General features: G+C 36.5%; 1 protein-coding gene across 1 annotated transcript; it reads right to left on the bottom strand.

The window, feature by feature from the left end:
- Positions 1 to 109,537: 109,537 nt before the first annotated feature.
- PLA2G4A (phospholipase A2 group IVA) lies at positions 109,538 to 258,802 on the bottom strand. Its single transcript, XM_004424914.3, has 18 exons — positions 258,719 to 258,802; positions 231,157 to 231,259; positions 218,152 to 218,233; positions 191,912 to 192,060; positions 190,865 to 190,978; positions 179,730 to 179,767; positions 175,609 to 175,750; positions 162,078 to 162,214; positions 154,858 to 155,080; positions 153,731 to 153,845; positions 147,471 to 147,608; positions 147,292 to 147,384; positions 143,666 to 143,737; positions 138,865 to 139,107; positions 129,803 to 129,987; positions 120,727 to 120,922; positions 119,115 to 119,272; positions 109,538 to 111,605 (listed from the first exon to the last, which is right to left on the bottom strand). Exons 2-18 carry the CDS (start codon positions 231,187 to 231,189, stop codon positions 111,474 to 111,476), a joined length of 2,250 nt encoding a protein of 749 aa, XP_004424971.1. The 5' UTR covers positions 231,190 to 231,259; positions 258,719 to 258,802; the 3' UTR covers positions 109,538 to 111,473.
- Between the last annotated feature and the right edge of the window lie 29,556 nt (positions 258,803 to 288,358).

The raw sequence follows: 288,358 nt of genomic DNA, 5'->3' as shown, positions 1-288,358 counted from the left end.
GTGTCATACTCATATGTCTAACCACCACATCTAACACTGTGCTTAGTGGTTATTAATATGCTCAAAAGAGATTTATTGGACTAAAGAGATATTCCGGACATAAAGTAACCCTATAATAGTAATACACAGAAGCCAGTTAAAAGGTGAAACTGAGTTCATGGAAGCTCCCAGATGGAGTTGAGTTCATTGATCTAATAACGACCAGGTCTGAATTCTTCCCTAATAGATTCAACAGTAGGGAAGTGGGATGGGAATGGAGGTGGGCTAAGGAGAGAGTTTTAGCATTGCTAAATCACAGTGCTGGAAAGAATATTTTTTCCCTTGTAAAAGTTTTGCTTTATCTATTTCCCTTTAGTCATTTTGGGGGGACGGGGAATTGAGAATTCTTATTTGAAGATCAATTTTTTTTCTGGATTACCCACCATAGGCTTGAGCATGATGTCCTAGAACAAAATATCCCCTGGAGAGATCTGAGCAAGGAGACAGAAGCAAGTCATATTCAAAGCAGCTTCAAAAGTTAGCCTGCCTCCAAGGCTTTTCCCAGAAGTAAGACCCAAAAGCTAAAAAGGGATGATCTAGGTTAAACCACTAACTCCCTAAACGTAGCTGCGCATCCTACATGCTCATTATTAAAATGTGGAATATATTGACATTATCTGGGGGTGAGGTGGGATGGGACTATAAAAGCACGCTATCAATGCTAATTACATTTTGCTTTTCACCTCGTTAGCAAAGAAAAGCTCAAGTTTAAGGTCCTTGAAAGAAAGGCAGTTCAACTAGGCACTCTTTATTTTAGTAGCCTCTGATTTTTCAGTTTTACTAGCAAAGAATCAATTTGTTGAGGATAAAATGTCAAAACCAAAAACACTTCAGTTGTTCAAGCTGGAGCAGGCCGGCAGCTGATTTAGCCATCATCTGAAAAGCAGCAACCTCCTGGCAGCGGAATTCAGATCGTTTAATGAGAAAGTCCTGGCTTGTCCTGGAAATCAGTGGTGACTGAGATGACTGTTGTGACTTCAGCTAAATAGAAACTCGGTGTAGAAGGGAGGGTAGAGGAGGCCTGGTGGACACTGTGAATTTAGAGTCACAAATAAATTGACAACAATGGTTTGACCTTCTTATTCCTTGGCCAGTGCAGAGGATCTATGTAAGAAGTCAAAGCTCGGTGACTTAGGAACGGATACAGATCTTAAATTTGAGATCTCCATGGGTAGGGTGGAAACAGCGGACTGGGGTGAAGCACAATAACAGAGTAATAGAATATGGATTTGGCAAGTTGGCTTCACTAAGCCCTATACCAATTTTTAAACTTTCCTATATAAATCCATGCAAATAGTTTCAACTATATCTATGTCTGTATATTAGTAGTTAAGAGTGCCAGGCCCTTTACTAAGGGTTGAATATGGATTATCTCATTTAATTCTCACAACTCTATGGTGTGGGGACTGCCCTGTTGTGCAGATAGGACACAGAGCTGTTAAGTAATTTTTCCCTTTTTACCTTGGATACATTTTTTTGGAGTAAACAAATTTGATAAATAAAATTTATTTGGAGTAAATAAGTTAGACGTGAAAGTCAACACTTAGCTGCTTCCACAGGAAAAATGGGAAAGATACAGACCTTGTAAGAATTTCTGTGGAACATGTGAAATGAATATTAGGACAAATACATTTTATTAGTGCTCTGAGCACCTTCAAAGAGGCAATAACATAAATTGGTCACAACCACCAAAGAGTTTGAAATTTACTCTGCCAGTGTCTTTCAAATATGTTGAGGAAACGCAGACCTGAAAATGATGCCATTTGTCTCAGAACATAATGAAACAGTGATGTAGACAAGGACAATATTGAAGGTAGGAAAAAATTTTACTCTTGGAAAATATACTTGAATTCTGCATGTACATCTGAACCTCTCAGTAGGACTGAGAGTAGATAAATGTTATGGGCTGAATGTTTGTGTCCCCTCAAAAATTCATTATGTTGAAGCTCTAACTGCCCCGGCTGGCTGCATTTAGAGAGGAGGCCTCTGGGAAATAATTATGATTAAATGAGGTCATAAAGTGGGTCGGACAGGATTAGTGTCCTTATGAAAAGAGACACCAGAAAACTCAAAGGAAAGACCATATAGAGACGAAACAGCCATCTACAAGCCAGGAAGAGCACTCTCACCAGAAACCGAACCCTGCTGGAACCTTGATCTTGGACTTTCCAGCATCAAGAATTGTGAGAAAATAAATTTCTGTTGTTTAAGTCACCCAGTTTCTGTTATTTTTTAAATGACAGCCCAAGCAGGCTAACACAATATCATATTTGGAGAAATCATATTTTCAAGTTTTTACTTTAAATTTTTGTCTGTTTGTCAGTTCTATTGTCCTCTGCTAGCAGCAGACAAATGGTACCAAGCCTCAAAGATTTAAGAAAAATCAAAGACCAAATAAACAATACTCTGTATTCATTCATTTTTCTATAATTTTGGAAAAGAACATCATGTTTTATTTTCAGTCAATAAGCATGTTCATCTCCTGGAATACCACTGTCTCCTAGGCGATGGCCAGGAGCCACTGGACAGATGAGAAATGTCCTAAGCTCTGTTAGTTTGAGAATACCTTTTTCTAGGAAAGTTTTTGTGTTTTTAAATTTGTTGTTTATTTTGAAAATCATTTTATAACTAATAAATATTTATCGGAAATTACTAGGAAATAAAGGTACCCATAGTGCCACTATCCAGACGTGCTGTTAACACTCTGGAATAATTACAGTCAACAGACAGATATGTATCCTCTTTATTCTTTGACTCTTCTTTCTTTTTTTTTTTTAAAGATTTTATTTATTTATTTTTTTCCCCCCAAAGCCACAATAGATAGTTGTATGTCATAGCTGCACATCCTTCTAGTTGCTGTATGTGGGACGCGGCCTCAGCATGGCCGGAGAAGCGGTGCGTCGGTGCGCGCCCGGGATCTGAACCCGGACTGCCAGCAGCAGAGTGCACATACTTAACCACTAAGCCACGGGGCCGGCCGGAATGACTCTTCTTTCTAAAGGAGATACTTCAGAGTATGGAATTGGAGAATCCAAATGCATGCGGGGCTCTGTCACAAGTTCTTCGTGAACTCAAGGAAAGACTGTTCTTCTTGGTCTCATTACAGAAATGATAGTAATCTAGACTTTTTATATGAATATATTTTTACATGATATTAGAGCCTGAGCTCTCTCGAAGAGGGAATAACATGAATGTTAGTGTTATAATCAGTGCCAGGCAGCCCCTAGTGTAGGTGGAACAGTATGAGTTGCGTGGAACCCAACTTCTTTGTAGGTGGAAAAAAAAAAAAAAGAGTTCAACAGGAATACTGAAAATCTTCCAGAGCTAAACTCCTAACCTACAAGTCAATAAATTAGTCAATACGTATTTAGCACCAACTGTGTCATCATAACAACCATAATCTTACTTGGTACTATTTATGGGAGTGGGAGAAAAAGAAAAACAGAGAATCTGGTTTACTGTCTGACCCACTGTTTCTTATATTTACTCCTAGAATAAATATCTTAGGAGTTGAAGATCAGCTCTAATTCTCCCCATTCCTCAGAGTCTTGGAACCATACACACAAAGAAAATAAAGTGTGAGTTGGAAGGAACCTGCTCTTCCAAATAAATGCAAATCTAGGAGTCTAGGGCTAATGCTACCACATATGGCAAGTTCAAGGGCATAATTTTTCAGGTTTACTCATGGGCATTACTAAATAATAAAACCTAGTTGTTTCTCTATAAGGCTATTTTTTTGGGTATTTTTAAAAGGCTGATAACAAAGAAGTATACTCTATGAGAGATAAACTATTGCAACACTGCCTGCAAGCTCCTTTTCCCCAGGTATCGCAGGCCACAAAGAACAGGCTACGTTGGTTTCAAACTCTATACACAACTATAAAAGAGCCAGCTTCTGACTAGTGTTTCATCGTGGATTCTCTCACTGGGTTCTGTACTTTTGGGTGAGTTACTTAATATCTCTGAGTCTCTGTTTCCTTGTTGTACAATTGGAATAATAATGTCTTTCTCGTTGCTGTAAGAATGAGATGAAAGAACATTTACAGGTGGATCAGTCAGTGTCCATTCAGGAAAACAGAGACCACTCTAGAGATTCCAAACACAGAGGGCTTTAATGCAGGGAGTTGGTTACAATGATGTAAGAAGACTTATAAGAGTAAAAGGGAGAGAGATCGACTGTACCGTGCTAGGAAAGTTGCTGCCGCCACCTCTCTGGCTCAACAGGAACCCAGAAGTCCGCATTCCCATTGAGGAGCCCACACACATCTGACTGATGTTGCCAAACGCACTGCCATTTTTGCTGTTAGAACTGCTCTGCCACCACTTAGTGAGAACCCAGGCACTACTGAGGAGCTGGTTCTCCCACTGTTGCTGCTGCCCGAGATGCCTCCAAGAGTTGGGGGTGAGGGGTTGGGGAACGGCTTCCTCCTTCCTCCCAATCTCCTACCAAGACATCATGCAAAATCATCCATAAAACTCGTCTCAGTTTTTCTTCTTCTACCAATTGACCAGAGGAAGCAAGTCAGGAGCTGTTTCTCAAAGGGACAGCACTTGTTTGCAGAAGAGGCCATGGCTTTGCTCCAAACTACCCAAAAGGTGCTAGATGTGGGTTGCAGGATGATAGCAATAAAGCAGAAGTAGGAGTTATGGAAGTCTGAGCCACTGGTCAGGCAACTTACTTGTGTTTTCAGAATCTCATCAAGTCTGATCTCATACACCTTGTTTCCACTTAATGACAGAATACTGCTGCCCATACCCCTGTTTAGGGCTTAGTGGATCAGATAATACTCAGTTTATAATGGGCAGTTCAGGTATTTGATGATCAAACATTGGTTTTTACCAGGGCCCAAAAGCAAACCAGGAACTGTTTCTGGAGAGTCAGTGGTTGTTTTTAGAAAAGGGCATAGCTTTCCCCCAAAACTCTCAGGATCTGCCCTAGAAGTCCCTATTGGAGCATGTCAGAAACACCATAGATCACTCTCATCTGTGATAGACACTTGGACAACCATAGAATCTGATGGTCGTAAAATCCAAGTGGCAAAGCCCTGAGCTCCGCTATTTTGATAGCCTTGCAAGCTACTCAGTAAGTATTCAAAGCAGCACACCGAAATGTGATGTTATTTATCTCAACAATGCAAAGAGGAACACACAGCATTGTATCTCTTTCATAGTGGGGAGTAGTGCAAGGTGCAGCAACTTGTCTTTTTATTTCGAAAGAGATGCTCCGGAAGATTAGACTCGTTAAACTCCACCAACATTCCAGACCCTTGAATTTTTGTGAGGCTTATCTCCCACCTTCTTACACACATATGATTTTCAAAGGCAGTGATTCTCAAACTTTAGTGCTCATTAGAACTACCCTCAGGGCTTGTTAAAGCACAGATTGATCCACTCTCATTTCTGATTCAGTAGGTTTTGGGTGGGGCTGAGGTTGGAGAATTTTGCACATGTTCCCAAGTGATATTGATGCTGCTGGTCCAGGGACCACACTTTGTGAATCACTGATCTAAGACATTGAGAGTAGTTGCTATTTCCTGATCACCAGGATCGGTCAGCTTGCTATGATCTGTGTAATGGATCATCATGATGTTTCATAGAATGTTGATATAATCAAGGTCCTTGCAGATTAAATTATGATCAAGAGAACACGAGAATAAACAAAGCCCTGAGTGAAGGTGTACTTCTGTCTTTGCCAGATAAGAGCAAAATGTTCCTTATTAGTTGTAGAAAAGAAAAAATGGTGCCAAATCAATAACTCTATACTGTGTTCCAAAGGCTATATTGATTTGCTCCACATCTTGGATTTATAATTCATAATTGACATTTATAATTGGAATTATTTACCACCTGATTACATTTACAAAACCGCACATTCTCCAAGATTCATCTGCCTTTTGCACAAAAGGCAATATTAATTAGGTTGGTGACAAGAATCAACTTCTACATTTTTAAAATTTTTGATAGTATCATTAATCTCTGTGGTTCCCCTCATGGATGAGCTATTGCTTTTAGTTTATATTTTGGTAGGGATGGGAAGTTTCAAGGGCTTCCACTTGGTCCTAGCTACAATAACATCCCTCAATCCACAATCCACAAATGCATAGTGGAGAGTCTACCTATTGTTAAAAATGTCATTTCAAGTATACATTTGAGAACTGGGAAAATCACAATAGCATGGGTCCAGGGACCTATTGGACCCACTGCGAGATGTAATCAGACCAAAACTTCATACACTTTTAGTTGGACTACAATGGTATTTGACATCATCAGAAATTAGCAATTCAGAGCCATTTATAATATAGCATAATATTATAAATACATATTGAATATGATCAATAATAGAGGATTTATAATCCTCTAAAGGTCTGAGTATTTCCCTTTCCTCCGTACACAGTCATCCTGGTAGATGGATTCAGATCCTTTCAGGGAAGGATTTGAAGAGGATTTACAGTATTTACATATTACAGTGTCCCAGGGACCTTCTTCAAGGATACTCAACTTGCCCTTCATTTAAGTGGGCCTGGGTCTTTGAACTGCCTCATGTCTGGAAACTGGGTGATAGAACATGGCTTTCTTTTGTGCAGACTCAAACCAGTCTTCTCTCCCTAGTCCTAGAGTTTTACCAATTATAAGGTAGGCTGCCAATATATTTTGTACTTAAGGACTTTGTGAAAAATTAGCTATTGCCAAGAATCTCTACAAGTTGAAACTGACATTGTAGCCCCACGTGCAAATATACCTAGCAATTAAGCACTGCTACATGGCCTCTGCTTGGACATTTGGGATCCCATCATCCCCACTGAACAAGAAGGTCTATTATATTCAGTCCCCTTTGGGCTACCCACTGAAAGCCATTCCCACACATATCCTCTAGGTTTTTTTCCAGTATAAGCTGGCAAAATGTTATCATTCTTTTAATGTTAATCCCTTGGAACGTTCTGGGATTTACTTCTAACTATGGGTCTAGAGGCAAAGATAGATGTTGAGATCTACTCTATCTCCCCATAGATCATGACGAGAAAGAGTAGCTGAGTCCTGTAAGGTAATTGCTGGCTTTTCAAGAAAGGGAAAGATAGAATCTTCAGACAGGGGAGGAGGAGCTGCTTCTGAAAGCAAAAGACACTCAGGCGGTTTTAGGGGTTCAAGTTTCTTAGATTCATCTGAGCACTCCCAAATGTTCCCATTCCCATTCCAGTTCTCAAGGTCCCATTCCTTATCAACCAATATCTCAACTTTTATGTAAGACACCTGGTGAAGTAGTGAATTTTAATTACATTGCAATTCGATAGCCCACAGAAACAAATTCTGGGTCTGATTCTCAGATGCATTAGTTCCAAGTTTACACACTACAGACGATAAGGAATTATTTCTGAGCCATCAGTAAAGATCTCTGGTTCTCTGACTAATGATGGAGCTGAGAGTTTAAAACACCAAGCCTTTTATTTTCTTTCTATAAGTCTCAAGTGAAGTTAGAAGCAGTCAACAAACCTTAAAATCCTTGCAATCATCACTTCTAAACCAGTCACAGAAGACAATTGATCTTCTGAAGTCCTTCCTTTAAGAGACAATTTATCCCAGGCCACTATAAGCCATAGATTCTAGGTATTTCATTATCCTTTGTCATTTGAGGTTATTTCATGTTCAAGCACAATCTAGTCAATAACAAATCCCAGATTCCATCTTTGAGCGTTTGTTTTCTAGGATCATTATTCATACTATGTGTTATATCCAGACTAGTCAAAAACTAGAACTCACTTTAGATTTGCCAAACAGAAAAAGATTTAGTGAAGGAAGTTATAAAGGTATTTGAGAGGATGCAAGAGCAAAAAGGAGAAAGTGGTTACTTAAAGATCAGGATGTTACTATTGCTTCTAAACCATACTGTAGTGTGAACTTCATAGGTACTGACATACGGCTGCTGCAGTTAAAACTGCACAACTACAGCTGAATAAGAATCCAAGAGCCTACTCTACCGCTGAAAAGTACACTTTCAAGGCTACTACATCTGTTGCCTGAACACCACCAGAAGCAGGAAAAAAAAGCCAACATTTTCCCTTCTTCCCATCTTCCAGTTTTCCGTTAATGCCTCTCATTGCAGGACCCAACTAGAAGTTAGCTTGCAAAGTAGTCTTGGAAATAGAATTATGCAGTTTGCAGGCTTCTACATCATCCCCTATACCCATCCATGGGCAAGACAGTTGGAAATGGAGCTGTTCAACCAGAGAGAAATAGAACAGGAGTTCTATTCATATATGTTAGCTCATTTCCTTCCTCTAATTGTATTCATGATGGATATGCTCTAAAGGCCTATATTCAACTTTCTGATAGTCCTTTTTGCCTGGAGCAAGGCAGAACAGAAGTTAAGAGAAGAATAGAGTTGAGCAAGTTGTCTGAAAGTATGAGATTCTTCGGTATTTTTCAGGTAATGAAATTTCTATTTAAATGTATATCTATAAATAGCCAGGATACCTTTATCAATAGCATCAGTGCAATGCCTTAGATAACCACTTTGGTGATGATGAGTATTTCTTGGCTATCCATTGAAGCATTTTCTTCTATTACGTGGTGTTTTGTGACAGAGAAATGAAGCAAAATGGGTGCTATAGATTAACTTTCATAAAGCATAAGCCTCTGTTTCAAGCTCTGGCCACTGAGGATTTCAGTCAGGCGTCCCATATCCTAATTGAGTTGGCTAACCACAAGATCTGAGAAAATTCATGTCACTTTTTTTGGTGCCCCAAAATGAATAATACCTTGATCAATCATATTATATAAATTCTTCCTTTCTTTATAGATATAAAAATCTGATTTCTGTGCTGTGATTCATAGGGTAAATAATTTTTAAGGTTTAACTGGAAATCATTCGTCTCTGACTCAGAGTTGCCAGAATTTACAATCAGTTAGACACTAGAGACATGAAAATATGTCTGGTACACTATATTAAAAGCATGTTCTGTTCTGATCAGATGAGATCAAATGGGCCCAAAATCTTCACTAAGACATCATATGGAGTTTAATTTATCAAAATTCCATGTAGAATTTGAAAAGCAAAGGTTTTTTATTAAAAAAAATCCAACATTCAAAGTTAAAATATCCTCGTTCAAAAGCTCTGTTTCTTCCTGTCTCCCATTCTATGTGTCAAACTTTTTATAAAATCCCTCTTACTTCAATCACAAATATATATTAAGTGCCTACTGTATATCTGGTGCAGATCTAGATAGTTGAACTATATCATTAAACAAAACCAACACAGCTCCCTGAACTCTGCCCTTGTGAAATTTATATTTTAATAGAAAGAGAGAAAACAAAAATGCATGATAAGGAAATTTTATGGTATATTCAAAGGTTGCAAGTAATGGAGGAGAGAGAAAAAATAAAGCAAGGAAAGAGAAATTAGGAGTATTAAATTTTAAAGTTTACAGTTTTAGCTAGGGTAAGTCAAAGAAGTCTCAAGAGAAATTTAAACATATTTTAACCAGATGAAAATGAAAATACAACTTATAAAAATTTGTGGAATGCAGTGAAAGCAGTGCTTAGAGGGAAACTGATAACGTTGGATACATGCATTAGGAAAGAAGAAAGACCTAAAATCAAAAATCTAAGTTTCCATCTTAGGCAACCAAAGAAAGAAGAACAATTTAGTCTTAAAGCAGCAGAAGAAAAGAAATAATAAGTATAAGAACAGAAATCAATGAAATTAAAACAAGAAAACAACAGAGAAAAATCAATAAAACCAAAAGCTGGTTCTGTGAAAAAAAATCAATAAAAATGATAAACATGTAGGCAGCTTAACCAAGAGAAAAAGAGAGAAGACACAAATTTCCAATATCAGAAATTAAAGAGGAGTCATCATTACTGATTCCATGGACATTAAAACGATAACATGTACTTTAAATATATACAATTACATTTGTCAATTATTTCTCGATAAAGTTTTTTTAAAAAGGAATGCTATGAATAACTCTATGCCTACAAATCTGATAACTTAGAAGAAATGGACCAATTCCTTGAAAGACACAAATTACCAAAATTCACATAAGGAGAAATAGACCATCTGAATAAAGAAATGAATCAATAATTAATAACCTTCCAAAAAAAGAAACATCAAGCCCAGATGGTTTCACTGATAAATTCTACCAAATATTTAAGGATGAAATGATAAAAATTCTCCATAATCTCTTTCAGAAAATAAAAGCAAAGATAATTTCCCTAACACGATTTATGAGGCTAGCGTTATCCTAATATCAAAGTGAACCGTTAGTAATTTAATTTGCGTCTCCTCGAAGGATATTTTTAATTTGAAAACAGAGATTAGAGCTCTACTACTGTGACTATCACTCTCTATGGTACCTGGATGCCTTTGAACTCCCTTAATCATGTCACAGAGGTGACCCTGGGCAAAAGGCTGATCTTTGAGCTAAAGTCAGGAAAATATGAAGAATCTTAAGTAATACAGGACAAGGCTGATGAAATTAGTTTCTTGAGTTTTCATTTATTAAAAAGGGTTGAAAATCCTTGGTGCATTCTTGATAACATTAGAGGTATCAAGCCTGCATTTTGGCAAAGCCAAAACCTAACATTAGCCTGAATAAACTGGCCTTTCTCTGAGCTGCCTCCCCTTCGCATCCCCACCTCTCATCCTTGACCTCCATATCCTGGGAGCTTCCTGTGTGTGGTCTGGCCTGCTCTCTCTCCTCTAGTCCTCCGTCCCTGGTTTCCACTCCATTCTCTTAGCCCTGGTTCTTCTCTTTCTCTCTACCTCTGCTGCCACCCACTGTCCTGGCACACAGAACATCATCCAGATGTGTTGTCTTCCCATATCAAACATTCAGATATCTGGATACCATACAATAGACTGAATTTTTAATTTTCCCTCTGAGAGTTGGCCTGTGATTCAGACAGAGTCTTTGTATTGTCTGGTTCAGCTCTGGGAATTGTCAAATTATCTATAAAGAGGACTAAAACAGACATGAGGGTGAGAGAATCCAGTGGGCTTAAAGAGATCACCCTAAACTTGACCTTTGCAGTCAGTTTTACTGAGATAAGAAACATGTGCAAAATCTATATCTCCATACTAAAACATTTTTTGTTTGGAAACCCAACCTTTGTGGGGGTGAGGTCAGGGAACAGTTGGGGAATTTTTTCTCCTTTGTAATATGCTAAGCACTTCTATCCCAGAGAGGGGTAGGAGGATAAACTACTTCTTTAAAAGCCGTTAAGCATATCACCGGAAAAAGCAGAAACTTGGACTGAATGAGACAAGGCAATAGAAATCCATATTCTTTGATGACCTGGAAAAATATTGATTCTGAATATAGACAATGGATCACGTCATTTCCATTTGACTTTTCCAAAGATGCTGCTACCATATTTGGGAATTGGAAATGAGACTTTAGAAAAATCTGATCTGGAAATTACAAATAAGAAATCATTCACAAATTGAAAACAAATAATCCTAAGAAGTGTATGCAAGCCTTATAAACATTGAGTTAATTCAATTCCTTGATATTTATTCAATTTCACAATAATACAATGACCGAAAATTTTTATCTCTATTCTCCCTTCAAAAATCAATTAACCCATAACTCTACAAACAACAAACCCACAAAACACTAAAACAATTCTTTATATGAGACTTACAGGAGTTTTTGGTTTCACTGGAGCTGGCTGTGGATTGCAGGAATTATAGCCATTTGCAGTCTCCAGAAGGTTTTTAATTTTATGCTTTAGGCTTTCGGCCCTTTTACACGTAAAATAAGTATGTCAAGTTCAAAGATCAAATATGGCCCTTCTGTTGTATCCAATCTCCATTCTTTGTGTAATTTCAATTTTCAAACATGTTTGTAAAACACAGAAAAGAGAATGACTGACTTCACAATGGATTAGTTATCTTGCAAGTAGCTTAAAAGATTCTGTGCTACATCTGTTCTATTGGAGTGACTTATTTTGGAAATATTATCTCAGACCTTTTAAATTCTGTATAAGCAAAACTGCTCATGTAAAATATTTATGATACCAGCACTCAGAATTTTTTCCAACCAGAGCTTCTAGGGAAGACGTTCTAATTTAATTTGAGGGCAATTACTAGGTGATTCTATTCTTAATGTTACAAAAAATGACCACAAGCTAAATCCAAAACGCTTGACATTTGAGTTTAAGGTGAGGATAGCTGACATGCACTGTTTCAAGTATGATTCACTGTGAATAACAATCACCGTGCGCAGAATTTGGAGGCAACTGCAAAGTCCCTAAACTATATAGATCAATTTTTTTGTTTTTTAAAAAGTTTTGTTTTTTTTTTCATTGTGGTAAAAAACACACAACATAAATTTGCTCTTGTAACAATTTTTAAGTGTACATTATAGTATGAACTATATTCACATTGTTGTACAGTAGAGCTCTACAACTTTTTCATCTTGCATGACTGAAACCTATACCAGTGAACAACAACTTCCCAATTCCCCCTCCTTCCCAGTCCCTGGCAACCTTCATTCTGCTTTCTGTTTCTATGAGTTTGATTACTTTAGATACCTCATGTAAGCAGACATAGGTCTCTGTTTGTAATTTCCTACTATGTCATGGCAATCAACATTTAATAAGTCCTCATTATGGTATAGTTTTATCAACCAGTTGTAGTGGGTATGACGGACTGGTTTCCTCAACTTTATTTCTTGCTAGTTGTATCTTCTTGAACTATAGACAGTGAAAAACTAAAAGTAAGATTTCCCACACTCACAGATGAGTTCTGGGTGTGATTTTGGTTCTGCTACTTAGATCCATTCATGTAAGATTTGGAAGCAGAAGTGAGACAGAGGCCATATTCCTGGTGCTTTTGGAGGTTGCTTCTGGCAAGCAAAGAGATGGAGACGTCGTTTTGTCTGCAATGGCATGTCAATGTCCAGTCATTTTCTCTCTGAGTGTTGAAAGGCAGCCGTGGTAGTGCTGGTGGCAACCGGAATCCGTGTTTCAGCATTCCTGATCCTGGAGTGCAGCTACAGCAGATTGCTCTGGATCTCACCAGTTCTGGTACGCCCCCCCACCCCCATCCCCCAGCTTCCTGATTGTGGCAGAGGACAACTGCTTCACCGGCAGGTCAGTCTTTTCATAGCGACCCAGCCTAGGGTACATTCCTTCAATCTTGGCCATAATTTTTCAGGCATCTAATTCTCTGTAGCAAACCACTTTTCACTTAAGATTTCCAAAGTGTTCCTCCTTCCTTCAGCTGCCTCTTGGCTGATTCACCAGTTGAAAGGATAATTTTGTGTTTTAACTAGATCCAGCTTCAGTGCCCCTCCCTCTGCCTTCAGTTTATCAGATGCCTTTGGCTTTAATCAACGCCAAGCAGAGATGGAAATTCATGATCGGTCATTTTAATGCTAGTCTCTCCAGTTGCTTTCATTACATTGCTGCAGCAAAACGATAAACTAGCATTTCAGTATTGATTAATTGTAATTTTGAGATACTATACTAATACTGGTGTTTCGTTTTAAAAGTGTTCAGAATTCATTTTTAAAACCAATGAAACTGAAAATGTAATAGATTTTAAATAGAAAAATATCTTAAGTAAAAATGTAAATATATATATATATTTAAAAAATTCTAATTCTGATTTAACTATTAGAGGATTAAATTAATTCAAAAAAGTAATATCAAAAAATAGCAGGCTAAATACTAATATAAGACAAAGATATAAGAAACCGTGAAAATTTTAAAATGAAACATTATTTCAGCTATTTTTAAAAATGCAACCTTAAAAGACAAAGTACACCCATGCGTGCATTGTCGGCTATTTTGTGCAACATGTTTTAAGCTTCAATTAAAAATTCTGATTCTTTGTCTAAAATTAGAATGTTGAAGAGATAGTATTATGCCAATCAAAACATTTTCTTCTAACTCTTTCATCTCCAAATAATCCTATCTCTTGTTTTATGGTGTTAAAGAAATCTTTTTGAAGACATACTTAAAAGGAAGGGATCAGAGACTGAAATCTTTATCTTGAGAGTAAGATGTTCTTGTTTAAAGAAAGCATCTCTAGTTCATCTTCCTCTTCCTTAGTTTCATTGTGCACAGACAGAGATTCTGATTTAGAATTACCAGTATTAATTTTGATACTATCATATTTCCTCCATTTGAAAAGTCTTCTAACTAAAATAAAATTTCTTCTTTCAAGCAAACCTTTGCAGTACGCTAATATGCCTGCTTACTTAAACTCAAGGCTAGGATGTGTTTAAACCTGTGGACTGCATGTTATTTTTATCTTTGCACGTATGTTTCATAAATAAGTCATTTAATTTAATCTCAAAATGTAAATTACTAAGATTTCAGATTTTTTAAAATGACAGTTCACACCCACAAAAATGCAGTTCTCCAAACACATCTTACACAAGGACTTCAGTCCTCCTTGCTCCCACACGCATTTCTTTGTTCTACCTCCTTGCAGCCCTCAATCCCATCCTTTACCTTCTCGACTCTCAAGGGATTGCACTCTCCTTCCGTATTGTAAAATTAGAATCATTCTGAGAAAAGCCCTTTTCTGATCATTTCTATCACTTCAAGCACTTTTATCTTCACACATGTTTCTTTTCTTTCCTTCCTTCCTTGTCCCAGGGGAAAAGATGCTTTTGCTTCTCACCTGTTTCTAATTTTTCCCTTTCTGCCTCCTGGGAACCTCATTCCATTAATTCTCCATCCCCCTTTCCAATTTTCCATCATCTCTAACTTCCTTCTCTCTATTTCCAGATTTATCAGTCCTCTTTATATTTTTAAAATTACCCTTGACCCTGTTATTCTTATCCATCTCTTTTTTTTCTTCCATAGTAATACAGTGTGGGGGTCTCAATTAGATATCCTGGTGCCTGTCTTTCTTGGTTTGCAACCCAGCTGCACCACCTATTAACCGTGTGACCTCCAACAAGTTACTTAATCTCTGAGTTTAACATGCTGATGATCATCTTGTTATTATTAACTTATTATTATTATTACTTTAAAAATGATTAACCATATGTTCCCCTTTCTTTTCTTCTGTGGCCTCACTTCCTTACAGAAGGTTTGAAATTTAAAGTCACAACATAGATATGCAAAAATGTGACATTATTTTCTTGTAAGTGAATTTAACTTGCTCATGAGCCACATTTCTATTCCATAATAGGTAACACTGAAATTAGCCCTGGAATTAGCCCTGGGAGGAAAACGAGAAGCAACTAATTTTAAAGGTTGCCTCTGGTGTGTCAAAGCTCAATTTAAGCCTCCTCCATTTCATGTGTCTAATTACATCTAAGGGAACAGAAGGAGGCTCCAGGCAGCCCTACTGATAGTGTTCTTGGTCAAGAAGAATGTGTAGCAGGTTTAGCCTTAGAATCAGAGACAGAAATCTTTATCCTTCTGCTCAATTTCGATTTCATTGACAAAGGCAATGAGCTGCAGCCTGTGAGAGGATGTTTTTGACCACAGCATTATATCTGAGAAAATAATTTCCCTGTGCAACTGCTGTGTGTATCTTTCTGAAGGACGGACGAGAAGAAGAGTACTGTGAACAGTATTTCATTTATTCTGTGTTTTTTTAGCTGAATGACTATTCTGTAATATTCTCCATCACATGTTATTTTAACCTTCACCTATAAAAAATATACACATATTTACTAAAACAAAATACTTAGATTTTTTGATAAATGTAATAACCTTAGGGCATTGGGGTGTAAGGAAAACTTAGCGTCAAATGCATTCTACACAGTAGCTGTTAAATTGACCCACACGAAAAAAGCAACAAAACATAATCTTGCAGAGTTAATCCCTGACCTCTTGGCCTTTTAATTACAATGGAGTGTGAAAGGATTAAAGATTGTATTCCTCCCCAGACCTGGCTTTTTCTAATGCATCAAATTTTGTCTCTCTTGGGATACTGGAGCAATGTCTACAATAATCTGAATTGCGGGAGGAAAGACAACTTAAATCAGAGAGACCATCCTGATTAGAGGAGACTTCTCACAAAGTCCATCAAGTCTAAATTAGATTGAGGTTGTATAATGAAGGGGGGGAGGTAATTAGGCAGATTGTGGGTAGAAGATTATTTCTACTCTAAGGAAAAATGTGCTGTGGGATTTTCTTTCTTCTAAAAGTCAGCCAAAACTCAGCTCTCCTACTTCTTCACTTTTTCCTATTTCTATAGACAACAGTATTTACAAATACCAATTACATAATTATTTAATTATTTGCATGGCCAACTTCCCTGAACAAAATAATAGTAGCAGGTGCTTAGCCAGAATGCAGCTTATGCAAGAGTCAAGACATCTGGTCCTCTGGGTCACTGTGACACTGAGCTCAGAAGTGGGGACAGATGCATACCATGACACCAAGGCAAATTGATGGTCAGCCACTAAACCACAACTGACAAAAAACATCATTTTAGAGTTGAGTCGTGATTACTGCGTTTTCCTGTAGGCATTTGAAAAGAAACAAATGTGAAGTAATCTATTCTCAACAGAATTATGGGAAATAAGTGAACAACTCATATGCTAAAAAAAACCAAATTGCTCCCTTTATTATTAGAAAAAAATATGTGCATTGCACTAAATATTTCTGCTTATTTCTCTGATGAATATTCTCTAATGAAATAGAATATTCTAATGAAATAGTAGGGGCTGGCCCCGTTGCCTAGTGGTTAGGTTCAGTGCACTCTGCTTCAGGGGCCTGGGTTCAGTTCCCAGGCGCGAACCGACACGACTTGTCAGTGACCCACATACAAAATAGAGGAAGATTGTTACAGATGTTAGATCAGGGAGAATTTTCCTCAAGCAAAAAAAAGAGGAAGATTGGCAACAGATGTTAGCTCAGGGCAAATCTTCTTCAGCAAAAAAAAAAATAGACAGTAGTATCTTAATATATGACGCAAATTCTCAAACTATACATTAATTAAGCCCATTTGTTTATTCATAGAAATGCTAACACATTTTCCAATACAAAGAGAAATTAGTAGATCAAGACGATCCCTTCAGGTCTGGCTAACGTAAGATATCAGAAAGCATAGGCTACTTATTTTTTTAAGTATAACGTACACACAGGAAAATGCACAAAATCTTAAGTATACAGCTCAAAGAATTTTTACAGAAGGGAACACACCCATCCAACTCACACTCAGATCAAGATATGGAATATTACCAGCATCTCAGGAATCGTCTTTGTGCCACATCCCAGGAACTACTACTTCAAAGGCAACTGCTCACCTTGGATTCTATCTATCACCGTGGATTAGTTTTCACAGTTTTTGAGGTTTAAATACTGGAATCATACAAAGTGCACATACATGTGCTCTTATGTGTCAACTTGTTTCACTCAGTAGTTGGTGACATTCATCCATGGTATCACAGTAGTTTTCACTGTTATATAGCTCTCTTGTGGAAATATATCCAAATTTATTTATCCACCCCATTGATGGACATTTGAGTTACTTGAGGCTATTATGAACAATGTTGCTCTAAACACTCCAGCACATGTCTTCTGGTGTACATATCTATCTATCTATATATATGTATATAAGCATTTATCTTGGGAATAAACCTAGGAGTGGGACTGCTGAGTCATAGGCTATGTGGACTGTCCAACAGTTTTTCAAAGTGTTGCAAACTTCAACTTGCCCCACCAGCAGTCTATAAAAGTTCCAGTTGTTCTACATCGTCACCAACTCTTGGTATTGTCAGATTTTTAATTTTTGCCATTCTGGTAGATGTATAGTAGTAACTCATCATGTTTTCACTTATATTTCCCTGATGACTAAAAAAATTTTTTAATGCTTATTGGTCATTTAGATATACTCCTTTGGGAAGTTCTGGTCCACGAATTTTCCCATGTATTAACTAGATTGTCCCTTCTTTCTCTCATTGATTTGTTAGACTTAATTAAGTAATCTGGATGAGTCATCTATTATATATAATTTATTGCAAATATCTTCTTCCAATCTGTGGATTGTCTTGCATTTTCTTCATGGCAATTTTTAATAAAGAGGAATTCTTAGTTTTAATGAAATCAAATTTATTTCTTTTCTTTCGTAGTTATTACTGTTTGCTTTCTGCTTATCAACTCTTTGCTTAACAAATCTTTGCCTACCATGAGATCATAAAGATATTCCCTGACCTCTATTATCTTCTAGAAGCCTTATTGTCTTTGTTACTTTCTATTTCACTTGAATTTGATTTTTGTGACTGGCATGAGGTAGGGATCAATGTTCTTTTGTTCCCACATGGTTATCCAGTTGATCTAGCACAATTTATACATGAGACCATCTGTTGCAGTAATATTTTGTCTTTAATCAGGTGACCAAATACGTGCAGATCTGTTTCTGAATTACTCATTCTGTCTCATTGACCTGTTTGTCTATCCCTGTGCCAGTACCATACTCTCGATTATCATAACTTTTGATAAGACTTGATATCTAGTAGTCTAAGTCCTCCGAATTTGTTCATTAAGGTTACTTTATCTATTCTCAGTTTTTTGCTTTTTGATATAAATTTTAGAATCAGTTTAATATTTCCTCTAAAAAAAACTACTGGAATTTTAAGCGGGATTGCATCGAATCTATAGATAATATAAAGACAAGTGATATCATTTTATCCAAGAACACAACATATTATTCCTTGTATTTGGATCTTTAATTTCTCTCAGTAATGTTTCAAGCCTTCTGTGTCCTTGTATGTCTTTCATTAGATTTATTCATATGTCTTTGATATTTAAATCTTTCATTTTAAAATTACATTTATAATTTAAAAAATTTTAAACTTCATCTTATATAGTTCATTACTAATGTATAGAAATACTACTGATTTTTGCATATTGATTTTTATTTCACTGATCTTTCTAAATTCATTATTAATTCTGATAATTTATCTATAGATTCTTTTGGATTGTCTACATACATAATCATGACAACTGAAAATGGCAATATTTTTATGTCTCCTTTGACTTTAACTTTGATTTCCTTTTCTTACTTTATTCAGTTGGCTAGGACTTCTATTAAAATGTTGAATAGGAGTTGTGGTAACAAATATCATTGTCTTGTCTCTGATTTCACAGGAAAACCTTTCAATATTTTATCATTAAATGTGAAGTTGCTATAGGTGTTTTGTAGATATCATTTTTCTTATTGAGGAAGATATTTTCTATTCTTAATTTTCTGAGAATTTTATTTACAATTAATGAGAAACAAGTGTTATTAAATGTTTTTATATATGTATTGAGAAGACTATATGGTTTCATTTATTTACTTTCTTAATGTATTGAATACATTTGTGAAATAAACCACCTGTATAATGATGTATTATCTTTGTAATATATCAACATATTATTTGCTAATATTTGATTCAGTATTTTTTCATCTTTGTTCATGAGATTGCCTTGTAATTTCATTTTCTTATAATTTTCTTGTCAGATAGTGTTATCAGGTTATGCTAGCCTTATAAACAATCTAGGAATTGTTTCCTCTTTCTTTTTTCTATTCTCGGGAATAATTTGTACAGGGTAAATGTTATTTCTGTCTTAAATGTTTGGTATAATTTACCAATAAAGCTTTCTGGGCTGAAAATTTTCTTCGTGGGAAGTTTTAAATTATGGACTCAATTTCTTTAAGAAACATAAAATTCTTCTTACGTTGACTTTTGTATGTTATGTTTTGCAAAGAATTTGTTCATTTTATCTAAATTGTCAAATTTATTGGAAAGATGTTCAAAATATCATTTACTTTTAAAATTTCTGTTGGATCCATAGTTACTTCCCCTTTTTTCATTTCTGATGTTAGTAATTTATGCTTTCTCTCTTTTATTTCTGAACAATTTTTCTAGGATTTATAATTTCAATCCTTTGAACTTTGTTGAAACTTGCTTTAAGTACACTTGAATAATGATATATATTCTACAGTTTTAGATACAATTTTCCATATATGTCACTTCAGATAAGTTTTAAAATTTAGTTTAAATCTTAAATCTCCTATATTCATCTGATCTATTTTTTTTTTTTTTGGTCTATCTATTTGTTACTGAAAGAAGTGTGTAAAATCTCCAACTCTAATAGTGAATTTGTATATTTCTATTTTATTTTTTTAGCTCTGTGTCATAAATATATATATGAAGGGAGACAGAGAGAGGAGGGAGTGAGAGGCAATTAGCAATATTTTCTGGATCCAAATACAAGTTTGTTCTATCTTCCTGATGAATTGACACTTTATCATTATCAAATGTTTTTCTTTGTCCTGAGTAATACTTACTTCCCCTCAGTATCTGCTTCATCTACATTTAGTATGACTAAACCAAAACCATTTTTGCTAATATTTGTGAGGTATCTATTTTCCACCTGTTTTTCTTTCAACATTTCTGTGTCCTTATTTTAAATTGTGTCTCTCATAAGCTGTTAAGAGTTGGGTTTTATCTTTTAATCCAGGCTGAAGAGCTTTGCAGTTTAATTGCATTATTTAGTCAATTTACCTTCAATGTTACAAGTGCTATCTTTGAATCTAAATTTCACATTTTACTATCTGCTTTCTACTTGACCAACTTGTTTTATTTTATTTGTTGTGGGGTTTTTTTTTTTTATTGTTCTTTATTGTTTTATTTCCTTTTTTTTACATTTCTGACATCTTTTAGATTAATGAAGCATTTCTTTCATTTTTTAATTGTTATTAACTTGGTAATGATATACGTTTATATTATTCTTTAGTATTTACCTTAGAGATTACAACAGGCATCCTTTACTTGTTAAAGTCTATCTTAAATTTGTACTTTCACTACTTTCTTAACTCCATTTTCCCCTCTCTGAAATTGGTGTTATAGTTTTCATATATTTAAATTCTACATATATTTGAAACCCCATAAGACCATTTTTAATTATCTTAAAAAGTCAATATTCGTATAGATTTACCCATATATTTACATTTCCTGTTGTTCTCCATGCCTTCCTGCACTGCCATGAATCCATCTAGGATCATCTTCCTTGTGATGAAAAACTCCTTTTAGTATTTCTTTTAGGATATGTCTGCCGATGACACATTCTCTCAGGGTTATTTTTTGTTGCTGTTTGTTTCACTTTCATTTTTGAAAAATGTATTTATAGGTCAGCAATCATTTTTTTAAGACTTTAAAAATGATTTCTGTTGTCTTCAAGCTTTGATAATTTCTGCTAAGAAGACTTCCTTCAGTCATTATATTCCTTTGATAATGTATCTTTGTTTTCTTCAAATTGGATGCTTTTAAGAATTTCTTTTCTTTTCTTTTTTTGAGTAGCTGTACTCTGAAGTGCCTAGGTGTGCTTTTCTTCGATTTTGTTCCCTATGGAATTTGTAAAGTTTCTTTAATTTGTCTTGACATTCATAATCAGGTTTAGAATATTCTTAACCATTATCTTTTCAAATTTGTTTATATCTTATTCTTTCCTCTTTTGTGGGACTCTGTTATGTTAGACCTTTTTACCGTATCTCATTAGTCCTTAGTTTTTCCTGGACGTTTCAATATGGATATTTTCTGTGAACCTATTCTCTAGTTCACATATCATTTCTTCTACTATGTCTAACTATTAAATCCATCTACTAAATTTTAAATTTTGGTTATTATAATTTTAAGTTCTAAAATTTTTATTTGATTCTTTTTTATATTTTCCAGCTCTCTGACTATAGTTTCAATATTTCCCCCATCTTTATGGACATGTTGATTACCATTGTTACAATGACTCTCTGGTAATTCCAATATCCAGAGCACTTATGAGTCTATTTCTAGACTAATTCCATTTGTTTTTCATTCATTTGCTCCTATTTTCTGACATGCCTATTAATGTTGGGATGGTGACATTTTATGTAAAACTGTTACATTATGTTACCTCCTACAGAGAGGATTTAATTTTTTCCAACAATCAGATAGATCATGGGGAGATGATTTTGATACAATCAGGGATTGAGGTGATTCAAAGTGGTGCTTCAGATTCTGTGAGTGCTGTTCTATTTACAGATTTCCCCTTATATTCAAGGTGCAGCCCTTCAGACATCTCAACTGAACACCTGGGATGTTTACTAGGCTCCTCTTTCTTGGGTAGCCCTGAAATTAAGTTGCCTCCTCAGCACTATAAGACTTAAAAAAAAAAAAAAAAAATAGCAATAACAACAAAATTCTGCTTAGATTTTTAGCCCCTTAGCAATACTTTTGCTTGCTTCTTGACTTCTCTCCCCGCATGCACAGTTTAAGAATTGGTAAATTGTCTGAAGGGAGATTTTGTGCAGAATGTTGAGCTGACTTTTCTACCATTCCCTTTCTTCAAGTATTGGTTGCCATGATAGCCCTGAACCCCAACGATTATCTTCCCAGCCCAACTAGTTTGCCACAACCTCTAGGACATCACTTCCTGCTCAGCCTCTATATTCCTTAATATGAATTGGCAAATAATCTGATGAGAGAAAGCAGTAGGTCTGTAGGGCTTACTTCAATGTATTTTCCTTCTCTCCAAAATCTTGACTACACAAGTTCTCTGTGTTTACTTTTTCTATAATACACTTAAACAGCTGGGGTTTTGTATATAATTTTGTTTTCCTTTTTTCGAATTTTATGTAAGTTTTATAGCTATTCATGCTGGGAGGTTTGATCTGATCCAACCTACTTTCCATAGCCAAAACCTATAATTAATTCAATATGTTCTCTCTTCCAAAATACCTTTAATATCAATAAATAGATACTTATTAAGAAATAAATCCATATTTACTTTTTTTAAAATGTATTTTATTACTATACATGAAAACCCCAATATTAAAATCAAGTAACCTACATAGTTGGTTTTTTATTAGATCACAAGACAGAGATAAAATATCAATGGATCTGGAATCAGAGTAGCTAATTTTGATATAAATGTAATTAATAATTTTCTATTTGTTTATAGTATTAACTGTGATAAATAGAAAAATATGATTTCTTGGAATGAAAATACAGCTTGGTTGAATATTTGCCAATCTGGAAATAATAAAAAAAAAATAATTGATAGGTCAGAAAATCTCTGCCTTAAATTTTCTATAACTTTCTTGGGGTGACAGGCACTGTTACAAAAGAAAAAAAATAAATAAAGTTTTATATTCCTTGTAATTTCCTTGGAGAAGAAAAAAACATTTGCATGTGAAAGAATCACAAGCAAGTCTTAAAAGCAAGATAAAATGCAGTAGAAATTAACATACTGCAAATGGAATACAGGCACAATTAAGAAGATTGAGTAATAATTAACATCTTTATAGATTACAAAGCGCTTTCACCTGTACTATCTCATCTGATCCTGGCAACAACCCTCAGAGCGAGGCATTATCTTCAATGCTATTATTGGTGAGGAAACTATCATTGACAGAGTCAACAAGTAGTAATGCCCAGGCTCAGACACAGGTGTTCTCATACATTCACCCTATCGCCCAATATTTAACAAACTTACCAATGGTGGGCATTAGCTGTGACAGGAGGCATGATGCAAAGAATAAATCTGAAGTGAGCATTGCTCTCCTGGAGCTTATGAATCATGAGAGGGGCATAAAATAAATCAAACGATCACAATACACAGTGATAAAGTCTATCATGGGGGCAGTGTGGGGTCATATGAAAAATGAGGAGGGCCAAAATCAGGTCTGGAAGATAGATGATCAGGAAAGTCCTTCTAGAGAAAGAAACCTCTAAGATGAATGAAATAAAATCTAGAGGTGGGAAGGTACAGCCTGTTTGAGGGGCTGAAAGGAGATCATCATGGCTGGAATATAGAATGTAGGGGCCCAGTGGCCATGGATGAGGCTGGACTTTTCTAAGTCTGTATTGTTACTCCATACTATAGAGTTAATAAAAGAATAGTACCAGTTATTGTAATTGTTTAAGAGATTTATAGGAATGCTAGTAAGTGTATTAGATTGTATTAATAGATTGTAGCTCTCAAAGCAGATTTACTTAATTTCTAATTATAAGCTTATTGATAAAAATTCTGAAAGGACTGTTTTACTCAGATATTTTGGATGCCCTGCAGAGATTAGCAGAGACCTAGTGGGTTCTTGATACATGTTTGTGATGAGGAAGTATCAGAGATTTTAAACGAGCGCCAGAAGTAGGAGATGGAACATGTGACATCCCCTGGGAGGGCAAGGTGAAGCTCAGAATTAGAACCATAGGCCAGGTTGAAGCATGTAGCATGTTTCTAGAGCACTGGCCCAATCAGTCAACAGGAAGTTAACCAAGCAAGCATCAGAACTCAAATTCCAGGAAGCAAGACTGAAGTTGAAAAAAATTAAGAACAGACTAGTACACTTGGACCACACAGGAAGGCAGATGTTGAAACAAGGAAGGCTCTCAGACTCTCTGCCTCTTTATGGTGAAGCTGTACAATCCCCAAAACACCTGGACAAATCCCTTTGCGAGATTGCTTAGGATTCAAAGAGGAATCTGTCCTTTTTCAATCAAGGGCTTGCACTTGGCGTGTAGATCCCGTCTCTAAGCCATAAAATGTACAAAGGCTTTTTAGCCATTTTTAGTCACGTTGCCAGCCCAGAGAACTCTTCAGGGAAAATGTGTTCCTGGGAGCAGAAATGGTTCCTTCATTGGGCACCTGCGGGACTGCATAATGCTGGATTAGTTGGGCCACGTTATTCTTAATCTCATCAAAATTGAAAACATGATGAAGTAAACAAGCAGTGCCTTGTGGAAGGAGGATAAAGTGTTCCTAAGGTAGAGAAAGGAGAGCATCAGCCATGCCCATGCTGTAAATCTTGTTCATTTACTTTACCTCATCATCTATTATCCCTTTCTATTGCTGAATAGTGGTCTTTATGATGCTCCAGCTACCTTCCAGGAAATCTGTACCAAACCTCTTCTATCATCATCCTTCCAGCTTCCCAGCATGGCTGCAAACATCACTATCAATATTCATTTCATTCCGTTCAGAAGGCTTACTATAAATGTTACTTCTGGAATATACTGTGAACTAATATATTTCTTAGGTTTAGAAAATATAACCTATTTGAACAAACGCAATTTTGGATCTATAATTTCAGATCTTGAAGGTTATTTTAATAAGTCAAGATAATAAATGTCCTCCAAAATTTTGGTTCAGCCTCACACCCATGACTTGATAAATCTCTCTCATAGTCATGCAATATACGTTCACATCTTCAAAGGAATCAGGATAGTTCTAAAAAGAATAATAAGGCAATGTAACTGCTGAGATATAGAAGGTTTGGCGTCACCTTTTAATTCCCTCTGTATTGGCTTTCACATTGGGGAGATTGTAACTGAGTGGTAACTAAACAAACCACCATTCAAATTGCTTGATATCATGAATCCAAATTGGTAAAAACTGGTGAGTGGACTTCTCTATAACAACTAATTCATTGACTTAATTGTTTCATTTTCAAACCTTGTTAAAACTCTTTTGGCACCTATGTAAAGATATTGAGTGCATATCCATTGGCGGATTACTATTCCCAGGCACAATAAGTGTGACATGAAGGGCATTGACAGGAAACTTGAGTTAAATTCTCCAAGAGTGCCGACATAGTTAGTTCCTTAGGTGTCTCCTATCAGATTACTCTGTTGTAGAAGCATGGAGTCAGACGGGATCAGATCTAAACTCTGGCCCTGCCATTTACTAGCCAGTTACTTCATCTATGAAATAATAGTGATATCGATAACTACCCTCCAGTACTGAGTGGATTAAATGAGATATTTGTGAATGTTTCAACCAAGTGTTTGGTACAAAATAGAGAGACAATACATACTATTTTTTCTGTCAATGTCTGGAATCTACATCCTACTCTCTTCTCCTAATGCTTTCTCCACCTCCCTTGCCTTAAATAAAATAAGATTTCCCCAAGCCATCACTCAAATGCTTATGCCTCCTTGTTTCCATAGGGTTGGTAAGAAAAGGCTATTTTCCCACCTGCTTACTAGCTCTTCCAGACCTTATTCTTCTACCCTCCTTTGAAGACCTTTCTTTCCATAACTTGATCTTCTCTCTTTGCATTGATTTATTTCCTTCACCTATGGTCATATTCAAACATTTCTTATCTTAAAAAAATAACTAAAGAAATAAAAAGCATTTCCCTTGACTCTACGTCCCTAATTACTATAACAATCTCCTTTTTGACTTGAAAGACAAGTATATTCCTTCTTCCAGATCCTGTGCTAAGAGCTGTAAATAAAATAAATGCCAGCATTCTTGCCCTGAGTTTGTTCGTGGTACTGGAAATAATATATCTCTATTATCATATTTAGTACATTATATTGTGGTTCTGTTTCCTCACTTGTAAACAGGAGATGATAAAGTTTTATCTATTGCTCATGCAAATCTGATGTGGCTCTGACAGCCTTCCATGGATGCCATGGCCAAGGAAAATAAAGCTTAAGGGTCCTATGGGATGTTTTAAAGGACCTGGTCTGCCACTAGCTTACATTGCTTATGCCCGTATCCAATTGGCCAGAAATAAGACACGTCTTATTAAACATTCACCAAATGTTTATTAAATGATTGACTGACTCATTGACTGAATGAATGAATGAATGAATGAGAATAATTGAATACTTGATTGTCGGAAGTCAACTGCTGATGGCTAGGACTAGAATCCAATATCACAAATACTTCTATTGGGAGGCGGTTCTCCATGTGTCTCTCACATTTCTACACATCTTGCAAGTGAGTCACTGGCTGCCCTTTGTTCTAGACTATTATTTCAAGGATGTTTATCTAGCAAACAGCCTTGGAAGGTAGAGATAATGTCTCTCTCCAGAGCTAAGAGAAGTTTTGCTCACAGCCTTGTATGAGAGATAATGCTCTGAAGCAAAGGGCAGGCATGACTACTCTTCAGTATAATAAAAGAAATGTCTAACTCAAAAGCAAAGGGAAAGCATGCTTACTGCCCTTTATAAAAGATTCAGGTGCCCAAAGCTCAGAATTCCTTTCCTATAATGCAACCCACTGTATGTGTAGGTGTCATTTGGCTCTCTTCGCATCACCCTATGGGAACAGGTCCTCAGGGAATCAGCACAAAGATGCAGATACTCTGGCTATTGCTATTGCTATGAGTAATAGACTGACCTTCATCTCTGACCCAGGAGTCTCACGTCTTCAGCCAGCCTCCATGGAACTGTGTCAGGCTAACTTGTTAGCTTGTAAGTAGAGTAAAATCTCAGACCTTTCATAAGCTTTTGACAACTCTTTCTACTAGAAATTTGCGTTGCTTTGTTTTATAGTCACTTTGCTTTGAGCTTGCTTTGTTTTGCATGACCTTTGTACATAAAGCTAAAAATCCAGCTCCAAAAAAAGTTTTGCATATCTCTGCTTTTTTGATCCTTGTTTTGCAGATAAATGTAAAAGCAGTTTCCTGTATTTATTTACAAAATTATCCATTTTGTTATTGATGTAAAAAAATTGTCATGCTGCTGACAACTATGTATTTTTGAGGTTTAGTAAAAGCTGTTGATGTCATTACTTCCCCTTGCTAAAGTTACAAAGGTTCCTGTTCACAAAAGGCATTAGCAGACATTGCGATTAGAATGATCTAACATACAAGAGGGTCTGTTCATGCAGGGCATGTTCCAAGCAGTTTGGAATGTTCCAGAATGTCTTTCCGCCTCCCCTTTGTTCCGGTGAACAAAATCTTTGCTACAGTGCAGGTGTGTTCCTGAGATGGTCGTCCTTGAAGAGAACAAGCACTGTGCCAGAAGCCAGTGGAAGCATTTTTCCAATTTCCCCTAGGAAAAGTCGAATGGAATGGGAAATCGTTTGTAAAGCCAGATGAAAGCAATGCATTAATACATGGATTTGTACCATTCCTTGTTCTCTTAGACACCCACTAGTTTGTCTTTTGCTACGAATTGCCCACTAGAGCAGAAGAGTTAAAAGAGAATAAATACATATTTCTAAAGGATCAAATGAGTTTTCCTTTGGCTGACAATGATGAATCCTCTGTCTCTAAGGAGTTCTTCAACACTGATTCTCTCAGAATCTTATAGACTGAAGACTTTCTCTGTGGTCTTAATAAGAATGGAAAGATTCAAGCTGCTACCTGAGAGAGTGGAAGAGGGATAGTGTTTCCTTCTGTAAACCACTGGCGAGCAAGACGAAAAGCACAGTGATTTATGCTACAGTTATTTGTTTATAATAGAGAAACAATTTCCCTTTGCTTAATGGAAGATTTTTAATGGATTCATCTATTTGTTAATTTCCAGCAATGGCAATGTCGTTTTCCTAAAAGAAATTGAATTTAAACAGCCATAAAACCTAGGATTTGGTGGGTTCTAGAAAACTTTTTTCTCTTTTCATTTCAAATAAGAATTACACATCTATAATATCCAAAAAGAGCCTCATAAGGAAAGAGTTAGTTTAATTTTCCACAGATTAGATTTCTTATATGGTATAAGAAATCGTGTTTTTATCAACATCTTTTGATGCTTCAAGGCACCACAAAATGAAAAAGAAGTTTATAATATACAAATAATAAAGACAAACTATAGTGCTTTATTTCTGAATTTACTCTTTTAAAACTAACTCAAGACTAACATATCTGCAGTACACATAAGCATATCGATCTTCAACAACAGAAACCCTTCACAAGCTCTACTACCGTCTCCTTCATGTGCTTGCTGTGCGGTTAGGACCAGGCTGCCAGCAAGCCTGCCTAGGTCCTTACTTAGTGCGGGAAGACAATCATATTTCATGTACTCAAGGATGCTACCTAGTAAATAGTTGTAAAATGGTGTTAAGATGTCTCAGCAAAATGCTTCCACTGGCTTCTGGCACAGTGCTTGTCCTCTTCAGGGACAACCATCTCAGGAAAATACCTGTGCTGTAGCAAAGATTTTGTTCACTGGAACAAAGGGGAAACAGAAAGACATTCGGAAACATTACAAACTGCTTTGAACATGTCCTGTATTAACAGACTGTCTTGTATGTTAGATCATTCTAGTTGCAATGTCTGCTGGTGCCTCTTGTGAACAGGAATCTCATATAAAATTGAAGTGAGATCCACGAACTATCCTTTCCACTTTCCTGCTTGCACAAATGCGGTCTTTGAGAGCTGACTGGAAACAGGGTGTTAGTAGGTGGTGGGAGGTGGGAAGAGGGGAATGAGGTTTTCTCAGACATTCTTCTAAGGCCCAAAAGATATACCCAACGGTTCACAGGTTGTTTTTGTTCTTTATGGATACTACCTATATAACTAATATATATTTATTGGAGAATGACTAGAACATATAGAAAAGTAAAAATATCTGGCACCCTCCCTCCCACAATCATTTGATTGTCCCACCAGCACAGATAGTCACTGTTATCTGTTGGCATCATAAGAGTGTCATAGTCAGTTTGGGCTGCTACAATAGAATACCATAGACTGGGTGACTTATAAACAGCAGAAATTTATTTCTCAGTTCTGGAGGCTGGAAGTCTGAGATCAGGATGCCAGCATAGTTGGATTCTAGTGAGGGCTCTCTTCTAGGTTGCAGATGGCCATTTTCTCATTGTATCCTCACAGGGCAGAAGAAGCAACAGAGCTCTTTGGAGTCTCTTTTATAAGGGCACCAATCTCATTCATGAAGTCTCCACCCTTATAACCTAATCACCCAAAGGCCTCACCTCCAAATACCATCACATTGGGGATTAGGCTTCAGTAATGAATTTTGGAGGGACACATGCAGTCCACGTCAGAGTAATCAAATCATTAAGTGGTTACAGAGTGGCTACAACTGTATACTCTAGAAAATTCCAGCCCTACCTGCAAACACATCTCCCTACTTATACACTCCTCTGATTTTCTTTCCCCCTTTCTTTCCTCAATCCCTCCCCCAATGCCAGGGAAATTTTGTTCTGCTGACTGTGTAGGGAGAGTCATTCTCACTGTCATTCTTGCTATAGCGGCAGTGGCTCAGAAGTCTGCCCTTCATCATAGAGCCAACCTGGAGATGGGAGAACCAGGCTTTTCCTACGTAGTTAAGTGAATGGACATTCCCCTGTCATTTTTACAAGCTCAAGGTTTCCCTCTGTCCAGAGATTTGGTAGAACAGAAGCCTCCCTGATACGGGTGACTGAAATTTAAGAATCTGCTCTCAGCCACCAATTCCCTCCTGTTACCTATGGACAGACAGGTACATACCAAGTGATATACCAACCACTGTGTCCCACAGTTAGTTTGGCTCAAAGCAGATGGTAGTGCCAGACAGAAGAGATGAATAGGTTAAACTAACGTCCTCTGGCTTTTGGGTTCTAGTCAAGTGAAGCTTGTCTTCCCATCATGATTCTCATCCTATGCCAGGTACACGGGCCTGATTCTAAAATATCTGCTTTGTGAGACCCATTTTTGCTACCCTTCAACACACCCTCATTTCTCACCCCCTACTCCTTCAGGGGATATTTTTTTCAGTTTGAATAACTGAACCAGGAATTTCGCTCTAGCATGCAAAGGCAGGAAATCAATTTGGTTTAGGATAAGCTGAACTACAGTCAGCACCACCCTACACTGCTATGGTGTGGCTCTGCATTTTCCATCAAAGCACGCATGACAATGGATTTGCCTGTCTAATAAATGCTTCCTGGCCATGCAGCCCAACTTTCAGCATCATTGATCTCTGATCAAAGACATGCACCCCTTTCCTCTTTGCTTCTGTCTCTTTGGTTTCCTCTTCAGTCCCCAGAATAACTTCCCTGGTGAAGGGGACTTGTCCTGATTTTTCCTTACAAACCAGCAGTAGCAAAGGTAACACCTTGCCCTGCTCCATCTCATCATAAGCTTTTCCTTGGAGCAGTTCCCATTACATTGGCAAAGTTATTATGCCAGGAAGGCAGCAGCCTATGCCAGGCCGTCATAGCCCTGGACTGAGCCATCTGTCACTTTGGTGCCAGAGTCACTGCAGGGGCAGCATGCTGTTCTCTCCTACTAGCATTTGAAAACAAGGTGGTTACACTCTATGCTTGGGTATTATTCTAAAAAAATGCATTCCAACCTAAAAATTCTACCTATAGAACATGGTCTTGTATTTAGAAAATGTGTGATCTGTTTTTGTTGATGTCTCTAACAGTTCATGCATCACCAACACGTCTACCTACTACCACAATAGGTCTTAATTAGGCACATTTGTACATCACTACCCTGAAGACACCCATCAAAACCAGTGGAATACTCAGAGATTTTATATAGGACTCCAAAGTGTAGCTTTTTCACATGAATATTGAAAGAGATTTAGAAACAGACAAGGCCAGATTCAGATATCAGCTCTGCAATTTATTAGTTCTTCAACCTTGAGCAAGTTTAGGATTCAGTTTCCACATCTGTAAAACAGGGATAATGATAACCATGGCTAACAAGCAGTAAGTCCTACTGTGTCCCAAGCACTATGCTAAGTGTTTTATACCCATTGTGTCATTTAATCCTCACAACAAGCCTGTCAGTTACATAGTTGTAATACCCAGTTCACAAAGGAGGATACCGAGGCTCAGAGAGGTTAAGTGTCCTCACAGAGCTGATGTGAGGATTAAATGCGTGAACCATGTAAGTGCTTCACGCACAGTTTGGCAACAGTTATTGCTGCTGTTGTTGTTGTCATCATCATTACTGATCCCCTTCTCAAAACTGTCCATTTAATGCTTTAGTCCAATTGTAGACTCATGTCTTGGAACACCCCTTGCTTCTTATCGCATTCTTTTTCTTCCTCTCTCACAGCCACCACCCTACAATTTTTTCATTTCGGTTTCTCTATGAAACTTCTATAAACTCGTTGGAAGTGAGATGATCAATGTCTGTGAAACAGAAAATGTAACTTGTATTCTTCAGCCTCACATTCTTAAAACAAAAGGCATTTTCTCTCTGAACATATGGTAAATACTTAAACATTTAAGCTGATGTGTTTTACGTTTCTTGATTTATGGATCTACCAGACAAGCCTTCACTTAGACAAAGTCGACAGTCCTTTGAGTTTTATTATTTATTTTTCTGATTATCCAGATTATACAAAATTCAAACATTACAGAAGTAATTAACTTTTAAAAGGAACCTCCTCCCCACCAAAACTCCTTCCAGAGAAGACTACTGTTAATAGAATATAACATATCATATCTCTCCATCTTTTTTCTCCATATATGCTAACCTACTATTGCTATTATTTATTTATACACAAACTTACAGGTATAAATGTAATTTACACATTATACACAAACCTTATTCTTTTTAATGACTGTTTAGTGTTCTATTACACGAATATATCTAAAAATACATGTAATTCTCATGATTTGCCTCTTAGGAAGCCAAGCATCTCTGAAGAGCGAGCGCACACACACACACACACACATACACACACACTTTCACAGATGGAATATCCCCCATAAGTCTGTTACAGCTGCTAAGAAACTATATCATTTTTTCTTTGTTATTAAAATGCCTTATTTCTGGATGTGTTCTATTCAAATGCAAGTACCCTGAGACAATAACTCATTAAGTGACTAACAGAGCTTGGTGCCTGGATAAATTGAGGAAAAAGGGTCAGAAAAGGAAAATAGAAAGAGCAGAAGAGAAACTTTTGCCGTGCTAGTTATTTTCTGAGTGGATGTTTTCACTGGCATTATATTATCTCTTTCATGTCACCATCTCTAAAACATGAGATGGCACTTTCTACAATCATCTTAGTGCATCACCCAGCAGTTGATGCCACCTCCATGCTGCTTTGAGGAAATTTTTCTTAGGTGTCACAGTGAGCTAGTAATCCTGGTGAATATGTACCATCTTTTGTAAATGAAAAAATTCTACCTATACACCTAAAACACAGTCTGTGTTCAGAGTTCAGAGAGAAGCTATAAAAGGTACTCAAGAAATAAATCCAGTGCCTTGACCTCCAGAGCACCATTCTCTATGCAAATGAGCTGCTTTGCCAGAGCCCTTTAAAAGAAGCCCAGCTCTATTATCTACACCCCTTGTCTTATCAAGACGAGAAAATGGTGACAATATCTCCATTGCAGAAGATAAAAGGACAGACCAAAGCCAGGGTGCTCAAAATTTTCCAGACTTAAGAATCACCTAGGAAGCTTTTAAAATTGGATTTCTAGATCCCATCTCTTAAAGATTAGAGTAGAGCCCAGGAATCTGCATTTAATATGTTGCTCAGGGAGAAGGTCAAATACCGTATGATTTCCTTCATTAAGCAGTAGATAATAACAACAATAAACAAACACATAGAGACAGAGATTGGATTGGTGGTTACCAGAGGGGAAGGTGGGAGGGAGGAGGGTGAAAGGGATAATTCTGCACATGTGTGTGGTGATGGGTTGTAATTAGTATTTTGGTGAACATGATGTAATCTATGCAGAAATAGAAGTATAATGACGTACACCTGAAATTTTTACAATGTTATTAAAAAAATAAATAAATAAATAAAGATCTCATTGGCTTAAAAAAAAAAAAAAATATGTTGCTCAGAAGAGAGTGAGGTAGGTAATTTGTGGACCACACTTTGAGAATCACTAAAGGGTCTGTGCTCAAAAGGAAATAATATTAATACCCTTTATTAAAACTTATGTGTTGATTTCTGATTCTGCCATGATGGAGTAGCTAGAATTAAACTTATACCCCTCATGTAAACACTTGGAAAACCAGAGAAAATATGTTAAACAAAAACTTTTTTTTTCATACGATGGACAGTGCAGGACAAGCATTGTAGGACTAATGTATCTGAGGAAAAAAAAATACGAACAAGATGAACCCTATGATCACCCCAGCTTTATTCCTGGAAGCTCTTTCTGATTATCAGTATAAGGAGAGGGATCCCATACAGAAAGTAATTGTCTCAGTGAGTTGAAGAGATTGAATTACTGAATTTGCTGAGCAGGATACCAGAGAGGAAGGCATTATCAGACAAAATGCTTCCAAAATCTGCACAGAATTCCCCTTGAGTCTGTTGCTAGAGACCAAGTCATGGATGAGTAGGATAAAGTTCAAGATGGAGGGACAAAGAATGACTAAGGAGCAGCAAGCTAGGCAATTCCCAGAGCTCATATAGGGCTGGGAGAAGTTTGAGTTCTGTAATAAGTGGAGAGCTCTCAGTGAGCATGAGGCATTCAGTAGAGTTTCAAGAAGAGTTATGTCTTGGTAGTAGGACTAAACTAACCCTAGAGTAAAGCTACTTTAAACTTGTCCAAGCAAAGCTTGAAAGTGTCAGGTTGATCCCAAATTAACCACCTGAATAGCAAAATCCAACACACTTTGAAGGAAGACAATAAATTTCAGCTCTCAACAATGTAACATTTACAGTGTCCAATATCCAATAAAAGAATTACTAGAGGGAGCTGGCCCAGTGGCATAGTGGTTAAGTTCACACACTCTACTTTGGCAGCCTGGGGTTCGTGGGTTTGGATCCCAGGTGCAGACCTACACACTGCTCATCAAGCCATGCAATGGCAGCATCCCACATACAAAATAGAGGAGGATTGGCACAGATGTTAGCTCAGGGACAATCTTCTTCATCAAAAAAAAAAAAAAATTACCAGACATGCTAAGAAATAGGAAAAGTATGACCCAGACCCAGGAGAAAAATCAGTCAAAAGAAGCAGATCCAGAAATGACAGAAATGATAGAAATAGCAGATAAAGATATCAAATTAGCTTTTATAAATACACTTAACTATTTAAAGAAGACATAGGGCTGGCCCCATGGCTTAGCGGTTAAGTGTGCACTGCTGGTGGCCTGGGTTGGGATCCCGGCCACGCACCGACGCACCGCTTCTCCGGCCATGCTGAGGCGGTGTCCCACATACAGCAACTAGAAGGTTGTGCAGCTATGACATACAACTATCTACTGGTGCTTTGGGAGAAAAAAATAAATAAATAAATTTTAAAGAAGACATGAACATAATACAGAGAGATATGAAAGATATAAAAATAAACCAATTGAAAATTCCAGGGATTAAAAAATACAACAAATGAGTTGAAAACTTAATTAGACAGGGAAAACAGCACATTAGAGACTACAGAAAAAAACGTTGGTGAACCTGAAGATACAGCAATAGAAAATACCCAAAATGAAGCACAAAGGAAAAAAGACAATCAGAACAGAGACTCAGAGACCCATGATATAATATTAACCAGTCACAAATATATGCAATTGCAGTCCTAGAAAAGGGAAGGGATAAAAATCACTTGCAAAACTTATTCTAAAATTTATGTGCACATTCAAAGGACCTAGAATAGACAAAACAACTTTGAAAAAGAATAAAAGGCTTAACTTACCTATTTCAACACTTATTGTAAAGCTGCGTGAATCAGGACAGTATGATATTAGTATAAGTATACATATAAAGATTAACGAAACAGAATAGAGTCCAGGAACTGACTTACACTTATATTGTCCATTGGTTTTTAACAAAGGTGCCAAGGTAATTCAATAAGGAATGAGAAGTAACTAGTAGAATGCAAGATTGAGCAGAATGGGGAAGGCTATCAGACCATAATACAGCTCTGACAGCCTCTCCCAGCCCAGCACAGAAATCCAAAGTAAAGACTTCTCATTAGTGGAGTCCTAGTTGAGTGGAAATAGCTAGTTCATCTTGCTAAGTCATTGGCTAGAGTTCACCTTAAGAAGAGCACGACCTTGGCTACCACTGCCTTGCTCAATCATTGGCCAATAAATAGTGGTGGAACAAGACACCCCTTTGGGGAAAAAAAATGAACCTCGATCCTTACCTCAAATCATACATAAAAATTAAACCAAAATGGATCATAGTCCTAAAGGTATAAGCTATAACTAAAAAATTTCTAGAAGAAAATCTTTAGAACTTTGGAGAAAGGAAATACTTTTTAGATCACGGATATTGCAAACCATAATGGAAAACAAGTATAATTAGACTTCACCAAAATTAAAAACTTTTGCTTTCTGAGTGACACTGTTAAGACAATAAAAATATTGGATAACTTGTAAAAGACTTGTATCCAATTATATAAAAAATTATATAACTCAGTGATTATAAAACAATCAATTTAAAAATGGGCAAATGATTTGAACAGACACTTCAATAAAGAGATATATGTCCAATAAAGCACATAAATAGCTGATTAATATCATTACTCATTAGGGAAATTCACATTAAAACCACAAAAAATACCACTACACTCCTATTAGAACGGCTAAAAATAAAAAGACTGACAATATGATGAATCGGCGAGCTTTGGAACCACTTTGGAAAACAGATGTCAGTTTCCTTTCAAGTTAAACATGCACTTACTAAGATCCAGAAATTCCACTCCTACGTATTTAACCAAGAGAAATGAAACATATGTCCACTCAAAACTTGCACACAGATGTTCACAGCAGCTTTTGAAATAATATCCAAAAATTTTAAAAAACCCCAATCAATAGGTAAGTGGATAAACATTAGTAGTGTGTTAATATAGTGGAATACTACTTAGCAATCAAAAGGAATGAACTGATACTACAAAAATATAGATAACTCTCAAAATCATATTATGCTGTGAAAAGACATCAGATAAAAAGGAACCTATTTATTAATCCATTTGTATGAAATTCTGCAAAAGAAGAAAACCAGCCTATAATTATAGCAAGCGTATCAAAGTTTGCCTGGGGTCAGGTGCAAGAGAATGACTCAAAGGCGCATGAGGGAACTTTCTGGGGTAAAGAAAGTGCTGTGTATCTTGATTGGGATGGTGGTTATATGAGCGGTTATATATTTGTCAAAATTTATATAATGCTATATAATTATACTTCAATAAAATTTTTTAATGTTCTGTGTTTAATATGTTTATGTGTTTAAAGGTTATGTTATTTTCTCATTGTCCTGGGCTCACCCTGTCTTTGTTGTCCATAACTAGACAAATCAGGGCTGCTTTAGAACCTTTTTTTCAAAGATAAACACAGATTTTTTTGGTATAACTTGAAGCGTTTATTGACAATGACTTTTCTCCTAATTCTGTAGACCTCTTCACGGTTTCTATATACTTCTCCACAGTCAAATTCACACACAGCACTTATCTCTCCAACTGATCACCTAATGACCAGTAGCTCTTGTGCTTAGAATGTGTTCTTAGGACGGGCCTTCTCTCCCCAGGTCAGTCATAGGCACGAATATACTTCTTATCCTCGCCAATTAGGCAACATATCGTGTTTATCAGATGTGCGCATTTCTCTGTTTGATAGAGAAGTTGAGCATGTTTTCTCCTAGGCTTTCTGAATATTTCCCCTTTACGTATCAGTCCTTGTGCAACTTCAATTGAGATTGCCTTAAATTTATCAATTTATTCAGGAAGAATTGTCAGCTTTTCAGCTTTAATGTTAGGCTTCCCATCTGGGAATATATGTCTTTCTTCTTAAGCTTTCTTTCATATGACTCAGGAATTTTTCATAAGCTTTATTAAGTATTTTCTTAAATATTTCCAAGTAGTTTACATTTCTTATTACTATTGTACTTGGGGTTTTTTTCTATCATACTTTTGAGTTTTTTGTTGATATGGAGGAAACTATTGTTTTTATTCAGGTATATGTACCTTGAAATTATGGATTTTTTTGCATATCCTAGTTTTCAGTCATATTATCTGCAAATAATAATGATTTTCTTTTCCTCCTCCAATTTTTACAGCTCTTATTGATTTTATTTGCTTATAACATTAGCTAGAGTTTCCAAAATAACATTAAATAAAAGTGGTAATAACATTGTCTTATCTCTGACTATAGCAATCACTGCCTACACTGTTTACTATTAAGTAAATGTTGGCTATGAGTTTGGAGTATATTTTCCTTACCAAAGCAACTTAATGGCTTACAAAGCCATTTTATGAGGAATTAATATTTTAGAAATACTGTCAGCACCAAGACAGATAACATCACCCCCATGCTTAAATTGTTTCAGTGCCTTCCCATTATACTGACAAGAAAATCCCAAATTCCTTACCACAGTCTGTAAGACCTGAAGTGTTCTAATCCCTGACAAGCCCTCCAAACTCATCTCTCCCTCTGACTCTGACTCATTAACTCTAGTCTTATTGTCTTCTTTCCGTTCATATAACATGCCAAGTTTGTTCTGACCTCAGGGCCTTTGCACCTATTATTCTCTCTTCCTAAAGCAAATTACCTCCAGGTTATTTCATACCTGAATGTTTCTTTTCATTTAGTTCTTGTCTTAAATATCCTCTCCTTAGAAACATCAAATATAAAGAAACTATCCAAACTCTGGTCACTCTCTAACATATTATCTAGTTTTATTTACTTAAAGTCACTTGACACAATCTGATATTATCTTATTTACTTGCATTTTTTCTGTCCTAACCACCTCCCAACTCATCCCAGCTAGAATATAAGCTCCATGAGAATAGTCTAGTACAGGGTTTGTCAAACATTTTTTAGAGAAGGCCAGATAGTAAATTTTGTAGGTAATATAGGCCACATGGTCTCTGTTGCAACTAGTTAACTCTGCCCTTGCAGCATGAAAGAAACCATGGACAATACATAATGAATGGTCATGGCTGTGCTCCAATAAAAACTTATTTAAAAAACAGGTGGTGGCATAGATTTATCCCACACACTATAGTTTGCCAACTCCTGTATTGTCAGTCTTGCTCTATGCTTCATCTCTAATGCCTAGAAAAGTACCTGGCCCTTAGCAGATAATCAATAATATTTATGGGGAGCCTGAATGCTTATCAGAAATTTATATTTTTGTATAGTTACTTAGTCTTGCAGAGTCTGATGTGTTTAACATTTTTAATTTTAATTAATTCTCTCTTAAAAATATATAATTTTAACATTTTTTCTACTTGTAAATTCTTCTTTTATGCTGAAAAAAATGCATTTTATATTTAATTTCAAAGTTTTTTTAAAAAGTGATGCTCTGTGCTAAGAAACTTTGATGAAAGCATTATTTTAAAAGTGTTTAAGTAGTGTTTAGCTGTACAGAATTGTGCAAAACCACTGATAGAGTATTTTCAAATGAAGAAAATAATAATTGTTATTATTATCAACTGTAATAATTACAGCTTAAAATAGTTTATTGTGCTCTTTGTGTTACACCTCGTACTAAGCAATTAAACGAGTCTATCATTTTATTATAATTTGTTAAAAGCTCCTAAGAAATTAAAATCAAACTTGATGAATGTATCCCAGTGTGGATTTTATATTTTTAAAGTAGGGTATTATCTTTCAAGTATAACTGTTATAAATGTAGTTGAAATGCTCTCTACCCTCATAATTCTTGAATAACAGAAAAAGAAAAGATAAATCAATATGAAAGTTAGCTGTCCTATTGCTACTATTTTGTAAACATTAAGTATACTGAAATCAGCTACGTGACCATTCAACTTAAGACAGATAGCCACTGAGTCTGCAGTTTGTGGATGATCCAGGTCCGGTATCCCCTTCTTCCCTCCCTCCCTCCACTCCTTCCTTTTCTGCCTCCTCCCACACTCTTTCCTTCTTTCTGTCTCTGTCTGTGTCGCTGTCTCTGTCTCTGTCTCTGTCTCTCTTTCCTCCCCATCCCTTCCTCTTATTTGGTTGCTGGAATTGATCAGAAAATATAAAACATGTGAAGATAATACTAGACATCTGTCAATATGTTGATAGTCCTGATAGCTGATAGACAAAGGACCTAATAAGGCCTTAAATGAGATGTTATTTGTGTGTATTCTCATTATCTAATGCGCATTTCCATTACCTAAGCTGACTCTTTCCATTTATAGTGAAAGAGTAATTATGAGTTGGTATCTATTGTCAAAAGGCAAGAAAAGTATGTAGTAGTGTACCAAAATGAGTTTGAAAAACTTAGAATATTGTGTTTAAAAAACATTTTTTTACATTTTAATCCTGAAATTTATCAAGAGAAAAAAAATACTGTTAGTAAGCAAAGCTAACCTGGGTAATCTTCATAATGTGACAAAGAAACAATGGGTATGAGTCAGATTAGGTGGACTAGTTACTAATGAAATTGTGTAAAACTATTTTTAAAGTAACTAACTTAAAAACATATAATATCTTTTATATATAATATTCATATGTTTATTTTGCAAAATTTTATCTCCAAAATAATTCTTGTACACTTATGTATGACCAGCAATCCTACTCCTAGGTATTTACCCAAGAAAAATAAAAACTTGCTTTTATACAAAAACCCACATATGAATGTTTAGGGTGGCTTTATCGTAATCACCAAAAATGAGAAACAATTAAAATGTCTTTTAACTGGTGAATGATGAATGGACAAACAAACTGAGTTATATCCACAAAATAGAATGCTACTTAGCAATTAAAAACAAATTGTTAGAGGCTCCAAGTCAAGATGGCGGCGTAAGCAGACTCTGAACTCAGCTCCTCCCACGGACACAGCCAATTTACAACTACTCGTGGAAAAATTACCCCTGAGACAGAACTGAAAACTGCATAAGAGGAACTCCGGCAACAACGGACAATCCTAACTGGGGTAGAAGAGGCAGAGACTCCCTTCTGGAGAGGATAAATGCCGCCTTCACAAGCCACAGCGCCTCATGGCCTCCGGGAGCAGCTCACAGGTACGCAGCCTCCCTGGATGCATGGGGCCCTGAGCCGGGAGTGCCCCCGCTGTGGGCATTTTGTGGACCCAGCACGATCGAGACGAGTGGCAGATTATCTGACTTTGCCTGCTACTAAAACATTGGGGAATACCCCCAGAAAAGCTGGTGCACACAGAAATTAAAACCGGCTCTTAAAGGGCCCACGTGCAAACTCACCCATTTCAGAAAGCAACCTAAAATCACCAGAAAGAGAGGTACACAGTGTTGGGGAAAAGAGACTCACCTGATAGGCCCTGAGTGCATCTCGGTGAGGGGTGAGACTTCTCCAGGGACTGGGACATTGGCGGCGGCCATTGTTGTGGCCTGGTGTGGGCGTGCTGACACAGAAGCCATTGGAGTTCTCCCTGGGGCATGCTAGCCCAGGGTCTGCCGCACCCACTAGAGCACCGATTTAATCCAGCTCAGCCAGGGCAGGCAGCCCACCCTAGAGACTGGCCCCACCCAACAACAAGCCCTCAGGCAACTTGTGGGCCTGCATAGATTGGTGACTGGATTCTCTGCAGCCTGGCAACTGAGCTGACTTCAGTGGGGCATGGCATGCACAAGGAGCTGGTGGAGAGTGTGGGGCAGTGGTGGAGTGTGTGGGGCTCCCACCGTGGAGAGACTGGGTCCACTTCAGGAGGCCAGGGGCGCACACAGGGCAGGACTGTGTTGACCATGTGTGTGGACCTGTGGGCGGCAGGGCTTCTCAGCTGCAGAAGACTTGTCCTTCTCAAAGACCCACATAGGAGATTTGCCCCATCTTCCAAAGCCTGAAACAATTGGGTGCTCCCGTGCCTGAGGCCAGCCCCTCCCAGCTGCAATCCTCAGAGAGCTGACAAGAGACCTAAAGCCTGGAGGCTTATAGCAATTGTAAGGCCCTGAGCCTAACAACCTGCCCCGCTGGGGGCCTACTCACTTAAAAGAAATACTGCAACACAAATGTGGTATTAGAACTTGCAATCAACTGTGCTGGGGCTCCCCACACCTGATAAAGAGACTGAAGGGCCCACAACAACTACAAGCAGCTGAGCATTACAACAGCTGGCCAGGAGCATAACTCGGCCTCCCTGGGCACCTACAGGGAGAGCAAACAGGCCACAATAGAAGAACACACGTAGCCCACATAGGGGTCACCCCTGGAACATTGAGAACTGAGGGAAGCACACTGCAGGCCTCCTAAGCCATCACTTACATAAGGTCACCTATCCAAGAGCAGGAGATGTAGCTGACCTACCTAATACGTAGACACAAGCACAGGGAAAGAGGCAAAATGAGGAGGCAAAGGAATACATTCCAAGTAAGGGAACAGGACAAAACCCCAGAAAAGGAACTAAATGAAACAGAAATGAGCAACCTACCCAACAGAGAGTTCAAACTAAGAGTGTTAAGGATGCTCACTGATCTGGGGAGAAGAATAGATGAACTCAGTGAGAATGTCAACAAAGAAATGGAAGATATAAAAAAGAACCAATCAGAAATGAAGAATACAATACTGGAAATGAAAAATTCATTAGAGGGACTCAAAAGCAGAGTAGAGGATACAGAAGAATGGATCTGTGAGCTGGACGAAAGACTAGAAGAAATTACCCAAGCTGAACAGGTAAAAGAGAAAAGAATTTAAAAAAGTGAGGACAGTCTAAGGGACCTCTGGGACAACATCAAGCGCACTAACATCCGTGTTATAGGTGTCCTGGAAGGAGAAGAGCGAGACAAAGGGGCAGAGAATCTATTTCAAGAAATAATAGATGAAAAATTCCCTAACCTAAGGAAGGAAACAGACATCCAGGTACAAGAAGCACAGAGAGCCCCAAACAAGATAAACCCAAAGAGGTCAACACCAAGACACATCATAATCAAAATGTCCAGAATTAAAGATAAAGAGAGAATCCTAAAAGCCACAAGAGAAAGTGAAGTTACGTACAAAGGAAACCCCATAAGGCTATCAGCTGACTTCTCAGCGGAAAACTTACAGGCTAGAAGAGAGTGGCACGATATATTTAAAGTGCTAAAAGGAAAATCTTACAGCCAAGAATACTCTAGCCGGCAAGGTTATCATTCAAACTAGAAGGAGAGATCAAAAATTTCCCAGACAAGCAAAAATTAAAGGAGTTTGTCACCAAGAAACCAGTGCTACAAGAAATGTTAAAGGGACTGATTTAAGGGGAAAAGAGAAGACCACAAATAGGAAAAATTATCTATTTCCATGATTAGAACATAATGGATACAAATGCACAAAAAAGAGGTAGATATGATATCAAAAACATAAAAGGAGGGAGGAGGGGAGTTAAAGAGTACAGCTTTCAGACAGAGGTCAAACTAAAGAGACCATCAATTCTGTATAGAGGAAGAAAGGAACAGAGAAGGACTACTAAAAACTGAGAAAAAAAAAGTTTAAAAATGGCAGTAAGTACATACTTATCAATAGCTACTTTAAATGTCAATGGACTAAATGCTCCAATTAAAAGGCATAGGGTGGCTGATTGGACAAAAATACAAGACCCATATATATGCTGCATACAAGAGACACACTTCAGACCTAAAGACACTCACAAACTGAAAGTGAAGGGATGGAAAAAGATACTCCATGCAAATGGCAATGAAAAGAAAGCTGGGGTAGCAGTACTCATATCAGACAAAATAGACTTTAAAACAAAAACTGTAAAAAGAGACAAAGAAGGGCATTACATAATGATCAAGGGAACAATCCAACAAGAGGATATAACACTTGTAAATATCTACGCACCCAATGTAGGTGCACCTAAATATATAAAACAATTATTAACAGACATAAAAACAGAAGTAGAGAGTAACACAATAATAGTAGGGGACTTTAACACTCCACTTACACCAACGGATAGATCATCCAAACAGAAGATCAATAAGGAAACATTGGCCTTAAATGACACACTAGAATAGATGGACCTAGTAGTTATATACAGAGCATTTCATCCAAAAACCGAAGAATACAGGTTCTTTTCAAATGCACATGGAACACTCTCCAGGATTGATCACATATTAGGCCACAAAACAAGTCTCCATAAATTTAAGAAGATTGAAATAATACCAAGCATCTTTTCTGACCACAACGGTATGAAACTAGAAATCAACTATAGGAGTAAAATCAGAAAAGCCACAAATATGTGGAGGTTAAACAAAATGCTACTGAACAACGATTGGATCAATGAAGAAATCAAAGAAGAAATAAAAAAATACCTGGAGACAAAGGAAAATGAAAATACGACATGCCAGAATCTATGCGACACAGCAAAAGCCGTTCTAAGATGGAAGTTTATAGGAATACAGGCCTATCTCAACAAACAAGAAAAATCTCAAATAAACAATCTAACAGTGCACCTAAAGGAACTAGAAAAAGAAGAACAAACAAAGCCCAAAATCAGTAGAAGAAGGGAAATAAAAATCAGAGCAGAAATAAATGAAATAGAGACTAAAAAAATAATAGAAAAAATTAATAAAACCAAGAGCTGGTTCTTTGAAAAGATCAACAAAATTGACAAACCTTTAGCTAGACTCACCAAGAAAAAAAGAGAGAAGGCACAAATAAGTAAAATCAGAAATGAAAGAGGAGAAATTACAACAGACACCTCAGAAATACAAAAGATTATAAGAGAATACTACGAAAAGCTATATGCCAACCAATTCGACAATCTGGAAGAAATGGATAAATTCTTAGAATCATACAACCTTCCAAAACTGGATCAAGAAGAAATAGAGAATTTGAATAGACCAATCACCAGTAAGGAGATCGAAACAGTAATCACAAACCTCCCCAAAAATAAAAGTCCAGGACCAGACCGCTTCCCTGGTGAATTCTACCAAACATTCAAAGAAGACTTAATACCTATCCTTCTCAAACTCTTCCAAAAAATTGAGGAGAGGGAGAAGCTCCCTAACTCATTCTATGAAGCTGACATTATCCTGATACCAAAACCAGACAAGGACAACACAAAAAAAGAAAATTACAGGCCAATATCACTGATGAACATCAATGCAAAAATCCTCAACAAAATACTAGCAAACTGCATACAACAATACATTAAAAAGATTATACACTGTGATCAAGTGGGATTTATTCCAGGTATGCAGGGATGGTTCAACATTCGCAAATCAATCAACTCAATACACTACATTAATAAAATGAAGAATAAAAATCATATGATCATCTCCATAGATGCCAAGAAAGCATTTAAGATAGAGCATCCATTTATGATAAAAACTCTGAATAAAATGGGTATAGAAGGAAAGTACCTCAACATAATAAAGGCCATATAAAACAAACCCACAGCTAATATCATCCTCAATGGTGAAAACCTGAAAGCTATCCCTCTAAGAACAGGAACCAGACAAGGATGCCCACTCTCACCACTCCTATTTAACATAGTATTGGAAGTCCTAGCCAGAGCAATCAGGCAAGAAAAAGAAATAAAAGGGATCCAAATTGGAAAGGAAGAAGTGAAATTCTCCCTATTTGCAGATGACATGATTTTATACATAGAAAACCCTAAAGAATCCACCAAAAAACTTTTAGAAGTAATAAATGAAAATGGTAAAGTTTCAGGATACAAAATCAACATACAAAAATCACTTGCATTTCTATACACTATCAACGAAGTAGCAGAAAGAGAAATTAAGAATACCATCCCATTTACAATTGCAACAAAAAGAATAAAATACCTAGGAATAAACTTAACCAAAGAAGTGAAAAATCTGTACAATGAAAACTATAAAACATTGCTGAAAGAAATTGAAGAAGACACAAAGAAATGGAAAGATATTCTATGCTCTTGGATTGGAAGAATTAACATAGCTAAGATGTCCATACTTCCTAAAGCAATCTATAGATTCAATGCAATCCCTATCAAAGTTCCAACAACATTTTTCACAGAAATAGAACAAAGAATCCTAAAATTTATATGGAACTACGAAAGACCCCAAATAGCTAAAGGAATCCTGAGAAAAAAGAACAAAGCTGGAGGTATCACACTCCCTGATTTCAAAATATACTACAAAGCTATAGTAACCAAAACAGCATGGTACTGGCACAAAAACAGACACACAGATCAATGGAATAGAATCGAAAGCCCAGAAATAAACCCACACATCTATGGACAGCTAATCTTTGACAAAGTAGCCAAGAACATACAATGGAGAAAAGAAAGTCTCTTCAACAAACGGTGTTGGGAAAACTGGACAGCCACATGCAAAAAAATGAAAGTAGACCCTTACCTTACACCATACACAAAAATTAACTCAAAATGGATTAAAGACTTGAATGTAAGACCTGAAACTATGAAACTTCTAGAAGAAAACATAGGCAGTACACACTTCCCCATCGGTCTTAGCAACATATTTTCAAGCACGATGTCTGACCGGGCAAGAGAAACAGTAGAAAAAATAAACAAATGCGACTACATCAAACTAAAAAGCTTCTGCACAGCAAAGGAAACCATCAACAAAACGAAAAGACAACCTAACAATTGGGAGAAGATATTTGCAAACCATACATCTGATAAGGGGTTAATCTCCAAAATATATAATGAACTCATGCATCTCAACAACAAAAAAACTAAAAGCCCAATTAAAATATGGGCAAAAGACCTGAACAGACATTTCTCCAAAGAAGATATACAGATGGCCAACAGACACATGAAAAGATGCTCAAAATCATTAACTATCAGGGAAATGCAAATCAAAACTACAATGAGATATCACCTCATGCCCATCAGAATGGCTATAATTAACAAGACAGGAAACAACATGTGTTGGAGAGGATGTGGAGAGAAGGGAACTCTCATACACTGCTGGTGGGAGTGCAAACTGGTGCAGCCACTATGGAAAACAGTATGGAGGGTCCTCAAAAAATCAAGGATAGAACTACCATATGATCCAGCTATTCCACTGCTGGGTATTGATCCAAAGAACATGAAAACACCAATGCGTAAAGATACACGCACCCCTGTGTTCATTGCAGCATTATTCACAACAGCCAAGACTTGGAAGCGACCTAAGTGCCCATCAAGCGATGAATGGATAAAGAAGATGTGGTATATATACAGAATGGAATGCTACTCAGCCATAAGAAACGATGAAATCCAGCCATTTGTGACAACATGGATGGACATTGAGGGTATTATGCAAAGTGAAATAAGTCAGAGGCAGAATGTCAAATAGCATATGATTTCCCTCATTAAGTAGTAGATAGTAACAACAACAAACAAACACAGAGAGACGGAGATTGGATTGGTGGTTACCAGAGGGGAAGGGGGGAGGGAGGAAGGTAAAAGGGATAATTCTGCACATGTGTGTGGTGATGGGTTGTAATTAGTATTTTGGTGGTGAACATGATGTAATCTATGCAGAAATAGAAGTATAATGATGTACACCTGAAATTTATACAACGTTATAAACCAATGTTACCGCAATAAACAAAAAATTAAAAAAATAAATAAAGTGATTGTATCATTAAAAAAAAAAAACAAATTGTTAATACACCCAGCAACGTAGATGAATCACAAATGTGTTATGCTAAGTGAAAAAAGCTAGATTCAAAAGGCTACATACTGTATGGTTCCATTTACATGACAAAAATATAAGGACATACATTGAATGCAATTCCAACCAAAACCTAGCAAATTATTTTGTAGATATCAACAAACTTATTCTAAAGTTTATATGGAGAGGCAAAAAATTCAGAATAGCCAACACAGTATTGAAGGAGAAGAACAAAGTTTTAGGACTGACATTATCTGACTTCAAGACTTACCACAAAGCTACAGTAATCAAGACAGTGTGGTATTGGTGAAAGAATAGACAAACAGATCAATGGACTACACACATATAGTCAACTGATCTTTGACAAAGGAGCAAAGGCAATGCCATAGAGCAAAGACTCTCTTCAACAACTGGTTCTGGAACAAGAGGACTGCCACATGCTAAAAAACAAATCTAGTCACAGAACTTACACTCTTCACAATAATTAACTCAAAATGAATCACAGATGTAAATGTAAAACTATAAAACTCCTAGAAGATAACATAGGAGAAAATCTAGTTGACCTTGGGTATGACAATGACGTTTTAGATAAAACACCAAAGACACAATCCATGAAAGAAATAATTTATAAGCTGAAATTCATTAAAATTAAAAACTTCTGCTCTGCAAAAGACAGTGTCAAGAGAATGAGAAGACAAGCCACAACTAAGAGAAAAATATTTGCAAAAGATACATCTCGTAAAGGACTGCTATCCAAAAAACATACAAAGATTTCCTAAAACTCAGCAATAAGAAAACTAACAGTCCAATTTAAAAAAGGGCCAAAGACCTTAACAGACACCTCACCAAAGAAGATATACAGGTGGGAAATAAGCATATGAAAAGATGCTCCACATCATGTCATCAAGCAAATGCAAATCGAAACAAGAATGAAATACCACTACACACTTAGAATAGCCAAAATCTGGAACACTGACAACACCAAAAGCTGGTAAGGATGTGGAGCAACAGAAACTCTCATTCATCGCTGGTGGGAATGCAAAATGGTATAGCCGCTTTGGAAGACAGTTTGGCAGTTTTTCACAAAACAAAACATATTCTTACCATTCAATCCAGCAATTGCGCTCCATGGTATTTAGCCAAAGGAGTTGAAAGCTTATGTTCACACAAAAAAAGACTGCATGTGGATGTTCATAGCAGCTTTATTCACAATTGCCAAAACTTGGAAGCAACCAAGATGTCCTTCAGTAGTTGAATGGATAAATAAACTGTGGTACATCCATCCAGTCAGTGGAATATTATTTAGTGCTAAAAAGAAACGAGCTATCAAGCCGTGACAACACAGGAGAAACTTAAATGCATATTACTAGGTGAAAGAAGCCAATCTGAAAAGGCTACCTATTGTATAATTCCAACTATACGACATACTGGGAAAGGCCAAACTATGAAGACAGTACAAAAATCAAGGGTGGCCAGGAGGTTCGGGATCAGTGGGAGGGATGAATAGGCTCAGCATAGAAGATTTTTAGGGCAGTGAAAATACTCTATATAATACCATAATGATGGATACATGTCATTATACATTTGTCCAAACCCATAGAATGTACCACACCAAGAATAAATCATAATGTAAACTATGGACTTTGGGCACTGATGATGTGTCGGTGTAGGTTCATCAATTGTAACAAATATATCACTTTGGTGGGGAATGTTAACAATGAGGGAGGGGAAGCTATGCAGGGGGTATATGAGAAATTTCTGTACCTTCCCCTCAATTTTGCTGTTAACCTAAAACTGCTCTATAAAAATAAAGTCTTGATAAAAATGTATATATATGGATACACACACACACATATTTACACGTACGTGACAGATCAGTGATTGTCATGGGTGAAGAGTGGGGAAAGGATGATTACAAAGAAACAGCAGGAAATCTGGGGGTGAATGGTATTGTTCCACATCTGGACTGTGGTGATTAAATGCCCGTATGCTTTTATGCGACTCATAGAACTATCACCGAAAAAGAGTGAATTTTACTGTGTGTAAATTATACCTCAATAAAGCCGACAAAAAATGGGAGTAATTAAGGTAATAAAAGTAAGACTGTTTTTTTCATATATTATTTATAACTTTGAAAAATATGTTTTGGTTCTAAAACATGAACATCAGGAGTTTTCATTTGCTTAATCTCTGGTTTTAACTAATTCCTGCAATTTCTAGACTGTTTAGTAACCAGTATCAAATATATTACTGATGTTGACTAGCATAAACCTCAGAATATGGTCTATCTAGCTGGGTTCTGAGAACTGAAGTGAAAAATGATTTCAACTGTCAATGACAATAAACAAGTGTTGTTGCTTTGAGTCTTCAACCAAAGATGGATGTTGATTCTTCCCTCGTGTATTGGCATAGCCCTGCCCTGGGCTGTGTGAGTTCTCAGTACTTCTGGACCCACAAACAACTGACAGCAATTCCCTGCTGTAAAAAGCTCCCCAAAGACAGAGTTTAGTGGAAAGGAAAACAGAGAAAACCACTTCCAGCAGTGCTGGTTGCTGGTGCTTTTCCAATGCCAAGCATTTTTTGAATCAATAATTCCAACCACAATTGAATATCTTGGCAAAAAGAATATATATTATTATTATCACAGCCACTTGATATAGTCACTTTGATTTACAGTTTTATCTTCCAATCTCAGTTGCTAAAAAGATCACAATAGTTAAATCAGCGAATATTACAGGATTCATCTTTCAAGTCATAGAGACTCAATATAAGACCAATTTCAGGCTGACTTACAATTTCACACTATTAAATGACTTTGGTGTCTAAACTTTGTGAAGCCGTGGTACCTCCATAATATTTATTTAGAGTCTTCTTTTTATTACTACTGGATAGTCCTATTTCTGTTGCCCTGAGAAAAGACAAAATGCTTTGACATCGTATGTGGTATGTTTTAATTAAAACATAATTTTAATAATTTAAAAAATAATTAATTAAGCACATATTGGCTGTGTTGTAAATTTCTTCCAACACCACTAGGGAAAAGAATTTCTGAATAAAATAATTTGTGTCTTCAGAAAAATACACAAAGCTATAATTTTGAGATCATGTTTTTAATTCAGTAGATATGTTTATCCTCATTAGCACATTTAGATTGTAACGTATAACCAGGTTTGAGTTGTTTTCTTTTGAGGAACACTAAAGACAACTGTGTCTTTAATAAAGGACACCAAAGCCAACCTCATGAATGAGTTGAACTAAATATCACTTAAATAGTGAGCAATGCTTACAGATTCATGGGGCGTGTGACAGCAGGAAAATGTCACCTGGCTTATAGTAAGCACCCGGAGGACAAACAGGCATTACCAATTCATCAGGCAAGAACTAGGGCAGTAGCCACTGATATTAACAGTAGCACAGGCATGGCTTAGACTAAAAATACACACAATGCTGCTTCACATGGGTACCTAAACAGACGTCTAAAAACGTAAAATATTGACCGTACTTCATGTTCAACATGAGGCTTCACTGTAAGTAGTTTACTTGAGATCCTTTTAGCTCTCAGTTCTGCACCATATTGTTCATGGCTTTGCATGTTGATTTGCAGTGGCTCCTAGAAACCCAGAGTTTTGCTATCCTAAACCACTCTTAGAGACTGTAAGATGTTGAAAGAAAGTTGCAAAGAAACGCATATGTTTATACTCTTAGTCCTATTATGTTCCCAGTCTCATACTGTGTGAGATTATCATTTAGGTCAATTTTTGTTCCCCGTTTCAATTTACACAATGAAAGTTTCCTTATGATGACAATAAAGAAATGAAAACAAATAGAAAACTTCTATATTTTATGGGCATTTCGTATGTCTCATATTTTATAAATAGTGAGTAAAAAAATTCTACAGGAGACAGGATGTGTGTTACAATGTAAAAAAGTTACAATGATAAAAATAACTAGAAATAACCATTGGATTGAAGGAAAAGGCAGCCAAGATTTTTAAAATACATTTTAATAACATATTGGTTAATAAATATCTATATTTTAGAATATAGTGATTGAGACTTATTTTCTTCCAGCCTCTTCATAAACGTAGCTGATGGTGGTGTATCTTTTACCAAACAAAAAGAAAGCTAGCAAAGATCATGATGGGGTTGTCTTGGAGGGCAATAAAGCATTTACTCGATGATCTGTGTAAGAATTGGCATGATTTACATCTGGCAAAATTAAAATGAAACAGCTTTTCCAAACTCTATCTAAGGTCAGGTTTTCAGGATTCAAATTCTGTTGTATACTGGGACTTCCAGCAATGCCTAACAGTTTATTCAAAACATAACACAGAAGGCATGAAGGACTGGAAGCCTGTCCACTAGGAAAAAATTGGAATAGGAGCCATGCCCACATCATGGTGGGTGAGCCATATTTTCATATGGTCTTGGCAACCTCCAACACAATTTGAGCCAAGAATGACCCCCTACGAGTCCATTTGGAAGCAGCAACATTTCCCTTCCAGCAGAGGACAGAAATGGGGAACCTGAAACGGGGGCTAAAAGGGAAACATATCCTTGTGAATTTGGCTTAGAACAAAGCTCCAACTTAGGTCTTGGAGGCAGGAGCACCGGCAATAAAATAGAAATATTGCATAGGCCTGGGAATTTGGGTAGTAGAAAGGGAGAGTGACAGTTACCCGTGAGGTGGAGAATAACAAAAGGTGGATGGTGACCTCTGAGTCAGCCTCTCTGTGGCAGTTACTTAACTGGTAAGATTCAGTAGAAACCATTTATTCTGCACCAAAACTCATTTTTGATTCTATTTGGTAAATAACAAAGGGCATTATGGTACAATAAAAAGAGCATGGACTTTGTAGGCAGAAAACTTGGGTTCAAATTCTGGGTCTTCTACCTACTAATTATGACAAAAACTGCTAGCTATTCACCAAAATCCTCTCTCCTCTTTTTTCTGGACACCCAGCTATGTTGCATTTCCCAGCTTCTCTTACAGTTGGTTATATCACATATGACTGAGTTCTAGCTAATAGAATGACAACAGAAGTGATGTTGATGTGATTTTGACAAAACATAGTTGCTTAAGAGTTGTCTCAGAGGGCAATTAGGCATTTGCCACGTGGTCTATTGTAGGTCATGCGCTGTGCACATAGATAAAAATGGAATACCGCTCACAGCTCTCCTGAACTCCATGTTCTTGTTCAAGAACAAACTGAGTACATGCTTCTAGTCCCCCTTCCCACCAATAATCACCAGAAAGAAGACATTTTTTAAAAATGTATAAACCCATAACACTCAGGAAAAAACAGGAGGGATTTTACCCATTTTTAATTCACTGAAGGCACTTCTTGTTTGATGTATGGGATAGAATTAAAGAAGCCTAGAATTTCAAACCCTCATACCAGATAACGACTGCTAGGGAAGGGCCAGGTTCAAGAGCTTTCTGGTGATTAATTTGGGTACTTTAGTAGAAATAGCTAAGCATTTCGACTCTCCATCATCATGTCCACTCACGGGCAAAAGAGAGAGCCACAGAGGTGTCTTCCCCAAGTGGAAACCAAGAATATAGATAGACGGTCCAGAGAGGCAAGATAGTCTCCTAACTGTCTGGCAACATCCAAGTTTGAAGGATCTCATAGCCCAATGTTTCAAGTTTCTCATGAGTCCACAGCAGTCAAAAGCCATTGACACAACTATAAGAAAACAGCCTAAACAAATTATTGTATTTTTTAAAATGCAATGCAAATATATGTAAATGCATTTTAATGAATTTTAAATAAAACAAGCTCATAGATACAGAAAACAAGAGATAGGGATGAGAGAAATGTGTGAAAGGGGTTAAAAGGGAAAAAGAAAAAAGATCTTGTTCTTCTGTCAAGTCTTTTTGAGGCTCTAATACTTAGTTTCTTCATATGTAAGATGGAAATATTAATAACAACATTAGTAATAATAATGAGAGTTCCTATTTATTGAGTATTTACTATGAGCCAGACACCGTGCTAGGTACTTCACATGAAAAACAAAAAGGAAAGAGAAAACCAACGTATAAACGAATTTCTTTAGCACTGACATCAATCAAAAGTGTTCAAAAATTTATTTTCAACAATGTCTACATTTAATGCTTCCTGATGTAAGTCAATATTTTGTGCATCAGCACAACCTAATCATATACAGTTTTATTGGGACTATATTTTGTTGTACAAAGAGTACAAAGAATGACTGGGTCTAGAAATTTCAGTGCAATCTGGCCCAAAGGTATACAACCTGCATGCTAAAATTTCGGAGTTATTTCAGGGTCCAGTCAAATTCAAAGTTAACAAACAAAACTCTTTCCATAATATCATAATTCAGAAAAAAATCTAAAGGATGTAAAAAAATTATTACAAACCAAGTCAACAAGTTATATTTTAGGAAAACTAAAAATGAACTTCATTAACTGATAAAAGGTATCCAAAAAATACCAAAAGTAAACATCACACTTAATGTTTGATGACAATCAGAAATAAGGCAGAAATTTTTTCTTTCTACCACTTCTTAACGAAAACACCATAATAGAGTGTTTTGCCAGAGGAATAAGACAATAAATGAAAAGTATTTTTAAAACTCTCTAAAATAGAAATTAACTGAAAATATGGAAAACTTTTCGTAAGGAAAAAATAAAATTATCCACAATATCAGAAATGAGGGGCTGGCCCCGTGGTCTAGTGGTTAAGTTCAGCACGCTCCACTTCAGCAGCCCAGGTTCAGTTCCCAGGCACAGACTTACACCACTCATCAGCTGCCATGCTATGGTGGCAGCTCACATACAAAATAGAAGATTGGCACAGATGTTAACTCAGGGTGAATCTTCCTCAAGCAATAAGAGGAAGATTGGCATCAGATGTTAGGGCAAATCTTCCTCAGGGGGTAAAAAAAGAAATGATTATCTGAATAAACGAAGAAATGTATTATAATTTGCGAAAAATTAGTCTTAAACTTATTAGAATCCAAATGCAAATTCCAACAGGATTTTTGAAGAAATTTGACTGGCTGATTCCAAATTTCATGTAGGAGGCCTTAACACTAAGGATATAAAAGACATTTTTGAAAAAGAACAACAAAGTATATTATCAAAATGTATCTAAACGTATTAACAACATACAGAAATTAAAACTGGTTAGTATCAAAATAAGAATTGGATAGCATATCAATAAATCAAAACAAAGAATCCAGAAACACACCAATGTATATATGGAAATTTTATAAAAAATAAAATTGGTGTTTCAGACCACGAAGGAACTCATACGTTATTCAATAAACAGGGTTGGAGCAATTGAGTATTAACTTAAAAAAAATAAAGTTAAGATCCTACAACACAGAAATCACAAAAACAAGTTCCAAATTAATTAAAGATATAAATCTAAAGAAATTTTTAAGATAATTATGAAAAATATATCTATGAGCCTGGAATAAGGGAGATCATCTTAAATGAGATATAAAAAGCAAAATATTAAAGAATTAATAAATTTGACTACATCAAAACTAAAGCCTTATCTATGCTAAAAGATGTCGTAAATTTTTAAGCCAAACAACAGAAAAAGAGAAATATATTTGAAATTTATATAACAAGCAAAAAGTTGCTATCCAGTATATAAAAATAACTCTTACAAATTAATGTTTTAAAGGCTCACAAAAATGGGCAAAGAATGTAAATGGTCAATTCCAAAAGAGCCAGTACACATGAGAAGACATGCAGCCTCACTGATTAGGAAGGAAATGGAAATTAGTATAAGAATGGGATACCATTTTTTAAAACAATCTGATTAGGGAAAAAAAGAATGTTATACTATTAAAAGCTGCTGAGCCTAAAGGGAAAAAAAACTCTCAAAAATTGCTTGTAGTAAATTGTTGCAGCCACTTTGGAAAGCAATTTTGTGGCATTTGTTAGATTTTTGGATGTAAATGTCCCATGTCTCCTCTCCTCCAGTCCTAGAGATCTCTAGAAAATCCCTCCTACAAGTGTGCAAAGAGGCATGTGTAAGGTACTGCAGCATCAGTTAAAATTGCTTATTCGAAAAAAAGGAAATAAGCATACAAATCAAGAGAAGAATGGTAATTATACCAACATATTATATCTGTTCTATGAACTTCTAGTATATTGTAGAAAAAAGTTATTTGAACATAAAAATGTACAATATATCATCATTTAAACCTTTAAAAATCAATACTATGTACCATTTTTACGTAGAGATATTTATTTTATGCAAATATGTAGACAGACCTTTTAGCATACACAGTGCTCATTGATAATAATAGTTACCTGCAGGGAAGGGCCTGGAGATTAAATGTGATGGTGAAGTAAGACTTGGTTTTATCATAATATTTGCATATTTTACAATGAGAATGCATTCATATATTCATTATTAATTGTGTAATAAAATCAAACAAAAATATTTTGGTATGTCTAGACTCAGCTGGAATGGGTTTCAGGAGGTATCTACATCCAGCAGCTTAGATAGTGTGGCGAACAGAGTAATGGTCCCTCCAAAAATGTTTGTGTCCTAATCCTTGGAACATGTGAATATGTTACCTTACAATGAAAAGGGGACTTTGCAGATGTGTTAATTTAAGAATCTTGAGATGTGAAAATTGCCCTGGATTATTTGGGTGGACACAATGTAGTTGTAAGGGTCCTTATAAGAGGTAGGCAGAAGGGTCAGTTAAAAGGCAACATGACAATGGAAGTAGAGAGAAAGATTGGAAGACGCTACACCAGCTGCTGACTTTGAAGATGGAGGAAAGGGCTCCAAGCCAAGGAATGTAGGCAACCTTGAGAAATCAGGAAAAGCAAAGAAACCAGATTCTCCCCTAGCATCTCCAGGAGGCATGCAGCCCCGCTGATATGTTTTGAACTTTTGATATTCATAATTATAGTACGATGAATCTGTGTTTGCTTTAAGCCTCTAGGTTTGTGGTAATTTGTTACAACAGCAGTAGAAAATAATACAACTATGCATAACAATAATTTATGTCAGTTAACAAACAAGCAGACATCAAAAAATAAAAAAGAGGGTACCTTAATTATCAAATAGCTTCTACTCTACCTCATACAAAAAGGTGTTAATTTCAGGAGACATTTAATAAAAGTTTCTGTATACAGAGATAGAATATCAAAATACAGAGTAAAAGAGGGAATCTAAATTATTAACACCAGCAACGATTTTCATTAAAAATGCTACATATCACTTTTTTATTCCTGTCAGGGAAATTTCCAGTTATGTTAACTTGCTTCTGGTTAAGTTGTCGCGATAGTTTTATAGTACTATTTATGAATAAGTGCTCCTCAGTCCCAATAAGTATGTATCTTACTTGCCAGCTTGTTCTTCTTTTTATCAGATATTGGTCTTACCTGAGATATGGAGCAAACATTTCACAACTCTTTCACAGAGCAGTATTTCGTGTTCTAGATGGGTTGTGGACTGACGGGGCTACAGAGTGCATCTATATGGCAGGGGAAAAATTACCCTTTTGCAGGTCACTCTCAGCTGCTTTATCTTCTTAAATAACAACAGAAGTTAAGTATACTTTTTAAAAGGACTGTTTTTTAGAGTAGTTTAGGGTTCACAGAAAAACTGAGTGGAAGGTACAGAGATATCCCATATATTTCCTATCCCCACACACGCAGAGCCTCCCTCATTATCCACATCCCCCACCAGAGTGGTACATTTGTTACAATTGTTGAACCTACACTGCCCCATCATTGTCACCCAAAGTCCATAGTTTACATTAGGGTTCACTCTTATTGTTGTACATTCTATGGGTTTAGAGAAATGTGTGATGTGTATCCGCCATTATGCTATCATATATATAGTATTTTTACTGCCCTAAAAATCTTTTACAGCCAGCCCTGGTGGTCTAGCGGTTAAGATTTGGGGTCTTACCATCACAGTCCAGGTTTGTTTCCCGTCAGATAACCATACCACCTGTCTGTCAGTTGTCATATTGCTGTGGCTGCATGTTGCTGTGATGTTGAAAGCTATGTCACCGGCATTTAAAATACTAGGTCACCCTGTGGTGGACAGGTTTCAGCAGAGCTTCCAGACTAAGACAGACTAGGAAGAAGGACTTGGCCACCCACTTCCAAAAAAATTAGCCATGAGAGGGCCAGCCCGGTGGCGTAATGGTTGGGTTTGCTTGCTGCTCTTCGGGGGCCCAGGGTTCACCAGTTTGGATCCCAGGCACAGACCTATGCACCGCTCATCAAGCCACGCTGTGGCGGTGTCCCACATACAAAATAGAGAAAGATAGACAAAGATATTAGCTCAGGGCTAATCTTCCTTAGCAAAAAGAGGAAGATTGGCAACAGATGTTAGCTCAGGGCTGAGTTTCCTCACACACAAAAAATAAATTAGCCATGAAAAAACCCTATGAATAGCAGCAGAGCATTGTCTGGTATAGCACTGGAAGGCAAGAGGATGGTGCTAAAAGATCGGGCAGGGTTCTGCTCTGCTCTACACGGGGTAGCTAGGATACAGAATCCACTGGACAGCACTAATAACAACAAAAAATCTTCTGTGCTCTGCTTTATCCATTCCTCTTTCCCCTCTAGCCCCTGGCAACCACTGCTCTTCTTATTGTTTCCATAGTTTTGCCAAATATAGTTTTTAAAAAAAGATTAATGAGGAGTACCTTTAAAATCTTGTTTTATTTCAGCTTCTGTTAAAAATCAGACTGATCAAACAAATTCACCAGTTGCATTTTTCCACTGACAGTATTTTTCCCTATTGTTCTCTCCTAATTTATTTTCCTTCATCAAAAAGCACTTAAAATACCAACAACCTACTCCAGAACAAGTTCACGTATGAAAGCTCCTGATTGGCTATTAATGTATGGGGTTTATAGCTTGCCTGTTTTTTTTTTTTTTTTTAAGCACTATCTCCAAGTCCAAGAGTTGCAAAAAGACTACATTTTATAGAATACTTTGGAAAGTCTGGAGTGAGGGATGCTATTTTTGTGAGAGGAGAGGGATGAGGATAGAAGATGTTTAAGATAAACTTTTCCATTGATGGGATTAGTCTATTATCATGAAATTGAAATATAATATAAATTGTCCTCTTTTCCGCTTCTACTATTAATGTCATCGTTCCAATTTACAGTGTCTTAAGGTTCATGAGAAAACTGCTCTGCTAACAGTTTCTCAAGCAGAAATTGCAGCGAGCACAGAGAGAGGGGGGAGTTCATAAAACCAATACAACACAGAGTAGTGGTCTGTATTAAGCCAAACCTTGAGGGAGGAAAATTATTTTTAAAAAGTTTAAACAGACCATATTCTTTTCTATTTTCAAGGCAATTCAATTTAATCATTTTGTTGAAGCTCTCTCTCTTGAAGTTTTGTTCTCTCTCAATTGTCACAGCACAGGTAGAAATGGACAGTGCATAGATCAGGAAGACAGAATTTAGAGTCAAGAGTATTGGATTTTGAATTGCATCTCTGCCAGGTCCTAGCTGACGACCTTGGACAGGTTTCATACCATTCTTTGAAACTTTATTTCTCCATCTGTTAAATGGAGTGAAAATACCTCGTTCATTTGGCTGTCATCAGTATTACATGAGACATAAGCCTCTTCGCATTATGTCAGGCAAATTCTAAGGACTAACTAGCTGACAGTTATTACTATGTGATTTGTATTTTACAAATCACTATGACAATCAGGAGAATTTGTGACTAATAAAATCCACTCACTCATTTTAAGCCAATTTCTTCTTGCTTAAATCTCTGCAGTCCTAGACTGAATACACACCATGACACCTACTTTATTATGCTAATTAGGCAAGAAGTAATTTAATCCATAAGGCTAGTCAGGTCCATTTATTGATAGAGAATTTACTAAAACAAACAGCTATTTTGAATTCAATGGCAAATCTGAAGAAGCTATCCTTTGTACATCACATTTCTCCAGTAATGGAACACCCAAACCGAATTTCTACCAAGACTACAGATTGAAAAGCTAACATTAAATTCTGTTACTTAAGCTACCTGCTATTCACTGAGGCATCTCTCCTCAATGGATGGAATGAACCTAAGGGGCAGTATGGTAGAAGGCTCCAAGCTAAAGTCTGTGAAGCCTGCGAAGAATTAGCCTTTTTTATCATTCATTCATTTAATCAATAACTATACTTTGAGCATCAACTAGTCAGGCATAGATCCAGGAGCTGGGAATAGAGCAGAGAATGAAACGAAGTTCATTCCCTGAAAAACACTAGAGACAAGCTAAAAACAAATAAGAAAATAAGTATATAGGTCATATTCTAATATGTACTATTGTCAGAAATAAGGCAAGATGGGGGTTGATAAGGAGTGCCAGCTTGGTAGTGGGGGTGGAGGAGTCAGAGAAGCCCTTTCTGAAGAGATGATAATTGAGCAGAGATCTGAAGGAGTGTGCCTTGCAGGTGTCTAGGGACAGAGTATTTCTAGCTAGGAACCTTGAACCAACCACAAACATTACGTTTAGTGGCTTAATGATAGTCACTCAACTTCAACTAAAAATCTTCCAGAAAAAGTAAAACAACATTCTGAATTTATATAATTCATGACTTTAAAAAATATTTTCAACTTTACAATTCAATGCCAGAACAAAATCACCAAAAATGGAATCTTAGAATGTGTATAATTTTCTAGTACTTTACAGTAAAACCAATCTGCACTGGAGAGTGCTAAGAATCAGCTGCAGAGCAATGCCCAGTGACCTGTTTTATTGTGGACTGAAGGAGGTGATTCAAACTGCAACATAAGAAAATGCTTTACCACGGTGTATGGATAAATGGCCAACTACAGTGGGGACAGGACATTTGGTGGCAGCCGTCGGGAATGGCATTGTTCCTCCAGAGAAAAATCTTCAGGCCAAACTAAAGGCAAAAATCTTAAATAGTCTCAGCAGCTTTAGACAGGAGCCACAATCATTTGTCAAAAATGGACCTAACACACATTCAATGAGAAAAGGCACAGCTGCATGAGGAGCAGCATCTTCTAAAGAGACAATAATACACCACTGCCCTTTCAAAATGCCCAAACCAATACACGTCTATTCCTTTTCATATGTCTTGATCATGCACATGATAGGCATTCAATTTCGATGCTATAAGATTCTGCATGATATAAAACATTATGTTTAAGGTAGAAGGAATAATTTAGCTTTAATCACCATGCAGTTTTATAATGATGAGTCTTGTTTTGAATCATAAAAACCCTGTTTTAATGTTCTCTGCCATCATCTGGCTTGTGAAGACCTCTGTGTCAGTTTAGCCTCAGGCTTAGATCTCATATTTTTATGGGTTGTATTTTCAAAGAAATGCTGATGGCTGCTAACCTATCTGACATATGCTCGTCAGGTAACTACACCTCAAGCAACCTGCCAATGCAAAAGTTAATGATGTGACTGTGAAACTTGCACGTCCGTACTAGAGAATTTTTGATTTTCTGATTCTGTATTTTTTTTCCAGGACTAATAAAATGTTTCACCTCTTTGTCCTCAGTTTCTCCCTATTCAGTCCCATAGAATCACGGGCTTCTTGAGAAGGTTGTCTGGGCTAATTCAAAATAGTTTAGCAATATCAGTTGTTTCATGTTTGCCGTGGATTACAAGTTGTTGAATGTGGTGCCCTGTTGCTTAAGGCGGGAGTTATGAGGCAGTTTATACATGACAAGTCAAACAGTAAATTTTAAAAGTAGCACCCACGATGAGCCAGGCCCCGTGCTACGTAAAGGACAAAGAGAGAGAAAAAAATAGCTCCTCATCTTAGGTTGAATATATTGATTTAAATGGTTTAATAGATTCTAGCTTGTTGGCCACATTCTAAATGTAAGTTTAGAATATCGTATTTTTAAAAACTAGGCCATAATACAGATTAGAATACAATAAGGATGCCAAATTGAAGATGAAGGAAAATATCAATAGAATAAGGACCCTAGCTAACGTATTGTGAAAATGTAAGACAATTACCAATTTTAGATTGAATTACTCTATCAAATTTCACAGCCATAGTACATTAAATGATGAGGAACAGTTATCACTAAGATAATCTTTAATCAGATCTAATTTACTACAGACCTAAACATTGTGTGTGAAATTACTGAGTTCCCACAAATTCTTCTAGCATTGCAAAGCCCTGAGATGGAAGGGGAAATGGTGGAAAGATGGGGCATAGGACATTGCATCAACTATGAACAATCTGAAGGACCTGAGAGAACCAAATAAATCAGTGTTCTGCAAATACTAAGATTTCCCTTCAAACTTAGAAAACCTGAGCTTCTGAAATAAACAGGATAGGGCATGTTTAAGTGATCAATTACAGAACACCACAGATTGTTAAAGTCGAGATATTATTGCACCTGGGGGATTAATTGACCATTAAGACATGCCTGGTCAATCCATACCAAAATGGATTTTCTTTCATTCGTTGAAGATCTTAGTATTATAAAACTCTTTAAATAAAATCTAGTGTGGGTAAGTCCTACAGGATGGGATCATATCATAATTAAATGTGGGATTTGAGAAAACATACTTCTAAACTAGCATTTATTTTCTGGCAAAGGAGGAGAAGTGAATTTTAAAAATACAAACAAATACACACACCACACCATTGTTTATTTTTCTTTATTCAATCCGTTAACTTGAATTATATTTTTTAATTTCAAAAACGCTAGTCCATATTTAAAGGGACTTCATAACCCAAGAAGATTAGGGTCATACCAAATGAGTAGCACTGAGGGCTCTGTTTAGAGTGTCTCATTTAATCCTCACAATTAACCTATAAGACATTACCATACCAGTCCTGTCAGATGAGTTGTTCAGTGAATACATGCTTGATTTCAACAGCATGATTACTAATGAGTGTGACAAGGCATGTTAGACTGAGCAGATGGCCTCTTGTATCCAGCAAGGAGCCCCTACTAGATCGTGATGTAGCTCTTATTTTTACAGTTCACCACTTGGAAAGGATGGCATGTTTCAGCAGTTAACTATTTTCTTGGCTTCCTATGGAAACGTATAATTTAAGCACTAATGTTCAAAACATTAAATTTAGACCAGGGAAAATCCAGCAATGTGAACAACAGAACAGAACAGTAAGTTCGATGCAGGCAGGGGTTCACTGATGTCTTCCAAATGTTCAGGACAGTGCCTGGCACATATAGAGTAGGGGTGTAGCAAATATTTGTTTAATAAATGAATAAATGGCAACATGGGTTCAAATGCATTGTTTGAATGTAAAGTTTTATATAATATGCACATGTGTTTGGGGCAAGGGTCCATACTTTTCATAAGATTTTCAAAAGAGCCTGTGAAATGAGTTATGATCCACTGCTGGAAGGACTGAGGGATTGCTACGTTGAGAAGCAAATGGGACTAGACGGCCTCTAACTACTTTCCGACTCTAACATTTGACCTCAAAATACTTATATCTTTTACAATGTCAGTATGTTTACACCGCAAAGTGCATCAACTATTAAAGCCTGACTTCTAATCATGAGATTGAAGTTTCTCTTCTTATAAAGGACTTGTAAATTATACTGAACCAGAGGGGAGCCAGGAGGAATTCCAGAAACCCATCATAGAGGGGACTTCCAGCTCTGCTAATATAGCAAGCCCTGCCCTTTTGTCTTTTTCCTATCAAGGTCAGGCCACCAGAATAGCCTCAGCAGCAATCCATGTGTTTTGAATTTCCAGGAGTGGGAGTAGATTTAATGTGTGGCAACCACATTTTGTAGACTATTGTTTTATGTGACTGATTATGTTATTACGTATACTTTCTAAACAACTAGTTAATGCCTACAGTCTATAAATATTTTTCTGACTTGTGTTTATGTAAAAAGTCTCATATTGAAATAAAAACAAAGTCAAATATAGTTATATATTTAACAAATCCTCTTTATTTAAAAGAAGGATGGGTTTGTGGTGATCATAAATTCTAAACCCAAAATTTGGGACACAAGGCCTGAAAAACAATAATTTTGATTTGTGGATTTATTATGCTAAAAGCTATACAAAATTCTAAAAATGAAACTACATTAAATTACACCTTTAGTTTTTTTGGTGTATGATATAGTTAACAGGTAAAGAGGAGAAATGACAGATCTTTTTTTATATATACGTATATATACATATATCTTCAAATTATCTTGTGTGTCTGATTCTGATTCCAATCTTCTATAAAGGCTAAGAAAAGAAGCAGTAGCAGGAAGTCAGGAAATGGAGATTTCTCTGAAGTTTGGATTGAAGAAAGCCAGAACAATGAGCAGGACAGGAGGGAGGTCTGGGACATGAGGGATGGTTTGGTAGATGAGCGGGATTTTTCTGAATCCTCTGGTTCTAAGTTCAGTTCTTCCCTCATAACTTGCCCTGATCTCTGTTATATCCTGGTTGATTCCCTTCCCTCCTTCTTCATCTTCCCCACATTTCTCTTAAGGAAATTCTTCTAGCCTAGTGCAAAAGTCTCTATTCACAGTGCAAGCTCGGTATATGCAGCACATGCTCGGTACTAAACAAATTTGATACCATTTTAATCCTATCATGCAGTCTTAGGCTAAAGTTATTATGAAGCTTGCATTATTCTCACAGTCTTGTCCTTGAATTTGGAGCTGCATAAAAGAAAATCAGGTGAGACTATTACGTCTCTGTGAGTGCCTCAATATCTCAGCCAAGGAAATGAAAGTTTTCTGATTCTTCTCTACTGTTCTCCAGCGTGAAGTCTGGGTTTCATATTTATTGACACTTTTATAATTGCCCTTCGAGCTGGTTGACAGATTTCAACAGTGATGTTTAACAATTAGAAGTAAATCACTCTCCTACCAACACTGTGCTGTTGACGGTTCCCGCTCCTCACTTTCTTAGCTCTGTTATTTATCACCTCCTAATACAAAGAACTAAAAGTGGATTAATATAATGTTGGACTATGAACTATATTAGAAAAAAATGTAGCTTACTCAATATCATTGGAAAAATAGAGCAAAACACTAAAGATAAGAAATTGCTTTTCTAAAATAGTAAGGTTTAAATCAGATGCTTCTGAATCTATATGCTGTGTTTGGGAATCCTGGCGGATGTGAATCAATGTTTATCAATGAAGGCTTTTCTATGGCAATAGATCCTGTCATTTTTAAGGAAGCATGAATATAGAAAGGTTAAATTTCACTTTTCTTTTTGTAATATCCAGGTTCTTCCAATTTCATATGTTCTGCATGTATATACTAAAGGTATATGTGTGTATCATTCTTAACTGCATATGTATATCTAGTGTATATATAAATTTTACACATAGGATTTTAGGATATTTGTTATTTTAGAACACTTACAGAAATGTGAGTGTTTAAAACTATATTGAAACTATCAAAATGTTACTTAAATATTTGAACCAAAAGAAGTGGTCTTTGAGAAGAGCAAAATGCTGAGTATCTCAATTGCACATTATTTTGTGTGAATATTCATGAATTTCAGTCCTTCCCTATGATCAGAATATCCTGTTGATAAATGTATTCATATGGAAGATAAAAAACCCTAAGTGCACTTATATACTTATTAAAATGGGCAATTATTTTAAATTAAAATAGTGAAGTAAGATGTTTGATAAAAGCATAGGCCATGGGCTCTGTATATTCTGCCAGAAGGAAGCAGAGTGCTGAGGAAAGTACCTGATTTGAAAATTCATCCAAAATGGTCTAAATGTTAAAAAGAAGGAGGAATGTGAGAGACTTGAATGTCATGAAAGAAATTTAAAATTAACTAGTGCTATTACACGTTTTAACTATACGGTTTCAGTAAAAAAATTCAATCAGTTATGTATTTTGTCTACCCAATGCCAGAGAAGATATACATGAAAGCTCTTTGAAAAATGTGTGTGTGCATCTAAACAGAACTTTTCTGATTGTAAAAATTTTTAGACCTTGGAACAGTTTACCAAGATAAAAACAGTGGAATTTCCTTCCCTGGATACTATTTAAAGCAAAATAAGGAGCTATCTGGACTCCTTCCCGAACAGAGAATATGATTCTGTACAACTTTTGAGGTTCTTTTTCATTTTGCCACTGTATAAAATTTTCTAAGGCTACAGGATTAATATTGGCCTTCTTTTTTTTTTTTTTAATTTATTTATTTATTTTAATTTTTTGTTTATTGCAGTAACATTGGTTTATAACATTGTAAAAATTTCAATATTGGCCTTCTGCAAGCTCTCTTGACTTTGGACTTTTATTTCCTTTTCCTCTAGTAAGGCAGAATCCAATCTAGGTAGTAAATGATGGCTTCAGGACTTTAGTACTTCAAGATTTTCTCCTATTTCTTTACTGTCTATTATAAAACATGTAGCAATGCCTCACAGAAGGAGGCTGTGAGCTTTACATGGTATTTCTGAAACAAATTAATCTTGCACGCTGTCTTTGGTATTCCCTTGATTATTGCCCACATCTTGAATCATGCTTCCTTAGAGCATAACTTCACAGTGGATACATAACCCTTGTAAATTCAGTATGACTGTGATGGACAACCATGTAACTCAAATGTTCATGTGTTCCCTGACCATGATGTGGTGAAGTGTAGCCATTGTGCCCTCTATGGAGACATGAGCTGTGGATGTGGTCTCACTAGGTTAATCAACACAAGGCAAGTTTCACACATTAATCATCATTTAAATTTGGGTGAGAAAAATTTAGAGAATAATGAACTACATGTCTGTGTGTGTAGTCAGTTCTCTTAAGCCACAATGACCATATAATTTACTGTCTAAATTAGGACCCTTTTGAGAGTAAAAGAGAGGATGGGAGTGTGATTAATAACAACCCTGGGACCACACAGCTATAGACAGGGACTATCCCAGGAAAACTAGGAAATATGGCTGTTCTCCTTTAAACCCAAACCTTGGTACAGTGGCAGACAGGAAAGGCTGCTGGTGGAGGCATGATGTTAGAGATGTTTATCATCTAGTTATTTACTGAAAAGGAAAACTACCAAGTGGGAAGACACAGAACAAGTATATCCATCAATTTCCCTATGGTCTATAACCCCTTCCCTATTTTCACAAGGTATAATATATAGTCCTCTTAAATTTTAATTTCAATAATGTATTCATTTTCTACAATTAAGGCATTTGCTTTTATTTAAGGACTTGGATTTGGGTGAGTCCAATTCTAGCATCTTGCATAACAAACTGCCCCAAAGATAGTCGCATAAAACAGCAGCAATCATTCCTTATCTCTCCCAGTTCTGGGAGTTGACTGGGTACAGCAAAGCAGATCTTACTCCACGCACTTCCTTGAAGTTGCACTCAGATGGTGTCTGGTACCAGTGTCATCTCAAAGGCTTCCCTCCTCACATGTCTGGTAGTCATTGCTGACTGTCAGCCAGAACCACCTACGCAAGTTCTCCGCATGTGGCCTGGGCATTCTCATAGCATGAAGTCTGGGTTCCAAGAGCAACTGTCCCAAGAAAAAGAGCCAGGAGGAAGCTGTCTCTCTTTTTATGGCCTAGTCTTAAAAGTCACATAGCGACATAGCCTCACATTGACACCAGATGATGATAGGCACAAGGATCCACCCAGTCTCAAGCAGAAGGGACACAGACACCACCTCCGGATGGGGAGTGAAAAGGTCACTTTGTAAGAAGAGCATGCGAGTTGGGAGATATTTTCATGCCACTGCTAAAAAATACACTGTTCCCAGAGGATATCCAAGAGATGCAAGAAGAAAAAGAATAACTTGACAAGGCAAACATTTCTGAAATAGACTGAATAATGAATTGCATATTTTTCTCAAAGCAAATTGATATCTTGTAACTAATTCATTCTTTCTAAATGAGTTATTTGAGATGGTACGGCTATTTTTTTTTTTAATTTCAGAAATGTAGTTCTCAAAAAAGGTGCCCAACATTGCATTAGCCCAAACTGCTATCCAAAAAATATGGTACAGCTTAGCTCCACACCCAGTGTCCCAGACTGAATTCCAGCCCTCATTTTCTCTCCTCTGAACTCCTGCCAGTGTCTCTTAAGTGTTACTCTTACTTTAGTCGTCTCTCTCTGCAGTCCGTTTTTGATACTGGTTGAGTTTGCCCATATATCTCAAAACACAGACAATTCAAGTAAGGAAGTGTTTTATAAGAAATACCCAGATAATGAAAGTTAAAGTGCTTAGTTTATTGTATAAGCAAAACCCAAAATAATGAGTGGAGGAGATTGTTCTACTTCCCTTTAAGAGGCATTACACCCAAAAAGAATTTAAACTTGATTCAACATGCTTTTCCCATAGCCTGTAATAATGTTTATCTTCATACCTAAAGAATTACCAGCATAAGATCCATTCAAGTTTTCCCATGCATCCAAACCATCAAATGTAATGATGGATTCAAAAACAGGATCTTAGGATGATACCTAGGGAGATTACGTAAATTGTAACATCGCTGAGCTTTAAAGAAGATGCGCTTGGAAGAGAGAGAGATTCCTGAAGGTGGTATATTTCACCTTGCCCAGGAAAGATCACAGAAATAACACAATAATGTATTAGAGTCAGAACTCATTTTGAATTGATTTAGGGCAAACTTTGATTCTAACAACTAATTATAGGTCTTGCAAGAACTTGTGTAACTATTAATTTAGGGGTGCAAAATAGCATCCTTAAATTTATTAGAATTGATCCATTTCTCAGTAATTGGTGTTATTTGAACTGTACTTGAAATCATCAGAGTTTAATTTTTGAAGAATAATCACCTAAAATTGTGATCCTCCAAAAACATTTGTGCAAACCATCCATTCCACATGCCATATTAAAAGTTAAGTTCAAATCTCGGAGTTACAGGTGGCTGGGAGGAAGGCACGATTGATAGGGATGGCAATAATGATGACAAAATTCTGGGGAAATGGCTTAGGACATTACATTGAAGCAGCTGTCTTGATGCCTGAGGTCAGAGAAGGCTCTGGAGCAGGGAGAGCAGGCTGGAAATCACAGACCCGTGAGACTCAAGAGGCTGAGGGAGAAAACATGACCTGGAAACGTCTGGCTTGTAAACCTACGATAATTCTGTCCCAATCCTTGAGGATATATGAAAATAGTTTGAAAAATTTTGTCTTCAAGCTAATTGTTCTGCTTCCTAAATTACGTCTAATTCAATTCAAATTGTTAACTGGTGTCATAAGTTTTCCAATGCATCATTCTCATTTGCTATCAGCTTGGAAAGAAACTATTTGGAAATTAAGTCATAGTGCATTTTTCCCTAATTATTTCAAAATAATGGAAAAATCAGCATCTAAATGTAAACACCTGGTCAAAAATCTTTCCAGTCTACTGGCATTAATTTAAATAAATATCTGTAAACCTTGTTTGGTCTTCCAATTACTGTTTTTAATATAATAATGTTTGCAATTTTGTTTCTGGAATAAATCAATATTTTAGTTATAGGCAGTATAGTGCTGAGAAAAAAAGTGTAGGTTAGAATTCCAAATCTACAACTCATTAGATGTGTTACCTGGGATAAGTTACTTAACCTTTCTGAGTTTCAATTTTCTCATCTATAAAATCAGGATAGTATAGTGTGTAGTAGTATTCAAATTGTAACTATTAATACCAGATATTAATATTAGATCCTACCATGGATCACATAAGAATTAAAAGCAACTATATTCTACTCATAAAGTCTGGAGAGGCTTATTCTTGCAGTAGCAAGCAGAAGCCACTGAAATTTGTTATTGTTGTTGCTGTTATCCTATAAATCCAAAAACCCAAAGCTCTTGTTAATCATTGCCCTATCAGTGAATATATCCACATTCAGATGTTTTTGATACCAAACATGTAAGTGCTAAACTCCAATAACTCAAAATGTTGCTGGAAAATGACTAGATCTTTGTTCTAAAGATAATTCTGCTTTTTAGGGGAGGAAGGAAGAAGATTTAAATGTGAAAAGAAGGGGCTTTGTTTGCAGAAGTCTATTTGTACATGACAACTGTGATCCTTAGGCCTTCCATAAAGGAAAAAACTACATGTTTTCAATACTTCTTTGCTTAGCTAATGTTCAAGAGGGGCAGACGAGCATGAACAAGTTACCTGATTCTATTTCCTGTGAGTAGCTTCTGGTTATTCTGAGGATATTGAAGCTAACCTCTTTCTGCTCTGGTACAGTGACTGATGAGACCTTGTCATTCAACATAATAGCTGAGAGTCATGAATCAATTCAGAATAATCGGAGGAAATGGCCATCAATAATTTAGTGTATCAATTTTTCCAAGTTCTTTAGGACTAGATTTCTGGAACATATTTAGCCTGTGGCAAACAACGGTCAGACTGTAATTTGTTTGGACTAGGGCAGGTTTAAGATCCGAGATAGATACATAAGATACCACAAATCAATTTTTACCTAATTATAGACCAATACAAACCCTTACAAGAACCTCATAAGTAGATATTATTATCCTTCTATATAGATGAGAAAACTGAGATAAAAGATTTTTTTTAATTTTTGAGTTTGCACAGATGCTAAGTAAAGAAGCTGAGATATACACCCAACTGTCTAATTTCAAAAGCTGAATTTTTGACAACTAAACTATGCTGCCTCTTAGTGATCTTTACCTCAATTTGAGTTTGTTTCCTCATTTCCAAGTCTTTGTAGCATAAACTTCATCATTGTCCAATCTGATTCCCTTTTGTGAAATTTCTAGTTATAACTACCAACTTCTTTCCTTCCGTCTGTCACTCATTCTGACTAAACCTGTCTTTCAAGCTCACCACAACTTTTAACTTCTTGACAACTCTCTGATTTCTCAATTTTCCTTCAATTCCCCTCTTTTTCATCCTGAATCTCACTGATAAAATAATCTAACTATATTTTCAGAGGTTTTCCCCACTTTGACTTTCCACAACCAATTTGCCCATCTCAACTCAACTGTTCTTTTCTCCACTCCAGGCCCTGGGTGACAAGTATTGCTGAAAGGGGTATTAATTAATTTAGTACTATGTAGCAGTTAATATGTTAGGGTGAAGATATACAACCCCAACCTCAAGCAAGGTCTGGAGGAAAATAGTATGCAAACAGTTAAGTACAATAAATGTTATTTAAGCAGTTTGTATTCAGTGGAGGTGGATAAAGGTTCAAGTCTAGGAAATATAACACCATACTATTGGATGGTCATCTATGTGAACACTGAAATCTAGAAGACTGGCAGAAGTTTGGGTAGAGGAAAGAAAAACAGTGACTCCTTTGTCAAAATCCTACATTGTATTTTAATGAATGAAAATGGGGCCGTCAGGAAGTGCAAATACAGGATGAACAAACCTAAGAGTTACAGTTGAAATATTAGTGAGAATTACAATAGGAACCATCACTTTTCTTCTTCTTCTGGCAACAATCTTGATTTTCCTTTAGGAATTCATCCTTCCACAACTCTCTGTGCAAGTTGGTTCAAATGCAGTGAAAAGGAGAACTTTGGCAAGAGTTACCTAAAAAGAGGCTCTCTCTTTATGACTGAATTTGAACTTGAGTGACAGCAGTCGTCTAGCCATCACGTAAAGAATAAAACCAACACACCAGAGACAGGATAATGTGGCAGAGGCAGACAGTCAGAGCTCTGATGAAACTGTTTGAGCCTCAAATTAAGGTGTACCTGAAACCAGCTCTACCCCTGGACCACTTTTTAGGTTCATGAGCCATTAAGTTTCTTTTCTTCGTTCTTTTGCAGTCTGAATTGCATTATTCTATTACCTGCAATTAAAAGAGAACTAACTGATATACAAAGTATACTAAGGAAGGTAAATGGAGCCAGACCTAAATGAAATGTACGTGTTTCTTGCACATACAAAAAATCAGAAAAGAGGTTAATCGATTATATTCTTACAAGCAGACTGCTTGGATTTAAATTCCAGACTTACCACTTATTACATGTGTAACTTGGGGAAAGTTACTTAACTTCTCTGTACCTTCGTTGGTAAAATGAGAATAATACTAGTTTCCACCTTATAAATTTGTTATGAGGATTAAACAAGTGGAGTTCTTAGAACAGTCCCGGTCTTATTTGTCAGATCAGAATAATATAAGAAGGGGGAGGGCAGGGGGGACAGGAGAAGTAGAGATGAGGATTTGCAGCAGAAAGAGTGAAAATTTACTCTTAGAAAAATGAAACAGCGGCATATGGAAAGCAAAACAGGAGTTAAAAACAAAATCCTGAGCAGGCAGGTGTGAAGGAGGAGCTATGGGAGAGGGAGGAAGCTTCAATGCCTGAGAGCTATGAGAATAAGAGGAAAGGGCAAAGGAGATTTTAAGAAGGGGAAAGATGTTAAGAAGTGTTAGTGTGGTTTATAAATTGGTCTTTTACATTAAAAAGATGAAACAATAAAGGTTGTTTTATTAATGTGATCCTCTTCTACACCTGGGCCATGCAAAGCTCCAGCTTATAGGATTACGTATTCTTTGACATCAATGGTGTGTAAGAAAGATAAGGCAAGGACAGGGGAATGGATACAAAGTCAAGAAAAGAGCAGGGAGCGTGCAGGGTCTTCAAAAGCTTTCTCATCTCTAGTGTTGGAGGAGTCAACCGATTTGTATGACGAGAGAATCCCATTTCTTTAAAAGCAGCTTCCTTCATTAGCTGCGATGAAGTCTTCCAGTCGGTTGACAGTGGGAAGAAGAGGTGTTTATGCATGCGTGTGCGCGTGTGTGCATATTGTCGCACATGTGTATTAGGTACTGAAACACTCTTCTCTGAATAATATATGTACCTCCTCACTACTGATTTCAAACCTTGTCTCCTATTATGACCAGGTATGAAAATGGGAGGAGAAAAATACAGTCCACCTTACCTGCTGCCAGTGCATAGACACTATCAAGATTTATAATGTGATTAAAACATTTGAGGGACGGCTGTGCATAAGATATTCAAGGTATGATCTGACTGTATTTGAACACTAACATGAATTACTCAAGATTTTAAAATTAATGAACTACTTACACAAATATAACAACATATACAGACAAAGATGTTCTCTGTGGAAATAGTTTGTGGCTCTACAAAAGTGAAAGCAGCCTAATTGCCCAGCAATAATGGAATGATTAAATTAATTATGGCATAACAAGTACATTTTAGTATTGTTTAAATGTATTACAAGTATCAATTAATTTCATAGTTAAAATTTTTTAATGTAAAATTATGTAAATACTATAGTATACTATGCAGCTGCTGGAAAGAGTAAGGTGGATATGTATGCACTTACATGAAAAGATATTTATGATGCAACATTTTTAAATTTAAAAAAGCTACAAATCATAGTAGAATCTCAGTTTTTAAATGAATGCTTAAAATTCTATTATATGTGTTATTTGTGTATCCTTAGAGAGAATTCTACAAGGTTTCCTATCAAACTGTTATCAGTGGTTATCTCTCAGAATTGGTAGTGGGTGTGAGCAGAGGACTGTTACTTTTTTAATACATAATTTTTGTGTCATACAGATGTTTAATAATTACCTATTTATTTTATTTAGTATAAACAAAACAATAAACTGGAAATGATCAAATATTTAAAAGGAAATTTAAATAATTGCCTTTTTTAAAACTGTAACATGAAAAGTCAATTTTCATTATAACATGACTTGAACTGTCATTAACTCAATGCTTTTTCTATGAGTACAATATAGTAAAATGAAACATTCATATGTATGCCATAAGGTTATATGTAAGATTCAGAGGAATATGATAGTATAAACTCTGTAACTGAGAATCAGAATTCATGCTTGTTAACTGTCAAGAGCATTTTCTGGATCTTTGCTACAGTCTAGAGACCCTTGGGACTGAACTAGAATAATTATGTGCCACTCTACTCTTTGGCCGTTCACTACTTTCCTCTTCTCATGCAATTGCTGTTTACAAAAACAAAAATCTGCTTTTTTGCTTTGGGGAATAAATAAGGACAAAAATTTAAAATGGTGTCTATAACCAAAAAATCATAATGAAGTTTGCATACATGAATTCTCTAATAAGTTATTATTTTTAGATTTAAAAATAACTTTTAAGAGACTTGTCTTCTGCTAAAGTCCAAATGATTTGTCTTTGCACTATGGCTATATCAAATATGGTAGTAGTGATAACCATTCTCCCTGCAATGCTTATGGAATGCACTGATATTGGTAAAATCTATATTTTCATATCAAATCAGTATAGGAAGTCTAAACGATTATGGTGGTCTTGTAATACAAAATTAAGTAAATTTCTTTTTCCGATTGCAGCTGTAGCTGGAGATTGTTTAATTATTAGACTATCGCCTTTTTTCCAACTCTCCTTCTTAAGGACTTAACATTGAATATATGTGATATATAAACTGAAAATGTATAAGAATTTTATAAACAAAAGGAAATAATTTTGCCAATTACTTTATTCTCTTTGACTTTAGGATGAATTTGTCGGAAACATTTTATTTAAGGAGAATTATGAGGTAAATTATTTTGTTCCAAGCTGCTAATATTTTGTACATTCAAAATCACCTTTTTCTGTAGTGGTTTCAGAAGAGCTTCATAAATATTCTCTGTCAGAAAATACAGCTGAGACACTAAAATACAGAGCAGTGAATGATATATAGTGAACTTTTTATGACATAGATTTCTTGATTTATACTGCATTTCTAGTTTGAATAGGCTGCAACAATGAAATTTCTTCCTTAGGACTGGGAATGATGGTTCTATTTATTATTGAAAAAGTGGGTTTATATTAGAAATAAAAGCTGAATCTATGTTAGAAATAAAAGCATGTTATCCAAAATCACTTCAAATTAGTAGGAAATTTAATTGGCTGTGATAGAACATTGGAGGAAAAACAACTGGTAAAAAAGAAATCTGGTTATAGATTGAGTGTTGGTTTGATGCCATAAAGTATTTTTCCCCCCGCTGCAAAATTATTGTGCTGTGACCATATGGAAAAATGTTAGAAGGGACTGTAGTGAATATTAGTCTTTCTGTTTCTTCCCAATAGAGAAACTTATCCTATGTTTTGAAAATTGTCCATCATATAAATCTTTGTTTTCTCTCAAATACAGAAATTAAGAAGGCAACAGGGTTGCCAGATTTAACAAAAACACAGGGCACTCAGCTAAATGTAAATTTTACATAAACAGCAAATAAATTTTTGGTATAAGTATGTCCCCCAAATTTTGCAAATATGGAGCTTCCTATATTTTATTCTGCGACCCTAGAAGGCGAGATACTTCCTTTCCCAGCCTCCTGTGTAGTTAGGATGTGACATAGGATGGACTTGTGACCTAAGATTGACCAATTAGATGCACTGGCCCAGACCTTGAATCAGAAGCAGCAGAAACAGTGGAGAATCCATTTAGTCGGTGGTGGCAGCAGCAGCAGCAACATCAAGTTTCCATGGTAACCACGATGAATGTGTCACAGTGGTGCCCAGCAGTGAAAGCTTTGGCATCCTGTGCCCAGTAGCAGCAGCAGCAGCAGTGTCTCCACTGGACTGCTTCTGGGGTGAGATTTCACTGCTTAGCCTCTCTTCTTCTGCCCTGTTTACAAGTTCAATCCTTTAGAATTCTTGATGATTCTTTGAACTACCCAATATCCTTTCTACAAATTCCTCTTCTGTTGAAATTGCTCAGAATCATTTTTTTTTCTTATGTAAAAACCCTATTTAATGTCAGAAGAGAATAATTTGGGGAGGGAGAAAAAAGAATCTAAATATTTGAACACAATAGATCTCTAGGCATCCTCTTGAGGACAATAGAATCTTCACTTCCCTCTAAAAGTGTTAGAGCATGGACTCTGGAGTAATGTCCCCTGGGTTCACAGCCCAGCTCTGCCACTTATTACCTTAGGGACATTGAGCAAGTTACTTAATTTTGCTGTAGAGAAGAAAAGTTTCTGTTTCCATATCTGTAAAACGAGCATAATAGTAGTGTCTATCTCATAGTATTGTTTTGAATTTTAAATGAGTTAATATTCAGAACAGGGACTGGCACAGGGAAAGCACTATATACATTTTTAAAAAACAAAGACAGAGGCCAGCCCAGTGGCGTAGTGGTTAAGTTCCCATGCTCTGCTTCAGTGGCCTGGGGTTCGTGGGTTTGGATCCTAGGTGCAGACCTACACACCGCTCATCAAGCCATGCTGGGCGGCGTCCCGCATACAAAATAGAGGAAGATGGGCACAGATGTTAGCTCAGGGCCAATCTTCCTCAAACAAAAAGAGGAAGATTGCCAACAGATGTTATCTCAGGGCCAATCTTCCTCACACACACACAAAAAAGCAATCATCATTCACAAGTCCAAGTTGTATTCAGAGGCATATACAGTCAATTATTATCATATTGATTCTTTCCTCCAGGTGCTAGAAAAGGGCTTCAGAGGAACTTTCATGTGTAAATAAACCATTCTATGACTACTACATGTTAGAACAAGCAAAATATTCTTAATATCCGTACTCAGACCGCTAGCATTGCAATATCAAGCTAGTGAACTTGGTGGACCTTATTTGAAAGTGAAATAGGCGAGATTTGGGAGTAAGTATAAAAACTATATACTGTAAAACATACCCACTCCCAGCTTGTTATGATCTTATAGAGTTATTTATTAATGGACTAGGCAGATAAGGCACATGTGAAGTGATCAGACAGCTGAAACACCATTAGCAGATTATAAAGGGGAGCTGATTCGATTAATTAACTGCTGTCATCGGTCCTGGAGTAGCATCATATAGGATTTCGAGTTTTTAGTAGAGTCAATGATGAGAAGCAAGAGAAGGGATTTTACCATCTTTTGATGAAAAGAGACAGAAGTGTGAAGTTGAGGTCAAGTGCGGGACAGGAAAATAGACCAAATGTCAGGAGGCTGAATGGGAATAAGGAAGGAAGGTGGAGAATGACACCTCCAACTGACAAGCTACTCTTTCTTGACTCACTTAGCAAATACTTAAGTGCTTCCTCTATACCAGACATAATTTTATCTAGAACCTGTTCTGGAACAACAATGAAAAAAATAATCCAGACTTATAAAATATACGAGTAATGAGATCAGTGTCAGCCTGGAGCCAGTGCTGATCCTGCTTGTATTTCCTGAATCAACCTGCTGGAAAAGCAGCAGACTCCAAAAACCATTCGGCCTAAACTCGAATCAAAAGGAACCACAGAAAAGGATGGCACTAACCCCAAAGCCAGAAACATAACGAAAGAAATGGAAACAGCTTTCTTCTCTTAGCAATTAGTTCTGGAAATTCTTTGAAGAAAATGCTAAATTTGTTTTTTAAAACTATGTTGATAAGCAGCTTGGCATGAGAGTGAGGTCCCAAGGGACATAGTCAAGGGAAGAGGATCATGGGTACTAAATTCTTTGTAACCTCCGCTAAACTTAGTAGAATGCCTGGTACCCAATAGATGCAAATTATTCTGCTGGGTATATCGGAAACCGATTTTGCTCAAAGCTGTCCATTCTATCAGTGGGTGAATTAAGTGGGGAATCAAGACAACTTATTTATAGTTTTTCAAGTACCCTATGGGGAACTATAGTTTTATAGATTTATGCCACGCTGTTATATTTTCTTTGAAGACTTTCATTTATCTTCAAATTTCTGGCTTAGTTGGTGTCCCTAGTATGAGACCTCTAGCAAAGAGTAAATAAAGCAGTCTACTCACATAAGATTAATGGCTCAAAACGCCTCTTTAAAGCAGAAATTGAGAAGTACCACGTCATTGAGAAAGGTGATAATGAACAGCTCTCTTAACAGCTTTCACATTTTCAGAAATATCTGTCCTCAGTCATAGTAAAAGTTGGAAGACAAACCTGGATTCCAGAAATAAAGAAATTATCGTGTCAGATCAAATCTGACAAGAATTATTTTCGTACTTGTCATGTGCCAAGCACAGTTTTAGAGCTTTCAAATGCATTACTTTAATTTTCACAAAAATATTTTGAGTGTTGTTCTCAGTTCATAAATGAGGAAGCAGGTTATAAAAATATTCTTTGGGGGAACAAAAGCACCACAAAGCTAGAATAGTGTCTTCTAATTTTACAGATGTGGGTACCAAAATACAGAGTTTGTTACTTCAAGTCACATATCAAATCCAAATATGAAGCTGATTTTCCACTCCATTTCTATTCTTATTTCACTACACTATGTCTATTATTTTATGACTTTAAAAACATTATTTTGAGAAGTTTCACCAGGCTGTCAGAGTGGTCCATAGCACAAAAAAAGATGAATAACCCCTAATTAGATGCTAAGGACATTATGATAAACAAGACATTGGAGCTTCCATTTGAAATGATACAGAAAAAGGCAACTTTTTAAAACTTCGACAATTACGAAAATAAATAAAAAAGGTATTAAGACAAAGATTTGGGAAGAGACATTATATTGGGTATAGTGGCCAAAGAAGATCTATCTGGGCAAATGATCTACAGTCTAAGGATGGGAAGGAGCTGGTCAAAGGCACTGTGGCGGAAGAGTGCCTGAAACAGGAGGAGGAGTAAATACAAAGGCATGGAAGAGATCAGCTCCAAGAAACTGAAGGAGACTCCCCCGGCTGGAGTGCAGTGTGCATGAGATGGAGTTGGAAGCATAGACAAGTTCTGGATCACACGGAGACCTGTAGGACAGAAGCCCACCTCTAAATGTCAGTCTAATTAGAAAAGAAAGTCACAAAAGGGTTTTAAGCAAGAGAGTACTATGATCTCAATTATAATGATTGGAAACAATATCTTCCTTTTTGATTCCCCCACAGTACATTGCGCCCTCCAGAAATTTGCGGCACTCAACACATGCCATGTTAGTCTTTCTGCTAAAATAACTTTCTACCGCTTCCACTAAATAATTTCTTTAAGATTCAGTTCAAATGACTCATCCTCTCGCAAGCCTTCTTTTCTTCCTTTTTTTTTTTTATTGAGGTCACATTGGTTTTAACATTATATAAATTTCAGGTGTACATCATTATAGTTCAACTTCCGTATAGGCTACATCGTGTTCACCACCAAAAATCTGGTTGCCATCCATCACCGTACACATGTGCCCATTTACCCCTTTTGCCCTCCCCTCACCCCACCTTCCACTCTGATAACCACCAATCTGTTCTCTGTATCTATGCATTTGTTTATCTTCCACATATGGGTAAAATCATACAGTATTTGTCTTTCCCCATCTGACTTATTTTCTTAGCATAATACCTTCAAGTTTCATCCATGTTGTTGCAAATGGCAAGATTTTGTCTTTTTTGTGGCTTAGTAGTATTCCATTGTGTATATATACCACATCTTCTTTATCCATTCACCCCTTGATGTGCACTTACATTGATTCCAAGTCTTGGCTATTGTGAACAATGCAGCAATGAACACAGGGGTGCATATATTTTTCAAATTAGTTTTCATGTTCTTTGGATGAATACACAGAAGTGGAATAGCTGGATCATATGGTAATTCTATTTTTAATTTTTTGAGGTATCTCCATACTGTTTTCCATAGTAGCTACACCAATTTACATTCCCACCAGCAGTGAACAAGAGTTCCCTTTTCTCCACATCCTCTCCGACACTTATTTCTTGTTTTTTTAATAATAGCCATTCTGATGGGCATGAGGTGATGTCTCATTGTGGTTTTGATTTGCATTTCTGTAATAATTAGCCATGATGAACATCTTTTCAAATGCCTGTTGGCCATCTGTATATCTTCTTTAGAAAAATGTTTGTTCAGATCCTCTGCCCCTTTTTTGAATGGGTTGTTTGCTTTTTGTTGTTGAGTTGTATGAGTTCTATACATATTTTGGATATTAACTCCTCATAGGATATATGATTTGCAAATATCTTCTCCCAATTGTTAGGTTGTCTTTTCATTTTGTTGATCATTTCCTTTGCTGTGCAGAAGCTTTTCAGTTTGATGTAATTCCACTTGTTTATTTTGTTTGTTTGTTTCCCTTGTCTGAGGAGTCATACTCAAAAAGATACTGCTAAGACTGATGTCAAACAGTATAATGCCTATGTTTTCTTCTAAGAGTTTTATGGTTTCAGGTCTTATGTTCAAGTCTTTAGTCCATTTTGAGTTAATTTTTGTTTATGGTGTAAGATAATAGTCTACTTTCATTCTTTTGCATGAGGCTGCCCAGTTTTCCCACCACCATTTATTGAAGAGATTTTCCTTTCTCCATTGTATGTTCTTGGCTCCTTTGTCAAAAATTAGCTATCCATAAACGTGTGGATTTATTTCCGGGCTCTCAATTCTGTTTCATTGATCTTTGTGTCTATTTTTCTGCCAGTACCATGCTGTTTTAATTACTGTAGCTTTGTACTATATTTTGAAATCAGAGAGTGTGATACCTCCAAGCTTTGTTCTTTTTTCTCAGGATTCCTTTGGCTATTTGGGGTCTTTTGTTGTTCCATATAAATTTTAGGAGTCTTTGTTCTATTTCTGTGAAAAATGTCCTTGGGATTCTGATAGGGATTGCATTGAATCTGTAGATTGCTTTAGGTAATATGGATATTTTAACTATGTTAATTCTTCCAATCCATAAGCACAGATTGTCTTTCCATTTCTTTGTGTCTTCTTTGATTTCTTTCTATAATGTCATGGTTTTTACTGTACAAGTCTTTCACCTCCTTGGTTAAATTTATTCCTTGGTATTTTATTCTTCATGTTGTGATTGTAAATAGGATTGTATTCTTGATTTCTCTTTCTGCTATTTCATTGTTAGTGTAGAAATGCAACTGCTTTTTTTTTTACTTATGAAATATTCTGTCATCTTTGTTTTATTTCACTAATCATTTCATGTGTCTATGAATTACAGAAATAAAGAACAACAATAATATAATGATTAAATATCATCCTAAATTTTGGGCAGATGGAAGTTATCAGTGTGCAACTGCTTTTTGTATGTTAATTTTGTACCCTGCGACTTTAGCGTATTTGTTAATTATTTCTAGTAGTTTTTTGGTGGATTCTTTAGGATGTTCTATATACAAAATAATGTCATCCACAAATAGTGACAATCTTACTTCTTTCTTTCCAATTTGGATCCCTTTAATTTCTTTTTCTTGCCTGATTGCTCTGACTAGGACTCCCAATACTATGTTGAATAAAGTTGGTGAGAGTGGGCATCCTTATCTTGTTCCTTTTCTTAGAAGGATAGCTTTCAATTTTTCATCATTGAGTATGATGTTAGCTGTAGGTTTGTCATAGATGGCCTTGATTATGTTGAGGTACTTTCCTTCTTTTTTTTTTTTTTTTTTGTGAGGAAGATCAGCCAATCCTCTTCTTTTTGCTGAGGAACACCGGCCCTGAACTAACATCTATTGCCAATTCTCTTTCTTTTTTTCCCTTTTTCTCCCCAAAGCCCCAGTAGATAGTTGTATGTCATAGTTGCACATCCTTCTAGTTGTTGTATGTAGGATGCCGCCTCAGCATGGCCGGACAAGTGGTGCGTTGGTGCGCGCCCAGGATCTGAACCTGGGCTGCCAGTAGCAGAGCATGCGCACTTAACTGCTAAGCCACGGGGTCAGCCCAGGTACTTTCCTTCTATATCAATTTTATTCAGAGTTTTTATCATAAATGGATGCTGAATCTTGTCAAATGCTTTCGCTGCATCGACTGAGATAATCAAGTGCTTTTTATTCTTTATTTTGTTAATATAGTATATCACATTGATTGATTTGTGGATATTGAACCATCCTTGCATTCCTAGAATAAATCCCACTTGATCGTGGTGTGTGATCCTTTTAATGTATTGTTGTATTCAATTTGCTAGTATATTGTTGAGGATTTTTGCACTATATTCATCAGTAATATTGGTCTGTAATTTTCCTTTTTTATGTTGTCCTTGTATGGTTTTGGTATCAGGGTAATGTTGACCCCATAAAATGAGTTCAGAAGTGTTCTTTCCTCCTCAGGTTTTGGAAAAATTTGAGAAGGATATTTATTAAATCTTCTTTGAATGTTCAGTAGAATTTACCAGAGAAGCCATCTGGTCCTGGACTTTTGTTTTTTGGGAGGTTTTTTATTACTCTTTCAATCTCTTTACTAGTGATTGGTCTATTCAGAGTCTCTATTTCTTCTTGATTCAGTTTTGGGAGGTTGTATGATTCTAAGAATTTATCTGTTTCTTCTAGGTTATCCAATTTGTTGGCAGATAGCTTTTCATAGTATTCTCCTACAATCCTTAGTATTTCTACGGTATCCATTGTAATTTCTCCTCTTTCATTTCTGATTTTATTTATTTGAGCCTTATCTCTTTTTTTCTTAGTGAGTCTAGCTAAAGGTTTGTCCCAAGCCTTCTTTTATACTCTTGGGAATTTAATTACTTCTCCCTCTATGCTCTTATTAATAGTATATATTTTTTTATCTTTCATTTTTTAATTAATTTTTTTATTATTGTATTTTTATTTTAATTATTAGTTTACTTTTTGTTATCTCCCAGTAACTTATCAACTCCTCAAGGCCAGGAATACATATATTATTTTATATTCCTAGTAGATTACATAATGCCTAACTCACATTAGGTCCTTAATAAATATATAGACCAAAAAAAAAAAAAAAAACCAAGTAGGAGACATGAGTTTCATACAAGTAATGTGTAACTACTGACTCTGAAACACTGTAAAAGAAAAGGACCTATGGTCATAGAGGACCCCTTTCTGGATAAATCATTCATATACTGCAATACTATTTTAAAAGTTAGGTAAATGATGGAGTTAAGAGGAGTCAATCAGCTAATAGCATCCCATATTGCCAGTTCATTTGCATGCAAAATCTCACCTATTTTTCTGTGATTGGATTATCTCACATTTTTTTAAAAAACTGTATATTGAGAGGTTTTTCCAGAATAACATTTGTCCTGACCTATACTTGAAAAATAAGATTTTCTTAAATAAAGCAGAAAAAGCAGGTTATGTGCTTTTCTTTCCACTGAGCAAACTTTTTAAAAATTATTTAAATTTTAGTTTAAGACATAAAGACTACTCTCGTAATGAGTTGTTTTGTTCCATCTACTGAAACTGGCAATTACAGAAGAAACTCTGAAGGCTTTTTCAAAGTTAAATATTAATGCCTCTGATCTAAAGAGATAAAATAGAGATTTGCTGAGAACTTCATAACCTCCATAATAGATGGTTATGGGCTCCTTACTCCAAGTCAAAATTAAAATCTTAAGAAATGAGTCCTGTGCTCTTAACAATGCCGTATGGTTCTACACTAGATTCTTGTTCTTTGAGGGTAGTTGTCACATCGTTTCATTTTTGTACCCAGTGCCTGAAGGTAGGAAGTCCTCAAAAAATGTTTTCAAATTTGAATTATATTCAGCTGTTACTTTATGTTTTTTTTAAATTAACAATGGCTTATTGTATGCTTGATACCTTGCCAAGTCCTATGGGTAAATATTTTTAAAATATTAACGCTGGTGTCTGATTCCACAGAATTTGAAATCTGGTTGAAAAGAGAACAGTAACAATATACAATACTGATTAAATGAGACAAAAAGAATGATCTTCAACTTACTAATGGTTGTTTTTAGAATGTGATTATTAGTTGACTATTTTGAGTTCTAAATGCATTTCTCCTCAACCCCCTCCCCCGCCACCACCGCAGCAAAACACGCAGAGACACTTTTACAAATGGAGAGTAGGTTTCACGATAATCTGTCAAAAATTATTTGATCCACAATATCAAACTAAGTATTGATTGCCAATGGCAGTGGAGTATTTCGGATGGAGAGAGAGCAGAAGAATTGCATTTCTTTACCCTTTCCTGATTCAGAGATAAATATTTTAAAGAGGTGAAGTTTTCATCTGGCATTTTCTCATCTCTTCTCTAAACCTCCAAATGCGCATTGTTCTGGTTAACAGTGAAATCCTCTGGCCCAAATTCCTTTCATCGCCCATTCCTCTCCAAAATCCAAAATATTCTTGATATCTCCGCTCCCAGTCAAAACCCCAGTACAATTAATCTCCAAGATAGCCTGAAGGAAAGCAATCTGATTAAGCATGCTAATAATGAGCAAAAACTCACAGTTCCTTAAGCCTTCTAAAAGGTTTGCATTTTTAGAAGTGATAAATCTTCTATTGCATTTTTTGGGAAGATTAAATTAGCTAGCACATGTGAACTACTTAGAACAGTGCCTGGCATAGGATAAGCACTCAGTAAATGTTATTAGCTGTTACTATTATTAATATTATTGCCAGAGTTTTAGCTCCTAACAAAATGAAAACATTTGGGGATGGAAGAAAAGATATTTGGGACAAGAGGTCAAACAAATGTTCAAGATAATAGAGTTTAGAATTTGACCCTGAGATGAGCCCTTAAGACAACTCTATTTTTCTATTCAATCAAACAGTATTTATTGAGCACCTACCTGAAGTACTGCACTGTGTCAGGCACTGTTGGGAAAGTAGAGATGAATGACACAGTCATTATAGAATAAGGCATAAAGAGACATGGACTTCAAGAATGTGAAAGTAATTTATTACCACAGCAATAAAGAACAGCTTGCTTCCAAATAAGGCTGTGAGCAAGAGGAGGCATCTGATGCAGATAATGAAAAAAGAAGGTATTCAAAGAAAATGGACCTCTTAAACATAGGGACAGTATGAGCAAAGGCATGGAATCAGAAAAGGACAGGATTCATTCATCAATCCATTCACTCATTCACCAAAATATAATCCAGACACTGAGGTGTGGGGGATACAGAGATGAGTTAAAAAAAAAAAAAAATTCCCTGTACTTAAGGGCTATATCATCAATTGGGAGAATATGGGGTAATGTATAAATGTCATAAATTATTAGAGATACTATGAAAATAAGTATAGTAGGGACCATAAGTTACGAATATTTGATTAATTCTGAAACAAGCTTAGGGAGAAATTTCAAAGACAACTTCATATAAAAAGTGTCTGACTAGTAGGCAGTGGCATGTGGTAAAGAAAAGGAAACAATTGGTGAAAACAAATGAGAAATGATATGTCATAGAGATAAGAATTCTATTTATTTATCTAAAGAATATCTGATAATCTCTGGTAGACTAGAGCCTGGGATAACCACAAACACACAGGGGCATGGAAATTAAAATGAGACTGCTACATAAAGCTGGTATACCCAAAGATATTCTACACTCATTGGAAGATCCAGGTAAAACCCATCACCAAAGGTGACTTTCTGGTACCAGATTTGGCTCTGGGCATACTGAGAGTAAAAAAGAAAAAGTCTTCCTTAAGAGTCATAAACCTTTAAGTGGCACTCACGTGGCACAGATTTTATGAATGTGGTCTAAAAAATGCAAATTAAAAGTTTAGTCTGAAGTGGATTCAATTTGATAATCCTCCCAGGTTGGTAGTAGATCTTAAAAATGCCAAGAAATAAATATAGAAGAAACAAGAGCTCACAATTTGAAAATTCACTAAACCCTCTAGAAACAAGATACGATATGCAAGATCCAGCAGAAAAATCAAACTGCAAAGTCAGACAAACAAAAATCATAGGTATAAGAATTATCAGGTACAAAATATAAAGTAAATATATTTAGGAGAGAAAAAAATGGGATTTCAAGTATGATGAAGGTATAAAAGGATATCAAAATTAACCAAGCAAATATCAAAAAAGAGTACTTCTAATAATAAATTTGAAAATTTTAAAAATTCATTAAGTATGTTAAGTTGAAGATTAGACAAAACCAAAGAGAAAATTAGTAAACTAGAGAATTAATCTGAAGATATTACACAGAATGAAGTATAGAGAGATAAAAATGAAACATATGAGAGAGAGATTGAGAGAAATGAAGGTTGAAGGAAAAAGAGACAGTATTCTGAACAGAAGAAAATTGAAAATGGGGAAAAGGCAATATATGAAGAAATAATGGCTGAGATTTTTCCAGAATTAAGAAAAGCATTACTATTTAGATTCAGGAACCCAAATGAATTACAGAATAAGAAAAAAGAAATCTATATGTAGGTTATCTGTAGTAAAAATGAGAACATGAAATATGAAAAGAAAATATTAAAAGTAGCAAAGAAATAGAAAAGTAGAAAAGAAATTTTGAGGGCTGCCGTGTACCTTTATGCGAGCTATGCACTATACCAGCTGTTGCTATTCACTTGTGGTCTATGTTAATGTGAATGGTGCCCTTGGGAACTGAGCAATGCTCATTCTGGTCAGGCTTGTGCAGTATACCAGTGCCTAAAAATAGTGATGAATAATCTCATAGCTGACTTCTCATTGGCAACAATGAAAGCCAGAAATATATTAAAATATATATTAAAATATATTATTCAAAATGCTAAGATAAAATAACTTTCCATGTAGAAATTTATATCCAAAGAAACCATCTTCCAATATCACGTCTGAAATAAAGAGGTTTCAAAATATTGGTAAATAAAAACTAAGATTACCTCAAATATGCCTTACTAAGAATCTTCAAAGGATGAAGAAGTGAAGGAGAATGATCCAAGAAGTAAGGTTAAATGATGTATGAATAATATAAGCAAAAGAAAATGCTAACCTTAAGTAAATTAAACAGTAGACCATATAAAGCAATAATAAAAAATGTCTAGTGTGTGGGACAAAAATTTCAGATAAGAGTATCATGAATTGAGAGAAGCATGATTTAGAGTACAGAATTCTGAGTTCTTTTTATTGATTGAAAGGATGATTAAAAATATTAGTTAACTTTAGAACATGTTAAAGACATTAGTAAAGACAAAAAGAATAGAAACAGAAAAATTATAACTTCCAAATTAGTAGAAAAAATAGAATCGAGGAAAAAGAATTTTAAAAATATAGGAAGGGACAAATAGAAAGCACTAACTAAAATTGAAGAAATAAATCCAAATACATCAGTAATCATAATCAATATGAGTAGACTAAGTTCTCCAGAGAAAAGACAATTGTGAAACTAGACTTTTTAAAAAATCAAGACATGTTCTGTTTATAAGATATACGCCTGAAACATAAGGATATAGAAAAGTTTTCAGTAAGAAGATAAAAATATATACAATGCTAACCAAAGAAAGTTGGTGTGACTGTATTACTAAGAGACAATGGAGATTATAACTCAAAAAGCATTGTTAAAAGTTTATTTTATAAGTAACTATTTATTGAGAAAATGTTAAATTCCCTAGTTATATATATGAGATCTAAATTGAAATGCACCTAGTAACTTCAAAATATATAAAGGAAAAACTCCTGAACTACAATAAAAATTTGACAAATTTTTATATCACAGCAGGAGAAATAACACATCTCTCTCAGTAAGTGATAAATCAATCATCAAAAAGGATAGAGATCTAAACCCCTTATTTAAAAGTTTTCTCTAATAGGTATATGTAGAACTCTATCCCCAGAGAGAACACCCACTTTCCACAAACACGTTCATGAAAATTTACCTCATTTTAAGCTATAAAACAAATTTGAAAGTATATGTATTATAGACATGATATTTTTCTGACCAAATAAAAAGTAAATTATTATTAAATCACAAAAGAAAATATTAAAAAACATTTATTTGGAAAACAAAAATGCATTAATAAGAACCTAATGGTCAGAAATGCATCACAACGGAATTTAGGAAACACTAAAATGATTTTTAAATTGTACATACACACACTTGTGCAATACAGGTAAAGTGGTAGATATTTATATACTTATATGCTTGTGTTAGAAAAGAAAAAATGCTGAAAATTAATGAGTTAAGCATCCAACTTAACAAGTTAGAACAATAAGTCCAAAAAAAAGAAGAAGAAAAAGATAGTAAAGGCATTAGAAAGGATAAACGAAGCCCAAAATCGTTTCTTTGAAGACTAAAACCGTGGACACACTTGTGGAAAGACTAATCTAGAAAGAAAGAGAAAAGTCACAATATTAGGAATGAAAATTATGCATGCAACAAAGATTTATAAGATGGGAGATTATTAACCACTTTATGCCAACAAATTTGAAAATTTAAGTGAAGTACACAAATCCCTAGAAAAAGATTATAGAATGAAGTAACAAACAGATGAAAAAATCTGAATGGCTCTATAGACACGAAATAAATTTAAACAATGTTTCATAAATATCCCCACTGGAAGAAGAGATATAAAACTCTAGAGGCTGAATCTTTGGGAGAAAGTAGGACTTGAAATGAATGGACAAACTGGATATAGATGGAAAGAAATAAGGAAGAATATCCTTTGAGAAAAGGAAAGAACTAGAAGAGGAAATGAGTACAATGTACTTATTTTTATGACAGTAAGAAAATGGACTGACTAGCATAGAGAATATATTTTGGAAGGTAGACCTAAATAACGATGAAAAGATAGAATAGGGCCAGATCATGAAAGTACATAAAACTCCAAAAAAAGAATTTAGAAAAGATACCAGAAAAAAAGTGAACCATTTAATATTTTTAGTAGAAGCTGATCATGGAGGGGGAGAGGATGAGAGGAAACTTAATTTAGTCAGGCCAATGAGATAGATGGATGGAGTAATATTAAATAATTAGGCATTAGGTATTGTAGGGGAAGAGGGAGAATCCCTCTCTGCCCTTTCCCTTAAGGTTCTTCTGGCTGGCCAAATAATCAACAAAACAGGTTAGCAGGAGAAAATAATACCAAGTTTAATAACATGTATACATGGGAGAAACTCAGAAATGAGCAGCTCGTCCCTCTGTCTAAGCTCCTTGCTTAAGTATTGCAGCTAAAGGTGAGGAAGGTGTTGGGGGTGGGTAGTAGTCTGGGATTTCAGAGGGGAAGAAGATAATTCACATAGAGATAGAAATGCAAATGTTTATCTGACAACTCTTTTCAGGGCCATCTATAGAGAATGTGGCTGAGGAGAGACAGAGATTTGATAAGAGGGGCTTGGTGCCTTTCCTATTGTAACATCTATTTTACATTATCATTACAGCCATCATGATAATAACTCCTTCCTGAAACAGATCTTTTGTTTTAAATTCTTTAGGCAGTTTGGGAGGGGAAACTCAAATGTTCTTCCTGAGTTTTCTGAGTCTTTATTGTCTTCAGCTCGAAATAATCCGCATACCAGAGTGCTGCTTCCTGGGGTAACTTTCCCTGAGCACCATCGGTATGAAATCTAGTCTCCTTCTTCCAACCCATTTGAAGTTGAAGATATCCATTTCTCAGTTATGGTAACATTTATTTAAATGTGTGTGTATGTGTGTTATTACATGCCAGAAACTACATGCCAGAAACTACTCTAAGTATTCACATGGTTATTTTATTTAATTCTCACATGATACTGTGGTGGTAGGTGTTATTATCATCCTGATTTCACAAATTAAGAAAGGTTAAGTAACTTGCCCAAAACTTCTTATCTAGTAAGAAGCAGAATCTGAATTTGCACCTACAGATTCTGACTCCAAAGGCTAAGTTCTTAATTGGTAACATGGCAACACTTTCCACTAGGACAGTCCACCATAATGACCCCTTTAATTGTATCTTTTCTTCTCCCCCTTAGGTTATTTTAAACATATAAGAATGAAAGCTTGAGGACGAGACATACCTATAGTTTCTAGTATATATCACTTTTATTAAGAAATGTTTTATCAATAAGTTTACCAACATATATTCTTTCATGAGCCTAGTATAAAAACAATAATGTATCTAATCATCTTTTATTCTATTATTCAAATGTATTTAGAAACTTTTTTTGAACTCCAATATTAATGAAAAGTCCTATGTTCAAATACTGTTACTGTGTAAGTCCAGCAGGAAAATGTTAGCAATGCCTCTATTTATTCTTCCCTCTGCCAGTATAGTTCATACGTCACCTCTTCACTCGGGCAAAATCTATGTGAAAAAGATGTACTTGCGTTGATTATATAAACACTTCTCTTTTGCCTGGTCATTACAGAGTTAGAACCATATACACTAGTAAAAGAAATCCCCCGTCAATTTACTGACTCATCAAAACTAATCCCTACTGACTATACCACCAACCTAGAGGTCTTCACCCAAGGGTGATTCTGCTCCCTAAAGGGCAGCTGGCAATGTCTTGAGACATTTCAGTTGTCACAACTAGGGGGTGCTACTGGCATCTAGTGGGTGGAGGCCAAGGATGCTGCTAACCTCCAACAATGCACAGGACAGTCCCTCACAGGAATGATTCAACCCGAAATGTCAACAGTGCCAAAGGTCTCATACTGTTCACTGAAAGTTGTTTTGCTCAGGAAGGAGTTAAACACAAATCCAGGGACAGAGTAGAAGTCGGGTGCAAAGGTAGTATTCTAAAATCTAGACGTAGAACCAAAAGCTAGGTCAGATGTTGTGGAATAATCACATCTTGCTTATAAACTGATTTGTGAATGCTAATTTTTTTATATTTATGACATTTATGCAAGAGTGCAGGCTCAAGAGCTAGACTCCCTCGGATTGACTCCAAGCTCTGCCCCTTACCAGCCTTGTAATTTTGAGCAACTTATTTTCTACGCATCTGTTTCCATATCTGCAAAATGGAAATAATAATATATCTACCTCTCCAGGTGGTTGTGAGGATAGGAGTTAATGCTTACAAAGTAATTAAAACAGTATCAAGTATATACTAAGTGTTAGGTACATGATAGCTGATATCACTTGTATGAGTCATCTTTCTAGAAACTAGGATATGAAAGTCTACAAAGCAGGACACCTTCCTGGTATCAGAGTTTGCAAGAAAAAACTAAATTCCTTGGTAAAAGTAAATTATATATATGTAAGAAATATTCAGTCTGCAGTAGCCTGATAAGCTATCCTTTTACTTTCCACATTTCATCATTTATAAGGCATACTTTTTCCAAATTTTAACATCTCTAAAATTGGCATCTTATAATCACTGGTGTCTCACCATCACTGTCAACCATGTTGCAATCATGACGTAGTTATCATTGACTGTGAATGCACAAATGTGGTTCTGGTGATATGATTGAATAACAGCAACCCCTTGATGTTTCAATCAATAAACCAGTTGAGGACCTTTTGAGGAAGGAATACAAACCCTGATTAGCATCTAGAAGTCTTCCTTTGACACCTTCTGGTGAGATCAAGAAAGCTCTGCATGAATATTTGCAGCAGCTGCTTGGAAGAAAATCCTAGTGACAACAGTGGAATAACTATTTTGAGTGGCCGGCCCCGTGGCTTAGTGGTTAAGTGCGTGCACTCTGCTACTGGCGGCCTGGGTTCAGGTCCCGGGTGCGCACTGATGCACCGCTTCTCCAGCCATGCTGAGGCCACGTCCCACATACAGCAACTAGAAGGATGTGCAGCTATGACATACAACTATCTACTGGAGCTTTGGGGGGGAAAAAAAGGAGGAGGATTGGCAATAGATGTTAGCTCAGAGCCAGTCTTCCTCAGCAAAAAGAGGAAGATTAGCATGAATGTTAGCTCAAGGCTGATCTTCCTCACAAAAAAAAAAAAACTATTTTGAGAAGTATGTATATCACCAAGTCTTCATGGGATGATCTTGTATGAAAAATACAGATCTCATTAATTTTGAGACAAAACATTGTAAAAACAGACTCAAAACATTGTAAAAATGGACTCTAAAAATAGTTTTAGGAATGCCTTAACCAATCATTTTACTTACATTTTTCTCCTTACATGTGTACAAGAGTGACACAATAAAAATCTACATTTAAATGTTTAAAAGACCTCTTTTCATGAGTAAAAAATAAAATTCTATTTGAAAAAGCATTTATTTGCAGTGCTTTCCTAGTGCAAAAAAATATCGGCATATCTTACAGATGATGGCATCTTAGAGCTGATGAATTACTGTAATTAGAGCCACGAACCTCCTCAGTACCTGGAATAAGTGCGCCCACCAAATTCAATGGCCTGCTTAATGGTCAGTGTCAGATAATCAAAGAGAAAATTTACTCCTAACACCTACTAAAAATGAGTTACCAGAAACATCAATTACATATTTAGTAGAATTGACACTATAATTAAGAATATTAATTCTAAAGAATATTCTGAGGATCTAATGTGCAGCATGGTCACTGTAGCTAATAATACTGTATTGAATACCTGAAATTTGCTGAGAGAGTAGATCTTAAGAGTTCTCACCAAAAAAAAATCTAACTATGTGAGGTGACGGATGTGTTAATTAATTTGATTGTGGTAATCATTTCAGATCGTGTGCATACATCAAATTTTCACATTGTACACTTTAAATATACTACAATTTTATTTGTTAATTATACCTCAATAAAGCTGTGGGGAAAAAAGTTCTAATTTAAACTGCGACTGCCTTCGTGACCTGATGTCTGATCCTAGGTCTGAGCTGCATCCCGTGTCCCTCTCTCTGGCCAATATACACCTTATATTCTTTACTGCAAACACCCTGAACACATTTCAGCCTCAGGCCGTGATACTGGTTGTTCACTCTGCTTAGAATTTTATCCCCACAACTTCCTGCAACTGGCTCCTCCTACTCCTCAAGTTCTCACTTGAAATTATGTTTCCTCTGAGAACATATCCGTGATCAGATGATCCAAAATAACCCTCATCCCTCTTCTCTATATCAGCTTGTCTTCATGTTTCTATGTCACTTGCTTCTGTTTGAATTTATTTGTAAAACGTCTGCTCCCTCCCCCCATATATGTACTCAAATTGGGTATAACTCCAAGGGGGTATGGTTCTTACCCAACTTTGCAGCTATAACTTAGTTTTAAACTTGTTCCCAGTATCCAACGGGGCCTTTTATTTGAATAAATGAATGCTCACAGCCACTTCATGAGGTGGGTGATGGCGTACCTGTTTTACAGTTGGAAATTCAGGCTTAGAACTCTCGGCTTAAACACTCAACTATTAAATAAACAGAATTTCAAATCCAAGTTTGTTGTCCATAAAAGTTAACTCTCCTCCTTGTTCGGGAAATGGATCTCTTTAAGCAACAGTAAATTGAGAGGACATACCACTCACGTGCATAGTGTCTGTTATGGCGTTTTCAACTCTAGATCCTTGGTTAGTAGTAAAAATAAATAATTGTTAAAAGATTCTATTTTTTCACATGATTTCAGTTTGAAATTACTTGCCTATATACATGTGTACAATATTCTCCCTCTCCTCTTTGCTCAGTTCACTTCTACTTGTCTTTCACATCTCAGCTTTGATGCCATCTCCTCTTGGCTTTGTATTCTGATTCCTTAGACCTAGGCTAGGTGCCCGTCTGATGTTCACCTAGAGAACCTTGGAAATGAATCCTCTCCTTACTCTGCACAGTAATCACCTGTTTACTTGACTGAAGTCCTTGATCACTGCTGTTGAGCCAGCACATCCTACTGTGTCTAGCATATACAGTAAGTGCTCAAAGCTTGTTTAACTGAATACACCATGGTCCTTTAATGCAAATGTGAAAAAAACTGTCCACACTGTTAATAAAATAATCACAATCATTCCATCAACAAATATTTATTATTCTGGGCACTGAGGTTACAAAAGTGGCCTGGGCGAGCAAACTCCCTGCCATCTCAGAACGTCCTGACAATCAAAACAAATACACAGATGATACATAGTGCATTGGGTTAGATGGTGATAAGTTTTTTGGAGAAAAATAAAGTAGTCTAAGAGGGGGCAGGCAGGAGCATGTGGTTGTTACTTTCACAGGGTGGTCCCCTCACTGATGAATGTCACCTGAACAGTGACCTGAAGAGAGCGGGGAGACTAGCCCTGCAAGTGTCTGAATGAGGAGCACACCAGGCAGAGAGAAAGGCATGATGTGGGAGAGGACTTGATAGATTTCCAGACTGTGTGGCTGGAGCAGAACATTCAAGGGGCAAAATGGTAGGAAACGAGATTAAAGAAGTAGCCTGGTCATGTGATGCCTTTAAGCCATTGGCTGTTATTCAGAATGGGACAGAAACCACTGGAAAAGCATCTTTTTTGGGTGAATAATTTTTGCTGAAGTTGGTCTCATCTATTGCATTGACTTCTTGCCTTCCTAAAGCTCTACTGGCTTTGTTATCTGACCCCGAAGATCATGTTGTGTGAACTCCATTGCTCTAGTCAAGCATAGAGACATTAACAACATACTATAGAATTGAAATACTTAGAGAATGAATGAATTATTGGGTGTGGCCCAACATATGAAGCCTGGGTCACTCCTAGTCTATTCTTAATTACTACTAATGATCAGAAGAAAGTGTGGCCAACTGTATTGTTCATTGTGTATTACTCATATTGCTTCTTCTGTCTGGAATGTGCTTGCCCTATCTGTGTCCCTTTCTCCTACCACTGGAGTCAGAAGTAATCAGTTTACTCAATGATCCTTTTGTCCTTCGGGTTGTGAAGACATCACTGGAGTTGGAGTCAAAATGCCTGGAACTGTAGTTTCAAAGCATGAGTTTTGGAATCAGACAGACCTCAGTTTGCGACAGATCAATCCATCTTACTTTCTAACTTGTAAAAAAGGGATAAAAATATCTACCCTTCAGGAGTTTGTTAAGAATTAGGATTATTTGTATAAAGGATTTATCATGACACCTAGCATGTGGCAAATACTAAATAACATGATTTTAGAATTTATAATATGTGCTTAGGCATCTGATGAAATAAATTCACAATAAGCAGGTATTTGATATGCTCTGTTAAGGAACTTTCCACAGTTGGGTTTACATTAAGATTATTTGTGCCTGTGTCTTTTCTCACACTAGTGTGTGTATTTCTTGAGATTAGAACTACAAGCTTGTAATTTTTATGCCCAGTACCTGACATCCTGTGTCTGAAAAAGTAGATGCTCCATAAATGTGTGTTGAGAACATGAGCGACTGGATCTTACAGATTTCTGCAGGTTGCTCCAGAGCCAGACAAATGCAGACGGTCCTCCACCACCCACAGGGGACCGCTTCACCTTCTCTACCCCACTGGGGTATCTCTAGGTTAGATTTCCCAGGAAAGCTGAGTCTTTCCACTGCTTCACCCTCTAGCAAGCCCGTATGTCTTCCTGTCTAGAATGTTTTAGGTATTCCCAGTACCACTGTCTAGGCTTCTTGCATGTAATTCATTGAAAGTCTCTGGTGGGAAAAAGCTTGAACTATTTCTAAGCAACATCTCATCGATGGGGACTTGTGAGTCACATTTGGATTTAATAGATTCCAATAATTTGAATATAATAAGGTCCCCAATAAATATTATTTGTTGCTTGGGTCTATCTCTTCTCAGTTGAGGCTATCATCTTGTCTCTGTTCCTGATAAGTCATACATTCAATATCTCGAGTTATAGCATATTAGGGCAATGCACCTCTGGGAAGAAGTCAGCTGGTTGATATTCTAGGTTTTGTGGGAAGTGTTACTTAAGGAGTTTGCTGGAGTCTTCGTGATTTTGCATTTTCATTACTAAGTTGCTTTGTGCACACATGTGCACACACTATCCTACATGATCAAAATCAAGAAGTGCACTGTTCTCTGAATTTGATGTTACAATGTCAAGAAGATAATTTCTTTTCCTTTTCAATTGTTTGGGATTGCTATGTTAATCTTTATGAAACTTTGTAGTAAATGAATAAGATGCTAGGAATATGTAAGCAAACACAATGAATTCCCTAGGAATAATACGGGGTTACATTTTATAAAGGACAATTTACTGAGAAAATTGCAAATGAAAAGTCTTAAGTAAGTAAGGAGCGCCACAGTGTGGTGATAGTAGCTAATTTCACACAAACTTTTGTCCAAAGATTTTTTTTTAAAGCTAAAATAGGCTTAGTTTGTTACTATTAAAACATCTTCTATATACTACAAATTAAAATGTTTTTAAAATCTGTGAATTATTTAACTTAAAGGTTTCCTTAATATAGACACATATGGTAATTAATATTATTATTAATAGGCCAAAAGTCACACTACTGGTAAATGGCTAAGCAGTATTAATTTGGTTTTATTTGATTTCAGGTCCTATGCTTTTAACAATCTATAATCTAAGCTAAGGCCTCTACAACCTAAAAGAAAGTCCCCCTCTCCCAATAATTAATGATCCTGGCTTCACTACAGGATCAATTATATTGTACACATATATTTTCGAGAGATCACATTAATACCTCAAACAGGACTTATCAGTTTTGATGTACTTCACAGCAATCTTGTCTCATAGAAGAGACAGATATTAATATCCTCATTTTTCAAACAAGGAAATAAAACTCAAAATATTTAGGTGTAATGTTTATATGGCACTTAAGTGACAGAAATAAGACTAAACCCCTCAGCCTCTGGTTCCAGGTCAGGACATCTGAGATTACGAGAACGTGTGGGGTTGGAGGTCAGGAGACCAGGGCTGCATGAGCTCTCTCATATGATTAGTCGTAGAATGTTAAGCAAGTCACCTAACCCATGAGTTTCTAGTTCCTATTTGGTAAATAAAGAAATTATATTCACCTTGCCTGTCTTTGGAGACTGTTGTATCAGTCAAATGAAATATAGCACATAAAAGAGCTTTTACAGACTGTGCAGTACTGTAAATGTTAGTTGTTTTTATTATTTTTTGCTACCACCACAATATAAAAATGCTTCAATGCTTCAAAAGCTTAGCAAAGCTTAAATATTGTTTTAAAAATCCAATAAACACTGTAATTGTAAAGTAAACTAAAGTGTCTACTTAAATTGTTCATTCAAAATTAGGATTTTTATGCCAGTCTGAAAAATGTATAATCATCAAATCCTTATCAGTATCTTCTCACTTAGGGATGCAATATTCTTGGCCTAGTAAAAACTCTCCACTATATATGCGTTATAAGCAGTAAAACAGAATTGGTAGTTATAGGAGGTAAGTTTTAAGTATAATTTTACAGTAATTCTGATAATGGATAAACTTTCAAAAAACCAAATGCTGTATACAAATGAGATTAAGATAGCTCACTTCTCACAGGACCCACCGTTATAACAAATTTAGATGTTTGCTTTTTAAAACTGGCTAGAAGAGAAGAAGCCCATCTCCTTGAGAAGCAGGTGACATTAATTTCATAAAACGTTCTTAAAAGTATTGCGAAGGAGGGGCTGGCCCGGTGGTGTAGTGGTTAAGTTCGCGCACTTCACTTCTGCGGCCCGGGATTTGCAGGTTTGGATCCAGGGCACAGACCCATGCACCGCTTGTCAAACCATACTGTGGCAGGTGTCCCACATAAAGTAGAGGAAGATGGGCACAGATGTTAGCCCAGGGCCAATCTTCCTCAGGAAAAAGTGGAAGGATTGGAAACAGATGTTAGCTCAGGGCTAATCTTCCTCACCAAAAAAAGAAAAAAAAAAAAAAAGAAAGGATTGCTAAGGAGAATATTTCCTATACATTGTTCAGATCTTCTTCAAGTTCCATGACTTGTAGTATCTGATTTTATTGATATCATTAGTTATTAAGCATAAAATGAGTTCAAGTTCTGAAATAAGATTATCTACATCTTCTTACATTACATTATTGCCAGAAAATTAACATAATGACTTCAAGGAAGTTTTTCACATTCACAAAAAATATAAGAAATTCTGGGAGTTTAAAACTCGGACATTAAGTTTTGCTTCAGCACTTGAATCTGTATGGGTGTGGCCAATATTGGAAATGTGTGGAGAGGGTAAAGAAGACAATTTGATTTGATGAATTTTGGCTAAATAACGTCTTGGTACAATAAATAGCAGAGTTTATGCCTAGTTAGGTAAGTTTAGGGTTCATTCAGCAATCATTGGTTCCCTGCATGTAACAGGCACCTCTGTCAGGCTAACGTCCTAGTCCCTGCGCTCAGAACTTCACAGCGAGGTGGAGAGGTGGATAAATAAATAAACCATTGCACAATGGGGTGGTGCTATAATGGAATACGCACAGGGAGTGTAGATGCAGGAAAGAAACACAGAGGGGAGACGGGCTTCTTTGCCCTTATGATGAAGAGGATGATGAAAGTGTGAGAGGAGGTAACAACCAAAAAAGCTAGGATTTTGAAGGAATTTCAAGCCCAAAGACAACATGCATAAAAGCATGGTTGAAAAAATGTTAGAAATTGGGAGGTGATTCTCTCTAGTGCGTTGGGTAGATCATTCGCTTCTAGGTTTTCATTATGTCTTGCTCATTACACCATCTTATTCCCATGTCTCTTTAAATTGTTTCGCTGCAGAAAACAAAATGAAGAATGGTTGAATCATTTTTTTAAAAGTATGTTACATTATTGTAATCTAATTACATAATATTATGTGTGTGTTCCTAATTGCAAGACATGTCCTGAAGCTATCTCATTGGAGAAACACTGTATTTGCATTAAGACCAACTAAGTGCTGATGTAGAACAATTTTTGGAAGAATGCTTCCATCTAGTGGTCAAATTGAGAAATTCACTTACTTATGAATATATTCAGTATATTTCTGTAAAATCTGTTAATGAGTTTTATACACTGTAAATATTTTCTTATTCACTAATACTTGATAAATTCTTATTTACTTTCAGTTATGGGAGGCTCTAACAATTAAGTCTTACATCTGTCCTCTTGATTCTCAAGAAGGTAACTTCTATAAAGAAAAATAAAATCCCTCAAAGAAGGCCTTGTATTTGTTAAAGCTTTCATATACCCTATATCATTTGACATTCGTAGCCATCTTATGAGAAAAATAAAAACATTTAACATTATCCTCTTTTTACAGGTGAAGAAAGAGAAGCGTAACAGAGTAAGTAATTCACCCAAGGCCACCATGCAGAGAGTCAGGACAACTTCAGTTCTAGAGTTCTTTTCTCTTGATGCATTAGAGACTTGTTTTATCGTTAACTCTCGTGGTAAAGTTATGAATCCTTTATGTGATATGTATAATATCTACTTTGTAATTTTGGAATTTGGAACGTATAAGGTTTTCGTAATGTAGATGTATTAGTCAGCGTAGCCTACTTAAAGCTGAGGTAACAAACAATTCCTAAATCCCAGAGATTTCACACAATAAAGTTGTATTTCTCATCTTGGCTCAGCAGTAACTCACATCACACCCACTTGCATTTCACTGGGCTAGCTGTTGGGGGATGGAAAATGAAGGGGAGCAAATTAAAGGTTTGGGGAAGATTACTCTCTGCTACGGAAGATATATTCTGTTTCTTCCATTTATTAATGGGTATACAAAGTAAGGCTTTTGGATCATATAAGTTTGCAAAGCATGACTGTGCTTTTATTTTTGTGTTTTTTTCTGTAAAGAACCTCAAGACCACAAAATTGTATTAACTTAATCCTTAGTTCATGGCACTCTTGTGGATAGTCCATGCATGGCCCTCTTCTATGCATGTATATGTCTGTATTGTGTATTTGATAATGTAATAGGCACCTGTGGACCTAACAGCCAACATGAAACCTCCGACTTGGACAGTAAGTTACATCTAGTTGTGTGGTCCCCACTCTATCTGTCTGCTGCCCCTTCTCAAGGTAACCATGTTCCTAAACACTGTGTGCATTTTCTCTCACTCTCCTTGTAATAGTTTTATCTGATTATATATATATATATATATATTACGATATATATATATCGTAAATCCAGTTATTATACTAAACAGTGCAGACAGGCTGATACAGCCTGCTCTGAAACAACACACAGACCCATACAGAATAGCATTTATCCTTAGTTCATAAGTCACAGCATTGGCCAAGGGTGTGCAGTCAATCCAGCACAGCTGAGATTCACCCAGGCTGTGCACAGGTAAGGAAATCAGGCTTAGAGAATTAAAGTCTCTTCCCCCGGGTCACACAGCTACAGTGATGGAGCTGGTCTGATGGACTTCAAGCCCTGGGCTAGACTGCCTTCTTATGCAGTTATTCTGAGTCATGGCTTGCCCCATCCACAAGATAGTATGTGTTAAGAACAAAACCTGTTTGCATACATCTTTGTATTTCTCACACTATCTAGTATAGTGCTACATGTAAGGAATATGCATCAATAAACAGCCGGCCAGAATGATTAACACACACTCCCTTAGTCAGCGGTGACTTACCTCACAGCTTACAAATGAGCCAAGTTCAGTCTCATCTCCGCATCTGTGTTCATGCAGTTGCTCCAACTTAGAGTGTTCTCCTAACTCTGCTCTCATAGCTCCATGAACCTCCCCTCTAAATTTTTAAGGCCATACTCATCTCCCCCTTCCCAAAACTTACATGATCCCTAGCACATAACTCAGAAATCCTGAAGGTATTTCATGCCTATTCCTTTTATTCACTCCACAAAAATATTATAAATTCCTTATGACAAGGATCTTCACTTCATATGTGCCTTCAAAAAATAAATTTATCCTTTTAACTGTCCATGCATTACCCCACACCAACAATATTGTGCCAATCTCTAACATGTGCTGCCGGGTACGTGGTCACCAGACAAAATATGTGGTATGATGACTCTTTAAAAAAAAATGTAGCTCTTGAACACCTCTGATCATCAGGGAAATGCAAACCAAAACCACAGTGAGACCCCATCCCATACCTATTAGGATGACTACTGTCAAAAAACCCAGAAAACAACAAGTATTGGGGAGAAAGTGGAGAAACTGGAACCGTGTGCACTATTGGCATGAATGTAAAATGATGCAGCTGCTATGGAAAACTGTATGGCAGTTCCCTAAAAAACTAAAAATAGAATTTCTATATGATGCAGCAATTACAGTTCTGAGCACATACCCAAAAGGATTAAAAGCAGGGTCAAAAAATACTTGTACACAACGTTCATAGCAGCGTTATTCACAATAGCTAAAAGGTGGAAGCAACCCAAGTGTTCATCAACAGATGAATGGATAAACAAAATGTGCTATCTACATACAATGCAATATTATTCAGCCTTAAAAAGGAAGGAAATTCTGTCACATGCTACAATATGGATGCATCTTGAAGACATGCTGAGTTTAATAAGCCAGTCACAAAAGAACAAATACTATATGATTCCTCTTAATTGAGCTTCCTAGAGTAGTCAAATTCAGAGAGACAGAAAGTAGAACGGTGGTTGCCAAGGGCTAAGAAGAGGGGAGAATGGTGTGTTGTTGTTTAACGGGTATAGAGTTTCAGTTTTGCAAGATGAAGAGTTCTGGAAATTGGTTGCACAACAATGTGAATGTACTTACAACTACTGAACTGCGTAGTTAAAAATGGTTAAAATGGTAAATTTTATGTTATGCATATTAAAATAAATTTAAAAAATTTTTTTATGTGACCTATTTCCTATTGACTACCAATGTCACGGAAAAAGAAATCCAGGGGACAGGTTACAGCTACAGGGCAAGAGAGTTAAGTGCACTCCTACTGGTATTACTGGGGCTCCTATTCCTTGAGACCTAGGTGGTGACAAGATCTAGTTGGTGTTTATTCAGATATGTGTACCCAGCAAATGGAGAAATCCTCAGGTCTCCTTTCCTTCTCTGTGTGTGTCCAAGGAACCCACCCTGAATTGCTGCTGAGAAATTCCAACTTCTCTGGAAAAAGTTACAGTTCTTTATGCCCAAGGTCAAGGAGACTTTTCATCATAGTAATACAGGATTTTCAGCTGAATTTAGATGACTGAACACCTAGAGGATGTCCTTACTCATTTAAGCATACTGCTTCCTCTAGCTGTAACAGGACCAAGTTCTCCAGGGGCCAGGCATTAGTGTGCTCTTCTTGTTGGTCCACAATGTTTGACCTCCTTTCCCTAGAAGAGAGGCTCGCTGGGGGTAGGCAGGGGGAGGGTGCTTCATGGCTGATGTAGTGAAATCTAATGGTTGTCTTCAGCAAGTGATGCTTGAGGGCAAATATTAAGACTGTGTCCCAGTGAGAATACTGAAATTGAGGTACAATCATATGTTCAAAGTCATATGCACTTGAAATGCATTTCAGGAGGCAGGGAATTAAGCCATCCCTAGGCCAGAGAATAATAGTAGCCCTGTTACTGAGGACTAGTGAATTAGTGGTGTATGTCTGCAAATAATCTGAAGCTAGGAGGAAAATGCCCACAGGGAGACTTGGGTGAATCCAGTTCCAATGTTCACGTGCGTAGAAGAGCTATGGGACTGGTTTAGGCTGAACAATGAAGAAAGATATTTACTCTCAACACTCCTCTATGTTGAGGTAAATTTCCCATTTAATCCAGGTTATCTATGATTATAAACGATGGATTATTCACTTATTCATTAAATCATTCATTCAGAAAAAATATATTAACTCCTTCTACGTGTCAGGATCTATGCTAGGAATGAAGGATATGTCAGTAAACAAGAAAAAGGAGATCCCTGTCCTCACTGAGTCTAGATTTTAATGGGGGAGACAGGCAGTAAACAAATCAAGTAGTTATTAGTGAAATAAGAAAATGGAAAGGAGGATAGAATTGTAAAGTGCTCTTTTAAATCAGGGATATCTCCTTCAGGAAGTAACGTGAGCAGGTGAGCTTCAGATCCACTTCTTTATAAAAGAGTTCAGTCACTCATTCAATCAACAAATATTTATTACACATCTGCTATGTGATAAGCCTTGGGGAGCTTAGAGACAAAAAAGCGAGACAAATATAAAAACAAAAGAATTATGTAAATAACTAAACAAATATAAAGTTTAATAAATTTTATGAAGGTAAGTTAAAAAGTGCATTCAATATTTAAATTAGGGAGTTAGAGGAGGAGGTAAAATGTTAACCGAAAGATTGTTTAAGCTGGTGTGAGAGGAAGAGAGGAGCAGAGAGAGCTCCAGGCAAAGGAAACAATGTGAATGAAGATTCTAAGATCAAAAATTGTTGATACTTTCAAGGATTTGAGAAACAGCTAGTGTGGCTAGAGGGTAAAAGTGGGAGAGAGAGACAAATTGAGACACGGGCAGGAACCAGATCATGCAAGACCTTATAAAGGAATGTTAGGTATTTTCTTCTAAGTACAGGAAGAAGCCATTGCTTTTGCAGGTGGATTCTAACTGAAAAGACAGCGGCTGAAGAGGGAGGTGAATAACCTTGACTTGAAGGCCAAAAGAGGAGTGTTTCAAAGCAAAAAGAAAAGGAAATGTTTAGCCATGCCAATTAAAACTTTTTAAATGAATCGCTTTAATTATGTATTTTTCTGATTACAAAAGTAGCACATGCAAATTCCACAGATATATGACTTAAAGAAATCCTCCTATGATTGTATCCCTTTCTCTTCATTCAAACATTACCAAGATGCTAATACTTGCTAATACTTACTATAACTTCAGACAGATTTTTTTCCTAGTACAGATGATATACATACATTTTCATCATAAATACATCATTTTTAAGCAATTGGATCTTTTATAGATACTGTTATTATTACCAACATTTTTTTTTTGCTTAATAAGAAAAAAATCCTAACCAACTTCCCATTTCAAAACACATAAATGCTTATTCTTTTTAATGGTGGTAGAATATATCCAAGGGTCTTCATCTTTGTATCTTTAAGTTTATAGCAATCTAAATGATTTTGTCACCAATAGAAATCACAAATATTTTCATATCACATCAAAGTTGTTGAAGATATCTGGAAATAATGTGTATATTCATCACTACTTGGAAATTGCTATAGTTATTGGACCACTGCTAGATCTTTTTATTAAATGTGTTTGTAAGGAAACACATATTTGCTTCATAAATTTGTTTCCTTAACATTTTTTTTTTTTTTTGTGAGGAGGACTAGCCCTGAGCTAACATCCTATGCCAATCCTCCCCTTTTTTCTTGAGGAAGAGTGGCCCTGAGCTAACATCCATGCTCATCTTCCTCTACTCTATATGGGACACTGCCACAGCATGACTTACCAAGCGGTGCGTTGGTGCGTGCCGGGATCCAAACCTGCGAACCCCAGGCTGCCCAAGCATAGCGTGCGCACTTAATCGCTTGCGCCACCGGGCTGCCCCGTCCTTAACATTTTGATAACTTGTTTCAATATAATTGGTTCCTCTGTAATACTATGTATTTCTTTTTATCATTTAGAGTCATTATTCTGAAAACGTGTCCATAGGCATGATTAAACCGCCGAAGGGGTCCGTGAACCTTTAAACCCCTGGAGTGGAGATGTGGGGGTCTTTGGGCAATACACATGGAGGTGTTCAAAGTAGATAGGATGTGGCATCTGAGTTCCAGGTGCGTTCAACCAAAAAGAACTCAGTTAGGAGCTGGAATAACTGATGGGTCCACTTAAGAAAAGGTTAAGCTGACTATGAGGTACTAGCTAAACGGGCCAAAATTTAGGAAAGTGCCCCAGCAGAGGCAGAGAGGTGGAATGCAGCCGGTTGACTAGCCAGAAGTCTAATTTTACTAACTGGGTAGTTTCGGCAGGAATTAGGGGGATGCCGAATTTGGAAGCATGCAGGTTTCCCAGGGCTAACTGGGGTAAAATAATAGTTCCAGAAACAACTTGTCATGGATGGTGACTCTCCTAAGAGTCATCATTCAACAAATATTTTCTGAGTAGCTATAAGATACAGACATGGGGAAGATGAACCCCTTGACCTTTCAGCATATTGAGTATGATAGATAAGAAAATCAAAGTTTATTTTATAAAGTTTATGGTTGAGGCTTTTCCAGGATGTTTTGTGAATACAGAAGAGGAGCATATAAATAAACTTGATGGATTAAGACGGAAGGAATGTCCTACAAGAGATATAATTTTTCCACTGTACAGAGCACTCTCTTCTCTTGGCTTTAATGACTACCGACTTCCTGCGGGAACCTGGCCTAACCACCTGCATAGCCTCCAGGGTGGCGGGAACCCACCCCCCAATATAGTTGGATACTGGGGCTACAAAGAAAATACCCACCCTAGAAAGCAGTCCAGTGACCTGGAGCTCTGCATTCAGTGGGAACATTGCTCCTTGGGTATTTTAGGGCTTGCGATTTGGCATAGGCCTTGTCCCCAAAGTTCTGTCCTGTGACCCAGCCTCTCCAGAGCCTTGCCCAGTTCCAGATCCTTAGCCCCCTCCACAGCTTGGCATGGGCGTGCGCAGTACATAACCCCTCAGCAGACCTGCGGAAGGTATCCTGCAGGTATCTGCAGGCCTGTGGAGTTGGTGCCAGGCCTTAACCACTTGCATAATCTCCAGTGAGGAGGGGCCCACTCCTTGAGTATCACAATGAAGGGGCATCTATAAATTGGTGATAGTCAGTCCCCATTTGGACTTGATGCCTGACCAGGTCCAGGCTTCTCCAGCAACCGGGGCTCCCAGGTGTCTCTTATTAGATGAAACCCCAATCAGCCTGCCCACCCTGCCCTGCCCTGGCAAGGCAACCTCTATCCTCCAGCTCTACCTTCAGGGAGAATATGCACATTTGTGTAGTTTAGGGCTTGGAAATAGGCAGATGCCTTGTGTTTCTAAGACGGTGCTCCTGTGATCTGGCCTCTCCCGACCCATGCCCCGTCCCAGATCCCTGGCTATCCTGCGCTGTGTTGCTCTTGCATGTGCAGATAGCACTTCAGTAGGCTTTGGGTAGCCGGGGCCTCTAGGCCTGTGGAGCTGGGGTCTGGCCCCAACCACTTGCATATTCTGCAGTGTGGAGAAGTGCCACTTACAAAAATCACCCTGATGTGGCAGCTGCAAATTGGAGACAGTCCCATTTGACTTGCTGCCTCACAGGGGTCCCAGTAATCACCCTTAGACAGCAGTTGCAAATTGGTAACACACAGGGGCCGACCCAGTGGCATAGCGGTTAAATTCGCATGCTCCGCTTTGGCCCAGGGTTCACAGGTTTGGATCCCAGATGTGGACTGATGCATTGCTTGTCAAGCCATGCTGTGGCGGCGTCCCATATAAAGTAGAGGAAAATGGCCACAGATGTTAGCCCAGGGCCAATCTTCCTCAGCAAAAAGAGGAGGATTGGCAATGGATGTTAGCTCAGGGCTAATCTTCCTGACACACACAAAAGAAATTGGCAACACTCAGTCCCCATTTGGACTTGTTGCCTAATGGGTTCCTGGGCTTCTCCAGCAACCAGGATCCTGGGTGTGGATGCAAACAATCATTAATCATTCTATTGCAAAAGAAGAGAGAGTTTTATTCAAGCCTTACTAAGGATTATAGCCCTAGAGTCACAGCCTTCACAAGGGAAGAAAGCATTCCAGAGAAGAGCGATTTCCAGCACAGTTTTATGCCATTTCAAAATAAAGATACATACGTCAAGTATGACAAGGGTACATTCCTTCTAGGGTTCAAGGAGGTATTTGTTACAGATTAGCAGGTACACAGCATTCCTTCAACACAATTCTGGTGTCGTAGGAAGGGAAGCATTGATCTCTATCTTCAAAGAGTACATTCTTTACCTTAGGTTAAAGCAGGCGTACAAGGTATGTTTGACAGGCCATAAGTCAAGCTTCTTTGGGTTAAATAAAGTTCAGGCCAAACCAGGTTCAAACCAGAATGGCTTCCCCATAGACTGGAAAACACAAAAAATTTTTCTTATATCTTGGGTGTCTCTTATTAGATGACACCCCACACAGCCTGCCCTGTCCCCCCATGGCGAGCAGGCCAGTGTCTTCCAGCTGTGCCTTCAGGGGGAATATGTGCATTTGTGCAGTTTAGGGCTTGGAATGGGGCAGATGCCTTGTGTTAGGAAGAGGTGTGGACAGTAGCTTAGATGATGGGTTTCAGCACATGGTAATGGTTAGAACTCCACCTAAAATCTCTCCCTCTAACCAGTTCCTCCACCTATAATTTCAGCACCATAGATTTCTTCCCATAGATTAACAAGCATTCTCATTTAAAATGCAAACAGAACTCTAGAATTATATACTCTGAGTTGGAAAGCACTGTCAAGTCATCTAAACTGTCCCCCACTAGCAAATCAGTCTCCTGAATTCACATTCTGTGAACATACGAATAACCCCAGTGAAAATGAATGTATTCACATCATAGATTTTATTCCCTTTTTTGAACAATATAATTGGTAGAAACTTCTTCCCTATTTGGAGCCACACACAATGTAATTTCTCTTTCACCAGAAACCTAGTAGTGGTTTTCAAGTCCTATGCCAATTCTAACCAATCGGTATGACTGACCTGGGGCACTGTGCCCAGCAGGAATCTGCATCTGCATCCAGATTCATCGTGAAGAAGGATGATTTAATGGCTACGTCTGTCACGTATTCTGGAAGGGAGAGTGGCAACATACAGGATATGTATTTTCATTGCAAACAGACTATTTGCAATAGTCTGTACCACCTGTGTATTAAGTGATTCTCATATAAACACCTAATCCGTGGAAGAATCTTAATAAAAGTCTTTTGAGTGGATTCAAGACATTGTTTCTAGCCCCCCATGAGTCATTTTTCCTTGGACATTCTAGACAATGTCTACCTTAAAATCTTGAAGCTATAGTTCTCCTTTCCCACTGCACTATAGGTTTATTAGATTTCAGTGCAGGGTTCTCCATTTGTTCTCGTTAAATTTTATCTGATAAGATTTAGCTTGTTGCAACATATAAAAAAATTCACTTGTCAAAATATGAGATTTTAGGGGTTTATAAACTCAATATGTCAGTGGAATCATGCCAAAACAAATCCTAAAGTAATATTAAAATGCATTGAAAGATATAGAATCCACAACAAGGAGGTAATAAGCTTACTCCAGTAGACAAATCACTTGTCTCCTAAATCCTATTTGAAATTCTACTTATCTTTTAAGGTTTAACCTAAGTCAAGTCTCCACAAAAATTTCCCTTATTACCCTACTTCTAACGAATCGCCCTCACGGCAATTTGTATGTACTGTAGTCGTTCAGTATCTGCAGGGGATTGGTTCCAGGACCCCACCCTCCTAACCTACCCTCCTCCCCACGGATACCAAAATCTGTGGAGGCTCAAGTCCCTTAATTGGCCCTCCGTATCCATGGTTCCGCATCCAAGGATACAGAGGGCCGACTGTACATAATTTTTGGCGTTTGTCATTTCATGAGTTTTATTTTCTTTGTATCTTTAACTGGTTTGTAAACTCTTTAAAACAAGAATCTGGTCTCATGTACTTTGGTTTCTGTCTTAGGTCAAGTTATCTAGAAACAGAGACTGAGATGAAGGTTCTTTTGTAAGTAGTAAGATGGAGTATTCTTTGGTGAGCCAGTAGAGAAGAAAGGAGGATAACACAAGAAGAGAAGCTAGACAAAGAAGTGGGTTTAGTTGAAGACTTACCTCAGCCTGATCCCAGGGAGAACTTGGGAGCAGGAAAAACAGCAGAGAATCATCCCATCTTGAGAGCAGGCAGCCTTTTGTAGCCCCACATCAATCAGTCATTGGTTGCAGGTCTCCCCCAAGAGGAAGTTATAACAGCCCAAGCATAGCGCCAGCTGAAGGCAGTTCTCAGGAGAAGGATGAAGCTATGGGCTTTCAGCAGCCAATACTCACAGCAGCTGGGGGATGGGTGCTCCTACCAAGCAAAGAGGATCTGAGCAGAACCAACAGTTCCTGCTGCAGTTTCCCTCCAGAACCACGCATGGCATCTCACACACATTGGGATACAGCAAGTGTCTACTCATCTGCATTGTTCAAAGAGTTAACCGAAAAAGCAGCTTTTCTATTCACCAAAATTTTTATTATTGGCTGTTACTTATTTTGCTCTTACATTTATGCAGCCAATCGTTGCATTAATTGGATTCATAATTTTTGTATTAAAGTAATAGAAGGAATACAAAAATCACTAGGATGTCGTAAAGCTCTATCCCTTAAAATATTCGGTGAAAGCAATTTTATAGGATTTTTAGCCTATGATTTATTTTTTGGCTTTTATTCAATATACAAAAGGTAGGATTTGCATTGATGAGCTATAAAAAAAATTAAAAGAAAACATGGATATGAAAAGGGGCCCACTCATGTAAATTTAATTTTTTGAGAATCCTCCGAGATTCTATTGCCAAAATTTTAAGTAATATTAACATTTCGAAACAGTGTCAAGCTTTCAGAAAAGTTGCAAGTAGAATTTGAAGAGATTTTTTTTCTTTTGTGAGCCATTTGAAAGTAGGTTGCCAACACGATGGCCTATCACCCCGAAAACTTTAATGTGTATTTACTGCAAATAAGGATAATCTTCTACAGAACCACAATACAACAATTGAAATCAGATATTAACATTGTTACAGTACTAGGATCAAATCCTCAGAACCCATTTACGTTTCAACAATTGTCCCAATGACGTCCTTTATAGCAATAAGAATTCAGGTCAGTCACATGTTACCTTCACTTCTCATGTCTCTTTAGTCTTCTTTAGTCCAGAACAGTTCTTTAGTCTTTCCTTGATTTCCCTGACCTTAACAATTTTGAGCATTATAAACAATTATGCTTGGAATTTCCCTCAATTTGGGCTCGTCTGATACTTATTCATGAAGAGATTCAGGTAATGCATCTTTGACAGGACTATCAGAGAAGTGATGCTGTATTCTTCTCACTGCATTCCGTCGGGTGGGCATGATTTCAATTTGTCCTATTACTGATGATATTCATTTCGATTACTTAGTGTGCCAAGTTTTTCCACTGTAAAGTTACTTTTTCCCTTTGTAATTAGTAAGTATTTTGTAAAAGGGTGTACTTTGAGATGATACTGTAAATATCTGATTCCTTATTAAATTATCAACTTATTTATCTATTCATCAAGATAGAGTCATGGGTTCCTATACTATTCAATGAGTCACAGCCTATTACTACCATTATTTATTTTAATGCTCCATTTCCTCAAAAGAGCCAGTGGGTGTCCCTTCAAGATGGATCCTGTGTCTTTTTGACATGTTCCTATCATTCTTTGAGCACTTCCTTGCTTTCTGGCAAAATAAAATGTCTAGGATCATTTTATACTTTTTTTGTCCCAGCCCTGGAATCAGCCACTTCTCCAAGGAGCCTAGGTTTCTTTTAGTATATAACAGGATTTAAAAGCCAAGATCTGGGCACCAGGTGTGCTCCTCACTCCTGGGGTGTTCTGCTCCTAGGCCCTCTCACTGACGGACCTAGGGAGTATATATACATATTATATACATCCATAAGTTCATATTGATGCTTTAAATTCCAATCTAACACCACAGAACGCATTCTGGTTTTCTTCATTTCCATATTTGTAACTCCATTCTTAGTGAGAAACCCCGCTCCCATTATATTTAATATACTTAATTATTTGATCAATCTCCCTGTACGTAACCAATATACATTGTCAGTGTCACTTTCTTCCTCTGCCTGGATGTCCTCCTGACGCTGCTCAGGTTCTGACATCCTGTCTGATTCATTGTGGCTCCCTGACCACCACCATCCCTGCCTACCTGTCTCTGCCCCACCTAATAGTTTTATGATCAAATAGTTTAGGAAATAAAAGGAGAGGAGTATTTTATCTTGTAGAAGAAATGAAATACATATATATGTGTATATGTACACACACGCACACATACACACACACTAAACTTTTATCTGATTTATTTATTACTTACCAAAAAAAGTAACCTGAAATTGGTCAGATTGTACAAGGATGAAGTAAAGTAGCGTCCCTGTCATGGGCATGAACAACAAGCAAATTGGAAAGGTGTCCTTATGGCAAAAGGCAAAGAGCTCAGCCCAAATTGCTGGGGCATGTAGACCTTTTGGGAGAAGACTAAGAGGACATCTCACTTATCGTTCATTCATTGAGACAGAGAAAGAATGAAAAAAGTAATTTATAGATTTAATTTGCCATCCAAATGTGTTTTTATAAAATCAGAGCTCTAGCAAATACAGAAATGAACAAATTGGCAATGCTGAGTTAGACAAGAAGCCTCTGCTATTGTAGTTAAGAAACTAAAAGCATGGGAACAAAGGGAAGGCTTTATAGGCTTTATCATTCCAGCTTTATAATCATTAGTCTTTAAAGTGTTCATCTAATTAGTTTCTAGGAAGCACTGTAGATTGTGATACAAACGCGACAAGATCAAGGGCATAGGACTCTGGCTGACATTACCTTTAGTAACCCTGGGCAAGTCTCTTAACTTCTCTGGTCTTGTTATTTTACAGGGGTATTTTGAAGGACAAATTAATTATAAACAGTATTGCCATGTTTAGAACAAATAAGTGAAAAGTAAGTTTTTGTACCTCCCACTCTGCTCTGGGCACATTGGTCTCTTCTCTGTTCCTGGAATGTGCTTGGCGCTCCACCTCAGAGCTTTTGCATTTGCTGTTCCCTCTGTCAGGAATGCTCTTCCCTTGAACATCCACAGGTCCTGCCCCCTCAGCTCCTTCACATCTTTACTCTGACGTCACTGTCTCATTACGATCTGCCTCAGGACCCCATTTAACATTATACACCCCCAACACTTCCATCTCCTCCCTTCCCTTTAATTTTCTCCTCAGCACTTATCACTAACATTCTAGAAACTTATTTATCTTGTTTATTGTTGGTCACCTCCACTAGAATGCAAGGTCCTTGAGGGCAGACACTTTCATCAGTTTTGTCCCCTGCTGTATTCCCAGGTCCTGCAACATGTCTGATGGCCTGGAGTGGGCAGTCATTTGTCATATGCATAAATCAACCAATGAAACAATAAACTTTCAAGCGTTCTCTTCTTCTTTAGTATTGTCTTTTTGTCTTTCTTCACAGGAAGAAATGTAAATGAAAGGTCACAGAAAAAAAGACAAATGAACAGAGAGCTTAAAGAAAAGTAATTCAGAAAATAAGAATGAGGAAGCCCTTATGTTTATAACACCAACTCGGAACTTAGCAGTTCAACAGTAACAGAAGCCACGGTCATGTGATACAGACTGTCCCTATGACAAGTCTTGCAGATACAGCCCTTGCCATTCTTCTGGGTTTTTCTCTGAGGTCACCTACTCCCTGGTGGATAAACAGTCCAGCATAATATCAGCAAAGTAAAATGTTAAACTAGAAGTAGTTACATCTTTTTTCTACTTGCTGAATAAATACATACCATTTGCTAAACAAATTATACATACTTTCTCTTTTAAGAAAAATAACCATGATTTAAAATGGTAAGTTTCACATTTGAGTTTAGGATTAAGAACTTTTGTGTTTGAAAGCCATGGATCTAAGAATCTTTCATGGTAACAGTGCAATCAATATCTCATTAAGAATAATAAACAAAAACCCAGTTGTTATCTCATGCTAATTTGCATATAGATTTATTTCATATATGTATGAAATGCATATATAAATAAAAAATAGTGTTGTCTCATGACATGAATAAATCCAGTCAGTGAAGAACAGTCACACACAATGCAAAATCTTACTTATTGAGACTGAACTATTAAATATTCTAAAAAGGAACCACATTTTTAAAAAGAGGACACATAAGACAGTTGGTGAGGAATGTCTAAAAATATAGTATATGTCCCCACATTTGCATCAGGAAACTCATACTGACAGAAAATGCAGCTAAGTATATTTTTGCATCATCATTATCATCTGTCAACCTAACAAACTTATAAGGGTATTATTCTCATGCAGCTAAATCACTGCACCTTGGAGTATCAGCCAGTCTGTTGTGATCAGTACTGTTATCTGTACTGTGCTCGTCAATCCAGTTGTCATGGAATTTCAAACTGTCTCAGCATCAGAAATTACTGCCCTTTCCAGTACCCAAACTATGCTGTGGGTTTGTTTAGAAACTCTTTGTTGAAGAATCTTCTTGCTTCAACATTACTGAGGGAAACAGAGCAACGAGACGGATTCTGTCTTCTATATTCAATGCTTTCAACAATGGCATTCTTTATCACCTGCAAATAGAGGCAAAAGATGTATAATTATTGCTGCTCTCAACTCATTTAAACATTGGTTTGGTCAAAACAAAACTCTAGTTAGTATTTTTATTATAGAATTCCTTTTAAAATAGAGAGAGAAATCTCTAAGTCATGCATGTGTATATTTAATTCACCATCCCACCATTCTACTCTTGTTCAGCTCATATCTAGGTACTCTTCCTTCTCCCACCAGAGAAAGAACTATTCTGGGAGTGTTCCAGACTTTGTGCTGATAAAATTGGGAATAAAATAGTTGTAACACGGTAAATTTATCTTCATTCTGTCCCTCATGGAGAAGGTGATAAGAGGGAAGAAATAAGTAATTACTAAATCTAGAATTTGTGTTTTTCAGTTTGTGAACAAGTGAAAATGAGGGACCACAAAGAAGTAAAAGACTTTCTCTGAGCCCAGTCAGGAGAGAAGGCATTGCTGAAGAATTGCCCTGTTTCCTCAGCTAAACAGATCCGGGTATAAAACATGGATGTCCTCTATCTAGAAAACACCAGGCTTTGTGATTTTATTGATGGCTATATTTCATTCAGAATAATCTTTAATGGTGACTAAAACCTCTAAGAATTGCTATTGCAATTATCATATACTTTTTCTGGTGTGACGTTAACCTAGTTAGGAACTTTTAGAAAGAAGAGAAAATTTGGAATTTGGTTGAAGCACTTATTGCAGAGCAATGGGAATGCGCTTTGGAAGAGAGGCCTGGATGGTAATCTTGGCTCTGCTGCTGTTTTGAAATGCTGTCAAAATCAGGAAGACTCTATTCCTCAGGACAGGACTACAGGATTTCATCTAATGACCAATAAGATAGAAGTTTCAGGGCACAGAAGCAAGTCATAGGGATATTCCACAATTTCCTTTATTCTCTATCCCAGGGCTTATTAAGCAACATTAAGGTATTATCCACATGCTTTTCAGCCCTCTGCCATGGGTAGGAATACTTGGCAAGTCTGAACAGTTTAGGAACCCATTGGCCCTCTCCCACCCAGATCTGGTGTGGCCCACTTGGCCATGGAGATGCGTGCACAGAGGCTTTTTCCCATTCCCATGTCCAATCTCACTGGGCAAGCTGGGTTCAATGCCTGGAGGCAAGAGATGTGTGACCTCGGTGACCTGGGTGGTGCTAACATGCGATTAATATTCTGTGACTTTATGTCAGGCCCAAGAGGAAGGCCCCTCTATTCTCTAATACCAACTTCAAACAACAAGTGGTCATATTCTAGAAAGAGGGATTTATCACAGGAATGCAACACATTTATGGCTTTATGATTTTTTTCTTTTATATATATATATAAAATTGTCTTCTAGGAAAATGGGCTCAAATGTTACTGAGTCTTTTAAGTAAAGCAGATATTTGCTGACCCCATTTTTCCCATGAGTAAGGGAAACATAATTCTATGGTGACAGAAGAAGCTTCGGGCCTATGACGGAGACCCTGATTGAGGGCCTTGACGAAGGGCCTCCAGGCACAATCACTTCTTGGCTGTGTGAGATCAAGGGAAATTAGCTTAATCCTCGAGTCTGTTCCCTCCTTTTAAAAATGGGAATTATAATACTAATCTTGGCTTTTGTAGGGATTGGAGATCATTTATATAAGCGCTTTGCACAATGCCTGGCACGTAGGAAACATTGCATAACTAGTATCTATTTATTGTTGTTATTTTTAAATTGACCATATGTGAGGAAATTTAGGAACTTTACATTAGATATGAGGCTATAAAGCTTACTAGAAATAAACACACCAGGTATAGCCAATAGCGGTCTTATTATATGGTAAACGTCAGCAAATCAATTCTGCTGTCAGACACGTCCTACTAGATCTTCTTTCGATAATCTCCCTGCCTTTCTAGAGATCACGTCAGCAAGTTTCTCAGTTGGTTTCTCCTTCGCCATAGCAGCATGAGACACATCAACCCTCATTGCAGAGAAGTACCCAAGTAAAATAAAAAATTAATTATTTACTTCCAAAACACCTAAAAATCTTTAAAATATAAAAAACCACAGGTTAAACTATACTGATAATGACTGCTGTCAATTCCTTTATAATAAATTCACAAGCACAAAAAAATCAGCAATGTCAGTATCATGAACTGGTGGATTTATCATAATTTGACCTTAGCAGGGGTTTCTAGTAAACAGGCTATTCTTATAAAGGAAAATGAATATTTATGTTTACAACTCTGAAAAGTCCAAATCATATGCAATTAGGATGTGCAAGCAGAACCACTAGGTGGCATATTAACACTATGAAACTATTAACTAGGTTTTTCAGATTACTGCAGAGAATACCCAATTGCTGTGATTTATAATTCCATGATATAAACAGAAGAGACTAAACTCAGTACTATATCAGTTGCTAAATTCTAACCTTCCAGCATGATACATGGTACAACTAGATACATCCAAAAAGGCAATATGTGAATTCTGAGTCTCCCTGTTTTTTAAATTATATTAGGAGTAATCTTAAATAGTGTTTATATCCAATTTCCTCTTTCATTCTCCCCTGAAATTCACTGAGGTTCCAAATCCTTCCTGTGAGTGTTATCCTTGCCATCACCCGCATATCTCAACCTTCTCCATCCCCACTGCCCACCCCTAACTCTGACCCATGTCATCTTGCACTTGTGCCATTCAATAGCTTCCTAATTGTTGATCCAGATCCCTTCAATCTTTGGCAATAAAACAGAGAATAAGGAAAGAAAACATGTAAAATGTGTTCTTCCCCTCAAAAGGGACAAATTTAGAGATGTGAGATTATGAGCAATCCACAAGCAAATACTGAGTTCCCACAACAGAACATTTTAAATGAGTCCAAAGAGGAAGTTACAGTATATTTTGAGAGAGAAATAAAAATTACAAATGTAAAAGAACACAAGAGGACATTCTGGTCTAAATTACTGTGAATTTGTTGGCTAATGTCTGCCTTTCCAATGAAAACCGAAGTGTCACGAAAGCAGGGACCTTGTTAGTCATGATCTCAGCACTTAGGACACGGAAGGGTAACAATAAATATTTGTAAAATTAATGAATGCACAGAAAGTGTTCATTGGAGGTTGAATGAAACAGGATAAAGTTCAAGTCATGGGGACAATGAGACTTGAGTTGAGTTGAAGGACAGGCAGGATTTTATAAGTGGAGTGGAAAGACTGGGCATTCTCAGTAGAGGGATAATCTTAGAAAAAGGTTGAAGATGGAAGGTCACGGCATGTAGAGGAACATCTGGGAGTTGGCCTGGCTGAAAAGGAAGCTGTGTTTGGAGAATACTAGGGAATAAAGCTGCTTGAGAGATAGATGGTTCAAAAGCGAGGAAAGAGTGAGAAAAAAACCTGTGGCCCCATCTCAGCTCCTCACCTAACTGTGACTTCCAGCAATCTGCTAAATAATCCACGATTCAGTTTCCTCACATATAAAGAAAAATCCTACCTCATACGCTAGTTTTGAGCATTCAATATTTGAGAGAGAAATATTAGGCTTATATTAAGCACTTAAAACTTTTTCTTATTCTTTTTATTTTGTACATTATTTATCTTTAATTCCTAAAACAGTACCTGGCACAGTAGATAATAAATATGGGTTGAATTAAGAACAAATAAGATGAAAAGAGATTACAGGCAGCATTAAAAGTAGATGAATTTGGGCCTAATACATTAGGCAATGGTACATAATAAGCTTCTAAATTATTTTTAAAAAGATAAAAACCTTAACTCGTACCCAGACACTCTTATCATGATGATGAAATACCAATAAATTAAGAATTAAGTACCAGTACTTCTGGATATGTGCTTTTCCTCAAATTAACATCTAATATTTAATGCTTTATAGAATTGTTTGAGAAAGAATTTTAAAAGCTCATTATTATGCATCATTGGCATATGCTGAATAAACTGACACATAAAAGATTCTTTGAATATGCCTACTGAATTAATAAATCAGTGAGTGCGACTGCATAACAGTACATTTTCCTGTGATAGCTGAATCAATGAGGTCCTGGAGAAGATATCTCGGAAGGCATAGTCCTTCCAGATCAAAGCAGTGGGTTATGAGTAGAGCACGTGGCCACACTACCTGGCCAGGTATACATTGTGTAGAGATTTTCCACGGTCAGGAACTCTGACAGACCTTGTCTTCTGACACTTGCTACCCCTCCTCCTATGACATTAAACTCTGCAACAGTTTCAGCCAATAAGTCATTGACATTTTAAAAATCATTCAAGAAAATTTTATTGCTTATTTATTTTAGGTTCTAGGTATTGTGATCAGTGTCTCTGGAGGATACAAGTAAATAAGACAAGTCGTTGTTTTTAAAGGGTTTAAATTTATAATTAAAAGCAGGAGATAACATGAACACTGATAATAATTATTATCATTATCATATTAGCTGCTTTAATTTATCCAGTGATTCTTACTGCCAAGCCCTTAAATTATATTATTTTACTTAATCCTATAAGATATGTATCATTATTCCCCTTTACAAATGAGGAAAGTAAAATTTGGAAAAGTTCACCGACATGCCCAAGGTCAGCCAGCCAAGAGGAAGCAAGGATTTGAAAACTCAGTTTGGCCTGACTCCAAAGTCTCTGCATTTCCCATATACCACATGTCTACCGGTACAAGTCACTATATGTTAGGTTTCTAACAAAAAAAAAACCCCAAAAAACCCCAAAACCAGGAAATACTGCCATTTGTAAAGGCACTGAGACAAGGTTCAGTTAAAAGGAATTTGGGAGGATTGAGTAAGTGCAGAAATCTGACGCTAATGAGAAACCTAGGCTGCTGTCACAAAGTGAGCAGACACAGAGCAGAAGTGCTCCAAAGATGAACTGGAATTTAGCTTCAACAAAGCAGGCCAGCAAGGCTCTCTGGGGAAAATGAAGCGACAGAAACATACAACTGTCAGAGACAGGGTGGCCTTTCAGAGTACAAATTTAAGTCAGAATGTGAATTGAAGATGAAAATTTGCTTTAAGCCATAGTAGTCACGGCCACAAAGCCGAAAACTGCAGTTTTGTTGTTTTTTATTTACCATCATTTATCAAGAAGCTTTGACTCTGATAAAATACGTTTTCTTGGTTAAAAGCAGACAGTGGGGAGTCATTGAGAGAGAGAAAGTGTCAGTGAAAGCTGGAAGTCTTACTTGGGTATGAGGTGTACACACACACACGCACAAAACCATGAGTCACTTGAACACAAGTCTTGATGGTCATACAATTGAAGAGGAAGCCTACATTCATTCATTTAAAAAATACTTATTTACTGTCTAAGCTATATTACCTGTACAGACTTGTCTATATTTTTAATTCTGGGCATTTGCAAAGGTCATGAGGCGTATCCATCATGGTGTAGGATATAGACACACATAGGTAGGTTTCTATTTATTGAACAGCTTCTGTTTGCAGGGCACTGTTCATACATCACCTGATTAAAGAGTCACTACTGCCATTATAATAGGTGCCGTTACATCTGTTTTGGAGATGAGGAAACTGAGGCCCAAAAAGTTTACGTAACTTATTCAAAATTACACAAGTGGCCCATCTGGGATCTAAAGATAATATAAAGCCCATGAGCTTGCTTCTAAACGTTGTGCCAGAAAAGTTCGTGGAAGCACTTAAAATGTGTTTAATTAAGTGGTTTGTGAAGAATCAACATTTGATGAGCTATAAATCAGGACAGTTATTTTCGGAATTCAGTCTATTTTTGTTCAGGCTTTAATTTTTTCATCTATGTGTTAAACAAACTACTTTGAAGAATGTTTATAAAATATATAAATAGAACTACATCATTCTTTATAGCGAATAGCCTAGCAGGTTTTATATAAACCAGAACTGAAAACAATGAGAGAAATGTAGTTAAGTTACATATGTGTCTGTGTATATATATATATACACACACATATATAATATATACAAAAATGTATATATACATAGTTATACATACATATGTGTGTGTATTACCTTTTATTTTCCTAAGTCCAATAGGATATTTATATATTCCTACAATTTTTTTTTTCCATTTGAGGACAACCAATCAAGTTTAACATATTTCATCCTAAGGAATATATAGTTTAGAGTTCATTGGCTTTATACTGAAAAAATAAGATTATTACCCCTTAGTTCTCCTCTAACAGAATGGGGTTTTATAAAACACAACTCTATTTTGAGAATATCTGTTGGCTCCCTGTAAATCATAGACTAAAATACTTATTTTCTCTTAATATTCTTTAAATTTTCACAATCACTACAGAAACAATGTAGCATATGGATTTCAGATGTCCATTGCTAGTAAGATAAAAGAAAAAAGAAAAAGAATAAATATATTTAGAAAATGATATATGCCATAAATTTTGCTAAGCATGTTTTAAATGAACTATCACATATTATGCACAAATGAAGGCTGATAAGAAAACATTTTAGAGTTGCAGGAACTGAAGCTTATTGGGGAAAATTTCATATGTTTACAAAAATTAAAGACTGATTAATAAACATGTTAGGTGTAAGTGTTATAACTGCACACCATTGATCATTACTAGTCTCACGCCAAATTAGACAAGCAAGCAAACCAGATGTCCCAGAATTCTACTAGCTCACAAGATCTAATTAAATCTCATATAAACAGAACACTCATCCACATACAGTGTGTTCTTTTACACCACTCACATAGTCTTCAAAAAGACTGGCAAATCAGATATGATGCCTTTCCCTCTCCATTTAATTTCTTTCTTTCATCCTTTTTTTTCTAATGCCCAAAATCCAACTAGGCTAATGAACTTGGGCTTTCACAATTGATAATAATTTGTCAGGCACTGTGATTTGGAACCACAAGCCAACATGATTTCAGTTACACAAGAGTGTTCCTAAGTGGTGAGTTAGAGACTAAAGAATATTCACAGATACGTAGACTCTTAGCAGCAGATATACGAGTGATAGGAATGATTGATACTGAAGACAATGTCTTGTTTCTAAAGTTTCTAAAGCAAAGTATACTTGATATTTCAAGGGCTAAAATGAGGAGGCTGCTACTTTTGGCGCCATTCCCAAGATGCACAAAAATAAAGACACTAAAAAGCATGAGTGTTTCCCCTAAAACTCATGATATTTTTGCAGATTAACTACACTTCTGTTAACATTCACTTTCCTACTCTTATATTTCCTTTTTGCCACTTTTCTTCCTACTTATAATTTATTTTATCATATGATGAATACATTAGATACTTTGGGAAAGAAGCTGAGTATTAACCAATCCTTTAATCAATTAATAGTATAAAATGTGGGCTCTGCCAATTTGGAGGCATTAGTTTTCTTATTTGTGAATTTTATAGAGTTCTTCTAGAGATTAATAAGATAATTCGTGACAAATAAAATGGTATGATATGGGTGGTGTCATTCATAAACCTTATTTTTATTTTTAATTAATTAAAAAGAGGTATTGCTATGTTCATGTGATATGGAAGTATTTGACATTGACCATAGGAGATACTTACATCAATGTTGTTCAGGGTATTGAAGTGCATCAGATCATGCAGCCTTTTGAATGCTTGATTTGGATATTGAAAGTTGAAGGTTGAAAATGGTGATTCGGGGTCATCAAAAATATCAAAATCAGCCATTTCTTTCTCTTCCTTAGTTTCCCTTGGAACACCTAAATATCAGAAGTGTCTCAAGTAGCATTATTTTGAAACTACCAAATATCTCTAAAACCCAGAGAATCAAACATACATATAGCCATAAACACAACACTGGGAGCCCCCACCGGGGTCATGTACTATACACTGTTAGGCACCCACCCATATTCCCTGGATTTGATCATTTCTGTGTGTTCTGACTGGGCAACCTCCAGTTGCCAGTATCTGCGTCTCCATGCCTAAGGGCTTTCTACCTCTCCTTGCAACTTTGGAAGGCTGCTTTGCTCACTGGCAGGAGGCTGGAAATTCAGATAAATAACATTCCACTCCAGGCAGCAGTCAACCAAAGACTGTAGGGAGTTAGGATATAAATGCCCCAGCTCCCTTGCCTCTTGCCATGTGAGGCAGAAGGATGATTCTGGAGCATAGGTTCTATTCCATTTCCTAGAGTTTCCCAGTAGAATCAAGTTCTCCTCGTGGTAGAGGCTTACAAACACATCTTTGTTGTCTGCTTTCCTTCCCTTTATCACTTCCCTGCTTTCTTTATTTCCTAGTTCACCTAAATACACTAATTGCACTTGAATCCTCTTCTCAGAATCTGCTTCTAGGGGAACCCAAACCTGGTAGAAAATTCTCTAGGTTTCAAGTACTCCACTATGCAATAACTAAAAATGCTAGCCAATTCTTCCTTCTCTTATGTTGAAGTATGATTCATAATAACCTCCATCCCTACTGATCTTTTTTCTGTCTCCCTCCGCCATCTAGAAAATGGTCACTTTCTTCTCCATAGTCCCCTCTCAAATCTGCCATGACTATTTTTTGTGTCTTTCCTATCAAAACAACATTTTCTGGTCCTAAAATAATATGATTTTTAGGATCACACAACCCTGCCTGTCAATGTCTAGATCTCCTGTTGTTAATCAATATCTTCCAGGATACAGAAGAGTCTACAGACTCCTCTGGATGTGGTAAAAAAGAATGACTGTGCCTTGAACTTGATTCTCTTTTTCTATGAAATATAACATGGCAATTTGAAATTACTAGCCATGTTGTACTACTAGATTACATTAATCTTGTGGTCACTTAAAAATCCCAGAATCTTTTGCATGATTTTTTCTGAAACAAAGACTCCCTTACAAGAGTGATATTTAAAATATTTAACAACCCCTATGACAAGGGCAGCAATCAATCAAAACAAGCATAATCAGGGGTTTTGGAGTAAAGCCCCAGAGATTTTTATTGAGCTAGCTGCTAACCCTTCCATTTCTGGATTGTAAAGAACTCAGAGGATCTTGGGATGAGAAAGAGGGAAAGGACCTGGGGTCTCCGGACAGTAGCTATTTATCAAGGTAAGGGAAGCATTCAATATTGTAATAGTTGGTACAGCAGTGCCAGTGTGAACCAGGTTAATATTAGTCTTGCTCTTTTACCAGATTTCTACATTACAAAGTATCACTCATTCCCAACGTACCTGGAGCCTTGTACTTTCTGAAGTTGATGTTGGCCAGAACAAAGTGGATGATAGTTGGGCAATCTTTCTCCACATCAGGATTCTTGGGTTTAAAGACATAGCACTCCTTCAGTCCTTCTCGATCAAACACATAAGGATCAATCTTTGGAAAGGGGAGCTTGTTCATTTTAGCCCACTTTTCTGCAAGTAGAAGTTCCTATGGGAAAGAGGGAAAGATGCATTTGGGAATTTTCAGTCTTCATTTGCTCAGCTGGTCTAGCCATCATTCAGTATTCATTAGGTGTCTACTATGTGCCAGCAGGGCGCTCCTTGCTAGGATGGATAATGACCCTGTTCTCAAGAAGCTCGTCAATCTCAAAAAAAGTATAAAAGTACTCCATAAACTAACTCACTACTGTTATGTCAATTCTTGGCACAAGGCTAGCTCCGTGAAGGCATTTGAAATATTATTTATGAACTGAACTGAATGAAATTCTATTGGAGTAATTGTTAGAGAAAAAAAATATATTATGGGTTCCGGGCATTTAAAAGCCATGTCAATGTTTTCTAACTCTTTGGAGTCAAACATTCCGATGAAGCAGAATGAGGAGCACTCTGTAACTAAATTTTTACCTGTAACTTCTCCACAAAACTAATTAAAAATTAATAAATTTTCTGTATGCAAAAATATCTGAGTTACTCTGAATCAGCTTTTTTTCTTCTGTTTATGAAAAGAAGTTGAGCTTCTGGCCTCAGCATATTGTTGTTATATACGTGTAGGGGCGAAGGGTGGGCCATACAGAGGAACCAAGAGTTTGGTTAATGGGCGTGGCAGATTTTATAACTGTTTCCACTTATTAGCTCCCTCCCTGGTAAGAGGATTCCACATCCCCACTAGAATAAGAAGATACCTGGGACAGAACCACAGCAGCTGATTTGCAGCTGCTGACACGTAACGGGACCAAGAAAAACATCTGTGCTGTCGGCCACTGAGATTTTAGGTTTGTTTGTTTCTGCAGCAAGCCTGGCTAACACAGTGGGTAAGCAAACACACACACACAATTAAATTTAAACCAGAGAACATAAATCAATATGGAGAGGTGCAGGAAATAGAGCTTATTTCTATTTATATGTAGCCTAAAGGGGAGTGGGACGAATAAGCAGACTGTCATAAGAGCGCAGACTCTGGGGACCGGTTGCCTGAGTTAAAGTGTGAGCTCTTGGACTGTGGGCATCTTTCTTAATGTCTCTGCACCCACTATCCTCAAATACAAAATTAGGATGACAATGGGGCCGGCCCGGTGGCATAGCGGTTAAGTTCACACGCTCTGCTTTGGCGGCCCGGGGTTTGCAGGTTCGGGTCCCGGGCATGGACTGATGCATCGCTTGTCAATCCATGCTGTGGCGGCGTCCCATATAAAGTAGAGGAAGATAGGCATGGTTAGCCCAGGGCCAATCTTCCTCAACAAAAAGAGGAGGATTGGCAAGGAATGTTAGCTCAGGGCTAATCTTCCTCACAAAAAAAAAAATTAGGATGACAATAATAACACATATCTCATAAGATTGCTATTAGAATTAAATTAATTAATATTTGTACAGTATTTAGAACAGTGCCTGTCACGTATCATGTGCTATACAAATGTTTGGTAAATGAATACCAGAAAAGAGAGAAAAAGAGATGAAAGGGAAAAGTGAGGAAAGAAGAGAGGAAAAAAGAAGTGAGTTAGGAATGGTATTAGGGAAATTCCCAGAGAGAGGAGGTTTTGGGGAAATGATCACTACAATCTTAAGTTTTTTTCACTACTCTTGTCATCACATTGACTCATTCAATGAATGAAAATTCATTGCAAATGAAATTGCAGATTTAAGCTCCATGCTAGGAGGTGAGGACTAAAAGTGAGTAAAACTCTTGTTGTCATGGGATTTATAGCCTAGTGGGTGAGAGATAATAATCAAATAACCCTTCAGGTTTAAAACTGTGGTAAATGCTATGAAAACAGTATTTATTCCCCATGAGATTTGGCAGTATACATGCACTATTTCCTCAGAGTGTGTATTAATTCATTCAACAATTACTGTTGAACACCAGCTATGTTCTAGGCATAACAGAGAAGCTGTCCATGAATCCTTGGAGATTATAAATCAATGGGAGAGATAAATAATAGATATTATAGTACAGTATGACAGAGGATGGATGAATGTGATGGATGGCTTCATGCCCAGGTTGTGCAATCTGAAAGGCCCAGCTCAAACACAGACACCTTGACTTACTAGCTGGGTGATCTCAGATAAACTGCTTAGTCAGCACAGCTCAATGGGCAAAAAATTATTTTGAAGTCTGAGTATGTAGTGATCCTCCTTTAACGGTACCATGGGGACCATAAGTAACAACAACCAAACAAACAAACAGACAAGGAGAGACCAGGTTGTTCGTTATCCCTGAAATAGTAGGCTCCCAATCCCATTTCATCTACATTTTACCTGTTTCTTATTTCTCAGCAACTCATTTTCTACTACTGTTAAATAAAGTTAAAAATATTATCTTCTTCACAATTGCTGTGAGGATTAAATGAGAAAATGTATTTTTAAAAACTCAGTAAGTTATATTTAAGAAAATAAGTACTTTAAAATAGCACCTTAAATTTAGAGAAAAATATACTTTTCATTGAACTTTCACTATTCTTGATGCTTCTGGAATGTCATGAATTTTAAGTTGATCAACTCCCAATGCCATTTACAAAGAAATAACAATCTGGGAGAACAAAGGATTTAATGTATATTAAAGCATTTGTTTCATAAACTATTAAGCTGAATATGATTATGTCTCACTGAAAATCCCATATGTATGAATAATATCTTGTTTGAAATGTGAGAAACCACTTTTTACCACTAACTCCTTTTTTTCCCCCGTTCAGTTGAATTATTCAGCTTTTTATTTCTTGTCTAGCACTGTTCACAATTGTTCATTAAAGATTATTCAACATCAAAATAAAACCAAGAGTTCACAACGTGGCTTAATTGCGTGAGAACAAAGAAAAGAAAGAGCTTTCTAGTGTTTACAAACATGACTCAAGAGTATGACCAACGATGTGTGGATCTGTGGGGAAAGAGGAAAAGGGAATTGCATGAGGCAAAAGACCAAGCTATTTTTAGACAGCTATTTCATGCTGGAATCAGGAAGCGAAGGAAACTTTCCCTTTCCTTATATGATCCTGATGTGGAAAAGATTAAAAACCCATGACTATAACGACAGTGATTACAGGATGAAAAAACTGTCTCCTCTCTGATGTCTCATTTCTCTGTTTGTAAAGACTGAGAAGCAATGACACAGACTATGAGTAGAGCAGACGAGTTTCAAAAGGGTATTTTAGAAGAATGCAGTGAGCGAAAAAACGCTGCTCCACAAAATATAGCAATATGCCAGAACTGTGTTCTATTATAACTGTCCATTTCAGTTGCTGTTTGACACCTTACATACTTCAGATTTCCATAGACTAATTCATGGTAAATTTACATACTACTAACTAAAATGATTTTCTGTGGAGATAAAAATTTGATAATATCCTTCAAAGTGATACTTTGTAAGATGTTTGTGCTCACCTTTGAGTGCTAAAACATCTTGAAGGATAGAAAAAACAATCTAAATAACATAGAAATATATTCAAACTATAGTGTGAATGACATATGTATGCCATTTTATTTATTTATATATAAATATATATTTAAATATATAAACATGTATTTTAAATATTTAAATCTATTTGTTTATATATTTATGTGTAAATTACCTTTTCTCTAGAGGAAATGAGTTTTTTTCTCTGTACAAACCAAGGATATGTGCTTTCTAAGATGTTTCTCATTATTTAAGACCTATTTTTAGATTGGGGAGCGGTATGAGGTATAAGTATGTAAATAAATTTATAGAATCTTAAGAAAGTATTGAAGCAATATAAGATACAATGGACAGAAAGTACAACTTAGAATTCATTATTTTGTGATTATGGTCATTCTTGATTCCAATAAAAAGCATGCTGGTATTGGGTTCAAGTGTTTTATAATGCAATGGACATGAAAATAATTCTCTATATCTAATAGTGTGTAGAATTTTAATAGCACTTTGAAGTTCTCATTAGTTCTTCTTCACTAAGAGGTTACTATAAATTCACAAAAATACTTAAGGAGAAATTAAAGTTGGGTATAGCTACTCATCACAAGACATCTGATCCTCAATAACCGATACAGGTGTAGAGGGTTGAATGGCAGCCCTCCAAAAGATAAGTTCATGCCCTAACCCTCTAGGACCTGTGAATGTATGTAAACTTACTTACAAAAGGGGTTTTTGCAAATGTAATTATGTTAAGGGTCTGAAGATGAGATCATAGTGGATTATCTGGGTGGGCCACAAATTCAGTGACAAATGTTCTTGTAAGAGACAAACACAGAGAAGAGACACACACAGAGAAAGCCATATAAAGATGGAGGCTAAGATTGGAGCTATGCAGCCACAAGCCAAGGATAGCCTGGAGCTACCAGAGGCTGGAAAAGGCAAGGAAGAATTCTCCCAAGGAGCCTTTGGAGGGAGTGTGGCCCTGAGGACACCTCGATTTCGATTTATGGCCTCCAGAACAGTGAAAGAATACATTTCTGTTGTTTTAAGCCCCCATGTTTGTGATAATTTGTTATGGCAGTCCCAGTAAACTAATACAAGAGGTAAATCTGTAAATGCTACATTTAATAACATGAAGTTCCCATCATCAGCCACGGTGGATTGATGCCCACAAAGCTAACACATGGACTGGTTTGGTCACGATAGCGTGACCCGACCTAAAAATCATAAGTAAATGGTATGCAGAGGTTCTAAAACAAGGATCATGGCCTGACGTCAACAAATAAATCAGGTTAGTTTGGAAAAATACAAATTCTTTGTCCATTATTTGTGGGTTTAAATGGAATTTTGACCTTAAGTGAAATATAGGGAGATAATGTTAATTTAGATACATTACTTTTATCATTTGTGAAGACTGCCTCATTTCAAATTTTCCTTCCTTCTCTCTTCCTTTTCTCCTTCCCTCATTGCCTCCTTCTCTCCTTTTCTCCTTCCTTCTTTCCTTTTATTTTTAAGATAATGAACCCTTTGTTCTGGCTTCTGGTCATTAAGCATTTAAAAGGGCACTGAAAAACTGAGCTAGATTTATGTCCAATTTATGGCAACATAATAAAAATAACATAATTTATGGCATAACTCTAATATATTACTCTTCATAAAATTTAGTAAGGTAAAGAAAAAAAAATCTCCAGTAGTAAATTCTGAATTCTCCTATATTCCTGGCTTGCTCCACAAAAGATCCAAAGTTTTTTTTTCCCCTAAATTCAGAGTCTTTTTATTTTGCAGACTTGAATATAAAGACCCTGACTTATTTTCATGACCAACATTAAAGACAAATCCTATTAGAATTCTTGGTTGGACCCTAATGGCAAACTAAACTTGCATGACATATATCTAAGTTTTTAATGGTTTGTCAAAAGAAACTTGACATCATGAAACACAGAGCTGCTTTTCTTAAATCAACTAATAAGAATATTATTTGGAATCATAAGGTTTTTTATATCTGGAGTTAGGGCACGTGCCTACTAATCTAAAAAAAAAAATTCCAGTACCACTGACATTGACGTCATCAACTTTCAAGGCCAGTTACAATGTAGATATCATACCAACTGTGGTTGCCTTTATCAAAAGCCATGATATCCATCATTCTATATCTCTCTGACAAAATCTGAGATTTAACTATATTTATGAAATGCTTATATCAATAATTGTGAAATAAAGTTAATGGTTCTAATTTTTTGTCCAGCATTTATACTTTACTCTTCTATTACAAATGGCATCCATTTCTCAGTCTCAAAAATAGAAAATTATTCACTGTTCAATCACCTTCATAAAATCATACTGCATAGATACAGTTATTACATTGCAGCTTCTTCCCTCCTGTCAAAAAAACTTGATGTAGATTCCTCATCAATTTTTAAACCTTACTATACTATTTCTAAAATAAGTATCCTAGTTCAATATTAATAGAATAATATTCTTATCAATTTAAAAATTATATTTGGGTAATCTTTTAGATCCATAGAGAAACGCATATTTTTATAATAACAATCATAACACTCATAAGTTTATTTATTTATTTTTTTTAAAGATTTTATTTATTTATTTTTTCTCCCCAAAGCCCCAGTAGATAGTTGTATGTCATAGCTGCACATCCCTCTAGTTGCTGGATGTGGGACGCGGCCTCAGCATGGCCGGAGAAGCAGCGCGTTGGTGCGCGCCCGGGATCCGAACCCGGGTCGCCAGCAGTGGAGCGCGCTCACCCAACCACCAAGCCACGGGGCCGGCCCTACACTCATAAGTTTAAAAAGTCACTTTCAATATTCTAAGATAGCCTGGAAAGTTCATTTTGTTCTCTTTGAGTGTCCTGAAGTTCATTTTACGAGAAAAAAATGTATCATATATAATATACTGCAATTTCCTTTATATTAGGTCTTTAAAAACACAATTCACTATTTCCAGAGTGATAGGTTTCATGCTATACTAAACCAATAATAAAAAGATATTTATATATACGGGGGGAAGAGGTGGGATGGAAGGAATTGACAAGATAATTCTAAAGCACATCTATGAGAATACACAACTGGAAATGCCTACAGACATATATGTATGTATATGTGTGTGTGTGTGTGTATATATATATATATATATATATATATAAGTAATAATTGCAGACTCTCTAAAATAGTAAACATATAATAAAGCTACAGTTATTAAAATTCGATGTGGTACTGAGATATAAATTATCAGATTGTCAGATGGACCAATGAAATACAACAGACATACACAAAACAGATCCTGGTGTTCTAGAATAATAACATAGTATATGATAAAAGATTTACAAAGCACAATATTTTAAAACCTTCTTTAACATCAGCTCACTGAGGTAGTGGATCTCTGATTCATATGTAAGATGTTAGCTTTGACATTTTATACTTCCACTGGTAAAATGAATAATACAGTTTTTTTCACCTCCAGAACTAGCTTCTAAGCTATCTTCTTAGAGTCATTCATCGAAACTCACCTCCCCCTTGCTACTCACAGGTCACCAATTCTGCTCTTGGTTAACAGTCACCCACCCTGGTGCAGTACTTTATTATCCTATGCTTGGGTTACAGTAAATCCCTCTTGATTTTAATCTTTTGCCCCCAGTATTTCAATTCATCCTACTTTCCACTGTCAGATTCATCATCCTAAAATTCCAGTTTCATGAAGTCATTTGTCTGCTGGAAACCTTTCATGGATTCTCTATTTCCTATCTTAAACTCTCCCCTAAAGCCCTCCTAATGGGAGCTTAATATCTATCACTTCTAATTAGATCACTCCCATCCTCAAATGTGCTCATTGTCGCCTCTGTGCCATTTCCACCCTGTTCCATTAATTTCCCTGCTCATCTACTCCAGGACACACCAATCTATTCTTGTACGCATCTCCTAGAACACACATACTTACATAAACCCAAAGAACTATTTAGCAATAAGTTTCTAGATTTCCTTCCAAATGGCTCTTGTGTATATAAGTCTTTCCCCCCAAAAAGCTAAAATGTTATGGAGATCAAGTACTTTGTTTTACCATTAACTGTTGCACACAGCGCAGAAAAAGGTACATGTCCATTGTGTACAAAGGAGGCACCTAGCGAAGGGGAAAGAGCATAAGATTCTCATTCTGGAGCCGTGGCATGAGGTCCAGCTGGCCCCCTTCTTAACTAGCACCTCCTCAGCCAGGTGCTGGGCTATGCTCTTTTCGCCCATTATCTTATTTAATTGTTGATGTGATGAGATCGCTTATCTCACCAATCCTTGTTTTCTTGTCTGAATACCACTAACAGTATTTAAGTTGTGTCTAAAGAAAGCTTAAATTGCTCCAGGTGGAGGGAACAATAACATTAATAGTCTCACTTGGGTGAGGCCACAGTGCTGCCCAGCAATCTTTCTATTTTGCCTGTTCAGAACTTTTCTTTACTTATTCACGGAGACAGACTTTTATTCTCTGCACATCCCTGGTTCCACTACCTCCATCCTCTCACTCTTAAAAGATGACATTGACTCCTAATTCCTATAACAGTTAGAAGTCATCGTGAGAACTTTCTTAACTTCCCTTTTTCATGCCTAACAATGAGTCTCCCTCCACAGCCATTATTTCCTCCCTTCCCTCCTGCCCTAATATGGACATCTCTGTACTACTCTCCATCTGTACTTTTGCATTTCCTTTCCATTCCTCACCTCGTAACCTTCCCAAGGATATGACTCTGCAACCTATGTCATCTCTCCATTCTCCAATAACATCTTCATTAATGACTCCTAGCCATCAGCATTTAAACACAGTCAAGTCTCTTCTATTAACAACTCACCCCTTCGTGTATACACAGTTTTCATGTTCCCCACATCCTCTTGCGGAGGGAGTCCATCTCCTTCTTCTCTGGACAGTCTATAGCATTGTCTCCATTTTCTTAACTTCCACTCATCTATCAGATCACTGCAGTATGATTTCTGCCCTCACAACCCTAATGAAACTGCTTTCATCCAGTTCACCAAAGACTTCCTTGTTGTTAAATATCTTCAATTGGTTTTCATAACACTGTGCACTTCCTTGGTTTTCATCCTTTTCCCCTGATATAGTCGTTGCATCTTTGAGATACTATTTTATGCTCCCTGCTCCTCTCCCAGTATACATTCCCCATGCATGGTTTTAATTATCTTTTACCTGCTAACTCCCAAATCTCAGCTGAATTTCCTTTCTGAACTTCAGATACGTTGTACTGTTCCTGTCCTGCTCAGGACTATGAACTTCAATGCAGGTCATGGGGAATCATTTAAAAGTTTCTTTAAGCAGGGGAGTAACTGAATCACATCTGTGTTTTAGATATATTACTCTCAATAATGTAGAAAATAGGCTAAAGGAATAAGAAATTGGGGTCAAGAGGACTAAGGCATACACAAGGCATGGAAAAGAATGTGATAGATAATTGAATGCCATATAAATTCTCCTTACCTTGAATGGAGGACTAGAGTCACTTGGCCTTGCAGAAAAGTCAAAGGAGATGATGAGATCAACTCCTCTCTGAGGTCTCAGGATCAAGGGGTATGGCAAGTTAAATGTGAGGCCACTGTCCACTACATGAATCTTTTTACTTTTGACATCCAGAGGCTCATATATTCGCTCAAACTCGTCAGGATCTTTTAAAAGGAAAGAAAAAAAAGAATGAATTGAATGATTTAACATTATTTAGAATATAAAAATATTTGTTATATAAATTTGTGAGACAGACTTCTATATGGTGAGGCCCTCAAGCTTTGGAGACAAACAGGGCTAGGCATGAGTCTAGCTTTAACAATTATAAATTAATTATTGTCTTTAACTCTTAGTTTCTTCATCTGTAATATCAGGGTAAAAGAATCTATCAAATAAAGTTGCTGTGAGGATTAAATGGGACAATGCATGGAAAGTACTTAGCTCAGGCCCTCGTGTAACCATCATAGACCAATTCCTGCTGGCCCTATTATATCCTATTGTATCAATAACAAAATAGCAAAGTTATCTTGCAGGGGCAACGAGCAAAAACTGCAAGTCATGTAGCTGGAGCATGCCCAGAAGATGGAAACCTTGTCCTCAGATGACCTCGAGCTGCCTAGAAACCGAAAGTTCCCTAACTATGGAACTTAATGTAAAGAGAAAGCAGCATGGGGAATCTAGTAAGAAGCGAGTGGTCCCTTGAATTGTAGCATAATAGATTTATAAGACCGCTATACTCCCACCCACCAATCAGGTTACACCAAGCTAGTATTTTGCATAACCACTCCCACTCCCAACTCCTTAAAAGTCTGTCCCCACTTCAGCTCAGGGAGACAGATTTGAGCCCTGCCTCCTGTCTCCTTGCTGGTTGACCTTGCAATAAAGTTCTTTCTTCTCTCAAAAGCCAGTGCCCTAGTATTGGCTTCTATGTGCATCAGGCAGCAAGACCTTGCTCGGTAACACTGGTATTAACTAAGATGTGCATTACGATCTCTTTAATAGCATCATTTCACAATGCATAGATCTTTACTGCTTTAAAAACATTTCCTCACACATTATCTTGTTTAAGTCTTATAACAGACATGTGAGGTAGATGATATCTATAAATGGAGAGTGAAATAAACTAAATTCATCCCTGAAGTGACATAACTGGGGTATGGCAGAGTCTGAATGGATCCCACACTGCATCTCTCTAGGTGATGGGAGTCCAAGAAAATAATCCAGCCAACATATTCAGCAAACATGTATTGTCTGCTACTATTCAGGTGCTATTCTAGGTGTTGAACAAGGTAGGTGCAAACTCTGCTGTAAGAGAGCACACTGCTGATAAACCAGTAAACAAAAAAAAGATAGTTCAGGCAGTGATAAATGCAATGAAGTAAATAATAGAAGATAATATAATAAGCAGTAACTTCAGTTGGGTAGTCAGCAGAGACCTCTCCTTCTCTCCTGAGAAGGAAATCTTGAGCTGATACCAGATTAATAATATAGAACCGACCATCTAAAGATTTGAGGGGCAGGTATTTTTTCCAGGGAGAGAGAAGAGTGAGAGCCAAGGCCTTAAGGCAGAATAAGCCTGTGTAGTTAGGTTTGAGGAACAGCAAGGAGCCTAGTGTGGCTATAGCAGAGGAGGAGCATAGAATGAGATGACAAGGGATCTGAAAGAAATCAGGACCTAGAAATCATTAGTTTTATGAAAAGATAATATTGATAACATGCAGCTCTTCACATTTATGTGTGGTGCTCCTAGTTCACTTGCCAGGAAAAAGAAATGTGATCAGAATTGAATTGATTTGAGCTGAATGAAATGACATGCAATTGTTTTGTTCTGCCCCCTTGTCCTCATACTTTTGTTCCCATTTGTTCTATTAGGAAGAAGCCTGGCAAAGCTCAAGGGGGAGCAGAATAGAGGGAAGGTGTTTATACAAGACATGCATTATGATCTCTGAGTAAGCTTTTAAATTCCATGCAGCAAGCATTTTCACAGAGGAAACAACAAAAACTTGACGGTCAGACCAACCCCTGTTTGTACAATCACCTATAAAATGTAGTTAATACCTATTATCCAGGAAAACGTTCAGCACGTGGTAGGAACCCATTGCATATTAGTTTCCTCCCTGTATTTCTAAATAAGAATAATACCGACTGTAATTCTCTCATGGTCAATTTTATCATTACATTTTAAAAGCAAGAGATCAAAAAGGAAGGCAAATCTTTAAATTCTTACTGTCCAATTAAATCCACAAGGCTCATCATCAATAAAAGCTGAAATTAAAACACCAGTGAGACAATTAGCAAGTGAGACAAGTTTATTCAATGTGAATTGAAACAAGTCTAAATTAGAATTTGGTTGAGTTACTTAAGAAAATATCAATATCCTTCTAAGTTTCTACAGTTAACAGACAGTCATGTGTTTTCTTTTCTCATATTATTAAAATGTCTCATCTCTAACATAGTGAATAACAAATGAATGTTACAAATATTTACTAGTGACGTATATGAATGAAGAGAAAAAGAGTTGACAGCTGAGGCAATTTTTACCACCCAGAACAGCTGAAGGAAAGACGGAAGGTGTGAATAAATGGTCTTAAACAAAAAACCAATATGCTTAAAAAACAAGCTATAAGAGGAATGGATTTAGATGAGAATAAGGTCATATGCTGAACGAAAAGGCAGGCCAAGTTAAAAAAGAAAAAAAAAAAAAAGTCTTGCTATGTCCAAGATGAATGCCTAGGCCAACAAGAGAGAAGAGAAATCATTCTTTAATTATCTTCAGGTTAATTCTTTTCTCATCAAATATCTACGAATTATAGTGACAATGAACTCTGCCATCAGCCAATATTCTAAATTTCTGTCATAGAACCTGGAACCTGAGAACTGTAAAATTGAAAAATATATATATTATCAAACGCAATTTTAACATTTATTTCTGTGAAATTTTTATTGTTTAAAAATTGCATGTGAACTTTTTAAAGGTAAAAATTGTAAGACTTCGTCTTATATTAGTTTTAAAATATTTTACAAAGAAGCTGGAAATTCATGATTTGGGTACTTTTATTTCTCCTAAAAGCAGCTTTATTTATTTTGAGTGTCTATAATTGTCTTGACATGAGTACAGCCATGTTTGGCCGCTCCATTGACCTACAGCCACCAGCACAAAAAGAAATACAAAGCTGCTTTCTGTGTGGTGGGAACTGGCCTTTCTCCCACGGAGAGAGTTGCCAGTTGTAACATTTCAAGGCTCTTGGAGCGTCGTAGCCCGGAATGGACTGGCCATCTGTGCTGGGCTGAGACGATAACCAAAGAGAACAATGCACGTACACAATTACTGGGCTGGGACGTTAGCCAGGGGGCTCAGTGCACGTACGCCACTGATAACCATTTGTGCATGGAAACACTAAATGCTTGCTCTGCAAACTCTGTAATTGCTTACTCTGAAAATTACTGATGGTATAAAAACTGCTGGAAACTGAGCCCCGGTGAGAGTTCCACCTGTGGAAGGGACAACTTGCCCAGGACGTGTGATCCTTGCCAAGCCGCGTCGATTGACAGAGCTCTCCCGGCAGTGGGGCGTGGATGTTGTGAGTAACTGATTTGATGTCAAGTAATTGATTTGATATGAAGTAATTGATTTGGTGTGTTCTCTTTTCGGTTAACCTGGTGTTTCTCTTTCTGGTTGATTTGTGTCATTTCTCTTCAGCCGATGTGGGTGTTTTCCCTTTCCAGTCGGGCTGATGTTTTTTCCTCTTAATATTTGACCTATTTGGATCTGTTTGCAGACTGTCACCTTTACTATCCTCTATATAATAAAATATACCTTCAGTCCATTTGTTTGGAGTGGAAAGTGTCTTTTACATCTCCGACCGAATCCCCGAACCTCTCATAACAATAATATATTAAAAATTTCATGTATAAGATTTATCATCCTTATAAGACTCTTACAAAGGAAATATCATTAATGCCATTTTAAAGATAAGGAAACTGAGGCCCAAAGAGGTCCAGGTTGGCACAGATGTGAGAGTTAAGATTCCAATTCAGGTCCATGAAGTCTAAGCCCTATGCACCGTGTCACATTGTTACTTCAGAAAGTAGCATGGCCATAAAACCAAAAGAGGTTAAAATGAATAACTTAACAAGCAATAACTACAACGTATAGAGGGTATCTACAGTAACCTCTTTTACCAACCATTAAAAGCACATTAATATGTGTATTTTATCACAATTAAACATAAAAAGTTAAAACACATTAATGGGATTTTTTTTTTTCTTTTTGGTGAGGAAGATTGGCCCTGAGCTAACATCTGTGCCAATCATCTTCTATTTTGTATGTGGGATGCCTCCGTAGCATGGCTTGATGAACAGTGTGTATATTCAAGCCCGGGATCCAAACCCACGACCTCCGGGCCACCAAAGCAGTGCGTGCAAACTTAACCACTACGCCACCAGGCAGGCCCCAATGGAAATATTTTTTATAATGCAATGATTTTCCCTAATATAATAAAATATAATGATAATTCACAAATATTTTTCTTTGGCTTCATAAGCTTAGTGCTTTTTGAATTTTAGGTAAAAGATTAACCAAAACCAAACCATTTCCCTCATATTCTGTTTGATTTGCCCCTTCTCATCATGAAACTGGTAGTCTCCTTTTTTCTCTTTTAGATCCAAGGTTACATTTGAGAGGAAACTCATTTTGTGGACCAACTCCCAGCATTGGCCTGTAGCTAAACACCATGGTTTCAACCTTCCAGGTAAACTGACATGAAGTAGCGTTCCTTAATTGTGTTGTAGAGAACATAATTTTGCAAGATATTAACAGATTTTCTATACACAAAATAAGAGTTCCATGATCAAATAGGATTGAAAAATAAAACTCAACAGCTTAAAGTCATAGCCAGTGATATTGTGTGTTCCTTATTCTCCTTACTATGCCTTGGACTAACAGCACTTTTTAATGAAGATACTACGTAATCCCTACAATAACTCTATGAGATAGGTAACTATTATTTCTATTTTATAAGTAAACTTGGAGTAAATAGTGAGGATTGTTGCATCCTCACTAACCTACAGTTCCATCAGGATCAGGGTTGCTGGTTTTCAGTTTTACTCTCCTTTTCTATCATTGTTAACTGAGGCTCATGCTTAAGTAACTGTTAAAACTGTACAGCTAATAAACGGCCCAGCTGGGATTTGAATAAAGCCAGTTTACTTTTAAAGTACTATACTGAGGCACCTTTAAGTAAGACTTCTTAACTTGTTGGAGTACCCTGCATTGTGAAGACAGGGGTGGAGTTGTTAGTTTTTCCAAGTTTATTTGAACTTGAACCCAATTTATTGTATAACATGTACTAAAATGTCATAGGGAGTTTGATAAATGCCACTATGGAAGAACATCCTCCCGTAATTTAAAACATACATGGTTCTCAAACCTGTGAATGAGTTAATCAGTTTCTTTGATAGGAATGGAAACACCCTATGTTTTATAATTTTGTACTATTTCCGTAGAGCAGTTCAGTTGTGGATATTTGCGATGGTCATTTTATAAACACATCACACAGATTCAATTTGCAATGTACAAATATTTGGATTTTTGTGTTTTGAACTCTGGCTTAAATTAACTCATGTCTTCATTTGTTATTCCAGACGGCGTGTGTCACAGTAAATAACATAAACACAAAAGTAAACAGGAAAGAAGTCACGTAACTAATGGACGGCTTCTCCAAAATTAGTTTCTACAGGAATACAGCTATTTTGAAGTAAACAAAGGAGGGGAATCTCATCATCTTGTAGTTTCTCTTATTTTCAAAAGATTGTCCGCAGGGTGAAGTAATAGGCACAAAAATAGTGCACTAATTTTCTGTCATTTTAGGTTGAGAGATTGTTTTAATTCTAAGATGCTCAAATTTTAACCTGCATAAACAAAATCATCATACGGTAAAGTAAAATGTAGGATTTTTTCCAACATAATAACCACAGCAGTTAAAAATCTCGATTTTTTTGGATGGAAGGGGTGCAAAAATAAAAGAGAAATAAACTTAATTAATATTTAATTAAATTATGGTATTTTAGCTGTATAAATGTGTTTAATGAAGACTTTATGAACCAAGATGATCACAGTTCATGACAAAAGTTTAAAATTTTCATTTCACATACATGGTTATTCTAAAACTTGGAAATAACCAGAGGGAGATAAACAGTGTTTATCTTAGTAAGGAACTGGTCTGAAAAAGCACTAATTGATTCACTAAATTCGGTCTAAAATGCAGTTCATTTTTAGCAATCTTTGTCTGTAAGTAATAAATTTGAATAAACTCGTCACTGACTTAACTGAATTTTTGACTAAAATCAATACGCCATATACATTTTTTCAACTGGATAAATACAAAGTGAATGAAATAGAATTTTAATGAGATCCACACTAAGAAATAAAATGTAAAGTTCGTTCCAAAGATCATTAATTTAAAACAATTTTAGGCTAAAACATTTCAAAATATCTCAACAAAAGCAATGTTTAGTCTATGTAATATCGTATTTAGGGATAATTAAATTTTCTACTTCCTCATTTTATTTTATGAAAACTGTCCATGACTCTTCTTTCAAAAGGCACCGAATAAAGAAAGGAGTCAAATAAGGTGACATAAAACTATTATTCTCCAGGCAGTACAGAGAGGACAAATAAGGCTTGTGTTTCCTCACTGACCCTCAGCGTCATCACGATCAGGGTTGCTGGTTTTTAGTTTTACTCTACATTTCTACTATTGTTAACTAAAGTATATAAATCCCTCTATTAATCAAAACTTCGAGGAAGGGTCAAGAAACGGTTTTAATCTTTATGAGGGCAAGGATTACTCTGACTTGTTGACTGCGGGGTCCCTAGTACCAAACCCACTGCGAGTGCTCAGCAAATACTGGGTGAATGCAAGAACAAACAAAGTAAGGAAGGAAGATGAAAATGAAGAACAATTTGAAAGAAGATGAGAGTAATGAAAGAGGCACATTTCCTAAGGTTATCAAATTTATCTAATAAAAATACAGGATGCCTAGTGAAATTTGAATTTCAGATAAATAACAAATAATTTTTTAGGACAGGTATGTCCCAAATGTTGCAAGGGCCACACTTATACTATGTATATATTATTTGAAATTCAAATTTAACTGAGCATGCTGTATTTTATCTAGCAAGCTACCTATCAAGATTCACTTCTGAATCTACATAAAATATTGCAAAACTACCAGGAATTTGTTAAAATGTGGAGTGCAGAACACACAGAAGGAGGTCTGCTGGGTGATGCGACCAAAGTAATAACGTAAAACAGATACAATAAATTACACACAAAGGAAACTTCCATTTTTACATCAGCAATGACTAATGAAACCAAGGGCTCTGAGGAAGGGAGTGTAACAGAAAGGAAAGTCTTCTCAGCAACGTCAAAAGGCCTGTGTCCCAGTTCTAGCTCAGCTGAGCAATTTTAGGCAAAGATGATAACGATCTTCTTTGATCTTCCTTTTCTATAGAGTAAAATAACCAAAGATTCTTTCTAGCTCTAAATGTTCTATGAGGCTAAGCCTTTTTTTTTTTTTAAAGCCCAGCATCATTCATCCATAAAGCCTGCATTTCTAAGGAAGACACATTTAATTGGTACTGTAATGGCAATAAGTATAATCATGTGCCACAACACGTGAAAAATAATGTTACTGATTGTAGGGTCAAGTGTTTGTGTTTTTTTAAATTTTGGATGACTTTAAAAATAGACATTAACTTTATCACAAATAGACTTTTATAATAGTTAATATGAAAGGGTTTGGATTGCAGGTATCTAATCAGCCATACCTTATATCCTAGACTTTGATACCATAAATGTGATGCAAAGCAGAGTGAGTTTCTACTCCCCTTGTTTAAACAACAGAGGTAACTTTTGCTTTTTCAAATTCCCTTAGGTTCAAGCAACAAATAGAAACAGCACTACCAAAACAACGACAAAATCTAAAGCCATGTCTTAATTTTCACAAATATTTTATAGATCTGATGCTTAAACAAAGAGTGGTAGAAAGTTTTCCAGAAAAATCCCATTCAAGTTTTTATAGCATCCTGTCAATGTCCTTAGGCAGAAATGACTGAGAAATGACATTTGGGCAGTTAAGGGGAGAATGACGATATGACAAAGTAGAAAAATTTAAGATGACGGGATCATTATAAGAAAGATTACTATGTATTGATAAGTCACCAAGGAAAATTTAACTTTTAGTTTGAAACATGCATGGAACTGAAGAATCAAGGGAATTATTCTTTGGAATTTGGCTAAGTGACAAACCTGAAAGTGAGTGGGTTCTTACCAGGTGACCTTAAGAAAGTTACCTAACCTCACTGAGAACCGGAGGGACAGATTCAACAGCCTGATGGGACACTGCATGTGAACTCAACTCCACTCCAACCCCTAGACTGCATGCATTACTGCACTGCCCTAGAGAGCCAGGCTCAAGACACAGACCAGACTCGCTTACAGTTCTGGTTCTGCTGAGACCTTTGCCAAGGAGAAACACCCACATAAGACTTGAAGGAGGAAATGAGACACAGGCTATGTTTCTGCTATTTCCACTGCCAAGCACAGGTGTGGGGGCGTTGGTGAGGGTGATTCGGAAGTGTTTTTGGAATCATTCCTGGACGCTCAGCCTGGAGCTTGCTCCTCCAAGCCTCAGAACAATTTTGTGAACATCTAATTCCCTACTTCAAACTCCTTTCAATTAAACAAGGGAGGGGGTTTCCTGTTTTCTGTAAGTGAACCCTGACCAATACAGGGAAGATCTAAGGTACTTCTCAGTATTTCAATGACAGTTTTCTATGCTGACGTGGCGATGCTATTTCCTATCCAATATATATTTTTTCTTCCAAAAAACAGTAATTCGAAGCCCTTCACACATTAAATGCATGTTGCTGATTGAGTATAAAGGAATAAGTATTAATAATAATTAAAATGCTTCTCCCAGAGAAGGAATAAAGATTTCCTGAATAAGCTTCCGTGGATTATATTTTGCGTACTCACCTGTTACAGCTGCATCCAGTTCATCTTCATCCACGGATTCCTGTGTGGTAAAGTCTCTCAAAGGAGACAGTGGGTAGGATGTATTGAGATTCAAGCCCAACATGAAGTTGTGCACCTTCCCAGCCCGTCCTTCTCTGGTGTTGAATAAAGCTGAGTCACTCACCAAGGCCATTAGCATACGATGGACCCAACTTGCTTGATTATCATTTTGATAGTCCCTTGCAGCATCCTCATTTTCAGTGCCTAAAGAAAAAGAAAAGATCGTTACACAGATTCCAAGATCCATTAAAAAAAAAAAGGTTCTTCTTCGGGCAATTGAATGTTAAAATTAACAATGAATCTCTTTGGCTTTTGATTTAACAAATGTTTATTTGTATGTTTGAATATAGTAAATATCTCAGTTAATCATTTTTGTTCTTACTTTACCCTTTACCTATAGCCAATCTAAAGGTTGTGTCCTTGACAGTGTTACTTGGTCTAGTCTTAGATTTCCACATAAACTTCTATTTTCCCCTTTCTCTCCTTCCTCAGTCCTTTGCTTCCTTTCCCTTGGCTACACACACACACACAAACACAAACACATACAGACACAGGAAAAATCCATAGTAGCTAATCCTATCCTCTTAATTTCTTAAGTTTCCTTCCCTGTTCTGTTTAATAAACATCCCGAAATTATGCAAACTGGGAACAGACAACTGAAGGATTCACATATTTGCTGCTCAATAAACACCCTATGAAGAGTCATTTCATCCTTATTTATAAAGTTTGGGTTTTAAAACCCTGTAATGTAAACACATGCTTTAAAATGTTTTAAAATTCAGCAATCTTCCAAAAGAAGCAGTTTTAAATGACTTTTTCCTTAAAACCTATGCACACATTACTACTACTGGAAAGCTGTATTGTGTAGTTATTTAGACCATTGGCTCCAGAATCAGACTGCCTGGATTCCAATCCTCTCTCCATTGTTTACTAGCTAGTTAACCCTTCTCAGCCTTCACTTCCTCATCAGTAAACCTCAGAGGGCTGTTGTGAAGATTAACTGAGTTAGTGCATTCAGGTGAAGTTCTTAGAAATGTGCCTGGCCCATATTAAATTCTTAATAAACAGTAGTTAATAGTAGAAATAGTTGTAGCAGTAGAAGCAGCATCATAATCATCAATACTACTCAACCATAATCCAAATCTAAGAACAATATAGGTAATCCCATCCACCTGAATCCCTCCTCTTCAGATTTCTGGGAACTCTGTATATAAATATACACACATATATAAAACTACATGTGTGTGTGTGTTGAGAGAGAGAAAAGAGAGTTTATGTTCAAACTTCATAATTTCCAATAAATGTTAACTAAACATACATGAAACCATAATAACTTTTTATCTACACAAAGATTAGTTTAACTGACCTGAGTAAATGAAGATTGGTTTTTAGCACCGAATCTTAGTAAATGAAGATTGGCTCTGTCAGTAACCAATCCAGATGGCTCAATAGTCACAAAAAACAAATATGCTCTTTTCTACTCTCACACTTTTCGAATGCCAAACATGACAAAGAAAATCTTTCACTAGAACAAATTAGGCTTTAAACTGATTTATATCTCCAGTTACAGAGGATATGAATAAGACACTCAATTATTTTCCAAAGATTTGGAGCTGCTTCTTCTTCATCATCATTATCATTATTACTATTATTGTTATTATTAAATAAACCCCACTTCTGTACCAGCAGAGGATCTACTTTCCTTGTGATATATTTGGAAATGGCACGTCTTGCGGGACAAACCCAGCAGTCAAAAGATAAATGGTATCTATGGGTTCTTAGCTATAATACTAATAGTAAATTTCTATTTGCGTAGCTCTTTACAACTTAAAGCCCTTCGTATGCATTTGTTAATTTGATGATTACAAAAATTCTGTGAGAGCAGGTAAAATGATGCCAGTATAGATTTGAAGAAACTAAAGTTGAAAATGCCTAAAGATCTTTCTCAAAATTATATGACTAAAAATGAAGGAGCCTTAGGAGAATGAAAAGACAAGCCACAAACTGGGAGAAATTATTTGCAAAAGACATATCTGACAAAGGACTGTTATTTTTTCAAAACATAGAAAGAACTCTTAAAACTCAACAATAAGAAAACAAACATCTCAATTAAAAAATGAGCAAAAGACCTTAACAGGCACCTCACCAAAGAAGACATACAGATGGCAAGTAAATATATGAAAAGATGCCCCACATCATATGTCATCAGGGAAATGCAAATTAAAACCACAATGAGATACCACTACACACCTATTAGAAATGCCAAAATCCAAACCCGACAACACCAAATGCTGGCAACAGGATGTGGAGCAATGGGAACACTCACACTTGGCTGGTGGGGATGTAAAATGGTGCTGCTACTTTGGAAGACAGTTTGGAAGTTTCTCACAAAACTAAATTATACTCTTATCATATGATCTAGCAATCATGCTTCTTGGTTTTCACACAAAGGAGTTAAAAACTTATATCCACACAGAAATCTGAACATGGGCATTTATAGCAGCTTTATTCAATTATGAATACAAAACTTGGAAGCAACCAAGATATTCTTCATTAGGCGACTGGAGAAATGAACTGTGGTACATCCAGACAATGGTATATTATCCGGTGCTAAAAAGAAATGAGCTATCAAGCCATGAAGAGACATAGAAGAGACTTAAATGCATATTACTAAGTGAAAGAAGCCAATCTGAAAAGGCTATCTACTATGTGACTCCAATTATATGACATTCTGGAAAAGGCAAAACTATAGAGACAGTAAAAAGATCAGTGGTTGTCAGGGGTTGGGGGTGGGTGGCAGAGGAATGAATAGACAGAGCACAGAGGACTTTTAGGGCAGGGAAACTACTCTGTATGATACTATAATGGTGGATACATGTCATTATACATTTGTGAAAACTTATGGAATATACAATACCAAGAGTGAACCCTAAAGTTTGGACTTTGAGTGATAACGTTGTGTCAGTGTAGGTTCATGGATTGTTAACAAATGTCCCACTTTGGGACAGGATGTTGATAGTGGGGGAGGCTATACGTGTATAGGTGCAGGGAATATATGAGAATTCTCTGTACTTTTTGCTCAATTTTGCTGTGATTCTCAAACTACTCTAGAAAATAAAGGCTGTTTAAAAAGAAAAGAATGAATACTGAGAGCTAATAAGAAATCCTCAAAAACATCCTAATTATCATTCTCCAATCTAGGCTGGTACTAAAACCAATGCAGCCATATTCAAAGGGTCCTTGAACTTCTCAGCCTTAAGACAATCATCTAGTACTACAAAAGTGATCAAATGTACTGATCATCTATAGTAATGTACTTAATAATTGACAAATCATTATTACCTCTGCTTGATAGTCCCTAAATCAATACATAATTAATTCTAGAAACGCTAGGCATATGCTGTCTATCCCCTTTGTAGGCTAGCTCCCTTCATTAAAAAGAAATTCAAAATTTGAAAAAAGACCTGAAAAAGTAAAAAATAAAATAAAATTAAAATTAAAAATACAAAGGTGCCAGAATTAAGACTTAGTTCCTTCCAGGGCAGGGTTCTTTCAGGGTTCCTGCTTAACGATGACCTGGGCTGCTATATCTAATTAGGCAAATCATCGACTGCATATGGCAGCAGGACAGCAGGCAAATAGAGGCTGAAGTCCACATTGTGTACCACTGGCCAAGCCTTGTGCCTGATTGGGAGCTTTGTCTGCCCAGGAGAGGATTCCCTTTTTTAATAGTCACAAGAAACTGCACGCTAGCCAAGCTGTGGGCCTCTAGCTGCATTTTTGACAGAAGGCATCTTTTCTCTAATTTGCACAAACTTATCTTAGGAGGAAGTAATAGTCTAGCTATGAAAAGAGAATTTTAATTTTAGTGTTAATGCAGCAAGGATAAAACAGACTCTTCCAACATCTATACCATGGCTGGTGGAATTTGTTAAGTTTTGGACAAGAAAGCATTTAACGTCTAAAATATAGATGATCCTATTCAAACTGTAGTAGGACATATGCACCCAGTTATTATAAAATCTTCTGTTTGTTTGTTTAATTGTTTTGTTTGTTTTTGGTTTTGGACTACTGGGAGCATCTGTACAAACGGCGGTGTCAAAACACTGCATCAAAATGTAAAATCACTCCTTTTTACCACAAATATCCCTGATCCTCGCCTTAACCCTTCTCCAACTCCATCACTCTCCGATCCACACCAGGCTGAAAGCTGCCTTGCCAAAATGTAAAAGAACTCATTTATACTACAAAGTAATATATGCAACAAAAAGTTCTTGATAATTCTACCCTACTTCATTGCTGATCCTCTCCTAGGAGGTGGAGTGTTGGCAATAAGATAAGGCTCAGGAATGAAATGAGAATGCAATTTTCCATGTTACTTAATAATAAAATTTTAAAAGACGAAATTTTAATTTTTAAAGCCATGTAAAAATGTTCCCAAATCAGTTTCCATGCTGAGCAGCCCGGTGCTCTAATCAGATTTAAAACAGAATTTGATATTTCTACCATCTCAGTTTGTTCTCTAATTGTTCAATTGATAATATTTTTGAGGTCTTAAAAGGAAAAGAAATAAGGGATACTTATGTTTTGCATATGTTGTTACATACACAGCATTAATTCTCTCTTTGAACTGAAAGCTACAATTCTATCACTCAGTGCCTTAAGCAGAGATAGCCATTCGCATCTTGAGTGAGAGAATCAGACAAAACACTCATAGTCTTTCCTAATGGACTTCTGCCAGACAAGGCTCCAGCTCACTTACCTTTGGGTTCTTGTAATTCATCATCGCTATCTGAGCTATCATTACTCACAATATGCTTTGCTGTAATATTTTCTGTGGAAAGAAAACAAAACAATTGAAGGCTCTCAGGTGTCAAGACTGACAGTTAAATTTACAATAAGGAAGTAATCTCAGCAAAACCCCAGAGTGAGGTCTACTAGATTTACTAGTGCAAATTTAGATCAATTTAGTAAATCTAAATTTATTGCATTTATTATTTTCAAATTTCTCATTGGAAAACAAAATTTCCCAAGACATGAAAAATTAGTTTAAAATTTATTCTTTCATGATTTAAAGTGGAGAATTTTTACTTATCTTAATTCTGACAAGAAGAATAACTTGATTATAAGACGCTCCTTGTTATATCAAAAGAGTATATTTTTCTTCAATTAAATATAAGTAGTGTTTATGAAGGTATGTGCAGGGTAATACCAAAACCTACGGGGGCGGGGGCTACAGAACAGTTTCATCAAAATGAATGAAAGCTACTAATAGAAGTTATTTTTTGATTTTCAATAATACTGAAAATCACCTGTTGAAATGTGCCATTTGGTGTCGAGAATTTGTGCTTCCTCAGGCCATATTAAGGGGGTAGTTATAAAAACTAAAATAAAACCCATAAATCCTTAAAAAAAAAAAAGACAGGGGTAAGATCTAGCATAATAACTAGTTGTCTTTTTTCAAGTAAAAAGTACCTAAACTATGAAGTACTCAGACCATTCTTATAATCATCATTTGTAGAAAAATCAAACTTTCTTTGGATGCTTACATGAAACTGCTTTCTGTCTAGTAATTTTTTTCCTTATATTAGTCAATAGAATTTTTTTTTTAATTTAAAAAACTGACTCTAAATTTATAATTTTCAGTGATAGAATCATTTTGGGGGTCTAAACTCAGAGAGATATAGGTGTTACATTTTGTTTCCCCATATTACTTTGCATACATTTATTATACCTACATAAATGTCATGTCCATGAATAATCAAGAGTACATAATGGAAGGGTTAATAAATGCTTGAGTCAGTAGATTGACTTTTTAAAAATTTTTAGATTTATTTAATTTTACTGGTATGATTACACATGTAAAATTCAATAAAAGAAAGTGTTCACTGGCTAATATTATTATTCATTCCATTTCATGACTATTACAGAAAGTAATTTTGTTGCATAGAGGAGAGGGGATGCTAAGAAATGATCCACTCCAGGGGTCATATACATTAGGTGTGTTTCTGGTCCTACGTGTATTTTGGCAGGACAAAATTTTCTTTCCTTATGCATTTTTTTTTTTTTTGGTCACATTTGATACTCTCATTTAAGAAGAGAGTTCACCAAAATATTGTCTTCTTTATAAGGAAGTTTTCATGATACGAATAGCTAAATATTCTGAATTTATTTTCCATCACTAGAGTATAATGTATAGCTTCATCTGTTCAGAAGCATAGATTGTTCACATTCAAAACTCCTAGAGAACGTAGAGAATTTCATTTAGAGTTAACTGATTGTGATCCTGTTTACCTAAAAGTCTTTCTTTAGAAGGAAGAAAAAGAAACAACAACTACGTTTGAACACCCATTTAAGAGGTAAATTTTAGTCAGCCAGTGGATGAAAGAGTCACCAGGAGTCCTCAGATTTCCCTCAGTCCCCTCCCTGGTCTCATTTCTGGGAACCCTTCCCCAATCTGAGGTGACACGCATCCTGCTGACTGGCGGTTCTCAGGTACACAATATTCCCCTTAAGTCTGACACGTAGAACAAGTGAATAAGCTACCAAACCACTGGTCTCAACGGGGACGTCTCCACAACAAAGAATATTCTCAACACTATTTAGTATAAACATTCTCCTTTTCCTTGGCCTTCAGCCATCGTCTCACCCACCTTCAGACGTGTTGTTTCAGTCCTATTCTCTTCCTGCCTTAGGAGGAAAAAATAACAAACCCTAGGTTTATCTGGATTATTCAACAGAGGAGCACAGGGAAGTGAGCCTCATAATATGTGGTACTTATGTTCTTCTTCTCTCTCTTTTTTTTTTTTTTTCTGAAGTCTTCACATAATTTAGAGAAGAGCTAATTATTTCCACAAAATTAAAGTTGAGAACAGGATATTCATCAGGGATGTGACGTTCATTAAAATAAATCAAGGCAGAGAATTTCAGCATTCTACACTTTGCCTTGCAGTTGCCCTAAAGAGAATGTGGCTCTGTAATTAAGGCCAGAGCAGGCTCACGAGTTCCACCAACCTTGGCTGCTTGTTGACTAAGCGAGGCTCAGAGGACAGGAGCAAGTTCATGTACAAAATGCCTTTTTTTGTTTTTATTTATATTTTAAAATCTTTGGCTCTAGTGCAATCATAAGATCACTTCTCTTTTACTTATTAAGAACAACCCAAAAATGCAAATAATACTGTTGAAGAAAATATTAAGGACTGAGGAAAGTTACTAGAATTACTATAAATATCAAATAACAAAAATCAATTCTTGCAAAAGGAGTGATAATACTACTTTTAAACCAACTTGTAGAGTATTAATTAATGTTACAATTGTATTCTTTTTTGCATCTAAAGCTTAATTAAATCAACTGCCATCATCTGGAACAGTTAAAGGCAGCTTGTCAAAAAAATTCTATAGTAAGTTTTTTACATGCAAGTAATCTTCAAATGAATTGATTGTTGAAAAAGTCATTTATGATACTCAGTCAACTCTGTCCTCAAATAGATGTGTTATACTTCACGGACAGAGAAGAGGTAGTAGGTAGTTAGTGTGCTGATAATCTACAGGACCTTCCTCTCCAGCCCCTGCTGGGCTGGCCCTAAATTCAGATTTAACATCCCACTGCTCTTTCCCACCATGATTCAACGGCCATAATGAAATTTCGCGTTGATTACAATATAGACGGCAAGGTATTTAGGAGATACTGAACGTCTGTTTTGTTTGCTTTAAGTTTGAAGTCAAAATATTCATCCAAGAAAACATATGTTCCTATGGCATTAGTCTTATAATGAATGAAAACCACTGGTCCCCAATTGAGTTTAAGTCTACTTTTTCAAGTTTTGTAAATATTATTTTTAATTTATTATGGACTAGAGTTAGATTTAAAGAAAATCATTAGTGTTAGTTTGCTACAGAAAATTCAAAATATTTTTTCCTTCTTTTTGCTATGAATTAGCTATAAGAAGCTAACAGAATTCTAGTGAGTTAGTATTTAAGGGATAAATAAGCTGAAAAGTATGAATTCATCTTTAATCATTATACTGTGTTCAACTGTTGATGAATCTAATCTTTAAAAAGCTACTTTATTTGATAAAAGAAGTATTCTCAAACACACGTAGTGTGTTTAGATGTATAATGACTAAAAAGGAATGGGGATGCCCTAGTAAAAATTATTCTTAAGAATCAATGGTTTTTATGAATTTCCCAACCTCCATGTCAGAATAGTCCTTAAGAAGTAATATACATATGATTTCTAGGAAATATTTAGGTTGATTCAACCAAATTATTGATAACTTTAGAACAATTATAATCTTTATTATGATTTAATTTTCTCTATATGTACATGTTAATGAAATGTATCAATGTAGCACAATTATTCTTAATGTAAGCATGTTTTTACAATACCTAATTCTTCCTCCATTGTGGAACCTTTATTTTGTGAGCCAGAAACTCCTAAGACTCTGTTGAACAATATAGAAAAGGCACTGCCCCAGACACCTAAAGTAAAGCAAAAAAAAAGAGAATAACTTAGAATGCACCAAGATTTAAAATGGTCAAACTAGTGGTAGATTTTGATCACTTACCCATTAAGAAATGCAAAGGGTTTTCTTCATATTTCTTCACAACTGTTCCCATAAAAAATTTGCTTCCAAATAAGTCAGGAGCCATAAAAGTCCCATATTTAGCCATGCCAATCTCATATGGACTAAATTCAACCCAATCTGAAAGCATTTAAAAAAAAAATGCAATCCATTAATAGGAAAATACTACAGAGATGTGCACAGCTAAAGATCACTTCAACAATGCCATGATTATTCTCCTTTATTTAAAATACGTTTAAAGAATTAACCAAATGCCTATTACGTATATGGCATTGTATAGAGGTTGGGGGGAGAAAAGCTTGTAGATGAATAAGATGAGAACACAAAATGATCCCTTCTAATTTGCACAGATTGAATACCCTTTCGCATTTAAAAACTCAGACGTCCTTTATCAAGTCCATTTTAATTCTAAAGAATGGAAAATTGAAAACTGCTGACTTAGAAGTAAAATTCAGGAAGGAGATAGAGGAATTAAATTCTTTCTGATAATGCAAGCACACTATGAAAATGGAACAAAGTGTTTTCTAACATTTGCCTTTTCTTCCTCTTTCCTCAATTTTGCTTATTAACCATTATTCCACCTCACAAGATTACCATGCAAAGTTTTATGCTGAATGTCTTAGGAAATACAGGGTAATAGAGTCAACAGAATAAACTTTCTAAGAGCAGAGGCTCTGGAACCAGAGCACTGGGTTCAAATCCCATTCTGCTGCTTACTAACTGTGCAACCTTGGGTAGATTACTTGTGTTCTCTGTCTCTTACTTCCCTAATCTAAGGGAACTAAGGAACGTGAAAAATTTACAGGGAACTGTAAAATGTGAATAAAATCAGTGGATAGTCTGTAGAACAGTTGTGAAGATCTAATGAGTTATGAAATGTAAAGAGCTTAGAAGAGGGCTTAGTACATTTTAATTGCTCAATAAATGGTAGGCACTATTATATTTCACGTATTCCTATGGCTATAACCATGTCTAATAATTTGAGTTTTAATGGATCCAAAAAGAATTCCTGGTTTTTGGCTCCCATTTCCTACACTTGCCATTCTCTCAGTCTTCTCTTCTTGGTAAATTGTACTACTTTTTATATATTCATGCCATTACTCATACTTTAGGATTGTTCTTGATTGTTCCCTTTCCCTTATATCTCACATACAAAGAATCAAGTTCTGTAGGCTGCATCGTCAGATATGGTTAGAAACTGGCTACTTATCCATTTGTCCACCATAACCATACTGGTACAAACTGACATACTCTCTCCCCTGGATCTCCACAATACTCTCCTAAAATGTCTCTTCTCTATTCTCCTACTATCTTTTTGATAGTAGTAGCCAGAATGGATTTTTCAAAATATAAATCAAAGTACACTAATGCCAGCTAAAAACTTTCCAATGGCTTACCATTACATTGAAAATAAAAACATGGCCAACGAGGCTTCATGATGGTCTGGCTCACGCTGCCTGTTCTGACCACATGTCCTAACCAATCTCCTACCACATCTTGTCTTGCTTATTCTACCTCAGCCACACAAGCCTTCTTAATGTTCCTCAAAGAGGGCAAGCTCATTTCCACCTCAGCACCTCTTCTGCAATTATAAGGCTTGCTCCTTCTTAACTTTAGTTCAATGTCTTTGTTGACCATCCTCTATGAAGTCTCACCGCCATCCAACCCTGCCTGACTCATAACCCTCTGGCCTCCTTTTTATTTTTTCAGTTTTTCCTTTTCTGAAATTATAACATGTCTAACTGCTTATCCAACAAATTCGAAATCCAAATAACTCCAAAATCCACAAGGTTTTTTGCTATTCATTTGAGGGTAAAACCTGACCTGAACTCATTTAGCAGAAAAACCAGTCTTGAAATGCTGTGAGGCTTAATCTTTATGTTCTCACTTAATGTGAACATTGATACATTCTATCGGAGAAATCACTCTATTTGATTATAAGAACCCAATGGGGTATTACATATTATACAGTATAAATATTTTTTTAACTTTAAAATCTAAAATATTCTGAATTCCAAAACAGCTGACCCCAAAGTTTTGGAAAAGGAATTGTGAATGTATATTTGTTTACTCAATGGTAGATCAGGACATTCTACTTTCATGAAGGAAGTTATGAAACCACAATTGTGATGAGAACACATTATAATTCATTTCAAGTCAAAGGCAAATGGTACATATACTCTTCCTCAGAAAGTGGAGTATAATGATTTACATGGAGTTACTGAGACATGACTAGCAATGAATCAGAGGCTGTTAGGAAAATTTCTATATCACTACAAGTAATTTCCTATCTCTGAATTTCACACACCTACCTTGGGTAATCAAGCGTGATAATTTCCTGGTTCCTACTTTTGTGGTAATCTTGTCTTTATTAATGCTGTGGCTTGTGCACCCAGTAATTACACACATTCTCAAGAGGTAAGATTTGCTCTCTAATCCTTACTGAAGAACTCACCATGGTAGTATTTGACTATTGTTCCTTTGCTGTTGACTCGTGCATTTCAGACTCAAACCTCTGTCCTGCACCCTTATCTACTTAATTCCAACTTCCTGTTGCACGTTTATGCTTGGATATGCTGTCATCACACCCCACTATACTTGCCTGGAAAGGAACTCATAACATTTCCTCCCCATCTGGCTTACCTGTTTCTGTAAATCATGCTATCACAGCCCAGGAAAAAAAAAAAATTTCTTTTTAACTGAAACCACTCTTCTATGCAATCCAGCCATCACCAATCTCACCAGTAACCTTTAGGCTTCTCACAACCATCTTCTCCTCTCTTTCCTTATCAGTATCTCCCTAGTTCCAGTACCTTATTACAAAATACAGTGATATGACTGCCTCCAGTTTCTTTCCTTGCCAATCTACCCACATGAATCACCAAAACACGTTTTTCAAAAACACTACTTAAATAATTTTCTTGCCCTACCCAAAAGCATTAAACATTTCCCATTATCATCACAACCGAATAAAAACAGTTCTGCCTGGAATTCAAATCTTTCTATGACTTGGCACTAATGGTTTTCCCAAATATACCACCTACTCTTCACCAGTTCATATCAAGGCTAGTTTTTTTTCACTGCTCCTCAAAACATACCTTTGGCTTCCTTTCTGAGCATTTTCTTATACTGTTTCACATAGAGATGACTTTCACCTCTGCTTGATAGATCTTTCCTAGCTCAACTCAAATTTGAGTTCCATCACCCTCACGAAGTCTCTTATGACAATATACTAAACCTCTATGATATCTTGTACTTATGTCAGTTCTACACACTTTAATAGATAATAATATTCTATGTGTATGGCTCATTAATTTTTCATGTTTTATTTTTGTGTTGTTAAGGGGATTCTAACTTTCTTGAGGAAGAGTACTATATTTTCACTCCTATAGTGTTTGTCAAAGAACTTAACATGATATAGAGTCTATAAGTTGTGCTCAGTAAATGCAATTTACTGACCAATGGAAATTTTAAAATGAAAGTTTTAAATCCTCTTAGCAATGCAGCGAAGTGGACGAGTCAAAAATATTTAACAGTTTAAACAACTAATGTTTATTTGTTTAAAATCTTCAAAAGGGAATAGTGTTTAAAACTATTCTAAGAGAGAAGAAAAACATTCTCTGATATTGTTGAAGTAAAGTTGATAAAAATTCTGTAAGCTAAGATAATTTGGTTCTTTGACTTTTTAAAATATAATTTAGATACTATTTCAACTTTTTTCCTCTGGTATCCATTTTTATCTAAGAAAACTTTAAAGGAATAAAGTAGAGACATGTCTCCCTTCTTTTTTTTCCTCAATAACTGAAGCTGCTTGAGCCTTCACAACATGCACCTTTGAATGTCTTATCTGGATACAAGATCCACGTAACTAATGTTTGATGGCTTTGTCCAACTCTGTTGGAAGAAACAGCTTGAAACTCCTTAACATAGAAGTTAAACAATGAAGGTTAATGGTGCATCTCTCATCTCAGTAACAATATTGCAGTTAGACAGATGGCACAAATCAGACATATCCCCGTAGAAAGACTACTAACTGAACATAAAACAGATTTTTCTCACTCTAGATGAGTCTAAAATATTCACTCGCTGAAATATTATTTATTCTTTAATTATTTTAGTCAGATTTTCTCTTGAGAATGGCGACTGACTAAAAGTTCAGAATAAAAAGAGGCGACTGTGAAAATGCCATAACAATTGTAACAATGGTCATAAAACTATTATATTTTTGTCTCTTTATCATATTCAGTCTTATGCAAATCTCATGTGATTGTCTTAATAGCTACATAAGATAAACTCGAAGTTTATTAATGTCCTTTTTTTTTTTTATAAAGAGGAAAATAAGAATCAGAGAGATTAAATGATCCACCCAAGGTATTTCAGCTTAGAAGTAAGACAAGGCTTTCCAATTAGTCTAGTGCTTGTTTAACCATATCATGATGCTTCTGGGGTAAAAGATGGCTTATTTGGCTATGCACAGATTTGACTACCATGCTGGTGGTATTTATCAAACCATTTCCAAACATTTCAAGACCTCACAAGACAAGAGCTATGAGAAAGCAAACACAAAACAAAAACAAAAACCAATTTCATCACGGCACTTACTTCTCTTCAATGATAAAATCTCAACTGTCCCTATGAATTCCATTACAGCCAAGGCATGGTTCCTTATTGCTACTGGGCACACCGTGGTTATCTTAGTCCCCTACCTATTCCCCCATCCAATAGTTAAATTTGCCTCTCATATACAAACCCTATTCATCTTTAAGATTCAGACCTCTGACTTTTCTCACACAGCTTTCATAGAGCACTTTAAATTGTTAAGATTTACTGAAACTTAATTTGGGCCAGCCACTCTTTTAAGTACTTTACATACTTCATCTCATTCATTTAGCAAAACACTATGAGGAGAGTCTCATCCTCATTTAACAGATGAGGAAACTGAGGCTGAAAGATGTCATGTAATTTGGTCAAGGGAACAGTGCATAGCAACATTCTGTTCTTTTTTGTGCCTTAACTTCTTTAATAATTATTGTAGACTTCCCAACCAGATGATAAGATCTTATAGAACAGAGGCTATGCTGTGGGGAAGGAGGGGAGTTTGCACTTAGTGTCTGGCATACTACATTCTACATGGTCAGTAATCAGAGAAGTCGATAATTTTACATAAAGGACAAAGGATTTTTCAAGACCAATTCTCAGCTCTGCTACTTACTTTCTATGTGGCAATGTGCAAATCACTTAATCTTTCTCAGGTTTTGTTTTTTTTTCTGTGAAGCAGAGCTAAAAATACCTTCCTCCCTGGGTCATAGTAAAAATTGAATAAGATAACAAACATGATAAGTGCTTTCTGAACCATAAGCATGATAAACATTTTAGTCAATGTAATTGAAAAACACTTGAATGAATGAATTCCAGGTACACTGCTTTTTATAAAGTATTCAAAATTCTTACCTGAGAGTAGTCAGTTGAGGAAAAAAGTGAGACTCGGTAAAATTGCAAAAAGATTCTGGATATAAATCTGTTAATTACATGCTACTCACAATGATTTTTTTAAGCTCATAATGTGACTGATGTCACTGAGACACTTTCCCTAAAAAATATAATGAACCCCACCAGCTACAGACATAAATGCTACCACACTGCAGATTAGGATTGGTGGAGGCCCCCAGAAGTATGACGTCACATAATTTTAGAGCACCTAATGAGAAGCGAAGCTACAGAAGAAACAAATGTTTATATCTGAGATTTAACAAAATGAGACATTTAGTTCACCAGCTGCCACAAGTATAGCCTAGTACTTTTTAGGTACTGAATTATAAAAATTAGAATAGTGCTTTGAATGATAAATATATTATATTACCCAATGCAATGAAAATATAAGCAGCAAGCAAAAGTATATGCATTGCCTAAAAGCAGTAGGCATACTATTTTTGCTAAAAGTCTTTGAGAAATGAGTAATTAAAATTGTTATTGATTATATTCATGGTTTATTTTTTATAGTTGATTTTTTATTTCACTAATTTAAATGAAGATACATTAGTAACTAGTTTCATGGAATATTCTCTACAACCAGAACATCATCTAGGTTAATATTTTCTTATATTTTCAAATGTTTTTATGTTACAGAAAAAAATTTATTAAAATAAGCAACTGAAATTGCTTATGATCTTATTCCAAAGAAAATCATTAGAAACCACAGTTCAAAGGCTTCAGGAAATGTTCTGAAAGAGGAAATTACAAACCTGCAAACATCAGCTCTGAAACATCGGGTTTGACATGGAGACAGGTGAAAAGAGGTAATGGGCATTGTGCAGTATTGACTTTTTCCCTCAAACTACTCAAGGTAGCGTTCATTCTCTGTTCACAGAAGAAAGAAAGAAATGATTTTAAATGCACAAACAGATACAGACAGAACACTATTAAAAATAGTACTTCCAATCAAGACACTTAAAACTTTTGTAATAAAAATAAGCCGTTACTTCTAAAAATCTCTGGTTCCTGAATAAACAACAAAAAGTAAACTTTATGGAAGGAATTATCTTCATTCTAAAAACAACCATCACTCTAGGGACTATGTCTACATTTGAACTGGAGAACAATTTGGCAGCTATGGAGCCCAGAAAGAATTTAGTCTCTGGATTCCCTGGCACAGACTCTACCTCCCCCGCTTTATCTTCAGATGAAATGTCACAATGTGGTCATGTGTCAAGTGGATTTGTTCCATGTGATTCACTCCCTTTTCTGACTTTTTCCAGACAACCTCCATTCTTCCTCTACCATTCAAATATTACTTGTATTCAAATATTACTTGTATTCACCTCCTTATCTAAAAAGATCACCATTTGGGGAGAATGGGTGGTTAAGGGTTAAAACGTGCATTTTTCCAAAAAAAAGGAATGCAAAAGTACTTCCCTACACATCAAAATTGATATACAGTTAGAATGAATTAGTAAGCACTAGGTTGAAACGTAGAAGAGTTACGTCTGGCAGGGAGTATGTGCTCAGTATACATTGCTGATAGGGTAAGTTGAGTCAAGTGATTTTTACAAAATATACCATATTTTGTTTCCTTTAAAATATTATGGTAGGGCCGGCCCCGTGGCTTAGCCGTTAAGTGCACGCTCTCCACTACTGGCGGCCCGGGGTTCGGATCCCGGGTGCGCACTGACGCACCGCTTCTCCGGCCATGCTGAGGCCGCGTCCCACATACAGCAACTAGAAGGATGTGCAACTATGACATACAACTATCTACTGGGGCTTTGGGGGAAAAATAAATAAATAAATAAATAAATAAATAAATAAAATCAAAATATTATGATATACATGGTCTATGTGTATTAAAAGGATTGTAGATTGAGCCATAGCTTACATTGTGAATTAGTGTTTCTCCTATTAACATGCCAAAGATATCAGTAAAGGTGACAGGCTGTCCAGAGCTTTTCTTCTTCCATAAAGACTCAACATATCTTTTAATTTTCTGTGGTGTGAGAAGTAAAAGGGGGTTGTAGCTAACATTTTTCATTAGCTCTTCATTAATCTCCTCTGGCCCTTTCTCTGGAAAATCAGGGTGGGAATATAAGGTTGACATGTACCTGGAAAGAAAACAAAAGATAATCAGTAAAAATAAAGGGCATTGCATAGTAGTCTCTAAAGAAAGTAGGCCTCTGAAAGAATGGTTGGTTCACTTAATTATCTGATTAAAGATATTAACCCAATTAAGGCAAGAATTCATCAGTCAGAAAGGAGCTGGTCTACAATGGAAGCAAAGTGAAGGAGAAGTCTCAGAGGAAACACTGGACTTCCCATGCACAGTCCAGAGGAGAGGAAGAGGTCGGTGGGAATGGGAATCCCTATCAGACTATTAGAGACTGATAACACACACATTTGAGTCATGTAAATAAATTGACTTTCTGGATATAATACTAGCTAGCAATCTGATAATCTGACTTTTCATGCTGATTATCTACAGGTAGAAAATGTGCTGTCTGAACTATTGTGAACACCTAATTCTCCTGATAAATGTGTTTTTTTTAATTGTCCATTGGCCAACTGGACAAAATCCCCAGCCTTACCAATTGTAGGTCTCAGAACTCCTGAGCATACAAATCTGATGGTGAAATCCTGGAGAGGAGTAGATCTTTAAGATACACGCTTTCTTGTGAAGATTCTTGGCCACCAGCCATTTTGCCACTTGTGGTGATGCTGGAAATCACCATGTGCCTTGGTATTTAATATTTAGACAAACATTCAGTTACCACCCTCCTTCCTGTGAACCAATATCTTTAGCATTGTAGCTCTCATACTTCATATTAATTATTAGTTTACTTATCTGTCTCCCTTAATAAGTTGTGACCTCCTGCAGGGAAAATTTTGCTTATTCATCTTTTTTAGCCTCAATGACTAGCAAATGCCTGGTATATGGCATGCACAGTTTTTTGAACTGTTGAACTTAGAAAACAAAACAATGAAAATATAAATATTATACCACTTCATCCAACCAAAGAAAAAGTACCACGTATTTTAATCTCTTGTTTCCTTGATATTCAAATCAAAATGCCTACCATAACGATTTATCGTCCCTTCAGGGAGAGGATAAAATTAACTCTTGCTGTGTCTCTGTTATGTTCCAGGCCTGTGCTGGTTAATTGCTCATAAACTGTTATCTTGAAGACTTAGAATACTTTCAATTCTTTTTTAAAGACAAGAAAAGAGAGGATTGATGAATTTAAATAACATGTTCACAGTACCCCAATTAATAATAGAAGAACTAGAATTTAAAATTTGTCATCTCCCCTGACAGATTTTATTTTTTAAAATCTTTTAAAGAAGATTTCAGTTCTTAGAGACCAAACTATTCCCATGTAACATTAAATTAGAATTTCTTGTTGGATTCAGAGTTCTTTGAAGACAAACTGAGAATAATTATAAGTTAACAAATGGGGAGGAATAATAGACCTAAAATGGAACACATACTCTGCCAAAAAAAAAGAAAAATTCTTAAAAGATCTTTATTACACAAATTGAATTCCTAACATTTCCAACAAACATGCAATAAAGATAAATCTGGCTTACTCTGAACTCGAGCCTGATATAATCACCAAATATCTATAAAAAATACAACTTAGCTTGCTTGAGAGACACAGAGGTCATCCATTCCTACAGTTATTCTGAGATCTACCCCACGATTCATCCAGATCAACAAAGATCTGATTTTCTGGACCTCACCATACTTTACAACAAATGCACAAACTGGTGTAATGATATTGGTTTATATTTAAGGACATAATAAAGTAGGAAAATAAAACATCATTTTGAGCTTTTAAGTGGTCAATTCTGGATCTATTCAGGATATGCTTCATTCTTTATGAGAACACTAAGAAGTTCTTTACTGGTCTTATTACCAAGAATAATTTCTACCTCCACAGACCATTGTCTTGCACTTAACTTATTAAAAATGTGTATTATGTAACCGTACATGGTTTGGATTTTGCCTTAAACTCTAGAAAGCTTAAACCCAGGCCTGTGTCTCATGCCTCCCAAAGCTATAGGTTACACCGTGAATTTTTAATCTAACTTCTAGTGATACAGTTTTTTACTTTTTTTTCACTTCTATTTTTTTATATACAATCCAGTTTTACTTTATAATAGGATATATTAAATCCTTTCCTTAATGAAGCGGGATAAAAATAAGGAAAAGAACCAAACAAACACTTAATGTCAGTAGAAATCAATTTAGCCACAGAACGATTTTTTTAGAAAGGTAGGTGAAAAGGAAATGATATGATCATTCTGCTATTGGAAGTTGTCATTTCTAACTGTTTAGCAGAATGATGTAATTACTCAAATCTCATTTATGTTAAGACTTCCCTTCTCCACCTATATTTAGCTGGTCTTTAAATGAATCAATTTATGATTCTAACAAATACCTCCGCCCCATGGATTGCCTCCAGCAAGATCTGAAGGCTTTTCTTCTCTTCCTTTCCTCTCAATGTTAGCCATTCGATCTAGATTAAGAAAATCCTTCCCCTAGGGTTGGGGGATTGGTCAAAAGCTAGGACCCTGTGCCACAGTTTCAAAGGTAGATCTTTTTAAGGGATCAAAATGTATATAGATGTCAGCCCAATTCTCACTTTTTGTTCCATGTAGAATGTAGTCTATTGCAGTCCATTTCTGCTTTCTAAATATTGAAGTAAACTCATTCACTCAGGGAGTCTCTCTCTCCCCTTTCTCTTTCTCTTTTTTATCCTATCACAAAGCAGTTGGCTTAGGGATATAAGCCCTAGAGAGAGACAAAAAGACCTAGAATATCTGAACCATTGGGATTGGGCTAATATTCTCTGCTTGTCCATCGTTTATGAACCCCCGTTTCTTAAAATTCACAAGTGTGAGTTGGACAGATTTTCCCTGATGTCATTATGGTGACATCCAAGACTTAAGTTTCAGCTTTGGTGGTAGCTAAAGATGGAGTACTAGGCAATGGCCAGTTTTCCTTAAATAGCTTTCTTGGTTTCTGTGGTTGTACCAAGGCAGGATTCAGCTATTACTGGCTTCTGTGGACACACTACCACCTAAAGCACACAAACATCACCCCAATTTTCAACTCTGTAGTTAAACCTTAATTTTCATTTCTTTACCAATAAATGGCTCCCAGTTATACCAATCAAGTTTCAAAAACTAAGTGTCTTAGACATAGAAGGGCCTCTATAAATAATTAGTTAATGAATGAAAGGGTCTTCAATGTATTTCTCTATAAACCTGAAAATATTTGCCTCTACTTTTTCCACATATTTATGATGGTATACCTCATTCTCTCCATATGAATGCATTTTAGGCTAAGTGTGAAATTTTAAAAGCTAAATCATGCCAAAGAACAAGGAATTTTCAGTTCAGTCCCTGCCTCCAAATCACATCGTCAATGTTTTAAAATATCATTATCTGGCCCCCAGGACTTGCCAAATCAGAATCTTCAGGGGTAAACATTTAGAATTTCTGTGATTAAAAAAAGTGCCACAAGTGATTCTCATAAGCAACTAAAATTTGGAATGATTTGGGAAGACCCTCAACATTTGCGAAGCAAATATCCTGAAACCCTAAAGAAATCCCTAGATTAATTTTCCCTCCAAATACAGTAACTTATGTGAGTCTTCATTTAGTCTTTAAACATATGGTAAGTGGGAGACATTCATTAGTGAACAAAACAAGCATAGTGTCCACCTCAAACAACGTATTTTCTCTAACAAACACCTTGATCTTTTAGCCTGTCACCTCTTATGTGACAACTTCTATTAAAATTGTTTCAGTTTTCAATGTTCCAGGAATTCTTCAGACTGTTAAACTGAAAGTTCTCATTCTTGGATTCTATCTCAATCAGTTTAGTGAATTAGGCCCCATTGTCTATAGATGCAGAGCTGCTCTCGTTCCTCTTTTGATGGTAATGTCATACAAACATGGCAGTCAATATCCAGTAGCTCCTTGTAATACTACAAATGAACGGCTGTTCCGTTCATAGCACAACTCCGAGGAAGGGAGTTGTGCTAACTGAGCAATTAGCAGGGTTACTCGGGATGACTGTCATGATTCTCCTAGTTCACTCACGTCAGTTCTCCTAGTTGGTTAATACTTATATTTAACGAATAATAGGTATCATCCAAAAATAATTTCAGAAATCATTACCATAACAGTAGTAGCAGTTACAAGGGAAGCTTTTGTCCTACATAAAACTCTCTTTTGTGATCACAGAAAACTTTTTGGGAGGTCCAGGGCTTCTCCAGATATTTCTGTATTACCTCACTGGTGCCAAGTCATGGTCAAGTACGGGCGGAGTATAAAAACTTACACAACACAAGAGTGTAATTTGTTTTTCCAAGTCTTTCCGAATTCCTTCCTTTGAACTTTTTCCCTTCTCACCTATACTTTTCAAGAGAGAATTGTTAACTTGAATCATCCTGACCAACTTTTCTTCCGTCTCAGGAAGTGTCTCTTCTCTCCATGGTTAACAGCTTCACGTGTGCTTTTTACGTCGTCCTGTCCTGTCTCTGCTTGAATCTTTTTCTATCCATGATCCATCTATTTCTTTATCTTCCATCTATCCCTCTCCACTATTCCCTTCCCCTCAGACTTCTACAAAAATGCTCAAGTCTTAAATTCCGAAAACAAAACACAACAAAAACCCCTCCCTGGGTCCTATATTCCCCTCGTTGAAATAATAGACGGCTCCTACTAGGTTCGTTTTCTCGTCTTTCTTCTTTTCACCTACTATTCCCTTCTTATTTGCAATCTCATGATCAAAAGTGCCCTTTATTTACTTTATCTAGTGACTCTTGCTAAAACCACTAAAGATATCCAAACCTAGTTCTAAGCTAAGCTTCTCACAGATCTTTCACTCTATTCAAATACCGACGACTTCTTAAAGCACTCTCCACCCTTGACCTCCGGAACTCATCTTTTACTTGATTCTCTTCTCTGATGCCACTTTGCATTGTCCATTAGGGTGTTCTTTCCTTTTTTGGTCTATTAACTTTGAGGATGTCCTAGAGTTCCATGAATTAAATTATTGGTGGTAATAACTGACATGGTAGAAGTTAGTGAAATTACCAAGAGAGGATATGCAGATACAGTAGAACAAAAGAGAGGTCCTGGAGGAAAGGAGAAAAGTAGTGAGTAGTAAAGACAATATGGAAAAGAGAGCAATCAGAGAGGATGAAATAAAAACAAAAAAGGCACGGTAGGAGGGATTTGAAAGAAGGACAAATCAATGTGTGAAATGTCTCCACCCCCAACCTCATCCTTTCTGACTCTCCCAAAAAGTCAAGGAGAATAAAAACTCCAAAAGACACCACTATATTTGGAAATTAGGTGGTCTCTGGGTGAAAACTGATTGTAAGGATTTTAGGAGTGAGTGGCCTTTAAGGAAATGGACTAAATAAGAGAAGGCTAGCCTTTGAGGAAATTAGACATTGAAGGATAGAGCAGAAGTTTATGTATATGCAAATGTGTGGCCTGTAATATTTAAATGATTGGCCCATAACATTTAAAATTCTCTTAATTACATTTTGCAGAACTTGTTTTCAGAACCCTATCAGGAGAATATAAAATGTTGCCCAAAATCTATAACCAAAGCAATGACCGCAGCTCTAATTAAGCCCAAACACACACTATTATACCCCCGAATCAGTGCTCAAGGCCTGGTCTTTCTCTATTAGATGAGTTTAAGAAGTAAGCTTCTTGCAGTGTAGTGGTCAGTGATAGACCACAGGGATCTAACAAATAGCGAGTACAGGTGGGAAAAACCACCTGAAGTGTAATAACAAAACGTTTGAGTAGGTGAATCAATCTTAGGGTCCAAGTCTTTCCATCACATTACTCATTAAACAGGCAGGTGCCTGCTCTTTCCTTCAAGGGAAAGAATAATGATGGGCTACACCCTTCTTTCATAAGAGATAAATCATTTTGAGGGTACATACAAAAAAAGTGGCAACCATGGTTCTAGGTTTTTGTTTTTTAGTTAAAGAATCTGGTTCAAAATATTTAAGAAACTACAGATTCTTTAACTGTGAATCTCTATGTAGAATAGCTGTCCAGGAGAAGGCTGTGGTTTCATTGAAAGACTTCTAAAATGGAGAATCAAAAGTCTGAGTATATATGCCTGCTCTATTGGTGATCTTGGAAAATTCACTTGGTTCTGAGACAAATTGTTTTTAGTTGAAAAATGAAAAAACTCATATCCATTTCACAGGATGAGAAAGCACAGAAATTTTTAAATGCTAAACATATATAATACGATATTATGATAGATGAGCTTTACTGTAAGTGACTAAAGAGCCTTTTAAGTTAAAGTCAGACATTTTGTAATAAGATGGTACTCTTATTTGAGACATATAAGCAAGAACTAATATTTAATTTTCAATGTGCTTATTTGAGATAGGCAAACCAAAAAATAGGTAGTATCTTCTATGAAAATGTTTTATAAATACTTTAGTGAAAAGGTAAATCTACAGTGTACAAGTATTATACATACAGATGTTTTACCTCTCTATCTAAATTTAGCTGAGCTTATATACATTTAAAAGATTAATTTCATAATAAGTTAGATATAGATCAGTGAAATTTATTGCATTTCTGCATTCATAAGTTGTTTTCCTTCTGTATACTCAGGTAGCTTGGATTTCATTTTATTTGCCCTAAAGAAGCAAATGAATAGCTAGTGAATCACGCAGACTTAGACATGATTGCTGAAAGATTACAAATCAGCAAATTATAGGAAGATTAAATTAATTACGGGTGGAGTATGTTATTCCACTTCTGTGATATTTATATAGAATAATTTCAATTGACGTACTATTTTATTTTATGTTTAACTACATTTTAAGTGACATACAGGATTAAAGGGGGTAAATTTATGACAAGAGTCATCCTTAGGTACGAATTTGCCTTAAAAACATTTTTATAAAGTGAATTATTGCATCAAGTTGGAACATTTAAAAATTTGACATTAATGTTCAATTTTTTAAATCTCCTTTTCTAATGTTTCAGGTAGATAAATGCTAAGCATTTAGGATGATAAAACTAGGATTTAAAATGTATACTAACCATGTGGAACCAGAAAGACCAGCAACATAAGTAGCGCAATCTAAAATTCCTGATTCATACAGTGCCTTCATCACCCCGGAGAATCCCACCATGGCTCGGAACCCTCCACCAGAGCCCAATATGGCTACCACAGGCACCTGGAATGATGAAACACAGAGATCATTTGCAAAGTCAAGTCATAAAATATATTCCTTTTCAGTTTCAGTTTTTATACTATATGTTGCACATTTGGAAATAAGGAATTGTAAGTTCACTCATACCTTAAAAACACCTAATTTTTAAAAAGAAGAAAATATGTTTCATATAAGAAAATCAAGAATTAATGTCTATTAGAAAGCAGACATTATTAAAATGACCAACTACCTCTATTTAATAATGATATCAACAACAATAATGTTCTATCTTTGCTTGACCCTTTGCAGTTTTTGGCTTGCTTTCAAGTGCACTTTTAAAATTTGATCCTCTCAAAAATCCTGTAAGGTAAGTAAAAAAATATTTGCTCATTTTGCAGATGGACGTTCTGAAAGGATGATATTACTTGCATAAGATCTATTAGCTGGTAATCTGTAGTTAAGTAAGCACCTTGCCTTCTTGGTCCAGAATTCTTACTGCTCCTTGATGCTGACTCATTTCAAAATATATGCTATTATTCAAGCCATAAAACTTAATCAACTTAATAAGAACTAAAAAATTTATTTATTTATTCTTTAATTCATTCAATAAATCTGATTAAGTGGTCTCCACATTTCAGGCATCGTGGGTGGATCTGGGGAATATAGTTTATTTAAGTGACGCAGAAATGTAATAATAATTATGACAACATTAAAAATAGGGATAGATGGCATTCACTGAGCTCTTATTATCTGGTAGGAACTGTTCTTAGTATTTGACAGACATGTCTCATATAACCTTCACAAAATCCCTATGAGCTTTCAATTTTATAGGTAAGGAAACCAAGTTACTTGGAACCAAGACCTTGAAAACTCGTTCAAGGTCATGTGACCAATAAGAAGCAGAGTCAGGAGTCAAACCCCAGGATCCTGTCTCCAGGCTCATGCTAGTATGCGTCACTAAAATAAAGTGCTACAGGCTAGGAGTACATGAGGTCCAGAAGGTGTGGTCAGTTCCAATCGGAGAAACTGGAGTGGTGGAGAAACCTTCACAGGCAAAGAAGAAACCTGAGCTTAATTTTAAAGATGCACAGCTATTCATTACGTAGGGACGAGGGCAGGGAAGGAGGCTGTTCTGGAAATGGAAGCAACATGAAAGAATGAAGAGTTTTCACAGGCAAATAGAGAAGCATAGGCTGTCTGTAACATGACTAAAAGACAAGAGTGTTTGTTTGGACAGGGAGAGATTGTCATTTTCTTTGTGGTCCTGAATCATTCTTGCCTAGGGGAGCTGGTTGTTTCTCTGTGTCCTAGAGCAGCACTTCTCAAAGTGTGCATAGCTTCCAGGATGTCCACAAGATTGAAACTATTTTCATAATAACACTAAAGATGTTATTTGCCTTTTTTCCTTCTCATTCTCTAATGACTGTACAATGGAGCTTTCCAGAGACTACAGGATGTGTGATATAGCAACAGATGGAATTCAACAGCAGATATGAGAATCCAGCTGTCTTCTGTTAAGTCAAACTATAAAGATACTTGTAAAAATGTAAAACAATGCTACTCTTCTCAATTTTTTTTCTGTTTTGGAAATATAGTTATTTTCATAAAATATGTTATTTATATTAATGTGAAATGGACTCATTTAAAATAAACAAATACATATCTTAATAAATTTTCTCAGTTTTAGTTTTTAATATGGTAACCTATATAAACAAGATCTCTTAGAAGTTTTCAATATTTTTTAAGAGTATAAAGTATTTCTGAGACTAAAAAGTTTAATAACCACTGTCCTAGGATATCAGGGATATGATGAGTGCAATTCAATATCTTCCAGGAAAATTCTGAGCCTGATGAGGACAAGGCAGTGGGGGGAGACAAGGAAGGGAATATGAAAGGGGGAGCGGGTGGATGGAAACATTTACTGGGCAGAGGCTGATGTGGAGGTCTAGTCAGATTGCTGGGGAGAAGAGGCGTATTTTGTTTGACATGGTTTTCCAATAATAACAATTATCAAGGAGGAAATTACAGATGGAAGACCGAGCAATTCATTGAAGCAAAAGATCATGAAGCAATCCAAAGCCTTATAAGAGATAAAACGAACCAAGAAATTCACATGAAGGGAAGAGTGGAACCTCAACTGGGTGGGGATGCTGTGACTGGAGTCGCAGACTAGAGTTATATTAGTCATGTTATTATCAGATTTTATTTTCTACATTAGTGACAAAATCTAATTTGCAGAATAAATGTACAAATCACAGAGTGCACGTGCACAGAACTCAAGTACTTTCAACAGTACTCTCTTCTCTCTAATAGTCACAGTTTTTCTTTCTGCTGAGACGTGAATGGGATACCATGACTCCTCCTCCCTTCCACCCCTAAAGCTAAGCTTATGAGGAGAGAAATAGAATCAAGGTACATTTACAAGGAGAATTTTTAACATTCTGTGATGGATCTGATGTTAGGAGTAAAAGAGGAAGGAGTGTGGTCAGTGTTAGGGTTTCTGGCTTTGCTCATGGCAGATGATGCTGTCATTACCCAGAAGGATCCCAGGGCACGGAGCCAGGCTGAGGGGGATATACTGCACTTCATCTCAGAAATACAGAGTATATGACATGAATGCACTGTATTCTAAGCACTTGGATCCTTCCCCCTGGGTGTCTACTCACCAATGTGATAAACACGTATATTCATGGAATCGTTATTTTAGAACTGCAAAGACCAAAAAGACTATAGAAGTTCTCTTATATATGGAAAGAGAAGTCTTTCCCTTTCCTAACCTAGAGGTTAGGTCTTATTGGTTAGGTCTTAGGACAATGAATAGCAGGACACCTAGAACTAATTTCCTAGTCCAAGGCTCTTCTCTAATACCAAGTGGCCTCAAGTTGAAAGACCTGAGGCATCAAATTAGATGCAAATTGGAGACCTCATTCATGAAAACACACACTACCTGTTCAGTGCAATGGAGCAATTTAAATGGCTTTGAACCTGGGTATATTTAGATGAACGGAATGCTCTCAAACACAGATTTTAAAGTTGTAAATAAAGTAAAATATGTAAGTTCTTAAAAACCTGTCTGGAGGGGGAAAAAGCTAAGACAGGACACTAAAGTGGGTTGTAAAGTGGGTGAGTGGAGTACAATGTAGTATTAGTTGCAACAGCAGTTGTAAGGAAGCCAGATAAGCACTTAGAGGAGGGATTTGAATTAGGCCTTGAAAGAAGCATTGAGTTTATATGCAATGTAATAATAATAATAGCAAACACTTATTGTTGCTATGTGCCAAGCACTGGGCCTAAGGTCAGGCCAAGAGAGGCAAAGCAGGAAAGGATATGTGATTTGGGGCAAGAAGAGAGGTCTTATTGTAGCAGGAATATACTAGGGAGTTGGGAAAAATAAGATTATGAAGGGCTTTGGGGAAAAAAAAATGTCAGCGTTGATAGTGTAGGAGGAGGAAGACTGTTGATATTCAAAAATCATTTAGGGGCATTTAAGCCCGTTTATTTGGTTACTTGTAACAATGTATTATTAAAAATAACATTAAACCCAATCTAAGTCAGGTAGTTGAGAGTAAAAAAATTCTTAATAACAGATTACACTGTTCATTTCAACACGCAACACACAACCTGCGCTATTAAATCTCTCTCTGGATTTAATAATAGAAGTTGAGATTTAATAATAGAAGTTGGAAAATTACACATAAGGTCTTTTCAAATCCTCTACCAACTTCCAAGATGTCCTTCTTCATAGTCATCTGCCAGTAGCCCAACACATACTTAGAGATGCTTATTTTATGTAATTAGGAATTTTCTGGAAATAGACATTTATTAAACTAGAATTCATGTGTTATGTAACCCATTGTTTTCATTATTGCTTTGCAGTAATACTTAAAGGGGGTTTTCAGGTAAGATTTTTAAGTCAGATTTTTGGGTTGCTATCAGGTGAAAGAAAATGTCAGATATTTGTACATAAAAATTGAATAATCAAATGAATGAATGTGCAGATTATAATTACCACCTTCATTTATTGCATATGAATTTATCTGATTTTATGCACCATATGATTTAATTTTCATAACTCTGTGAGATATATTACTATTATATTATACATTATTACCTCCATTTTAAAGACAAAGTAATTGAAATACAAAGAAGATAATTTTCCATTTTTGCAAAACTAGAAAGTGGTGTCCTGTGGATTCAAAGCTGAGTCTGTCAGACTCCAAAACTCTTAATTCGCTACCCTCCACTCTGTCTCTGAGAGCTTTCCCTACAGCTGACTTTGAGACCTGAGGCAAAGAAAATCCTCTTTGCACTCAGTTTACTTATGTGTAAAAATAGTGGGTAGAATTAATGGACTTGAAGATTTTGCTACTCGTAACATTCTAGATTCTATAACTCATACAGAATGTGAATTATAAAACTATAAAATGATAAATTTTTATTAACTATAAAAAAGAAATGGAAATTAGACTTATCAAGAAAATACTGTGTGCCTGGCATTCCGTGGTCGCTTTCACGCAATTTATTTCATTTAATCTTCCCGGTCCTCAAAAGGAGATCACTAGTATTTCCATTTTACAAATGAGGAGGTATTCAGTGCACACATAATAATACCTTGTCCACATACAGATATCTAATACGTAGCAGAACGAGCATGGGAACTGAGGTGTAACTGACACTATAACTCATGCTCTTCCCTTTTTTCATTATTCAGAAAGAAAAGAGTAATCTTTACTGAGAAAAACCATTTGATATTTAGCTAACTTGTATTTCAGATTCACATATCACTATCGATGCTATCAGCACCATTTTGTGAAATAAATGAAGGCTAAATTTGGATGTTTTCATAGTCTTCATCATTCTGAAATAACTTTCAAAGAAATTACTTGGGAATTATAAGGTACAGTTGTTAGTCCTGGCTCTAAATATAAAAGAATCAAACAAATAAATGTTGTTGACAAGTTTTTAAGTTATATTTAGTTCTGATAGCCCCAGTATCTGTGTATAAATGATATCAATGAATATTTCTCCTACTTCTGTCATGTGATTACAGGAAATGAAATTTTCATTTACCAAAAACCATGTGGTTTTTATTAAATTATCTTGATGTATGGGCTTGCGGATATTATTAATTTCCTCCCTTGCAAAAGAAAATTCTGAAGTGCTCAAGGATCTTTTTACATTTTTATAGATTTTAAGGTCTGACAATTATATAAAGACTTTTGCCTTTCTGATTCTTTTATTAGCTAAGGTTCTCCAGAGAAACAGAACCAACAGGAGATATATATATATGTATATTCTACTGGGATATTAATATATAGGGAGAATATTATGGGATATCAATATATATAGAAAGAGATTTATTATAAAGAATTGGCACATATGATTATGCAGAATGGCAAGTCTAAATCTGCAGTATGGGCAGGCAGACAGAGCCCCAGGAGAGCCGATGGTGCAGATGAAGTCCAAAGGCAATTTGCTGGAGAATTCTCCCTTGCTTGGGGAAGTTGGTCTTTTTGTTCTGTTCAAGTCTTCAACTGATTAGATGAGGCCCACTCACATTATGGACAGCAATCTGCTTACTCAAATTTCACTGATTTAAATATTAATCTCATCAAAAAACGTCCTCCAAGTTGATACATAAATTTAACCATCACAAGTCCACCCCTTCTCAATTTGGCACCCACATACATCTCCTTAAACCATACTTAATCTCCAACTAAAGACAATAACAAGGTCATACTTCTTGATACAACCATCCTGTGTACAACTGGAAATGCACTAATCCTTTTCTGAGAAGAGGATGAAAATTCCTTGGATAATGTTTATTCTTCTCTTAAGTATCTCGTAACTCAGATATGAATCTGTTTTTGTATTTATGTGCGTGTGTACACACACACACAAACATTCATTACAAACTAAGGAAGAAATACTCATGGGAATTACAGTTCTCATTTCTGCAACTGGTCACCTGGTCGCACCTGATTTTTATAACTACCTTCTTCCACTATCCATTCTGTGTTCCCTTTGCCTTCAACAAGCACTTCAGCTAGTCATGCTTCTTTACCTGGTGGGTGACCTGACCTTCATTCCTGAACATTCTGGGCCATTAGTAGTCCTGCCTGGATGTGTTCTTGTGGATTTCCATTGACTTTGCTCACAGGGCATGGTAATAATAAGAGATGCCCTAAGGGATCTCTTGTATTCCAGACATTTCTTCCCTACCTCCATGGTGAAGTAGCAGTCTAACTTCCCTTTGACAGTCAAGATCAATCACCCCACCAGCACAGTAGCTCCCTTCTTTGCCTGTTGATTCAAAGGCATGAGAAGCCCAAAGTGGCCAGGCAGCAGTCTTAACTTCCAGTTCAACAGAATCATTGTTCCACTCTTGGGGGCAGCATTCCTCCCTTTGGAACTAAGACCTCTAAACCAGTAGAGTATAAGGTCATGCAGACAAGAAACAAAAATTTTGCTAGTGGGTCACTGGAGGTGATAGTGAGTGGTGCCACTCCCACTTCTACTCCTTGATCCCAGGACCCACGAATCCTGGGGAGAAACAGCACCAATATTGGATGCTGGTTCAGAACATATACAGCCTCTCGGAGAAATTTCTCTCATTTCCCCACTATTCTAATTCCAGATTTTAGTCCCTCAACCAGCTTGGTGCTGCTGTGGTCAGTTAAAAACTGTGAAGTAGCATTTCATTTCACATAAGAGACTGTAATCTGGAAACTTCATCTGACCAAAAGCTGTTTTGGAACAAGCAAATTTAAAAGAATGGCCTTTGAACAATCCAAATATGTCAAAAATCCCCATGTACAAAATCTTATAAATCTTACTCTTAGGAAAGATCTCAGCCTTGTATTCACAGAGAAATTACACTAATCAGAGACACTGTTCTAACAACAAGCTTGCTCATCAGATTTGAATTCCACAACAACAAAGTTGAAAGAGAAAGAGGTGGTCTGAAGAAATTACTTCAAGGGAACATACAGAGCATAGAGAAATGACAGTTAATTGGAAAGGAAGCAGACATGAGAACATTCAAATCATTTCAATCTGGGCAAGGAACGGCATATTTTAGAAAGACTTCCATCCAAATATTAAAATCAATAAAGTTTTAAAACTTTTCTTCTATTATTGAGAATAAAGTGTTTAAAAGTCTTAGTAGTTAAGAGAATAAACTCTGGGGTTATCAGAAACCCTAACTATTTGACTAATTCATTATCCAGACAGGAAAGCTATGTTTTCTTAAATTTGACAATTACTGCGCCCCAGGTATCATGCAACAGAACGGCAACACCGAACTATAGGTATAATAGCTTCTATGTTATTGAGTAACTACTAGGTGCCTTACACATCGTGCTGGATGCTTTACAAGCATTAGTACTCATCCTTTTACCCTAATTAGCAACATTGTCTCCACTCTTCGAGTTAAGCCTAGAAGTGATGCAAAGCACCTAAATTCATTCAATATTTTAATTTGACACTGAGGTCCTAAACTAGATGCCGTGTGTTTGTTGAAAACTGGGAACAAGACAGGCATAATCTCTGTATTGAGAATTGAGTAGGATTGTTCTTTCTTTTGACAAGCCACCACAACAGCCCCCTCCTCCACACTTGAAGCCAGTCCTGAACAGAAAGTGAAGATCTTGGCAGGGATCCAGGAAAGTGAGAGCTTAAGGGACCCTTGGCCAAAGAGCAACATAAAAATGGGAAAATGTTACGTGTGTGATGGGAATGGGTGGTGCTGAATATATCTAAAATGATTATTTTTGGCAGGAGAAAAAAGTCTAGACCAAAACCGAAACTTTAATTCTAGGAATGACTTCCAAAATCATGAATTTAATATTTTTGAAGAATATCCCAGTGAAAAACATAATTATCTCATTCTCCATCTGTTACAGAAAAGCCCATTTGTATGAATATTAGCCCAAATTTCATTTTCCCAAAGCAGGAGTGCCTAGGTTGCAGTAGAAACTTTTTTTTTGAAAAGGAAAACCTAGGAACACAGGCCAACTGGCCATCTGCACCAATATGCCCCACGTACATTTCTTCTTTTTTTTTTTTGTGAGGAAGATCAGCCCCGAGCTAATATCCATGCCAATCTTCTTTTTACTGAGGAAGACCAGCTCTGAGCTAACATCTAGTGCCAATCCTCCTCCTTTTTACTTTTTCCCCTTTTTCTCCCCAAAGCCCCAGTAGATAGTTGTATGTCATAGTTGCACATCCTTCTAGTTGCTGTATGTGGGACGCGGCCTCAGCATGGTCAGAGAACCGGTGCATCGGTGTGCGCCGGGGATTCGAACCCAGGCCACCAGCAGTGGAGCGCACGCACTTAACCGCTATGCCACGGGCTGGCCCCGCGATGTACATTTCTAATTGAACAGTTCAAACTGTGATCTTTTCACCCAAACCTTTTCCTCAGCCTATTTCTCCTCCCTAACAACCTGATACTGGCGTTCCTCAGTTTTGAGCCCCTGATCTCTCTCTCCAGCTAATTCATCCCCTGGACGCAATGCCAGGCCACTGCCTAAAGCCGTGCCCTGACTCCTACAACAGAAGATTTACTGAGGATCCGCCATGTGCTAGGAGCTATGCCAGGTGCTGGGAGTATAAAGGTGAATAACACAGACACCGTCCTGGTCCTTGTGAAGCTTACATTCTAGTGGAGAAAATAGACGTTAAATGAATATTTGTACGAGTATTTTTAAAGCACAATTGCGGTAAATGCTGAGAAGATAATGAGCATATTTGTACCATAAGAGAATATAACTGAGAGACCTAACTTGGACTTGGGGGAGGGAGGGAGGAGTTAATGAGGGAGAGAGTCTCAGAAGAAGTGACACGGGTCCTGATTAAAGCATGGGAGGGTGTTAGTGAACTGAAAGGGGAGTGGGGTGAGAGAGAGGTGGGACAGGAGAAGCATACTGCATAAGAAGAAACAGTGCGCGCAGGAGCGCCAACTGGGAAAGGGTTCTGTGGAGACATGGAACTAAGAGGCACCCAGTGTGTGTGTGGTGGGGGCGGGGGGGAGGGAGTTGGCACATTTGGGATGAACTGGCAAAAAATGCAGCTGGAGAGAATCTATGGGTCCAAGATCCTAAGAGCAACCGAAGGATTGTAAGCTCGGGTTTGATAGAATCAGATGTATGTTTTTAAAAGATCACTCAATTCAGTGTGATCAGAAAGTGGGGAGAGGAAGGACAGACGTAAGTAGAACTATAGAGAAGAGAGAGGATTTTGTGTCGAGGGTTAGACAGTCTGTGGTTAAGACGTGAGGAATACAAGCGAAAAAATCAAGTAGGTGCATAGATATTCAGGTCTGAAGCTCAGAAGAGAGGTTCTAAGTTGTGGCTATACATGTGAAAGTTTTTAGCACACAGTGTTGGGTGACATTATGGAAGGGAGAGAAAATTCTAAGAGTGCAGAAAGAGGAGAAAGAGGGCCTGGGGATGAGTTTTGAAGAACTATTATATTTAAATAATGCGCCGAGGAAGAAGATCTAGTAAAGGGAACCAAAGAGGCACGATGAAACCAAAAAGAAGGTAGTAAGTGAAGAGTAGAGAATGTTTCAAAAAGTAGGGAGACATTTGTCACTTGCAGCTACAGGGTCAGGTAAGATAGGGCCAGACGACCCTTGGCATTTATTAGTACCGGTGACTAGCGGAGCAGCCGCAGTAGAATGATGAGGGCAGAAGCCTGAGGAAAGTGAGGAAGTAGCATGAGATTGTGTAGAAAACTTGGGAGAAGTTTGTCTGTGAAGATAAGGAGAGAAAGAGAGCAGAAGAGAAAAGAGAATGTACATTCCAGGGAGATGTTTTTTGTTCCTTTTTTTCTCTTTGTTTCGGAGTTTAGAGCATGTTTATATTTTTACAGGAAAAATTTACACAGAGGTAGAGGCAGACATTAAAGGTGATGAGTGGCCCTGGGTGGACTGGACAATTGAGGTACTGGTGTTCCCCATTGGGGGTTGCAATCCATATCTGACGTGAAAGAAAAGGGCTGTTTCATCCACTGAACTCAGAGGGAAGTGGCGAAGGACAGGCATAGGTTATGGAGTACGTCAGTCCTATGGCAAGGAAAGAAGGATTTTCATCCGATGAGTTATTTTCTCTTTGATTAGGAAGCAAGTCTATCAGTTGTGAGGGGAGCAGAAGATGGATTAGCAGTGGGGAGTGAAGGAAGTAATTGTTGCCAATAACTGGAGAGCTGCAAGTCAGGGAAACACTGCGATTGCAAGACAGGATCTCCCAAATGAAGTTGATGGCCACGAATTTACAGAGGTTTCTGTTTCCTCCTTTTTCTTCTAGCAAACTCATTCCTCAAGGCCTGGCTGATAGTTTTCCCCTCAAGGAGGACTTCTCATCATAGGGGAGGAAAAAGCTTTTGCCAACTCTCTTCAAGTCCCTGGCTGGGTCTAAAAAATAAAGTGTCGAAGAGAGATTAACAGGAGAACAGCATACAAATTTATTTAAGTTTTACATGACATGAAGCCTTCATAAGGAAATGAAGACCTGAGTATTTTTATGCTAGGTTTGATGAAGAGTGGAAAGTCGTGTAGAAATGTAGGTCAGAGAGTATGAGGTAAGATATTAGACTGGAGGAAATTTAGCAAGGCCTGTGTGTTCAGATTTGTTTTGGAGACAAGGATGCTCCTTTTCTCCAGGTATAGGGAGGGCATCTCGCACATGAGGGTCTTATGACCTCAGGGGAGAAGGGTGAGGGAAAGTCAGAGAGACCTTCCTGCTTCTGCTGTTTTCTCAAACACCTTCAGCTTAAAACATTCAATACACCAAGGTGCTATGTCTTGGGGTGGTGTGTCCTGAACTCCATCACCATCGTCTCTACTACAGAGAGGAGAGAGAGAGTGGGGTAGGTGCTGCAAGCTCATGTGTGCTTCCATTCACATCTCTCTCTCTCTCTTTTTTTTTTCTTTGAGGAAGATTAACCCGGAGCTAACATTTTAAGTGAATATATTTTTTGCTGAAGAAGATTGGCCCTGGGCTAACATCCATGCCCTCCTCTACTTTATATGTGACGCCACCACAGCATGGCTTGATAAGCAGTGCATAGGTCTGCACCTGGGATCCGAACCTGTGAACCCTGGGCCTCCGAAGTGGAGCGCGTGAGCTCAATTGCTATGCCATCTGGCCGGCCCCCACACCTCTTTTATAAAGAACTTAATACATCACTGTTTCATCTGCTTAAATGTCTTTCTCCCCACTAGGCTTTAACCTCACCAAAGAAAGTGACTGTTCAGTATTAACCATTTCAGCTTTATTCATCTCCAATTCCTAGCACAGTGTCTCAAGAAATGGCAAATGGCAGAAATGAAAAGAACTTGAAATATTATTTCTCTGCTCCAAGTGTATAACAATACTAAACAAGGATGGGGACAAAAAGAAGATTGTAGAACTGCTGCTGAAAGGCTTACTATAGGTAAAAAACAAAACCAAAAAAACTTCCCAGGAAGCTAGAAACAGAAACTAACACGTAGAGAAGGAAATGTCTTCAAGGACTAATTAACCTGAGCCCATAATCGACCTCAAGTGCTGCCAGGGATCTGTAGAGTGACAAGCAAGAGGCAGGATTGAAGAGAATTCTCTGTCTTTATTTCAGTAGAAACTTCAATGGAGGTTCCTCTTCTCCTCCTTCCTTTTAGCAAAAATTCTCCATGAGCAACATTTTACCTTACAGTCTGCTTCCATAATAACAAAATTCACTCCAGCAGCAGCAGACTGGCTTTCCACACCACACCCACCTAAAAACACATTTGGAGGGGCCAGCCTGGTGGTGTACTGGTTAAGGTCACGCTCTCCGCTTCAGAAGCCTGGGATTTGCAGGTTCGGATCCCGGGAGCGGACATACACACTGCTCATCAAGCCATGTTGTGGTGGTGTCTCACATACAAAATAGAGGAAGACTGACACAGATGTTAGCTCATCGACAATCTTCTTCAAGCAAAAAGAGGAAGATTGGCAACAGATGTTAGCTCAGGGCCAATCTTCCTCACACACACAAAAAAACACATTTGGAAATCTGTAATCACATGTGGGGCACGGGTGCCCATCTGGCTCCCTTACTCAGAATTTATGTCTCATTTTCAACTATATTTTGCCCTTAATTTACAATGAGGAATCCTTGGTCTGTGTGTGCACGTATGGGAGCGTGTACATCTATATACATATTTACTTATGCATTTAATGAAAATATAATTTTTCTAAAAACAATGTTCACTTAAAATATTCAATTAACTGAAAAGCTCAAAGAAATAAGTAAAAAATTACCTGATATACCACTAGAAAGAAATTTCATCATTATCATTTGATGAGTATCATTGCAGCAATTTATTTTTTAAATTTTTTTTATTAAGGTATAATTGACATATAACATTATATTAGTTTCAAGTGTACAACATAATGATTCAATATTTGTTTATATTGTGAAATGATCACCACAGTAAGTCTAGTTAACATCCATCCCTCCATAAATAGTTAAAAAAAATTTTTTTCTTGTGGTAAGGACTTTTAAGATCTACTCTCCTAGCAACTTTCAAACATGCAAATATGCAGTATTATTAACTATAGCAGCAATTTATTTTTATAGATTTCAGGTGGAAGGATAGACCAATAGATTATTGGATGGATGGGTGGATGGATGGATAGATGGATGGGCAGGTAGGAAGACAGATGATTGATTGATAGATAGAACGGTGAAGGGATAAATAAATGGATAAATAACCAACTAGATTATATAATACAAGTTATGAATAATAAATGTCATTTATTTTACTAGAATTTAAGTGATGAAAAAGAAGTTAAATCACAATTGAAGGGTTATATTCAATATTTATTCACAGAAGTATTTTAAGATCTCTTTATAATTAGGGTTATGAAAAACAACAAAATGTGGAGGTCATTATTTTTGACTATTTGGTGAACTTTGGATAATACTATGAAATATTAAATCTGCTATGAAATATTAAGAATTTGGAACATTTCCTTTTATCTCCCCTATGCACAGCTACCTATTTTTGATAATTGTGTTATCATTAACAAGATTTATAACATTTTCTTCTTGTTCAGTAATGATAATTCCTACAGTTGTTTAATCTTGGTCTATATTAAAATTAATTCAATGATCCTTTTATATCTGAGGCTAGAATTCTACTAATGAAATGAATTTTTGTGTGCCTATGCCTCTTTTAAAAACAATATCTGATAAATATTACCAAATATGGGAAGCATTTGTGATGATTTTCCTCAAAGAGTTTCCATTTATAAAACACTTATCTTATCTTAGAAAGCTAGGGAACTAATGCTCAATCTCAATAGTTCCATATTTGGGTGAAATTTGGGAGAAATTACAGACAAAATTATTATTAAATTGCAATGACATTTGAAAAATGTCCAACTCACATCACGTGTCGAATACAAGCCTTCACTCTTCTTTGGACCCAGGAGTTTCTTCATGTTTTCCTTTATGTTTTCTTTTCTCTGTTGTCTGAAAGCTTTCTCCTGATCACACAGAGCCATACTAAATCGGAGGTCTGGGGCTGAACTGTATATAAAACAGACAGTCATGAGCCAGCGTCCCAGGTAGCCTTGTTCTACATCATCCAGTCCCTGCCAGTCCCTGGTAGCTACACTGATACATGCTCATGGCTTCCCTCAAGCCATTTCCTAGGAGGAAACGGGAGTCAAAATGATGGCTATCTTAAAGCAACATGTCCCAAGGTGTGTTTTCAGAAAACAAGGAGTATGAGATGTTTTAGGAAAAACAAACAACACCTGATCAATTGCATATTATGACAGTAAAGACTTTGGGAAGTGCTTCAGAAAAGAAACCTGTTTAGATCTGTTTGGCACAGTATTTCCCAAACTTAACCTGATCAAGAATTCCTTCCCCTGACCCTCCATCCCCCACCACTCCAACAGCATAACACTAATATCCCAAAGAGTCTGTGTCCTAAGGAGCATACTTGCAGAAGTACCGTCTTAATAAATTGCCTTGTCTAATGGATGTCCCCCTGTGACAAAGAAAGGAACTTCTAATGGTAGAACTTTAGAAAACCACAAATCAGTTTATGAATGGACGATTTCAGAACCCTTAAATTATATACCCTTCCTTTCTAATAACGGTAGCAGCAATTCCTCAGATACATCTACCATGCCAGAAACCACAATAGGTATTATATATGTATCACTGCAACAAGAATACGAGTATATATTATACGTGATTAAACAATATATTACTTTTACAACTCCATATTATAAATCAAAAACACTGAAGCTCTGAGAGCTTAGGATCACAGAGCAAATATGTGACGTACTTTCCACCATGCAACAATGCCTCCCAAACAAGACAGGTCCTAATGCTGAATTCTAAAACCAGCTACTGAATTTAAAAATAGTAAAAAAATTAAAAAAACACACAAAACCTAGCAATCTATGTTGTGATGTGAATAAATCCAAAATGTAGAAGGCAAGACTATCACTAATAAAATATTGTCTCTTTACCATTCATAAAAGTAAGTCCTTTCCTTCAGAGTGAATTAAATTTAAGTTTCATTTCTGTTAATTCAGTATATTTCTTCCTTGTAAAATACAGAACAAGAGAAGAGACTGCAAAGCCTCTGGACTATGTACCCTATAATGATTTTTGATCATTACAAATAATATTTTAATTACTACTTCCCAAAGGACAAATATAGATAACTCACAAAAGAGCAAATATGATTAATAATGGAAAATAAAAGAATAAACATTTAATTTCACTAGCAAAAGTCAAAAATACTATTATTATTAAATTAATATTTTTAAAAAATATTTTAAATATCTATTTTCCAGTACTAAAAAAGGTACAGTAACACGATTATAATACATTCATTTTGAGAATGTAAATTTACAAAACACTTTTGAAAAGTGATTAGGCAATGAGCACCAAACATAATTAAAATGTATATTCCCTTTGACTGAGTAATTCTATTTCTGGATATACTTTAAGGAAAGTAACTAAATTTTGAAAAGATTATTTAACCATATTATCCAATAACAAGAAAATGGTCATTAAATTATAGTATATCAAAGCATTGATTACACAGATATTAAACTTGATTATTACGAAGATTATGTAACAAGATGGGAAAAGAGTAAGATAGTGAATTAGCATTTTTTTAAGTCAAGTGTTAGGGTAAGCTCTTTTTCAAATATTTATTACAATACATTACATTGAGTATCTTCTAACCACTTTAAGAAATAAAAATCTCACCTGCACATTTGTCTCTGTGAATCCTATTCAATTTTATTTCCTGTTCTGCTCCTCAGAGGTAACCACTACCTTAAATTTGCTCTTTATTATTCCAATGTATTTGTTTATAATTTTACAATATATATTTATGTCTCTAATTAATATATAGAATCACTTTACAGGTTTTTAATTTTTTATGAATGCTATCGACTGTACCTATTCTGCAAAATTATTTTTTTACATTGAACACTTTGTTTTTAAGATTTATCTCTGTTTACATAAATAGAATGAATACAAACATTTTTACCAGCATGGAGTATTTTTATTATATGATGACAGCATAGTTTATTTATGCATGAACATTGAGGTTGCTTCCAATTTTTTTTAGCTATTACAAACAGTACCTCTATGAACATTTGATGTACATGTGGAAAAGATTCTTATGATATATGCTCTTTAGAAAGAACATCTCACTAAGTCATCACAATAGATATGCTTATAAAGTACTCTTTTCTGTTTTACAAATGAGTAAAAAAGTAATTAGAAATCTTTCAAACATTAACATAATTAGCAAGTAGTAGATTTAAATCCAGGACTTCTCATTCTAGAACTCATGTTCCATGTAATACACTATGCTGATCACTATCTTACATTAACAGAGCACGAACATAGATGTTTAGAAGATATCAGTACAAAAGTATCTAAAATAAAATTCAAAAAATGTTGAGTAATTTTATAAAAATAGTAACAGAATGGTTGTATGAATGTATAAATGTATAAATGAAGTATGGTTCATTTATTTGTTCTATGCATTATCTTTAATTAATCTTCTTTCTTGATTTTATTTTATATTTAATAAAAGACATTCCATGGAAAATTGAATTTTTCTTTTAAGAACATTTCCATTTTAGAGTCAAGACAAATTAACATATAAAAATAGAGTTTGATTAAAATTCAGTATAAATATATAGTAAATTTATTCTGAGTATATGTACTTTTTTTTTTTTTTTTTTTGCTGAGGAAGAGTCACCCTGAGCTAACATCTGTGCCAATCTTCCTCTATTTTGTATGTGGGACACTGCCACAGCATGGCCGCCACCGAGTGGTATAGGTCAGCGCCCAGGAACTGAACCTCAGCTGCTGAAGTGGAAAGCAGCAAACTTAATGACTATGCCACAGACCTGGCCCCATGTACATTATTTAGCTGAGGTTTTTCCTACATTTTTTGATAACTGTGCTTTGTCAATGCCAATTTCTTTTACACAATATGGTCGTAACTACATCACTGAAGAACATTTCCCATTAAAACAAACAGCATTACTTTCAAAGTCAAATAACAAAAATATTTCTAATCTCATGCCAAAATATACCATTTTTAAGCAAGAATCAATGCAACGTAAAATAACACAAGTCAATAACTTGGACTGTCCTTTGATACTTCCTGATATACACTGAGAGGCAGTGGTAATTTACACAATAATTTACTAAGTTGTATCAACATGTTCTGGGGATCAAAATAACAGAAAGAAATACCTAAACCCAATGTCAATGTATCCATCATCATTCATTTGGCAAATCACGAGATATGAGGATGTTACACTAATTTACGTGGTGTTTGCGTAAATAAAATGTGTGTACTAGTAACTTTAGTTGAACCCACTTTAACAGGGAAGTTGAAGGCGACACAAAAAGGTTGAGGGAGGTGGGACCCACCAGACTCAGCGTTAGGTCAGAGATCTGCTAATTCTCAAGAAAGGCCTCACTCCCCTAAGACTCATCATTTGAAAATAAATAAATGATTTTCCAACATTCACCTTTGGAGGCCACTTTGAAAGAGCAACATGGTTTGTGGAACTTTACCATTCGTAGTCCTGCTGATCACTATGAACAAAAAGTCTCAATTTTCAGTTTTTTCTCTTTACAGTTTCCTGTTTATGTCCACTTTCGTGTTTTTGAATATATATCTGAATCAACAGTGGAAAATAGGCTTAAATAACTGTATTCATTTCTATGGAAATAGATATATAAATTGAAGGAGGACTCTTTCTAAAAGCCCATATTCTGACATCTATATTTAACCACCAAACTACTGGAAAATTAAGCAAAGAATATTAGATTTTTTTTTAATGTTATAGCTATCAGAAGAGAGCTAACAAAAATGAAAGTACATTTAATGCAATTTTTAATATTCAAAGCTGTCAGAATTATTTCATATATTAAAAGTATACTCTTAAAATAAGTCAGTGGATCACTCACAATATTTTCCATCCAACAAAATAAATACACTTACCAAACTTCAAGAGACATTTCCAGAATCATTTCAGTGACCTAAAACAGATATATTGTCAGATTAGGTCATAAAATGGATGTGTGTTATATATAATGCAAACAGAGTCAAAATAATTTTTGAGTGCCAGATTACTTTTAATCTAAAAAAAAACCCTAAAGTTAAAAGTAACATAGCTCCATGAAGACCCTAAATTACAGGTGTATTTCAATAAATAATTTTTTTGCTATTTTTCATATGTCTACTTAATAAGTCATTTTAGCAAACATAAGAATTGCCTCTGCACTGTTGTTTTCCTCCTTCACTAAAAGGAGTTAGTTCAGTTCCACAATCATTATTCAGGAAACATAAAAATTGCCTGAAATCTAAAAACCTCAAAGATATTGTGTCTATTATTCAGGAGCTGCCCCTGGGCCTCAAAATCAGAGGCCGAAATGGCCGGGAGGTTAAAGAAAACCTGGCTGAATATTCACACGTGTGACAAGTGTGGGCTGCAGTAAACTGGAGACGGAACATCTACCCATGGTGGGCAGCAGGACCCTGGCGGAAACCAAGTGTGGTCAGCTCAAAAACATCTGCAAACGGGATGTGAGGCTCAGGTTTTTACTTTTTCAACACTACGTGGGTCAACCAAACTTAGAGCTGGACCCCATCATGTCAATGGGCCAATTTTTCTTTAATGGAAAAGAAAGTGATTAATATCCAGAAAGAAAAAAGGATATTAAAAGGTGTCTCTTCAGAGACTATAAATCTGTTGGATAGAAAGATCTTTTCAATACTATCCCTGCCATTAGTTATGAATAATGTATCTTTAAATTGTTATGAGACCCAAATGAGAAAATGTTTTGCACGCTGCTACATAATTGTAAGATGGTGCTATTATTTTTATTATATCAGTTACCATAAGAATATAGTTAGAGTGAACTTGTTCAATATCTTCAAATACAATAGAACTAGGATATGGCCCTTAAAATGTGGAGAGGATATTTTTAGAACCAACATAAAATACTATAGATTATTGGCTTTGATTTCTTTTCGTGTTCAGGGATGGAAAAAAACAAACTAGAAGGAGCTTTCCAAAAGGTTAAAATAAGTTCATGGATAATTCTCAGTACTGAATTTTATGAGTAAGAAAAAGGTATTGAAACCATCTGTACAAAAATTTGCCTCTCCCACTAAACTGCAAGCTCTGTTGTATATAGGTCTGTATTACTAGTTCATAGCACAGTATTTGGCATACAATAGACAATCAAAAAATATTTGTTGAATTACTGTGCATATGTGTGTGACAGGGAGCATATCAGACAATCTTTTCCTGTCAAGAAACACCTCACTGCTACTAGAGATAAAATCATGGGCTGGTCAGACCCAGACAGCAGTTCCCATAGAATTCCGTGAACCTTTATTCATCAAAGCAGCATATAAATGTTACTTTGAAGTTAATAAAATAATCAGGACTACCAATACAAATAGAATTGTACGTGCCCAGATGAATCATAGTTCAATGTAAGTCAAAAAGGTGATTGGCTTCTAAACAATTAATTTAGAAATGCTGTCTATCCTATCAGTGAAAGCACTGCTCACGTTATGTCTATTCCACATTTGAAAATTTCAAATGGAGTCTTTCCCAAAGAGAGTTTGTAGAACATTTTATATTGAAAGAAGTTACACGAGATACTTAGTAAGAAAAAAAAGGCATGGGTAAAACATGGTCTGTTTTTTTTTCAAAAAAAAAAAAAAAGAAAAAACAGGAAAGCTACTATTAAAATGAGACAAGATTTACTGTTTTTATCTCCAGAGGGCAGAAGCACCATGAGAGAATGGAAATTAAAAGAACAATATTACTACTCAATATGGAGTTTTCTAACAAATGGAAGGATTTAAGGTTGGAACGGGCAGCAAGTGTTCAGGAAAAAGCTGGTTTCCCATCTGGCAGGTCCCTAACCAATTTATATATTAAAATATTCAACGCCTGAATATATTTACTGCCTACATTCTACATGTCCCTTCTACATCCATGTACAACATTTCTTGGCTAAGACATTCATGATCCTAGACAGATGGATAAGACTCTTTAAATAAAGGCACAATGAGAGAAGAGAAGACACCGGATTTTTCTACCATTTGGAATATTACAGAATGTGTTGCCCTGGTTCTTGTCACAAGTATTGGGATCCTCACTTCCACATGTTGCCCAAGTGGATCACCCACAACCAGGAGGAAATTTTAAACTCTCCCACATGCGCTGCGTTCAGACACGCTATGAAGACTGACATTCACAATCTCTCTGTTCCTCTCACCTGGAACATGTCATTCAGACAAAACAGCCACAAAAATATGTACTTCCTGTGAGGCATTAAACAATTATTGTAAACTCCTTCCCACACACTTTATAAAGCACTCTGCGTTACAGTCTTTCAGGTTGCTTGCATTATCAAGGCAATGAGAAGGAAAGGTAACCTCATCTCCCAGCTTTCCCCAGCCCTCTAATACTTAGCTAGGAACGAGAACAAGTGAGAACTCCACCTCTTCTAGGAATTATAAGTGGGAGAAGTGGACTGTACTCACTGTACATTCTTGTGGAAAACAACAATCTACTCTCTGAATTCCACAATGGAAAGCGATTTTAGATGCTCACAATGGAAGATGTTCAGTTGGAGGAGGAGGAGGGAAACTAGAGGACAGAAACTATTTTAAAAAAAGTCATTTCAGACTTAAAAATAATTTAAAAAGTGGGGCTGGCCTGGTGGCATAGTGGTTCCACTTTGGCGGCCCGGAATTTGCTGGTTCAGATCCTGGGCGTGGACCTGCTCACCACTCATCAACCCATGCTGAGGGGGCAACCCACATAGAAGAACTAGAAGGACCTACAACTAAGATATACAACTATGTACTGGGGCTTTGGGGAATAAAAAGAAAAAAGGGAGATTGGCAACAGATGTTAGCTCAGGGCCAATCTTCCTCAAAAAAAAAAAAAGAAAAAATGCATCAGCAAAAATAATATCAAAAGTATCTAACGCACTAATCCTCTTGCAAACTTTCCAGGGTCATTATGAAATAATAAAGCTAAAACAATAAGCATAGTGCCTGGCATTAAGGAGGGCCTCTAAAATCATTATTACAAAAAAGATGCACACAGTCAAATAATTTTAAAGTTAAGAATCTATCCTATTAGTAAAGAGCTCTTCAAATATGCCATACCTTCTCTTATTAATATACTCCAGTATTTACAACCTTTACTTTCAATAAAACATTATTTTGAATTCTGATCCCTCTTGAGTCAATTTACTCTTTTTTTCTTTCTTGGTAGAAGTAAACAGCAACTAATCACCATGTTGATTCAAAATCATTTACATCTTTCAAGAGAATTACATAATATTTTCTGCTTTATCTGTATTTATTTGACATGTACAAGATAAAAATAAAATTACATTAAAAAAATTAGGGTCACTTTTACTAAGAATCATGTTTCTGTACACTAAACTCCATCCTATGAAGAAGGAACCAGATGTGAGTCTAATAAGGAGACAATTCAAATGAAGAGAGGAAATTACAAATCCGCTATTACAAAGTAGGTCACAGCTAAATAAATTCTGCATGCTTAAAATTGAATGAGACACTGCTAAAATCATTCTTTAAAATATATATGATTTTTTGATAACACTAAAAACTAACTCATTTATTTTTTATTGAGGTATAATTGACATATAATATTTTATTAGCTCTAGGTTTGTAACATGATTCGATATTGTATGTATTGCAAAATGATCATCACAGTAAGTCTAGTTAACATATGATTTCTTAATAAAATAAAATTAGTGTTTACTGCCAGGAATCATCTAATCCATCACCCAAGAATTCAAGATAATTGTGCCCCCCAAAATATTCCCAGAGAGTCTGAAAAGACTTAAAAGATAAAAAAAATACAGTATTTCCCCTGTAGCCATGTTCTGCTCTATCAGAGTTTTCCTCCTTACATCTGACGATAATCTCTCTTTCCTTAATTTAAGGTCCCTTTTCCTTATGTGGACATCAGAAATTCTGAAAAAGCTGTGTAATCATTAGCTATCATACAACAAATCAGATTTCCTACAGCACTACTGCCAAACCAAAATACTATCTCTTTTTTTCCAAATGGGAATCTCTCAGCCTCTCCAGTTTTTCTCTTTTTAAATCTCATTTAGTTTCATTATGCCTGTCTGAGTAGTTCCCAGGTTTTCTGTATTTCCCGTAAGTGCACTCATTTATCCACTCATCCAAAAATGATTCAAGCACCTAATGTGTGTCAGGCTGGGTGTGCCAGGGTAAATAAGCTGAACATGTTCTACTCCCTGATGGAATTGAAGTCCAGTAGAGGACCCCAAGGATATAAGAGAATTCTAAAATGCCCTACAATTTACAACTTAGAAATTGTAGAAGTGCCAAAAATACTCACTTAAGTTTCCATTGTTAGTATCCCAAAATAAAAGTGGATTTTTTCTTAAAGCCAGGAATTCTTTGACCTATGTTTGAACTCTGCTCCACATCAATCTGATGGCATTCACATCTTAGCCAAAGACCTCCCAAATTTCTCACAAAATTATAGAGTTCTCTTGTTTTCCCTCCAAACTCTGCTTCCTCTCATTCTCTGAGCTAAATTGTAGTCTTTGTCTTCACACATCAATACGTAGTTTTCCAATGAAATCATCCTGATACCAATCTGATTCTGAACTCACCATCAAAACTCCCGTTTAAGTTTTGCCCCTCTCTCTTCTATAGAACGACCTCATTGACCTCATTCATGTTCAAGTTGCAATCATGAATAAGTAATAATCAAAGAAAGCAATCGGCCAAAATTAGATACCACAGAAGCCATGAGACAATGGCTATTCTAAAATAATAACACTAACTTCTAAATAAAGATGGCAAATTAAAACACCGTACAATGTAAGCTTAGAGGCTACCTTCCTCAAAGTACTGGCCAAAACAAACTAATTTCATCTAGAGAATAAAGATGTGTAATCTTTCTCTGTTTCACTATGAAAGCTTAGCATTTTCCTGATGCTCTTGAAGTAGGCTACTTTGTTTACACAAAACACAAAATTCTGAAGATACTATATCTTTCCACTTTAAAATGGGATACTATAACTCAAAGTCACACTTGAAATATTCAGTAATGGGTGACCAGAACATTTTTGAACTGTGTTGAAACACATGATCACTAAACTTATAGGCTCTCTCTATATATAAATTCATATAGTTCATTTCGGTCAGTAAGTTCAAATGAATAAGGAAGTTTAATAATCAATCAAGTCAGTTTCATGAAGCACATGACAAATAGTTACATCTGGCCAGTTACAATTATAATGAGAATATCTAATATTTATTTAGTGCTTACCAACCAGGCACTGTTCTAAAACTTTCTAAGCATTAACTCATTTAACCATAACCACAAATCTAAGAGCTAGGTACTATATACAGCTCTGTTTTACAGATGAGGATGCATGGCAAAGAGAAAAAAAAATAACTTGTCCAACATCACACAGTGAACAAGTAGCAGAATCGTGATTCCAACCCAGGCAGTGGCTGGCTGAGTTTGAGCCTGAGGTTGAAAGCAGCAGGTCCCACCCCTTTCTCTCGAACGACAACTCTGATGCTCTCTGAACTTACGACTCTGAGAAACACAGCCTAACCTAGATTGCATAAACGCTAGCTGAAAAACAAAAACTGTGGACCTAGCCCTAAGATTGGCTCCCCTCCACCCCCCAAAAAAAGTTCTAAAATTGAGTTGAGTGATAAATCCCAGTCTCCGGAAGAGCTGGATCCACAGTTTTCCAACTTGAGCTGATTTTCACTACTACTAAGCAATCATTCCATTCAACTCACTGACATACCAAAGCTCTTGCTACATTTATTTTCCTCAAGTCCCCCAGTACCCCTCATCCCTTCGTCACTTTCCACAGAAGTAGTCTGCTAAAGATGAATCAACATTTTTGTTTTCAAAATTAAACATTCTCTGTATCTTTACCTACTAACTTTTTGCTTACTAATATTTCTGAGGAAAAGCCAAATGCTGTTTGCTCTAAATTCCCCATTAACTGGTCAAAAACCTTCCATGTCTCACTGCTGTCTGTAAGATAGCATCCAAATTCCAATATCTTGAATTTGAGCTCTGTTATGGTCTGATCCCAATGTACCTGTTCTTCCTTCACGCACGAACGCTCTGCTCCTGTCACACTTGTCTAGACTCTGTTTCCTGAACACGCTTATCCTTTCTAGTCCCATGACTATGAGCAAAGGCTCAGGCTGTTCTCGCCACCAGAAGAGGCTTCCACCCTTTTAGAGATCCAACCACATCCTTCCTTTAAGGACAAGACTAAGCCATTGATATCTACTGTAACCCACAATGGTCCACTGTAATCCCATCCCCTTTTGCCTCTCAGTCCTCATCTCTTACCACTCTCCCTGCTACTCTTTCTTTGTGTCCAGCTATACTCTCCTCCTTACTGTTACTCAACATGCCAGGCAAACTTCTACTTCAGGAACTTTCTACTCAGAGAATCTTCTGCCTTCAGACATCATCAGAGATGCTTTTCTTAGCCACATTTTGGAAATGCATTTGCAAACCCCTTCACACACATACGCACACTCCCCTCTCCTCCTTGCCTGGTTTATTTAGCACTTGTCACTATCACTATCTCACACAAGTACCTCTTACTTATTTATCTTGCCTCTCGTCTATCTTTCTAAGTAGAATATAAGTTCCACAAGAGTAGGGATTCTTGTTTGTTTTGTTCACTGCTGAATACGTAGTACCTAGAGATTGTCTACCACACACTAGGTGCTCAATAGTTATTTGTGAAATGAATGAATGAACAATTCCTTCTTATAACTCTCATTGTACATACAGCCACACTTAATATTATAATAATGTAAGCACTAATCTCTAATGAGATTATGATTCAGCATAATGATATGCTGAAGTTTTTAGGGGTCAAGCACACTGTTGTCTGCAATTTGTTTTTAAATGCATTAAAAAAGTATGATGGTTTGATGATGGATAGATGGAGAGATATGTGGCAAAGCAAGTACAGTAAAATGTTAATTGTAGAATCTAGCTGCCAGTTATATGGGTATTCAATGTACAAATCTTTCAACTTTTTATATGCTTGAGAATTTTGATAATAAAATTTTGGGAAAAGATATAATGATTTAGAAAGGCCTTCCCTGACTATATAAACCTTAGTTGCCCACCAGCTATTCTCTATCACATCCCTCTGTTTTCTTTGCTTCCTAGTATTTATCACGGGCTGATGTTGTGTTGATTACCCTTTTGCTCTCTGTTGACTATTTACCTTCCCCACTAGAGTGCAAGCTCCCTGGGAACCAGAACATCACCTAGCATGTCCTCTGCTGTTTGCCCGTCACCTAAAATATTGCCTGGAACATAAGTGGTTTAATAAATAACTCCTAGGTATGTAAATCAATGAGTAGATGTCTCAAGATACTGCTTATTGTATTCCTTATCAGTCTATATAGGAAGGTCTACTCTTTTCCAAACAGATTATCGGTCCCTTGAAAATGGAACTTTTTGTAGCTTTCTTAATATTTAGCAAAGTTTTAGGTGCACAAGAAAAGCTCAAATTCTCACATTAAAAAATTAATCTATTGACAGGTTATATAATTTTTAAAGTATATAGTAAAGATTCTTATTATTGCATTATTCTTTTGTTTCCATATCTGTAAAATGGGAAGAATTGAAAACTTTTGGGTGAAAATGGTCAAAAATAAGATATTCTTTCTGCATCACAGAATTTATAAGTTAGAAGGGACCTCAGAAATAAGTTAATCAAAAGCTTCATTTTAGAGATGAAGAAAATCAGACTCAGAGAGAAAGAATGACAACTCAAACATTCTAGAGGGAGATCAGCGACAGACAAAATGAGAGTCCAGGTCTCCCAATTCCCAGTTCCCACCCTGAGTGGGTTGAACAGGCCCTTGGGAATCTGGCATTCTCCATTTGGAGGCTCCGGTTCTTTCTCCAGCTGGCTGCTGGCCACAGAAATCACTCTATGTTGACTCATTATTAACTTTTGGATGACAAAATTTTGAAGGAGTTTTTGCTAATAAAGTCTTCGCTTGAAGTATGTGTTCTCCCTTTGCCAAATCCAAGTGCTTGCTTTACTGTACCAGATTGCCATAATCATCTTCAAGAATTGTTTAAAAACCTCTTCTCCCACGTGATTCCCTCGCAACCTGTTCCCTCTTACAAACTCTGAACATTGTAGAAAGAAGACCGTCCTCCTCTGAAAAATGGAGATTCAGAGACAAGGACAGGCTGGATGGCTGCATAGGGCACGCCACATGATCTGGGGGACAACACGGGGCTCTCCAACCAGCCATCACCCATCTACCTCTCTCCCCACTCCCATCACAGGTCACCAAATCAAAGAACACTTGTTCAAATGAAAACTGCAAAGGATTCTTGAGAACAGAGTAATAAAAAAAGTTGCTTGGCCAACTGTTTTCTCAGGCACACTTAAGAAAATAATTATGTAAGCTACTTTAAATTCAGGAATGTAGAAAGTCTTTTTTAGAGCCCCAGAGGTTACACACCTACCCATAGGAAATGACAGGAGGAGAGGAAATGTATGGTTCCCTACAATATCTTCTCTTACAATCAGTCTTTGTGTCATAGACTGAAGAGCAGAAAAAAATATTAAACTTCGGAAAGGCCAATTCATGCTTACAAAACCCTCAACAAATGTTTATTGAGTACTGATCCTAGCAACATGCCTTTGACCACGTCTAAACAACCCACCCCGCTACTCACCAACATGTACCTGCCAAGCGTGTAACTTGCCATGCCCCAACTTGCTTTCCTTCTTTCAAGGCTCTGGGCCTTTGCAGTTTCTCTTGCCTAGAATGATCATAACTGCTTCTCTGCCTGCTGAAATTCTACTCTTTTCTCAAGGTACAACAACAGCAACAAAAACAAGATTCATATAGTGCTTAATGTGTACCAGACACTGTTGTAGGCACTTGTATGTATGCATACAACTATGTGTGTATAGTATTTATATATATTTCTATAATCAATTATCATTACATATTTAATATCAAATAAATTATATACCTAATAAACATACAACTAATATAGGATCTGTATTTTATATAATAAATATCAAATTATAATTAAATGATTATGTTTAAATATATTTATATGTAACCCACATATTATATATGTATTTATATATATAAATTATAATGACTCCCCTATGAGATATTTTCCCCACTTTACAGATGAGTAAATAGAGGCACAGAGGAGCTAAGTGATTTCCTCATGATGACAAGGGACAGAGCTGAGATTTCAACACCAAAGTGCTTAGCTTCAAATGCCAAGGTGTTAACCACTATGTTCACTGTTTAACCTGTTCAAAATCACCTACTGATACAGAGTCATCCCGGGCCTCCTCTCACAACACAGTCTTTCTTTATTCTGTCTTCCCACTGCACTCTGCACGTACCTCATTGATACTGATCTCGCTGTATGGAGGTGTCTTTTTGCCACATGTATGTATTTCCTTATGTCCACCTCCCTTTCCAACCCGTACCTCACCTCTACCAGCTGAAGATAACTGGGGGGAGAACGTCCTGTACCTTATTCTTCTTCGTATTCCCTGCACAAAACACAATGGCTGATGCATAGTAGATTTCAATGCATGTTTGCAAAAGGAGTTAATGAAATAGCTTTATAAGAGGTCGACAGAAATGTGGGCAGTGTATCTCTTGGCGCTGGATAGAAGACATGTTTCCCGGAGCAGCTGAAGGGATCAGCAGGGAGTGTGTGACCGGAGTGTCCTCAAGGCACCTGGGTGTCTCTGATTGCATGAACTGGTCAGGTAGCCCTTTGGGCTTAAGTTGGTTTCTAAATAGGTATACATTCATTCAATAAATATAAACTATGTGTTAACTCTGTAATTAGGCATGCATAACCAGTATTCTAGTTTCCTGACCTACAGGATTTTAGTTTATGGGGAGAGGGGGAAAATGAAAAATTGAACAGCTTAAGTGATTCAGTCCCAATGAATACCACAGATAATTATCATGGGGGTTCAAAGGAGGAAGTGATCATTTTGGATGGTAACGGTTAGGAAAGGAGGTGAGAGTTAAGACACGGGCAGGTTTGGGTGAGGAAAGAGATTTCGCAAGTCATTCCAAGGATAAGTGAAAACACAGAGTCTCTTCCAACAAGAAGAGTTTAATACATTAACCAGCCTTCTGCATACTGGTCTATCAGTCGTTCACATTTCTCACTGTAAACTACTCAATCTCTTAAAAAATTCAAAATCCAATGTTTGCTCTGCATAAATAATTTTTCTAGGGTTCTATTATTCCTAAATAAATTATTGAAACTTCAGAAATGCAGCAAACCTAAAAATATAGTCACACCTCGCCTGACGACAGGCATACATTCTGAGAAATGCATCATTAGGTATTTTCATCGTTGTGTGAACATCATAGAGTGTGCCTACACAAACCTAAATGGTATAGTTTACTACACACCTGGGACCACAGTCATATATGCGGTCTGTTTTTGACCAAAACGTTATTATGCAGTGTGTATAAAGATAACCAGAACCTCAAGATCCTTTCTAGTGAACTTTCACTGCTTCAGCCCTAATTATTTGAGGATTATTTGAGACAGAAATATCCCTCCATAGAGGCTTAATTTATTACTACACATATAATTTTGGAATAACTTGGATGTTCCAACAGTTTTCTTTGACTTCACTCATTCGTTCTCTCTCTCTCTGCCATTCCTCTCAGATTTTACACCTCCCTGTATCTTTCCAAATGTTTGTGGCAGACCCGCCAGTGGGGTCCAAACCACTGCTTAATCCTAGTGTTACCATTCGGAGCAACAAAAGAGATTAATGTCTCTGTGGTATTTAGTGAAATACCTCAACCAAAGTTTATAGATATCGGAATAATAAAAGATTAGGAGAAGAAGTACAAGGAAAATAACATTTTCCCTTTAAAAAACAAAACATTCTCATGAATAAAGAAATAAAATTCCCAAACATTAAACCCAACCCTCCAGAACAATAGATTTTATCTGACATAAGGTTGAAAAATAATTCTGTTGTGTTACTTACTCGGTTGAAAATAAAAGGAACTTCTTTCTTCTCTCCCACTTTCATAGACGATATAGGAAAGGTTGCTGTCCCCAGAGTTTCATCCATGACATAATTGGCATCCATTAACGTAATCTAGAGAGTAAAGGGCAGAGCACAAGTATAAAATTTCCCTTGGATCTTTGGAAAACTCAAGTCTCTACCACATTTAAAAAATAAAAAATCTCAAATGATGTTTAACAGTCATTTGAGATCTTCAATATTCAACCAGTAATGAGACTTTGTCTTTTCTTTCTGAACCCCATTCACTACTAAAATAACAATAAATTTTTTCATTATTGTGTTTTCGAAAATAGAACTTTATCCTCTCTTAGAGGAAATGCTATTTTGGAATATGAGAAAGAAATTAACATAGAAAATTCATGCAACTATTTTGGGAAAGATCTATTTAGGGGCTGGCCCCATGGCTTAGCAGTTAAGTGCACGCTCTCCACTACTGGCGGCCCAGGTTCGGATCCCGGGCGCGCACTGATGCACCGCTTGTCCGGCCATGCTGAGGCGGCGTCCCACATACAGCAACTAGAAGGATGTGCAACTATGACATACAACTATCTACTGGGGCTTTGGGGAGGAAAAGGGGAAAAAAGGAGGACGATTGGCATGGATGTTAGCTCAGGGCTGATCTTCCTCAAAAAAAAAAAAAGATCTATTTCAAGTTATTTCAAAGTTAACTGTTTTAACTTTAAGTTAATAAAGTTGACTTATTTTAAAGTCATAATCAATTGACAATACTTTTATTCTATTGTACATGGCTCCTCCTCTTTATAACAGAAAATATGCTTTCTCCAAAGCACGTGGGGAGGATGCAGATTCTTCCCAGCCCTACCTAACTCTTGCATTTCCCATTGGACACTCACATAACTTGATGTGCACCATCTAGTCTACCATGTTGCCTACTGGACTCCAACTACATCTAACTGAGGAGAAAGAAGGCAGTAAGGAGACAAACTCAAGTATCAACCTCAAACTAATGATGACCATCCAACAGTCTCCACATGATTCACTTACCTCCAAAACATTTTCCTGATTAGGATCCAAAATAAATTCAAAGGTCTCATTCCACACAGGGTTTATGTTATTATTGAAATGTCTTGTTCTCTTCCTGCTGTCAGGGGTTGAGGAGATGAAAAGTTCCACATAGGGATCTGGAGTGTCAACTATAAAAAGTAAACACACGTGAGAAGGAGGCAAAAATGTGATTCATAGTTCCTAATTTATTTTTATTAGTATGTGTTGTCAGGTTACTTTCAATGAATCTGCAGTAACGTATTCAAAATGTCTGAGACAAGATAACGTACAATAGAAAAATATTATAAATTATATACTTTTTATATATTTTGTTCCTGCCCTTCATAATAGTCCTGTGTGAGAAAATCATTTATTAGGTGATTTATTCAGAATTCCTCTGTCCACCTACAGGGCACATTCACTGCAGTCAACATCTCAGTCTAACTACTAGACAATGATAGCAATCTCACCCAGCTAACTACAGCATAACCTTCACTCCAGGACTATGATGGTGACAAGATCATGGGTTCAGGATCATGATGCTTGTCTATATTAGAAAAATTATGCTAATTACTGTATTTGACAAACAAAATAATAAAAGTCAGTGTGAAATAAATATTGTTTGCAGTTATTGGGTTGCCTTGTATGGTTGTACTGGTTGTATACTGAACAACCCAAAGGGGTGACATTTATATTAGTAGTCAACATATATTTCTGAATTTATTATGGCAGTATTCATTCAGATGGAAGTGAGTGTCTCAAGAAGGTGACAGCTTTTTCTATTGCACATAAAGGCCTACTTGAATCAGGGCATGATATGTGTAAAATGTAGTCCCCTTATCAGTGGGAGATATGTTCCAAGATCCTTAGTGGATGCCTGAAACTGCAGATAGTACTGAACCCTACATATATTGTTTTTTCCTATACATATGTACCTATGATAAAGTGTAATTTATAAATTAGGCACAGTAAGAGATTGACAACAATAACTAATAATAAAATAGAATAATTACAACAATACGCTATAATAAAAGTTTCCATAGATCTTAGGATCCTCAGCATACGATTTATTTTCTTTCCTTTTTAAGTCTAGAACTTCCACCTCTTCACATAAAGGAAGCACTTTACAGCTTCTATTTGGAGTATCTGAATTGCCAGCATCACTACTCTAGCTCTTTGAGGCCATTATTAAGTAAAATAAGGGTTACTTGAACACAAGCACTGCGATACCGGGACAGTTGATCTGATAACCAAGACAGCTTCTAAGTGACTAACGGCGAGTAGTGTACACAGCGCGGATATGCTGGGATGAGTCACGTCCCAGGGTGGGGCGGAGCAGAAAGGCACCGGGATTTTATCACGCTACTCAGCACAGCATGATATTTAAAACTTATGAATTATTTATTTCTGGAATTTTCCATTTAATGTTTTCAGAGCGTGGTTGATCATGGGTACCTGAAACTGCTAATAAGGGGGGACTACTGTAGAAAAAAACAACTGCAAATAAAGAAAGTATTTAAATTTCCTCCCACTATATATTCACTTAACAACAAGCAACTGACCCCGAGCAGTAGAAATATTGATCACTCTCTCTTTGGAGGTTCCACTGAATCCTTCATCTTCTTATAGCATTACACACACTATATTTTATGGATGAAATTATACATCCATCTGTCTTTTGCTACAAGACTATCAACAACCTGAGGGCAGGAATCAAGTCTTACTCATCTTTATATCTTCAGAACTTAGCAACTCGCACAATATTTAAGGTCTCCTAACTTAAAGACTTGACTTTTCTCTTTAACACATCCTTTCCCATGTGGCCATTATAATTCATAACCGCAAAAACCAGTAACTGAGTAATGACTGTTAGGGTCTCTGTTAAGAACTATTATACACACTAGTCTCATTCAAATCTCACAACAGCACTGTATGGTAAGTACTTTATTTTAGTGTTGAGGCAACGGGAAATGAGAGATTTTAAATAATCTGCCCAATATCACACAGCTAGTAAGTATCAGAGCAAGATCTGACTGCAGCAATCATTCTCAATGACCTCGTGATTCTAAGCACTAAAGATGAGATCATAAGGTATGGATTGCTATGGAAAGAGGAGCTGGACTTAGACTTTTGGAGAAGAGGGAGAAGGGAGAGAGGGAGGGAGAGAGAGAGAGAGGAGTGGTGCAGAGGTCCACACAAAAAGATACAAAAATTGAAAACTAAGGAAAAGCAAAAATAATAGTTCTGAAATGATTGGTTTTCAAAGAAAACTTTTTAAAAAATGTACTTTGTCCTTCAACAAGAGTTATGATCATCAACTAAGTTAATATATATCCTTCACTTAATTTTTGAACACTGCTTATAGCTCTTCTATGTGGTCATCAGACTGTAAGTGTGCTTTTTTTACTGTCAAGTGGGAAGATCTACAAATGAGGTATAAGCATTTGGAAAAGTCTTTTATTTAATTTTCCCACTTGGAGTTTATGCATCGTTGGTCAAGGGCAGCTGAGTCTCAAATGTGAGAGTGTAGTATGAATGCCTAGATTTCTGGTTAAAAACACAGACCCCTGACCCTCATCCCCTAAGACCCAGAATCGGTAGATTTTTCATGGAACTAGAGATCTGCATTTTTAAACAAATATTCTAACTGATACTGAGGTAGGTCATATTTTGTTCACACTTTTGATATCCTATTTTAGAGAAAATGAAATAGTTATTGCAATTACATTTATTTATTTTTATTGAGATATAATTGACATGTAACATTGTGTAAGTGTAAATGTACAATGTGTTGGTTTGATACATTTATATATTACAATTTCTAACTCAATGCTTATATCTCTCAATGGGACCATGGGGGACAAATTAGAAAACAAAAAGACTGAGCAGGAAGGGTGGCCAGGGGAAATGGGCCAAAGAAGAGAAGGACATGCTACAAGGGGACTCTACCCACCTCCTCAACCAGGGGATGATTGTTCCTCTTCCTTAACCATATTCCTGCTATCCTCCCAGTGCTCAGGGTTGCAAACTGCAAATAAAACTACATGTCTAGAACAGCAGGTGGCCGAAGATTATAAAGAAAAATATTTTTCCTCTTTTGTGTAGAAATAAGTATGTGATTTTAAGGGGAATATTCAATTGGCACTTCACATTAAAATGTACAAAAATGTTGCCCTGCATCATTCCATAGGGTTGGTTCTTTCTCATGGGGCTAATGCTCTTTTTTATCTTTCTCCGAAATATTAGAAAACACAAAATCAAGCAAAAACCAATCTAGAAAACAAAAAGTGTGTGGGAAGAGGAGGCATGCAGATGCGAAACATCATTCTTTCATTCAACAAATATCTGCGTGCCTACCATATGCCAGGGACTGCCCGTCAAGAAGCTGTCTGGCTTTGAAAGGGAGCCAAACACAAAACTGCGATTTGCACTATGGAAGTGAGTCAAATGCTATTAGCCTAATTTTAGAGGCAAGGGAAAATGGGAGACAAGCATATACACTACTCCTGTGACTAGTAACTCAGTCACCGAGATGATTACACACAAATAAAGTCAAATCGTCGGCGGAGAACTTGCCTTTGGAGGCTTGATCTTCATTTTAATCTTTGAAGAAGAGGAGGGAGAGGTTTTCTTGAGCCAAAGAAGAAAGAGAAAGCAGAAAGTGACATTCCTTGGGAGGAATTAGATAGGAAAAGATTGCAGCAAATTGAAGTGCCATAAGTTAATCAGGGGTATCACCATCTTCTCAGCCATTTTGGACTCGCAACGGGTGAAATGCTTTAACAAATTCTAACTTTGCCAAAATGACAAAGAAAATACCACACAACGAGATGCCAAGACTACATTTATATGTCAAATCATCAACAGACCTTTTTTAAAAATTGAAATCCAGTTCAAAGCTTTGTCACTTTGGATTCTTATTATTTTTACTTTTAAATAAAATCAATATTCTCAAATTTTTACCAAGAGTGATAGTTTTTCTAGTTTCTCCTCTTGCTTCACTAGCAATGAGACTTCAAAATTAAGATGTCAAATGGTGCCAGACAGGGGAAAACCACTGACAGCTACAAACTTCGATATTGCCATCTGCATCATTGCTCATCTTTGCAAGCTAAGAAACATCGGCAGCAGTGGTAGACACTGCAGGATGAAAAAACATTTAAAGAGGCTAGTTTAAAATTGAATCACGATAGTCACATATCTCAGCTCACTCTTTAAATAATCTATAACCTTCACTGGCATGGTGGTATGGGGAAGCCTTGAAAACGGAAAGCAGTCCATTTTGACAGCAAAACTTATCCAATGCTTTAGAGAAGTTCCTAGAAGTGCATTAGGGGGAAAAAAAGCCAAATGTAGGAAAAGAAATTTTTTTTCTCCTGTGTACTTATTTCATGGCTGTGTGAATTAATGCCTATAGGGTAACTGGGTGTTGACTCACTACTTCACCTTGATTAGTTCCAGCTAAACAGGTGGTAAAGCAAAGATGTAACGTGTGGGCAAAGACTTTCTTACATCTCCTTTTATCTGAATCTTGACCAACAAAAATGATGGGGGTGTGAGATACAGGTCTTTTTTGCTCCCATACAGATGACATGAAACTACATGCACCAGAAATAGCTTCAGAATTCCAGGGTTATAAAACTTTACATATACTTCAGGAGTTTAAGGAGTGCCTGCCTAAATTAATAACAGGTCCATCTGTCATTTTGGCTTTGCCTGAGCAATATATCCTATGATTCATGATAGCAGCTGGTGGCAGCTTCTAAACTCCAAGTTCTATTTTAAAAATTCTCCATTTGCTTTCTCATATCCACTTCGCTCATTAGCAACTTAAACCTTTTGCTTTAAATAAAGATGGCCCATAACCTGTTACGATTTTTCTGATAAACAGCCAAAAATCACAAAGGAAAAAGTCCCCCCAAATTCACAGTCAAAATATCACATTCTGAATAGCTATGATCCTTAGCTTTAAGTGAACTTAAAGCCGTGTTCCTCAAAATGTAGTCCACTAATTATCTTTACAGAATCCTCTGGAGTGTTAACAATGCAGACACTTTGCATCTTCAATCAGAGTCTTTTTTTTTTTTAATCCAGTTCTTTTTTTAAAAAAATTTTATTTATTTATTTATTTTCCTCCAAACCCCCAGTAGATAGTTGTATGTCATAGCTGCACATCCTTCTAGTTGCTGTATGTGGGACGCGGCCTCAGCATGGCCAGAGAAGCGGTGCATCAGTGCGAGCCTGGGATCCGAACCCGGGCCGCCAGCAGCAGAGCGCGTGGACTTAACTGCCAAGCCACGGGGCTGGCCCTTCAATCAGTCTTCAACGTGGACTTGGAGATCTGCATTTTTAACAATTTGTGCAGGTTATTCTTATGCACATAAGTTTGGAACCAAGCTTAAAGTACATTACTAGAATCAACTGAGGAACAATGGTACAATAACTTCCACAGAAACATAGAAACATTTTGGCATTGAGAAATCAACAGGCTTACTGGCCTTCTGTCATGGAGTTATTCTGCATATAGACTATATTAAGCTCAATCCTGTAATTCACTTGTTTCTCTCCAGCCAGTAAATACATTTTCAAGTGGCCACATGAAAACAAATCCAAGAATAAAGTACGTGTGGGTGTATTAGTTGGCAGTTTATTTAAGGCGATGAACTAATATTCAAGCATTCTGCTTCAGTCACCACCAAAGTAGGAATGCCATAGTAAGACCAAAAATTAAATAATTTGTTGAAAGAGATGCCTCTGAATACTATTCTCAAATGTGGTCACCCCTTTGAAACATTCATGATTTAGTGATAATGGTAATTACATGGAGAACTTAAAACTTTTAAACTTAAAGGTTTAAAAACTTAAAGGTTTTATGATTGCCAACCTTTTCACTATCCCTGTGCTAGGCTGGCTGAATTGCTGGCATAAACCCTAGGAAAGTGATGGTTAGCCCAACTATTAACATATGAATTTCAACAACAGTTTAGTTCTTTTTTAACGTGAAGTTTGATTTTGGGGTTTTTTTTTGTGAGGAAGACTAGCCCTGAGCTAACATCCGATGCCAATCCTCTTTTTGCTGAGGAAGACTGGCCCTGGGCTAACATCCGTGCTCACCTTCCTCAACTTTATTTGGGACGGCGCCACAGCATGGCTTGACAAGCAGTGCATCGGTGCGCACCCGGGATCTGAACTTGCGAACCCCGGGCCGCCGAAGCGGAGCGCACTCACTTAACGGCTGCGCCACCAGGCCGGCGCCTAATATAAAGTTTTTACTGAAGGATAAGGTACATGCAGAAAAGTTAGAAGATTGTAACTGTACAGTTTGTGGAACTTTCATAAACTGAATTCACCCAAGATACAACCACCCAGATCAAGATATAGAACATTACCAGCACTCTGGAAGACTCCCTCACCTCCCTCCAGAAGAGTGAACACTACCCTGCCTTCTATCACCATAGAATATTTCTACTTGTTTTTTATCTTTATATAAATAGAATCAATAACAGTATATACTCCTGAGTCTGGCTTCTTTTGCTCACCATTAAGTTTGTGAGATTCATCCATATTGACATGTGTAGAATAACATGTTCTCTACTATTGATATAAACTGTTCCATTGCATGAATATTCCATAAAATATTTATCCATTCCACTGTTAATGGCCATTTGAATTGTTTCCAGTTTGGGCTATTACCAATGGTGCTGCTATGAACATTCTTGTATATAACTTTTGGTGCACATATATGTATGTTTCTGTTGTGAAATTCCTAAGAATGGAATTACTTGGACATGGAATTGTTATGCCATTGTACACCCTCATGTTAATAGTCACATGGCAGCACATCCTTCTCAACACTTAATATTGTCAGTCTTTAAACATCTGGTGGATGTGTAAGGGTATCTCAGTGTGGACTAAATTAACACATCCTTGATGAGGATATGAGATTGAGTGCTTCTCCATATGTTTTTATTGGGAACTTGGATAGTCTCTTGAGTGGAGAGCATACTCAAGTCTTTTGTCTACTTTTTTCTATTGGGTTGCCTGTTTTTTATATTGATTTATAGAATACATATTCTAGATCTGAGTTGTTTCACAGACACACATATATTGCAAATATATTTTCCCAATCTGGAGTTTATTTTTTCGCTACTTAAATGATACGGTTTTTTTTTTTTTTTTGAGGTAGCATTGGTTTATAACATTATATAAATTTCAGGTGTACTTCATTATATTTCAGTTTCTTTGTAGACTACATCATGTTCACCACCCGAAGACTAATTATCATCTATTACTGTACACATGTGCCCTATCACCCCGTCCTCCCTTGTCTCTCTCCCCTTCCCACCTAATAACCACCAATCTAATCTCCGTATCTGTGTGTTTGTTTGTTGTTGTTGTTTTTATCTTCTACTTATGAGTGAAATCATATGGTATTTGACTTTCTCCATCCAACTTATTTCACTTAGCATAATGCCTTCAAGGTCCACCCATGTTGTCACAATGGCAAGATTTCATCTCTGTTATGGCTGAGTAGTATCCCATTGTGTATATATACCATATCCTCCTTATCCCTTCATCCACTGATGGACACTTAGATTATTTCCAAGACTTAGCTATTGTGAATAATGCTTCAGTGAACATAGGGGTGCTAATATCTTTACACATTCGTGTTTTCATGTTCTTTGGATAAATACCCAGCAGTGGAATAGCTGGATCATATGGTAGTTCTATTCTTAATTTTTTGAGAAATCTCCATACTGTTTTCCATAGTGGCTGCACAGTTTACATTCACACCAGCAGTGTATGAGAGTTCCCTTTTCTCCACATTCTCTCCAACATGTGCTATTTCTTGTCTTGTTAATTATAGCCATTCTGACAGATGTGAGGTGATGTCTCATTGTAGTTTTGATTTGCATTTCCCTGGTAATTAGTGATGTTGAACATCTTTTCATGTGCCTGTTGGCCATCTGTATATCTTCTTTGGAAAAATGTCTGTTCAGATCCTTTGCCCATTTTTTAATTAGGTTGTTTGTTTTTTTGTTGTTGAGATGTATGAATTCTTTATAGATTTTGGATATTAACCCCTTATCGATATATGATTTGCAAATATCATCTCTCACTTGGGGAGTTGTCTTTTCCTTTTGTTGATGGTTTCCTTTGCCGTGCAGAAGCTTTTTAGTTTGATGTGGTCCCATTTGTTTATTTTTTCTTTTGTTTCCCTTGCCTGGTGAGACAGGTATTCAAAAAGACACTGCTAAGACTGATGTCGAAGAGTGTACTGCCTATGTTTTCTTCTAGAAGTTCTATGTTTTCAGGTCTTACATTCAACTCTTTGATCCATTTTGAGTTAACTTTTGCGCATGGTGTAAGATAATGGTCTACTTTCCTTCTTTTGCATGTGGCTGTCCAGTTTTCTCAACACCATTTATTGAAGAGACTTTCCTTTCTCCATTGTATGTCCTTGACTCCCTTGTCGAAAATTAACTGTCCATAGAGATTTGGGTTTATTTCTAGGCTCTCAATTCTGTTCCATTGATCTCTGTATCTGTTTTTGACCCAGTGCCATGCTGTTTTGATTACTATAGCTTTGTAGTATATTTTGAAATCAGGGAATGTGTTACCTACAGCTTTGTTCTTTTCCCCCAGGATTCCTTCGGCTTCTTGGGCTCTTTTGTTGTTCCATATAGATTTTAGGATTCTTTGTTCTATTTCTGTGGAAAAATGTCATCGGGACTTTGATAGGGATTGCGTTGAATCTATAGATTGCTTTAAGAAGTCTGGACATTTTAACTATGATTATTCTTCCAATCCATGAGCACGAGATATCTTTCCATTTCTTTTGTGTCTTCTTTGATTTCTTTCAACAATGTTTTTAGTTTTCAGTGTACAGGTCTTTCACCTCTTTGGTTAAATTTATTCCTAGGTATTTTATTCTTTTTGTTGCGATTGTAAATGAGATTATATCCACAATTTCTCTTTCTGCTATTTTGTTGTTAGTGTATAGAAATGCAACTGATTTTTGTATGTCAATTTTGTACCCTGCAACTTTATTGTATTTGTTTATTATTTCTAATAGTTTTTTGTTGGATTCCTTAGGGTTTTCTATTATAAAATCATGTCATTTGAAAATAGTGGCAGTTTTACTTCTTCATTTCCAATTTGGATCCCTTTTATTTCTTTTTCTTGCCCGATTGCTCTGGCTAGGACTTCCAATGCCATGTAAATAAGAGTGGCATAAGTGGGCATCCTTGTCTTGTTCCTCATCTGAAAGGGATAGTTTTCAGTTTTTCACCATCGAGTTTGATGTTAACCATGGGTTTGTCATATACGGCCTTTATTATGTTGAGGTACTTTCCTTCTATACCCATTTTATTATGAGTTTTTATCATAAATGAATGCTATATTTTGTCAAATGCTTTCTCTACATTTCTTGAAAGGATCATGTGATTTTTATTCTTCATTTTGTTAATGTGGTATATCACAGTGATTGATTTGCAGATGTTGAACCATCCCTGGAATAAATCGCACTTGATCATGGTGTACGATCTTCTTAATGAATATTATTGTTGTATTTGATTTGCTAGTTTTTTGTTGAGGATTTTTGCATCTGTGTTCATCAGCTATATTGGTCTGTAATTTCCTTTTATGTGTTGCCCTTGTCTGGTTTTGGAATCAGGGTAATGTTGGCCTCATAGAATGAGTTAGGAAGCTTCCTTCCTCTTCAATTTTTTGGAAGAGTTTGAGAAGGATAGGTATTAAGTCTTCTTTGAATGTTTGGTAGAATTCACCAGGGAAGCTGTCTGGTCCTGGACTTCTGTATTTTAGAAAGTTTTTGATTACTGGCTTGGTTTCCTTACTGGTGATCAGTCTATTCAGATTCTCTATTTCTTCTTGATTCAGTTTTGGAAGGTTGTATGATTCTAAGAATTTAACCATTTCTTCTAGATTATCCAGTTTGTTGGCGTATAGCTTTTCGTAGTATTCTCTTATATTCTGTGGTGTCCTAAATGATATCTTTTGATAAAAAGAAATGCCTAACTTTAATATAGTCCTATGTATTCGTTTCCTTATGATTTACACTTTTTGTCTTCTGTTTAAGAAAATTTTAGCTATTCCAGAGTCATAAAATAGTTTGTGTTAATTTCTTCAAAAATCTCATTTGCTTTATCTTTTACCTTTAGATCTAACATCCAATTAGAATTAATTTCTGTGTATGGTGTGAGGTAGCTGTTAAATTTTTTTTTCTCTTATGTATAACCAATAGACTCAGCATCATTTATTGAAAATACTGCTTTTAATCCTTGCATTATAATATAAACTTTGCATTAATCAAGTGGTCATATCAGTCAAGTCTGTTTCTGGACTTCCTTTAGTCTGCTGGTCCATTAGTCTATTCATTTCAGCTTGCATCAATACCATGCTGTCTTAATTATCACAGCTTTATAATAAACCTTGATATCAGGTAGTATAAGCCCTTTAACTTTGTTCAACTCCTTCAGGGTTATTATGGCAGCTATTTTATTTCAGCATTTCAAAGATATCATTCTGTTATCTTATGGCTTCTCTCTTTTCTGTTGAGGAATCCACTCTCAGTCTTCTGCTTTTTTGAACGCGTCTTTTCTTCTCTCAATACTTTTAGAATTTTTTTGTGTCCAGTTTCCAGCAGTTTTACTACACTATGCATAAGATTGGTATTCTTTGTATTTATCCTTGGGTTCATTGATATATTTTATTAGTCACAGAAAATTCTCAGCTATTGTGTCTTCAAATAATACTTTTGCCCCATTCTCTTTCTCTTCCCCAATGTTTTTTTATCATGGGGAATATTATTCCTTATGCTTTTATTCTATATTTTATTTCCTTTTTTGTTCTCTGTGTTTCAGTCTGGATATTTTCTACTGACCTATTCAGTTCACTAATTCCCTCCCTTCGACTGTGTCCAAACTAGGGTAAACCTGGCTACTGAGTTTTAAATTTCAGTTATTGTGTTTTCAGTTCTAAATTTTCCATTTGATTCTTTTCTATATATCTGCTTCCCTAGTAAAATTCTCCATCTTGCCATCTATTTTCTTGAACATATTCATCTCAGTTATTTTAAAGTCCATAGCCAATATTTGTGGATCTATTTCTTTTTCTTGATCTTGTTTTTTGATATACCTGGCAATTCTTGACTGAATACCAGACCTTTTTATGAAAAATTGAGAGGGAGCTAAATCTACCTCCATAGAGGATCTTATTTTCTGGCAGGCAGTAAGAAGAGGATGGATCACCTGAATTTAATAAAAAATTAAATTGATTTAGATCTTTGTAAGAGTCAGTCTACCTCTTGTTCACGCCCACTCAAAGCTTCTCAGCTGAGAGAGCCTAGAGTGTTTCCTAGGCCCCTTTTAATTTGGCAGTTCTGATCTCCAATTTTTTTTTCCTCTTAGCGCTGTGAAACTGCCAATATCTGCTTTGTTTTTCAGGTAGTTTATGTTTGCTTCTTAGTATGTTGCCCTGCACAGATTAAGAATTTGGCTAGTGCACATGGTTAAGTCACTGACCTTCCAGCTTCTCTAAGCTTCCCTTCTCTCAGGGATTGTTCCCCTCAAATTCTAACTGACTTGGTTCCAAAATCCAGTTTTTATGTCCCCAAGTCCTTTGAGATTGCCAAAGCTCTGGTGGATTCTCTACCTCTTCACTGCTTGGCTACTTCACACACCCCTATCACCCCTCAAACCTACCTAGATTCAGCAGTGGGTAGAAGGGGGAACGGGTTGCAGAATACTGGGCCTCATTCAATGACTTCTCTTCTCTCTGAGATCTTTGCCCCTCAAATCCTGGTTGACTCAGCAGCTTTTCAATCCTTCAGACATTTTTAAAAATTAATTTAATTTTTGTTTTCTAAATTACTCTTAGGGGAAGTGAATGCTCTGCTATTAGTTACTTCAGCATAGTCCAATGACCATTTAGTTATTAACTTAACCAAACATATACTAATCCCTATTCTTTTTTACTTCCATTCTTCACATGGCTGTTCAAACATTTACTACTCCTCATCTAAAGACGCAACTCAGACTCACACTTCACTGGGAAAACAAAGGAGAGGATTAAATGTACTCTTTCAATTTCCCTTCTCTATACCTCACAGCCCAAAAATATATTTATAGTTTAAAAATTTATTTATTCATAACTTAAGTTCTTCCCTCACGTCTCAGACGAAAAAGTATCCATACACTCTTGTCTCAGTTCCGTACTATTCCACCTCCTTTCAGATAATTCTCATTTATTTATTCCCAATCCAAAATAATCTGTAAATATTTGCTTTGTCCTGGCTACTTCCTCTCAACCTATAAATATAAACAAACATTGATCATCCTAAAAAATAAGTAAAACTTCATTAATTCTGCCAGTTTCTCAAGATCTTTCCTCTCCTCCAGAAAAGCTTTTGGAAAAATAAATGTTGTCTATACTTACTGCTTCTAAATCCCATCATCCCGTAAGTTTCCAACCTACTGTGCTCTGGCTTCTTCTATTACCACAATCAGTCTATTCTCTCTATTGTAACTTTTTTTGAAGCTTTATTGAGATATAATTGACATATAACATTATGTAAGTTTAAGGTGTACAACATGATAATTTCATACAGTTATATATTGTCAAATGATTACCTCAGTAGGGTTAGTTAACACCTCTATCACCTCACATGATTACCATTTCTTTTGTGTGGTGAGAACATTTAAGATCTACCCTCTCAGCACCTTTCATGTGTATAATAAAGTATTGTTAACTGCAGTCACCATGCTGTACGTTATATCCCCAGATCTTATTCATCTCACAATTGGTAGTTTGTACCTTTTGACCAACATCTCCCCATTTCCTCCACTGACCCCCGCCCCCAGCTCCTGGAAATCACCACGCCCCTATCATAACTTCAATGTAAAATTCAATGAGCTTTTTCTCAATTTTCATTTTATTTGGCATATATGCAATACTCTTTGTGCAATTACCTGCTTTTATGCCCCAGATATCATTATGGTATTTTGTGATTCCCTACCTACCTCTCTAATGTTTCCTTATTATATCTTTCCCTAACTGTTTTCCCCTCAACTCACACTAAATTGTGGACTTTCCCTTCATATATCTTACAAATCTCTATTAGAACCCTTCAAAAAGAAGTGAACCCTTTAAAAAAATTAGTGTTCATGTAGCCAAAACCAATTTGAAAAGGAATTATCATAGTTATTTATACAGTCCTAAGAACCTCAATATGTACCCCTCAGGTCACATGGCACACATCAATCCTGTAGTCTAATTAATCTCAGATCCTATAAAGTCCATCACCTTCAGGTTTAAATGACAGCCATCAGGCATTCCTGCATTTCCTCAAGGTTGCAAGGAGGACGTGATACCAACATGACAAATAAGAGACTCTTGATTATCTGTCCATACATAATCTATTGCTGAGTAATACATTTTGAAAGGGTTTCACCTTTTTTAACCATTCTGAATCAATTCTGAATTTTCTTTAACCCTCCCTTGGCTCTGGCTTACACATAAATATCATTGTGTCTCTAATCTACATCTATCAGCCCCACCTCTACTCTCAAATCTTCAGTCTGCTCTTGAATGCCTTGAAAATACCTCATATACCTTGTAAATACCTTGAAAATACTTCAAACTCAATATGTACAAAACAAATCCATTTTCTTTCCATCTTTCTTTCCCTAAATGCAAGACAAAAGAAAAACAAAGCAAAACAAACCAAATAACTAAAAGTAAAAACGTGTCCTTTTTCCTGACTTTCCTATTTTATTTAATGGTACCATCATTTCTAGCTGTCAGAGCTGGAAAAGTGAGAGTCGTTCTCTTTTCCTCATAGCTCCTATATCCAATCTGTCTCCAAGTTTTACCTATTTCACCATCTAACATGTCTCTCACATCTGGGTCCTCATTTCCTCTCAAAAAAAATCTCTGTCCCAGTTCAACTAAGTACCACCTCTCACCTGGACTATCTCGTAGTTGCTTATTTTCCCACTTTGTAGCCACTCTCCATAATGTCAAAATTGTCTTTCTGAAACACACTTTTGACCTTCACTACCTATGAAGGCAGGCCTAAACACAGTGAGAAAGGCCTACAAGGGTCCCCACCACTGGACCTCAGGTTTCCTTCCAGTCAGTGACCCTCCTCCACCACACACTGGGACATCACTCTCCCAAATCAACATTTAGGCCATGAAGCATCTCTGGAATCCACACATTTCAAACATTCCACACAGTCATATTGATGGCAGAAGCATTTGTTCTGTCTAAGAGAACATTGCTTCTCTTTCATTCGTGCCTATCATGTTTTCTTTTGACGTTTTAGCTGATAACTAAACGTTATTCAAGTCCTTGTCCTTGTCCTAAGAATATCCAAGATAAGGCTCCAAAGACTGTACACTTAAAGAAAGAGTGGAATGAGATGTTCTCTCTATGCTTCCCTTATCTAGTTCATACAACCCTAGTCAACTACTTGCTCTGTTTTCCTATTGGGTAAAATTGGTCAGTGTAAATCATGTTCCCTAGTGGCCTCATCTCTATATATCTGCATAAAATAAAAATAATTCCACATAAAGCTTCAACTTGTTGATTTAGGTATTATTATTCCCATCAAGTAAATGAGGAAACTGAGACTCAGAGGCATTTGGTAAGTTGAGCAAGGTCATTTAGAGACAGGATTTTAACCTAGTCTCTGAAGCCAAAATTCCTTGCTCTTTCAACTATACCAACACTAATAACTCTTACCTACTTTTGCCTCTATTAAACTGTAAACTCCATAATGGCAGAAACCACATCCTTTTAATTCACTACTGTGTCCAAGAGTCTATCACAAAGTCTGAAACACTATAGGAACATCATAAATATTACTGAAGTAATGGATGATGGACTAGCTCTGAGCAATACTATAGAAGAGATGACCTTTATCATAAACACAACAATCTCTCTTCTCAACTTCTTCTTACTCTTGAGCGATATGTCTCAACCTTCCTAGTGCTTTATCCCACCCTATTTATTTGTATTTTAATGTAAGTCAATGTCAGTCATTTCTTCCAAGTGCATTTGTATTTAACCTTTATATCTAAGTAGTAAATGCAAAAATAAATCAATCCTTGAATCCCAGCTTGCCTTCCTTAATAACTCCAAGAAATAGGGTAGAGTGCCAAGGTACTTGTTTACATGTAGCAGCCCCTGCTCCCTCCAGAATGGGCTCAAAATTGGAATTGCTATGGCTATAGATGTTGAAGAGCAGTCCTCACTGGAAATGCAGAAGCTGGAAACGTTGGTGAAGAATTCAATATGGTTTAGTAAAAGAACTTTGGCAGTGACTCTGTGTATATTGGATCAAGAAGAGCAAAGCCCTTACAACAAAGGCAGCATTTTCTAGGAACTCAAATAATCATAGAATTTCCTCATTTGAAATTACAAAGCAGTTTTATTAACACTCTTTTGGAATCTATCAGGCAGAGACTCCAATTTGAACTCCCCTATTTTTCATTTCCTTTATGTCACAGCCTCAGATCTATAATAGTGCTTCTCAGGTCACGTTTCCTTTTGTAAAGGGACACGAAACTATCAGAATGTACCATCAGCCAAATGGATGTCAGGAAGAAAGCCCAGTGGCATCTACTCACAAATGACTGGTACATTTTGTACTGACAATTGACTTAGTATGTTAACAAAGTGGGCTACCATCGGGCATATAGTAAAAACGTCTTATGATAAAAAATGTTGATATTCATGAGGAAACATCCATTCATGAAAAACATCCATTCCACACATTAAAACTTTCTTTAAGTTATAAAACCCATCTCAACTTCCATTCAAGCTGTAAAGTCTCCTCAGAAGCTTATTGTCAACACTTCACAAAATCAATAACACCATATAATCCAACACACAATTACTGAGTGTTATTTACACCCATTTCATCTTGCCAGCTAGATCACACATAGGTCAAAGGCCAACCTGCTGTGCAACAGACATTGGAATGAGACAGGTTTGAATTCCAGCCCCAAATCATAACAGCTACGTGGTTTTGGATTATTTACTTATTGTCTTTAAATAAATTTTTACATCTGTAAAATTAAACTAAAAACACCCCATATCTCATAGTGTTACTGAAACAAATAAATGAAGTATAATCTAAAGTCCTAAGAACTCAGCTTAGCATTTTTGCTCATTTAACAAACACTTGTATTCTGTACACTATACATCAAGCACTTTTCTAAGCATTTCATAATCTCATTTAATCTTCATAAAAAGACCTACAAGGAAGACATAATTATTAACCCCATTAAGCTGAGGAAACTGAGATCTAGTCAAGTTAAGTAACTTGCCCAAATTGACGTGGTTAATAAATAGTGGATTTGAACCCAAGCAAGCCAGTTCCAGAGTCCTTGCTCTAACGAGTAAGCCATGCTGCCACTCCAGTGTGAAATAGGCACTCAGTAAAGTTACCCACCGTAAGTATTATGTTTGTTCCTTTTGTACGGCTTCAAGGCACTGAATGAGTACTAAGTACACAGCAGATGCTCAGCTTTTATTGATGAGGACGTTAATGGAGCCTTGCTGGAAAAAGTACTGGGTTATATTTCTTTAACATTTCTTTGTCAAAGTCAAAATTTCAAAACTGTTATTTTATTTTGCATCTGGAGGTTTGGATTACCCTTGTACATCAACTTAAAATAATTTTGTCTAGAATTTTATGTAAAATATTTCATTAAAAATATATTGATACATCAAGTGAGGAGTGAGAATGGAAAAGTGCTTCTAAGGAGTCAGTAAAATTTACAAAAACCCTCAGACTATACCTCAGTTAAGTTTAACTAGTCATTTCTATCTCTACGTCACATAATTTTTATTTTTAAGAAAAGTTTTAAAGTATTAAAATAACATATATGATAAATGTTTTCAAGGAAATGCTTAAACTTTTAAAGTGGCAGAAGTATTCTTTGACATAAAAACTTTAAGAGCATTTCTTTTTCCTTTGGAAATTTAAGAAACATTTTAACCTGTTTTTTAATTTAATTCCATTACATATTAATCACATCTTTTCAATATAGAAGTGGTATATGATTTTTGGCAAAGAGAATTTACTTAGCATATCAGAAGAAGGCCGAATATCGCTCTGCTTTAAAAAGGTTTTTAAAATTAAGCTTTTTTCTTCACTTGGTAGAACACTAACATGCTAAAGTATATATGTGAAAAATGTAAAAAGTATTTTAAGATGAAGAACCTCAAGTATAAGACATATAATAAAGACGTAAATGAGTAGGATCCATCACTGAGAGGTCTTGAAAAAAAGAGAACACGTGTATTGTGTCCCTATTAGTATTGGTAATGTACTCTTCATTTTAACAGGAATCTACTTTTATTACCTCACAAAAGCATTACTGGCAAATATATTACTGGAATATAGCCCTGTTTATCTTACTGAATAAATGTGGTGAAAATCCACCCAAGAATCAATTGATGTTATCAAAATATTATAGGATAGTATTATTTATGTATTCATCAGCCCTAAAACACACAAATTCATACATATAAACCAAAAAAAAAAAAATCTAGTGAAATTTAAATAGAGAGGAAAATGACTAGCTGTACTCATAAAATCATTTGACAACTTAATAAACTACATGACATTCTAAATGAGTGAGGAACAGTGGTGCCTTCCTCACACATTCTGTTTTCCTAGTACATAGAAAATACAAGATAAGAGATGAGAGATAGACGTGTTCTGGAATGCTTCACTCATCTTGAAATTATCTTTCATAAAAAGCCCTTTGGGAAATTATTTCATTATACTTAGAATTTTAAAAATCTTAGGTGGATACTCAAAAACATTCCAAAAATATTAGTAAGCCAAAACTCATGTTCAATTATAACTTAAAGGCTGATGCTAGGGAAATGTTTGATTCAAAAAAGATATACCTTAAGGATAGCAGCTGGCTATAGGCAAACAGCAGTGCCATTTATAAAAATAATATTTGAAACTCCATAATTAATCCAAAAAAAGATTAGTAGATTAATCCAAAGGTGTTATAAAGTTTCTGTACATTGAAACCCAGGAAAATTCTAAATAGCTATGGATTGAAAAAACAGAGGTATTATAATCTACAAAAAAATGGAGTATAAAATTATTTTAAAATTCTCTCTCTAGTAAGGCAAAAAAAGGAAGTAATATCGAAGAAGAAAGGTTTAATTTACAGAAATTTATGTATTCTATTCATTCATCCAAAATTCTCTGAGATCTCACTACTGTGCCAGACTCAAGGCTAAGCACCTATTTTCTACAAAGTGTGTAAGATACAGGCCTCAGTCTTACAAGTACATGATTAGACTCACACGTTACAGTGTTAAACGGAAGTCTGGACAGCTGTTGTGGGAGCATAGAAGGGAACTGTGACCAAGAGTTCAGATAAGACAACGGAAGTACCATTCCACCATTCGCTTCTCTCAAGCTGAAAAAAGAACAACCCAATAATTTGCTCAACACAGAAATTCAGGGTGGAAATTTCCTGTCTCCAAGGTGAAAAACTGAAAATTATCCCAGAGCACAGGCGATGCAAAAAGAATATTCTTTGGCTCATATAAAGATTATATTTAAGAAATAAATGTCTTCTTATGTTGATATCTGAAATAATTTTAACAATAGTAGGTAATACTTGTTGAGCACTTACCACACGTCAGACATGTAAGTGCTTCACATATGTCAACATTAAATTTTCACAATAGCTCTAAGATGAGAAATAGAAGAGAGAGGAAAGTTGCCCAGGAACACAGGACTAGTGAACAGTGCTTTGCCTCTGGAGACCATGCTCTTTCACAAATCTACTCTGCCTCTTCCCTGGAGATTCTGATCATTGTGGAATTCAAGAATGGCTACCAGAGAGGATAATATATTTTCATAGTAGTTTCTACACTGCTATTGCTGCTGACAAAGATTCTCAAAAGATTAAACAGATGATGTTTCTCTACATACATACCCAACACTCTGTCTCTCACCCCAACATTTACAAATAGGAAGGTTGAGGTCTAAGCTCCTTTCCCAGGAAATTATTAACATTTTGTATTGAGAGTCATGTCCTTTAAAGAGGCTTAATCCTCTGGGTGGTCCTAGAAATGAGGGGATTGACGCTGCTGCTTTGGAGAGACAAGACTGGAGGAAAGAGGGCTACCTTTCCTAAAACTCATATGGATTTGGATTTTCTTAAGTTTCTCCAAGTGTTAGAAAGCCATGCTCCTTGTTCGTTGTGCATGGTATAGTAACTACAAGATGGCCATAGAGTCTGGACTCTAAGCACCGCCACCTTGAGCACAGAGGTAGAGTCTCTCTGGTGTGGCATGTGATTGCTGGGAAGACTACTCCGAGAGGCATTTCAGTGCACACACAAATTGGAAAGCCAGGATCCATGAAAACAACATTTAGCAGAAGGTTTAATGTCAGTGACGGCAATCACAAAGGCTTACGGTAGGCCATACTGCTAATTTACAGGCAACTCTAAGTGCCTAGAATACCTATAGGATCTTGGAGAGGAGGAGACCATCCACACACCCCCATCTATTTAAGTGAGCAGGGCCTCAGAGTCAAAATTAATGCAATTTAGAAAAATCATGTAAAGGGAGATTTCATGGACCTGGGTAATGTGGAGAATATCCATTTCACTACACCATGATGTGTTAACCCTTAAAATAATTTCTCTATAGGACTGCAAAGACATAAAAATCAACAGAGGGTGATTCAAAAAGAGTTGAACGCTTGCAAATATTTAGTACTTCAGAGTTAGTTTATATATGAATATGTAGTAAAAATCAATCTGTAAAGGAACTTTCATGTTTATTTCAAATCATCTTACACACGCTCCATATGTATCCCTCATGTCACAAGTCCCACGTCAGTACTACCGCTGATCCATCCCAGACCACCCGGCTCCACGGAAGGTGGAAGTGAAGGCACCGAGTGTTTCTTCTTTCCTCAAGACCACAAAGTGGTGCAAACCCAAAGTTCTTCATGAATCCCCCCAAGAAGTCAGGTGGCCTGGAACATTTTTAAAATCTTCCATTCTGTTTGAATCACGCTGATTTTGTACAGTACTTATATTTTCTGACAATATATGAAAGGTGACAATTTAAACTTCCTTTTTGGAGAACAGCCATGTTTTCCATAACAATAAGCATTTATCTAAACTTCATGCAGTCCACACATTTCCATTACACCACAGGTGTGTCACATCTCTTTGCAGAGGAGAGGAAAATAATATTTCACAATGTTGCAGTGATTAAAAGCAGAGCACCTAGGGTTATCCTGCCTGGGTTCTTAGACATGTCCCAAATATCACAAATTAGTAAGTTGAGGGAGCATTAAACCATGTTAAAATATTTGTGGAGGATAGCTCTATGTATACGAGGGAAAGAGTATACTCGTGAATGTGTGTGCGTGTATAGTACATTTCATACATTTGATCATTTAACTTTAAGTATGCACTGTGACCCTTGAGACAATAACAATATATGCCCTACTTTTTTCATTGCTTGCAATCTGGTATGATCTTGATTACAGTATAAAAGAATTTCAGAATTTCATATTGTAATTGTGGTACAGGTTTAAGGCATTTGTGTTTATTTCTAACATTTGTCTCAATGATCGTGTATTGAGTCATGTAATTAATCCTTTATAGGAATTTAAAAAATAAAAAAGATTAAGGTGTTCATGGTTATTCCATTTAAAAGAAAGTAAAATCAACAAAACCCAAAAACCTTAGACAGTTTGTCCCATTTCGGAATATTTAATCTCTTTTCTGCTCATAGGCTCTGCAGACTCAGGGTAAGCAAACATAAAATAGAAGAAATTGCGTAGACCCTGCCTCTCAAGATGGGGTCCACGGATCAGCAATGTCTGCATTACTTGTATGTTAGAAATGCAGAATCTACTCCCCAGACCTACTGAATCAGAATCTGCAATTACAAGATTCCCCAGTGATTCATACAGACATTAAAGTTTGAGAAGCACTGTTTGGTGAGACTAGATCAGCCTCGGACCTGCAAATGGCACGGCCGTTTAAAAACTAGAAACTTGATCCAAATCTTGCTATGCGTTTATCTGAAATAAAACATCGTTTACCCACAGACAGACATTATGAAAAATGAAAGTTTGGCGTTCTTAAGAAAATCCTACAAGAGTATCTTAAAAGATATTAAGCAATACGATCTTATAAAAATTGGTTTAAATACAATGAGTTAATAATTCTCCCAAGTATATTTATTTTTTCTTAAAGTTTACATGTTGGCATTAAGCTCTGTTGTCTCCTGAATACTTAAGGAATGTAGATCCATCTGCAATCCTACAGCTGTCCTTAGAAGCCCTAATGATGCTAATTCTGTAAAGAGAAAGAGTTCAGAGTCCAATGACACCAGACAAGAATCCTCAGTACATATTCATAACTGGGATAATAAAAATATCTAACATTGGTATAGTATTTATAGTTTCAAAAACACTATGGTATTCATTATCTGACTTCATCTTGAGAATGAAACATGACTCTATCTAGTCCTGAATTCTGAGACTAGCCTCCATTATCGTACATGATCTGTCATTTCCCCCATACTTGTTGAAAGGAGCAGAAATTCAGTGAGGTAGCTACCACATTTGTGCCAGCCATTTCATTTGATTATAAAATGAGGTTTGTGGTCAGGGATGTGTGTTTTGTTTCATATATGCACAAAGAAAACTATATTACCATCTGAAATTTTACTTTCACTTGTGGTCATTCTGCAAATACATTTCTTCTGTTAGCAGAGGAAAGGAACAGTACAGAATATAGAGTTTAATATACATCCAACCCAACACTGAATACCTGATGATGTTGACATGCTCCCAGTTACATGTTACATCTTCTACAACTTCCTGTGGCTTTAAAAGTGAGAGTTATGTTAATATTGCCAAATTAATGCAAACTGCTTATTTTAGAAATAAGACTGGTGATTCAAGTGCAGATTTGAACTTCAAACTACCTCTTCATATGCCGTGAGCATAAGAACACAGGGAAGAGTTGGCACTGGGGCACTTGCGTATAAATGATACATTTGAGCATATTGAGATTAGCAACCATGTCTGGAAAGGAGCTATCCCATTCTTGGCTGGCCCAGTGCCCTTGGATGAAGACAAGGAAATGAGTGAGATGTTATGATTAAAATGTCAGCTCTGACCCCTCAAAAGATAGTTCATGGGGTGCTGCTGACTTTATGATGATGTTTTAGCAATGCAGTATGGTCTTTCTAAATGAAGCTAGGTAGAATAGGATGATTTTTCAAGGGACAAAATAGAAAAACAGATATAATCTTAGTATTAGCTCAAAAAAAAAAAGCAGCTATAGGTATTTTACCATGACTCAACTATTTGATTTGCGTGGCATCCTTGAGAAAGCTCCCACATACACACGCAAAGCCGAAAAACTCAATAGTAATCTGTCATTCTTCTTTACCAACATGTAAAACTTTATGGAAATTTGCCTTTTTAAATAAATGTAAACACTATCAACAACAGAAGAGGGTGTAGGTTTCTGCTATCCTGGTCTCTGCAGATCTTAGGACATTTTTTATATTTCTATCCTTGTCTATCTTTAAAGAACTCCTATACACGAACATCTCAAATTCAGCTTACTTGTATAGCAAATTTGTATAGATCAAACTCACCAAGCAATATCATCAAAACTCCTCTTAGAAAAGTGACAGCTAATGTCTATCCCTTTTCTCGCTATAACCTCCTATAACTTCTCAAAAATAAGGTGTTTGGCACTGTATGTTATCCCTACTTTTTCATACTAAACTTATTGCTGAATTCATTTCTCTAAGACTCTCTTGTTCTTTCTTCTTGTTTCTTCCTGACCTCCTGCAAACTCCTTAAGGTGATATAAAGGGTCGGCAACAATTTCCTCCCCCCCACAAAAAAATTATGTGACAACTCAAACAATGTAAAATCAAATTACAAACGTTGAATAAAAGCTTTAACAGAATGTCATAACACTGTCCTTTCTCCTATAGTGATTAACCTCCAGTGGCTATTCCTTCCGTGGGTCCTTCACTTTAAAAAGGAAGCCTCTCTTCCGCACAGCAAAGGAAACCATCAACGAAACGAAAAGACAACCTAACAATTGGGAGAAGATATTTGCAAACCATATATCTGATAAGGGATTAATAGCCAAAATATATAAAGAACCCATACATCTCAACAACAAAAAAAACAAACAACTCAATTAAAAAGTGGGCAAAAGATCTAAAGAGACATTTTTCCAAAGAAGATATACAGATGGCAACAGGCACATAAAAAGATGTTCAATGTCACTAACTATTAGGGAAATGCAAATCAAAACTACAATGAGATATTACCTCACACCGGTCAGAATGGCTAAAATTAACAAGACAAGAAATAACAAGCTTTAGATGTGGAGACAAGGGCACTCTCATACACTGCTGGTGGGAGTGCGAACTGGTGCAGCCACTATGGAAAGCAGTTTGAAGATTCCTCAAAAATTAAGAATAGAACTACTATATGATCCAACTATTCCACTGTGGGGTATTTACCCAAAGAACATGATAACATGAATGTGTAAAAATATATGCACCCTTATGTTCACTGAAGCATTATTCACAATAGCCAAGACTTGGAAGCAACCTAGATGCCCATCAAGGGGCGAATGGATAAAGAAGATGTGGTGTATATATATATATATATATATATATACACAATGGAATACTACTCAGCCATAAAAAAGATGAAATCTTGCCATGGCAACAACATGGCTGGACCTTGAAGGCATTACGCTAAGTGAAATAAGTTGGATGGAGAAAGTCAAACACGACATGATTTCACTCGTAAGTAGAAGATAAAAACAACAACAACAAACAAACACATAGAGACAGAGATTGGATTGGTGGTTACCAGGGGGGAAGGGGGAAGGGAGGAGGGCAAAAGGGATGATTAAGCACATGGGTGTGGTGATAGACTGTAATTCGTCTTTGGGTGGTGAACATGATGTAATCTACACAGAAATAGAAGTATAATGATGTACAACTGAAATTTATACAATGTTATAAACCAATGTTACCGCAGTAAAAATTAATTAATTAATTAATTAATTTAAAAAAAGGAAGCCTCCAGAGATCAAGGGTCTGACCTGTATTGTGTACACTGTGGGGATCCAAAATGTATCTGGTCCCTGTTGCATGAAATGAATTAATATCTTATGTTCATTTTTAAGTAGTATTATCAATGTCAACTCAAATAAGTTTAAAAGGACACTTGTAGCATTACTCTCTTCCCTCTCCTAATTATAATAAATAACGACAGCCAAAGTGCCTGGGGCCTATGAGGAAAATAGCCAAGAAATCAGAACCACACCAGTTGAAGGAGACTCACAGAGTATAGAGTTTGAACTGCTAGTGGACTCATCTTAAGCATAGTAACACTCATTTTCTCCACATGACAGCCTGATAGAAAAGGGTTGCTGCTGCTTTGTATAAGAGATACCTCTATTTTTTAAAGTCAAATTAGGTCAGTAACTTGCATGCCTGACAAGTTACTGACATAGCCTTTAGTTGAATTAAGAATGGCTTTTCTAACTAACAGTACGACCTCTTGAGTTGTAAGGTTTGTGCCTTTTCTCAAGGTCATGGGGGATGCCAATTTTTAAATACGGCTTCTGATGTGGCTTTTCTTTCACAGGAGACCTTCTTCCAGTGAACCCTCATTTACATAACAAAAATGCAAAGAATTATGAAAAGTGAAATAAGAATAACTTAAGAAAAACATTGGCACTGGAGTGATTCAAAGGGTTAGACTGAAGTATGAGATAAAATTTAGAATGTAAACCCCTGGTCCAGACTAGATTTGAAGAAATTGTCCTTGTTCTTCTCACCTCTCATGAAAAGAGTTTGCTTATCCCAAACTCTTGCCGTTAGATTCTACCTCCTGTTCCTCTCCCTACTTTTGACTTTTACCAAGTTCCTGGACACCCTTCTTCATTCACTGAGGGTTTGAGCACAGAGCTCGATTTCTTCTTTTCTTGGAATTTAAATTCTCTCTATCAGCCCATTTTTGTTGTGATTTCAACAAACTCATGTCCCTCCTATTCTTAAAAAGTATATTCCACATTCACTTCCAATATACTTAACACACTATGGCCAGAACAAACATTTTTTAAAATGAAGATCCAATCATGTGACTTGTGACTCAAATGCCATTGAATTAGACCCACTGCATTTCTGATAAAATCTCAATCTTAGTCTTTGTCATGCATTTGTCTTGTCTTTGCCTAGTGCTTGTCTTCCTTCACCTTTGTTGTCTGTTCTCTAACAATACGGGACCTGTTCCAGTTCCTTACAAGCACTCTGCTCTCCTCTTGCCTTTAAACATGCTGTTTTCTCTGTCTGGCACTTCTTCCTGCTCTCATCACCAAGATTCTCTTCCTTCAAGGACCAGTTTAAATGTCATTTCGGTGGGGAAGCCTTCCTTGTTTCCCAGACTGATAAATTGCAATCTCCATCCTTTTTCCAATACTTGTTCTGAGGGGTAAATTGCCCATTCCTGTATTTTAGCAATAATGTAAAACTTTACCAAATTTGTCATCATAATACTTATCCATCTTTCTTTGTATTCCTACCTCCTTGACCCCCAGCCATTTGAGTGGTAAGATTAACCAGGAAAACTGCTGTTTAAAGCATGTTGAAGGATACTGCCAACAAGTCAATTCAATATTAGCCACAGACTGTGATTCACCTCAGTTCAAGCTGTCCCACATCAGTTCCTATAACTATTTCCATGCATAATAAACACACTCAAAGGCATAAGAACTAAAGAAACTGCATTTTAAAAAATTCTGTAGACATAATACCTCACAGAGGCAGCTTGTTTGAAGTCTTGACTCAGAACTCTTTCCAAAATAGAATTAAATAGAAGTTCTCTGAATTCCAAAGATCTGTATGTCATAAGACAGTCATTTTGTCATACTCCAAGTACTCTCAATTAATGTCAAGTCAAGGGAAAATACTATTCTGACAGATAAAGGAATGTCAGAGAACTGTTCAAAATGTTACCATTCAAAGATCCAGACAGAGATAACCACACTTGAAGAAGGGACAGCCCCTGGCTTGTCAAGGAACTCAAGCAACTGAAGAGTGAACCGTAATTATGCATTTTCAACAGAAAAGGAAATAAGAACACTTACGCATGTCACCGAAGGCCCCCTTTGTCACTTTGGTGGCACGTAACACCACAACCGTGAACTTGTGGGAATACTGGTGCTCCACCTGGAAATAAAATGATAGTAAATTAAAAATAAGCTTCCAATATAGAATCCAAGTAAATTGTTCTCCTTGTTTCCTTGAGACTAATGAAAAATGTTCTAGTTGAAAGGAAGTAACATCATACCAGAAACATTCTTTGATCCTAAGGCTGTCGCTTTTTTGATTTTCTCCTCTCTCCCACCACAGAATTATTGAGAAGCTTAGATCATGCTTTAAAATGTCACTACAGCTTGACTATTAGGGCTTCTTTGCTGTCAGGTTTACCAAGCGCTTGAGGAAAAATGTAAATCAGACTGCCAGCCTTCTAGGAGCACAATCAGGCTTTGTACTGGATGACTAGGAAGCCCTGGCTTAGAAAGGTGAAGTCAGAGAAAGATGTTTGCATTATTTAGTTCTGTTTGTTTTTATTGTTACTATTCAATGAAAGTCTTTTTGGCATGATATTTCCAGAGCAGTTTTTAAAATCCTTTGGATCCGAGGAAATAACCAGCAAACTACTTACATCCATTTTAATGCATTTGTTATAAACCATATGCAACAATGTTTAAAGTTTCTATTAGTCTAATAGCTTTCATGCACATAATAAATATTAACTGGTGGAAGACTTTATTAAACACTTCACCTAACTGGAAATTAGTTGTCTAAAAACTCTATCCACCAAAACAGAATGGGGAAGCAGGAACTCACATAATTCTCCGAGCAGCTGAAAAAAAACTACAGTCTTTATCTAAAGCTCAAGCACATTTGTTTAATCTCAGGAGAGGCCCACCTTTATAAGCTACTCCTACGTTTCTTAATTTTAATATACTTGCTAACTGGTTAAAAAGTTCATATTTGATTAAAGCTAAGATACTCACAATACTGAGAAGTGAGTAATGACAGTTTAAAAGCAAGGAGGCAGGATAAAAGGGTAAAAACATAGACTCATAAGGACCAGGAGTAGTGGGATATAGGATCAGAAGTTATACAGCATTCAACAGTTTCTGAAGATACCATTCTGTCAATAGAGTAACTTATGTTCAGATTTCTAACACTGTCAAGAAGGGGTGAAGTCATGAACGATAAGCATACCTTGTTTAAAAAGGCACAGAAGCGTGTAAAATCTTTCAAGATGACACTTATTCGAGCTTACAGTCAAAGAGAAATAACTTCTATATTCAGAAGAGCTCAGAGTAGCCAAAGTTTTATTCTACATAAATGAAATTATCAACCATGAAGAAAACGTGAATGCTTAAAAAAAAAATGTGTTGCCTTATACTACAACTGAAAATCACAGGCACTCCCTCCACTAAAAAAAAAGAGAGAATCTACTATCATAGTTGGAGATTTTAACAGTGCTCTATCAGAAATGGAAGATCCAGCAGGCAGAAAATCAGTAACTACATAGTTGAAATCAATAGCACCATCAATCTACTAGATATAATTGACCTCTATAGACTACTTCATCCAACAACAGCAGGATACATATTCTTCTTAAACTCACATGGAACAATCACATAATGTCTATTCTCAGACCACAGAGGAATTAAGCTAGAAATCACTAATAGAATTATAGCTGGAAAATCACAAAGTATTTGGAAATTAAGCAATACATTTCTAAATAACACATATGTCAAAGAAGAAGTCTCAGGAGAAATTTTAAAATATTTAGAACTAAATTAAAATGAAACTACAACATCAAAATTTAGGGGATGCAATGAAAGCAGTGCTTAGAGGGAAATTTATAGCATTGAATAATATATATATGATATATATGAAAAGAAGAAAGATCTAAAAATTGGTAATCTAAGCATCTACTTTAGGAAACTAGAAAAAGAAAAGCAAATTAAATCCAAAGTAAGCAGAAGAAAAATAGTAAAAATTAGAGCAGGAATGAATAAAATTTAAAATGGAAAATCAATAGAGAAAATCAAAGAAACCAAAAGTTGGATCTTTGAAAAGACCAATAAAATCAATAAGCCTCTAGCAAGGCTAAAAAAGAAAAAAAGAGAGAGAACACAAATTACAAATCTGATAAATGAATGAGGGAAGTTCACTACAGATCCTATGGCCATTAAAAGAATAATAAAGGAATACTATGAACAAATCTAAGCCTACAAATTGATAACCTTGATGAAATGGACCAATTCCTTGAAAGAAACAATCTGCCAAAACTCACACTAGTAGAAATAGACAATTTGAATAGACCCACATCTATAAAAAAATTGATCAATACTTAACCTTCCAAAACAGAAAGCACTAGGCCCAGATGGATTCACTGCTGAATTCTACCAAATGCTTAAGTACAAAATTACACCAATACTCTCCAATCTCATCCAAAAGATGAAGCAGAGGAAATAGTTCCTAACTCATTCTATGAAGCCAACATTACCCTAATAACAAAACCAGATAGAGGCATTACAAGAAAAGAAAACTACAGATAAATATCTCTCATACATAGAGGTAAAAACTCTCAACAAATTATTACCAAATAAAATCCAACAATGTATAAAAGAAATTATAATCACAACCAAGTGGAATTTAACCCAGGTACTCAAGGCTGGTTCAGCATTCAAAAACCAATTAATGTAATCTATCACATCAATAGGCTAAAGAATAAAAATCACATGATAATATTAAAACATGTAGAAAAAGTATCTGAAAAACTTCAACACCTATTCATGATAAAAACTGTCAGCAATCTAGGAATAGATAGGAACGTCCTCAACTTGATAAAGAACATCTATAAAATGCCTACAGTCAATATCATACCTAATGATGTGAAACTAGAAGCTTTCCCAAAAATATCAGGAACAAGACAAGGATTTCCCCTCTCACCACTCCTTTTCAACATTGTACTAGATGTCCTAGATAATGCAATAAGACAAGAAAAGGAAATAAAAGATATACAGATGGTGAAGGAAGAAGCAAAATTGTCTTTGTTCGTAGATGACATGATTGTCTTTGTAGAAAACCCAATAGAACTGATTTTAAAAAGCTTCTAGAATTAATAAGTGATTATAACAAGGATGTGGGATACAAGGTTAATATGCAAGAGTCAATTGCTTTCCTATATACCAACAATGAATAAGTGGAATTTGAAATTAAAAACACAATACCATTTACATTAGCACCCCTCCCAAAAATGAAATATTTAGGTATAAATCTAAAGAAAATGTACAAAGTCTATATGAGGACAACTACAAAGCTCTGATGAATGAAAGCAGTGAAGAACTAAATAGAGAGATATTCCATGTTCATGGATAGAAGACTGAATATTGTCAAGATATCAGTTCTTCCCAACTTGATCTATAGATTCAATGCAGCCCCAATCAAAATTCCAGCAAGTTTTTTTGTGGATATCAACAAACTGATTCTAAACTTTATATGGAAAGGCAAAAGACCAAGAGCAACCAACACAATATTGAAGGAGAACAAAGTTGGAGAACTGACAATATGTCACTTCAAGACTTATTATAAAGCTACAGTAATCAAAACAATGCAGTATTGGTGAAAGAAGAGACAAATAGATCAATGGAACAGAATAGAGAGCCCAGAAGTAGACTGACACAAATATAGTCAACTGATATTTGACGAGGAAGAAAACAAAATACAATGGAGAAAAGACAGTTTTTCAACAAATGGTGCTGGAACAACTAGATATCCACATGCAAAAAAAAACCCCATTATTCTAGACAAATAATACCTGGGCTTGAAAGAGAATAAGTAAATGCTCCTGAAAACCCAACTTAGGAATGAGCTTTCTCCACTAAAGAGCAGTTCTCAATAATAATTATTACATATAATGGCACATCTTCCCAAAATCATCTATACTCCTTTTCCATATCCTAGAATTTCTAATACCACATAGGTTTTCAAATGCCTAATAACTTCCTTGTAACATAAAAATCATTAGCAATACTCTTATCTATTATTTAACACAATTTTTGAAATATATTCATATGTCAATTGTTTATTAATAACATATAGAAAGATGATACTGTCATTATAAAGATTCATTGAGTATGAACTAGATGCAAAATTTCATTTAATCTTCCCAACAACCGTATAAAATAGGTATTATTTATATTTATAGACGAGTAAAGTGAGATTCTGAGAGGTTAAGTAATTTTCCAGTATCTCCTAGATAGTAAAAATTAAACTTGAATTAGAATCCAGTCTTGCTATCCCCAATGTCTTTACTTTTTCTACATTTCTTACACAGAAAATAATATTAATACCAACACCTTCAATGGTAAAAAAGGCTGTTTCTATTTATTAAAGTGGTATAGATAGTTACAATCTTGTCTGTCTATTACATCTGTAGTTGATCTAAAGTCTCACCAGTAATTGAATTATTTCCTCTGGCATTCAGCTCTCCATTTTAATCTGTTTTTATTTCCATCAGCCTCGGTTCTATCTTCTTAACAATAATGAATTAAATACTTGCATACTGTTCACAGGAAATAGGGAGCAAATTGACAACTTTCTTGATTTTTATAGGTTAATTTTGGAAATATCATAAATCTTCAGCTCACCTGTAAATTATTTTCAAAACAGGACTGTCAAAATCATGCCCATCTCTTTCTAAGAGCTGTAAAGATTAATAAGAGAGTATCTATAAAGTGAGTACAAATTTTTGGAGAAAAGTGCTCAGTTTCAATCAATGATTATCCAAATAGTCTTTTAATAATCCCTTGCCATGTTTCCTGGGGCCAATATCACATACAATTTCAAACTAGTATGCGCTGGACTAGCTTCCGACTTGGATAAGAGACTTGCTTATGTCTCAAGGGTGGTGCCAGAGGAAATGATATTATTGAATCCATAGCCACTGTTCCCTGGAGGAAACTGACTCAGCACAATGCTAGTTGGTAGTTGGCAAAAATAGATGCCATATTTCAATTGAGATGTCAGATGTAAGGTCAATACACTGACTTAGTCACCAAGATTAAACCCTGCCTTCATCTTGCATTACCTTAATTTGAGTGCCTTTTTTCATCCATAATCCTTTCCATAGTGAAAATCCTGACCCTTTTTCTTTTCACATTAACAATTTTCCAGTCATTATGAAAACAGCTAATGTATTAAATTCATTCTGCAGAATTATATTGGCATCTGTAACTAAAATGATTGGGGGTTGGGGAAAGAACCAGTCAATTTGTACAAAATCAATTTGATGATTGTTGTAATCTGCTGAAAGTTCTACTGCTACAAAGAACTACAGAAATCATCATAAAACAAATCTGATGGAAGAGAAGGTAGATTCCGCATGCAAATATACTTTTCTCTATTCAACTGCCATTGCCTAATTTTAACCCAAACTAAAACTAAAGACTGTTAGTATGATAAAGACTACAGAATCCCATTATCAAACCCAGTAATTGTGATCATCACATGCAGCAACAGGCAATTTCAAACAGATCTCAGATGTGTTTTAAAAAGAACTGCTGCATTGATGTGATACAAGAGTCATGACACTTTTTTATAAGATGCTTATTTTCAATTTAACTCGCTAGTGTGGAGTTTCATTCTAATGCATTTAAGAGACACAGGCATTGTGTTAATATTCTCCCACAATTTTTAAAGAGCAATCAGTTTTTACAATCTACAATGCTATGTAAACTTGCTTTAAGAATTCTCAGTCATGGATTGGCTATAAGCACAAATTATCCTAATGTCCAAAACACCTAATTTGGCAACAGAATTAGTTAGCTCTAGCAAACATCATTAAAAAAAAAATCATAATCAGAAATGTGACTTGAGTTTCTTCACGTCATGAACAAGAAACTTTCCACTTGCACAATACGTATATATATTAAATGTGGTAATAACATATTACATTATAATATATATGTATACATATCTTTAAAAATTAAACATAGAGTTCATTTTCACTGAAGTAACAAGACTTTAAGTCCTATTTTAATCAGGATTGCTGAGACTGCTCTAGCAGTGAAACCAGTACAAAAAAATATTTGACCGTGACAGTTTGGGTCTAAAATACTCATTTAATAACATATTCACCGTGTATTTATAGAGACTATATCTTCAAGATACCTAGAATGAAACAATCATCCAAATTTTTGGCACCTAAATTTTAATTGAGATATAGATTCTAGTTCAATGGTAATCAAGTAGCCATAGTACCACAAAAAAAAAGTTTGAACATCAGCTTTTTTCCTACCTCAATACTCCTGAAGAAGTCTATACTCTCCTAGGAGTAATCACAGCTGAGTTAAGGACCATGAGGTATAGGTACACCTTCACCCTCCTGGACGGGCTCATTAGAACACATGAAGTAGCATGCGCACTTGAAAAGTTTTCCCCACATATTCTTAAAGACAGTTTGGGTGGCCGAGATACTTGCTTGGTGTAGAATTACTGATGTAGGTGATATATCATGTTCATTCAAATCTAAGATACCTTTGCATCGATGATTTTCAGGCGTGAACATCAAGTCTAGTAGATATATAGATAAAGATATATTTACAGATGTCATTTTGGATAATTTACCCTTATTTTAAGGGACTTAAAAACCTTTATCTTACTTTTTCTTTTCATTAAGCACTAAGTGAAAGATTCATAACTAAAAGACACGGACAGAAGTCAGAAGAGTATTTACAATAAAGTGCCTTATATTTTCTATCTCCATTTTCCGCCTTGGTTTCTTCATCAGTAAAATGGCAATTATAATATCACTCACAACATGGGATTTCTCAAGTGTCCCCTGGTACAAATCCAGACTCCAACATTAGAATTCTACATAGAGCAATATTGAATGTCAAGTTTGGGGGATAACTTTACCACCTGTGGCAATCTTTTAAGATGAGACGATTATCTATCCTCTTGGGATTATCTAGAGGCACTATTGATTTAGAGTAAAAGAAGTAGTTGGGGAATTCCACTTGTGATAATTGCAGATTAAATAATCTGGGTTAACACTTCCCACTGAAAATAACTAAAACTAGATAAGGTTTTACAAAATAAGTAAGCATTTTCCTAAAAGTAACTGTGATGCTTAATTTTACTTGTCAACTTAACTGGCCACGGAGTGCCCAGATTAAACATTATTTCTGGGTGTGTCTGTGAGGGTGTTTCCAGATGAGACTAGCATCTGAATCAGTGGACTCAGGAAAGTAAATTGCTCTCCCCAACGTGGGTTGGCATCATCCAATCTGTTGAGGCCTGAATAGAACAAAAAAAAAGAATTACCCCCTTTTTTCCTGTCTCACTGCTTGAGCTGAGACTTCTCATTTCATCTTCTGACTTTAGATCGGTATTTAAACCATTATCTCCCCAGGGTTCTTAAGTCTTTAGACTTGGACTGAATTACACTCCTGTCTTTCCTGAGTCTCCAGCTTGCAGTCGGCAGACTGTGGGACTTCTCAGCCCGCATAACTGCGTGAGACAATTCTTCATAATAAATCTCCATACCTAGATCTAGCTATCTGCTACAGTCTGAATGCCTGTGTCCCCCCAAAATTCATGTGTTGAAATCCTAACCCCCCAAGATGATCATAGTAGGATATGTGACTTTTGGGAGGTGCAAGGAACTCTCATGAATGGATTAGTGCCTTTATAAAAGAGAATCCAGAGATATCCCTTGCCCCTGTCACCTTGTGAGGACACAGCAGCTATGAACCAGGAAGAAGGCCCTCAGCAAATGAAACCATGCTGATGCTTTGATCTTGGACTTTCCAGCCTCCAGAACAGGTGGCAAAAAATTTCTGTTATTTATGAGCTACCTAGTCTGTGGTATTTTGTTATAGGAGCCTGAACAAATTAAGACATTATCTATCTATCTATCTACCTATCTATCTATCTATCTATCTATCTATCTCTTATTGATTCTATTTCTCTCTGGAGAACCTTGGCTAATATAGTAACAAAGAACTAACAAGATAGGAAGGCTTTAGCTACCAGGACAGAGATCAAAGAGAGCACAGAAACCCAGAAAGATGAGCGCAGTTTTGCCACAGGGCCATTTGCAGATCCAGAAGGAAGGAGGCTGAGAGACTGAGGAGCCTTGAGGGATTATGAGCCTTCTAAGGATAAGAACCCCAGCAAACCACCCACCTATTTCAAGTTGAAAACTCCGTAGACTGCACCATACGAAGTCATAGCCCTTCCATGTACTGGCAGCCCATTTTAGTCTCATCCAGGGGGCCCAGAAAACAACTATCATGAAGCTGGGATGACATTTGTCCCAGACTGCTAGCTTCCCCAGGAGCCTGACAGAAGCAAATGAAATTCTCCCTGAAAAATTATTCCTGCAGATAATTTTTCGTTACGATGTTTAGCAAAATGAAACAAAATCAAAGATAATTAAGAACATGGGGAGGTATGACATCAGGACTACAAAGCAGCACGATGAATTAACAGGCACAAAAACAGACCCATCCATAGAAACAGCCACACTACACTTACAATGTTCAAGGAAATGGAAGTCAAACCTAAGAATGACTACATGGAATTGGAACTCTGAAAAATGGCTCAGAAGATTTAAAAAAGAACCAGACAGAAATTCAAGAACTGAAAGGTAAACTTGGTGACCTTCTAGAGGTTTCTGATCTATGTTCTGCAGCAAAGAAATAGAAACATGAACATTACTTTAAATGTGTGCACATAGCCTCAGGTTAGAGGCTGTGGCAGAGAATGGCTGGTATCAGGGAAAGGTTAGAAGCTTATCCCTAAACGTCCTCTTCCTCGCTTTTCTAGAATTTGTTAGTGCTCACAAAACATACATTCGCCATAAAACTCATCATTAGTTTGTGCACAGTGCTGTGCTTTTGTAACAGTAGTTTTGTCACCTTTATATTTTTGGTTTCCCAGTAGTAGCATCTCACCTTCTGATATCCCCTGGAAATACCTTACCTTATAAAGTTTCCAAAGAATACTTTTGTACACATAACTGTTCCTTAATACAGCTCTATGAAGCAGACACAGGAGGTACTATTCATACCATGTTTTCCGTATGAAGCAGCTAAAACTCAGAGCAAGTGCTCATGAGCACGTAGCTGAAGACTGGAGCTGCCACTAGAACACTAGCTCTTTGATTACCTACCCAGTGGGTTTTTTTTCCCCTATGTTACCGTAATAATCTAGAATAATATCTTTATACATTTTTGGTAAAATTTCCAGTCATCCTACAATGACATTTTTCAAAGGTCCCTGTATTTTAGCAGGCAGTCATGCTAGCATACTAGTCATGCTAGCATGTGGTTGACTGTCTCTACTGTGAAGACAACCTTAGCTTCTGTGGATGTGAGGCAGTGGCCCCCCACTGCTAATAGGTGGTGGGAAGAGGTGTGGCTTTTTTTTACTCCAAGGAAGTGATTCATATTTTCAGAGTAAAAAGATGGAAATTTTTATGAATATTTTATACTTGATCTATCCTTGTAAAATTGACGTCTCCCTGGTCCAAAAGAATTTTAACAAATGCTGGAGAAACAAATATCCTTCAGGTTGGAAAGCACCTCACAAAACTATAGGCATATGGGAACTGAATTCTGCCATATATTTATTACCCCATTTTCTCCACATTCTTTTTTTTTTTTTTTTTCTTGAGGAAGAGTCGCCCTGAACTAACAACTGTTGCCAATCTTCTTCCTTTTTCTTATGTGAGCTGCCACTACAGCATGGCCACTGACAGACAAGTGGTGTGGGTCCACGCCCAGGAACAGAACCTGGGCCGCTGAAGCAGAGCATGCCAAGCTTAACCACTAGGCCACTGGGGCTGGCCCTTTATAACATTCCTAAAAGCCAGCACCATTGGAAGCAAGAGAACTTTGTTGGCTGTAAATTGCTGCATCAGCCCACGGGATTCTCCAACATGTCACTGCATCACAGGTGTGGTGAAAATGAATCCAATCTTCTGTGCCCCAAGGCAGCCACAACTGTGTTGGCCTGTCTGGCACCATTCATTACTAGTTAGCTGGCTTAGTTTTCTCCATCATTCCTTTTTACTAAAATTGTTCTGTGTTGAGTGTGCTCAAATACATTTGGAAAAACATCTTGCTGTGAAAACTAGAGCAGGGAATTTTGTCTTTGAAACAATTTACATACATACACATGCACACAGTTTTTTTTTCATACGCACACGCAAGAACAAGAAGAATGAACAATACTATAAAGCTCTTAGAATCCTCTTCATTTAACAGGGCTATAAACTGGAATATTAATTGAGTGTCCAACTCTAATGCTGGGGAAGGTAAAGAAAAATGTGGTACAGATATGTGGTTTTGCAAGCTTTAGCATATTAAGATGTTACATAGGTAATTACTATGGCCTAAACATTTAGCTATAGTTAACAAGATTTGCAAGAAAAGGTGACAGTAATGAGTCTTAAACTATCCGTATGCAGTTTGATTTTTAAATATACTCTGCTATTTTAAAGGAGAAACTAAATGGCTAGTTTACAAGGTCATCTGACAGAGGCATACGGAGACTGCACGGCAGTCAGTACTAAGGCTGGTCAGATTAGGTAGAAGACTGAAGGTCATTTGATATAACAATGTTCTTTGAAATGTATTATGCTTCAACCATACCAAACTTCCTTCATTTCCTTAACTCATGAACTTTCTCACCTCTAGACTCCTTCACACATGCTCTTTTTCAATCCAGAAAAGTCATTTCTCCCTCATCACCTAACTTCTACTAAACCTTCAAGTCTATGCTTAGATGTCACTTTCTCTAGGAATTCCAGAAGGATTCTTGTTATTGGTTGTTCACATTGTATATTCCCAGCGTGATCTTCATTTTCTCTTATCAGAGCCCTTAGTAAACATTACGGTTATTGTAAATAAATTGTTCATTTTTCTGCTAGACATCAGCTCAATTTAGGGACTCTCTTTGATTCACCTTTGTATCCCCAGACCCTACTGACAAGAGGTGGGACACAATGGGAATTCAATAAACAATGATAAGTACTCAGAAAAAAAAACTGAAAATAGATTTAGAAGTTCAATATTGTTATCATGTCATCTCTCCCCTAATTGATCTACAGAACCAGGACAGTACCAATAAAAATCCTGGCAGTTTTGTGTGTGTATGTGTGTTTGTGGGTGTGTGTGTGTAAATTAATAAATTGATTCCAAAATTTATATGGAAATGCAGAAAATAGCCAAAACAACCTTGAAGAAGAAAAAGTTGGAGGATTTACACTACCATATATAAAGACATATTTCAAAGCTACAAAAATTAAGATAGATTGGTATTGGGGCAAACAAAGACTATAAACCAATAGAACAGAACAGAAATCAAGCCACACATATGTGGTTGCCTGATTTCCAGCAAAGGCACCATTGCCATTCAGTGAGGACATGATGGTTATCAGTAGACTAGATAAATAGTTTGTGGTATATTCAAATAATGACATACTACATGGCAATGTAAGAGTGTGGAATTCTGACACTCATAACAACATGAATAAATCTCATAGATGTAACGTTGAATGCAGACATCTCTATGAAGGTGAAGAACAGGGGAAATTTGTCTATGGTAATAGAAGTCAAATATTGGTTACCTTTGTGGAGGTTATTGACTGGAAGGGACGTGAGCAACTCTTCTGGGGTATTTATAATGTTGTGTATTTTTATCTGGATGATGGTTTCACGGGTGGAATACGTATTTTAAAATCTATCAAGGGCTGGCCCCGTGGCTTAGCGGTTAAGTGCGTGCACTCCGCTGCTAGCGGCCCGGGTTCGGATCCTGGGCGCGCACCAACTCACCACTTCGCCGGCCACGCTGAGGCCGGGTCCCACATATAGCAACTAGAAGGATGTGCAACTATGACATACAACTATCTACTGGGGTTTTGGGGGAAAAAATAAATAAATAACATTAAAAAAAATCTATCAAGCTGAACAATTAAGATTTATGCATTTTATATATGTTTACCTCAATTTTAAGAAAAGAGTCGAACAGAGAGAGAAGCTTGCAAAGAAAACTGAGAAGGAACCAACAGTAAGAAAGCCAGAAACAGAACCAGAGAAATCTGAAACAGAACCAGAAAAAATTGAGAAGAGTTTTAAGAAGAGGGGAATGACCAGCAGAGGTGGGGGTGCAGGCGGGGGGGAAACTACGAGTCCATTGGATTCAACACCAAAGAGGCCCTTCATGTGACCTTTTCGTGAAGTGGAAGGGCTGAGTAAGTTTTCAATGATTCAAGCTGTGAATGGAGGGGAAGAAGGCACTACAAAGAATTGGAATACATTAATCCTTGCTCACCAGGCAGGGAAACACAGAAGATGATAGCTAGAGAGGGACACAGGGCGAGAGAACAGTGTTCCATTTTAAGTAAAAATGAAGCTGTGGTTTATTCCTTAATATCCATAAATACTATTTCTGGTCTATATAAACCTAACTGGATCTCAAGTTTTGAATTCAGCAAAGAAATCTCTCCTCTGTTTTTTTTCATCAGAAGAGAGAGTGTATACTTCCCCTGGAGTTTGGAAAATCACGTACCAAAATTTGAGTTACTCAATTCTTTACTAAAAATTAACCACCCATGGAAGAATTTGTTTAAACATACCTACCTAAAGGAAAGTTTACAGAATTAATTACCCTGGAAATGCACACCAAAATATAGCCCTCGACCCAACAGTTCTTTTATCTTCTCTCCACCAATTCTGAGAAGGGTATAACTTATGCAGGCTGATAATTGGTAAGTGATAACTACATTGTTTATTGTTCCATGAAAGTTGAGTACTGTTACAGATTTTTTAGTATTTTTTCCTCCAAGTACCTCTTTTGTGGAAACTTACAGTGATAAAAAAAAAAAGAAATGGGTTAGTTTTATTATGTGTTATACTCTATTTCTACCACATTTAGTTCATACGAGTTTCATAAAAAATCCAGGATTTGTCATAGCAACATCAGCAATACTCATGCACAGTATATCTGCCTCCCTCCCAGAAAGAATATATAAACAGTAAATGACTTACTATAATGTGCTGATAAGGATCTATAAATGACATTTTGGTTTCAATTACAGGAAATCTCTTCACACTTCAAAGCTCTTCACTGGCACTCTTGCTTCTGTAAAACCTACAAAATAAACAATCACTATTGTTAAGTTTCTCCTTGGATGCAGTTCCAAGATTTAAATGACGATGAGCATAAACCTTAGGAAGTAAAACTCTACTCGAGGGGACCAGATAGATTGAGTTCCCTAATTGTTTATATGAGTGGATATACACACGGAACTTAGGAAAAGGGTAAATGTATTTTGATGGTACTGTTTAATTTCCATGTTTATTTGTTCAAATTTATTCTGTAATTATTAGGAAACTCCAGGATTTTTTTTCTTGCATTTGCCAAGTATTTTATGAGAAATTCATTGATATTACGGAAAATTAAAATTATTTTTGTACTGTTTATAATTAAAAAGCGACATGCCACTGCTTGTTTTCTCGATTTGGTCAGTATCACACAAATTCACAATAAGAAAGGAATATTTTTCATGTTAGATATTTGTTAAGAATTTTAAAAATATATTCATGTTCAATTTCAACTTTAGTGCTGACATTTTGAAAATGTTTGTTCATTCTAAGGTACTGGTTTAATTTGGAAACAGTTAAATAAAAAATATTTTAACAGAAAATTATTCTCTATACTTTGCTTTTTTCTTCTACATCTATTCCGTATTATTTAAAATCAAATAAACTATTCAATGAACATCTTTATTCTTCCATCATAGACTTTTTCTTTGAGACTTTATAAAGCAACATCTACTTATATTTTAGCATTCTGTGTCACATCTAATTTGGAACATTTTTTCAAATATCTTCATTATTTATGATTAATACGTAAATTCTAAAATATTTTTATTTCAGAATAAATAAAACATTTTAAATTTTTAAACTGTTTTTTTTCTTTTTAAACATCCCACTTTAAAAATCATAAAAAATTATTTACACTCATTGTCATGAACATGAACTATGGAAGTGAATAAAGAATAAAGTGTAATCACTATTTTCATTTTGATGTGTATCCTTCTAGACTATTTCAATGCATATTCATATATTTAGAGTAAGAAGGAAAAGAGAGAATTTGAATTTTTTTTATGCAAATGGGATCTCATAATATGCCCTTGATTTTTAAAACTCATTTCCTTCATCATTTTTTTCTGAGCAAAAAGAAGAGTTTATTTATTTATTTGTTTATATTTAAGACTATTTTTTAGAGCAGTTTTAGGTTCACAGCAAAATTGAGAGGAAAATACAGAGATTTCCCATATGCTCTCTGCCCCCATATTTACTTCGTCTCTCCCATTACCAACATCCCCCAGCACAGAGGCACATTTGTTATAATTGATGCACCTACATTAACACATTATCATCACTCAAAGTCCAGAGTTTACCTTAAAGTTCACTCTTGTTCTTCATTCTATGGATTTGGACAAATGTATAAGGACATGTATCCATCATTATAGTATCATAAGTGTATTTTCACTGCCCTAAAAATCCTCTGTGTTCTGCCTATTCATCCCTCCCTATCTCCCAACCCCTGGCAACCACCCATCTTTCTATTGTCTCCATAGTTTTGCCTTTCCAGAATGTCATTTAGTTGGCATCATACAATATGTAGCATTTTCAAATTGGCTTCTTTCACTTAGTAATATGCATTCAAGTTTTCTCTATGTGTTTTCATGGCTTGATAACTCATTTCTTTTTAGCAGTGAATAATATTCTGTTGTCTGGACATAGCAGTTGACTTATCTATTCACCTACTGTAGGACATCTTGGTTGCTTCCAAATTTTGGCAATCGTGAAAAAAGCTGCTATAAACATCTGTGTGCAAGTTTTTGTTTGGACATAAGTTTTCAACTCCTTTGAGTAAATACCAAGGGGCGTGATTGCTGGATCATATGGTAAGAGTATGTTTAGTTTTATAAGAAACCACCAAACTGTCTTCCAAAGTGGCTGTACCATTTTGCACTCCTACCAGCAGTGTATAAAAATCTGTGGTTCCACATCCTCACCAGTATTGGATGTTGTCAGTGTCCTAGATTTTGGCCATTCTAATAGGTGCGTAGTTGTGTCTCATTGTTGTTTTAATTTGCATTTCCCTGATGACATGCAATGTGAAGCTTCTTTTCATATGTTTATTTGCTATCTGTACATCTTCTTTGGTGAGGTATCTGTTAAGGTCTTGGGCCCATTTTTTAAATCAGCTGGTTAGTTCTCTTAGTGTTGAGTTTTCAAAGTTCTTTGTATATTTTGGATAATAGCCCTTTATTGGATGTCTCTTTTACAAATATTTTCTCCCAGTCTATCTTCATCATTTTTTAACGTGAAAAATACAAAGCAATATTATAAGAAAGATAAAAATCACCGAGTCTCCTATTTAAAAATTATATAAAGCGAGAATTCCCTTTCTTCTTCATTCTGGCTCATCAAGAATCATTTTTATTGGTGAAAAAACCTATTTTTAAATTAAAACATTTATTTACTTTAATCATTTATTAAGCTCCTTAAGCTTGATTATTTTTATCTTCTCATAGCGCATTTTGGCAGCATTTTAAATCAGTTTTTTAAATCAAGATGAGGCCAAATCATCATTCTGATTTTATCTTAATAAATTACTATAATCTTTGTCTTGCATTTGCTTATTTTAAGCCTAATAAAAAAAATCTGCTGATAACATTAGCCAGTACTAATTGCCTTAGCTATCACATTTCTGTTAATTGGTTGAATCTAGCTGTTATCATCAATAACTTGCAGGTCTTTACTCCAATAGTCATCTTCCTAGTGAAGGTTTTCCTAACCATATTATTTAAAACGGCAGAAACCCTGCTTTCTTGCTTTATTGCCATCTAACATCTACTATATAGTTTGCGTTGTATTTTTTTGCCATCTCTCCTCCCCCTTAATTAGATTATAAGCTCCATGAAGGCAGATGTTTTTTGTATGTTTTATTCTTTGTCATATTCTCAGCCCCTATGTAGGTGCATATGGCCAGTTAATACATATTTGTTGAATGAATGAACAAATAAATAAATGGTTAAATACATTTTTACAAGTAAGAGAAACAATTTTCAAGACCAGTTATACTAAAAAGTTCATTTTCTATTCATCCATAAGTTGTCTTATCCTCGTCTTTGTCTGTATCTTCTACATCATCTCACTCTGTTAATCAGTACTGGCATGGGTTTCTCTTTTCCCTCTTATTATTTTCCCCTAATTATATCCCCTCATATTACAAACATCACACAAACATGATTGTTCATTTACCACTATACTATACTGTGCCTCTGATTAAACTCTAAGTATTCTTGCAACTAACTACATTTCATATTAAAGGAATGACAGTACAAGAAGATGCAGGCAAAACTACAATAGGATAATTTGTGACGCTGGTATTTGTATTTGAATTTTTAACACAAGAAATATATATCTACATCAGATGATATGATCCTAACTATTTTTAGCACTTCCCATTATCAGGATTTTCTGAGCTATTTCTATTACATCTTGTTTAAAATTATCAGCAATGACTTAATCTACCAGTATAGCTGTTGTTTTTATGCTGATTAAATTCAATATATGTCTACATCAGTTCCCAAGGCAGAGTACAACTCACACTCAAGAGCTGCTAGTGGAATATATTCTTATGGATGAAATACTAGGAAAATTGCCAGCCTCATTCTTAGCCTAACATCCAAATTTCTTTTATATCATTACGCCTCAGACGAGTAGTAATTTCTTTTTTTGTGTATGAGGAAGATCAGCCTTGTGCTAACATCTGCCAATCCTCCTCTTTTTTTTTTTTTTTTTTTTGCTGAGGATGACTGGCCCTGGGCTAACATCCGTGACCATCTTCCTCCATTTTATATGGGACGCCGCCACAGCATGGCTTGCCAAGTTGTGCATTGGTGCATGCCTGGGATCTGAACCAGCAAACCCTGGGCCACCACAGCGGAGCGCGTGCACTTAACCACTTGCACGACCAGGCCAGCCCCTAACGTAATTTCTTAATATGAATCTTTCTTTCAAGTACATGATAAAGCTCCTGGTCTCAAGAGCATGAGGTCTGTAGTCGCTGCAGTTGTAGTAATCCCTGAGAAGTACAGCCTCTCTTTCCAGAAGCTGAAAGGTTCATGCAGTTATAGGGCAACGCCAGGGCACTACTATCAGGGATTCAATGCCTGAGGGAAAATCACATTGTTTTCTTCATTGAAGCAGCATAATTTGGTGAAAACACCACTGGATATGGGATCAGAAAGACCTTGATTCAAACTCCAGTCTCGCATTCTAAGACCCAGTTTCCTCTGCTATAAATGTGAATAGCGCTACCTTAAGTGTTGTAGTAAGGTCTAATGAATTAATTACTGTGAAGGCCGCCTGTCCCATAATAGATGCTCAACGTATGTAAGTTTCCCTTTAATATGATTACATGGACTGATCAAGATTATATGAACTGACTACTAATAACTATACACTTGCTTTGAAAGATGTACTGTCTGCTGTAATTATTGTTGTGACTGGAAAATTAGAAAACTTTGATGGATACATCACTCAACAAACAAATACCTACGATATACTTTGCACTATGAAAGGTGCTAGGGAGAAAATGGTGAACCAGACAGATGTGCATTCTGAAATTTTGTGGTCCTATAGACTCTTGATACTATCCATAGAGGAACCTCAAAATGTAAACAGGACTATGGTAGTTATTTTCACCAAAATTGTCCATGTTAAAAACAGTACTAATGACAGTGGCATAGCAGAAGAGCATCTGCTGGGATCCACAAACTTTCAATTCACAAACAGTAGCTTTATACAAGAGATCTTCTCCCTAATCTACGGTAGGCCCTGAGAATGCAATGGCAAATAAGGCAAGCTTCTGCATTCAGTAAGCATAATAAGGTAATCTAGGGGTGTCAATAAATTCAGCCTAGCCTGCTACTTCATGCTCACATGTTGCTAAAAGCAATAACACTTTCTATGATTAATGTCTACATTTGGAAGGGAATCTTGAAACCTACTCCTCTGTGAAAATATCTTCAGCGATTTCCTATTCCTTTAGTATAAAGTCAGAACTCTTCAATATGGTCTATAGCTGTGGCTTTCATACCTATTTACTGCAAATCAAAGTGGAAACCTTTGCACATCACAATATAATACACAAATATATATACACACATATATAAACAAAATGTGGAAGTAAATTTGAGGTGACAGTTTTACTAAGAACAATGGACCCTGATTTTTATTCTATTTCATTTGTTTAAATCTGGTAGCAGCCTGCTAAACTGATTTCATGACCCACTAATAGAAGTTTGAAAATACTGGTCTAAAAGACTTCAAGATTGGATTTCTATCTACTTCCTCCACCTTATCCCACCACTTTCTCCTTTTCTTTCTGTGCTACAGCCATGCTGTTTCCTTTCCTTTCTTCAAATGTGTCATACTCTCCTCCACTCAGGGCTGTAACCTACTTCTTCTCTCCATCTATTTATTCAACAGATATTTAAGGGATAACCACTATGTGTCAAACATTGTTCCAGGGTCTGGAGAGGCAAAAGTGAATGAGTTAGATACATTCTCTTTCCTCTTGGAGTTTACATTTCTAGAGGGTGGTCAGAAAACAGGTAATCCAAGAAATGATGAAACGATTAGAAATAGAGATGTATAAAATGATGGAAACAAGCAAGAAGCAGAACTAGAGAATAACCTGAGGCCTGGGCTCTGGAAAGGAGCTGGCCACAGATGGTGAGGAGGGAATGGGTTTAGAATACAGTGTCCCAGGCAGGTCTTTTGAGAATTGAGTGGCTGGTGAATGGTGAACAAAAGCGAAGGTGGCTTATGATGCACAGGTTGGAAATAAAGGCGGGATAGATCATTTGGGGGCTTGTAGACAGCTACTGTTCACCTAGATAAAGCTCACCCATGTTTCAGAACTCAGCTTAAATGTCACTTCCACAGAGAAGCCTTCCATGACCTTCAGAGTATGTTTGGTCTGCCTGTTACTGCTTCCATTTGCACCTTGTAATTCTCCTTCAAACCTTTCTTTCTCTTATACAATGTCTGCCTTTCTTGAGAGAACTGAAGATGCATAAAGTCAGTGACCATATTTATCTTGTTCATAGAGTTATCCCTAGTGTTTTGCACAGTGCCTAAAATATAGTAGGTTCAGCATAAATATGGATGGTTTCGTGGATAAATATTATTCAATGCCAGGTTTACATATGAAGGAAATTCACAGAAAAGTACTGGCACTCTATTTTGATGTCCCTCTTATTGACCCCTAACTATTCTTAATATCAAAAAATGTTAAATATCAGTCTCTAATTAAAAAAAAAAAAAAGCAGAACAAGTGAAATTCCAGAAGGAGTGAAACTAGTACTCAAAATGTTTAGAGGAAATCTGTTGTTGGCACCCAAAGTTTGGTATCAGCAACTTTATTTCCTGTTCTCATTTCCAGCAACTCCATTCATAACCTTTGTGTTCACCACCTAACTATTAACCACTATTGTCACTATTGTATCCTGCATCAAGACCTGGATAGAGGTTCCCCAGATATTAAAGCCAAAAGCAGGAAACATGCTTAAGATAGCTAACTGTTCAGGTCTCTTAGGTTAGAAACCACAAGGTAAATAAATATTAAACAAACATGACTCATGGCATTTAATCCTAGAGCAACTCTCTTTTGTTTTTTAAACCCATTCAGTGCCAGCTCTTCTCTTAGCTTGATGAAACCTCAGTCAGCCTCAGAACTTTTAGGTTAACAATTGGACATATATATTTTTTCTTAGTGAATTTAAAAATTAAAATGCTAGGCCCATATATTCATCCAAAATTAAACTTTATTTAGAGTTGAAGTTTATCTCCTCCCCAAACTAGTGTCCATAGGGAAGGGTGAAGTCACTGACTCCTCTCCACCCGTGCCTACAGTCTAAACCTTCCAAGCTTGAGACTTCTGATTTTTAACCTCTCATGGTTGGAGAAGATTGAGGGAGAGATATAAGGGGACAAAAGAGTTATTACTTCACCGTACTATTGTAAGATTTGTGATCTCTGGGCCTGGTACATGTTAAAGCTGATTCTTTCTCTCATGGATGCTTTTGTGGATTCTTCTGAGACACTCTGTTTTTGAAATCTCTTCCCTGTATTCTCTGACATGTACCAATGCATCTCTATTCTAGCTAGGGTCCTGTGTTTTCTTCTACAGCCCGAGTGCATCCTGTGGTCCACATCCATAGGTCTTCTTCTGAGGTTCTTGCACTGTACCAAGGAAACACCTTTTATAGGATTTAATATTAAAGAGTTCTCTTTAGTCCATGGAGACTACTCATAAGTATATCGTTTCTTCCAACAGACTCTGAGAATGCAATTACTTCCCATATGAAACTCTCTGTTCTGCTACCTGTGTCCCTCTATATTTGTCAAGCATGACTAGATGCCAGCCTACTGCAGGAGATGATACATATTAAACCCTCTGATAAACTTGGTGAGTAGTCTCTTTAAAGGCCCGTCTCTTGATTGGGGATTAGGAGGTACATTCCTCCCAGACCTCTTCACCAAAGGAAGAAGGGTTCTACTCCAAACAATGCTTCCAAAACTAATAAACAAATAACAACAAGAGCAAAAAATCTTCCGAAATCCTCCCCACATCTCTACTATTCCAATCCTTGTGAAGTATGTATGGGGTTTTAGAGTTAAATAATATTCTCATCCACCTGCTTTTTTCAAAATGTAAACAAGTAGATTGTATCACAATCCATTTTAGTATTTGATGTCTTAAGTCTTATCTTAGGGGCTTGGCCAAAGCTTCCACTTTAAAGTTCAAAAAGTAGGTGGATCAACTTTCAAAATGGCAGAATGAAGAATTTGGGAAATCCTCTCTGCAAAAAGCACGGATAAAAGTGATCAGAGTTATTGCAAACAGCCACTCTGAAAACTGACCAAAGGACATACAACACAGGAAAAGCATTTATTTTTTTTAAAAATCTACTAAATTTCAATAAGAACAATGAGAGTCTGTGACATTTCAGCAAGGGGCTGCGCTTACCCCTCACCCCTTAGTTCTACAGCATGGAAGTTCTAACTTAGAAGGCAGGACAGCCCTGAGGATTGTAGCTCTGCTGCCTTGCTGTTGGTGGGTGTAGGGGGCACGGGGGAGTGGATAACTGTATTTGGAGCAAAGCCTGGAAAATTCTATGCCCAGTGGTGTTTTCCAAAACAATACAGATGCAGTAGCAAACAATTACAGAATTTAGTGCTAGCATGGAATCCATACTGGTTGGGACAAGGAAAAAGACAGCAGACCAGCCAGAAATTTAATAGAAAGATCTGGAGAAGGAGACAAGAAAAGAGAGCATTGCTAAGGCCCACTTATTCCTGGTGGTCTGGAAGACTGTGTGTATATTCAAGACTGCACCTGATAAGAAGAAAGCTGACAGGACCTTAGCAAGATACTCACTAAATGTGAAGCTTTGTGAATACAGAAAGTAAAAACTAGGGAGAACCTGTAAATTCCCTGTACTTTGAAAGCATTCCCTAGGCCGCATGCAGATTAAACAGCAAAGGGTAGAAGATTTACTCGTTCAAGTGTTTAAGCAAACCTTTGGCCAATCACTGGTTGACACTTAAGCTATGCTGACCCAGGAGCAACACTTTGGAAACGAGGCTTAAAAATACACACAAGATAAAAAGTAAAAACCGAGCTGACATATCAGAGGCTGAAAACTGTAGGGGAAGACTCAACAGAATGAGGCAAGGAAAGTCATTAAAACAAACAAACAGCAATGGTAACCTCCCCAGGGAAAGTATCAGAATCCAAAGTTGCTATAATATATAATCTAAAATTTCCAATTTCTAGCAACAAAAACAGGAAAATGTGAGCCATACACAGGGAAAAAAGCAGTCAATAATAACTATCTCTGAGGGACTCTAGCTTATGAATTTAGCAGACAAATATTTCAAAGCATCTGTTACTCATATGTTCACAGAACTAAAGGAAACAATGCTTAAAGAATTAAAGCAAAGTATGGCACAATAACATATCAAATAAAGAATAACAATAAAGAGATATAGACATTAGAAAAAATAACCAAATGGAAATTCTGGAGTTAAAACATAATTGAAGTGAAAAATTCACAAGAGAGGATCAATAGCAGATTTGAGCTGGCAGAAGAATCAGTGAATTTAAAGATGTATCAATAGAGATCATTCAATTTGAAGAAAAGTAAAAAGAATGAAGAAAAATGAATAGCCTCAAAGATGGGGGGGCAATATTGAGTAAACTAACATAGATGTAATGGGAATCCCAGAGAAGAGGAGAAAGAAAAAAGGAAATAAAAAATATTTGAAGAAATTATAGCTGGAAATTTTCCAAATTTGATTAAAAAGATGTTAAAAAAAACTCAACCAATTCCAAGTGGGATAAATACAAAGAGATCCAAACCTAGACACATCATAGTCAATCTGTTGAGAATCCAAGACAAAAAAACTTGGAAGTAGCAAGAAAATAAAGGTTCTTCACATACAAGGTAACCAAAATAAGATTAATAGATGACTTCTTATCAGAACAATGGAGGCTTGAAGGCAGTGGGATGACATACTCAAAGTCCCAAAGGAATAAAACTGTCAACCAAGAACACTATGTCCAACAAAATTATCCTTCAAAAAAAGAAGGAGAAATAAAGACATTCCCACATCAATAAAAACTGAGAAAATTTTTTGCTAGGGGACAAGCATTACAATAAATAGTGAAGAAAATTCAGGCTGAAAGGAAGTGACATCAGACAGTAACTCAAATCCACACAAAGAAATAATACTGAAAAAGGTAAGTATATAAACAATTTAAAAAGATAGTATAAATGTATATTTTTTTCTCTTTTCTTCTCTTAACTAATTTAGAAGTTGATTGTATAAAATAATAATTATAAAATTGTATTTTTGGCTTATTTAAAGATGTAATATATATGAAAATAATAGTACAAAAGAGGGAGGAGGGAATGAGCTATAATGAAGTGAAGAAATAACACCAGATGGTAATTGAATCCACAGAAAGAAATGAACAGTACAGGCATACCTCAGAGATATTGAGGGTTCGGTTCCAGGCCACCACAATAAAGTGAATATCACAATAAAGCAAGTCACACAAATTTTTTGGTTTCCCAGTTCATATAAAAGCTATGTTCACATGCTACTCTAGCCTATTAAATCTGCAACAGCATTTTGTCTAAAAAAACAATGTACATACCTTAATTAAAATGTACTTGATTGCTAAAAAATGCTAGCCATCACCTAAACCATTAGCTAATTATAATATTTTTACTGGTTGAGGGTCTTGTAAAAAATGCAATATTTATGAAGCACAATAAAGCAAAACACAGTGAAACAAGGTATGCTTGTACCAGAAACAGTAAATATGTAGGTCAATATAAAATATTCTATATAGTTTTTCTCTTTTCTTCTCTGAGCTTCTTTAAAAGACATAGAACATATAAAGCAATAAGGTACTATATTACTGGGTTTATAACACATATAGACATTATATATAACAATAATAGCACAAAAGAGTGTGAAGAGATATTGGAACTACATTAGAGCAAAGTTTCTATATTATACTGGAATTGTTATTATTGATATAAAGTAGATTGTAATAAATTAAGGTGCATCTAAAAATAATTCCTAGAGCAACCACTAAGAAAATCACTCAAAAATATAGTTAAAACATCAACAAAGGAACTAAAACAGTCCACTAGAAAAGATCTACTTAACACAAGGAGTAGAGGAACAAAAAAGAAATGAGACATGTAGAAAACAGAAAGCAAAATGGCAGATGGAAATCCAACCATAACTATAATAACATTAAATATGAGTAGATTTAACAGGCCAATCAAAAGGCAGAGGTTGTCAGACTGGATAAAACCTAATACATACAAAAGACTAATGAAATCCAAATAAGATTTATAGTGTAGTTAATAGCATTATACCAATGTCAGTTTCCCATTTTCGATAATGTACGACAGTTATGTAAGATATTATATTGGGGAAATCTGGGTAAAGAGTATATGGGAACTTTCTGTAATATTTTTGCAATTACTTATCTTAAATTATTCCAAAATAAAAAAGTTATTTAGAGCCAGCCTTAGCCTTGATGGCCTAGTGGTTGAAGTTTGGTATGCTCCGCTTCAGTGGCCTGGGTTCGGTTCCTGGGTGCGGAACCACACCACTCGTCTGTCAGTAGTCATGCTGTGGCAGCAGCTCACACAAAAGAACCAGAAGAACTTAAAACCATATACAACTATATATTGGGGCTTTGGCGGGGGCGGAGAAAAACGGAGGAAGATTAGCAACAGTGTTAGCTTAGGGTGAATCTTCCCCTGAAAGAAAAAAAAAAAAGCCGTATTGAAAAAATAATTTATAACAGTGACCTATGGCAAATTCACCTATTTAAAAAAAAAAGTTATCTAAAAAGTCCAACACAGGTGGACAGATCTAATTTAAATGTTTTCATTCCAAACATATGTTGGAAAGAAGTAACAAAACAGTCAAATGGAAAATTATTAGATAAGCTTCACTTTCTTCAGAATACAGTCATTAGTCATTGTTGTCAGACAATGATGGTGTTTTCAACTCCAGTTACAAATAGGCACCCATTCATTCTTTTCTCCCTAAACTGTCGATAGTAGCAATAGATAATTTAGGTTTCTTTGGAATTAAGGGATTTCTGTCCCACTAGCCACATTAAACACTAGAAAAATGTTTGTCTCCCCATAATTGGCTCAGTCCTGGAAACTTTACTGCAACTAGGTTGCATAACCACTAATATGAATGTTCATAAAACAGCAGTTTTTTGGGTTTTGTTTTTTATTACTAAGCTGAGTAACCTAGTCTTGATGATTGTACATCGTCTTTTAAGTCTGAAGCAAGAGATATGAAGCTCATAGTTTCTTTTTTTCAACTTCTTTCTTTACTTTTTTATGGCTGTCCTGTAATTAGAAACTTCCTGAACACTAATGAGAGGGTAACATGGACACCATTTTCAACAAACACTTTCCCATGCAATGAAACTGTTGACTTTCAACGAATGCTTAATAGCGTGTGGTATGTCCAACACTCTTTTAGTCACATTGTGAGGGCAAGACAGACTTTCCTGGGAAAAGTGAATAAGAACCAAAAACACAGACTAGAGTGTTTGGTCAATTCTCTTTTCCTGCATAGAGTGATAGGGCAACAGGAAAAGATGGGGCTATTATTAGGTTTGTGGCATCTGGAGGAAAGAAGGATAGGAACACAAAGGGTCTTTTTCTCTTTCCCTCCATTTCATTGTGTAACAGAGCAGAGGAGGCGATAAGGTGCTCAGCACTGAAGGATTTGCAGGCTTTCCTACTGCAGCCAGACTGATCTATGTTCCAGCCTGTCTCCTCCTTTCTCTCACTATGTGATCTTGATCAACTTCCTTATCTGTAAAAGGGGAAGTGGTCCCCACACCTCACAGAGGCAGTGGGAGGATGAAATGAGAAAATGTACGTCAACCATTAAGCATAGTACCTATCAGGTCATAAATCTACAAAATTATCATTTGTTATTATTATTGTTGATGAAACTGATGCTTTTCCCCAAACTACTTCAACTTCCTGAGACTTATTTGGCCCTTTGGAGATTTCTTAGAAATTCAAGTAGGCAAATTTGTTATCACCTTTTATAAAGACTGTGTACTTTTTCATACTCAACAATGAGTTTTAACAGAGATTAAGAAATACTGCCATTTCTGATCCATTGAAATAATAAAAAAAAAAATACTGCACCCCCGACTTGTTTGCTTCCCAATTCAAAGCTTTCTCCATTATATTGGATATAGAAAGATGTTATAAAGCATAAAGGGCAGTGTATTATTGTTTCCATCATCATCATTCTTACATAGATATACAGTTATTAAGGCATTACTAAAGTTTTAGATTCTTAAATTATTTTGCTAGTGCTTTTTTAAAACCTAAGCTAAGCAAAAAAAACCTCAGTTTCTAAAAACCAATAGACACAGAGGAATGAAAAAAACAATAGGAATTAAGATAGATAAATGAACTAACTGCTTTATATTAGAAATATTTCTTGGGCCGGCCCTGTGGCTTAGCGGTTAAGTGCGCGCTCCGCTGCTGGCAGCCCGGGTTCGGATCCCGGGCGCGCACCGACACACCGCTTCTCCGGCCATGCTGAGGCCGCGTCCCACACACAGCAACTAGAAGGATGTGCAGCTATGACATACAACTATCTACTGGGGCTTTGAGGGAAAAAATAAATAAATAAAATTTAAAAAAAAATAGAAATATTTCTCAAGCCGTACTCTAGGTTTAGTACAGAAAACTGAAGAGAAATTCCTGTCCCCAAGGAAATTGAAAAGCATGGCAGCAGATACAAAGGCACAGATCCATTAATAGACTAGGTCTCTCTCTCTCTTTTTATTTTTGGTAAAGAGGTTTGGCCCTGAGCTAACATCTGTTGCCAGTCTTCCTCTTTTTGCTTGAGGAAGCTTGTCTCTGAGCTAACTTCCGTGGCAATCTTCCTCAATTTTGTATATGGGATGCCTCCACAGCACGGCTTGATGAGAGATGTGTAGGTCTACACCCAGGATCCAAACCCGAGAACCCCGGCCTGCCAAAGCAGAGTGCGGGAACTTAACTACTAGGCCACCAGCCCAGCCCCCCGGTCTATTTCTTAAGCTAGGAGCTCAACAGTACGAAACCTGCCCCTCATGTCCCACAGTGATACGCCTGCTCCCTGTGGCTGATGTCCATGCTATTCCTTTCGAATCGACTTTTTCCACTCTGTTTTTATTCTTGCGTCTCTGACATTGCTTCTTTATCTCTCAAATTCGTATTATTTGAAAGCTCATTGTTTAAACAGACAAGTATATCTGAAATATCTGCTAGAGTTTCAGAGAAAAGAAAGATTCAAGTGGTTTAAAAAATAGAAAGGGCTTGATGGAAAAGGTAAGTAATTTATCTGATATTTGAAACCATGAAAGGGCTTAGATGTATAGACGGGGAAATGGAAACCTTTTCTCTAGGAAAAGGTCAAGAACTAAGCTGCAGCCACATTGGAGATGCTCCATCCCACCTCAAGCTCTCACTGGTGCTGCCCCCCTCATCCCCTTCTCTACAGGATAGTCTCTGCCTGTCCTTCAGGGTTCCATGTAAACTCACTCTCTGAGGTAAACCATCTCTTCATCTTACTTAGTTAGGACCCTTGTATTTCTCCTTGATATGTCTTACCACAATGTTATATACTATATTTACAGTGTATGCCACCCTTGGCTGTGAGCAACGTGAGATAAATTCTGTCTCCTTTTCCCTGTATTCTTGTTGGGCCCCGAGTGACCACTCAGTTACTACTGACTAAAGGATGAATGAACAAACTTGGCAATTTGTGTGGAATACTGGGGAAAACTGGTCAGACCATAGATGAGGTCTTGTGTTGAGAAATAATCAAGGGGAATTAGAGTCTATTTACAGAACCTAGAATGACAAACTGGAAGATAACGTAGCAATTGTTAATTTGAATACTACTTAATTTTAAAAGTTCACATTTGTTAAACATTTCCAGATGCCAGATACTGTGCTAAGTGATGTACCTACACCATCTCATTTCATCTTCATAATAAGAGAGGGATTGTTTTCGTCATTTTAGACATAAAAAACGGGTTTAGAAAGGTTAAGCGATGTGTCTAATCGACAACTCAAACTGAGGCAGATTATCTTCCCTACCCACGCTCTGCAAGAGAATACTATCTCCCAGAAAGATGAAGAAGCTTTCCCCAGATCATCTGGGTTAAAAAAGGCTGAGCTGGCCCTAGAATCCTGACCCTCTGCCTCATACCAAATTCTCTTTCTTTCCACATCATTCTGCCACTTTGCAAAAGACTCTAAAGAACAGACCAAGAGGTGGCATGATGGAAGTGACACTTTGTATTAGTTTGCTAGGGCTACTGTAATAAAATACCACAGCCTAGGTGGCTTAAACAACAGAAATTTATTTTCTCACAGTTCTGGAGGCTGGAAGTCTAAGATCAAGGTGTTGGCAGATTTGGTTTCTTCTGAGGCCTCTCTCCCTGGCTTGCAGACGGCCAGCTTCTCACTGTGTCCTCACATGGCCTTTCCTCCATACCCACATTCCCCTGATGTCTCTTTGTGTGTCGGAATTTCCTCTTCTCATAAGGACACCAGTCAGATGGGTTTAGAGCCCACCCTAAGGACCTCATTTTAACTCTATCACGTCTTTAAAGGCCCTATCTCCAAATACAGTCACATTCTGAGGTTTTGGGGGTTAGGGTTTCAACATATGAATTCGGGGGGGGGGGGCACAATTCAGTCTATAACACACTTCAATAGTATAAACAGAGCAGTTAAACAAAGAAGCACACAATCGTTAACTGACAAAGGCAGTGCTTGAGGCGGGAGGGACAACCAGCCAGAGAGGTCCAGATGTGATACGATACACACCCAAACTAGGAATGTGGAGGTGATTAAGACAGAGCACAGCATCTTTTAGATGGGACAGACTCCTTCATCTGGTTATTTAAAAAGCACACATACACACACATTTCATATAAATGAAACTTACATAATGCATTTCTTTTACCACTTCACCATTGCGAAGTACTAATCCATGTGAACCTGTCTATTTAAGGGCTAGGAAGCTGGCTGGCCCAGTTTCACACTCTGCATTACCAACAAAGCAAGAATGTCTCCTCACTCCAGAGCCAGCCAGTTTTCTTTTCGTGATCATCTGGTTTGCTGTTATTTTCCATTGTTTCACTTTTTGGTAGCCAAAAACAAGTGGCCATTCTAGCTATATTTTTAGGTCATGAAATTTAGAAGTGGAAGAAATATTCGTCACCACCATCTAGACAGAGAACTCCATTGTGCAAATGTGTAAGCTGAGGCCTAAAGATGTGAACAAACCTAGCCAAGTTCACTCAGTTAGGGCAACAGTTGAACACATCTCTTTACTCTCAGTCAGGTACTCTTTCTTTACACCCTACCAGAACCTCTTCTCTCCTCTCCTCCTCTGCAGAAATTCAGGCTAAAAAGAAAAGATGGCCGAAATAAAAAGAACACATATACAAATTCTTGTGGCCAAATTTGAAGTCGCCAAGTTATTATTTGGTGATGTAAAGTAAGCTCAAGTTATGAATTTTAGGGAAATGAATAATGGAATTTCTCTCTATGACTGGTCAAATAAAAAGCTTAATATTAGAGTCACTTTCATCTTTTATACTTTTCTAGGTTTGAATCATAGTTATAAGATGTTTACTGACAAATACTAGATGGATTATTTTAAAAATTCCTCTTCTCACACAGACCAATATGGAATAATATCACGTTGACAAGTGCTAACTATCTTATATTCATTTGCAGAAAATGTAGAATAATGTTCTAGCTTCTACTTAAAAGAAACTGATAACGGTGATGCATTCAGTGTTGACACTTTTTAAATATACCTAACGATGTGGTACAAAATGCTAGGAAAAGCAGCATGTTTTGGACAGCACATTACTTCTACAGCTTTCTCCAGACCAGACGGTTTGCAAATATGCTCCCCTAGAGAGTATTTGTATTTTGTTGAGGGTTCCACTCCCTCCTTAACTGCTGCCTTTTTTCATGACGTACTAAAGATTGCCACAGCAGGGAAAGCCATATCTTTTTCTAAAGTAAACAGCACAGGGAAAACCCCCAGGAAAACCGTCATACAGGCTTAACTATTTCATGAGTGCCATTTTATTACTGGACAAAGTTATCATCATTTTGAGTTTGTTTTGCTTTTCGACTCACACGGTAACTATTTCAAGCAGCTAGTGAGGCTGATCTTGTAGTTAAAACATGGATGTGGACTATGATCTTTAAGTGGGAAAAACTGACAGGAAAATACAGCAGGAGCTGTGGAAAATCTGAGGTGCTGTACGTTCACCCATTTCAGGCATTACTGGCAAACTAAACACGAGAGGGGCATTCTACAAGTCCTGGATTGTGTAACGTGTAATAGGAATTCAAGCTCTCCATTCTTTCTTCAGGTTGCAAGAAGTTTTAGAAATGTGCTTTAGACACCGAATGGTAACCCACTTTGGAAATGAACAGGAAACCTGGTCTTTTGAAGGATTAAGAGCTCTGTATATAGAAAGTGTGGATTTGAGAGGAGTGTCCTCAAGAGGTCTTAATCTTTTTTGTGCCGTGGGCCCCTTTGGCAGTCTGGCAGTATGACATTATAAAATTCATGAAATAAAAACATTGGATTACAAAGGAAACCAGTTATATTGAAATACGTGGAGTCCATGCAGTCTAGTAGACCCCTATTTATGTACACTTTGGAGCCTCAAAGCACGTTTTCTCCCTTTACTTCTGTGAAGTATGTCTACATAGTTCTAAAATTCGATGTAAAATTCTTGAGGACAGAAGAACTTACATCACAATAAAGGGTAAAATAATAGAAAACTAAGTTCTTTTTGTCCCATCTACCTCTGCTAGTACCATAATGAACATGTAAGAGTAACCTGAATATTTAGCTGTTACACATAATAAACACAGATTGAAATAAACTAGAAACATATGAATATGAATATGAATTTTACATTTCCTCAACCTTTGATCAACAAGCTAGAGAACAGTGCAAGGACATTCATAAAATCTATAAAAATGTTTCCGCTGAGCTTCTGTTGGTGAGATATAATGCCTCAATGGGTTTTGTGAAAATAGGAAATTAACAAAAACAACATGATCCTCTCCCCTTCATTTTGCAGATGTCCCCTTCATTTTGGACAGGAAGAGGTTAGATAACTATATCTAAACCAGAGCCTAAGAATTATGGGCAGAAACAGGAATAAAGTACAGAATGACTTTGCACTTCACGACATGTCTCACTGAGGTAGAAGGAAACGAGGACAAAGAAGAAACTTCTGAGTGCCAAGCAGTGCATCTGGGAAAGGCCTGAGCCAGAAGCAAACTCTAGTGCATCTGACCACAAAGAGCTTCCCTTCCTCATCACGTTGCCTGGCTTGCCCCACACAGACTCATTGCTTCCGTGAATAGAAGCTCCCGGCCATCATTAGTGTAAAACTAAAGCATTTTAATGTTAAGAGGATTTATGAAAAATGGCTAATGAGTTAAATTTTGAGGAAATATGTGAGTCAATATTTCAATAGGATTATTTTAGTTCTTGAAAAAAATGTCATTTTGAATATGGTAACCAGCTGTTCTCTAAAGCTCTAAGGATTGAAAAAGAAAAGAAAAGGAAATGACTTTTAGTTACTAAAGGAAGGACTTATGTCACATTGAAGAAAGAACAGTCTGATAGCAGAGCTCTAAAAGAAAGACCCTCTTTTTTGATGTTCGATTATTATTACTAAATGTTTTAACCATCTTTACATTGTAGAGCTGCAATCGTTCAAATTCTACAAAGCATTATCTTGAAAGAGTGCCCTCAGGAAGCTGGAGAAGTAAGCATGAGTTGAGAAAAGCTGAGGGGTGCCACGTAAACCAAACACAAAAATTTAGCTAGGCATCCAATGAAGGCAGGCGAGGTAACCGGTAAACAATCAGCACTTAAAACAACAATTCTAGCAACTGAGACATGAAGAAAAGGGAGCCCAGCCTGAAGGCTCCTGGAACAGAGAAAGGCATTGAGATTCACTGAAGTGTAGAACCTGGCCTACCAGCTGGCTGGGTAAGGAATCCAACAAGAGTTTGAAAGGAACGAAGACTGAATTCCTGCCATCTAAATGCTGGGATTCAAGCCAATTTGTGCCTACTCCCTACTAGTTAATAATTACTTTAGGTAAAAGGATCTGTATTCTACAAGCTCATGAATTTCTATGCATTTTTGTTTTAGGCGTTTTGTTTTTGTTTTTGTTTTGTTTTGTTTTGCTTAGTGTACTCATGGTTCATTTTTTAAATTTCCAAATTTTCCTTCTTTCTTTAAAAACTCCCAGTATAGAAGAACTCAGCCATTTTAGCTTGTCCGGGTTTGCTCCTAGCGTTTAAACATAGCTGGAGAAAAACCACATGACCTGGCAGACTGGTTTTACTCCAGGTTCACATTCTCAAAACTCAATACTACACAGCATCTTTCTAAGTTTTGCTGGTGAACTTGCATTCTCACTCTAGAAAATGACTTTCTTCTCTCCCTCAAGTCTCACCCCACCTCCACCCCGCTCTTAGCTGGTGACCTCATCTCCTGTCTCTGAGAAAACAGAAAGCACCAGAGGGAAGTTGCTCATCTTCCCACGACATCTACAAACTCCTCTCCAAGTGCACTTGGGTTCTCCTTCTCCTTGTCTCAAAGGAGGCAGAGTTCTTCCTCCTGTTACAGACCTGGCCCCAAAAGTGGCTCTCTGGACACGAAATCCCTCTCTCCTCCTCATACTTCACTCTGATGGCTACGCCTTTTTTTTCTGAGTCATTGAACTTGACTTTCTACTGGATAATCTGATTGGAAAATTGTTCCAGTCTCCCTCTACTCCATATTCCTTTTCCCTCCATGTCTCCATTTTTTGCCGTGTGTCACTGACAGATTTCTCTAAAGGGCCATTTGCTCACGCTGTATCCATATGCTCAGAATCCTCACCTCCCATCCACTTGCCATCTCATTTCCACTTCCTTCTCACTCCATCCCCATCACTCCACTGAACCTGTTCTTAATCAAGATCACTAACAACCTCCAAGTTTTCAAATGTAGTCGTCACTTTTCTATCCTCTATTTCTCTGGAACCACTTTCGCTCCTTTGCTCCCATCACACCTCCCTAATCCCTGGTTTTCCATCTAATTTCTTGGTTGTTTCTTTGCAGGCTCATTTGCAAATGCTGTGCTCTGCCTGGAGCCCCCATCTGGAGCCACATCATTCTCACTCCAGTCACCTCCTACGCATGGCTCCTCTTCCCTCACTTCTCAGCTTAAATTTTACCTCTCAGTAAGCCTTCCCATCCTTCACCTCCCCAGCTAATTCTCTACTATTGAAGTCTATTTGCTTCCTTTATTATCTGTTGTTTGCTTAATTATCGTCTCTCTCCTCCAAGAGAGAATTAACCATACCTGCTTTATTCACCCAGGTATGCCCTAAATGTTGCACAATGCCCAGCATAATATAGTCAGTATTAATTAAAACTTACTGAATTGGTGAAGGAATCAATGCACATAGCCCAGTGACCAACAATGCCTGGTTCGTATTAGTATTTGCATTTATTTGACCCAACAGGTAAAATTCTTAAGTGAAAAAAGAGAGTACAGACTATCTAAATTGCTTCCTATAATACCTGTTCTTTTTCTTAGTATTAAAAAGATACGTTTTTCCTACTATTTTCCTAGGCATGCTATATGTCTTCATAAAATACTATCTAGAAATTATTTTCCTTACAGAAAATTGTAATTTATACAAGAGTGTTCTTTTCATTGTGACAATAGCTCATAAGGTATTAATCAACCAAGCCAATTTATCAATCTAAAACATAATTTAAACAGATAGTAAGAATTTCTGCAAACACTGAATGAGTCTCACAAAATTGATTCTTTTACGGCTTCTCATTGACAATAAAGGCATCATTAGTGAAAAGGATAAGAAAAAAATCCCATGTAAAGATTGTGAACTTTTGTATATTTTAAATGTAAATCCTTGGTTGTTGCCACCTCAAAAAAATAAGTACCAAGTAGCTTCTCAATATTTTGCAATTAAATTCCAGTATTTTGCAATTAAATTTTTTTTTTATTTATTTTTTTGTGTGTGAGGAAGATCAGCCCTGAGCTAACATCTGCCAATCTTCCTCTTTTTGCTGAGGAAGACTGGCCCTGGGCTAACATCCGTGCCCATCTTCCTCCACTTTATGTGGGATGCCGCCTCAGCATGGCCTGACAAGTGGTGCGTCGGTGCGTGCCCGGGATCCGAACTCAGGCCGCCAGCAGTGGAGCGCGCACACTTAACCACTACTCCACGGGGCCGGCCCTGCAATTAAATTTTTAATTTACCAAGAAATTTCTTTAAATTAGAATTTTTGCTGAGAGAAATCTTCCTAAAATATGTTAGTAGCGTCTTCTAAGAATCAAGGATACAGCAGTACTTTGAAGTTATTATCTAAACATGAATTCCCATTGTACATTGAAGTAGTGATTTAGAAGACTGTGCGATGAACTACAGAAATGCCTAGTGTTATCTCTTTGAAATCTAAGTTTGTGACCTCAACCAATTTTAAATTCATCTGGCCCTTCTGCATGACAGTTGAAGGGAAAGGAAGTTGATACCTGTTTTATAGAAAATTGTTCTTCTATAAATTCTGACATAACTGCTCTAAATTACTTTTCTCAAAACTTTCATAATATTGCATAAAATACATGTAAAAAGTACACAAAATTACTTTTGTTTTGATAAATAAAAAATTAGAACCTGAAGAAAACTGAAAAATACCATTTATCTGCCCCCAGACTGTCCCAAGCAGACATTGTCTTATCTACAATTACGGATCCAAGAATTCAGCAAGAATACCTCCTTCCAGAAGGAGGTCTAACACTATAGACTGTATTCAACTTGCTTTTCTTGTTAAAGCTGTGGGCATGAAAGTACAGGACAAATAGGAAGGATGTCAATTTACTGACTGAAATTCAAAGCCATTTGCTGACTACAGCTGCATCGAGTAGTCAAACTTGACCTACTACGTATTATGTATTATAAAGTTATACGTGTGTATACTAAGCCATTTTTTAACTAAAGTTGGTGTTTACCCCTGAAAAGGAGTAACTGGTTTACCATAAGCTACTGGATTGTTGGAAGGTAAAATAATAATGATTTTTTTCCATAAATGATAAATCTAAGATCAGAGTAGCCATTTGGATAAAAATGCTTTATGCCAACTACCAGGATTAATAAGAGCCATAGGTTCTATAGGTCATGTTTAGAAGATTCTAAGAGAATTTTCTATTTATCAAATGGAAGCAAAATCTTTGGTAAAATTAGTACTTCTTATGTAACTCCTAATGTGTCTATTTTGTATTTTGGGATAAGACTTCATATACTTTATTTTCTTAAAGTGGCATATATCTATATAAAATGCTAAATAGTTCCAAAATAAGAAATTCTAAATCATACACTACTTTTTCAATCATTCTTCACTGTTTTTGCAAACTTCCTCTATTACGTCAAGCAGTAATTCAGTTTTAAGAGCAGAACAATTAAGTTAATACGAAAACATGCAATTGGGACGTGTACTTTCTGGGTTTTCTCCTATAATTTTTCTGATGTTAACACAAACAGGAAGGAGTTGACAATCTTAAATTACACACATTAAAACTGAAAATATCGGGGCCGGCCCGGTGGTGCAAGCGGTTAAGTGTGCGCGCTCCGCTGCAGTGGCCTGGGGTTCACCGGTTCGGTTCCCGGGCGCGCTCCGACGCACCACTTGTTAAGCCATGCTGTGGCGGCGTCCCATATAAAGTGGAGGAAGATGGGCACGGATGTTAGCCCAGGGCCAGTCTTCCTCAGCAAAAAGAGGAGGATTGGCAGATGTTAGCTCAGGGCCAATCCTCCTCACAAAAAGAAAACTGAAAATATAAACCCATCAAATCAATCAACTGAAGCATACAAAATGCATCAAAATGGAAACCATAAAAGACTTGGACATTAAACAAGCCATTTGACTTTTCAACATCTCTCTTTTCACATCCGTAAAATGTGAACACCTACTCTGCTAACGTACACGGAATGAAGTTCTTAAACAATCTCTTCATAAGCCACAAAATATTATGCAAATGAAAGATATTATTGGCCCTCTGATATTTTTTCAAGGTAGGTAATTAGAAAACAGATTGTAAATGAAATAATAACAGAATGAAAAACTAAGCAAATATAAGCTGAGTATTATAAATACATGAGTTTTCTGTACTATGGAATACTGAAATTACACGTATTATGGACATTTGTTTTCTAATTCAAAACATACTGTTACCTAAAATGTCGAAATTTCCCTGCAGACTCCAGAAGTCAAGCAAATGAGGAGGAAGATTAAGGAAAAGGGAGCAACTGATTCACAACTGCATGTGCTAAGGAGGGAATGGGAAAAAAAACGAGCGCAACTTGGCCTATCAGGCTATCATCTTTAACCCAGTGGTTATTAAAACTTTGATAATAGTCACTTAGGGGTGTTTGCTCAGTTTCTCTAAAGTCATTTGAACTCATCAAATAAGTGATTGGATTGGTGGTGCAGCTTTACACACCTGCTTATGGTGAGTGCTTAATTATTTACACATTTTATATTTGTATAAAGGGGAGATAAACTGTATTTTCAAAGAATGTTGTAAGAGTGGATTAAGAATCAAAGAGAATCAAAAAACTAAGAATCACATAGCAAGAGTAGCAAAAATTTAGCGCATCTCTTTTTTCTCAGGCAGGCGATGGTATCAAAAGATCAGAACAACATCTGCTCTATTTGGTATCTTCTTTGGAAAGGACTCTAGAAACAACCTTTTGGTTCCCCCAGCTGTCACTGCCCTAATTGTCAAGGAGTAGTGATGAAGAGTTGACTAAAACGGAAATTCATTCTCGCTAAGTTGGTTCTTGACAAACATGGACACTATTTTTCTTACAAAACCTTTATAAAGAATCACCATGTAACCCTTGGTCCCATCTCCATCTTCTCTACATTAAGCAAGTGGAGTTGTGGGAGACTCTACAAGGGCTCTGGCCCTCTTCTCTGAGCCCTCTTTGATTTCCCTGATTTTGTAGAATATGACAGTCTATGAGAATAAAAATGACTTGCTTCCATTTTTCTCTGCATCTCACCCATTTTTAAAGAAACAGTTTCAGAAAACAACAAGAACAACCCTCCAAAATTGAGAAAAGTGATGTCTATGTAAATTCTATTTCCAGTTCAAAATTTGGCCTTTAATGTTAAGACCTCTAACATTCTTTAAAATTATTGAGGGCCCAAAGGGCCTTTGATTATGTGACTTATATCTATTGATATTTACTATATTAGAAATTAAAACTGAAAAAAAATTTTAAATCTCATTGAAAGAGGCAATTCACAAACATAGACATATAAGTGGCCACCATGAAAATTGTTCCACCTTATTTCTGAAAGAAACGCAAATTTAAACAAGATAACATTTTTATATAATAATTGTCTAAGTTTTGGAGTTTGTCATTGTTCTATTTGAATGATAACACAGTGTTGGCTTAAGGAAACTCTACTCTCTTATACCACTTATAAATGGATACAACCTTTCTCAAGAGCAAAATGACAAAAATAATAGCTAGTATTCCATGACATTTTGCTAAATATTTTTGGGAATCCTCAAAATACTCAATTATTATTATTATTCCTATTTTACCGTTGAGAAAAGAACGTTTTAATAAAGTAATTGGCTTATGATCTCACAACTTGTAAGCAGTGGAACTTTAGTCCGAACCTGGAAAACACACTTTTAAGAATCTATCCAAAGGAAGTAAACAAAGATGTGCACAGACATTTATATAAGAGGTCCTAGCTGAAACCGTATTTATAAAAGTGGAAAATTGTCATCCACCTAAATATCCAACAATTTATAATGAGCCAATACAACATATCCACGCACTAAAAATTACATCATGGTAAGAACCATGCTCTCGCTCATGGGTAGATTGATATCATTTACACACTGCCTGACACATAGCAGGGACTCGATAACATTTGTTTAAGAAATGAATGAATACAAAATAATGCACAAGTATTAAAAAACCATGTTTTAACAGAAAATGTCATGATCAAGGGAAACCATGTTATAAAACAGCATGAACAGTGTGTTAAATTAATAAAACAAGGAGGCCTCTCGACTGAGCTGGCTCTAATGCCATGGCGGCCTACAGAAGCAAACCAAAATCTAGGCCCATAAATGCCTCAAGGTTACAAAATTGAAACCAATCACAACCAATCACAAACAGCCAGCTAGACTTTAAGCTATAGCCAATCAATCATTTCCTTACTTTGCTTCTGCCTTTTCTCTGTGAAGGTCTTTCCCTGAGCTCCCGTCAGTCTGGTAGTGCCCCATTCAAATTGATTTTTTGCTTGGATAAACTCTTAAAATTTTTAAAATGTCTCAGTTAATCTTTTAACAAGTGTGCTCACAATTTTGTAAAAGCTACACGTGAGTCAACGTATAGAAAAATGTCTAGGAGTATAAAGAGGTGTACATACGTGAATTCCTTGTCTTTTTGTCTGTGTGCTGATGCATGTTATATATTCAATAAATATTTGTTGATTGAAAAAAATGAATGAATGACATTTTTAAAGTAGTTACTCCTCGGGGGAGATTATAGGTAATTTTTTCCATTTCTTCTTTGCAATTTTCTATATTTAACAAAATTTAAACAGTGAGCATAAATTATCTTCGTAATAAGCAAGAATATTATAAAACATAATTATGCTAGAAATATTGTTAGAAATTTTGGTTTAAAAACAGAAAATATAGACAGCCCACAATCCAATCAAAAATAACTTGCCTCTTATTTTCCTATTATGTTCTACTTATTGTATCCAGCAATAAAAAATGTCGGATGTTATAGAAAAATGGCAAGCTTAATATCGTACAGCTAATTATTATTGGGGTTGAGTCTAGAATCTAGGTCACTTGGTTTCCAGGCAAGTAGTTCTTTCAATTACACAAAATTGCTTGGAGTTCCAGAACACTAATGAATAAGTGACAGTATGGGCCTTGCAATATCCACTGTTAGGCAGTTCTTTACTTACAAGTAAAATGATTTGCTAATTAATTATTTAATATTATCAGAAAACTCCCAAGTTATAGACATACTTCATTTTCGTGTGACATGAATGATTTGGGGTGTTTGTGAACTTCCTGAAGGTATTTCCAAATGTGTGCCTGTTGGAGGAGCATATCATTCTGGGGAGGGGTCTACAGCTTTTATAAGATTTGTAAAAGGGTCTGAGATTAAAAACAAATGGCTGAAAGTAACTAAAGCTATAAAATCTGAAAGCAAAAGGAGAAAAAAAAACTGATGATAAATAAAAGGCATAGGAGGAGAAAGGGAACCACAACTAATTCTGTCTTCCTCTTTTTTATTCCTGGAACATACTTTTTAATATGTAAATAACTTGGTTTTATGACTTTGCTTTCTAAGCAATGACACTAGGAATGACAGTGATAGGTTAAAAACACAGGCCACATTATCTCTATGGAATGAACTGTATCAGATACTAAGAAATATATTTAATAATTTTCCTTTTGCTAATTAAATATAAATGCAAAATACTTCAAAAGTGACTTGGTTAAAAAGAAGCAGTTTTTGGTCTTATAAAATGTGCTTCCTCTACAGGAAGTTTGTAAAGCCGCTTTGAGAAAATGCAGAGTGAACACTTCTCTATGCATTTCACAATTATTGCTTAATTTAAAATTTAACTCTTCCTCTACTCAACGAAAGAAGAAAATAACCTGTTTCTTACCCCAACATCAAACTTGATTGGCAAGGTCTAGGGACCTCTGGAATACAGTTTAAAAACTCTTAAGAGGGTTTGTTTCACTACTATACCCGGCAAATATCTCTTGGGCTACAATTCCAAATTTACAGAACAAATAGAAACAAAACAAAATCCGAATTCTCCTTGAAACCAAAGGGTGATCTATGCAAATACCGTAACTTAGAATGGACACTATCCAATGGTAGACCTCTAGTACTCCCCATCTGCCTTGGCGGAAGCAAGGCTTACATCATCAACCAGTGTGAGGAGCATTTCTTGTTCTAATTTTTGAGATGAAAAATCATTATTTTTAATTCTAAAAAGATTATAAGTTGTACGAGACTTAGACATGTTAAGCCACTATTATTTCAAATTTAAATGCCCTTTTTACTGCTTCTAAAACAAAATTACTAAAATAGTATTCACACTCAAAATTAACCTTTCTTATTTGATCAAATCTTTTCCAGTATCTAGTTCTGAGCTCTGTGCTCCTGGCATGTCAAACAACTTAGTGGAAGGGCAAATCACAATACCAGTCGGTTTACAATTAATTTTTTAACATTGTCTTTCTTTTCGCGTAACGCTGCAACATATTCAAGACGCAGGAATGCTTTGTATAAGTAACCGAAATGACTTTTTTTTTTTAATTAAAACTTAAATGAGCCAACAAATTCTGCCGCTAAAGATCGTTAGGGGTGTCACAGAGCACGCTGCTCAAGTACGGGGATCGGAACCGCTGGGTGGCATCACGCGGAGGACTAGTCCGTGCCACCTCGCCGCCGTTTCGGATGTTCGCTTTCGTTCGGGGGCTGTATGTGAAGGAAACACCTTATCGTTGACTCCACAGTGCATTGAGACCTCGGAAAGCAAACTGGCGTTTGTTAGAAGGAAATTAAGTTCCCTGATCTGTGTCTCATTTCAAAGGACAGAGGACATGCAGACGTTTTAAAGCCATGAACTACTAGGTTTCCCTCCGTCCTTTCTTCCTTCCAAATAAGATACAAACTAAAAGCTAAGGAGGGTGGGAGAGAGAAGTGGAGGGAGGGAAGAGTAAATATATTGCTTACAGTTCCCAGAGTTACATGAGATTCTTCAGGCTCCTTTACGCCTCTAGCTTTCTGTCAGGATCCTTTTTCAGCCCGGCACTACAGAGAAGTTAATGCCTTATCCTTGGTAGGAGGGGCTAAAATGTGGGCTGGTTTCCTTTAGTCTTGGCAGATGTCTTAAGGTGGAATTAAAGAAGAAGAGCAGGAAAGCACTGTTTTCGGAGAAGCTGAAATGTAAATGTTTACTTATCAGGACCAAGATTTGAAGTCAGAAAACATGCTTAAATAGTATGTAAGTTAACAGGGCCTAAATTACGTGGATGCCTGTGTGTGTGTGTGTGTGTGTGTGTGTGTGTGTGTGTGTGTGTCTGGAAGTACTTCTTGTCCTTAAGTAGTTAATTGCTTCCTCTTTCTTTCCAAACAAGCAAGAACTAAATTGAAAAGATGAATAACCTAGGGCATTCCTTAGAAAGGCAAAATTTATACCAAACTCAAAATATAAAATGTGTACATTTTGAAGATGAACAATATAAGACTTTAAAAAGGAAATCCGTTCAAATATTTCTTCCCCAAACTCAAAACATCTGAGTTGATAACCATTTGTTTGTAAACTTAAGATTAAAGGCATACCAAAGAATGTAATACATATGTTGAGATTTATGGGGAAAAAACTCAAATCAGGTTGAATTATAAATTTGCAATGTAAATTCAAATGCCTGATAACACTGTAATAAACAAGGTATACTGTTTAAATTTATCCAGATTCAACAAGAATCAATTATTGTCGTTAAAGATTGACATATTTGTTTAGTATATCTTGTTTTAAACACAAGATCACCTATTTTTTGCCTTTAATCAAATATTGAGCACACTCTCCTAGCTCTCTTATAACATTTTCAAAGAATATAATTTCAGCAGACTCCATCATTAAATCTTCTGGATTATCTGCTCTCTGCAGCCCAAGATTCAACTCTTTTTTGTTTTTATTTTCTCCCATAAATTCAACCTGATATACTATAAATCTCTCCTTCCTAAAAAAGGCCTGTAGTGTCTCATGGGGGTCAAGATCTTTCTCTTTCCAAAGATCCTGAATTTCTTGAAAGGTGGAGTGTACTAAGGAGAGGAGCAGAGAAAGCACGCCGCTATTTTTCACCTTTCGCCCGGGTGCAATTGCTGAAAGAAAGAATACGTTTTTCAGGGCGTGTTCATCCTGAGATTCTGACGAACAAAGGCTCCCTCAAAAGGCGGCTTCACAGTGCTCGGGTCAGTTTGATAATAGAAAGATGTAGCTCTCAATATTTGGAGAGGATGTCTGATACTGTGTTATATATTAAAGATATGAAAAAATTTTGGCTAAATGCTTTTAAAGAAAATTTTAGTGTATGTTATCCCTAGGGTTAAAACATATGGGGAGATGTTTGCCTCTTTCCAGCCTTACTAAATCGGGCTGACTTATCTCCATTCTTTCAGTGACTAAAAGCTGCTGCAGGTGTCTCTCCCTCTCTGGAATTGATGGAGACCACCTTCCATTGCCTCATCCTGTGGTTCTGTGGCCTCAATGTCCACATTCAGTTCAGTTTGGCTCCTTATCTGTGATCTCATTGTTCACGTAGACCCCTAGATAGATGGTACCAGTTCGGATTTACTGTCTTCACTTTGTTCTATTTCCTCCAAAAATATTTCCAACATTAGCCTACTAGTTCCAAGAACCACTGCCTCCACGTTAGAAGAGAGACTGCCTTCATAGCCTGCCTTAGTATGTAAGATCAATTCGGTCTGAAGACCCCTCTTTTCTGGGCCGGTGCATCAGTGATGATCAGTTAGGGGAAGAAATACGTGTGGGACCCATCTGAACTGAGCAATATTGTAGCAGCCTCTTTAAGTCCAATCCCACATTTTGCCTTATTGCCAGTTAATGAGTTTCATACTGTTTGCCATTAATTACCAACATCTTAAAAAATTTAGACTGAGAATAATAAGCTAATTTTAGCACTGGATAAGTAAGCAAAAGGAACAGACTCAAAACTGCCCGGAGTAGCAAACAAGGAAGTACCTCTGTGTCAAAACCCATGGCTCAAAAAGCAGAAAAGGAAAACCTGATGTTTTCATGATTAGTTATTCTTCCTTTATATGCTGTTGCTTTCTATTCTCTTTTTTACTTCTTCCTCTTCACCCATCCTGTACTCTAACTATACGAAAGTGACTTGTCTCCCATGAACTTGGACATGAGGAAGGAGATATGATTTGATAGTTCAATTCATACATTCAATGAAAATAGTTAGCCAGCGTGAGATGCTAAGAGAGAGTTGAATAGAGAAATCTAATCCAGATTGCAGATAGAAACAGAGGAAATTTTCAATGGCCACAATTAACCAATTTTCTTACAATAGTATATCCCTCTTGTCTGCTGCCATGCTTGAGTACTCTGGTGTATAATGCAACTATTTTTATAATAAAATAATACATTGATATTCTTACTATTTGTCTGTGAATATAATTAATATGAGTCATTCCTCTCTTTATGTATTAACAAAATCAAGTTAGTAAGACACCTGAATCAAAGAACATGGAAGTAATTCTCACCCGTGAAATTTTTTGGCATTCGGCTAATTGACCCTCATCTTTCATTCAAACGAATACCGAGACTATTCTCCTTGCACACCTTTCCCTTAAATTCCACTAAAATAATCCTACTGATCCTGCAAGGCTTAGCTCAGTTACCACTTTTTCTGGAAAATTTCTCTACTCACTCTCCTTTCCAGCATAATTCATCTTTCTATTTGAGTGAGAACACTCATTAGAGCGCTGATCAATTTGTATTATACTTGGCTATACATGAAAAAATAGTATATGCTCCATGACGGCAGGAGACAAGCCTTCTTCATTTTAGTAAATCCTCTTCCCACCCAAAGTCCATAACACATAAGGAGCTCAAAGGATGTTTGTTGAATTGTTCTCCATGATATTGGGTTCAAAGATATCTTAAACTCGACACCCAAATAGCACGCTACTTGCTACTGTCATTTCCATCATTACTAAGGAAAAAAAAGTTTCTTTTTTTTATGCCCACACACACACTAATAAAATTCCTGGAAATATGAAGCTAATCAGAGACAAGAGTGAAATGAACCCTAATTAAAATATATTTACAATTCATTTAAAAATTAGATGTAATGATGAAAGCACAGATCTAAAGAGAGAGTATTTATGAACAAGAACTATATTTCGGTTAGTAATCACCCGTACTTTTAAGGTGCGTTCAGTATAACCATATTTTTGCATCATTATTTTGACCTGAAAAATGGGAGCAATAATTTTCTCTTAATTATTCTTTTTTTAATTGAACATGTTAGGCAGATTATTACTACTTTATTAAACTTTTACCACATCAATGTCTTTTTTTTAAATATATTAAAATGACTATAACGAATAAAACACTAGTAATGTCATTGTTACTCCTTATATAGAGCCTATAATGGGCCATGTACTTTGTATTATTACCACATTTGCAGTATTATTAACCACTATATTCACGAAATTAGGCATTATTATCTTTATTTAGAATCCTAATGTTATGTAAGCACACAAAATTAGTAGTGAAGCCTGGATTTCAATCCAAGTCTGTCTGACTCCAAAATTCACAATTTTTCCCACATACTATACCATCTCTTACAGCAAGTTTTGTTTGACCATCTTTTCAGCTTTGTTCCAAGTCAGCCAAATCCCTGACTGTTGTACATTGGTAGTAGTGGACCCACTGGTAGAAGATGGAACCCCCTAAGCACTCAGGCTAGGAATCTTCCACTATTCTCTTTCTCCCCAGCAATGGTCACTGTCTTACCCCTCCTCCCGATCCCAACACCTTTATTCATCTTCTGGTTTCTATATTCAAAGTTTTTATATCTATATTTTCCTTTTTATTTTACTGTCAAAATATTAATTTATACCCTTGCATTACTATTACTTACACATACTATCGATAATATGGGCTTCACTTCTGCATCTCCTTTCCCCTGTTAAAATCATCCTTAGCTTCATTCCCAGATAAACTGTCCGACAATACAAGTCACACCGTTCCACTGCCACACTCATACCGTGCAGTTTTCTCCACTGCCTGTTGACTTATACTACTATACCTTAAAAATACTTCTTTTTCTTTTGCAGATAAAACAGATGTGGAAATTAAATCAGGATCCCTTTAGATTTTAAGCAAATTACAAATTTATATTGTACAGATGGAAAGAATCATACTGTCAACAATTAATATGGCTTAATAGACAGTAGCAAACTTTGACTACGGACAAACCATATTCAGGAACTTTTGACAAAGCCAAGTTGTTCTTATTCATTTTACCTACTTGTGGCAATAAGTTAAAAGTAGTTTTCTGCTCTTTGAGATCTCTCTAAATTTGGTAAAACAAATGCATGTCTGGTTTCAGCAATTCTGTTGGAATGGACATGAGCCCAATTACGGCAGCTCAGAAACTGACTTGCAGGCACTTTATAGAGTTTTAAAAATTCTTGACGGGCTGGCCCCGTAGCTTGGTGGTTAAGTGTGTGCGCTCCGATGCTGGTGGCCCGGGTTCGGATCCTGGGCGCGCACCGAGGCACCACTTCTCCGTCCATCCTGAGGCCGAGTCTCACATACAGCAACTAGAGGGATGTGCAGCTATGACATACAACTATCTACTGGGGCTTTGGGGGGAAAAAATAAATAAATAAAATCTTTAAAAAAAAAAAAAATAAATAAATAAAAATTCTTGTGCTCTTGGAATTTAAATGTACTGGCAACCATGAGAGAGGCTGAGCCCATGTCCTTTGCTTTGAAGGTAATCCTGAGTAGGAAGAACTACTGCTAAGTGAATGTCTACAGTTCCTTCCCCAGACTAACTGGGTTCTCATAGATGTCAGCAGAGAGTTTTTATAAGGGGACTAAAATAATACTAGCATTCCATATTTAGGTTTATAAAACCAGTGACTAAGCATCTTCAAAAGCACTTTTGCTATTTGATTTTTCAAATACATTGTCAGGCTCAAAAATTTCTCTTTGGAAAATCTGTCTTCCTTCATTCCCTGTATATATGTCATCTTTTTCTGGTTGGAAACACAACAGAGAAAAACAAGTAGCTCTTAATCTTCACCTAAATAACAAAGATAGTCACATACCAGAATTTAATTTTATTACATTTATGATCTAGCCTTAAATCCCAATTTGTCCCAAATTTATTTTTTAAGGTGAAGTAAAATTTGGGATAATTCTTAAGAGTTGCTATGAAAAAAAAGCAAACAAAAACCATTCACTCTAACAAAATTCATTCCAAATTACCAAAATGATCCAACTGTTTCACTCATATAGATAGGATCGTTAAGGAAAACATTGTTGACACAATGAATTTAAATATTTCTTAGTTAATATCCTACTAAGATATTTTTACTTTATTCGAAATAGCAAACTGGCCCAAGAACTGAATTAAAAATAAAATATAGGACTAATATCCTAAACAATTGTATGTCCATTCTTGCTTATAAGTTGCTACAGTTAAAGACTAAGTACCACAATATCAGATAATATTTTGATTTATCACTAAAATAGGAAGAGAGAAGAGGGTATAACTATTTTACTATAAATAATGGTTCTAGAAAAACAATCTCCCTTTCATTTGGCTCTCTAAATATTTCAATTTTCCTTAATAGCCATTCTGATATTTGTAATAAATGCATAGTTTAAGCTATACGTAGTCATTTATTTTGGAATGTTCCACCAACCCTTACACAGATTCTCTTTGTATCTAATATATATTTAATAAATACTATCCATTCACCCAATCAATATGATTCATTCCTTTGATCACTTATTCACAATGATTTTTAAATATCTATGCTAGGAGATGCGCTAAAAAATTTGTAACACACTTGGGGAGGCAACAGTTAAACACAGTAAGCACAGGTTATTACTGATATGCCCATCGGCCAAGTCACTTCATCTCTTGAAAGAAGCTTTTCTGTTGCTTCTGTGCCCAAATTGGTTCCTGAGAACTCCTGAAAACACAACCCAACTTTACCGAGGGCTCCATACACCAATCTCCCAGAAGTCTTGCTTACTAATCATGTGCCTATCATATTGTTAGGCACTGGATAGACAGCAAACTGGATAGATAGGATCCATATTTTCACGGAGCTTACATCCTCGTAGACAAGGAAGGCAAGGAATAAGATAAACAAGATAATGACTTTTTTTTTAAAAAAAAACATGATCGGGAAAGGCCTCTCTGAGGATGCAACATTTTAAATGAGGCTTAAAAGACCAAAATAAGCCAACCAGCCATGAAACTGAGTGTGGGAAGAATGTTCCAGACAGAAGAACCAGCAAGTACAAGTACAGAAAACTGTATTGACACAGGAAGTACAAAAAATGCTTATGTCTTGAACAGGAACTGCTAGAGGGAGGAAAGAGAGACAAGGAAGCACTAAATTAAATCTGAAATCCAAACGAGGCCATAAAACCAAGACTGGAATTCGGTGGGTAGTTACCATAAATTTAAGCAGCAAAGGCAAAGGCAGGGATTAAAAGTTGGAGAGGAAGTTCAAAGGCAATCCTAGGAGAAAAAGAGAGTTTGTGGGGAGAGCAGTAGGAGGTAACTTTAGAAATGTACAGTGGGGGCCACACTTTAAAAATTCTTGAATAACAGGAATTTCGACATTTTCCTGTGATGAATAAGAACTTTCCAGCTATCGAAGACGGTAATGGTTAGCTTCACTGTTTTGTTTTGATTTTCGCAGTTGCTTGTTTGTAGGAAATGAGTGTCAGTTTCTTGGATCTTAGCAGGGGAGTGAATGACCTTATTAAAGCGATAGTGAAGATAGCCAGATAGACTGAAGAATGGAGACAGCGATGTGGGGAGGGGGAAAATCAAAGTGATTACTGTGTCAAGAAGGTATCCCTGTCGGGGAGGAGGTTTATCAAGAAGGAAAAGATGGAAATGGAGAGTTGAGACAATTTGACAAAAGTCACCTACAGGAATAAAACCAGACCACATGGTATGAGAAGATAATCTGTATAAGATTGATGATTTAGAGACTCAATTTAGAGTAAGGGACTTAATGTCTTATACATAGTATGTATTTATTTTATTAAGGTTTAAGATTTAATCTTCAAATTGCTGCTGACCTCATGAATTTATGTCTGAACAAGTCAGTCAGTTTATTCTTGGAATAAGCCAGTTGGAATCAGTTTTGCCATCTCAAAGCTCAAATTGAAAACAATTTGGGGAAAAAAAGAGGAGATTTGAAATTACAAAATGTTTCCTCTGCTTTTAAGTCCCCAGAGAGGCAGACATGAGTGCTTAGGAAAGAAAGTCTTCCCAGCGTTCAGGAGTGACCCGCTGGGGCAGCGTGTCACCTCTGGGGTGAACTCAGGGTCCTGACAGCATTGGCCCATCTTACACTATCATTCCGCTGAAAGGACTGAAAAACCATGGACTCTCGGAAAGTAGGTGATTTACCCAGATAGAACATCACAGTCGGAGTCCAAACCAAATCTTTGACCTCAAATTACGTATCTCTTTCTATAGCCATTTCCCATTGCCTATTCACAGATATATTAATTGAGCCTTAGAAGTCAAAGAAAAACCTCCCAAATAGATCAGAAATGGGAAAGTTTAGAGTTTTTGTATACACATGCTTTGTTTTGTTTCCTGATAACTATTATTGTTTTCTTAGAAGTTCATATTAGAATGGTAACAAGCTCGTTGTTAAATATTTTGAAAATACATATGCAATCCTTTTGTGTTTAGTTCTCATGGCTATGTGTATTTTTCCCTTCTCCATTCCAAATCATGACTCTGTGTTCCATTGACAAAGAATCTTTTAAGTTTAACGACTACTAAAGCAGCCAGTACACAGCATGGAGAAGATTACTACCCTTGACCCCCACTTCCTTCCATCCCCCCTCCCAATTATATTTGCAAAGCTCAAATTCTTATAGGGAATTATGAAAGGGAGTAAACATGGAGACAAGGTAGAAAGGATCCAGGAGGTTTGTGTATTTACAGGGTATTGGCAACCCCCATCCCTCAGATCAAGAGCAGGCAGCAAGACTTTTGGGGAATGGCTACCTGGCCACATGGTAGAAGATGATAATTTGTATAAGACTGATTCAGAGACTCCATTTAAAATTAGATATTTGTGTACCTTATACACAGTAAGTAATACGTATTATTACATAGTAATATATAAGTAATACATAGTCACACATATTAAGTATGCATTTAATAATATTTATTAAGATTTAATCTTCAAATTGTCACTTACTTCACAAATTAATGCCTGAACAAGAAAGGCAGTTTATTCTTAGTGGGAAACAGTTTTGCCACATGAAAATTTGAAAAACAATTTGAGGAGGAACGAAGAGATTTGGGATTACAAAATGCACAGTGCCTATGGTAACACTGGGCTATATTTGCAGGAATTTGTGGGACTCAAGTTTGGTGCAGAGGCAAGAGAACAGTTCTTAAATTCCAAGGCATGATGTGGCTTGGGCATGGGCTTATCATCGGTAACTGGAATATACCAAAACCTGACGATTCTATTTAAATGTTTGGAACTTTACAGGATCCATAGGACACTTGCATAAACTTGGAGAATTTTTAAATGGGATGAAGTTTCAATAATGCTTGAAATTAAATTTCCTAGCCAGGTGGGGACTAGGAGCAGTTTAACTTTAACTTAGGAAAATAAAAGAAATGTGACATTTCTTACATCTAGAAGTCATAGCCACTGTTCCTAGTTATATAGAAAAAAGAGAATAAAAATCACACATCCCACCACTCAGCGATAACAATGGGTAGTATTTGCTGTATATCATTCTAGTTTTTTATTCTATGCATATACATATGATTTTTAATATCATTTTACTGTATACACTGTTTGGTAATCTCTCTTTTTCCCAATTCACAGCATGTTGAATATATTTTTCCATGACAGTAAGATAGTTTTAATGGTTGTATAATATTACAGCATATGGGTACACTATGTTATTAAAGGATAACTTATTTTTATTTTAAGATATTATGCTGTTTCCAACTTTTTCACTATTATAAACAAAACGTTGATAAACATTTTTGTAACTAAATCTCAATTCGAATCCACAACTAATTGAAGAGGCAAGTTTTGATATGAGAAGTAGTGGGAAAGTTAACATTTATATGTTTCCTGATGGAAAACAGTCTGGGTCAGGCAGATGGATGGAGACCATCTTGGCATCCAAAGGGATGTAGGATGAAAGGGAAGATTGGATACTAGAAGAGAATAATGAACAGGAGAGAAGAATAGCAACCATTTATTGAGGGTCCAGAAAACATATTTATACGATTTCATTTAATTTTCAACTGCACTGTGGCAGGTATTATCCACATTTTATAAATGAGAAACTAAGGCACACATTGATTAAATTGCCAAAGGTAAGTTACTAAATGTTAGAGCAGAGATCCAAACTCAAGTCTTCCTGATTTCAAAGCCCATGGCTTTTTTTTTTCCAGGTTTTTTTTTTTCAGATATATAGTTTAAAACAAGTTTAACCAATATCACCATTTTGCATAAGCAGGACTTTATCTAATCATAATAGTATTCATTCTGCTCTAAAATACGTAAGGAATTATAAAGAAAGCAAGAAGTTTCAGATTCTGGAAAAACTCATCTTGGTATGCTAGTGAGAGCTGTGCTAGTTTTACTCCTCTCCAGGTTAAGACTAAACTCACAAACCTCCTTAAGCCTGCTTTATGTAAAGATGAAAATCACATTTTCCTGTTACCGAAACTCTCTTTCACCAGATGAACTATGTTAATTAAGAGTAAGTGAAAAAGAAGTCGTTACTCATCAACTTTTCTCATCGCCTATTACTTCTCTTCACCCTCTTATATGTAAAAACAAAAATATAATGTCGACTATATGAAACAAACCTTTTCAGAGATGCTCACTGGATCTTTATTTTCTAAATATTTTCAATCTAAATTAATATATGTGTAGCTATTTTATTTTCTGTGTATGTTCCTGAAAGAAATACCACAAGTCAGGGAAGTCTTAAAATAGGAGGTTTTCAGTTTCTGTTCCTATTCCGAGGTTATTTTTCAGCATTTTCTTATGTGAAAGCATGATGACTCATCAGAATTGTGTTGTTTCTTCCAGGGGTTTATTTACAAACCTAGTAGCCGTCAAGCGAAGGAATACTCTGAGAACATCTGCCCTCCTCCACTGAATAAGCAACTAATGCTGCTTTCTCAGTAAGAGAGCTTAAGCCTCCTTCTAGTTGATCCTAAAAGGCACAACTGTGGAGTTAAGGGGTGTTTCAAACTCTTCAGTGACCTTGGATATGTTTGATTCACAGGTATGGCAGGACTGGTGTTTATCCTGTCTCTGCGATAGGTACAGCTGAAGTTTACAAAACCCAGACTCTGGGCCATTGTGGATGTGACAAAATGTTATAGCTTTGTGGACAAACTAGGAAAATCATATGCATAAAAGCGTTATGAACTGTCCTTTCAGAGGAATTAGAAGTCTTACCATTCATTGTGAGATTACATCCTTAAATTTTGGTGTTAAAATGGTATTCCATATTTTTATTTGGGTTATTTTTGTGGGAGAGGGAAGGGAGAGAGAAGTGATTTCCTGATCCCTGAAATCCAAAAGTCTGGATACTGTGGTTTAGAACCCTTTCCAGAAAGGCTAGGGAACTTTGCTCTCTTAAAACGCTTCTAGCAGTACAAATGTTTGCAATCTCATAACGAGTGTTATCATCAAGAAGGAAGACTTCACCAGGGTGCGTAAAATGTGATCAATTATTATCCCAAACTTCCCATTGCTCTTTCTTCAGTTAGCACAATCTACCTCTTGCCTGGATTCAGAGCAGGTAGACACATTTTCCAAAAGGCATGTGTAGATATACATATATATCTTTCCCACTTTGACTCATTTCCCCTCCAATGCTTTCTCCAATAGCAGCCAACATGATCATGTGACACAAATCTTTTGTCACTTCCCTTCAATGGCTCCCCACTTCCTTTGGGATGCTACCCATTCTCTTTGACACAGTCTCAAAATATCTTGACTCAAGTAAGTTTTATCTGTTTCTCTTTATTCCAGAGCTAAAAAGACTTCTTTCAATTCCAAGAATGTCTCATACTCTTGACTGTCTAATTACCTTTCCACCTATCCCATTCCTTTCCCAACATCTCTGCTTGGCTAACACCTACTCTCCTTCAATTTTCAACTGAAAGATTACTTTCTCCTAAAAGATTTTACCAGGCCAGCATCCCCCCTTCCTCTGCCCCAACAAAATCAGGCTTCTCTCCTTTTCCTTCCTTTCACCTGCGAATCTGCATCTTAAAACTTCAAATCATTTACGCGGTGCCTATGTTCCCTACAGTTCATGCTCTAGACTGTAAGCTCTGGGAGGGCAGGGACTGTCTAGTGGGTATTCTGCTGTATAACCAACGTCTAAAATGATGCCTGCATATGCGAATAATTGGTATTCAATAAATATTTTCAAATGAATGCATCCCTCTGCTTAGCCTTCTAAGCCCTTTTCTTGTGTTACTTTTTTTTTTAATTCTGGCTATTAGCTTCAACAACTCATCTCAATTAATTCAAAAAACAATGTGATGAATCAGTATCCCAGTTCCCCAGGCTCCACTGCTATGGATTTAATATGTGACAATAATGTGTCTCCTCTAATGGTCCTTCTTTGTGCTACCAAAGCATGCTTCCCAAATTCTCGTTGATTTCTTTTTTAATAAGGCACAATGAATTCTGGGGCGTAATCAACACAAACTGATATGCTGCTATCTCCTATATTAAGGTTCTAGAGTGAACTTTTAAGACTGCAATATGCCTCAACTGGATGATTGATGATAATAGGGTTTCTCAGCCGTTTCTGAGAGTGTGCTACAGTGAAATGATTGAAAGTCAGGCAAACAGAAGAAGAGTTTTATCAAATAATTACTATGGAGGAAACCACAATAGAAAAGTTAGCCCCATCCTAACCAATTTAAAAAAAAAGAAAGAAAAGCAGGTGGTTGTACGGAGCAATGCTTACTGTAGCCAAGAAGCAGTCACAAATATTTCCAGGCCTTGCGAATCAAAAAAAAAATGCACTTTGTATATGCAAAACCTGGGAAAGATCTCTAATTCTATACTTATTTTTAAATATATTTGTTCATCCAGGCAACGGTCACTTTCTTGTTTTGAAATAAGAAGACGGAAGGAAAAGGAGTGGCATGTAAAGAAAGGAAACTACATCGTCACAAGAGTCTTATAAGTTTAGAGAGGACAATGGCCCTCAAAATCACCTAAGAAAACTCTCACCAATTCAGATGAGGAACTGAAACATGAATTGGGCTCTGATTTCCGTTCATCCATTCTGTGATTTTTAAGTAGACCATTGGGATATCTAAAAAAATGTAATAAATTTTAAGCAGCATTTAGCAGATTCTTCAAATTAGATGACATCCCAAATTCCCTAATGCTCTTAAGATCCAGGGACTCATAATCCTAGAGTTATATTTGAATGAAATCTCCTTGTTATCCCACATCTATTGAGACTTTAAGTTCTGTTGTTATTTCCTACTCCATATCGCCTAAATTATTTTTTCTTTCTTTTCTAGTTCTAGGGCCAGAAGTCTAATTCTTCATAATCCACAACTGGAAGACCATGATAAACTCCTAACTAATCCCTCTAAATCAGCCTGTACAAAGTAGCCAGAGTAGCAAGAATAATGCTCTCAAAGGTCATTTCCATCATACTGTATTATGTTTTATCCTATCACTCAAAAGCTTCAGTTGATCTCCATTGCCTAGTAAGTCAAAAAAGTTCATAGTAATTAGGAACTGTCTGCTCCCTGGCAGGAAATTTTCCTTCTTGCACAGATATCTGTGGGTACAACACCATCCATGCTGTGGTCCTGGGCAAACTGGATAGGATATGTGCAGCAGTGGGAGGAATCCAGCATTGCTTCCCAGCCTTGCCCATCACTAGATGTATGACCTTGCTGCTGCTCTTTGTCGATTCTGAGCTGCAGTTTATTCATCTCTAAAGATGATTTCCCTCTCCACCACGTTGACTTGCTGTGAGAATTAATAGACACAATGAAAGTAAAGCAACCGGTGTGTCTTAGACATACCTGTACATTTTAACTACTATTATTTTATATATTTGCCCTTTCTAACTTCAGAAAGGATTTGAGTAAGCTGTCATCCACTCATTCTTTCATTCATTTATTCTATCAAAAACATTTATTGAGCACTTCTTTTTGCCAGACACTCTATTAGTTACTTTGGGTGTAAAGAAGAAGAAGACATAATCCTTCACCCTGAAAAACCTCAAATACTAGCAAAATATAGAAATACAAATATAAAGCAGTGTGACTAGGCAGGAATAGTAATACTCTGTGTATTAGGGGATCCCTGAGTAAGGACTCCTAAACTCTACCGAGATTTGGGAGTTGGGTCAAGGAGGATGGGACACCTGATTTCAACCAACAGGCAAAGATGCATAAAAGTTATGAAGGCCAAGAGAGAAAACAGAAGGCTGTCACAGGTAGATGGTTAGATTACTATAACAATTATGGTTATTATTAATATAAAACCTACATCAGAAATCACTGCCTCACATTGAAGCTAACTTCTGGTTCCTTACTTACAGCAAACTGCACTGAATTCTAACTTTACCCAGTTTATCCATGACTGAATCCCACACCTATGCCCACACCCAGCCCCTGGACCCCTTCTCTCTGAGCTAGTTCTAGGCCTCTATACACCTCAGAACTGTGGTTTAAGTTCCCAAGATCCTTCCTCACAGGATACTTACCCAGCCTGCTCGCTCAGCCATTTGTTTCTTGCCCACTGCTTCTTGACCACATTGGCCTCCCAGGGTTTTGGATTTAGTCTGTCTGCTGGGAATTGCTCCACCAGACTGTGCTCATCCCCGCCACACATCCCTCCGTGTATGTGTATGGCTCATTCTTGACTTCAGGTCTTTGTTTTAATGTCACATCTTCAAAGAGCCCTCGCTTATTCGTCTCCCTTCCCCACTGCCAAATTTTAAAGAACAACTCAGTCTCTCTTCCATATTATTCATTTTAATTGCTGCATTGCAATTATTATCTGGTAATTTTCTCATCTGTTTATTTGTTTGTTATCTGTTTGTTTCTGATTCCTTCCACTAGGATGTAAGTTCCATAGGGTTTGAGGCCTCATCTGTTTTATTCCCTATGGCATCCACAGTGCCTAGAACATTTCTTGGAACACAGTAAATTACCAATAAACATAGATTAATGAAGGAGTAAATGAATGAATGAATATCTCTACTCTGCCAGCTGACCATTAATTTCTACTCCCCAGACTCTCAGAGGCACTAGATTTCTCTGTTTTCAACAGACTCCTAGTTCTAAACTCTTATGATCTGCCCCACTGGTTGCCACACAAGTCCCTAAATCCACATGAGCCTGTAATTTAAGGTCACCCATTATCTTCCCCATCTTAACTCTTGTCATATTTTATTAATTAGTAATTTGACTCCTGTACTTTAGCCAACAACATTTAATTGTCATCCTTCAACCAAACTTACTAATATTTGTCCTTGTTCCCTAAGACAAGTCATCACCTAGACTTAGCTATAGGATGAGAATTTACTTCCATTATCACCTTCAGGTTCTGGTTAAAAACTACTCTCAAAGTCTTCTCTAATCACCTTCAAATGAGAGTCCCCTGTAATCATAACCTGTATTAGTTTATTCAAGCTGAACAATAATGCAATATTTAGTGTTGATTTTAATTTTTTATATCACTGAACATATGTATTTATTTTCCCTTGTTACAAGTGTTTTAAACTAGTTATTATCATTTATCTCTTTTTTTGACCCTTATATTTATCCTCCATCACAGTTTCATGATTTCTTCTCAGGAGATAAAAAGTAGAGACTTTCGGATAAAATTGTATCCCAATTATTCCTGACATTATACTGTTTTGTTTGTTGTTGAGACTATTCAGAGTGGCTGAATTTCACCAAATCCCAATCTCTTCACCTCTTCACCTCAATCATTCTTTTAACGTATCGCCACAACTCCTTCTTCTCTCCTCACCCACCAGGACAGTAAGCTCCTTGAGGGCGGAAACCCAGTCTCATTTGTCTATGAATCCCTCATAGCTAGCACATTGCTTGGCATATGGCAGATGTTCAAGAAAACTTCATTGAACACCAAAATAAGTTAATCATGTTGCCAAAGGTTGTTGTGGAGCACTGTTCAGATCTTTCACTCCACCAGCAGCTCAGAACGTGATCCTGATGTACCGGTACCACTGCTTAGGCTTCTGTGCAGTTGTCACCAAGTTCCACCGCACTTGCTCAATGGGTCAAGTGCAGATGGCTGTGCTTGCGGGCCCTCTGCTTCAGTACCAAAGTATGAAGAGTCTGCCATTTTTCTTAACTTCCTTTTACTTGTTTTTAAAGAAAGTCCGTCCTTTCCTCAATAGGAAGAAAATTACAATTAAGGTATACACCTTATATACAGTATATTTAAGTGCTTTTTCCATGTATCTGGTTTATAGCTTTGCAATTTATTTTCCTATATTTTCTAGAAGGCAAAAAGAACCCCAGATTTAGAAGAATTGGTCGTAAGTTTGTGGCAAAGAGAAGGGGTGAAAAGTACTGTTACTGAACAGGAAGCCAAATCAGCCAGGGCTTAGGAACAGAGGAAATGAAGGAGGGACTCACTTGCACCATGTAATAGACAGAAGATGAGAAGTAGGTAAGGCTCAAAGGCAGAGAGGGATTAGTAACATCTTTTACTTGAGGCTGAGCCAGCAGACTGTTAACTTAGGGCTCATTATGTTTGCCTGGATTTGGTTCTGGAGTTCTGGAGTCTGCAGAGCCGAACACTGCACACAGGATCAAGTAGGTCCAGGTATAAAGGTTGGAGAAAGGCAGTGAAAAGGAGACAGACAGGACATTATCCTCCTAGGTGCACCCTCTGGTTTCATCATACTCATGGTAATCCCTCTGTTTATGAGGCTCATTTGCGCTATTTCTCCCTTCCCACATACATACACATATGGTGCTATACTCCTTATCTTACCAGCTATTCCAGTCTATTCCTAACCTTGAACATTCTCATTGGGTTAGGATTTAATTTTAGTTATAGTGTGTGGTAACTCAAGTCAGCATTTGGTTATTAAAAATTTAATAGCATTTCTTATATTTTTGGAAACACTGAAAATTTATTAATCTTACACTGGTTTCCTTTGAGTACCACAATCTTTCATATAAGCTGCCAATCCTTCAATTGGTTAAATATTAGGAACTTAACTACATAGATGACTTCAGCTTTAGTCTCTAATAAGTTCTTCTGTATAAGAGGTAAGCTACCTTCCCAGAATTTAGCTAAACTTATTTTTTATTATAGTTTTATTTTTCATGTTGATTCATGCTTAAGTCTCATGTTTTTTAATTCATTCCTTGCCTACAGAATTTTGACCTCATTCTCCCTTGAGAAGCTATAAATTATTTATCTTGGAATCTTTTTAAAATTCTTGTGGCTCAAAAGATTTCAGTAGTAAGACTATTTTCGTCACTATGAGACAATCCCTCAACAAAAGCAGCATTAATCTTCATATTGCTAACCTCCCACCACATATTTTTTTTCTTAAGAAAACAAAAATTTACCTGTGGCTTACCGCAGCCATCCTAATTTCTCTTTTTGTGAAAATTCATTTTTACATTCAAATCTTTATTACACACTAGTTACCAAGGGGGAATTCAAAAATAAAGAATGACTCAACACTTCCTTTCCAAAAGCTTATATCCTAATTGGGAGTATAAAAATAATACACACATGAAACAAAAGCAATAATAATAGTAATAATAAACACTTATGGAGCTTTTCCATTTTCAAGGGACAGTCTCTTATTTGGTCCCACAATTATCCTGTAAGATGGATGTTATTAGCATCTCAATTTGAGAAAACCAAATACAAAAAGTTGAAATCATTTGTCCAAATTCCCTTAACCATAACTGGAGTTTGAAATTAGTCTTCTAACTCCAAAGCCCATTGCTTATCACAATGCCTCTCAACAATGAAATAATAGTACACTATTCTCTGCCTCAAGTCACCCATATTACCTAGCATTAGGATTTGAGGCACAGAGGAAACACTTTAATCATATTACTCATTGATATTTTTATTTGCAAATGCTATAAGGGAAAAGTATTTCAAAGAAAAGTTGGAACTTGAACTTTGGACAAGGAGCGAGAATGGGACCTGTAACTAGAAAAGGGAGGGGACATTGCTGTGTGTAGGGTAACAAAAGTAAAGCTCTAGTTTCTATAACAGGCATGGCTTGTGCAGGACAGTGGGAAAACTTTCTTACCCGAAGTAGAGGGCTCATTATGAGCTGGAGAAAAAGATGTTCTGAATACACAGTCTGGCAACAAATAATAGTGTTGAATGCCCCTGAATGTTGGGCTGAGGAACTTTATTTTACAGATAATGGTGAGCCTCTGGAGTGTTTTATGCTCAGAAATGACAAGATCAAATTACTGCTTTTGTCAGATTTTTTAATGTGCCTAGAAGAAGAGAGATCAGCTAAGAAGCTGCTATAGAGATCCAGGCATTAGGTGATGACCACCTGGACTCAAGGATAGGATAGAGATGGAGAAGAAAGGAACAAATGTGAAACAACTTTGAAAAGAAGAGAATACAACCGGGCAGCGGATTAGAAATAAAGTAGAAAAAAGAGTCCAAGACCACACTGAGATTTCAAGTCTGGGTAAAGGCACTAATTAGAACAAAGGACGACTGAAGTGAAGCTACTCTGGCTTGTAGAGTGGAGAAGGCTATCTAAGAAATGGCCATTATGAAGCTAGCAGCCCATGGACGTGGTCTCAAGCACATTTTAAAAAAAATTTTTGCACTTACTGAGCGCCCATTATCTCTCCATTGATATCTCCAAGGGGAAAAATAAGAAAATCATTTTGGGCACTTTTTAAGATTATAACTACCCTTATATTGACAAGAACAGTAAACAGCAGCTTGACAATTTTCTATTTGAAAACAGATCATAAATAAACTCTTAAAAACATTTTATTCATTAGTTAGTATATACCTTTAGTCACAACAAATTGTTCATTTTTCCTTATTTCAAAGTAAATAATTCCTAGAATCATGTCTGATTACCATGTAACCATGTGATGATCAGTAATAAGATTACAATCGTATTACTATATTCCAGTTCATTTTATACACAGAATTATAGTCCCCATCCTATCTTCTAGTATCCTAGACTGAAGAGATTGTATGGTATGAAGGAGCTACACAATAGACATTTATTCTACACCACTGGTTTTAAAACTTTTTTTAAAGTTTTAAAAAACTTTACGCTCTTTAAAAATTATTGAGGACTCGAGAGCTTTTGATTATATGATTTATAGCTATTGACATCTACTTCATTTGATATCAAAACAGAAATGTTTAAAACAATCATCTATATGTTCATTTTAAAATAACAATAATAGATCCATTATATATTAACATAAATATATATTTTAATGAAAAATTAAACATTTTCAAACCAAAGAATGTAGTGAGATGAGTGGCATTATTGGACATTGTTGCAAATTTCTTTAATGTCTCTGGCTGAAGAGAAGATAGCTGAATTCTCAGACTGCTTCTGTGGTCAGTCTATTGAAACATATTGTTTCAGCTGCAGTATATGAAAAAAATCCAACCGTGCACAGATACGCCATTGGAAAAAGGAATATTTTAATAGCCTTTTAAAAAATTATGTTTGATAACACACAAGTGGTAGTGGTAACAAGTGATACCTTCTTAAACGTGAGTTGAAATGTGGAATCTGAAACCAAATATCAATAAACTTTTTGTGCTCTTTTATATTCAAGTCTATGGGTCTATCTTACTCTTGAACAGATCTTTTACCTACACGTGATTTTGTAGCAAAATACGTAGGTCTTTTAGAAAATATTGGTTCATTGAGTTATGCAACTCTTTAAAATATTGACACATTTCATTACAGAAAATGAAACATCACACTTGTTAATATTACTACCAATCTCATCAGAAAAATCTTTAACTGTTTGGAAGCTGTTAAGCTCATGGTCATGGATATAAGTTTTCCAAAATTCTAATTTTCACGTGAAACTTCAAATGTTATGATTGGCAACAAACACTGTTAGCTGTTTTCCTTGAAGTGACAGGCTCACTTGATTCATTTTTGAGAAAATGAACGTGAAATATTAAAGTCTAAGTAACCATAATTTGTCTGTCAGTTGGTCTTTCACTTAAAAACGATATTTCATGAAAAATGTGGGTAGTTTAGCTCACAACTCAAACAATGGCACACATGCTTTTTCTCAAGACACCATCATACTTTGGGCTGTAGCAGAAGTGTTTTCTGTATCCTTCTCTTTTGTATCACATAGAATATTTAAAAAATACATGCTCAAGAGTTGAGATTTAATAAAATTACTAATTTTTACTACTTCATAAAGGGCATTCTTAAGCGACACTGTCTTTTTTTAAACTGAGATTGCGTGGTGGTAAAAGATTCAGTGGCTATAATACTGGTACCAGTACTAATAGTGAAGAGTACAACGACTTCTAGTACTGGTTAAATAAGTAATAGGCAAATAATACCTTACTATTTTTTTTTACATTCACCAGTTTAATATAAAGAATACCATAAAGGATACATATGAACAGCTAGGGGAAGAGATACATAAAGCAAGGTCTGGGAGAGTCCCAAGAGCAGGAACTTCTGTCCCTGTGGAGCTGGGGTATGTCACCTTCCCTGCACATGGATATGTTCACCCACCTGGAAGCTCCCTAAACCCCATACTATTGGGATTTTTATGGAGGCTTCATCAGGTAAACATGATCAATTATTAACTCCATTTCTTGCCTCTCTCCTCTCTCTGGAGAATGAGGGATAAGGCTGAAAATTCCAAGCTTCTTTTCATGGCTTGGTCTTCCTGGTAACCAGCCACCATCCAGGAGCCCACCAAGAGTCGCTTCACTAGAAAAAAAGATGTTCCTATCACCCAAGAAATTACTAGGGTTTTAGGAGCTCTGTGCTAAGAGCTGGGGTCAAAGACTAAATGTTAAAACAAAAGATGCTCCTAGCACCCCTATTTACAAGGATTTTAGGAGCCCTGTGTCAGGAACCAGGGGCAGATATATATCTCTAGCTCTATTTCTATCTCTCAATCTATCATCTATCTTTCTTATTATTTCACAGAGTATTTGCCTCAGTTCAGTCTTGTTTATACTTTATCTGCTAGGGCGCCATCACAGTCTGGCTAACATGACTCAGTCCATGTCTGGGGCTCTGACCCAACTCACGCTGAGTCCTTAGAATAAATTGTTAGATCCCCAGTGAGGAAGGGTTGCTGTGAGCTTCCTCCAGCCACACTGAGTTCCACTGGGGAACTCACATCACTACGTGGACTGGTGCCTGGACAGATTCATGGGATCCAGCTTCAGCTGGGCCCAAAACACTCTTAGTGACATTTTCAGTTAGTTTGCTAACATTGCATGAGTCAACTTTAATTTTAAGGAAGTTAAACAAAAGCTACAGAATTCTCAGTCTCCACAATCTAAAAAAAGAATCACAGTTCAAGTGATGCCCTTTAGATATTGTCACTGGAAGGTTCAGATTGTGTTGTTCTGATATTTAATATGTTTGATTTGGAAGAGCATCTTTGGGTTTAAAGGAGAAGAGAACATAAAAAAAAAAATTAGTCTCCCTGTATAACAGATGTTTGAGCAAAGTGGCTGATGTCAACATTAGGGAATCTCTCCTCTTGGGAACCAAGAGTTCTTTTTTTTTTTTCCGTTTTTTGGCGTTTTTGTTCCTTTTTTTAATTTTATTGAGGTCACATTAGTTTATAACATTGTGTAAATTTCAGGTGTACCTCATTATATTTTGGCTTCTGTATAGACTGCATCATGTTATCCACCAAAAGTCTTATTTCCATCCATCACCATATATATGTGCCCCTTTACCCTTTTCAGCTTCCTCCCCTTCCCTTGCCCTCTGGTAACTATCAGTCAGTTCTCTGTATCGATGTGTTTATCATTCACATATGAGTGAAACCATACGGTGTTTGTCTTGCTCTGTCTGACTTATTTGGTTTAGCTTAATACCCTCAAGGTCCATCCATGTTGTCACAAATGGCATGATTTTGTCTTTTTTATGGCTGAGTAGTATTCCATTGTATATGTATACCACTTGTTTATCCATTCATCTGTTGATAGGCACTTCAGTTATTTCCAAGTCTCAACTATTGTGAGCAATGCTACAATGAATACAGAGGTGCATATATCTTTTCAAATTTGTGTTTTCATAATCTTTGAATAAATACCCGGAACTGGACTAGCTGGACCATATGGCATTTCCATTTTTAATTTTTTGAGAAATATCCATACTATGGATATTTCCATGGTGGCTGTACCAGTTTGCATTCCTAACAGCAGTGTATGAGGTTTCCCTTTCCTCCACATCCTCTCCAACACATGTTATTTCCTGTCCTGTTGATAATAGCCATTCTGAAGGATATGAGGTGATATCTCATTGTAGTTTTTATTTGCATTTTCCCAATAATTAGTGATATTGAACATTTTCTCATGTGCTTGCTGGCCATCTGTATATTTTCTTTGGAAAATGTCTGTTCACATCCTCTGCCCATTTTTTGATCGGGTTTTTTGTTTTTTGTTGTTGTGTTGTATGAGTTCTTTATATATTTTGGAAATTAACCCCTTATCAGACACATGATTTGCAGATATTTTCTCCCAGTTGGTGGATTTCATTTTGTTGATGGTTTCCTTTGCTGTCCAGAGCTTTTTCGTTTGATATAGTTCCACTTGTTTATTTTTTGTTGTTGTTTTCCTTGCCTAGAGAGACTTACTCAAAGGGATAACTGATAAGACTGATGTCAAAGAACACAATGCCTATGTTCTCTTCTAGAAGTTTTATGGTTTCAAGTCTTACATTCAAGTCCTTAATTCATTTTGAGTTAATTTTTGTATATTGTGTAAGATAATGGTCTACTTTTATTCTTTTGCATGTGACTGTCCAGTTTTCCCAATACGATTTATTGAAGAGACTTTCCTTTCTGCATTGTATGTTCTTGGCTTCCCTGTCCATAGATTAGCTGTTCATAGATGTGTGGTTTTATTTCAGGGCTCTCAATTCTGTTCCATTGATCTGCATGTCTGTTTTTCTGCCAGTACCATGCTGTTTTGATTACTATAGCTTTGTAGTGCATTTTAAAATCAGAGAGTGTGATACCTCCCGCTTGGTTCTTTTTTCTCAGGATGGCTTTGGCTATTCAGTCTTTTGTTGTTCCATATAAATTTTAGGATTCTTTATTCTATTTCCATGAAAAATGCCATTGGGATTCTGATTGGGATTACATTGAATATGTAGATTGCTTTAGGTAATATGGGCATTTTAACTATATTTATTCTTCTAATCTGTGAGCATGGAATATTTTTCAATTTCTTCGTGTCTTCTTCAGTTTCTTTCAATAACGTCTTATAGTCTTTTGTGCGTAGGTCTTTCACCTCCTTGGTTAAATTTATTCCTAGGCATTTTATTCTTTTTGTTGTGATCATAAATGGGATTGTTTTCTCAATTTTCTTTCTGCTGGCTCATTATTAGTGTATAGAAATGCAACTGATTTTTGTATGTTGATTTTGTACCCTGCAACTTTACTGTATTCGTTAGTTATTTCTAATAGTTTTTTGGTGGGTTGTTTAGGATTTTCTATATTTAGAGTCATGTCATCTGCGCATAGTGATAGTTTTACTCTTTTCTTTCCAATTTGGATCTCTTTTATTTCTTTTTCTTGCCTATTTGCTCTGGCTAGGACTGCCAATACTATGTTGAATAAGAGCTGCAAGAGTGAGCATCCTTGTCTTGCTCCCATTCTTATTAGAGGAATAGCTTTAAGTTTTTCTCCATTGAGTATGATGTTAGCTGTGGGTTTGTCATACATGGCCTGTATTACATTGAGGTACTTTCCTTATACACCCATTTTATTGAGAGTTTTTATCATAAATGGATGTTGCATCTTGTCAAATACTTTCTCTGTGTCTATTGAGATGATTATGTGATTTTTATTCTTCATTTTTTTAGTGTGGTGTATCACATTTATTGACTTGTGGATGTGGAACCATCTCTGCATCCCTGGAATAAATCTCACTTGATCGTGTGTATGATCCTTTTAATGTATTGGTGTATTCAATTTGCTAATATTTTGTTAAGGATTTTTGCATCTATTTTCATCAGCAATATTGAACTTTTCTTTTTTTGTGTTGTCCTTGTCTGGTTTTGGTATCAGGTTAATGTTGGACTTGTAAAATGAGTTAGGAAGCATTCCATCCTCTTCAATTTTTTCGAAGAGTTTGAGAAAGATAGGTATTAAATCTTCTTTGAATGTTTGGTAGAATTCACTAGAGAAGCCATCTGGTCCTCGACTTTTGTGTTTTGGGAGGTTTTGGTTACTCTTTCAATCTCTTTACTTGTGATTGGTCTATTCAGATTCTCTCTTTCTTCTTGATTCAGTTTGGGGAAATTAGATGATTCTAAGAATTTATCCAATTCTTCCAGGTTATCCATTTTGTTTGCATATAGCTTTTCATAGTATTATCTTATAATCCTTTGTAATTCTGTGCTATCTCTTATAATTTCTCCTCTTTTATTTCTGATTTTATTTATTTGAGCCTTCTATCTTTTTTTCTTAGTGAGTCTAGCTAAAGATTGCAATTTTCTCTTTTCAAAGAACGAGGTTTTAGTTTCATTAACTCTTTCTATTTTCTTTTTAGTCTCTATTTTATTTATTTCTACTCTGATTTTTATTATTTCCTTCCTTCTACTGACTTTGGGTTTTGTTTGTTCTTGTTTTTATAGTTCTTTTAGGTATAGTGTTAGATTGTTTATTTGAAATTTTTCTTATTTCTTCAGATAGGTCTGTATTGCAATATAGTTCCCTCTTAGTACTGCTTTTGCTGCATCTCATAAGTTTTAGTATGCTGTGTTTTCAATTTCATTTGTCTCCAGGTATTTTTCGATTTCTCCTTTGATTTCTTCATTGATCCAAAAGTTGTTCAGTAGCATATTGTTTATCTCCACATGTTTGTGACTTTTCCAGCTTTCTTCTTGTAGTTGATTTCTAGTTTTATACCATTGCGGTTGGAAAAGATACTTGATATGATTTCAACTTTCTTAAATTTATTGAGGGTTGCTTTGTTTCCCAACATATAGTCTATCTTTGAGAATGTTCCATGTGCACTTGAGAAGAATGTGTATTCTTCTGCTTTTGGATGGAACATTCTATATATATGTATTAAGTCCATCTCATCTAGTGTTTCATTTAAGGCCACTGTTTCCTTGTTGACATTCTGTCTGTATGATCTAATCATTGATGTAAGTGGGGTGTTGAGGTCCCCTACCATTATTGTGCTGCTGTAAATTTCTCTCTTTAAGTCTGTGAGTATTAGCTTTATATATTTTGGTGTTCCTGTGTTAGGTGCATATATATTCATAAGTGTTATGTCCTCGTGGTGGAATGTCCTTTTTATCCTTGTATATGGCCCCTCGTTGTCTCTTCTTGTCTTATCTTGAGGTCTGCTTTGTCTGATATAAGTATGGCAACATCTCCTTTCTTTTGCTTGCCATTTTCTTGGAGTATCATCTTCCATCCCTTCACTCTGAGCCTATGTTTGTCTTTAGAACTGAGATGTGTCTCCTGAAGACAGTATATTATTGGGTCTTGTCTTTTAATCCATCCAGCCACTCTATGTCTTTTGAATTCAATCCATTTACATTTAGAGTGATTATTCATGTATGAGGGCTTAATATTACCATTTTATCTTTTGTTTTCTGGGTGTCCTGTATTTCCATTGTTTCTTTTTCCTTGTATTTCTTTCTGCCATTTCAGTTTGGTGGTTTTATGTGATGTTTTTCTCAGTTTTCTCTTTATTTATGATTTGTGACTCTGCTCTGATTTTTGTTTTGTGGTTACCATGAGGTTTGTATAAAAGATATCACAGATGAGATAGTACTTTTTCTGCTGGTAGCATCTTACCTCTGTTAGCCTATGCATGTTCCATCCTTTTCCTCTTCTCCTTCTATGTTTTTGTTGTTACAAATTATTATTATTTTTTGTGTTGTGAGTTTGTGACCACATTGATGTGGCTGTAGTCATTTTTGATGTTTTCTTTCCCTTTAGCCTTTATGTTATATTTAAGTTTTTACTAACCTATTCTTATATACAGTTACAATTTTCTGATTCTGTCTATCTATCTATCACCTTGCTTAAAGTTTTGTAAACCTTTGCTTTTTTGTTTCAGGAAGGAGGGCTCCTTTTAACATTTCTTTTAAGGCAGATTTAGTGGCAATGAACTCCTTCAGCTTTTGTTTGTCTGGGAAAGCCTTTACTTCTCCTTCATATCTGAAGGATAACTTTGCTGGATAGTGTATTCTTGGCTAATAGTTTTTGTCTTTCAATATTTTGATTATATCATTGCACTCTCTCCTAGCCTGTAGAGTTTCTTCTGAGAAATCTGCTGATAGCCTGATGGAGGTTCCTTTGTAAGTTATTTTCTTCTCTCTGGCAGCCCTTAACATTCTTTCTTTGTCCTTGACTTTTTTTTTCTTTTTTTGGTAAGGAAGATAGACCCTAAACTAACATCTTTCAGCAATTTTCCTCTTTTTTTTTTTTTTTTTGTTTGCTTGAGAAAGATTAGCCCTTAGCTAACATCCACGCCAATCCTCCTCTGCTTTGTGTGTGGAATGCCTCCACAGCATGGGTGATGAGTGGAGTAGGTCTATGCCCAGAAGCCAAACCCATGAACCTGGGCCACCAAAGCAGAACATGCAGAACATTAAGAACTCGGCCATGGGGCCAGCCCCTGTTATTGACTTTTGACAATTGTAATATACTATATTTGAAGAAGGTCTTTTTGTGTTGAGATAATTAGGAGTTCTGTTAGCTTCATGTACTTGTATATCCAGTTCCTTCCTCAGCTTTGGGAAGTTCTCAGCTATTATTTCTTTGAATAAGTTCTCTGCTCCTTTCTCCCACTCTTCTCCTTCTAAGATACCATTATCCTTACATTGCTTTTCCTAATTCAGTTGGATATTTCTCATCAGAATTTCTTTATTTTTTTTTAAATCATAGTTCTCTCTCCTCTTCCACCTGAATCATTTCTAGATTTCTATCTTCAAGCTTGCTAATTCTCTCCTCCATATGGCCTGCCCTATTTCCAAGGCTTTCTACTTTATTTTTCATCTCATTCTGTTCTTCATGTCCAGAATTCCTGAGGTTTTTTGTTTTTTAGAGTTTCTATCTCTTTGGTGAAGTATTCCTTCTGTTCATTAATTTTATTCCTGAGCTCATCGAACTGTCTCTCTGAGTTTTCTTGTAACTCATTGAATTTCTTCATGACAGCTATTTGAAATTCTCTGTCAGTTAGACGGCAATCGTCTATGACTTCAAGTTTGATTTCTGGAGAGCTATCATTTTCTTTCTATTCTGCTGTGTCACTGGAGTTCTTCACGGTGCTTGATGAGTTGATCCTCTGCTGGGTGCACTTGTGGTAGTAAACACCATTCTTATTTGGGTAAGGCTTTGGTTACTTTGATTCTGAGTTGCTTCTGGTTGTATTTGAGAGCCTGCACTTTTCACCCTTCACTGCTTCTGCCAGAGGCACTGTCAGTGCCTTCCTTGTGCTGTCGTGCCTCCGAGATTGCTGGTGCCTTGCTGCTTATGATGTCGCTGCAATCTCAGTTGTCACCACTGGGGTCACCAGGCTGTGAGTGCATCTGCTGCTTCTGGGGTCATCTGGGTCTTGTGTTTCCCCACTGGCTTTCCACGGGCTCTCCACAAGCTTGGGTGCTGCTGCCCCATGTACCACCTGCACTGCTGCTCCCAGGTTATCTGGGGGTGCTGGCAGCACTGCTGCCAGGGGTGCTGGGTTCATAGGTGTTGCTGTAGCTGCCAAGTGCATGGGGTCTTGTATGCAGCCCTCACTGCTGGTAGAACAGGTGTCAAGGGTGACACCACTGGGTGCTGGTTCATGGTTTCTGCTGTGGCTCCTGAAGCCTCAGGTCACAGGTGCCACCTGCCAGTGCTGGGAGAGCAACAAGGGCTAAACTGTGAGTGCCATCACTGCTCCTGCAGCCTCCAGTCGCTGGCCCATGCTGGTGTGTTTTCTGACACCTCAGATCAGGGCACTACCACCCCTGCTGGTGGTATCCATGTTTTAGATGCATCCCTTGCTGCTGGAAAGACTGGTGCCACTGCTGGGAGACGGGGTGGGGGCTGGGTCGCAAACACCACTCTGCACCCTGAAGTCTCAGGAAGTGTGTGCCACCCACCACCACTGGGCAAGGTAGTGGCTAAACCATGAGTGTCATTGCTGCTCCTGCAGTCTCTGATCACTGGCATGTGCCAGTGTGATTCTTGAAACCTCAGGTCAGGGTGCCCTGCCTCTGACAGGAAAATCTGCACTTTGGGTGCTGTCCCCACTGCTGGAAAGACTAGCGCCACTGCTCAGGGAGGGAGCGGGGTGAGAGGGCTCAGTTGCCAGCACCGCTCCATGTCCTGAAGCCTCAGGATGTGTGTGCCACCCACCACTGCTGGGGGGCTCAGGGGCTAAACAGTGAATGCTATGTCTGCACCTGCAGTCTCTGGTTGCCAGCGCACAGGTTGGAGTGCTCTTTGAAACCTCAGGTCAGGGCACAACCACCCTACCAGAAGCATCCACATTTTGGATCACCACCACTGGGGGAAAGGGAGGGCGGTGCTCCTCTAGTTCCACTGTCCCTCGGAGGTCTAGTCCACCCACCTTTAGATGTATAGATGCATGGATCTCTCAGGTGTTCTGGTGTGCTGTTCAAGGAGTCCTTTGTTGGTTGATAGATGTCCCACTCGTTGTAACTTAGAAGGGAAAGACAAAAGGAACAATTCACTCTGCCATCATGCTGACATCACTCTCCAATACGTTAGTATTATTATGAAAATATTTTGCCTTGTGGATCTCCTGATAGGATTTTGGGGACCCCCAGATATCCATGTGTCATATTCTAAGTACTGTTGTTCTAGAGCATTTGGATAATAGCTAGTGTTTATGGGCTTTTCCTATGTGCCAGGTCCTGTTCTAAGCACTGAGTTACTTTAAATCTGAATTTAACATCTTTTTTACCTCAATGAGAAGTGTAAATGTACCTGAGATCTAAAGTATATACTTTTAAATGGTATGCACTGGTAAACTACAATAAAGTCAACATTTTTGTGGGACTGCGAATAGACGAAATTTCCCCGATTCTTCACACTAATTCCTCCAATTGGCAAAATAATTAACCAAAGATTTTAGAGAAAGTTGGCAATTTTAGAAAGATCCTTTTCTTATCTTCAGAAGTTTATATAAGATTAGAATTAAATTCTAATCAATAGTATCAATAGCTACTTTAAACGTCAATGGACTAAATGCCCCAATTAAAAGGCATAGGGTGGCTGACTGGATAAAAAAACAAGACCCATATATATGCTGCATACAAGAGACACACTTCAGACATAAAGACACTCACAAACTGAAAGTGAAGGGATGGAAAAAGATACTCCACGCAAATGGCAATGAAAAGAAAGCTGGGGTAGCAGTACTCATATCAGACAAAATAGACTTTAAAACAAAAACTGTAAAAAGAGACAAAGAAGGGCATTACATAATGATCAAGGGAACAATCCAACAAGAGGATATAACACTTGTAAATATCTACGCACCCAATGTAGGTGCACCTAAATATATAAAGCAATTATTAACAGACATAAAAACAGAAATAGACAGTAACACAATAATAGTAGGGACTTTAACACTCCACTTACACCAACAGATAGATCATCCAAACAGAAGATCAATAAGGAAACATTGGCCTTAAACGACACCTTAGAACAGATGGACCTAGTAGATATATACAGAGCATTCCATCCAAAAACCGAAGAATACACGTTCTTTTCAAATGCACATGGAACATTCTCCAAGATTGATCACATATTAGGCCACAAAACAAGTCTCCATAAATTTAAGAAGATTGAAATAATACCAAGCATCTTTTCTGACCACAACGGTATGAAACTAGAAATCAACTATAGGAAGAAAATCAGAAAAGCCACAAATACATGGAGATTACACAAAATGCTACTGAACAACGACTGGGTCAACGAAGAAATCAAAGAAGAAATCAAAAAATACCTGGAGACAAATGAAAATGAAAATACGACATGCCAGAATTTATGGGATACAGCAAAAGCGGTTCTAAGAGGGAAGTTTATAGCGATACAGGCCTATCTCAACAAACAAGAAAAATCTCAAATAAACAATCTAAAAATGCACCTAAAGGAACTGGAAAAAGAAGAACAAACAAAGCCCAAAATCAGTAGAAGAAGGGAAATTTTAAAAATCAGAGCAGAAATAAATGAAATAGAGACCAAAAAAACAATAGAAAAAATTAATAAAACCAAGAGCTGGTTCTTTGAAAAGATCAACAAAATAGACAAACCTTTAGCTAGACTCACCAAGAAAAAAAGAGAGAAG

Source organism: Ceratotherium simum, chromosome 2, assembly GCF_057802395.1.
Source record: "Ceratotherium simum simum isolate JZ-2026a chromosome 2, ASM5780239v1, whole genome shotgun sequence".
Lineage (NCBI taxonomy): Eukaryota > Metazoa > Chordata > Mammalia > Perissodactyla > Rhinocerotidae > Ceratotherium > Ceratotherium simum.
The sequence above is the reverse complement of the archived record's forward strand: the minus strand, read 5'-3'. Positions and strand labels throughout refer to the sequence as shown.

Excerpts from the sequence above, each read along its gene's own strand:
- PLA2G4A (XM_004424914.3), bottom strand. The coding sequence starts at position 231,189 with ATGTCATTTATAGATCCTTATCAGCACATTATA. Across the intron at positions 162,215-175,608 it reads GCTTGTATTCGACACGTGAT|GTGCCTGTGGTAGCCATATT; the intron begins GTGAGTTGGACA and ends TCATCATTCCAG. Across the intron at positions 111,606-119,114 it reads ATACCCTGAACAACATTGAT|GTGATAAAGAATGCCATTGT; the intron begins GTAAGTATCTCC and ends CTCTATTTGCAG.